At 41.9% G+C, this 243,793-nt stretch overlaps 7 protein-coding genes and 1 long non-coding RNA gene across 24 annotated transcripts; 4 read left to right on the top strand and 4 right to left on the bottom strand.

Moving 5' to 3' along the window:
- Window positions 1–317: 317 nt before the first annotated feature.
- LGI1 (leucine rich glioma inactivated 1) lies at window positions 318–31,180 on the bottom strand. 6 transcript variants are annotated; one of them, XM_083443629.1, is made up of 9 exons: window positions 31,039–31,180; window positions 27,969–28,072; window positions 14,921–14,992; window positions 8,140–8,211; window positions 7,970–8,041; window positions 4,820–4,891; window positions 3,164–3,333; window positions 1,920–2,084; window positions 318–1,818 (listed from the first exon to the last, which is right to left on the bottom strand). In XM_083443629.1, exons 2-9 carry the CDS (start codon window positions 27,974–27,976, stop codon window positions 1,001–1,003), a joined length of 1,449 nt encoding a protein of 482 aa, XP_083299755.1. In that variant the 5' UTR covers window positions 27,977–28,072; window positions 31,039–31,180; the 3' UTR covers window positions 318–1,000. The 6 variants fall into 6 exon arrangements, with proteins under 6 accessions (XP_083299755.1, XP_083299754.1, XP_083299753.1 ...); XM_083443628.1 differs by lacking the exon at window positions 31,039–31,180 and adding an exon at window positions 30,864–31,002; XM_083443627.1 differs by lacking the exon at window positions 31,039–31,180 and adding an exon at window positions 30,847–30,971.
- LOC310678984 (protein FRA10AC1 homolog) lies at window positions 31,114–52,582 on the top strand. The gene is made up of 14 exons (XM_083443642.1): window positions 31,114–31,263; window positions 34,725–34,801; window positions 36,344–36,433; window positions 36,522–36,567; window positions 38,443–38,519; window positions 39,263–39,346; window positions 40,002–40,086; window positions 41,965–42,010; window positions 47,404–47,517; window positions 48,428–48,470; window positions 49,732–49,853; window positions 50,573–50,611; window positions 51,616–51,700; window positions 52,469–52,582. Exons 1-14 carry the CDS (start codon window positions 31,246–31,248, stop codon window positions 52,509–52,511), a joined length of 969 nt encoding a protein of 322 aa, XP_083299768.1. The 5' UTR covers window positions 31,114–31,245; the 3' UTR covers window positions 52,512–52,582.
- A 3,677-nt stretch (window positions 52,583–56,259) lies between these two features.
- On the bottom strand, window positions 56,260–96,179 carry PDE6C (phosphodiesterase 6C). Of its 2 annotated transcripts, none has more exons than XM_083443582.1 (22): window positions 95,538–96,179; window positions 76,526–76,678; window positions 74,953–75,042; window positions 74,588–74,728; window positions 73,983–74,057; window positions 73,831–73,895; window positions 72,635–72,701; window positions 72,182–72,229; window positions 71,528–71,677; window positions 70,941–71,084; window positions 70,755–70,826; window positions 66,367–66,513; window positions 64,938–65,045; window positions 64,719–64,828; window positions 63,765–63,852; window positions 63,426–63,526; window positions 62,758–62,865; window positions 62,610–62,673; window positions 60,586–60,660; window positions 60,401–60,484; window positions 59,637–59,790; window positions 56,260–56,530 (listed from the first exon to the last, which is right to left on the bottom strand). In XM_083443582.1, the coding sequence occupies exons 1-22, from the start codon at window positions 96,015–96,017 to the stop codon at window positions 56,436–56,438; spliced, it is 2,619 nt and encodes an 872-aa protein (XP_083299708.1). In that variant the 5' UTR covers window positions 96,018–96,179; the 3' UTR covers window positions 56,260–56,435. The 2 variants fall into 2 exon arrangements, with proteins under 2 accessions (XP_083299708.1, XP_083299709.1); XM_083443583.1 differs by lacking the exon at window positions 56,260–56,530 and adding an exon at window positions 56,541–57,199.
- LOC310678991 lies at window positions 60,656–62,593 on the top strand. The gene is made up of 2 exons (XR_014512076.1): window positions 60,656–61,378; window positions 61,508–62,593. It is a non-coding gene; the product is annotated as an uncharacterized lncRNA (long non-coding RNA).
- Window positions 96,180–103,753: 7,574 nt separating the features above from the next.
- Window positions 103,754–110,200, top strand: RBP4 (retinol binding protein 4). Its single transcript, XM_083443650.1, has 6 exons — window positions 103,754–103,891; window positions 104,166–104,304; window positions 106,146–106,282; window positions 106,413–106,519; window positions 108,758–108,970; window positions 110,032–110,200. Exons 2-6 carry the CDS (start codon window positions 104,173–104,175, stop codon window positions 110,058–110,060), a joined length of 618 nt encoding a protein of 205 aa, XP_083299776.1. The 5' UTR covers window positions 103,754–103,891; window positions 104,166–104,172; the 3' UTR covers window positions 110,061–110,200.
- A 2,332-nt stretch (window positions 110,201–112,532) lies between these two features.
- On the bottom strand, window positions 112,533–121,170 carry FFAR4 (free fatty acid receptor 4). The gene is made up of 3 exons (XM_083443641.1): window positions 120,492–121,170; window positions 116,601–116,729; window positions 112,533–114,060 (listed from the first exon to the last, which is right to left on the bottom strand). Exons 1-3 carry the CDS (start codon window positions 121,023–121,025, stop codon window positions 113,653–113,655), a joined length of 1,071 nt encoding a protein of 356 aa, XP_083299767.1. The 5' UTR covers window positions 121,026–121,170; the 3' UTR covers window positions 112,533–113,652.
- An 8,192-nt stretch (window positions 121,171–129,362) lies between these two features.
- CEP55 (centrosomal protein 55) lies at window positions 129,363–142,892 on the bottom strand. Of its 7 annotated transcripts, none has more exons than XM_083443633.1 (10): window positions 142,611–142,868; window positions 139,941–140,132; window positions 139,339–139,623; window positions 136,498–136,557; window positions 133,376–133,517; window positions 131,910–132,214; window positions 131,093–131,164; window positions 130,477–130,602; window positions 130,115–130,344; window positions 129,363–129,720 (listed from the first exon to the last, which is right to left on the bottom strand). In XM_083443633.1, exons 2-9 carry the CDS (start codon window positions 140,097–140,099, stop codon window positions 130,135–130,137), a joined length of 1,359 nt encoding a protein of 452 aa, XP_083299759.1. In that variant the 5' UTR covers window positions 140,100–140,132; window positions 142,611–142,868; the 3' UTR covers window positions 129,363–129,720; window positions 130,115–130,134. The 7 variants fall into 7 exon arrangements, with proteins under 7 accessions (XP_083299759.1, XP_083299762.1, XP_083299764.1 ...); XM_083443636.1 differs by having other exon boundaries at window positions 131,910–132,211; XM_083443638.1 differs by having other exon boundaries at window positions 140,040–140,132; window positions 142,611–142,839.
- A 4,587-nt stretch (window positions 142,893–147,479) lies between these two features.
- Window positions 147,480–224,729, top strand: MYOF (myoferlin). 5 transcript variants are annotated; one of them, XM_083443564.1, is made up of 55 exons: window positions 147,502–147,684; window positions 154,508–154,563; window positions 156,205–156,296; window positions 163,985–164,093; window positions 164,515–164,605; window positions 170,890–171,050; window positions 171,702–171,830; window positions 172,316–172,378; window positions 172,468–172,518; window positions 172,723–172,753; window positions 173,300–173,426; window positions 173,557–173,635; window positions 174,875–175,001; window positions 176,549–176,652; window positions 178,150–178,218; window positions 178,313–178,356; window positions 179,522–179,604; window positions 181,233–181,271; window positions 183,762–183,886; window positions 184,805–184,921; window positions 185,474–185,651; window positions 185,992–186,116; window positions 187,463–187,569; window positions 187,842–188,034; window positions 189,197–189,349; window positions 191,689–191,820; window positions 192,370–192,533; window positions 195,704–195,818; window positions 196,562–196,667; window positions 197,283–197,422; window positions 197,597–197,770; window positions 199,158–199,269; window positions 200,037–200,114; window positions 200,896–201,077; window positions 201,176–201,334; window positions 201,452–201,550; window positions 202,507–202,668; window positions 204,089–204,254; window positions 205,627–205,703; window positions 209,154–209,165; window positions 210,889–210,987; window positions 211,468–211,593; window positions 211,777–211,932; window positions 213,520–213,611; window positions 214,684–214,854; window positions 215,828–215,976; window positions 216,378–216,517; window positions 217,379–217,467; window positions 218,170–218,265; window positions 218,865–219,006; window positions 220,381–220,480; window positions 220,622–220,815; window positions 221,462–221,571; window positions 223,140–223,287; window positions 224,042–224,729. In XM_083443564.1, the coding sequence occupies exons 1-55, from the start codon at window positions 147,597–147,599 to the stop codon at window positions 224,084–224,086; spliced, it is 6,276 nt and encodes a 2,091-aa protein (XP_083299690.1). In that variant the 5' UTR covers window positions 147,502–147,596; the 3' UTR covers window positions 224,087–224,729. The 5 variants fall into 5 exon arrangements, with proteins under 5 accessions (XP_083299686.1, XP_083299687.1, XP_083299690.1 ...); XM_083443562.1 differs by having other exon boundaries at window positions 147,625–147,684; window positions 173,300–173,415; XM_083443560.1 differs by lacking the exon at window positions 173,557–173,635 and having other exon boundaries at window positions 147,480–147,684; window positions 173,300–173,415.
- Window positions 224,730–243,793: the final 19,064 nt, after the last annotated feature.

The raw sequence follows: 243,793 nt of genomic DNA, 5'->3' as shown, positions 1-243,793 counted from the left end.
TGCATCTGTGGGAAGAAATGATTGACATATGTTTGAAACAGAAGCGGGAAACCCAGTTTTAAGAAATTATATTAAAATAATGTAATTAGACTTGATTTGCATAATTTTGAAAAATAATAAAAATAATTATAAAAAAAAGAAAACAGCTCTTCAAACTTAAAAATAATAATAATAAACCCACATAGGTCCAGGTCCAGTGTTACATTTGCGGCATCCTCACAGTGGACCTCAATGTCCCTAGGAAACTGCTGAATTGTTGCAAAAGTACATTAAAAAATGACATAATTCTGAAATAAAATACCATTTGGAATATGAAAGAAAATGTAAACGTTTTATTTGGCAGTTTTCAAATAGGTGAAGAATGGAAAATTACATCTTATTGGATCCCCTGCCCCCCCCCCCCAAGATAGATGGAGTTTCACTACATATTTACAGAGCACTGGATCCAGACTACCTGCATACACACAATATATTTTAAGGACCCCCACCCCCGGGCAAAGAATCTTGTGAGCTGTAGTTTGTTAAGGATGCTGGGAATTGTAGCTCTGTGAAAGATAAACTGCAGTTCCCAGGATTCTTGGGCGAGGGGAATGTGCTTTAAATGTGCTCTAAATGTATGGTGTATATGCAGCCTTAGTCATGTTTAGACTAGACCCACTGGAATCAGTGGGACTTGAGTTACTCATCGCTGTACTATGTACCATTGATATCAACGGGTCTACTTTAAGCATGACTACATTTGGATCCAAGCCATTGTGACTGCAAAGAATAATTAATGATTTAATTTGTCTTTTCTTAAAAAAAAAAAAAGCAATTCCCAACAGCACTAGACGTGACATTTACGGATGAAGATACTTGTAGTATTTGATTCTAGCAATCTGATCCGTTAAAGGCATTCCGCAGACTGGAAGTAAAGAGAATCATCATCATGCATTTAGTTCATTAGGTCCTTGTTATCATTGGAGGAAGCCTCACAACAGATTCCAAAAATCTCTGTGTGTCACGCACTTAGGTCCACTATGATATGCTTATAAATCACTGTATTCCCTTTAAAGCTTGAGGCAAAGAGAAAATCTTGCTTGTCGACAAAAACGTGTGTGAAAGATCTTGGAGCTTGTATATTTAATTCCTGAAACTTCACAAATTTGGCCTTTCCTGCCTCCCAGAAATAGACTTGAGTAAATGAATAATCACTTCCAAGAATAGCATATTGATAATTCTTTATCTGAAGAGGCTGGAATACCATTGACCCTCTTGACGGCATCCTTTGTAAATCCAGAAATTTTGAACCTCCCCATTTCATTACTTTGGAATCGCCAATGAATCTTGTTAGACAAACGTAAATGTCATCTTTCACAGTGAAGTGCTTTACGGCATAAACATCCTCCATATCTGGAATGTCAACAGGGTCAACAAATTTGTTTGTTCCTTTGTTCCACTGATAGATGACAGGGTGCTGAGAACTACTGGACAGGATCAAGTGAGGTTTGCCAGCTATTTCAAGGTACTCCACATCAGTATCTCTATACCACTCATGCAAAGACTGGTCAGAATAAAATCCGATTCCATTCCATTTGTAAACAGTGGTGATTCCAGCTTTTGAACTGTCTGCAATTGCAAAATACCATTCTTTTGCCATCGTGAATATTTCAATGTCATTAGGCTTTCTGATTTTGAGAATCTCAATATCCTGAATTTTAGTGAATTTATTTGCATTAACGTCTCTTTTGTATATATGGGAGCCGCCGAAGAGTTGGGCAACTATGATGTACAGGTTTCTCTCGACAATGACAGGCTTGCATACAACCACTGACGTCCCTGGATAAAAAAAGTATAAAAGAGATAAAAGACTGCTTCATCATCAACTGGCATTTAGATCAGGTAGCAACACAATGTCTGTGGAGACAAATCATTCATACCTGTAATGTTGTCAAAATTTCTAAAAGTCCCTTCCACGTGGTCCCATTGAAGGAAGATACACTTTCCAGTAAAAGGCTGGGCAATGACAACAAATTCATCATTCTCAAACGAGAATGTGTCCACCGATAGTGACTGATAAGGCAGCTTCCGAAAAACAACAAATTCTGCAAAAAAGGCACACCAAAAGGAGACATGCTCATTTATTATTCTTATTCTTATTCTTATTCTTATTATTATTATTAATGGTTTCCAGACATAGGTGCCGGCTCTCTGGGGCCCTGGGTGCTCAGGCACCCACAAAATTCTCCATGAAGGGGCTGGGCACCAACAAATTTTCATGCCACGCCACAGCCCCAAGCACCCACAGTCACAGGGCCAAGCTGGCACTTCTGTTCCCAGACAGTGGTTACTTTCTAAAGCCCCTTATTTCTGTTAACCTGGGCAAAGTACATAACGCAGGAAGTTTCAACGCTGTTACTCAGTTCTTTATGGAATGAATGGTTGTTGAGTGGAAGCAAAGCTTCATGGGTGTTTGGTTGTTGTTGTTTTAAAAAAGCTCAAGAACTGAAGAATTACCAGAGCAATCCAAAGTATCACCTGGGAGGAGCTGGGTGGGGGCAGTTAACACACAGTCTGGTGGACAAGGTGTCACGCCGGCAGAAAACCTGCATGCTAGCAGAACCATGTCCACATGCCAGTAGGCAGCTCAGCAGGCATGTGATATGTCCACCAACATATGGCCCAAAATGAGGTGTTCTAAAGGCAGGGGAATGGGTACGGGGAGGGAAGGAATCATTCTAACTACAGTGGTACCTTGGTTCCCGAACAGCGTAGTTGTTGAATAAATCTGCTCCCAAACACCGCAAACCTGGAAGTAGGTGTTCCGGTTTGCAAACATTTTTCAGAAGCCAAAGGTCTGACATGGCTTCCCTGACTTCTGCTTGAGTATAGGAAGCTCCTGCAGCCAATTGGAAGTCGCCCCTTGGTTTTCGAATGGTTTCTAGAGTCGAACGGACTCCTGGAGCGGATTAAGTTTGAGAACTGGGGTACCACTGTACATCCAATTCCCTATTAGGTGCTAAGCATGCCCCAGAATCTAAAGGTGAGGGTGGAAGAGGGTTAGTAGAGCTGGGACACATGTCCCATGGGATGTGCCATACATCCCCATTCCATAGCATATGGAGAGCTTGACTTGTAAAATATGCCATCAATGCAGTAAACGGAAGGCAGTTAGAACACTCACCTGTAATAATGCAATCAAATTCATTGGGAGAGAGGCTGTTGATTTTTCGCTTCTTATATTCTGGAGGACTTTCACAATAAATGTCCTCTACTGTTGCATTTGTTCTGCTCACCCACGCAACCAACCACTTCAATTTGCAGTCACATTTGAATGCATTACCTCTAAGGTCCCTGTCAGGAGAAGAAAGGAGGGGCGGGGGTTGTAGGTGCAGTACAAGTGCTTTTGAAACATTAGTTTTCCATTTCTTACTAATCAATCAATCAATCAACACTTTATTGCGGTCGTAGAGCAGCATAAGGAGGGAGCATTTCTTACTTATTTGCAGATATGGTTGTAAGTGTGTTCAAATATTGCAACCCCCTTTTCATCCAGTTAAGTCTCACTGCTCTCAGTATGGGCTCTTGATGCTTTACTTTCCCATTTTATTCCACTCATAACTATTATTTTATTTAATCCGTAAAATTTATATACAGCTTGATTGCAAAAAAATCTTCAAAGTGGAATAAAAGAATTAGTTAAAAGAGTTAAAACATTCTCTGTTCTTGAAACCTGGGCAGGCTTATCTAAACAAAAATGCTTTTAGCAGGTGCCGGAAATAGTATAGTGAAGGCATCTGCTTGATATCAACAGGCAAGGAGTTTCAAAGTGTAGGTGCCACCACATTATAGATCCTAGTAAACGTAGCTTATACTCTGCAAGCACAGGGATGCTCCTGGCTGCCACTGAAAATGTCCTCCCCTCTCGAAGCCTCATCTCTACTGCAGGTATGCTCTCCACTAAAACACTGGTGATTATGCCCTCCTAATAGTGCAGCAATAAAACTGCCAGCACATTTGCAAAGCTAAGCAAGGTCTGGTATGGTTTCAAATTGGATGGGGTACAGTGTAAGCCAACCTCACAATGCCTAGGGCAGTAATGTCTCATACTGAATGTAACTGACGTGTAGAAAGGACTTTATTAACTGAAAACAGATGTTATATATGTACCTTTGTTAAACATGAAAATCTTTTAATAAAAATAAACTTTTTAAAAAATGGATGGAGGACTGCATGTTGGGATTCTGGCACTGCAGGGGTTTGGACTAGATGACCCTCAGGGTCCCTTCCAACTCTATATGATTTTATTATTCTCTGACAAGGGAGATTTGATGGCACACAATCTATCCCATTTTTCAACTTTCCCTGTATATAATCAGGGTGTTTTCGACTGTGTCTCAAATAGTCAACTTTCGCCTGTGGAATTACACAAACAATGTTAATACCCTTGACAGTGTTCCAATCACTGTCTTCATCTATTGGAAAGGTTTGGTTCAAAACAAAGTAATTTGCTTGCTATGCAGCCAATTGAACAATTAGGCAGCAGCCTCGTCCTTGCTGGTGCTTGCTGCGTTTCTATCTTGTTATACATTTTTGAAGCTTTAAAAAAATTGGTAGGTTGGAGAGATGTTTGGTAACAGGCAAAATATATCTCCTAATGGAACGAGTTGGTGCCTGAATGTAAATTGACAATGCAACTAGCAGCAATGGTTTTAATGCATCTGTCATACCACGCCCACCTAATGAGTGGCCAGACCTGTACTTATTCTGTAATAATTACTAGTGAGCATCGATCTCTTGTCTTTCAAATCATAGTGTTAAAATGAAGAAGCTTTCTTACACATTTGTTAAAGAATCCAAGCCTTTGAATATGTCTTTTGGGAGGGTTTGGAGATTATTGTTTGCAAGACTCCTGCAAAAGAAAATGTTTTATTCTTAGCACAAGATCATCCTTTCATTCATTTCTAATCTGTTTCATCAAATACGTCTATGGCAAACAATTAAGGAGTGCTATGCAAATGCCAATAAGTGTTTTTTCTTTAAAGGATTATTTGTCAGAGCAACTTATTTAACAGTTCTTTGTTAAAATATCATGTCTGCACTTCTGATTGCTCTCCAAAACATTTGTTGAATGTGAAGATTTCCCATGCCTTGTCAATATTTTGACAAACTCTGTGACTTTTTGCTTTCTTTTAATTGTTCTGAAGACTTTCAAAGATGCAAAGTTATTTTATTTATCTTATTTAATATATCCCACCCTTCAATTGAGAAACAACAACAACAGAAACCAAGCCAGGGTGACTTGCACAATATTAAGCAAAAACCATCAACAGCAAATGTCAAGAAAGAGTTTTCATCCCATGCATAAATACAAATTTCTGCCCCCTTTCTGCCCGCCAAGTGATATTCAACAAATCAAAGCTGCTACACGTTTTTAAAAAATCCATTTCTGTTGAAAACAAATTGTCTGAAGCATATTTAGTATTAAATGGCTCTCTGCTGTCAAGAAGCCGATTTATAATTATATTTTTAATAGCTGCTTGAATCATTATACTTCTATGTAAAAGTTCATTTGAATGAAAGTAGTGTGTCAGGAACTAAATTAATCAGCTGCTGTAATTTCACAGAACAGTTTAATAGGCATCATTATCACAAATTTATTTGCTGTGCTGTACAGGAATATAATGGCCCAGTTCAGACCCAATGCTAAACTATGGATTAGTGTTACATGCACAAACTGCATTGAGCCTCAAACTCATGTGCTTCCCCCTCCTCTCACAGGGCATTGAAGAAGAGATCAGAAATCTCTGTTTCTACTTTTAAATTAGCTAGAGTTACTCTTTATGTCTGAAATGAATGAAGATACTTGTTAAACTATGGTTTGTTTAATCTTGGCTTCTTTGAACACAACATAGTTTTAGTCAACGTAATAAAGAACCTCTTTTGGTGGAAGTGAAAGCTTCTGATCTCTTTGTTGTGACCATGCTGGAAAAGAAGGAAAGGAGGGGCCCAAGGATTCCACCCCCTGCTTAGTAGTTCATAGACAGGGGTGGAGAATATGTGGCCTTCCAGATGTTTTTCAACTACCATGTCCATTGTCCCAGCTGATTGGCTATGCTGGCTGGGGCTGATGAGAACTGAGGCCGACAACATCTGGAGGACCACAGGATTACTGATTACATCTATATACATTGTACTTGAACATGATATATCTGATAATATATTTATGGGATGAAGCAGGGATTGAACTGACCACAAGTCCTGTTCCATAATCAAATGTCATCCCACTGGAAATGTGATTCCCCCTTCCTCAATACTGTCTTTTTTGGATCTTTTAAAGATGATTTTTTTCCACTTGGACGTTTGACGTATTTTTTTAGCTTCTTGGACTGTGCCAATTAGTTTCATTGACCAATATGAGCCTAATTTTATGATTTTTACACACACACACACAGTATTATTATTGCTGGTTTTAAATCATACACTACCCTGTGATCACTGAATGTATGTGATGTAGTTATAAATTTAACAACTACAATAAAAATTTCATTTTATGATGGTATATATTGTTTTACTGTCCCATTTTCTGTGGGTTGTTTTTATGTACAACACTTAGAAATGTGAATAACTAAGCGGTATATAAGGTAAAGGTAAAGGTACCCCTGCCTGTACGGGCCAGTCTTGACAGACTCTAGGGTTGTGCGCCCATCTCACTCAAGAGGCCGGGGGCCAGCGCTGTCCGGAGACACTTCCGGGTCACGTGGCCAGCGTGACATTACTGCTCTGGCGAGCCAGAGCCGCACACGGAAACGCTGTTTACCTTCCCGCTAGTAAGCGGTCCCTATTTATCTACTTGCACCCGGGAGTGCTTTCGAACTGCTAGGTTGGCAGGCGCTGGGACCGAACAACGGGAGCGCACCCCGCCGCGGGGATTCGAACCGCCAACCTTTCGATTGGCAAGCCCTAGGCACTGAGGCTTTTCCCCACAGCGCCACCCGCGTCCCAAGCGGTATATAAATGTCTTAAATAAATAATATTGTTTTCATATCAAAATTTTCCATTATTTTATATTATTTATGCATGATTCAAATAAATAAGACTTTGAACTACATATGCCAGGGGTGGGGATGGGGATGGTAGTTCTAGTGCATTTCCATATTCTGAAAGTAACCTTATTTGGAGAAAGCATTTTTCACGTATAATTTACAGTATAGATAAATTTGGTTTCTGCTAATGGTGGTAATTTGACTGTGAAATATTGTTTTGTACTAGCACTTCTCCCTTTAGATTCGATCCAAAAGATATGAACCCCATGCACAACACTGACACCCCACGCTTGTTGATTTGCACAATTTTCATTTTAGGGTGAAGTTTTAGAAGTATTTCTGTGGCTAAGTTGCTGGTGGATGGAGAAGAAGAAAATGTGCTATTTTACTGTGTGTTATTCACTTTTCTCCAAATTGCAAACCATGAAGCATGCCAAGAGATTGATAGCTTCATTCATGTATGCAAAAGACCTTATGCATAAACTTTAATGCCTGGATCACACTGGCTGAGATCCAAAGAGTTACTTTAGGATTACCCAAGGATTTGGGCATACCCAGTGGAACTGTTTAATTTCCCCCACTGCATGGCACACCTCCACAATATCACAAATTGCTTTTGAACCTTCTTTAAATTTAAAATCTTGCCGTGAAGGGCAGTTCAGGGGGCGAAACAAAAGTCAAGCTCAAAGCTTCCTTGTATATGCAAAGCAGTTTCTTGATTCCTTGGATCCAAGCTGCAGATACTAACACTACTCACAGAACAGGGTTTGAATTATTAAATGATACATTAGCCAATTGCCTGTTTAATTGTATAATCAATTGATTAATGGCAAAACAGGTAATCAACCCCCGAAACCTTTAGCTGGTTAACATCTTGAAAAGAAATATGTCATTGATATAGTTCTGTAAAGATGGCAAGGAATAAAACAAACACTTTTACTTACAGGTGAATTAAAGATTTCAGTCCTCGGAAGGAAGTGTTCGAAAGAGACTTGATGTTGTTGTTCTCTATAAACCTGCAATGGGTAATAAAGGCAGCTTGGTCAAAGGAATCTCTCTATCTCAAGCACACAACCACTCTCAAGAAATCTTTCACATTATTTTTTCAACTCACAAATATTCTAGATGAGGAAGGCCCATGAAGGCATCACCGCTAATGACATCAAATGTATTTGCTGTAAATAACCTGTATAAAGAAATATAAAGCAAAAAATAACTAAACAGTGACATGCTGTTGGAACAGATGTTTAAAAGCCACCTTGCTGGTTCTTGGTTAAAGTTAAAGATGAGGAACCACAGATCTCAGGAGGCATATTCCATCACCTGCATAAGAACAACCCAAGGGAAATACTGTAATACAAAAGCAGACAATGCCCAGATCCTAAGCTGGAAAACTGACATGTTCATTAGAACCTTTGGGAAATAGGCTAATAGCAATCTATAAATGTGTGGCTATTTGAAATGATGGAGTTTCCCAATAGTTTCTCATTATTGCTCATTGTGCATTTGATATCATTACCTGTGCATTCAAAAATATACTGTGGCCTTGCTTGGAGTTTTGATTCTGGCACGTGAAGTCTGCATAAGTGGCCCCAATTCCAGAGCTTCATCTGTGCTCTCAGATGCACATGGGAGCTTTTGAATGGACAGGCTTTCCGATTTACTTGCCATATTCCTCAAAGAACAACATCTTCCCCGGGAAAATTATCACCCTGCTTGTCATATGTCCACTTTGGCAAAAGTCCACAGACTTATGGCAGCCCTAAGTAAGCTGCTATCCTATGCTTACTTTCCATAAAGGATGCCCTATTCAATGCCCTTTGCAATGAGGCCTACTTCTGAGTATTGCACTGTAAAATGAATGGAGAAACTCTTTCAGATCCACATATGTTTCTGAACCCACAAAGAATCAAGAGATCAGTGTGTAATTTAACTGTTTCTCAATGGTAAATATGGCTACTATGGTAAATATTTTTCATGTTATCTACAGCAGGGGTCCATGTGGCTGTGTAGGTGAGGCTTAATGAAATATCTCTGTTTATGCAAGCTTCCAGGTAGTTCCCCTCTTGCATGACAGTTCCATGTGGCTGTTCAGGGAGGCCCTCCAACTCTCTTGAAAGGCTTTTTAGGGGGCAGGACAGCATGGGAAAAGTTTCTTATATAAGCTGCCTTCCACTTGGGTAACCGTTAGAAGTGACTCAATGTACAGTTCAGTCTTTAAAACTGCAGCTTAAACATTGTTTTTATGCTTAACATACATTTAGCAATGTGATAAAATGCAAACATTAAATGACAGTATAATGTAATTTATGTAATTTAATGCAATGGAGCTTCAACATGCATAAAAGAATGTTTGAACTTAAAATTGATCTGTATTTACTAATTGTTTTTTTGTTTTTTTTGGAGAACACCTTGTCTGATATGATTGACATGGCATCTTCTACAGGACTTGGAGGAAGTGAAATGTGGCCCCATGTGCCAGTTGGGTGACCGACAGCACCTGAAAGCTTATACTACTTAGGACTGCCATATTTCAAGTAGTAGAATTCCTGACACCCCCAAAGTTGTTGAGCTTTTTTCAGGAAACCCCTAAAAACAAAAAACTACCCTCCACAGCATCTCCAAGAGGAAGATTATTAGATACTGGAACCCCCCCCCCCCAAATGAAAACAGCCAGGCCCTAATGCACCCCTTTCTCCAACATGCCCCCCACCTAACCTTCCTCTAAACTACACCTCCACAAACCTGCCCAGGCTTCCAACAGCCCTCAGAAACATGTAGTGAGGCACTGCCACCTTTCTCCCCCCGCAACCTCAAACATACCACAGCTGGTTTTGTCCCCCTTCCTCACAGTTTGTTGTCCTTGCTATCCAGGCCTATCCAGGTCTCATTTAAACACTTTCCTGCGGTACCGCGCTCCCCCCCCCCCCCCCGTTACCTGCTTGGCCCCCATCTCTGCCTTGACAGTGCTGCAGCTGGAATGGGATGGTGGCCCAGAGCAGCTGCAGGCCACCCCGGCAACACAAGGAGGTGCTGCCACCTTGTACCCCTTGAGCAAGGTGGCCTTGTTAGCAGCTCCCAAGTGCCCAGCTACAGACCCTCTCTCACTGCCTCCGCCACTGCGACGCCCATGGGACGCCCTGGTACAGGGTCCCCTTTTCAACAAATTACGAGCAGCTAGGCTGCTGCGTCACCTTACTCCCTCCCTTCCCCTCCCTCTGTCCCTCCTCTCCAGCCAAGGGAAGTGACCTCTTGTCACTTCCACTGCTACTAGGGTGCAGATTCCCCTGGAATATTTTTAAAAGGGGGGGGGACACAGAAAACTGAAAAAAAAACTCAGGTTGCCATACGTTCTGGAAATTCCGGAGTTCTCTTAACATTCAAAAAATCCCCCCTTTTAGACACCTGATTTCTGTACATGTCCAGAATTTTCCAGACATATGGCAAGTCTAATACTACTCCCCACCCTCCTCAGCAAAAATTATTCCAGGAAGAGGAAGGTGTCGTGGCCATAGGGGCCTCTGTTCCCAAGACTTGCAATGAATGAGTGTTTACTTTCAAGTAACTTCCCTCCCAGATAGGGATGAGAGAGAAATTTGATTCTGTGTGCATTTAAAGCTGAGTCTATAAAAATTCTCACTTTCTGAGGCAATATAAGAACTGAAACATAACCATCCTTCAAAATCCACACTCACTTGAATTTTGCAATGCAGTTCTCCAACCAATGTTTGAAAAAATGCATATATTAGGGCACAGAGCACATAAAAAACGACTATATTAGTGAAAGTAAAATGCAAAAGCATATTAAATTGGAATAAAATGTTTGCAAAAATGTGAACATTAGTTAAAAATGTGTTTATTAAGGGAAATTCATGCCAAAATGCTGAAGAATTTTCATGAGGATTTTTTAATTTAAAAAAATGCAAGCTGTTTCAGCACTGTAGAGAACTGAATTTAAGACTAGAAAAATGAGAAACTGAGCAAACCAAAACAGGCAGGTTCTTCTATCCCTACTTTGAGGTAGGATTTTGCCGTAACTGTAGTAGATTGGAGAAAGGCAAATCAACTACTAGTAGTCAACCGACAGCTACTAGCAACAATTCTTGCTGTCAAACCATGAGTATTTTAGAGACATTTACAGAATATCTGGGGGGCATGTTTTGTTTATTTGTTCTTTTTCCTATTTCTATACCTTTAAAACACATTCTTTCCCTCAAAGAATTCTGGGCACTGTAGTTAGTTAAGGGATGCTGGGAATTGTAACTTTGTTGAGTAAACTACAGTACCCAGAATTCTTTAAAGGAAAGAATATGCACAGCCTATCATTCAGGCACTGCAATCTCACACATGCAATCTGAATTGTGAAGCAGAGGCATGCTCCCTGGCCCCATGCCTTCTGCCTCATTGCTATGGCTAACTTTGTCAGCCACCATGGGTTGGGGTCAGAACTTCTGCAGTAGGGAGCCTTCTCTACTCAGGCAGGTTCATTGCATGGTCTAGAACACTGACCTTCCAGGGTTCTCAATCACACAGTGAGCCCCTACACAAGTCAAAAAGGGACCTCACTGAAGACATTCAGCCCTCTGTGTGTGAGAGGCAAAGAAGCCAGTGACAGGAGGGGCTATGGAGCACAGTCCCCCCCCCCACAACTGGATTTGCATGTGAGGAACACAGGAATAGGGCTCATGATTCAATAGATTAGATAGTAGGGGACATTCTGTATGGGGATTTGTATATCTTCTAGGCTCACAATGGGTCAAAATTATGTAACATGTATGACTAATTTCTATAATTCATTCTGACTGAGGAGTCCCACAGAAATAATCTACAGATGCTGGAGCAGAAAGAGCAAGATGAATAGACCTCTTGAGGGCAGTAGAACCAGAGGGGCAAGGAAATAAGTAAAAACAGAGGGAAATGTCCATTTTCCCATCTGGAATGATTTGTATGCCTATATCCTGAGAGTAATGAATGCCTGACTCAGTGCTTTTTTTCCATTTGGAAAGCCTTGCTGGGACTGAAAGTGCCCAAACCCTTCTATGGGTGCACTGGCTGGGCCTTCCCTTGTTTCCTGTTTGCTTCCAGGTTATTGGTATATTGGGGTGGCATTCAATCACATTCCAGCAAGTTCAGCTTGCGCAGTTAAAACTGTTTTGGACCTCTTGTGTGACAAGCCTGCCTCCCCCACAAAACTGGACTTTGCACAATAAGGAAAGTGATAAGGGAAAGCACCAGAAAGTGTGGGACAACACTAGCTTGATGCAACATCATCTAGCCTCCCAGCAAACCGATCAGGATCAATTATCAATAAACAGGTCCTTGCTCTGCATTGGAGACCACACCGAAAGGCCTCCTACATTTCATGAGCAGCTAATTGAGAAATGCAGAGTGGTGCAAGTGGAAGAGGAATGGGCTCAGTGAAGCTCCACTGTGCTCTAAGAAACTCCCTGAATCCTTGTCACCATTTCTGTCCTGAACATGTTGCAGGAGAAGCTGTGTTCTGCCTACCAGTTTAGCTTGACTGTAGTCAGGGCTCACTGTTTGGATCACGTTCTGGAGCGACCTGTTCTGTGGGGACCCTTCTGTGTTCACCCGTGGGTTGCGTGGGGTGATCTGTGCAGGGTTGGTATGCAGATGGTCTAATCTTACAATGGGAGGTTAGTTCTGACAATCTTTTAGAATCCTTCCAGCTCTATGTGTCCTTTGGGCCCTGTCAGGAGATCACAGAGCAAATGCTACTAAGCATGCAGATTGGCTGTCTATGTATGTTGCATTACGTACTTCCAGCACAGCCCTTGGCAGTGTGCTTCCTATCTTCCTGGCTATATCTTCTACATATTACTCGGGAAATGCATCCCACTTGGCAGACTTCAAGCTACAATCTCTGTAAGGTATCATGACATTTCTCTATACTGTTTACTATAGGATTTGAAAGCCACAATGTTGATGTTACCTGTAAAGGACCTAAACCTATTCTCTTTTGACCAGTGACCTGGCCTTCCAAAATAACTCCAACAGGTAACGGTCTAACTGAACAGAAATAATTTTAGTCAAGAAGACCTGTATGGCATAAGCTCTAGAAGAAGAAAAAATAGTTAAGATGAGAATTTATGTGGAGCTTGGCCTTCTCTGGTACACACCTGGTTCCCTCCCCAGCTGAAATTAGACGTGAAATAAACATTCTAAACTAGGTTGCGGTGTGGTGCCCAGAACAGTTTCTCCGGAATGCAAATATGCTCACTAGCCCAGAAAGGTTGGTGACTCCTAGAATCCTAGAACTGTAGAGTTGGAAGGGACCACGAGGGTCATCTCATCCAATCCCCTGCTATGCAGGAATCTTTTGCCCAACACGGGGCTCGAACCCATGGCCTTGAGATTAAGAGTCTTACAGTTATCTTGCATTGCTCTAGCACCACATTATTACAATGCACATACACCTGGAGCTGAAATCTGCGCTTCTAGGTTTGTAAGTGAGCTTCTGGACTCTTGGTGTTTCAAAAGCATGGAGTAGGTTTGTTTATCCTGAAATGTATATGCTGCTTTTCCACCTGCAAAAGGGCCTTCAGAGCAAGTGCACTGTGAGCCAAGGAAACGTGCCGCCTCGCTGAAAAGCCTGCTGAGATGGGCGACCTCGCATGTTCTTTGCACCACATAGCCGGATGGCAGTGCAGGTGGTGTCTCACAGCTAAATGGCAAACTCATGATGTGCCTTTCCCTTTATGGGCACACAAACGACCAAATACAAAAACCGTAACCGTCTCTTTCCCCCAGCACAGATGATGTGTGAATTTTGCCTCTCTCTCTTTTTTGTAATATGCTCTTACTCCAAAAAAGCTTGTGTGGGATAATGTGTACAGGGGCAACATAAAGGTTTCCATGGTAACTATATTTACTCATTTGTCCTGGATTCAAAACCTTACTCGCTGTGCGCATGCCTTCTTATCAGCTCCCTTGACAGTAGACAAGAACAGGAAGGGTCATAGCGTCAACTATCAGGGCATCAGCATTTGAACTGAATAGATGTAATGTTCCAACAGAAGGTAATGCTTAGTAGCCAAACAAAATGATGCCCTGGGCTGACTCATCTCGTTTATGCTACCATCATGTACACACACACACACACACACAAATTTTTTTTTAAATGAGAGAAGATTTCTCGACAGGTTTCTGAACCAAATCAGTCATATGTAAGGGCCATCCTTTATAGGTGTCTCTATTTCACACAAAGTATACATTCAAAACAGACATATTTCTGAGCTATCCCTACTGCACAAAACATCAACTGACTTCAGTTTTTCTCCAGGTCTCTGTTGTGATGGATAACAGGGGACAAATCCAGTCCCTACCTAAAGAAATATCTGTGGGAAATGCTAAACCTCTACTGAAGCAAACATTACGGGTTTTGCTTGCAGAATTGTCCCATTGAAATTCAGGTCTCGATTCTGAAAGCAGCCAGGCTATTTAGTCAGCAACAACTCTTAGACTTTAACATCCACCAGTACCAAATTTTAAAAGTGTGGGGAATTAATAATTACGACCCATTAGTATAGTCAGGCCTTTGAAGTACAATACATGTGATTTAGGAACGCAATGTGGGAACACAATTATAATCAGGCATCTAAATTTAGCCTAGCCAAATAATATTGCCAAGTAAGCACAATGAAGATAATAATGATAAAGATAACAGCAATTAACAAATATTAAAGAGGAAGATAAAGTTATATATATATATCCAACTAGGCATGACACACCTTTAATTACCCTTACTGGAATCGCTAGGGTGCATTTTGTTACATAACTGATCTGCACTATTTCTTATAGAACAAGTACTAAAGCCCCGTTACTTTAGATACACATGTTTCATAACAAGTAACAATGATATAAATCTTTCTCACAGAAGTTGCAGAGATGGTGAGAAGACAAAACTCCTTTCTGGGATTTTAGTAAAAGCCGATCTCACAAAGGAACTAGAAGGAAAAGAAAACAGACCTTATGTTAACGTGAGCTCCCGGAATAGTTATTTACCACTTCAAAGGACCATTTGTTGTCATCATCACTAGGATTTACATTATTTCCACAAAAAAGGGGAAATGGATGCTACAAGTTTCAGAAAAAGAAATAAATTGGATGTTCTAGCTGAATTCAGAGAGAACAACATTAAGCACATCCCCCCTCAACGCCCGGCTCCCGGGTTTTGAATGCTGTAGGTATTCACGACTGCAGACACCCCTCAGCCTGCACTGAAAACACCACACATGCTGGCTCAATTTTTAAACAGAAATTAAAAGAACCAAATGCTTACAGCCCTTACAGTGAGGTAACGTCAGGTGGAACGCTGCGCGGAATAGCTCTGGCATTTTCACATAAAGCATTATCTTTGGTACAAATACACCAAGCTGGACATGTTGTCTTCCCTGTCTTGCTCCCTTCAGTCAGCAACAGTACAGAGAAAAAGCATAGGAAAGAAGCAGTTCTTCTAAAGGGTTTGCTGGCATTTCCCATTCTTTTGATCCACTCTGGTTCCAGCCAGTTGAAAGAATGATATCCCAAAACATGAACAGGGTTTTTCCCCCCGCACCTTTTTATTCAGCCGTTGAATGTCTTTCTTGTTAAGACACAGCAATATATTTCTCTCTCTCTCTCTTTCTCCAGCTCTTTTCTGTCTCTTTCCCTCTGAATGTTTCCTCTCTCTCTTTCTCTTTTTGTAGCTGGAAAACCTGCAGCTGAGCTGTATGTTTCTTTCTATTCACTCAAGCAGCGTAGTGCTCTCAGAGAGGGAACCTGCGAGGTGCTGTGAAGGCAGGGAGGAGGAAAATCCAACCAGCTGTAGAAGCAGAAGAGGGCTTGCATCACCGCAAAGAAACACTGAGCACAACACAGCTTTAGGTTGCAAAGTGACGCAACTGAGAAAATACACGGCGCTCTCCCTTTCTCTCTCGTCTGAGGGGAGGCCCTCTTCTTGTTACCAAAAATAGCACAACATTATGCTTTGCTGGTGGGTGGGTGCGTGGGCGTGAGGTAGATTGTGTGTGTGTGAGTGTGTGTGGTGGGGAGATCGGTCATCATCTTTGACTGGATCCCTCCACCTGTGTAAAAATGTCCTTTGGGAATTGGGGCTCCCTTCCCTCATTTCTGCTTTGCATATGCCAAGTGACAGCAAAAAGAGGAAATTGAGTGACACGGTCCAAAGCCATCACAGCAAAAGGAACAGTTGTCTTATGGGTTTGCTTTTCTCGCACAAGCTCGGGTCACAGCTAGACAAACAGGCACACATGGAGCCTATTACCAAGAATGCCTACAACTGTCATTTGAGAAAGAAAATGCTCTTTTGCTCTCAGACAAAATCCTTTTTTAAACCTCCCTTGCATCTTTGTCTTGCTAATGTACAGCAGCCAGCCTTTGAAGCAAACCAATTTGCATACTATTTTGAAAACTTGTTTATTTGCTGCGGTAGGCTGTGTCATCCTTAGAAAGAGGCAAAGGAGTGGGGCTTAATCTATGTAAAGTCGCTGCCTCAGCATCTGTTTCTGAAGCCAAGGCTTCGCCCTAGCCTAGGACATCTGAATATATGCCAGTGCCCCTGAGCATGTTGGGTGTGCATTTGCTTAACCACTGAAGAAGGAGCCTTCAGCACTGGGGATTGGAGAGGTTTCTCAAGGATGTTTTATCCAAGGCTTGAGCTCTTGTCTTACTTTTACCAGGAATTAAGCACTGTGACGTTGGCTGCTTAAAACTTACATTTGCTACATCACAGTTTAAGAAAAGGCAATGTCCACCCCCCAATTAGGAGTAAGTTCTTATCTTCGCCATTATCCTATCATTGCTCTTATAAGTAGAAGATATTTAGAGCACTATTGGACTTTAGAACATTCTATGTGCAAGGAGCTGCAGATCAATAATAAATGTACTTAAACTTAACATCCCTTAATTTAAAATTCAAAACCAAAAAAGCAGAACATCAGTCCTTTGGAGATGGTTCTTTCCCTGGGCACTGCATCATTCATTAGAAGGATTTTTGATCTTTTGACACAGGGATCATTTTTACAGATTAGACAAGTGGAGCATAGCTAACCTGCTGGCCAGGTGACAGAATCTGATGAACTGAGTACTGCATAAAATGAAACCGTCACTGGGACTGGTAGAGTCTTCTCTGTCAGAGAAAGGGACAAATGATATGTGTTGGGCAGTTCCATGATTCTTCCTACTGAAAGTGGGTTTTAAAAATAAAAATAAAATTACAAGCAGCCATGAAAGGCTAAAAATCAAGAGTGGAGCATCAGAGAGAGTAAGGTAGGGTGCTTAACCCTTTCCTTTCCCTGTATCCCCCCCCCCCCCCGCAAAGTGAAAAGACCATGATTTTGAGCAGACAATTGCTGCTGCTCCTCTGCTCCTGATTTCAGCCACCTACAGCTGCACTTCTTTAAGAAAAACAGGCTGGGAGAAACAATTACAAAATTGCCCACCATTTGCCATTTGGTCCAGTGGAACAGCTGCTGCTGTAACTAAGCCAAAACACATGCAACTCAAATAATTGTACAGTATTTGCCCCAGCCTATCCTTTTGCTCTGTTGTTTCGCCTGTGCCAATTTTTAGACTGTAAGCTCTTTGGGGCAGGGACCTGTTCCCTTGCATACTCTAAAGCATTGTGCACACTTATGGGTAATAGTGATGATGATGATGATGATGATGATATTGAAAGCACTTAAATAATCCTCTTGTCAGTTCGAACTTCAGGTGCATAATAACGACAAGAGAAAATGAATGGATCAATTTTGCCTTTAGTATAACTCCATTATTTCAGGTGCTGAGGGAAAATAGTGGTTCATAGAATACTATAGCCGGTAAGCAGGCATCAATATAATTATTTTCCTTTATAAGAATAAAATATATGGTTATGATTAGAAGTGTTGTAGGGGCACAGAATTTGAGAGGAATGTACATCACCAACAGAGAATGGTACAGGAATTGCTATTATCAAGCTGAACATCTAGTATCTGTAGGCCTTTATTAAGTGGATCTCATGCTGATGAACCTCATTTCCCCTCTTGAGATTGAGGCTAGGGGTAGTCCTATGTAGAAAAGGGCCAAAACACCTTTCGTAGCGTGTGGACCCAAAGGTGAACTGTTCTGGGAGCTTTGCTAACACCATCTTGGTAGTCAAGACAACCCCACAATTAATTGGTAGTTGTTGTATCAATGAGCTCATATATGCTTATATTCACTTGCTCTGATATAAGCTGATTGGCTTGCTTTGAAGTTATCCTTATCAGTGGGCTTTGGGTGCTGGGCTCTGAGCCCAGAAAGGGGAACTAGCTGGAAGAGTTGGGTATTTGCCACCCATGCCCTCATCTGGGCAGGTGGATTGATGGGAAGCCCTAGGCCATGTTACGTATGCTGCTTAGTGGATGAAGAACATACGCACTTGTGCTTGGGTACAGACAAGCCATCTCCTAGCTGTGGTGTCCATCTTGGGTTCAGTGAGGAGAGCTGTCAGGCTGTAAGTCTACACCTTTTTTAATAAGGCACTAGAACTGATCACTCTGGTGTTTTTGGCTTCCGTCTTTGGGATCCCTGCACCCAACTACTCCCATGAGCCCTCTGCTGGGGCTGTGGTTCAGAAAACATAGACATCCCATGTATGACTACGGGGTTGTTAAGCAGTGGTTGCACAAACTATTGACTTGAGTACAACAACACATGATGGAAGCAAGTCCAAGACTATGGCAGGTAGGTAGTCAAGCTCTTGCCATCTTTTTTGGAAGTTGGGACTTGTATAGAATTGAGGTGGTGAAAGTGAACCTGTCAGCCATTCATGGTCAAGGGCAGGCAAGCTCCTTTAGGAAGACAGTGAGGTAGCAAGCAACTAGAAGTTGAGCAGAGAGAAATGATCAGGACATAAATAATCTCCCACTGTAGAATGTTGCCCAAACAGGGAAAGCGTACAACCATTCTGGAAACTCAGTAACAGGAAGTGGCCCAGGAATGGCCTTCTGCTGTCACTGGATCTGCCAAACTACCTGAAGTCCACTAAACTGACCAGCAGTCATTTCTGATGCAAGGAACAGAGTAATAAGTGCAGTGCTCAAATTATTGGTGAGGGGCTTTAACGAAACACCACCCCCTGACAATGGTGAGCTCCCCTTTACTGCAAACACTGATCCATGGGACTCCCTGCTTGATTACTTTAGTGCCTGACATGTAAATGCATCAGCCGATGTCTGTTTTCAAACTGAAAATGTGTCTCTAATGAAAATAAGAGCCAGGACAATAGATTTGTTGTGGTACTAATGGCCTATTTTTAAAAACTGCAAACTCTGCTCAGCTCCCAATGGCTCTGGATTCCCTTTAAGCCTGTTCTCTGAGTCTTAGGACAATGAGATGTTGCAACTTTTCCTCATTTAACCCCTGTCCCACACGTGTCCAGCTTCTGCACACATCTCCCTATACCCATGCATTATGCAGTAGAACGCAATGCCTTTGTTCATATTTTCCAGCCCAGCACCACAAAGCCCAAAAGATTACTTCTCACAATCTGGTTTAACCACAAGTCTAAACATTACAATGGTTTATTTTTATTACAGGGCAATAAAAAATGAACTTATATTCCCATTCCTGCCAAGCCGGGTATCTGCTTTGTATTGTCATCAATCTGTTTATAAGATTATGTGGATAGTATGGATTTTTTTTTTAATGGCTCACTCAAGCTTTAGCTGTGGAAATCTGGTTTCCCAATTGTCAGTTCAATCACTGTGACCTCTCCAAATCTTTGGAGAAAGACAACCTTTCTGTTGAGGCCCGTGTCAAGATGCCTGGTTGATTTCCTCCTAGATTTCCTCTCCTTTCCTCTTTCTGCTGGAGAAACAGGTATGGATTGGATTGAATGTGCACAGGTCACACTGGCAGCAGTTTACACAGGAATCCCTTGTGAGTGCTACGGATCTACTGCCAGGCTCACTGTCATAGAGGGTCGCCACCTGCTCATTTATCAGCTGGACAGTTCAGGAATTACAGCTTTGTATCCATTTTGATCTAATGTACATATTTCTTGCAAAGAACATTTCACCTAATATAACACAGTGGTGTGTGTGTTATTTTCACCAATATATGCTTTCTTATGCACCCTTTACCTGGTTTATGAGGGGCTTTTTGCACACATCACTTGCCTGGAGAATCGCATTGCAAAATTAGGAGAATTGCAAATTTCAAAGGATGGCTGTTTTGCAGCTCCCACAATGTTTCAGAAATGTGCATTAGGTGCATTTGTCTTTGAATGTGAACTGAATCAAATTTCCCCTGAACATCCCTACCGGTGGTGAGTCAAGTGTGGTAGAGGAGGAAAGCTTCACCTGGATGGAAGGTGATGGACAAGAGGGGCCAGGTGAACATATGGAGCTCCAGGCAACTGTTGCCAGGGAGACTGGAATCTCGAGGACAGGAGAGTAGCAGATAAACAGTAGCGGAGGTACAAAGCTGAAAAGGGAATGTTGCTTTATTCCTTTAGAGTGGATTTATTTGGGGATGGGCAGAATGTGGTCAAAGGCTCGCAGCAGAGCTTGGCCTAGAGACAGGGATGGGTAACCTGATGCCCTTTAGAGCAGCCCTAGAGCAACATGGCCAATAGTGAAGGCGTTGGCTTCTATGACATCTAAAGGCCGCAACACTGGCTAGGCGTGGACTGAGGGGTACAGCTTCACCTACAAAGGACCAGAATGGCTATGAGGAGAAAAGCGAACCAGCAGCTGGGCATGCATCATTACAGGACCGTTGCATCATTGTGGAACCCAGCCAGCGCCAAGCATCACTCCATTAATACAGAAACCCAAAGTTCCAGCATATGGAAGAGTAAAATGCATGCAGGATTCTGAAAATTATCCTGTGTTTATGCTGAATGGAACTTCAGACCATACCTTCGCCGCAAAGGATGGAGGAACAGAAAGGAAAGCAGCACCCAGATCTATCCAGTCCCAGCCCCAGTGGTGCCTGTTTCTCCTCTAGGACTGGTTGCAGAAATATAACATGAGCCGCTGGATCAGACAAAGGGGCTCTTTGACAGGCCAGCATTTGGCTTGAAACACTAGCTGTCAAGATGACTATGGGAAGCCCACAAGCAGGTAGGCATTCAGCTGCCTTTCCATGCTGTTTGTCCTCTCCGGAATCTGGTAGCGAGGGGTCAGACTCACCCAGCTTCCCTTTGCTGTTGATTTCCATGTCTGATGACAAGTCAGGAAAAGAAGGATGCTTCCTGCATGGACCATTCATTGCACACATTTTCAGTAAACCAGTATGATCCCGTTTCTACAGCTTGTGTAAGTACCTGTTCCCTTTAATACTTTTTCATGTGTGTCAGATATAACAGCAACAGCTCAAAAAGGGTGCTTGAACAGAGGTTCCTCATAGCCTGGACTTTTTCTTGCTCCATCATCATTTCAAGCTGATAGCAATCCATGGAGCAGGGCCAGGTTCTGGCAAATTCTAGGGTTGATTAGGGACGATCTCTTCAGCACTTTGGAAAGCAGTGGCTTTTTCTTTTGTGGAACAGCATACCGACAGCCAGGATTTTCACCGAACTGAAATAAGCCCTGCTTATTCTCCAGGCCAATCTGATATTTTCATCCTCCAGTCCATTCTGATATTGTAGGTGGAGTTCAGCCAATGCATTAAATCAAGACCCCTTAAACCCAGGCTAAGAATAATGGTAGTGCACCTGAGCTTCTGGAGTACAATCCCCTTGAAAAAGCCACTCACCACTGTATTTCCTCAATTTGAATTTTACTGTATTCATTTTGCATTCTGCTGCTCTTATTGTAATAGCTAGGTGGCTACTGTAGCCTGGCAACAAGAAGAATGCCGTCATGTACATTCTGCAAAACCTATTAAGACTTAAGCTTCCACCTCTCATCATGAATTTGAGCGTTTGCCATACAGCCTCTTTGATGTACAAATCCTGACGAGGCATACCTTGGTTACTTCTTGCAGCAGGGTGGTCTGAAACAGCCATTAGAAACAAAAGAAGGTGGAGTGATGCCAGGCGACTCCTTGGAGACGTTAGCTCGCTCCTTTCCATATTCCAATTCACCTCTTTGCCCGGAAGAAAGGAAAGATTTCCTCCCGCCCACCCAAAAGCAGTCCTATAAACTAGTAATTTCCGGGCCCAAGGCAAGTTCCCAAATAGATAAGTTTCCAAATGTATAAAATAGTAATTATCCCAGAACAGTTCCACTTGCGAAATGATTGGTAAAATCTGGGCTAAGCCAAAAACGAATGTATTCCTTTATGGGCAGTAAGTACTGCTGCTGAAATTCTAAACTGACACAGCACAGATAGACTGCTCCTGATATGTGGTGCTCTACAGTGAGTCAGCTCAGAAGCTGTGTTGCTGCTACCTAATCAGCAGTAGCTAGACAGAGTCACATGCCTACAATTCATTCCTCCTGGCCAGCAGAACTCAAGGGAGGAATATGCTTTTAGGCAGAAAGCAAAGAGCCTGTTGCCTTCACTATGCTTCCCAGCAAGCTGACATATGGCTTTTCATTTACCACCTTGAGTACATACAATTACTCAAAACTGAAAAGACCCTATATAATATGAGACCCATTTCATGTCCCAGTATAGTTATGTGCCCTCATCACTATTCCTTCTTTATACTACTGTGTAAGAGATGGACTGTTAAATTTGCATTATTTTAAATGGTTTTACTTTATTCGTACTTGTCTGGCATGTCTTAAATTAAAATAATGATGAAGAGTATCTAGAAGACATTAGAAGATTCTGATTGGCCAAACCTGTCACACAGTATTATTGGCTATTCTAGTGCTGTTTGGAATTAGGTGTTACGTGCATCTGAGAGTTAATATAATTGCTTTTGGCAACTGCTCTGCCAGATGAACTATTTACAACACTAATGGAGGAATAAACACATCAAAGCAAGAAACTCAGCCAAACCTCCCTCTTTGTATATAAGAATGTTTCAATTCACTTTGTTAGGGGTATTTTCTAGGGTTTCCAACTTATTTTAAAAGTGCTGTTGCAGATTCATCTGTCTTTTAACCAATTAACTGATTGGCTAACAGTATATACATAAATTTGCATAGTATCAAAAATTTGACGGAAGGGCATTGGGTCATTTTTGAGATAGGAAAAAAGTGTGAGATAACTTAGAATTAGAAATAAAAGCTACCACCAATTAGTAGGAAGAAAGGTGATATTTAATATCTTGCTGTAATGGTTCTAGGGGTTGCTCGTGCATAAGCCAGTGCAAACACCTGGCTGGATTGCCTGAGTGAACCTTTTCTATCCGGACAGCCACTCACCCGTGGCTGTCTCAATCGCTGGCAGAATCGGTCAGTGGGTGTTTCTTAAACTTCTTCCAGCAAAGAAGCTCTATGACGCCTAGTCTCCTCCTACTTGCCCTTGAGACTGACCCAGAAACTCCAGCGGGTGCAGAATGCTGCAGCGAGACTCCTTACGGGGTCTTCGCTGCGAGATCACATTCACCCGGTGCTATACCAGCTGCACTGGCTCCCGGTGGAGTACAGGATCAGGTTTAAGGTGCTGGTTTTAACCTTTAAAGCCCTATACGGCCTAGGACCCTCGTACCTACGGGACCGCCTCTCCTGGTATGCCCCACAGAGAAACTTACGGTCTTCAAATAAAAACATCTTGAAGGTCCCAGGCCACAGAGAAGTTAGGCTGGCCTCAACTAGAGCCAGGGCTTTTTCGGCCGTGGCTCCGATCTGGTGGAACACTCTGTCACAAGAGACCAGGGCCCTGCGGGACTTAACATCTTTCCGCAGGGCCTGCAAGACAGAACTGTTCCACCAGGCCTTTGGCCAGGGCACAGCCTGACTCCCTCCATTGGCAATCTTCGCAGAGCTCTGGCCCAATGGTTGCCAGTGGCTTGAATTAATTAATTTTATAATGAATGATTTTAAAGTGTTGTTTGTGCTGTTTTATTGTTGTTAGCCGCCCTGAGCCCGGCTTCGGCTGGGGAGGGCGGGATATAAATAAAATTTATTATTATTATTATTATTACTCTCTCTGCGCGAAAGCCTTCTGCGCAAGGAGGGCGTAGGCAGCGGAGGACCTCTACTCTCCCCGCTGGTCCCCGGCAAGGAGTCATGGGACCGCCTCGCCGCTTCCCCCATCTGCCCCCCTTCTCCACTGGTGCTATGCTGATTCTCTTCCCCAGAAGATGGGCTGCCTCTCCCAATCCCGGGACGCTCTCCGGAATCCCTCTGGATAGTGCTCTCTCCCTCCGGCACTGATGGCAGTTCCCTGACACTTGCTTTTTCCATGTTCCATCACAGTATAATAACAGAACAAAATAGCCTTGGAAAATAAATTGGCATGTCCTTAAATTGCACTTAAATTGTATCCTCAAAGATTAAAATTGCCCACCATTGATTAATCTGCTGATTAAACTGGTGCTAATGAAGCTAATGCCTATTTTCTCAGATGAAATGAGTGTCATTCAGCAAAAGTGCCTGTGGCTGTAAATGTGACAGTTCAACGTAGGCAACATGGTGCTCTCCAGATATTGTGGACTAGGACTTCCATCATGGCAGCCATCATGGCTGGTGGTATGCAATTAAGGGAGTTGTGGTCCAAAACACCTGGAGGGTGCCATATTGGCTACCTCATGATAGTCTTTAAAGTGCCACAGAGTTGATTTTGCGAAAATCAAGGCACATGCCTATTGTTTCAATCCACCATCCTGAGTGCACAGAGAGCAGAATGGCTGCTAGAGTCCTTCAGTATCATGGCGAGCTCCCAACCTGAAACCTGTATCACAGCCCTTTGGTGGTCTACCTCCACCAACAATGCTCCTCTTTGTCATGGACTGGTTGGATGCCAAGGAGTGGGAGGAGGCACCAGCTGGGGAACCTCCAAGGGAACCCCCAGATGAAGAAGGCTCAGAGCCTGGTGATAGGTGGTGTGATGACAATGAATGCTCAGAAGGTAGAAGAGGGGGCACACTGGGAGGAGGAGGTGTCGGAAGCTGAAGAGGAAACAGGGTTTAGTGAGCAAGAAGAGACTATGGCAGAGAGCAGTCCAGAATCAGAGGCAGGAGAGGAGTGGGGCCAAGAGACAGAGATGAGGAAAGTGGGTGAAGAATCTAGGGAGTCTCCCCCTGCTGCTGTGACAAGCTCCTCTCCCACCTGGTTTCCCAGAACATGAGGAGAAATGAAGAGGGCAGGGCAACGAGAGGCAAGATGCGGAAGCCTTAGGCTGCTGGGGAAGGAACCAGGGATGGAGCCTTAGAGAGTGGTGGGAAAATGGGGACCTTCAGTCCTCACAACTGCTTCACTGGGGCAAGACCTACTGGGAAGGGTTGCTGCAACCACTAGGACTGCACTGTTTTGTTTCTTTGAATACAGAGTTAATGTCACTGACATTGGGTGCTTTAATGTTTTATCGCTGACCTACACCTGGCTCCAGCTCCTGACACCCTCCATCAGCAAGTCCCTATGAGTTGTCCTGGGGATGGCAGAACTCCAAAGTAGGGCCAGGCTGCAGAGTTAGGTTTCCTTTAAATGCCCAGCTGTACTGTTGCCCCAGGGCACTGGGGAAAATTCATAGGATGGCTAGACCGCCTGGCATTCCAGGTCTGAAAACAACAGCTAAAGAGTGGCCAAAGGTAAGCATCAGCAGTGGACTTTGTTGGGGTGCTCACAACTGTCTTGAGAGTGCTATGCGCTGGTGCCAACCCTCACCAGTACAACTTTCTCCCCAGCTTCTGCATGCCAAGGACCCAGGTAAAACCAGCTGCTGGAACATTTGAAGGAAAAGCATGGAGAGCTTCTGCTGAACCTGATCGTTCTACCTGAGCCTCGGGGTGCACATGGAATAACAATGCTGCACCATGCGTCAAGGCTACTGGTGAGGGAAGGGGTGCGTTAAACTGGGCCCTGTGGGAACTGCTTCACAGTGTTCAGCACTGAAGCCTTAGACGTTTCTACTCAGAAGCTGATTGCCATTGCTATGCTGCAAAAACAGTTACACAGCAAAGATTTTTGAGATCAGAAATTCTCCCTGTGAACCTCTGCTGGGATTCTGAGTTTACATTCCTAGTGATGCTCTTGTGAAGTGTTCTGTTGCAAATGCCAAATTCAGACCAACTGAGGCTCTGTTTTGCCTCAGCCACAATAAACAAAATAAACCCTTTTGAAAGGGATTACCCTTCCTACTGGCGCAACCACTAAGATCCACTGCCAGAAGAACATTTCGACTTCTTGCCAGATTAATTGGGGAGGCGAGGGGAACATAGCCTGGAGCTCTCCTGAGGCTTAACATCCATTAGGGTGGTGCAGGTCACATCTAATGTTTAAATTAGACATTTGTACTATGGATGATCCTCACTGGCTCTTTGATGTGGATTGTTCAAATTCCTGGGTACTAGAATTCTATTTATGCTGTGACACATACTTAGTGCCGACTATGGAACAACTAAATCTTCTGTAATTTTTTGTATCTTTCTCACTTGCAGCAAAAACAGGCTGTGGCAAGCTGACTTGACATGATCTTTGGGTGGAAGATATGACATATTGGAGCAGGGAATATATATCCAAACAGTGGCCTTTCCTTTGATATTCCCAAGCAGTGTTTTTTTCCTTAGAGAAAAGGGTGCTGGAATGCAAAAGACCCACCACAGAGCCCAACGAGGATCTCTTTGAGCTGAGCGGGGTAGTTCCCTTGCCAGCCAGAGGCTTTTTGAGGCTGCACTGCAGCTGATCAGCCTAGCAACCTCTCCCCATCCCTCTGCCTTGTGTGAGCCAGAGCATGGGGCATGAAGAGGCTTCTGTGCCTCAGCACAGCAGCTTAAGGAGCCCCCACCCCAGGCCTCTCTGGCTCCAGAGCAGCTGGGGGCTTGCTCAGCTGAGGCACAGCTTTCTCATGTGTCAGCTATTAGCCGGGTGGCTGAAAAGCCTCAGCAAAGCCCCACTGTGCCTCTGGTTCACAAAAAGCTCACAGAGGATGTCCCCTTCAGGCTCTGGGGAGGGTCTCCTCATGAGCTGGAAGCACAGCGAGGCTTTTCTGAGGCTGGTCAATCTCTCTCCAAACTTCCAAGGTCAGCTCAGGGGTGCTGGAATGCCGTTCTGGAGAGTTCCAGCTGAAAAAAAAAGCCCTGGACCCAAGGAAGGATAAAACCCATGAAGACTTATTTTTGGAACAGATCGGTCTAGAAATGGGCAAACATAACACTGTCAATCTGGGGCCACAGACCATCTTTAATACAAAACAAAAGAACAGAAAATTCTTTTGCACGTTCTTAAGTCACAGATTCATGAATGACCTTTTTTTTTTTTTTTAGGAAACAGAAGACATTTCAGCATTTTGTTTACACTGGTTGTTTTCAAATTAACTTCTTGAAAAAGCATAAAATTGTAACATAGTTCCTCTGTAACTGACTAACCTAAGAAATCTAGGACCTATTCAACCATTTGTCCCACCTATTATGAGTGCATTGAGTGTTTGCAGGGCATGTGCATCACCTTACTGATGAAAGTGTAAAAAATGGAGCCACTGAAAACACAATACAAAGCTCAAATACGATTTCCCAATAAAATTCAATAAATTGAAGATGTCAGAACATTCCAGAGGAACAACACAAAAACAATGTCATAAGTAATATAACATTGCGGTTAGTATAATTAAAGTGTCCAATATGATACTGGGCTTTTTGGGTGGTGGCCCCACAACTGTGGAGTATTAACCCATACAGCATTAGGCAGGCTCCATTCCTGGATATTTCCAAACAGAACCTTTAAAAGATCCTTGCTAGTTATCTGAATTTTTTTCTTTCAAAGTGCCATGGGGTCTCTGGTATCTCCTTTAGGACTTTTATTTCACTTAGAAATGAGGTAGATCATCAGCTGCCATTTGAAGTGTTTGGGGTGTGTGATGTGATTTTTAAATCCTGGGGAACCAACAGTTGGAACTTACAGGGCCATGATAACTGGCTGTTGATCACCTGTGCCATCACTATCTTATTTCACCAGAATCCAGCAGCTTTGTTTGCAGATTCTTTGCTCAAGGTCGTACCTGTACTGGAAAAAGTTCAAGAAAGAGACAACTTAGAAACAAAAATCAATAGCAGCATATAGTGTTCTCTATTTTGGTTCTATGGAAATATTTTGCTGAAGTCATTCTAAGACACATTTAGATTAGAATAAGAAGAACAATCCAGACCCATGACTTTTGGACACGGGATTTGGATGTAAGATTCATGGCCATTGAGGTTGTCCTACATGCAGATTTAAGACCAATCGATGGGGATGTTAGCTGTTAAAGCTCACCTTAGTGAAAGATAGAATAAAGGAACAACTGTTGAGACAGAGATGAACATTCACTATCTCCACTCAGCTATTTCCAGAAGGGTAGCTATGTTAAGTCTCTTGCAGCAGAAAACAGGGAGTCTTGTGGCACCTTAAAGACTAACAGGTTTATTAAATGTGTTATATTTTAAGTTGCCACAAGACTCTTTGGGGTTTCCAACTACCTGTTTTATCAGCAGTATGTGGGAAATGCACTGCCTTTAAAGGGAATAGATATGAGACAGCACCCTGGGGCATGCTTGCATTTTCCTGAAAAGTGACTCATCAACCTCTCCTTCATGGAAATCTTGGGACCAGTTTTAATTTATAGATATCTGAGATCACAGAGTATAAACAAGAAAATAAAAAGGAAACCCTAAAAGGTTCTCCATTACCAGTCTGATAGATAGCATACATTATTATTTATCCAGCACTATTGGCTTTTTAAACCTGGTTTTCACAAACACACACACAAAAATCTGCAGCTGAAATTGTCACTGTCTAGAATTTCACTATCTTGGAAGCTACCTCTTGCCTACATATGTCTTGTATAACAAATATAATGAAGAATTATAAATCTTCTCTCCTTTTACGTGCACAAAATGTGATTATGTTGGCCCAGTTGCTAGACTTATATCAAGATTCATTCATACAAAAATAGACTTTTAGTTCCTTGGGAGTGGGATGACAAAAGAGGGGAGGGAGGGACTGGCTTTTATCGCCTGGTATGTATAAATTATTTATTTTGAGTTATTTGAATAATTCACGTGATGCCACTTTTGCAAGCACTAAGTTGAGTTCCTTTAAAGGAAAATCACATCCATTATATAGTGGAATATATATTAGGGGTGTGCATTAGCTGTGCATATACCCAAATAACAAGGCACATCAGGGTGATTCAGGGTAGTCTTTCATGTTACTGAGTTGGGTTACACCAAAGCAAGAGATCTCAAGGTGGATTAGGGAATTCCCAACCTTCCAAGTAGCTTTTCAACAAACACATAGCCTTTTCCTCCTCCCCTTTGCTGAGAAATGAAATCAAGATGTCTGGGAAAACACCCAGAGCTTGAGAGGAGAGAGAAGAAGTGGAATTGTGCCCCCTTCCCTGTCCCCATTTTGACAGAGAGGGGGAGGGATGTGGATTGTCATTCCCCTTTGAGTTTTGGCTGTGACAGCAGGGCATGAGACGGAGGTAAGAGACTGAGGTAGCTTGCTTCTTTCTCACATAGCTGTTTCCATAAAAACCATAGCTCTCTCCTTTTTTCATGGAGGATGCTTCCAAGAAGGGCGGGGGAGGAGTGAGAAAAATCATTCTCCCAGTTGTTGCTTTTTAAGATATAATGAAGGTAACATCACCCAGTCTGAACCTATTTGTCTGAAATTTGACATGTTTTCTATCCAGGGGCACCTCATGTCTACAGTTTCCAAAGGGGAATGCACACCCGAAAATAGTAAAGCTTTTCATTTCAGAACAACCAATGCACCTTTATTTCTGAAATTTGACAGATTTCATCCCTTCAGTATGTTGGACCATGCCTAAAATGCGCATCCAATTCTGGCAGATAACATTTTTTATTTATTTATTTTTTTTTGTAAAAGTTCCCTGTATGAAAACCCATGAATGGGAATGCATGGAATTTGGCAGGCTCCATCCAAGTCAAAGGGGCTCATTTGCCTGCAAATTCCACCCACTTATGTTAAAAAGGAAAAAAAAACCATGACCACCATCTTTAGGTTCCCTGTTATAGTCAAAGGGAGCAAAACAGAGATTTGGATGAACAGAAATGAACCTGAATTGAACTGGAATGACAGAGCAGATCCAAAACAGATCAGGCTGCTTCCAAAAGCTACGGATACAGACACAAGGCAAATATTGTGGTTGCAGCACACCCTTAATATATATAAACATACAGAATTATTTCATTAAGAGACATCTGTGATCCATCCTTGAAAACATTCCATTTACTTGAGAATATACTTCAACAAGACTATGGCTGAATAAAATGTGGGTTCTGTGTGTCTGGCCTTTTTTGTATCACAAGTTTTTGAAACATTTAGAATTGTTTACTCCTGAATGGGAACAAACATCGATAGGGTTTTCTGCAGGATGATGTCTGGTTTTCCAGGGTAAGTGGTGGGGCGGGGAGAGAAAAACCTGTTTGCAACAGGAGTGGGAAACCTGTTTGTTTGTTTAATTGTATTGAATTAAAGTGATTTGGTTTGATTTGCAATAATTTGGAAAACTAATAAAAATAATTTGAAAGAAAAACCTCAGGCCTAGAAATCACGGGACAAACAGAAGTGGTGGGCGACCCCTTAAAACTTGCATCGAATTCGGTGAAATTTCCCCTCACTCCTCAAGGTGTTCAGGGGTTCTTCACTACCTTAACTGCAAATACGAGGGAATCCATACTGAGCAGAAATTCATTATTATTTCTGCTGCCTAATATTAGAAGGGGCATGCTTATGGTGATGAAGTGCCTGCCCTTCGCTATTGACCACAACACCTGGGGGCGCCTCATACCACACATGGCGCCTTCTCGCAGGACCGCAAGGGAGGCGCTGTGCTCGGCGAGAAGGTAGCCGGCCTTCCCCCTCAGCTGGGGCGGGCGGAGATTTGCAGGCCTGTCCTTCTGCTCGGAGAGTGAGCGAAGAAAGCCGCCCGCCGACGACTCCCAAGTCGAGCGAGCAAGCGTTACCTCATGCGGACAAGGATCCGGCCCCGGAGAGTCGCCGCCCAGCACGGCCAAAGCTTTCTCCGCCCGGCCCCCTGGGGCTGCGGACGCGGTTTCCGACGGGGCCTTTCTCTCTGAGGGACTCCTCCGCGGGAGGAGGAGAGGCCTAAGCGCCTCGCTTCTTCCTCCCAGGCAAAGCGAACGGGCTGCAAGCCGGGGCGGCCGCCGGAGATGAAGCTCTCGAGTGCGGTGAGTCGGAGCCCCTCGCCCCGGGGGAGGGAGAAGGAAACGAAGGGCCGGAGCCCGTCGCCTCAGTGACTGGCTGGGAAGGCGCTCGCTGCGGGTCGGGCAGCAAAAATGAAAATAAGAATAATAGTCCCGAAGACTCTCCTGTGGGTTTGGGGAGAGGAGGCAGGAGGGGATCGCATCTCTTAAGGCAGTTCCGACCCCGAAGCTTGCATGCATACGTCCACGCACTCCTCGCATTTAAGGTTTGAATGTCGGGGGCTTACCACTTAAACTTTTTTTGTTTTGCTTTTAAAAAACGCGGTTTATATATAGGGGGTACATTCTGCACTGGCTAGCAATGGATATGGTGTAGGTTGATGGGCACAGGGTCACACTTGGACCGAGGAGGCCTGAAGTTTAATTCCTTGGAAAAGCAACTTATTTCTCATCAGTCTTATCTCACGAAGTTTAATTTGGGAATAAAGTCGTGGGTGCCTCCTAGCCAGCTTCTTAAAAGAAGGGCAAAATGCAAATGAAAAGAAATAATCTGGCTTTATTTTAAAATGTCTCTAATCTTGTTTTCTGTACTGATTCGGCAACATTTGCAGTGTAATATTTTGCTGCTGCTCACAGATGAGGTCACGCACAAGGAAATGGTACAGTGGAGAGGGAGAACCGAATGGACCCTCCAGATGTTGTAAAACGTGGCTCCCTCCATCCCTGGCTTTTGGGCATCCTGGCTTTGGCTGATGGGAGTCCAAGAGCGGCTAGGGTGCCACTGGCTTTCCACCCCTGATGTTTAGGATTGCAACCTCAGCCTTGTGTTTATCAGCCTCACTAATTATCATAAGTGTTATGTAAACATGCTTGCTTTTGGGTTGTTTTTTTAAAAGATTATTTACATACTGCTCTTTATCTAGTGATCCCAGGCCAGTTAAAAAACACACACGTATGATGAAATGTTTGTACTCCATTTTAATCCTAAATAACTATTTTCCTCTCAGTATTCACATCTGCTACTTCAGATTAGAAGAACTGTTTCATCCATATACATATTCTGAAAGGATGGCAAAACATTCTTTTTTCGCTACTTTGAAACACTATGCTAAACACATTGTCACTGAAAAATGTTAAAGGGTGCCTTATCACAGACCTACTCTAGTCTTTTTACAATTTGGACGTGGGTGGCGCTGTGGGTAAAACCTCAGCCTAGGACTTACCGATCGTATGGTCGGCGGTTCGAATCCCCGCAGTGGGGTGAGCTCCCGTCGTTCGGTCCCAGCTCCTGCCCACCTAGCAGTTCGAAAGCACTCTTAAGTGCAAGTAGATAAATAGGTACCGCTTTATAGCGGGAAGGTAAACAGCGTTTCCGTGTGCTGCGCTGGTGCTGGCTCGCCAGAGCAGCTTCGTCACGCTGGCCACGTGACCCGGAAGTGTCTCTGGACAGCGCTGGCCCCCGGCCTCCTAAGTGAGATGGGCGCACAACCCTAGAGTCGGACACGACTGGCCCGTACGGGCAGGGATACCTTTACCTTTATATTGTATATACAGTCATACCTCAGGTTGAATGTGCTTCAGGTTGAGTGCTTTCGGGTTGCACTCCGTGGCAACCTGGAAGTAACGGAGTGCATTACTTCTGGGTTTCGCCGCTCGCGCATGTGCAGACGCTCAAAATGACGTCACGCGCATGTGCGGAAACGGCAAAGCGCGACATGCGCCGTCACGTCTTCCGTTCCATTCAGGATGCAAACGGGGCTCCGGAATGGATCCCATTCACATCCCGAGGTACCACTGTATACTATAGAAAAACATGCAGTTGTTTTTAAGAATAATCTGCACTAAACTGCAAGAACATGCTAATTCCTAGAGCTGCAGATAAAGAATGACAACAGAAATAAGCTGTCACTGCCAGAGGTTTTATTTATTTATTTATTACTGCATTTATAAGCCACCTTTCCTCCAAGGAGTTCAAGGTGGAGTACATGCCTCTCTTGCTTTCAGTTTAACATCATAACAACCCTGTGAGGTAAGTTAGGCTGAATGTCCCAAGGTCACACAGTGGGCTTCATACCAGAGTAGGGATTTGAACTCTGGCCTTTCAGAGTAGAAAGGTATTGCCAGGTATTACTGCAGTTACTCTCATAACAATGAATGCTGTGGGGCTACTTCATAGTAAGTAAGTGTCTGTCCTAGTTACTCTGGTGAAGCCACGTACATAAGATTGCACTCTTGCATGCCATCCTTTTTCATGTGGAATAATTATCACACCTTGATTTTGTGCTATCTCACAAGTACAGATTAGAATCCTTTTTACTCCTAAATGAAAGTTGGGGATCATTATATCCTTTTACTGCTCTTTGATCAGTGTGTGGCATTTTCTAAACCAGACGTGCAATTTAGATATTGGAGAGTGACTTACTGAAAGGGGAAAAGTTCACTTTCTCCTAAATTGAGACCGAATGCTGGTGTGCATTGTGTGTAAGGAATAAGTATTATGCAACCTTTAAAAGAACATTATGGATCCATCCTAGTTAATAAATTCCATATTTTCATGTTGACATGTTATTTTCCTGTAAATTTATAATCATGGACATACGCTTCACCGGAGAGCCACTATTGCTGATTGTATGAAGAGAAAAACTGGAAATAGGACTCTGTGAACCAGCCCTAGATGCCTCAGTGCCTGGCTTATGGTGTTGCCTTGTTCCATCATCTCTGAATCATTTCCTAGATAAGACAGAAGTAGAATCTAGTTCATCGTAGAGTTTACTTGGAGGACTTGGTTGAAAAGGTATTAGGACCTGTCAGTTAGGGCATGAGTAGCCAATGTTGTACCTTCCAGATACTTTTGGATTCTACTCTAAAACTATAGCATAGCCAGTAGTTGGAATTATGGGAGTTGTATTCCAACAGCCTCTGGAAGGCACCATATTAGCTACTCCTGGTTTTTCCATGGTGCTGGCAGGGTGTTGTGCAAAGACCTGAGAAAGTCAAAGATGGGCTGGCCACTGAAAGATGGGCAATAACATGCAGATGATACTAGGATCTTCTGACTCACTGGTGAATATATGTGTGCAGAGAGCCTCTTTACATCTTCTGCTCCTAGGTGAGAGGGAAGTTGGAGCATTCCCACATCACCTCTTATGTGCTCCTGCAGTGAAACTTCATTGGAAGAGACACGCAAGGATGTGTGGCTGCTACTGTTGTGACAGTCCTCTTCAGTAGTCTCTGGAGTCAGAGACAATTGATGAAGTGCTGTTCTTATGGGGTGTGGTTTTCTAAGCAGAGGGGACATGCAGAAATCTGTTTACTTCCTCTCATCTTCTCTCTGTTTATGAAGCCAATAAGTAGTTTGGATTGGCTGTCAAAACATGTTTCTTGTTCCTTTAAACTTAGTGGGAAATGATGACAATTCTCTTTTAATTCAGTGTCTTGTGATCCTTAAATTTACTAGATTCTGTGTCTTATAATTCCCCTTCCAGATCCTTGGCCATGGAGGATATGACTCTGATTTTAGTGATGATGAAACAGCAGAGAAATCGGACCAGCAGAAAAATAGGTAATGCCTTTTACTAGTAGTATTATAAGATCCTTCCTAGGAGTGTAAATGACAGACTCCTTCATCTTCTTTCTCTCAAGCTTGACAGAGAGTGCTGTCTCCAATGAGGAGTGGAGTAGGGGAGAACTGCTGTGCTCATCTAGTGTCTCTGTGCCATCTCATTTCTTGCAGTTCTGTGCTTCATCTCTACAAGAACAGCACTGAGGCCTAGTTGGTCCTTTAGTTTGATTTTCCCTCTGCCACATCTCAGCAGGATTAATCAAGCAACTGAATGAGAGATCAAAGCAGTCAAAGCCAGGTGGCAGCAGGCTTTGAAAGAATAAGACAGACACCTGCTGGAAGGGAATGGAGTGCTCTTGCTGCTTGATTATTATATCCTATTACTCGTTTTTGTGGCAACTAAGGGTGCAATCCTATGCACACTTACCTGGGAGTAAATCCCTAAACATGCCTAAATAATTTATTTATGTGGATTATTTATTAACCTAATGGTTAGTTGCCTTTCCTGTGCTGAAGACAGCATTCAAGAGCAAAAATAACAACACCAAAACCAGCTGGGGCTGTCTGCTTAACTTCAGGAAAGTAGATCAAAGAATATAACTTCCTTGCCACAGCCTTGGCTGAATGTCAGTTCTAGTGCAACATTTTCTACACACTGGGCTGGCCTAACCGTAGATGACACCAGCGCATTGCATAGAGGGCCAGACTTCCTGCCTCAGCTGTATAACTGTCTTGGAGAAAGAACTAGAGATTCCCTGTTTAGAAGACATGCACAAAGGCAGCTAAGCAACTCATTGGGTTGCATTCCAGGGATAGATATTTCATCTCTACCAGCTGCTCAGAGCATCAGAAGAGTTGTAAACATGTAGATGTAAAGAAGTGACAGACATTAAACTTGAAAATAAGAAAGTAGTTTCCTAGTTAACTCTTGTAATGTTGCTCAGATGTCATGAGAGGGATGCAATTTGATTTGCAGAAAAGAAACCTTAGTGAGCTTTCTTTGCATGGTAGTCCTTTAGGAGCGATTCCTATGGAGAACTAATCTCTAAATATCTAGAGATTTGCTGGAGTTTAAACCCATATGAAAGCTGCATGTTCCAATCTGTAAGCCCTTGCTCCTGATCCCAGATGTCTGAGTACTACTTATTGTTATTTAGGAATGTGGACTTTGGGGTTTTTCTCATGGGCCAACACAGCTTCCTTTACCCAGTAAGTTAGAGATCAGTGCCTGGAAAATCCAGGGTCAAGTCTGACTCCTGAGGATGATCCATTGGCCTTCCAATTGCTAATCCAGAAGCAAGAGAGGTGTGTAGAGGAAGCTCATGCTGTAGCAGTGGGAGTTGCTGGCCTTGCTCTATGCAGTGGGGGGTGGGGTGGGGGCGAATGAGTGGTGGTGTAGACCAACCTCCTATCCCTTCTCCAAGTGGTCCAACTAATTATTGACAGGGGGTAAGCTTTTCTTTTAACTCTAAGTTGCTGCTCTTTTTATACTTATTTTCTTCTCATAACCAACTCTGTGTGTTTCCCCTCCTGCATGATAAGGAATGAAGATGCATTACTCAAAAAGCCCTTCCAGAAAGAAAAACAGAGCAAGGTGGCCCACAGACAGGTGGCGACAGATGAATGGGACAGGTACTTTGCCATACTTATGGAATGTTTTCAGAACAGCATTAAGCACATGGCATGTAGACAACTAGAATAACGTTGTTGTTTTTACCAGGGAAGAAGCAAGAAATCAAAGATTTCATTTCCTAGCATTGGATGCTGTATCCTTTGAATTTGCGTTGATGAAAAAACAGCTCGTCTTAATTTTGAGAAGAAGAGGAAACTCCATGAAAGAGACCTTTGTTTGAGAGGTTGCTTCCTTAGGGATATTTCATTTCTCATGACCTAGGAGAGGAATTTGCTGAACAAAGTTAAGTACCAGCCATTAAATTTGCCACATGTATAATATTGGTTATATGTAAGTTTTTCTAGGAAGCACTCTTGTGGCACAGTGTGGATCTCATTTCTACCACCTGCCAATACCACCTGCTAGAACAATTTATTCCTTCTGAACTCCCAACAGAAACACCAACTTGACTTGACACAACCGGCCCACCCACCACTCCTTCAGTATGATCTGGAGCAGAACTGACAATATGATGACCTGAGAGGGAGTCATTGAGTGAAATTGAACTCTTTAGTAATAGATGTGCTGCTTTTCTTCTCCAGGAAGGTGACTGAAGGCTGTCGGAGAGAGCAAAAGAGGAGGCAAATGGATTGCAGCTCCTCATAGTGAGTCTCAGTGCCCTTTTCTTGTTACAAGGAGAATTCAGCAGGTGTAGCTACTGCAGCAGGTTGAACAGTACCAGTTGCAGTCAGTAGGGCAGGTGGGGTAGCATCGCTCACCTGGCTTGTGAGCATCTCTGCCAGTTGCCAGGAGGAGAGCTCAGTGTGGGCACAGTGGTGGAGCCACTCTGACGCCATTATGCCTACGGCCACACTTTGCATTGGGGAACCAGGTGAGCAGTGCCACTACACCACCACCCCAAATGCTATTGGGTATGACATAAAGCCTTCGTCAATTGATTAGGAGAACTAACTTGGACTCTCCTACTTCTGTTCTTGCTGTCTTTAAGACAACAAATGTGTGGATGGAAGAGAGGTATGACTCCAAAGCTGGATTCTAGTCATAATATGCAGGCAGTGAGCACTTCACTCCTGATACCTCTTCAATGAAATGCGGTGTTAATAGTTGAATAGTTTGTGTCTTTTGCTCGGTAAGCATATTCCATTGTTTTGCTTGACCTCAGTTTTGGGGAGTAGCATTCCTTGTCTGTCATGAATCCAGCTGATGGGTGGATTGCTTTCTCTATTTATATGGAGCGGGGTGTCCTTAGTTCAGCTTCATATATATTAGGCCTGTGTCAGCAATAGTGTACAAAGTTCAACTGTCTATGCCTTGTCTTGTAATATTTAGTGCTATATCCTAGGGGCAGAGCTCTCTGTCTATATTTGTATACGTGCTGTGTAAGTTAGAAGCCTGATAAATGATTTATGATAGCATGATAGCATGGCTGAAAGCCTGTTGCTTTATTGACAAAGGAAGCAACACTTCTAGACGTCTTTTATGTAACCAGTTCTGGAACAATTCTAAAATAACTAAATATTCTGCCCCCACCCCTGCAGTTCCTTGCCTGTATTTATTGAGTTGTCCTTGGTTAAAAATAACCAGCACAGAAGAAGCCGGTGTAAAAAAAAAATTATAAGACATTATATCGGGAATTACCATATTATTAGTATTTTCCTTGTTCAGTATTTTCATCAGAAAACTACGTCAGGTGGTCATAGTTCTAATTTTGCCAATTGCACTGTGGTTGGCACTTGTATGAAATGGCCCAAATTGGAACCTTCCGGTGTAGATTTTATTTTGGAGTGGTAAAATTTTGTCACTAGATTTGCCAGTCTTCCCAACTTCTCTCTTGCAGAAATCTTTGTCTTGTTTCTTGAGTGGTCCTTCATTTGCTGAGTGAGCCATTTCCAAATTTGCTAGGTGTAGGCAGAGTTCTTTCAGCAAAGGAACGATAGATTTCCAGTTATCTTATTTCTTTTTTGGGAAGCAGGAAAATGCTGTCAGCAAATTCCTTAATTTTTGTCAGTATGCAAGACATAAGAAAATGGTCAATGACTATATTTTGTACTACGGTGGCAAGAAAGAAGATTTCAAACGTTCAGGGTGAGTACAAAATAATTACAGAAGTCTCTCTGCTTTCAGAAGTTACTAAGTCTGTAATCTTATGCATAAATAATAGAGAGCAAGTTAAAGTGAAATCACTGAGGGCGTACTTTTGAGTAAATAGGAGTGGGCCGTGCGGAAGTAAACTCTGGATAATTCAGGAGTGCTTCACATGTTACAATTTACTTGCATCCATCCCATGTTGTTGTTTGTGTTGGGGAAAAGCAATACAGTGCATTGATATAGTGCAGAGTAGGGGGGGGGGGCGAGAATCTCATCCCACAGCCATGTAAGATGAAGGCAGAACATCTCATTTGGTCTTGAAGAGGCCAGTGAGCCCTGCACAGAAGAGTGGCAGGATGGACAGGTGCCATGTTTTCCCCAACTCAGTTGGGAGGCAGACTTCAGGCATTTTACAGCCAGCCAAAACTACCTCCCCATTGGCTGAGGAGCAGGAGTTGTGGCTGGTTGCTTAAGTCTTTCCTGCCTCCATCTCCTCCTTGCTGAATTGCAAAATGTTCCACCCTTTCAAATGCTGCAGAAGGGCAGGGACAAACATTGCTCATTGTGTATTTTGTATGCATTATGTGCCACTTTGGACACAGATTTTTCTGGAAAAGTGAGCTATAAAATGGAACTGAATGTGTTAGAGATTCTGAAAGGAAATGCAACAAATGAAGAGAGGTGATCTTTTTTAAAAAAAAATCATTTGATAACTGATTGATTTTTTTTTTTTTAAACAGAGAAAATGACAAGACTGACCTTGACATTATAAGAGAAAACCACAGATTCTTGTGGAGAGAGGAAGATGAAGCTGACATGAACTGGTAACTTGGGCTGGGATTGATCTCATTTATTTCTCTCTTGTATAAATAGGTTAATTCATCCATATTCTTTTTATGTAAAATGACTTGATAAACTTAAGGAGTCTAATAGTACACCTTTGTGGCTAATACACTCATGATTCGAGTGAGTGGGAATTATTGTTGTGCATTGCCAATTAAAAGAAATCTAGTGATTTGTTTTTAATGCTACAAAACAAGGCATCTTCAAAGCTGTTTCTCAGCTGTGTGTTAGGCTGCCATTCTATACACCAGATGTGCAGAACTTGTGGCTCTCTAGATGTTGTTGGGCTGTAGCTCCTCTCATTCTTTACCATTGGCTATCCCTTATCATGCTAGCCAGGACTGATGGGAGTTGTCCAACCGGCCCACCAATTCTCTACACCTCTATATTCACTATCCCCATTTAAACACAGGGTGGTTTCTGCATAAATGCATAGGATGTTAAAGTATTTAAAGAAAAGGTCATTGAATTGTGCTTTTTCTTTAATTTTCTGTGACAGCTGTACATTTATAAAACTACCTTGCTAGTATTCCTGCCTTTTTAATATAAGATAAAAAGATAGAAAAGAACTTCTATCTTTTGCCAACATTTGCTTTGTCTAACCAACTAACTCATAATTATGTCTCCGTCTTTCAGGGAGAAGAGGCTTAGCAAGAAGTACTACGATAAATTATTCAAGGAGTACTGCATAGCAGATCTGACTAAATACAAAGAGAACAAGGTACATGCTGGACAAATTTTGTAACTCGGGGGCTGTCTGTATTCATCCAAGTGAATGTAATATCTCTTAAGGCAATATATGCTGTTTCAGAGACTATAGGTAGAAACGTAGCCAGTATCTTAACACCTGTGGCCAATAATAGGTACTGTAGAGAGAATGTCCTGGTTTGCATGTAATCATAAGCCAAAATATAGCCTAGTGTGAACACACAAGAATGCAGGTTCTCATGGAGGTGACTGTGGCTGCTTTATAGTATTAGAACTCATGGACATCCTATGAAGCTGAATGTTGCAAGATTCAGAACAGACAGAAGAAATTATGTATAGTGATACCTCTGGTTAAGAACTCAATTCTTTCTGGAGGTCCGTCCTTAACCTGAAACTGTTCTTAACCTGAGGTACCAATTTAGCTAATGGGGCCTCCTGCTGCCGGAGCACGATTTCTGTTCTCATCCTGAAGCAAAGTTCTTAACCCGAGGTACTATTTCTGGGTTAGCGGAGTCTGTAACCTGAAGTGTCTGTAACCTGAAGCGTCTGTAACCTGAGGTACCACTGTACTTCTTCACACATTGCAGAGACACTATGGAATTCACTCTTACAAGCTGTAGTGATAGCCCCCAATTTGGATGGCTTTAAAACAGGAATAGACAAATTCATGTGGAATATTGCTATCAGTGGCTACTACCCACAATGGTTTTTGCTGTGGGTTACACTTTTTACCTGCTTGCACCTTGCTGAAAATGCAGAGGCTGAACAGGACTTTGGCTCAGACAAAAGTGGACATAAGACTATTATGCATAACAGTGCATTGTCTATTCCTTGTCATTTGATGATAAAAAGGGAGTATAGCTAGGTGGCCAGTATGTTGGATCTAGATCAGCAAATTGGAACTACCAACTTTTCTGTACAGTGTTATTTGCAGTCTTTCTTTCTTTTCAAAGCAGGGTTTTTTGGAGAGGGAATGCCCTTGAATGAAAGTACACATCGTAGTCTTATTCATTACACAGCTTTTTAAATGGGGTATGGTGAGAGGGGATGGCAGGGCGAAGACCCCAGGAATGCATATATCCCGTATTACTTCCCCAGAGTGTTCTTTTCACCTCTCTGTCCCCTACCTGCACAGACAATTCATACCATCTATATTTGTTACTGTTTCGCCAGTTCTGGAGAGGCTTGCAGGTACAGATCTGACCTGGCTAGTCATACAAAGGAGCCTGGGGTTCCTGTAGGAGTTGGAGGCTCTCAGATAGGCCTTGATCCAAGCAGTCCCCTTCACAGGTTTCCCCTGCTCCCAGGTAGTGTCATGCATCTAGCTGGGTATTTCACTGGCACCCCTGAAGCTCATGATCATCTCACTACCTGCTCTGCTCCTGGGACCATGAACAAGTTGTTGACCTCTGTGATAAGACATTATGAAAAAGTTGGAATGCCCTTGTGTTTGGGTCAAGATTCGGGATGGCAGTGTCTTCTGAACAAATAAAAGGTTATCCTGCATCTTGCTGCAAGATTTAAATGGTACAGAGGAAGTACGGAAAGTTGGATTAAAGTAAATGCTTTGAACTTATAAAGTGGAGGAAGAGCAACCTAGAGTGACACCAGCAGCAATTCCAGGCGCGGGTGGATCTTACCAATTCCTATTTTAATCATTCCTATTTCTTGCCTACTAGCAGTGATCAGAGTCTATGAAATCCATTCTTACCATTGTCTTACCAGCTACCATTCCTACCGTTGTAGCTCAATATCATAATAATTCAGTGATAGTGAACTAGAAAAATAAATTTGCAATACCTGAGGCATAAGAGAAATATCTCAGTTGCACTGGATGCACTGAATGTGTACGTGCAAAATACTTACTGCGTGTCTTTTATTCTTCTAACAGTTTGGATTTAGATGGAGACATGAGAAAGAGGTTGTGTCAGGAAAAGGCAAGTTGTGTTTTTTTTTTCTTATTGTGGTTTGAATTCTAACTTCTCTGAGCAGAGTTCTGTTCAGAGAATGGGGCTTCCCGCTGCAGCCCCTGCCCCCAATTGTTGTTTGCCAGCTGATAAACCTTTTGTAACGTTATGAGACTTAGTGTGGAAGGGTGCAGCTAGGAGGGGATTCTCCCTTGGTCTTTATGCTCACATAGGGAGCTTTGAGATCTAAGCCTTTTTGAATCAATGTTTCTGCTTGTTCTCTCTTACTTATTACATTGTCACATAATGACTATTTTTTTCAAGATATATACGATAACATGAAATTAGCTTATATCGTTCTGTCATGGCAGTTAGCATCTCTAGAGTGCTTTAATGATCTGGGTGGAGAATAGCTGAGAAACAAGCTTAATTTCATTTAGTATGTATTGTTTCAAGAAGCATTTGCTAATGCAACCATAGGTAGTAAAGTAGACAGGGCAAGAGGACTGTTGATACCAACATGACTTTATTTGTATGTCTCACTCCTTGACAGTCCATTCCATCTTTTCTCATGCCGGCCTATTGATGCAGGCTCTGGCTGGTAGAGTTTCCCTTTCCTGCTGCAGCTCCCTGTGCCTCCACAACTAAGTTGGGCCATCCTCTGGAGCTGTGTAGGTGGTGGTATTGGGGATGCAGGGGTGAGGAGAGATTGGTAGAAGCCGCAAATGCAATTTTCTCCAGTTGGAGCTTCTGCTGGCTTGGAACCATAGATACTTTGTAATTTATAGAAAGTTTGAAGATATAAATATATCTGATCAAGTTCCAATAAACAATGTATAGGAAGCACAGCTGTGCTATGGATAGCTTCTCGTGACAGTTTCTTGTTCTAGCAATGCAGTAGTCCGCTAATATATTTTCTGCATTTATTTATTGTTTCTCAATTATTATTTCTGAAACCATAGGCTGTCTTCACAAAGACAGCTGCAGTTACCAGCAGCTGTTAGCATAGATCAATAATATAGTTCACCACTAAGGGGCGCAAGCATTCAGCAATTTTGTAAACCTTTCTAGATGCAGTTGTGTAATCTGTTTTGCAGAATTTACTCTTGCAAAACAAGTTTTGTATATTATTTTATTAGCATTCTCAAATCAAACATTATTCTGATTTTGCATACATCTCAGCATGGCAATAGAAGCTGTTTAAAGCTTCTCCCAGCCCAGTATGTAAGAAAAACAACAAACAGTGACATTAGTTTTAAAATGACATTTTCTTCCGAATTCTGGTTTGGCTTCCTGGCTATCATTTAATGAAACAAGTTGTGTTTTCCTTCCATAACCAGGTTGAGGTTCATATCAAATGTTTTCATTGTAGTTATTTTGATGCCAGACAGGAAACTGATTTTGTGGATCCATTTCAGTCAGGGTTTAGGTCTGCTTTCGGCACAGAAAGAGCTTTGGTCACCCTGTATGATGAACTCTGTTGGGAGAAAGACAGTTTTCCTTGACCTCTCAGTGGCTTTCAATACTGTTGACCATGGTATCCTTCTAGCGTGGCTGTCGAAGTTAGGGTGGGTGTCACTCCTTTATGGTGATTCCCATCCTACTTGGATAGTTGTTTCCAGAGGGTGATGCTTGGGAAGTACCAAGACCCATCTTCAGACCCGGGGAGCCTTCAATGTGAGGTTCCTTCAGGGTTCCTTTTTATCCTCCATGCTGTTTAATATTTACATAAAGCTGCTGAGTGGAGCTATCTGGAGGTTTGGAGTATGTTGTGAGCAAAGAGCTGATGACACACAGCTCTCCTCCTCCTTTCTATCTGCAGGTGTGGCAGTGGATGTGCTGGACCACTGCCTTACCTCAGTAATGGACTGGATGAGAGCCAACAAACTGAAGCTCAATCCAGATAAGACTGAGGCATTGTTAGTGGGAGGTTCCTAGATGGATGGGAGGTTGCCTGCTCTTAATGGGGTTACACTCCCTCTGAAGGAATAGGTACACAGCATGGGGCTACTTCTGGATCCTTTGAGGCTCAGGTGGCCTCGGTAGTGCAGAGTGCCTTCTGTCAGCTACAGCTGGTGGTTCAGCTACGCCCCAGATAACTACTGTTGCCTATGCTCTGGTATCCTCTAGGTTAGATTACTGCAGCACGTTATACGTAGGGCTGCCTCTGAAGATGGTTTGGAAACTTTGACTGCTGCAGAATTCAGCACCCAGGGTGCTCACCAGGGCAAGGCAGTTTGAGCATATTACACCTATCCTGGCCCAACTGCGCTGGCTGCCAATTAGTTTCTGGGCCCAATTCAAAGTGATGTTTTTCACCTATAAATCCTTAAACAGCTCAGGACCACAATGCTTCAAAGACCACCTCTCCCCATATGAACTGCCCCAGACCCTGCAATCGTCATCCAAGGCCTTATTCATGTGCCTCCTCCGTGAGAGGTCTGGAGGGCAGCAACACAAGAACGAGCCTTTCCTGTGGTAGCTGCCTGTTTGTGCAATGCTCACCCCAGGGAGGCTCGCCTGGCGCCTTCATTACTTATCCTTAGGCACCAGATGAAAACACTTCTCTGTAACCAGGCCTTTGGCTGATTAAACATTATATGGCCTTTAAATGTGTTTGTGGGAGGGGGATTATTGGTTTGTTTTTGTTTTATTATGTAATTTGTTTTTGCATTTCACATTTTTATGTTGTGAAACACCCTGTGATCTTCAGATGAAAGGTGGCATACAGATTTAATAAATAGTTATACCAACCACAAACAGGAAATATTGCGCCAAACCACTAGGACGTAGATAGAGCGCAATGACTCCAGCAAGTGAGTTAAGAGATACAGTACGGCTGAGGGTGAAGCATCTAGAGATACTTGCCAATCAGCTGTCAGAGAAGATTCCTCCATACCACTAAACAAAGTGATCAGCCTAACCCTTAAGTGACTTAAATTCCCTCTTCCAAGGTTCCCCAACGGCTGTTTTGTGCCACAGCAGCTCAAGCCTTTGAGGGTGCTTAAATATATTTTCATTCCTCCCCTCTGAGATTAAGAGCTCTGTTGTGTCTAAAAATCAGCCTATTAATCAGGCACATCCTTTGTCTCCTTTGTGCATATGTCTTGAAGCATGGGCTACAATCCCAACCCATCACCATCAGCCAGAGTTTTAATGCTGGCATCAGATTGCTGTAAGTGTAAATTAAAACAAAATACACCGTATTGATTAAACAAACAAACAAACAAACCCTGATGCTTCCCGTTTGTGTGTTTTGTATAAATATTCAAATGTTCTTTTAACCAGGGTTGACTGCGTGTCTCTTAATTCATTTGGAGAGGTAAATGAGCAGCAGCATTCTGTGCTCTTTGGTTCCTGCTTTAGCATTACAGTTGGTTTTGCACAGCAGAAGTGAAGTATCTGAGGACACTGTCAATCCATTGGTTAGCAGCTTAGGCAGAACATTCTGAGGTTAATCTTTCAAAAACAGTTCTGGAGGTGAGCCTATTAATACAGATAGTCACCACTCGCTAGGCATGGGGATGTCTCATTTTCCGAGAGGCTGTATGTCGCTGGTACTACACACGGGGTTAGGAACACAACAGAGCCAGTGAAATCAAACGAGATGTTGGGCTTTCATTCGTGGGACATGCTGAAACAAGGCTGCCACATGCTGTGCCCGTTAAGTTCAGCATCCTAAGAAAGACATGCACAGTACAGAGTCCAGCTATGCATCCCTATCAGGGGTTTTAAATGGTTTGTTCTGAATTGCAGCACAGCCTTCACTCCAACACAACACTCCCCTTCATTGGAGGTTTTTAAGCAGAGGTTGTTTTAATGGCCAGCTGTCATGGACGCCTTAGCTGGGATTCCGCTAGGTGACTCTCAGGTGTGCCTTGCAACTCTGCAATTCTATGATTCTGTGGCAACTTGCTTTTGGAAAACCTGGGGAAGTTTCAACAGGTTAAAACGTGGCATAAAGTGGGGTTGGAGAGGTGGGGAGAATTAACAAAAATAATGTAAAACACACAAAGGAGTCACCAGGATCAGGAACATCATTGCCAGTACCCAGGGGAGGTCTGGGATGAGTTGGCACACTGCTGTTACCCCCGTGGTGCCGAGAAGGGCATGTGGGTCTGCAAGGGGCTTCCCCTCAAGGAAAAGCCCTTGCAAATCCTCCCCACCCTCCTGGGTGAGAGGTGAAGCATTCTGTGCAGCTGGGCCAACCACCCTTCTCCACTCCTAGGGGTGGGGGAGACCAGCGGCAAAGCTGGACAGCAGAACGTGGTTCCGCCATGGCCCCACCAAAGCCTCCCTTGCCTGGGGTGCTTCTCTGGTGGCAGTGGGGTGGGCTGGGTGACTGTGGGAACACCCCCTGGGGTAGCTGCTTCACCCCGCCTCATCAGTGGGCTGGCTCTGCCAGCATCCATCCCAGTAATAAGCGGCATGGAGAAGCAAGAGTGGAAGCTCTCCCCGAAGTGGGTTTAGGGCAACACAACTGGTTCAGTTGCACTGGGTGTGGAGCCTCGGGGCCGCTGCAACCATGGTTTAGAATGCAGGATGAAAAACAGGGTGTTGCACAGGGCGCCACTGAAATTTGAGACCCCACAGTCCACTACTGCTCCAGCTACCACCACATCTGAAGCCGCACTGGCTCACACTGGCCCGAGCAGAAGGTGGGAGGGCAGGTTCCTTTTCTTTTTGTTATTCTTCCCCTGGGGTTAGGCCCCCTGGGGATCCATCTCCCCATGCTTTATAATGTTCCAGTTTGGGGTTTGTCACTAGTGGGAACTTGACTTCTTCCTAGGCATAGCAAGGGCTTCTGTCATGGGGCAGCCCCCACCCCTCCACACGGCAGAGTTCTTTTCTAACACCCCTCCAGCCATTGAAATAGGCATGCTGGTTTAGGATTCTGCACTAATGGAATGATTTCAATATATTACTCATATTTCCCAATGTCTTAGATTTTGGACCATAGAACTGTATGGGCATGGCATTCCAGGACCATCAAATAATTATGTAGAACCAAAGAAACAGTGTTATTGCACTTGCTTGCTCTTGCAATATATTATTTTTCTTCCCTTGCCTATGCAAAGTGCTGGAGAGTGTATCTGATTTACACTAACCTAATCTTCATTGTAAATACCGCATGATGTTATAATAATAATAACATTTCCCCAGCTACTCTGGGCGGCTCACAGCATATATCGAAACATATTGAAACCTTAAACATTAAAAACTTCCTGATACAGGGCTGCCTTCAGATGTCTTCTAAAAGTCAGAAAGTTGTTTATTTCCTTGACATCTGAAGGGAGAGTGTTCCACAGGGAGGGTGCCACTACTGAGAAGGCCCTCTTGTTAAATAAACTTAACTTAATTGTTAGCAACTTACCTGGGGAGAGATAAATTTAGTGCTGTTTTTTGTTTTGCCTGCTTTCTAGGTCAGTTTTCCTGTGGAAGTAAGCACTGTGATGAGAAAGAAGGCTTGAAGAGTTGGGAGGTGAATTTTGGTTACGTTGAGCATGGCGAAAAGAAAAACGCACTTGTTAAATTAAGTGAGTTCTAACAGTGAGCTTTGATTTTTATTTTTATTTAACAATACACTGCTTAATTTTAAGAAAACCTCAAAGTGGTTTAGTCGGCTAATTATAAATGGATCTGGCCAACTGAATTATTACTGTTGATGCTCACTCGGGGTAGAAAATTACATTAGGACTTTTATAAACCCCAGTACAGGATTTTTTAAAGGGGAGTGCAGTCTGGATCCATTCCAAACCAGCTGATTTCTGTAGAATGTGGATTGTTTGGCTTTGCTGTAAACCACCTTCTGGCAAAAGAGGAGGTGAGCAGGGAGCAAATGAGCCCAACCCTTTGCTCAGGCTCATCCCTCTAGTGGTTAAATTATGTCTTAGTGTTGTGTTCAAAGGCCACCAAAGATTTCTTTGGTTGAACAACAGGGTAGTCCAACACATATCTACTCAAAAGCAAGTCCCATTGAGTTTGGTTATGCTTACCCCAGCGTAGCACTAAGTGGGGCATGCACACAAGGAACAAGGTCTGCTCTTTCTGTGAGACTTTCCCACTCTCTCCTCCCCCTGTGCAACTCCCCCGGGTGCCCTAAACCTGTCCTGGGGGTCCCAGCAATGCTCCAGAGGCATTTGGGCAGTGCGGATAGGAGGAGAGTGAGGAAATTCCTTTTGTGCGGGCAGACCTCATTCCACACGCACACACAACAACTTAGTTGGAAACCTCCACAAGTGTTTTTTAATAATGCTTTTCCAATTTATTTATTAAAAGGCAGAATTAGTGCTGACGGTTTTGATTAGTGTGCAGCCTGTGTGACATGCTAGACATGGCAATCTTACAAAAACTGAGGATATGGGTATAAGTGATGTTAGATGTAAAATTTATGGGGATAATTTAATTCCTCTACATTTAATTCTCCTTTTTTCCCTCTTTTTTAAGGGCTTTGTCCTGAATGCTCTTACAAATTAAACTTTCACCACAGGTAACGAAAGCACAGTCTTTGTATATATATATGGGTATACTGAGTTGTATGCACAATGCTATGTCGGCGGGGTTATGTTTCGTCTCCTCCCCTTGGTGTATTTGCAACATTGCAGGGGATCGGACTTGATGACCTTTGGGGTCACGCCCAATTTTACAATTCTATGATTCCATGATCTGCTCCAGTGAGTTCCCCAACAGATGTTTGCCACAACCTGAAATTATCTTCCTCTCCCAAGCAACTGTTTCCAGCTTTTCCAAAACTGAAATCTCAGCTGTTGGATTGGGGAGCAGAGCCTTGAAGCACCTCTTTGCTAGTCCAGCTAGGAATATACACATATGGAAATCTGCTTGTGTATGCGTAAAGTCCCCTCATGTCCTATGCCGCCTAGGACCCACGTACCTATGGGACCGCCTCTCCTGGTATGCCCTGCGGAGGACCTTAAGGTCCACAAATGACAACATTTTGGAGGTCCCGAGCCGCAAGATGGTTAGATTGGTCTCAACTAGGGCCAGGGCCTTTTCAGTACTGGCCCCGACTTGGTGGAATGCTCTGTCACAACTAGGGCCCTGCGGGACTTGACATCTTTCCGCAAGGTCTGCAAGACAGAGCTGTTCCGCCTGGCCTTTGGTTTGGACTCAGTCTGACCATTATGTTTCCCTCCCCTTATGGTCTTGATTTATCGTCTACTTTTAAAATGAGACTGCATTTTAAATTGCATTTTAGCCTGTATTTTAAATTGCCCCCCCCCCCCCCGATTATGTTTTTACTGTGATTTTATTGGTGTTATCCGCCCTGAGCCCAGATCTGGCCAGGGAGGGTGGGGCATAAATTATTATTATTATTATTATTATTATTGGATTGGGGAAACATGTATGCATGTTTATTGACACTTCTTCTACTTTCCTGGTTCAAGAACTGATTGATAGCATTACACAGTTCTGGGGTTAAGCTTTGATTCAGGTTACACTCTGCACCTTTATGTTCAACTAAGATGTGGCCCTTTTTTGGAAGCAGCTGAGTTAGCTCAAACCTTTTCTCTTTTATTAGAGCATACAGGAAACATCTATTCTTACACAAAAAACATCCATGCTATGTTCAAATTGATCAGTTTCAAAACATCAAATTTACTGATTTTTTCAGGGTTGGCTGTTCAGGAATTATAAAGAGCCCTTCCCCACCCACTATATATTTCTGTAATATTTTTGTTGCTGGATAAACACATTGATAGAACTTTTAACACCCACTCCCTTTTATAAAGGAGGAAGGAAGTCACACCAACGAAAAAGAGAGCAAGCACAGAACAAAGCTCCAAAGCTTCAAAGAAAACAAGATTATCTTCACCTCACAGACACAAGCCAAAGAAAAGAAAGAGCCATAAAGGTAAAAGAAACCTTTATGCTTAAAGCAAGGTTGTTTTAAAATGTTAACATTCATAGTTGAATGTTTGACTCTACATGTACATTTCGTGGTTTGGAAAACCGCTAGCCGATTCGACTCAGGAGGATTTGTGTGCCTGTGGGATTGCAGATCACATCCGGTTGTGAGAGGAAAGGACAAACATGGGAGGAAGAGGGGAGCTGGGAAAATGCCTGGTCTATTTCCTACAGGTGGGAAGGTTTCCCCAAGTAGGTTTGAAAGCAAATCTCTCTGTCCTGGGGTGCTTCTAACCTGACATTTCAAGCCAAACCTTGGTTTCAGGTGCTAAATTAAGATTATCTGTGTTTCATGTGCAAATTACGGCTGAGGGTAGAAGGAGAATTTGTGCACAGGAGGCCTGGTGGAGGAAGCAGCCTGTTGTCCGATGAACTAGCCTTTAGGTCGTCCTGGGTCACTATGTTTATGTTGGACATTTAGCAACATCTCATGGTAAACTCATTTGCTGAAAACTGACATTTAGGTATTAACCAAAAGCATTTGTTATATATTTGAGACTTACTAGTTAAAAACCATAATTATTATTTTTTTTTGCATTTCTCTCTGGCCTTATCAAATGCCAGAAATTGCTAGGTAGATGTTGAGTTTCTAACATGATATTTGTACATGTATTTTAATAACCAGACGTGTAACTAACATAAAATTCTAAAAATGTCTCTTTTCAGATCAGACATTCTTAGAAGAATCAGACGATTCTGACAAAGGTAACTAAATTGCAGGTGAAATCTTGATTTTTGGCTTAAAGGAGTGGTGGGCCCATTACCGCAGCCACATTCCTGTTGAGCATGTCAGTCAAAGTGGAGGAGAGGCAGGCAGGTCCCTGGGCCAGCCTGGAGCCTGGCCTCCTAAACGCTTGTGACCCAGATAGACACATGTTGCCCGTAAAATGCCGGCAAGAAGCTCATGTTACCAGGAGATTTTCTACCCCAAGTAAGCATTAAGTGCCGTGCTCCAAATTCTTTTCTTTTTTTTAAAAAAAGGACTTAGGTGCTGCCAGATGTACAAAGATGTGGATTGGGGTCTGCATTTTGAATACACATTCAAATGTCCATTCCACTGAACGCAATGCAGAGTTGATAGGTGGCAAGAAAGTACATTCTGATGCTAATGTGGAAGTGCAGAAAATTACAGTTTGTAATCCAGCAGCCGATAGGCTGTTGGGACCCAAACCACATTGGCTATTTAGTTGCATTACATCTTTTGCCTTGTTTAAAAAAGATACTTTGTTTGGGATTAGGAAAAGAGGTGATTTAAACCTGCAACAATATTTGTTCCTCTCATGCCTTCATGCAGTTGGGCTGTAGCCCACAAAATCACATGCCAAAATTACCTGTTTAGGAAGAAAAGCACACCATGATTACAAAGGGATGGATTTTAAAGAGGAAAGGCTTGGTCAGTCTTTTTCACAATGTTGATATTGGAATATAAGCTAGCTAAATATAGTTGCAGCTTATCCATAAGCCTGTTGTTCCTAATTCTTCTCCTTTTTTAATATTTACAAAAAATAGATTGGATCTATTGGATTGTGAAAGACTTGTTATTAAAGAAAATGCTTTGAGATTATTATTATTTTTGTTGTTGTTGTTGTTGTTATATTTACACCCCACCCATCTGGCTGGGTTTCCCCAGCCACTTTGGGCAGCTTACAAACATAGTTTAAAATGTGACATTCCTAAAATCATTTTAAATACTACTCTTTCATTCACAGATTCTGTCAATAATGACGAGCAAGATGGTCCCTCAGATGCTGATTTTTGGAAGGGTCCGCCACAAGAAACTGAAGAGAAAACACGGTCAGTTTTTTGATGAGTAGCTGTTTGTTTTAAAACAATGGTGCTTATTTAAAATAAATATAATTACGTCATTTTTCCTCAAATTTGTAACAATTACAGTTAACCTTTATGGGCAGATGTCCTCCTTCAGTAAACGAAACAGAGAAGAGAACTCCTCTCTGTAAATTGCAGACTTATTTGGAGACTTTGTAAAATAAGATTTGCTCTGCCTCTAAAAGAGGGAAAGTGGCGGGCAAATTGCGTAGTCAAAAATCTATCAGCCAGGGCCAGTCATACAACAGGGTGAAGACAGACAGCACTAGCCTTAGAAGGAAGGTAACAATTGGTGTCTGGGAGGTTCAGGAAGACATTTTAAATGTGGGCGAGGATGCAGTTTGGGCCTCACTGCAGGCAGCACCATCCTTTGGGAACATTCCCCTTCGATTTCAATCTTCCCATAGGTTTCTCAGTTTTGTTTCAGCCATTTCACACATTTGAATGATCTAACAACCCTGGCATTACTGTTTGCGCACGTGTTATCTATTTGCAAGATTGGTACAGCACCTCTGCCATGCCACCATAAGTTGTAAGCATTTTTGTAAGCATATGTTTGCTTAACAATATGCCCCAATAGTGCAATGTTTTTGTCAGCACAGACCCTGCCCGTACACCTAAAAGGTGTACCACACCTTAGACTGAAAAATGTCCTTGTGAGTAAATGAAAATGACTGCATGCATGTCCACCCCCCCCCCCAGTGCTTCTTAATACCATTTGCTATTGTTTTACAGGGAAGAAGAATTTGATGAGTATTTTCAAGACTTATTTCTCTGAAATGTAATGTGGAAATCTGGAACTTCGTGGATCATCAAAATCCGTAAATAAACATCAAGCTTCCAATTTCATACCTGACTTTTCTTTAAATATGGTTTTAATTGCATAAGAATTATCCAGCACAACATTTCTCCACAGGCTCACTTAGATATCTGGCATAAGATTGTGGGTTTTTTGCAGTAGTTTAACCTAAGAGATTATTTCCATGTGATATACTACATTCAAAAACTATGATAAGAGTCAGCATTCTCTGATGAACAGAGCAGCTGATTAATGTTCACTTTTTAAAAACAAACAAACACCAAACGAATATGCAGAGGCAATTTTGGGGCCTTTTATTGCTTTGTAGTTCTGCATTCCTCAGAACCTACCCAGCGTCACTGATACCTTCCTCTTCTTCCTCAGCGCTTCTGTTTTGACTCCAATCATATTAGCAGTCAGTTTGCTATTAAAGTTTGCTGTTAGAGGGAATGCTTAGGTTTGGTGATCAAAGGTGAGACTAGCATGAGCGCTTGTATGGCTAGCTATTTCTGAAGGATAGATACGTAAGACTGGGAACTAAGTTAACTGTCACATTTTGTTTTAATGAACGAGGGAGATGGCTTGCCTTGGGCAAAGGTACATGCGGCTTAAGCATTATCCATGATTTCTGATCCCCTTAGCAGTGAACGAACAGTAATCTTCCTTTAGAATGTAATCCTGAGCATACAGCAAGACGAGAACACACAACCTTTCAGCCTGGTTCTTTCTCCCCTGTTCAGAGTACAACATATCTTAAATCCATTTTACCATATGCTTCTAATAAATAATATGCTCGAAAATAACTATCTTGTTTGGTCCCTGAGCAATGTGAAATAAGGTTTAAAAAGAAATTAGCATATTTTTGCATGACATTTACATTTAATTTGGGGGGGGGCGTGGAACAATTATATTTAAAGTAGTGTGCTTATCATTTTGACAGTAGACAATTAAATATGCCAGGTAATAAAAGACCAGAAGTTTTCAAAAAAATAACGCTAATTAAACATATTCACAATATATTCATGAACATGTTTTTACCCTGGTGTACAGCTTGAGTGAATATTGGAACATCTCTACACACATTTAATGTTATTTAATTATATTTTTCAGCATTCATGCACACAGAAGGAACATAAATCGTTAAGGGTGTCCTTGAATAGCAAAGAAAGGTAGCTGTCTGTGTGTGAAGGCTTCTTTAGGTAAGAAGGTGGATTTAAAGGTTAAATCTTTGCCTTCTTGTAAGTTTGGTTGGGAGCCAAATCCAATAAGCAACAATCAGCTTGCATCTGTGTAACATGTCTCTCAGGGCTTTGGAAGAGTCCACTACGATATCTGCTGCTTCAAACACTATAAAGTGTCCATTGTCGAGGTCCAGTTTTTCTTGTAGGTCTTTCCAGTGCAGTTATAAAAAATGGTCAGTACATATTTAATATGCTGTTTTTTGTTTTAATACAAAGTATATGATCAACAGCAACCTTAGTATCTCTTGCTTGTATCTATATTTAATACAGAAAAATAATATAGTTATATATTTTTATGGCATTGTAAAAGTCTGCATAAAATATTTGGCCCAGTAATCAATAATCGAACAAATGATAAATTTTAATGAAGCACTGTATCATTGGGTTACTCTTGTATTTTGTATAGCTTTGACCCTTTTCAGAAACATTTTTGTAGCATGTTTAGAAGTTTATAGAAGCAGGTGCTGTACAGCTGTATTTGCATTTCTGCCCCTAAGGTATTTGCCACTATTTGGACGTATAAAAACGAAATGGCTGGCTTAGCGAAACATCTGATACTAAAATGATCTGAGGATCATAGTTATAGCACATTTGAAAAAATTGTTGCAGTTGTGTTTTAATTTCAGTAACCTAGTGCACAGCAGATAAAGATTTATCAATGAAAGATATTTCCTTTGCCCATAGTGATCAAGCATACTCTGAAAAGATTAATAGATATGGACTGGATGCTCAATGCTATGTAATGGCCAGAGTTTTCCATATACAGCATCTGTATATGCACATGGAGTTAAAACTGTTAGCTTAACTTGCATGGTGGTTGAAGCTTTTTCGGAAACAAATGCCTGTGAGCTGCATTCAGGCTTTTAGATTTTGGCCAAAGTATTTACAACTGGGTTGAGAAGGGTTTTACATTGTTTACTGAGTGAGAATTAGTGCTTATTCAAGGACTGAGCTTGAGTTTTGGTGGGGGGTTGCTTTCAAGACAGATGTCCATTTATAAACTACCCTTGCTGATTTGAACAAAAGAGGCTTGGCAAATCAGGCAAAGGCCCATCTAGTCTAACAGCCTGGTCTCACAGTAGCCAACCAAATGCCTATAAGAAGCCCACAAGCATGTCCAGCCACTGGTATACAGAGGCATAATGGCTCCAACAGGGGAGGCAGAACATAGACATCTCGGCTAATAGCCATTGATAGCCTTATCCTCCAGCTAAGTGGATGGTCATCGTACATTGTGGGGAAATGAATTCCATATGCACTGAGTGAAAAAGTACTTTCTCTTGTCTATCTTGAATCTCCCAACATTCAGCATCATTGAATGGCCCCAAGTTCTAGTGTCATGACCAATAAAATTGCTGTGTTTGTGTGATTTGTTAGCAGATAGCCTGCCTTCTCACATACTTTTTACCACACGATTCATTTTGTACCACAAAGCTATCATGGGAAGTGCCAAGTTATGTGGGAAGGGTATGGAAACGGGAATACTGGTGTGAAGACGAACGATATACAGCACGGGTTCCACCAACGTGGTCTCAGGTTTCAGACTGTTATCTTTTCAGTGTGGGAAAGAGCCACACTACAGTAGCTCCCACACTGCAGAGGTGATTAGCAGAACACAAGAGTTTGTGTGTACATGAACCTTCCATTCATTTCAGTGGATCCAACAGATCCACATATGCAAAATAATGGGCAAAGATTTACTACCTCCTTTTAAGAATAGGGCAGCTCTTGTGGATGGGATTTCTCCCTATCTGCTCTGGAGTGGACTGAAGGCTGGTTGTGATCTCTGGGAAATTGGCAAGGTTGTCTGATTCTCAGATAACTGATAGCAGTAACTAACAGGTCCCCCCCCCCCCCCCTGCAACACCTAAGTTAAGCTTCTGAAGCAAAGCCTGGGTGGGAGACCAAGAGTGAACAGAGGTGCCTTGTCATTATTTCTGAGCACTCGTCCTCCCTCTTGAACCACTATTTTGCATCTGGCTCTGGTTGGTGAACCTCGGCATGCTAGTAAAAAAAGCAAGGTTGCTCCTGCAGGCCTTAAGACTGCTCACCTCTGCACTACAGCTCCTGCACCCATTGAAACTCTCTGGATCAAGGTGTATATATGCATGTGCAATAGGTCTGTTTATAGGCACAAATCTGATGCTGGAATTACAGCTACTAAGATGACATCTGCTGCAACTTTATTTGTAACAGTACAGGGAAAAGAAGATAAATAATTCCAGATGAAAGGGCTAAACATAATATAAAACCTATTGTTCTCCATTACTAATTATGGGATTACAAGGTGTGCAATGTAGAGATGCTTATATGAAATTGACAGAAAATAGTGTAAAAATCCTGACAGTTTGCAGCTTTAATTCATTTAATAAAAAACATTCTGTATAAATTGAGGATGACAGCAACCCAAGAAATGAACCCATAATCCACTTGTACAAATTAATCTCTGATTATATTTCATCCATTCGTTGTGATTTTTTTTTCAGTTTCCTCCCAATGCTGTCACTGTTGATTCCACTGGAAATGGCAGACAAGTAAGGACTGGACTGTATGCTACTTTATGTTTCAGAGAAATCCCCAGGCTCACTGAAGATCTTCCTAGATTTCTTCCACTGTAGCAGAAATATTGTCCTTGATGTTTTTTTAGTGCCATTGAAGTCAGTTATAAAATTGTACATGTTTTTGATTTGCCCTCTTCTCCTCCACCTCCTCCTCCTCCACCACCGCTGCCGCCGCCTCCTGCTGCTGCTGCTTCAGCTAATAAAAAGCAGAAAGCAAAGGGTTATTGAGGTGATGTGTGTGTGTTTTAATAGTGCTCATTAGATATTTTACAGGTGTTTACTTTGTGGCATGAAAAGCACGTGTGTTTGGCCATTTTAAAGCTCAACACATTATCAGCAATTGTGCCATTTGATGAATAACCATTTAGCAACTTGATGACTAATAACCAAATATTATCCACCTAAGGTATGGCACAAAATATGAAAACTTTTCAAAGGACAAACACACACTGAACCACTCTTCCTGGAAAGTTTCAGCAACTAGGTATACTTAACTGCATTGACAAAACTGTAGCGGATGAAAGGTCTTCGGACAGAAAATTAAATCATAGGTCGATAGAATCCTCCAAACTCTTTGGGAGGAAAAAATGTGGACTTTTTAAATCCTAAATACAGATGACATGGGGGGGGGGACCCAAGAACTTTTATTGAATCTCAAAATCAAACCCTAAAACTACTTTTTCTATTGCTTCCAACGTCTTTCAAATGATTCCACAGGTTTTAATTTTGCATAGTTTTTCTTTTTGTTGTAAAGCAAATTGTTGCTTTCTGGTTCATGTAAATTAACATAGCAACATTAGAATGAAAACTTACATTTGAAAGCTGTGGATCACCATGCTATTAGGTTATTTTCGACCCTTTCCACCTGCATTGAAACACGTCACATGATCAGTGGCCTAGCCTCTAGAATGTTTACCTATAATTAACAGCATGATATTCAAAATATTGATCTTAATTTTTGTAATATCTCATATCATCCTGTTTATTTTCTGTTCTGAACTTTCCACTGTAGTGGTTCAGCAAATAAAATTTCTTTTTATTTTGAAAGGCAAGCATTCAATGCAGCATCACAACCAGGTGGTCCAAAGATATGAGTGTAATCCAAATTATATATTGAACTCTAATGGCAAGCCTACCTAATGTTTCAGGATTGCACTATTGTATCAGTGAAGTATCTGAATGGTCCTTAATTGATTATATACAAAACTGAAGTGTTTCTACTACTCTACAATTTTTAGACCATTGATCTCTTTTTATAAAGACACTGATTTTGTAAGCTTACTGTTTCACTGTAACACTGTAATGACTAATAATAATACTTGAATATTGTAAAGACTATTTTAAATACATCCTGCCAAAAATAATATTTTCATAGCTTTTAGAGGAGCAATCTTTCCATGTTACCTTGCCTTCACCCACTTTTAAAAGATGCTTTTTAAAGGCGGCTTTTCTTTTTGAAATTAAAATTAGCAGATCAGAGGACCAAGGACCCAAAGCACTTTCCCAAACACATCCACATTTTTCACAGGAAGAGAAAAGGCAAAAGCATCTCATCAATTAAAAGAAAAAATGAATTGTGTAGGGTGCCAATTTCTATGTTCTTACAAACCAATTTAGCTATTGGCCCTGATGTAGCCCTAGCTATGTATCCACAAGGTATTACCACATACCTTGTTGCATACGAATATGTACATGCACAATGGAATGCACTTTGGAATATGCATCTTATTCAAGGCAGTCAAGTACAGATGAATAGACTTTTTCACTTGCACCCGATCCTATACTCTTAGTTCCAAATCTAAGTGGTAAACCTGTTTATTTATGCAAATCTCCTTAGCAGGATTGGGCTGGCTGTGTTTTTATGAGTCTTGCTAATCACTTGGAAAATATCGAGTCCAGAAGACAAACATGAATGTGAACTTGTCGCTGCAGCTGAAGTAACAGATACAACAGCATTTTCTATTGTTTTTGGCGAGGATACTATTTGTTTTGGACTCAGGTTTGTGCAAGGAACAGCATGAAAATAAAGTATTGTATCCTCATAGGGAACAAGGCATTTTTAAAAAGTTATGAAAGCATCACAAGATGAAGTCGATTCAGTTGCTCATGCCATTTTCCTTTTCCTTTTGCCAAGACTCACTTCTTAAACTTAGGCTAGAAATAGATGTCTAGTTCAACAGATAACAACACCAGTTGATTTCTCTAGTGTGTAAAGGGAGATTTTGCTAAGGATTTTCAAACTGGCAATTAATGCTACTGTGACTCTTCCACTTTCCCCACTAACTGCTCAATCATGTACATATCTGCTTGGAGAAGTAAGTTCCACTGAGTTCAATGAGGCTTCCTCTGAGGTAAGTGGATATCAGATTGCAGCCTATACAGCAGCTAATGACATGGTAGGGCAGAGGCACTTAGGCAACCTCTGAGCAGGTAAAATAGATTGAAGACAGACACACACACACACACACACACACACACACAGGACAATTCTCTTCCTTCTCCTCCACGCAGGTGCTTTTTTCTCTGCTGAAACGCTTAGGGGAACTCATGGTGGGAGGGAGAGTGTACTACCTTTGCCCCTGCACTGCGGGCTTTCTCTGCTGGCTTCCTCCTGCACACTAGATTTGGCAGGACTGGTCTGGTATACTCTCTCTACAACGGAGTGCTCATCTAGCATTTGCAGTGGCACCGCAGTTTCCAGTGACCTCCATTCTCAGGAAATCAAACCTGAGGTTTGCCTGGCACTCCTGAAATCTCTTACCACTCAGAGACTGGGGCACATGTAACACAGGTGTTTGACTTGCGATTGTGCTTCCTGGAAGGCGAACTCTGAGCAAAAGGTGTACTGAGCTAAGATGGTGAGAGTAAGCACCAGACGACTTGGTGTTCCAGCAGCAAAACCAGAGGTTTCTTCTATTCACAGAAGGGTTAGGGTCCCACTAATGGCTTCTGCTCATGAAAGCTGCAGAGGAGATGACTTTCAACCAAGTCTACCTTCCTTCTGCCACCTTCCATGGTGTTCCAGAGCCCCTAACGCACTCTGGAACACATTTTATGGGGTGGAAGGAGGGGTAGCAAGCAGAAAGGGGAACCGTTGAAAATTGCCTCTCTGCCCTTCTATGAGTCAAAGGTTTCATTTGCAGAGCTCAGCTCATGGAATCTCTTAATCCAGCCCATTCCATCCCTACTTACCACTAAGTGCTGATCAGCAGACTTTAGCCTTGAATGCCAAATCCAGCCAAAGTTACCCAAATTGCACAAGCATGTGCATGCATGTAGGAACACATTTTTATATGCCTAACCTTTCTTGGCAGCTTCTTCCTCCTGCCTTTTCTTTTCTTCCTCAATCTTCTTCATCTTTTCTTCATACACGTCAGCTCGCGACTTCCATTCCACCCGGTTGTTTTGAAGACCATCAAACATAGGCGTAATTTCCTTGTGGAACCTCGAGAATTCCTAAGTAAACAGTGCAGATCCGTAAACTGACCTTTCATGGTGCATCTACAGTGGTAACACAGACATTTCTGACATGTGCAGACTAAAGATGGCCATTAGCTGGCAAGCTGCGGTGACAAACATTTATCTCAGGGCAGAACTAAGTTGGCTAGCAGGAAGGGTTCTGATGCGCAATGCCAGGATAAGGTAGCATTTGTCAAAAATAAGCGGTTGGTGGGCAGAAGGGGTTTAATTCCCCCAGCCTGGCTTAGAAACTTGATTTCCCAGTCAAATGAGGGAAAGTGTTGGGTTTTCCCCTGTAAATGCCCCAAAAGGCAAATTTGTGATTAGAAATCATGCACTTGCTGATGAAAATCTAATTCTGTATACGATAATAATGGTGCTATTTACATTGAAAGGAAACTTTTAAAAGTAGGGAGGATCAGACATCCTGATATGAAAAGCTCTGAGTGATACCAGTAGGAGATGTTTTAGGAGACTCAACAGTTCAAAACATGCACAATTGTAACCATTTAACATACATATTTGACTCTTATAATTTCTTATGTCTAAAAATTTAGGCATACATTGTAAAAACTGAATAATATGACACTCAAATTATTCGTCTTACCTTGTATACAAAAGTACACACAAAATCAATGAAACCAACTTGAAGCTTGGGCAGTTCTTCACCTTTGTTCCTGTCCATCATAGGCTAAAAAAATGAAGCAGATATAGTCAGTTGAAATACTTGGAAGTCTTTGTTTTTAAAACAAAACAATATAATAGATAATATAATTACAACAAAACACTTACAATTGGCTGTTGCTGTAGGACAGTTCGTTCAAGATCACCTTGCTCCCAGAATTCATTTGCAACCATGATGGCAACCTAGGAATGAATAATGGCTTCTATTGAAAGATTCAAGATTAAACAGCAATTGTAACCTAAAACAGTATTCAACCTGTTCCACAGAAAACGTAGCAGAAGAATGTGTTTTTGCCATTATAGTAATAACTCTTTAAAAATGACCAATAAGATATATTTGCCACACATTCTGATCGTTTTGGAATATCACAAACATGTCCTGAATCCAACTCGGAATTGAAATGTATCGCAGCAAAGAAGGTGGGAATGCATTCTACAAGTATTTAATATGTTACTCCAGTATCTATAGCTGGAAATGAATGGTATGCTGTCTACTCGCTGCCCTCTGGAACTCACTAACTGATGGCATTCACTGCTGCAAGAGATGGTTATGGCCAATGGTTTAGATGGCTCTAAAACACGGGTGTCAAACACAAGGTCCGCAGGCCGAATCCAGCCTCCCAGACCTCGTCATGTGGCCCGTGTAGCCGCCCCCGGCCGCCAGCCTTCATCTTTTATTCTCGCTTTTTTTTTTTTTTGACACAAGAAAGCCGCCTCTTCAGCGCATGCGCGGCAGCCTACAAGCCAGAGAACGTCTGCCTTCTAGCGGCACCGGCCGTTCTACACAGGTAACCTCCACTTTACATGCATTCAGGAAACCTCCACTTGTTTTTATATTGAGCGCATGCCATCCTGTGATGTGACAGATCCAACGGCTGCCTGAACCCTTCTCTCCTGTACTGTAAGTACATATGATGTATGTGGGGGGGAGGGGGGTCTGCTTATTAGGGGGGGGGTCTGCTTATTATTCTGCTTAAAAGTCTGAGCGGTAAACTTTGGATATACTGACCACTTCCGTGTCACTTTACAGTGGTATAGGGACCATAAACTACAATCAAATAACCCAAAAATGTCCAAGAAAAGAAAAGTTGATGCAGAGGGAAGGCAATTTCAGGAGAGATGGGAAAGTGAATACATGTTTGTGATTAATGGAGACAAGCCGGTATGTCTTATTTGCTATGAGGCAGTGCAGTGATGAAGGAATACAATTTACGCCGGCACTTTGAGACCAAACATGGAGCCAAATTTGCTAACCTTAGCCACCAGGAAAAGCAACAAAAGGTCCAAGAATTAAAAGGTAGCCTGCATTCTCAATGGAATATTTTTGCAAAAATGACAGCAAAAAATGGTGCAGCAGTGAAAGCCAGCTAAATGATGTCAGCCATCTAGTCAGAAAAGTTAAAAAAAAGTTAATGCCTTGTGTTTGCCATATGTGTAATAAACAGTGTTTGGCAATATTTGTATGTTTAAAAAAAAAATTACTGTCTGTTACCAAAAATCATTTTTCAATAAATTGTACAATAATTGTACATTTGAATATCTACTTGCCATTATTCTGACTATGTTTCTGCTTTCAGAGCTAGTTATTACTTACATTATTACAAAAAAACAGTAATAATTGGATGCAGTGACAATAATTTATGATAATAAAGAGTGGACACATAGTCCTACAGATACAACCGGCCCTTTGAGGGTGACCAAACTGCTGATGCGGCCCCCGATGAATTTGAGTTTGACACCCCTGCTCTAAAATATTATCAAACCTGAATGATTGGCCTTAGCTCTTAGCTCAGAGCCAGAGCCTACATCTGTCTGAACACCAGTTGCTTGGGATGGCAAAGACCATCTGCTTGAGGGCTTTGCAGAGTGCTTGGGCCATACGGACCCTTGGTCTGATCAGCAGGACCCTTGGTCTGATCTGCTCTTCTGAACTTCTTAAAGCTGTTGAATTCCTGTTTTATTATTGTTATGGTAAGCTCGTTTTGGAAAAAGAATAGGGAACAAATCTGGAAATCAATAAACATCTTTGCATGCTTCAGCATCAAACGTATATCTAGATATTACTGAAATAAAAGCCTCATGTATTTTCTCTTAATAAAAATTACGTCAAACTTGATTCTGAAGATGCTCACCTTACTCTGCACCTCCCATGGTTTAGTGATAGCAGACAAGTCACAGCCAGTCATCATCATCGCCCTTTAAATAAAGATAATAGATTTATAGCAGGAGGAAAAACAGTACTAGCCTTAGTGGAGGAAGGATAAAATGAAATTGACCTACATTATTACTTCCTTTTTGGTCGGGTCCATAGATATATATTTAATTGCTTCCTCTTCTTTTTCCATCTTTTCAATTGCATCCACAATCTTTTGAAACATAGTCCTTTTCCTGTGGAAATATGGTGACTTTTACAATGCACGCATGGTCCCTTTTACAGCCTACTTGGGAATTTTACTGTCCTGGAGCCCAACGTGGGCCTCTGAAATGGAATTATGAGGCCCAACAACAAGAAACCCTGATGGATATTAGGCACTAAATTACGTTGGGTTTGTAATTGCAGTAATGACCTAATGGACTAACCCTGTCAGGTAAACCTTTGCTAAGATTAACAATGGAATCACATTATCATCACTTTTCAGGTCCTTTAGTTTAAATATGCACCAATATGTACACAGTGTACAGGGTATCTGACTAGTTTTTTTTTTCCACATGATGAGACACAGACAAAAAATCATTCCATACATAAATGCATTTTTTTTACATTGTTTATGTTTTTGCCTTTTTTGTTAAAGTAATACTTAAAAATACTTAAAAACATTTTTAATCTAGTAGGCTCATGAAAAACTACACAGGAAACAGTTTTTTAAAATTATAAAATGGCCACAGTAGTTGCATTTTAAATTTTCATAAGAAGGAAGCATTATAGTAGAAAAGAATTTAGCACTTACTTGAAATATAAAGCCAAGTCAGTTGCTATGATTGCAACTTCAAATAAATGTAGAACAGTTTCATACTGGCGCTTATTTAGGTTCTGGAAGATGTTTAAACTCTGCAAGATTGAGATTTTTGCAAATCAATACAGCTTACAAAATTATTCCATGTGTATATGCTACTATATTATAATGCATCTACTTAAAGTAAACTGTCTTAGTATTTCCTAGTCATTCAAAATAAAAACAAAAACTAGGGATAGCCGTACTGTTGTGTATAAGTTGTGTATAAGAAGCTAATAAGAGACTTTCTGGGCAAAATAAGTACAAATAAATAACCTGAACACAGACACAGACCTCATCTTGTAGCAAGGTTTTACTGTACTCTAGATGGTGTCTTTCTAAAATGGAAGAGCCATGAAGTCTTGCCAGTGGAGATGCTGACCTGATGAAACACAATTATATAGTTTAAAATATTCCACAGGGTGTATTTCTGAACCATGAACTTACATACTGTAGAGCTTATCCACACTAATTTGCTTTTAATTAATAGGAAACTATTATCATTCATAGAGTACCAACAACATGTCTTCCTGCTGGTCCAGCCTGTTGTTATTGACTTCAACTTTCATATATGAAAGAGATAAGCTGAGCCCAGAGTTCAGCTGTCCCTCCTTGACTGATCTAGCTGATCACCATGAAGTAGCAGGCAACCGACAGTGTAGATCAGGGGTCAACAAACCTTTTGAGCAGGGGGCCAGTCCACTGTCCCTCAGACCTTGTGGAGGGCCAGACTACATTTTGAAAAAAATAATAAAAAATGAACTAATTCCTATGCCCCACAAATAACCCAGAGATGCATTTTAAATAAAAGGACACATTCTACTCATGTAAAAACACTGATTCCCGGACCGTCCATGGGCTGGATTTAGAAGGCGATTGGGCCGTATTTGGCCCCCGGGCCTTAGTTTGCCTACCCATGGTGTAGATATAAAGGAGGAGTGGAAGTATGGGTGGTGGGTTCTTTGGGGTTGTGTTTTGTTTTTGCAATAAGTGGCTATCTGAACAAGAGGACCAATAAATGATGCGTGTCGCTCCCACCACAGCAAATTTATCCACTACTTAAGAATGCGCCTGGTTGGCCACTGCAGAAAAGAGGATTCTAGCCTAGATGCATATATGGTCTGATCCATTAGGCACTAAATTGAACTGGCTGCTTTAGATAATGGCAATTTCTTTTCACCACCATCCAATTATGTTTCCTATTTTTAAGACAGTTGTTCCAGATGTATATGTCAACAGACCACTTACTTCATTTGATACAAGTTGTTGGTCCCTCTGTGATCAATGTCATGGCAAAAAGCTGCAGATACCATAGCAAAGGCTTCTAGGTCCGTATAATATTTCTTTATTCTACCTGTCTATAGAAAGAGAAGGGTTTTTTTAAAATAAAATAAAATAACGCATCTCTGCAGGTGTGTTACAAATGAAAAACAAATTTAGGCATAGATCCAGAGAAACAAAAGATACCATCAAAAGGGTGAACATGGTCTGCCCAACGTTGAATCCATGCCGCCAGTTGTGGTAAGTGATATCGCGATAGCCTTTTCTCACAGTATACATCCACCTTGTAAGCACCTGTGGCAAATGAAACACACTTGATTCTCTGTACTTTTAAGTCTTGTAAACAAAATACAAAGTTGTTTTGCCACAGCTATAAAATTGGTTGTACTATAATAAAGTTGAGATTAATCCTGATTTTGTGTCAGCGTAGCGTTAACAGAATACTAGACTACATACCCTCCAACATTTCTCCAATGAAAATAGGGACGTCCCATGCCATAGTGATAATTTTACAATTTATACCCCACACATGGTTGCCCCAGCCACACTGGGCAGCTTCCAACATATATAACATCATAATAAAACATTAAACTTTTTTTTAAAAAAACTTCCCTATACAGGATTGCCTTCAGATGGCTCAGGGGGTCAGATAATTCCATACCCTCCAACATTTCTCCAATGAAAACAGGGACATCCTAAGGAAAAGTGGGACATTCCAGGATCAAATCAGAAACTGGTACGGCATCTCTAAATCCGGGACATCCCTGGAAAATAGGGGCACTGGGAGGGTCTGGGACTGTGACCTGGGAGACCAGGGGTCAAGTCCCCTCTCAGCTTATCTTGGCCTGCGAGACCATTTTGGGTAATCCACCTCCACCCACCCTACACTTGACATGATATAGGTAAAGGGCCTAAACAACCTCAGCCCAGTATACCTGAAGGAGTGTCTCCACCCCCATCATTCAGCCAGGACACTGAGGTCCTCCTCTGAGGGCCTTCTGATGGTTCCCTCACTGTGAGGAGTAAAGTTACAGGGAACCAGGCAGAGGGCCTTCTTGGTAGTGGCACCCTCCTTGTGGAACGCCCTCCCATCAGATGTCAAGGAAATAAAGAATTACACAACTTCTAGAAGACAGGGCTTTATGGGGAAGTTTTTAATGTTTGGTGTTTTATTGTGCTTTACATTTGCTAATATACAAATCATCCTCATCCTCATCATCAGAAAGAGTAGGGCATAGTCAAAGCCCACTTAAGTAGTTTCCAAAGCACCAGACACCCAGCTGATGCAAAGGAAGGGCAATCCTGTTTGGTGACTGACTGATGCCAGTTATGAGGAGCAGCTGCATAAGATGGAGGGTGCCTGTGGGCCTGCCTATGACACAGAGTCAGGCCTACATTCCATATTGCCTCTTCTGTGTTGTGTTGCCGCCTATTCCTTGGCTTAGTTTGCATGATGAAATGGTGCATCCTGGCACACCACAGCTGAATATATATACAAGAGCAGATCTGCCTCATATTTAGGACTATTAATGGCACGCTAGGTCTGCAAAGGTAATGCTATGTTCTTTGTTTCATATGGCACAGGCTTAGGGAAACAAGGCAAAATATATCTGACCTCTGCTGGTACTTTGAACTTTTCCACAACATTTATCTCAAAGAACATCCGTATCCCACACTTGATCAACTCATGTTCTGTAACGGGGAAGTCACTGAAACGAAATTCATAAAGTTCTACATCCTTTGGTTCAGGCAATTCCTCTTTCTGTTGGGAAAACCAAACAAAACCCCATCAGTTTGACATGTCACAAGGGATTAGGCGGAGATAATTTTTCTGTCTTCAGCTTCCGTGGGAGGGTTGCCATGCCAACACTTTGGAATCAAAACCACCATGAATATACAGATCTCTCACGTTTCAAGCAACAGTTCTAGAAAAATTAGCATTGCATACTAAGTTGCTTAATATCTCCAAATTATTTTTAAGGTGGGGAGGCGTATGTTTATGCATTGGTTAGATCCAGTTAGATTTGTCATCCAGTTAGATGCACTTAGATCACAGGGCATATATTGTTTAGATCAGACTGGCCCAAATTGTGACCCATCAGACTGAACATAGCTCACCCAAAAAAATGCATTGTGGCTGCCTGGTGCTTGACTTTTACCCACCCCAGCCACCCTGCTTTTCTCTTTCTTTTTTGCTGTGACAGGCAAAGGAGCAAATCTTGAAGGTTGAATGGGCTGCTAATGGCCACTGGTGGGCTATGTGCAGCTTGGCGGGTCACAGGTTGGGTAGGCCTGGTTCTGGAGAATATTATTTTTCCCCCATGAAGAGTTGAAGGTGACATGATTATAGACAGATTGTGGCTTCTGGTGTGTATAATGATCCCACTTCCCCCTCTGGCTCAACAGGTTTTGCAGGTTTTCAAAACAGAATTGTTTCAAAAACCTACAAAACCTGTCTGATGATGAAAGGCAACAGTAGGCCAAAATACATGCGCATGAGTGTATGTTGTAGAATTTTTTTAAACTTTCGCACCACTTTGAATGTTCTTTCAAACTATTGTATGTCTCTAGCCTTAGACCAGGTATCCCCGACCTGCGGCCCTCCAGATGTTTTGGCCCACAACTCCCATGATCCCTAGCTAACAGGACCAGTGGTCAGGGATGATAGGAATTGTAATCCAAAACATCTGGAGGGCTGAAGGTTGGGGATGCCTGCCTTAGACTGTCAGGTATTATTTGGAGAGCGGTGCAGGTATTATTTGGAGAGCGGTTACCAGAGCAACAGCTGGAAAATCAGCCTAAGCTGGCAAAAGGGGATTCATGCCACAGTGGAAACTTGCGCCTCTAGTGACAGAGACCATGGAAGGAGCATCCTCATACTGCAAACCTGTTCCTTCAGAGGGACTACAACCCCATCCAGAACAGGGGGCGGGGACACTTGAATAGACAAACACGCTACAGAAAGCCTCTCTGTCTTATATGAATGGAGACTCAGCTTGTTGGCCTTCATACAGTCTGTTACTGTACTCAAGCACCAATGTAGCACTTATACTGATGGCATCTCAGCCCAAATCTCTGGGTGACCTTACTCAGTGGTTTCATGGTAGGTAATAAAAAAGCAAGGAACGAGACTTAGTCCCATGGAACACCACTGTATAAACGTTGTCGAGCTGACTAGTGGTCCCCCAGCGTCATCATCTGAAATTGCCTGTTCAGGTAGGAACAGAACTGTAAAATTATACCTCCAGTTCTAAATCCAGATAGCCTAGCCAGAAGGATATCATGGTCCACTCCATAGCACTGGCGGAAGAAGAGGAGTGCGGGGGGAGCGCACCGCCCCCAGCAGCGCAATCCCGGTGGTGTGCCATCACGGTTGCCCCCCCCCCGCCCGCACTGGGTGCCACGCCTCCAGGATGCATGCCAGCCCCGCTCCCGCTTGCTCTCCACCTCCACCTCCCTGGTGCCGAAGCATGAAGCTCCGCCACTGCTCCGTAGTATGAAAAGTCATTGAGAAGTCCAGGGGAATCCCTCTTCTGGCACTGATCATTGGTTTGGGTGACCAAAATTGTTTCTGTACCAAATGCAGAATCTACTTATATTCTACAGTGGCCAATGGAGCTGCTGTTTAACACTGGGGATATTGAGTGCAAAACTCAATGATGAAAAGTATCTCGACATGCCTCCCTTTTTATTATTATTATCATTCTTTTCAAAGTAAGTAGGTTCCCTCTTCTATTTATTCTGATCCCAGGTCAAGGGCAAGAGCCAGTCACTTCTGGAGCAATGACAGTTTTAAGATGCAACACCTGCTTTATCCCATTAGCAAGCTGGGATTCCAAGCTTTCTAATAGGATAAAGCCGTTGTATTTGGCAGTGCATGGGAGATCAGACCTTACATTTAGGTGCCCTTCTCTATCAGGAATTTGGCTGCATTATTTTCTAGAGCTTTTCAGCCCAATGTTTTCTCACATACAAGCTCAGTGGCGGGAAACATGGGACCCTGATTTTTTGTTTTCAACACACACACCTCACTATCCAGGCAAACAAGAGGTATTACCACAATTCAAGGGCACAAATAACACAAGGAGAACACAGATCAATGCCAGGGAGGAGTGTGATCTGGGGAGAATCCTGAAGGCCAGATAAAAAGGTCTGTAATTCAACTGGCCCCTGAGCCTGAGGATTCCCTCCAACGGCTTAATGAATCTCAGGGCACAACTCTTTGTTATAGAAGACTCCTAGTGAAAATGGCATTCTGTGTCAAGTCTATTCCCTGTTAATTTTTCTTCTCCCTATGCCATGATAGGATGCTGTGCATTTCATCACCTCTACTGTACATATGTGGTTGGCAGTGGTGCAGAAGCACATGATGCCATGAAAATCTGACATATATACATAACAAATACATGATACAAAATGAGAGAATGCTCAACATGTGGATTCCATTTTCAATAACAACCCAGTGTCTCCCTGCAGTACAGTCCTACCAAAGCATATACTATATGAAGTCACAGAGAGGCACACAGCTGTAGTAGCAAGCAGATGAGGACAAGAGAGGGCTCGTTCTGCCATGCTGTGCAGTACATCAGTTGCATAAGCTGTAGACTTCTACCAGGGATGGAGAATTGCAGAGACATAACTAGTTCCCTGGTAGGTAACATCACCAAATAGTAGCAATAGAAGTAATTAAAGCTATTTTTTCCAATCACAAGCCAAAGGGTGGGGATCACCCACATTCTCTCATCCTTTCCAACCCCAGCCTCTGCTAATCCAGACTAAATAGTGATACAAGCAGAGAGCAGGGATACCACAGAATGTTCCCTGCTAAACAAGCCATTCCATGTGACTCTATCAAAGGAGTCTAGTTATACAAAAGAAAAACAGAAGGGAAAAACCACCCCAGAATTTCTTGCTAATTCACTGAGAATTAGCCATGTAAATATCTGACCAAGTGCATTTTAGAACAATCATTCCAAATGCTTTTTTTTTTTTTTTGCCTTGTAGATTCCCTAACTTTATTAGGTATATTGCATAGGGTACTGCTTTAAGGTCATGCACCCTAGCATGTAGATCCATGCAGATATGTTAGTTCCAATGAATTCATCAAACACCCCTGCAAATGCTTTCTTGGGCATGGTTCCTTCCCTCTATGCCAGAGCTCACAAAACTGCAGCAAAAGCCCAGTGTGAGCAAGAGCTATTCTTTGCTTGTTTATTCGTTAGACTTCATATCCCATGCTTCACCCTAAGGTCACAGGCTTGTTGCAACATCAAATCACATAAATATTAACAAATAACAAAAACAAAATTAAATCACTAATACCTCTAGAACCAGTACCCAACGCTCATAATATTTATCATCTCTGAATAACAATATAAATTAACACGTACAACTAATGCATAAAGACTCAGTGAAATAATGGTGTTTTCTGCTGTTGCTGGACCTCAGCGCAGTAGCCTGACGGATCTCAGCAGAAAGCTCATTGGAAAGCTGTAGCCCAGTTCCACTTAATTGGATCTCCCTTGATGATAGTACAGCTAATAGCACTTCCACAGCCGAGCTGGGATCATGGGCAGGATAGTATTGGGAGAGGCGTTCTTTCATATAATCAGGTGTCTGTCCCCCCGCACCAAGTCGTTTAGGGTTTTATATATAAGAATCAACACCTTGAATGGGACTCGGTGACAGTGTTCCACGCTCCCATTGGTTGGTACCCACGCTGCATCATCTTTGAACCATCTTCAGGATGCACATAGAGTGCAATACAGTAGTCAATGTGGGTGTGGGTTACTGTGGCCAGGCTATTCCTGTACATGGTGAAGCAGGTGGAACTGGCAACAGGCATTCCATGCCCCTGCAACTACCTCAGCCTTCAGAGGAAAGACAGAATAGGAGTATCCTCAGACTCTGTACCTGATCCTCTGGGGACAGTCTAACACCATCCCAAACAAACAACGAACACCATGTCCCATATCAAATATAAGTATGCCTTTAGTTACTTACCAAAATTTTGATAAGTTGTTTCTCATCACAGTTCTCATCTATAACATCTAAGTTCAGTTTTTCTTTGTATTTCTAACATGGGGGGAAAAGCAAATAAAACCATTGAGTTCAGTTGATCTCACAAAAATGTCCAAACTTCATTTTTGTACAAAAATGTCCATACTACATTTTTGAACTCACACTCACCAATATGGTCTGAATTTCAGCCGCTGTTGCCTTTGTCTGATACATCAGCATTTCCTGAGCAATGTCTTTTCTGTTTTCAAGCTTATTCATTTTGTCATAGGTGTCGGTATTTAAAACAGACCATCCCAGGAACTGTGTAAGCATCTGAAACGGAGTAAATAAATATAAGCATTTAGGTATTTCCATCTGCTCTGCGCAGCTGGGAAGGCACACACACTGTGATAATGCAAAACACCTGTCGTTTATAGACACGTCTTCCACTAGCACTAGAGCATCACTAATTAGTGAACAAGTTATTTATCCACTACTTTGGATCAAACCCATTGGCATTATTTTTTATAGAAAAGTATTACTTTTTATAGGAAATTTCTGTTGATAAAAGCAACAGTGACATCCAAGTCCTCACACTTACCATGACAATATATTAGATGCTCAGGATAGCTTGTATACATACCAACTACTTTCCCAAGCTACTGAAGTGTAGTGTAAGATGTTAGTATTTTGTTTTTAAATTTCCAATTATGGTAAAACACCCTCCCTCCTGTGTCTGATTGTAGCCTGACAATGTCAAGCAACTTGGAGCGTACTTCAGTAAGCTGTTCATCATGCTCATCAAAGGGTTTGCCATCTTTCCTGTTGTAAAATGTAGCTACACCGACAATTTCTTCCTTCTTGTTGACAATAGGTAAAGATAAGACATTTTTAATAATCCACCCTGTCTCATCGAAAGCTTCTTTCTGCAGAAGAGAAAAAGAAAAGAAATTACATTACCACATACGTATTAAAGCACTATAATGCCTGTGTGAACACAATGGATGGATGGATCAGTCAACTTTCATCCCCTGTCAGTTTTGCATGTCGGGTGCCCTGTTTTTTGCAAATTAAACACACACAGAGAGAGAAAATTGACATTGAGATGTTTTTATTACTTGCTGCTCTGGACTCCTTTGGGCGGAAGATATAAATTTAATCAATCAATAAATGTAAATAGCACGCTTTTTACTGTGCTATTCAATGAATTTTACCTTAAAATACTATTTCTTCTGGGCAATTATAAACACATAAGATACATGTTTTAGATCTGATTGGTTGCTACATTCCAACCCACGTATAATCTAAGACTGGCAAATTAGGTCAATTCACTTTAAAAAGCAGACCAAGAATTGTCTCATCAATCTCTAGTGCTGATGTATTATCTTAGCATTATTTACTTGTTAATGCAATAAACGAAAAGACACTACCTGAAAAGTGAAGTATTCATCTGCTGGTGCATTCATCATATTACAAATCTAGAGAGAGAGGGAGAGAAATACAGTAAAAAGAAGCTGTGTCATTTAAATGTCAGGTGTCAGCTGTTACAGGAGACAGGCCAAGTAGAGTATTTTTGCTTGTATCTTCTTGGGGGCACTTCTAGATGATGCTTCTACAGAGTGGGGGCTCCTGCTCTTATGGCTACAGACTTCTTCACATACACTGATCCTGGGTAAAGTAAACCTCAAGTAAATACCAGATATAATCTAAACTTTGGGTGAAATTTGTGCAAGAAAATCAGGATGAATGCCAAATAAGGAGGTCACCTAGAGGAGCCCTTACACATATATTTAGATTATTGTGAAACATACTGACATAAAGATTTAAACAAAATACACCTATACATATGGAACTGTATAAAAAACAACAACCCTGAAACTTACAAATCCATTTTCAGCAACGTAAGTTGGCAATCCGCTAGCAAGACACCAGTGATCTGGAGGAGGTGATCTTTGAAGAAGAGAATGAGATAAAATTGAGCACTTCCAAACCAGTACCAGATCTACAAACTGAAAGTTGACCAGTGACACCCATTAAGCTCTTCAGACTGTGGTGTTGGTGTGGGTGGGTGGGCTATAGAGGGTTTTTTTTAAAAAATTGTTCTGGGTAATGAATCTGAGCTTTTGGGAGCAAAATTGGCATTAATAAAAATATATGGAAAGTGCCCCCTCACATATTCTTGTTCTCAGGTTTGTCTCAAATAATTACATCCTCTGTGTATTCTGGTCTGTCTATCCCACCCCTCTACCCTTATCACCAAGAGAGAAGCTGCTCTCATGGTCAATGCCAAAGAGAGAGAAAAGGTGCCTTGTTTCATTTAAACAGAAACATCAGAAAGGTATTGCATGGTGCCCACAGCTGCCCTCACCTCAATCCCCCTCCCCAGATCTTAGGGCAAAAGCAGGCACTGAAAGGAAGAAACATCTTGGACTCTGGCTGAACCCCTAGTCTCTTCCCACTTCCCTCCCTTCCTCAAGTGGATGTTGCATAAGGGCTTAGTGAAGTGTAAGCCACCAGAGGAAGCCATTTGCTAAATTCTGGAGCCTGGGGGAGAAGGAAGGAAGAGCAAAAGGTAACAGAGCAGAGCAAAGCAATGTCCATGTTTTTATATGTACTGTAAGCCGCCCATAGTGGCTGGGGAAACCCAGCTAGAAGGGCAGGGTATAAATATAATTATCATCACCATCATCAACATCCTTCCTATTTTCCCAGACCTGGCGCACAAAGAGCAGCAGCAGCAGTAGATACCTCTCCTTTTGCCTCGTTTTTCTCCACTTCCATCCGCCATACAAAGCCTCACTGACAGTCTTCTTTGCTACAGAGACTACGCTGATTTGCAAATGAAGGACGGAACACCATGGTGGGCCATAGGCAGCCACACCATATTGGCAACAGGACAACACAGCATGGCAGGCTATGGCCCACCAGCCTCTTCTAAATAGCAGAACCAAGCTAGGGCGGGATGCTGTTTTGCCACCCAGAGCAATTCCCCCCTCGTGCTCCCCCTCCCACGCAATCTGGGCCTGTTCCAAACACACTCTACTAATTACTATCTAACAAACTGGCAGGAAACACTCACGGAATGACTTTGATTTCTTCTTTTCCATGTAAGATGTAATCAATAATCTTATAAAAGTTGACTTCCTAAATGCAAGGGGAGAAAGAAATGTAAGAATCTGTCAATAGTATCCAGAAGGCTGTGATTTGGAGAGATGAAAGAATTGTACTCACTCGGCCATCGGGCGTTTTCGGTCCTTTGTAAGGCTCTGCTTCTCCCAGTTTAATTGGCCATTCATCATAGAATTCCTGGGAATAGTAATGGATGAATTAGAAAAATGTCCCTGAAAAATGGCACCAAGGATTGCGGGGGGGGGGGGGGAGAGTTCATCTCTGATCTTGTGGCCAGTTAGGCTGCTTCAATCCCACTGAAGTGGATTTGATTTAAGTAGACTCACCATACACAAGATCATGTAGCCTTCCTGTAGCAGCAACAGCAACAATTGGGAAGTGGGGAGAGGGAAACAAAAGGCATTTCGAGGAGGGGCATGCTTGTTCCACATTTATGAAAGAGAAATAATGCTCCCATCCAAAACATATTTTAGTAGTAGTAACTCCTATTGATTTCTGACAGAGTTAACTTTCAAGTAAGCATGCTTAAGACCGCAGCTATATTTTAATGATGATTTGGTTACAATTTGTTTGTGCCTTTCCTTCAATTAAAGACGACTGTGACAAGTGGGGAGCAAGGCAAGCTGCCTCTTCTCTGACACCACCTCATTAGTCTTTTGTAAAAGTTTAGTTAGGTTAATTAGTTAGCTATAATAAATAGTAGTGACCTTCTCTTTGGTCATGTCCAGCAGACCAACAGAATATCTTTCACAGTTTAAGTATATTCGAATGGTGTACAGTGCTTTGTGAAACTGTCGCTCAATATCTGTAAGTTCTTCAAATACTTTGTTGGCAGACCACAAAAGCATCTATTTAAGAGAGAGAGAGAGAAAATGAGGAAACATTTAAAACTCTGACTGATGCAGGCTGAAGCATAAACGACAACACTGGCAAATCATGAGGAAATGTGTCACAATCAGTAAATCCTTTTGCATTTTGTGGCACATTATGAAACCATAAGCAGCAGCAAGAAAAATAAGTAGCGGGACTTTCACTGACTTCACATTTAATTAAGTAAGATGTAATACTTTACCTGACTTTTTCTGGATTCAATATTGTACAAGTATGCCGTGTGATACTGCTTTACAGCAAGTGCAAGGAAATTCATGTATTTGTTAAATAGCTGCAAAGGAAAGAGAGAGAGAGAGAATAACAATTATCATGGGCATGATCCAAACAAAGTTAAGTGCTTCAAGTTCCATTTATTTCAATGACGCACTTAAGCACAAAGATGTCTTACTGCTACTGAAGTCAATGGGCCTTCACAGCGCTTTGGTGGGATTGTGGCTCATAATGGTTGTGTTTTTTTTACTTGCACTGCATTCTTCCTTGGAAAGGCAAACAGCTTATACAAGGCTCCTAACTTTCTCCTATCCAGATCTTTACCCACTAAGGCTGAAATCCTATATCCTCTTATGTGGAAGTAAGCTCCACTGAATTCACTGGGACTTACTTCTGTATCGACATGCATAAGTTCCAACAATGCTATAATTTCCAGTGAGTTAGTTGTAGCAAAAAATGGAGAGGTTCTTGTGGCACTTTAAAAACAATCAAATTTACTGTGGCATAAGCTTTGATGACAAGATTATCCGATGCATCAGGTTTTAATCTGTGTTGACTGATATATATATATATATATATATATATATATATATATATTCATAATTGTAGAGACGAATTACAACCAGTGAGATCAGAGAGAAATTAAACGCAACCAAGTACAAAAAGTTATAATGACATAAAGTCATTATAGTGACTATTCACAGAACAGTATTGTTGGTAATGCAAATACCTGGCACTGGAAAGTTAATTAACACCTGTAGTGGGATAAAAACCCGTTATCCCAGTTCTGGCCACAAGGGATAGAACCGAATTTCTGGATTTATTTTCTTTTTATTTATTTTATTACATTTCTATGCCACCTTTATCTATCAAGGTTCTCCTCCTCCCCATTTCATCCTCACAACGACCCTGTGAGGTATGTTAGGCTAAGAGATGATGACTGGCCCAAGGTCACCCAGTGAGCTTCAAGACTGAGTGGGGATTCAAATGCTGGTCTCTCAGGTCATGTTCCAAGACTCTAACCCAGGCATAGGCAAACTCGGCCCTCCAGAGGTTTTGGGACTACAACTTCCATCATCCCTAGCTTACAGGACCAGTGGTCAGGGATGATGGGAACTGTAGTCTCAAAATATCTGGAGGGCCGAGTTTGCCTATGCCTGCTCTAACCATTACTTCACACTGGCTCACAAACTAATTTAGCTGTTTCCTGCTGTAGAAATTCCTTTGTTAAATAATTGCTACTTTAAAAGCAGCAGAGTGTCCTGGGAGACCGACATGTTTTGCTACTGATTTCTGGATATTGCCCTTTCTCATGTCAGATTAGCATCCATTTAGAAAATACAGTAGAATGCTACATTTGTCAGGTGACCTCAGGCCCATAGCTGTCAATGTTTCCCTTTTTTTAAGGGAAATTCCCTTATTCTAAATAGGATTCCTTGCAAGAAAAGGGAAAAGTTGACAGCTATGCTCAGGCCACTCAGTGAACCCAACTTGTTACTTCTTGTTGCTCTACAGACCATAGCATTCTTCATGTCAGTACTTACATCTTCATCTTCTTTAGAGAATTCAGAGGCATTTTGCTTGTTAAGAACCATGAACACAGCGAGAACCTCTTTCCCAGACACTATTGGAGCTGCAAGCATGTTGACGGTTGTATAGCCGGTTTGTTTATCCACAAAGTCGGAGAAATGATTATTCTGAAACAAATGGTACCAGTTCATTAGCCTTTCAAATATTATCAGCAATTCATTTGTCACTTTTGATTTGCAAAGGACTATACAATCTTTGGGATGCGCGTGGCGCTGTGGGTTAAACCACAGAGCCTAGGACTTGGCAATCAGAAGGTCGGCAGTTCAAATCCCCGCGACAGGGTGAGCTCCCGTTGCTCGGTCCCTGCTCCTGCCAACCTAGCAGTTCGAAAGCACGAAGTGCAAGTAGATAAATAGATACCGCTCCAGCGGGAAGGTAAACGGCGTTTCCGTGTGCTGCTCTGGTTTGCCAGAAGCGGCTTAGTCATGCTGGCCACATGACCCGGAAACTGTCTGCAGACAAACGCCAGCTCCCTCGGCCAATAAAGCGAGATGAGCGCCGCAACCCCAGAGTCGGTCACGACTGGATCTAATGGTCAGGGGTCCTTTTACCTTTACCTTATACAATCTTCATTGTGCTTGGTTTCACATTTATTCTTTCGGAATGGAGAACTCCGCCAGAGTAACTATCATATTGAACAGTGACACCTTTAGAAAAGTTCCAGAACTCAATTGGCTAAAGAGGAAGGTCTTCAATATGTTGTTGGACCACTTTCCCATAATTTCTGATCGTTGGCCATGCTGATAGGAGCTGTAGTCCCAACAACATTTGGAAATTACCACGTTGGCTATTCCTGCCATAAAATCATACTGACAAAGTACCCTCGGCATGGATGCTGAAATCGCCCAGAACAATGAGTATCTGGGAAATAACAGAAACAGCAACAGACATCAATTACACTAAAACTTGTTGAATTAATGGCTCTGGAATAAACAATCCCAGGAAGAGTCAATTAAATGAACCAGACAATCCATACAAACACAGATAGCTTCTCATAATGGAGATATTGCAGAAATGTTCTCTTGCTGCAGACAAATATGCATGTTCTCATGAGAAGCAGAATGATGTGAAATGATCTACATTCCATCTCTATAGGTTTTGCAACACAAATATTATACTCCAATTCTACACAGAATCATAGACTTGTAGAGCACCCTGAGGGTCATCGGGTCCAAACCCTTGCAACGCACAAATCTCAAAGTATCCATGATATGACACATTTTAAATAGGATAGGATGCTGAAAATGATAGTATTTATCAAAAAATTCTGTGCATTAGAACACAAACGAATCCATTTCTTTTTCATACAGAGGGCATGTTCTGAGTATGACTTGGTTGGATATCACTAACTAAAATTAATTTTGATCACAATAAAGTTACTAGAAGGTTTGCCATGTCAGTAACTGCTAGCTGACCTAGAGGAGACTGAGTGTTCATTAAAGTGGGTAAAGAAACTTATTTAAATAAAATTCAAGATACAATCAATAAGCTCTTAACAGCAGAGGAAAAGGTAATGGCTACAATCTTCTAGATGGGGCTCATGAACAGCAATAGCAGGCAGGCATACAGAGAGCATGAGCCAAAACCAGCCATGCATTTTTTCCTGACATCCTTTAAAGCAGAGCTTTCCAAACTTTGTGTTGCAACACGATAGTATGTCGGCTGCAGTCTGTAGGCATGTTGCACGAACTTTCCCCGTGTTCGGTTTGCTAGTAAAACTGAATTACTGTGTTGTGAAATGATGCATGTCTAAAAAGTGTGTCACCAACATGAAAAGTTGGGAAAGCTGTGCTTTAAAGCCTTGCCATGTTGGAACTGTGCCCTGAATTTTCACAATGCCTTCGGTCCATTGACATTATTGCCATACCCTTCCATGTGCTGTTTGTGAAGCAGAAATAGTGGCAGGCTTGAAATACCTCCTTTAAAGCCATCTGGCTTTCCCTGGCTCATAAGATTCATCCCCCTGTTCTGTTATTCATATATATTTAATTGAATGTTTTATTGATAGATTTTCTGTTTTTACAGATCTATTGCTATGTAATTTTGGTTATAGTGTTGTGTTTGTATTTTTTTCTTTTCTTTTAAAAATGATCTTATGGTGTTTTATGTAAATCACCTACTTATATAAAACAGTATAAATGTTAAAATAATAATAGTAATAATACACTTCTCGCTCCACAGGAGAGAGTGAGTGTCAGCAGAGGGTGTTCATTTAGATTTCTGGTACAGTAGAGCATCTTTGTGTCAGCAAGTTCCTTAGTACAAACAATTTGTACTTACATTTCGGAGTGAAAATCTTTTCATCAGTTGTTGATCAGTTTTCTCAACAATTTGGACAGTTTAATGAAATTCTGTGAATGTTGCTTTCTAAAATAGCCAACTAAGAGTTGTTGTTTTTAAATTTCAGTTGCCCCGTTATGGAGATCTAGAGGATCCTGCATTCAAAATAGCAATCGATGTATTGCCCTCTAACAGGCTGTATATTACTTTAATTCCTACCCTGCAATGATTAGCTTGGATAAGATCTCTTCCATGGCATGGTCTGAAGGCACAGGAGGCCACCATCTTACTGAAGCTAAGCAGGTCTGGATCTTGTCCATGTCTGGATGGAAACCACATGAATGCTAACTTGGTTTCCATGATGGAAGAACAGCAGGATATAAATTTAAGAAAGTCTGGCTGCCTTCTCCTTCTAAACTGGTGTCTAGGTGGGGGAGAGAGTAGGGGCAGAGGAGAAATCAAATTCCATAAGTGTTTTAAGCCAAATCTGACAAATTTGCACTCTCCAAAACAATATGCAAACCAAAACATAGCTATCCTTCCAAATTTGCATTCATCCAACTGTTGTGATGGAGTCCCCCAACCAAACGTTTACAGAAATGCATATATTTTGGAAATGTGTGCATAAAAAGGGACATTTATGAAAATAACATACAAAGATGCATTATATTAGGGGTAATTGCCTGCAAAAATGTGCATTCTAGTCCAAACTGCCAATAAAAATGTGTTTATCAAGAGAAATTTGCACTGAAATGCTGGTGAATTTTCACAAGGACTTAAAAAAACATAACCACAAATTGCTGCAAAATGTGGAGAACTGAATTTAAGACAGGGAAAATATGAAACAGAGAGTACTGAAATGAACAGAACCTTCCATCCCAAGGAGAGAAACTTTGCAAAGATGACTTGGTAGGAAGGTGCAGAGAGATTAGCCTATTATCTAGGAGAGATCACCAAATGCCTAGGAACTGTATACAGTTCCTGTATACTGCTCTCCCATGCATTTGGGAGCCATCAGAGTTTCTGTGACTTTGGCACCCATTAAACCAATCATCTCCTACCTCACACAGGTCACATGTAGAAACTACCAGATTTAAGCAGCCCTGGAACTTGCAATAAGTCAAGAATGGCTGCGGGCGTATAAAGGTAAAGGTAAAGGGACCCCTGACCATTAGGTCCAGTCGTGACCGACTCTGGGGTTGTGGCGCTCATCTCATTTTATTGGCCAAGGGAGCTGGCGTACAGCTTCCGGTTCATGTGACCAGCATGACTAAGCTGTTTCTGGCGAACCAGAGCAGCACACGGAAACGCCGTTTACCTTCCCGCCTGAGCGGTACCTATTTATCTACTTGCACTTCGTGCTTTCGAACTGCTAGGTTGGCAGGAGCAGGGACCGAGCAACGGGAGCTCACCCCATCGCAGGGATTCGAACCGCTGACCTTCTGATCGGCAAGCCCTAGGCTCTGTGGTTTAACCCACAGCGCCACCTGCATCCCTTAGTAGGAGTTATGTGTACCTTATTTTCAGTTTGCCATTGTTTGTATAATAAATTGCTTCATCGGCAAACAAAGGAAGTTAATAATTAATTCTGTGATATAACACATAAAATAACCATGACACAGAAGAGTGAATCAGTTCTGTTTGAACTCATGAGGCCAGATTCAACTAACAAGTCCCACTAGGTACAATGAGGCTTTCCCTTCTCTCCGCCCCCCCCCCCCCCCGTTACCCAATAGACCAGGCATAGGCAAAATTGGCCCTCCAGATGTTTTGGGACTACAACTCCCATCATCCCTGACAACTGGTCCTGTTAGCTAGGGATGATGGGAGTTGCAGTCCCAAAACATCTGGAGGGCTGAGTTTGCCTATGCCTGCAATAGACTCTAGGAGAGTCAGGAGAACCCCGGAACAGCTTACAGGGAGAGGAGAGGGACAAGTCGAAATGCTTGTGCTGATGGAACAATTGCCATAAGAAAACACTTTATTCTAGTGATCAAATACATTTTAAGCCAACATGTTTGAATAATAATAATAATGATAATGCTAACAGCCCCATTAAACTAAGTTGGACTTGCATCTGAGTAGACATGTATAGGATTACACTGTATGCTTGATACACTTAATGCTGGTAGCCTCATCTGCAATTCCAAGTATATCTTATGTGAAACCTGACAGTAAGAGCAAAATGGCTTCTTCTGATGGCTTTTGGCAGAAATCTGTAGAGACCTAATTACTGCTTGTGTGACATATGTAACCAGAGGGGATCTGGGAAGTTTTGTACAGCTTCAAAAGTGTAGAAAACCCTTATGAGACTAAAGATCCCTCTAATCTAGCATTCTTCCAGTGAAAAGTTAGCATAAGATATGCATTTGTTTCTGAAGTGGTTGTTTATTTCCTGACACCAAGGACGAGAGGATGAAAAGTAAATAAGGGCACAGCATGTGCTGCTTGGTTCAAACCAGCATGAGTTCTCAAGAGTAAAACGGCAAAACCTCGGGAGATTCCCCAAAACTGTTTCTGTCTTTTAGCTCTAGAAAACCATGCTATTTTCCTGTTCTCTGACCAAACTCAACCTGAACAAACTATTCTTTTCAGCTCCCATTCTGCAATTAAGTGTTACATTACGCATAATTTATATTGTGTTTTGGATAAAGACAAGTCTACTGCTCCATTAAGAAAACATTTTCTTCTTCATCATTAACTTAATCATTAACTAACATCATTAACTAACAGGCTATACAGGAACCTAGAAGGAGAGGGATATCTCTTTGCTTCCTACAATACTATAAACAATATATTTGGAAGAGCACCACCAACACAAACAGTTTGACAAAGCGTCAGCACTAAATGACTTGCTAATGCTCTGCATATTTTACATAGTTTATTTCTTGGCTGAAGCATGAACAGCTAGCAGGCTTCCAGAATTGCTGTTCTTGGGTGGGATTCAATCACCTACAGAAAAAATTAGGATCCACAATTAAAATTGATTTGGTGCTTTTGCACCAAACACACACATCCCCCTTTTTGCTATAAGGAAAGAAATGGGGAAAGTGTGGGGTAAGATTGCTTTGATGCAACGTCATCTAGCCTCTCAGAGTGAACGCTCATTAATTAACCAGTGTCATCTAATATACCTGAAACAAATCAGGATAAATGCTCAACAAGCAGATTGTCTGGAAAAAATCCTAAAGCAAAACATTCCATGGAATCCTGCAGCTGTGCATATTATGGACTAGTCTTTGTCACCATTAATGAAACATGTAAACAATGTCCCTGTCACATGACATGCAATTCCAATGTATTTTCTTTAGCAATTCTGACCAACAACTGTAGCCTTGCCTGCTTTGGTAAAGCCACCATCCTATGCTTGGCAAGATGACTTTGAAGGTGGTATGTACTCTGATTCTATGTGCAACATGATCTAGCTATTCTAGCTGAACCCCCTGCAATGCAGGAATATGCAGCTGTGCTTTACAGGGATCAAACTTGCAACCTTGGCATTATCAGCACCTCACTCTAACCAACTGAGCTATGAGGAAGCAGGTAATCCCCACACAGACTAGCAAAACCAGCATAAGCATCACAAACAGCCTTAGTACAAAGTCAGAAGTAAAAGCTACCACCCCCAAGATAAAAACAGCCATATCCTTTTTGACATACTTTTGGTTTCACTTATGGGCTTGGCATCGCACAACTGTTGCTAGGAAACTTGTGTCAGGAAGCACCCTCATTCCATGTATATATGTCAACATTTGGAGTAAAACGTAAACAGGAAAAAACCACTGTAGAATATTTTTAATAAATTGCAACAACCTGCAACACAACTCCTGAACTGATATTTACCATGGTATAAGCAACAAGCATTTCAGTGAGTGGCATCTGTGAGGATGCAAAACCCATGCCAACCTCACAATGCTCCAGCTATTGGGTTGTCATTGCAAGCCACCCTAAATGATTCTGTTGCTTTTTACACTGAAGCATATTAAAGCAACTTACAAGATACAAAATCACAAGAAATATTAAAATGAAACAGAAGTAAACCAAATACTAAAAAGCAATAAAAAACCCCACCTAAAGCGCTCATCCAAAAATATATTCAAAAGAACATACAATCAAAACAATCCCTTTCGGCAGGCAGGCAATCTAAACAAAAACACAACACACAAGGGGAAAGGAATAGGGAGGGAAGAGGATAGGAGAGTAAAAAAAATAAAAATTCAGGCTTTATATGTAAAAAACCAACACTTTGAAATGAGCAAGTAAATTAACTGGTAGCCAGTGTAGTCATGCCAAGGTTTGTGTTACATGTTCAAGCCATCCTGTCCCGCTAAGCAATCTGATTTCTAACTTCTGTACCAGCTGCTGTTTCTGAACAGTCTTCAAAGGCAGCTCCATGTATAACATACCCTCCAACATTTCTCCAATGAAAATAGGGACGTTCCATTCCATAATGATAATTTTACTATTTAAACCCTTCACACGTTGCCCCAGCCACTTTGGGCAGCTTCCAACATACATAAAAACACAATAAAACATTAAACATTAAAAAACAACTTTCCTATACAAGGAACTGCAGTGATCTAATTTAGAAGTTATGTGATTTGACACTAAGAAGCTGCTGAATAGTGTTGAAGTAAATGCAATACTTGTGATAAAGCAGGGACATGTTTATAATGAAACAATCACATGACCCAAATAGTGACGATGGAGGTCACATGGCTGACAGCTATGTAATCATGACTGATCTAGAGAGTTCCAGTCTCACTTCTGCCATTTACTCACTAGGTGGCCTTACACAAACTACTGTACTCATTTATTGCATTCTGAGGCATTTGTTTTTAGGGCAGAAACTGCTCAAACTACATACTTCCACCACACTTAGAATGTCTCTTTCATCCTGATACTGAATGCAAAGTTCTTTGAATGCTCTAAATTTTTATAGACATATTTCTTGGTGACGTTGATGACGGTAGCAGCCTAGCTCCCTTTAGATCAAACTCCACCAGGGAATTCTGATTGCCTTCACAACTTCTGTGACCACAGCAGACTGAACAAAATTACCTTGCCCTGAGACTTTGCTTTGCATCTCTGCATATTACTGTTCTGTGCTTGTCTGCTTTTAACCAGGAATCAGTGACTGATGCAGAAACATAGGGACAAGTGATTCGTTTTGGCCGAATGCAAGTGGTGTGATTTAGTTTAAACCTAGAGCACATATACATACAGAACCACTCCTCATCTCAGCTATCAGGAATTTGAGGAATACTGTACAAATAAATCAGTTTTTTTATTATTGGTCCAACATCAGAGATTTGGATCATCTCCTTGATCTCACAGCAGGTTTGCAGATCATGGGATCCTACCACTACATTATTTTCATTCATTCACTTGATTTGTATGTCACTTTTCCACAAAAACAAATCATGCTCAAAGCAGCTTACAGTGAAGAAAACAGGAATACATTTCAAACAAACACTGCAAAAACATTTTCATAATAACATAGCAAAACCAGGGGTGGACCTTGGTCTTCCATATTTTCAGGGGCACCCTGTGCAAGGACCCACCATGCCTTCTGTTCTGCTCAATTCACTACTTCATAGTTGCAGTGCTCTGCAGCACCCCTTAGCCTTGGCCCAGTGTGGCAGAACTGGTTGCGCTGCCCTAAATCAGTCACTGGCAAAACAATAGCAAATATAAAAACATAGTCCCTCCCCCCCCCAAAAAAAATCACATTTCAGTACTATAAATGCAAGAAGATTACAAAGCATGCAACATCCAATTGTTGTTGCCTAGTCATTTAGTCGTGTCCGACTTTTCGTGACCCATGGACCAGAGCACGCCAGGCACTCCTGTCTTCCACTGCCTCCCGCAGTTTGGTCAAACTCATGCTGGTAGCTTCGAGAACACTATCCAACCATCTCATCCTCTGTCGTCCCCTTCTCCTTGTGCCCTCCATCTTTCCCAACATCGGGGTCTTTTCCAGGGAGTCTTCTCTTCTCATGAGGTGGCCAAAGTATTGGAGCCTCAGCTTCAGGATCTGTCCTTCCAGTGAGCACTCAGGGCTGATTTCCTTCAGAATGGATCTGTTTGATCTTCTTGCAGTCCATGGGACTCTCAAGAGTCTCCTCCAGCACCATAATTCAAAAGCATCAATTCTTCTGCAATCAGCCTTCTTTATGGTCCAGCTCTCACTTCCATACATCACTACTGGGAAAACCATAGCTTTAACCATACGGAGTGACATCCAGTAGCAAAGCAGCAAGGAAGCTTCACAGTTTCACCTAAGTCCTAGAAACACCCCTCCATTATGTTGATCACAGGCAAGGCCAGCACCAGGTTTGAGCTGGCCTGCAGCATAGTTATGGCTACCAATGGCCTCCCTGGCATAGTGCCACTCTTAAGCACTCCACTGAGGCCTCATGACAGCAGCACGACAGCAGACCTTGGCAGTCATGCTGGCACACTTCCAATGGGAGCCAATCAGTTGCTTGGCACTAGTCGTCGTTGAGTGGCTACCATTTAAAATTTCCCAAAATGCAATGTCCCATAGTGTCTTATGTAGTAAAATCCAGCCAATGGAGGATTAGTGGTAGCATCATCAGAGGAGACCTGACAGGTGGTGCTCACCATGAGGGAAGGAGGCAGGGTGGGATCCAACAGCTGTCATATGCCAAGGGCTGACACCACATCTGCTCTTTGGTTTTCGAGATGACGCAGTTGCTCTAATATTGGAGCAGGCATAAATCCCTCCTCCTTCACTAAGCTTACCAACCCTGACCTTGTTCATTGGAAACTCCCTTCCCAACACGGTTCTCTTAATCTTAGCCTTCTAGGTGCCGAAGATCAGCTTATGTTTCACCCTTCTGCATCAGATAGACCTCCACTGTATTACTGTGATAAATAGGGAAGCAACAACCCTTTCTCTCCCCAGCGGCCAAAAGCTGGAATGGAAGTGCCGATCTCTAAGCCACATCATTGACTTAGGTATCTAAAAGAATTTATAAATCACTTAATATTTTTTTTAAATCTCCAATACATCATTAAAAGAAAAATACAATCTAAAATCAGTTAAACAGCAGTATAAAAAAAGCAAATAAAACATAGGGCTTTACAAGATGTCTGAGACAAATATAAGTCTTTACAAGATGTCTGAGACAATTGATGGTTGCTGCTTCCAAGGTATGACAGGGGCAGCAGCATAAAATCTGTATTTAGGTCATCACCGTGTGATACTCTGAAGGGTATGGTGCCATGAGTAGAATTTCTTATGATAATCTGAATTATCTTACAGGTTTGTTCTGAGGCAGGTGGTCTTTCAGGTACTACTATACTAATTTCACTGGATTTACCATATTTCACTGCGTAATGGTCGCATTTTTTGTGCCGATTTTACCTTTCCGAAAAGGTGTGTGTGACCATTATGCAGAGAATTACCGGATGGAGGAAGGGGCCACAGGCGGGCAGTGGAGGTGGTTGCTCACCTGCTGCTTCCCCTTCTTGGCTGGGGTATCCTGCAGCATGAGCTGCAGCTTACCCCTGCAACTATTATGTGGGGAATGCTCTGGGACATTTTTCGGGGTCTGAAAATGGGGGGAGGGACTATTACGCAGTGGCAACCAGTATATGGTGAAATACGGTATATACATTGTTACACGCCACCCCCAATCTCTGCCAAGCGATGACAAAATTCCAGGGAGTTCCCAGGACTTACAAAGGGCTGTATTTCCTTTTGGACAATTAGGCACAGCAGAGGCTGTGGTGTTTTTATGAAATATGGTTTATATACACATATTTACAACCTGAGTCTAGACTCTAGATGGAGAGAGTTCCCAGCATTCACTTCACAAGAAAGTCCTTTATTGCTCTCCTAAGCGCAACAAGCTTGAACCTACAAGCAGAGGTATCAGCTATGCTGCCTGGGCCTTGTTGTTATAGCTTGTTCTCGTCAGCATGGCGCTCTGCTCACTTTTACCCTCCCAGAACCACTTGCAAAAACAACTGCTAGCCTTTCGCTTACAGCATCACCCACTATTACCCTGGCAACTTCTCTTTCCAAGCCAGTCAGGGAGACTTATGTTTTGCAGCTGGCTTATCATTATCAAACAAACCAGACCATTATCAAGCAATAGATTCTAACAAAATTCAGAATAAACTAATTTTAAAAGGTCTTGATTAAAAGTCTAAAGATGAAAAATACTAATCCACATATTGTTAACTGCATAACAGAGTATGCATTAATACAGAGAAGCATTCCTGGTATATATATATATACAACTTCCTTACTTCATTTCTCCTTGACTGAAGTATAGGTCTGGATTAGCATCTCCAAAAGGAGACAGAGAGAAAAGGCTCTTTAACACTTATTATATTAATTTGTTTAAATATATGCAGATATAATAAATTCTCATGACTTCCTATTGAGGCTGAAATCTGAAAGGAAGACAGGATATATTGGGGCTGATTTAAAAAAAACCAACAACAACTAGGCATTAGGGATGGGGGAGGAATTTGATTCAGTTTGCAGTTAAAGGCGAATCTGTCAATTTTGCACTTTCTGAAACAATATGAGAACCAAAGCACAGGCATCTTTCAAAATTCACACTTATCCAGAATTTGCTGTGCAGTTCTCCAACCAAAGAATATACACATATATTAGGGGAAAGTGTGCATAAAAATGAATATATTAGTGAAAATAAGACTCAAAAATGCATTATATTAGGAGGAATTGCTTGCAAAAATGTGTATATTAGTCAAAACTGAAAAAGGAAAAGTGTTTATGAGGAGAAATTTGCACTAAAATGTTGATGAATTTTCAAGAGGACTGCTGCAGAAATGTGGAGACCTGAATTTAAGATCAGAAAAATGAAAAACAGAGAGAACTGAAATTGACAGATCCTTCCATCCCTACTAGGCATTGAAGGTATCCACATTCATGGACAAATTCATGCTTCTTTTCCTTTCTTCTTTTCTTTATTTCTAACTAGATATTACAAAAACTGTACATATTTTGAGAAAGCATACCACAATCTTCCACTGAGGTCCCATTACTTGAGTAGCTGCTTGCAGATTAATATAATGTCTGTATATTTGCATGCTATCACAGCTAGAAGATACTTGTACAGTGGTACCTTGGGTTACATACGCTTCAGGTTACATGCGCCTCAGGTTACAGACTCTGCTAACCCAGAAATATTATCTCGGGTTAAGAACTTTGCTTCAGAAGGAGAACAGAAATCGTGCTCCAGCAGCAGCGGGAGGCCACACTAGCTAAAGTGGTGCTTCAGGTTAAGAACAGACCTCCGGAACGAATTAAGTACTTAACCTGAGGTACCACTGTATTTAAATGGTACTAAACAACCTGTATTCTTTCAATAGTCCTGGTGTGAAGGTACTACGATAACATTAACTGCAGCCAAGGACTATTCCAGTAGAAATGAAATACAACTAATTGAACAACTCATTTGTCCCATTTGACTAACCATTTGTTAGGTCAGTGGGCATGGTTGCTTTCTTCTTGCCTGATACTATTAAATCCAGGATTAAACACTATTAGCTCCTGTGATCAACAGCGCTCTCTCTCTCCCTTACTAATCCCTGTGGGGGGAAGGGAACAGATGCTGTTTCTAAGCTAACTGATGAAGGTCTAGATCTTCCCCTCTCCTTTAACCCTCTGAACCATTAGTCAGGGCAAGGTGCTTCCTCACGTTTACTGGTAACTGTCCAAGTTTTAGGGAGATAATCTCAGGATAAATGAACACCAAGAAAGGAGTATCTCCAGTTTTTAAAAATGGATATTTCAACCCACTTGGCAAATTCTATTGATATTTTGTTTTCTGTTAGAGTTCCTGCCTTTATCTTGACATGGGTCTATCAAGCTTCCATTCTAGATGTTTGGTATAGAATCTCCACACCTTGTTCACTTGCATTTTCCTGGAGGTCCACACTCCGCTATCAGCTGTTTGTAAACCTATGTTTCCCCAGTGTTTCTTCTATATTTTTTTCTTACCAGAGGAAGTCCAATGTTTTTGAGTAGATTAGCACAGTCTTCACAGATATACATGCCTTTAGTGCTACCCTTCTGTCTTTTTGAAGAGGTCATTAGTCATTAGTTTAAGGTAGAAAGTGGTCTTGACATATCGGGCAAGTAAACCTATTCACCTTAATCTTTGCAGTGGTCACAATTCTACAGCCCTGCTCTTTTTTATTTTAAATCCATCTTTTAATTAGTGCTAAAATGCTTTTCTTCCTATATATATTTGAATATTTTATTTAAATATTCTTTACTAATATTAAAATATTAGCAAAATACTATTTAAATGAAAGTGTATTGTTGCATTGCAATCTCTGAGCAGTGTGAGATTTCCTTCAGAATGAGCTACAACAGAGACTGTGGTGTCTTTATGATATATGGTTTAGTTATACATATACAGTGTTGTTTTTCTAAAAAAATGTTTGGGGGTACTTTCATTTTGACTCAAGAAAATCACCATTTTATAGTTCAAATCAGGGAAAATAAATACAGTACAAAAGTACAAAGATTCACGAAATGTTTAGGGGTATGCATACTCCTCGATCCCCCCAGAAAAAAGCACTGCACATGTATACAACCTGTGTCTACAACAGAGGGTGTCACAGCATTAACACCCCAAGAGGGTCTCACTTCCCCCATAGCTGCAGCCTTGTATTCAAACAGAAATCAATCATGGCTCTCTCTGCCTGCTTCCCAACCCACAGTTTATTTTACAGCTTCTAGTTCACCTCAATCCAAACGTTCAACTCTCTATCTTTCTAACTACCCACCCGTTTGACGAATCACACAGAACCCCTTCCTTTGTTTCCTTAATAGCCAATTACCCAGGCTATCACCTCACCAGGAAACTAGTGTGGCTATTCCAAGAAGTAGAAGGAGGCCCAGGCATTCAGCCCCATAAAACTCACTAAAAAACTTCTCCAGTCACCAGCATTTCAGCAGTGCCCCACGTCGAACATTTCCAATCAACCTTTATGATCCACCAGAAACATTAAACTGTTTGAAGAAGAAGCCTATGAGTAGTAATGGGAGACCACTCTTAAATGAATAACCACTTAGAGCTAATGAAAGAATTGTGTGTGTGTTTTAAGGATCACTCAGAATGTTCCAAGTGGTCACTCAGGTAAATAGGACCTTTGCCTAACCTATCCAGAGTTAGCTATTCAAGCTAACTTGTGTGGATGGAACATAGCAGGGTGAAGATGCAGGGGAAAGTGCAATATCCCCTATAATATAATCACTTGCAGCTTACAAAGTAAGGGCAATGATTTATTAGCCCAAGGAGCCACCCGTCTGGAAGCAGCCCATGCCTCTTAAAAGCTGCATGGTAGGTGCAAACGCAGGATGTGCAGTTTTCGGTCCCAGGAAACGCTGCCTAATAGTCATTAGTTTCAGGTAGAAAGTTGAAAAGGTTAGAAATTCTGTGCTTATTAAACAAAGCCAGAATGGTTTGAGACTCATATCAAAAGTATATTACAGTACTGTATTGGATTTACATGAAGTGAAGGGATAAAACTGGCAACAGCAAATCTTAAAAACAAATTCATTCTCTTGATTGTTTATCCCCAGGAAGTCAAAACAGCACTATCCATGCACAATATAGAGGAACCAGGAGGCTCTGGAGAATCCCAAGGTTTTCAGAAATAGGAAGATAATTATATAACCACCTAAAAGTGGGGGGCAGGGCGGATCCCACAAAGCAGCCCAATGAAGACTAGGTATGCTCAGTGGCCACAGACTATTTTGAAAACAGGAGAGTGGGAATGGAAGGTAATATCCGGGGAAAGGGTATGGCTAACTGATTGGCTATGACCCTGAACAAGAGCTCTCCACACCTGTAAATACCATAAAACACAGCTAAACAATGTTTTACGTATCCGTTTTTCTATTTTATGGGTCTCCTTGCATTTTAATGACACTGTAAGCCGCTCTAAGCACAACAGGATGAATATGTTTCTTTTTAAAAAAACAACAACTAAATGGATGAATAATTATTTAACCCTAAAAGTGTCATTTCAAGTAGATATTTCCTTTTTATACATTTCTTTAAAAACCATCTAAGCAGTGCTACTTTTCTAGAAAAAGAGGTACTGGAACTCACCATGAATACCTCTCTTGTTCTCTTATAATGCCAAGGCACCCGCCTGAGAAGTGACAGAAGTTCTGGCTGAAAAAAAGCCCCGTATCTAAGTAATGCTGTGTCTCACTTGAAATTCCTGTGGCTCAATCCTGACATAGTCAGCTTCTTCCAGTGCCCTGCCTTCTAAGGTAACATGGGTGGCCATTGGGCAGAGGACCTTTTCAATCATGCTGCTGTCCCTTCACATTTACCTCAGGGAGGTTTGCCTGCTTTTGTGTCTTTATCTACCTTTGTATTTTCTCGCTTCCTTTAAAATGTTCTCAGAATGGATTTTATCTTGCTGTAGCTATGTTTCTTATTTGTTCAGCTCTTTAAAGATGCTTGAATCGGGTTCCTTAATATATTAGTTTTAACGTTTGAAATGTTTATTAGTATTCTATAGCTGCCCTGCAGAAATACGGAAGTGAGGCATGTGAAATTATTTAAATAGCTGTGCTTTTCATTTGCTTCAAGGCCGGAAAAATGGCATGGAGGAAGGCAACCGTACTGAAACGAACTGTGGCCTTTAAAATGTTTATGCTATAATAAATTATGTATCTTTGCTGTTTCACATTTCATGTAACAGTCGCAATAGGAATGCATGCACTCTGTGTGTCTTTCTCTGTGTGTATAGCGAGAAATGGCAATGCATTGTTTGTTTCCTTGCTTATTTATTTTTTTCTGAGCAGTGCATATTCCAGAAGGTTCCATTAGGCTATCTTCCATGCACAAACACCCTAAAACTTTTGCCCCAAATATTAACTTAAAATTCCTTAAAGTAATTTCTTAAAACGGGGAAATTACAGAGTGGCAGCCATGCTAGTCTGTTGCTACAAAAGCAACAAAAGAATGCTGTGGTATCTGCCATAGATGATAATCTTCATGCCTCTGACGAGATTATCTTTCCCTCACAAAAGTTTAGGCCTCAATATCTATGTTAGTCTTTATCAGTCTTCCTCAACCCCATGCTCTCATTATGTTTTGGACTACAACTCCCAGCCCACTCCTGGTTGGGGATGATGGGAAATGTAGTCCAAAGCGTGGCATACACCAAATTAGGGAAGGCTAGTCTTAAAGGAGCCACAAGTCTCTTTGTAAAAATAGGGGCTTACTTAAACGACAACCGAATTCAAACTGATTAAATAGTTGTAAGTTCTAAAATGCCTATCTTGAAAAGGACAGAACATTTCAGGAATATTTTCCCACTGCATTTTTTTCTCCTTTTGTACAGGAGAAATCATTCTAGGAAAAAAAAACTCTGACAGAGAAGAAAATGATCGCAAGTGTGGCAACCAATATTTAGAAACATAGGCCTAGGAATGCCTCATAAATGAACTTTTACTCTTATCCTGGTACCAGTTCACACCTCTGGTTTGCTCTTAGTTTTGTTAGATAAATGAGAAGAGGAATAGGTTGTGGGCAACAAATCCAGACCTTTCAGCTGGCCTTCTGACAAGGTCAGTTGCCCTGGCAACCTCTCACCTCTGTGGGAGCTGATGAGTAGCAAACAAAAGTGGCCCCTCAGGGAATTGCTCCTGGCTCAGGGACCACTAGTTGCAAGCTTCTCATTTGAAAGAAGAAAGAAATAAGTTGGGCAAAAGTACTGAAACTGATTGGTTGACATATAGAATTTACTGCAGTGACAATACTGTTCTCTCCAAGGATTTCATCAATGACATTAATTAGGGCTGCCATATTCCCAAATATGGGTTTCCCCCGACATTTTGCCAATTCAGCAAAAATCCGCCCAGACGCCATTTTGCAGCCAGTTATGTCCAGGAAAACCCAGACGTATGTTGCTGCATGTAATCAAGACCATATGCAGTACAATCTTCAACATATCTGCTCAGAAGTATGATTCAGTTCCTTGTGACTTGGCAGCTAGCATAGGAGCCAACTCCTAGGGGCTGTGGGGGGCTTGGCCCCCACAATAAAATATTTGAGGGGGCTGGGCTCCCCCACAGTTGATGGGTATTCCCATTCAAATGGCGTGTGTGCACTGTATCATGTGATCAATTATTCAGGGCACGGCTTACCTTGGCCCCCACAATATTTTATTCAAGTTTGCACCCCTGGCAGCTAGTCAGGAAACTTTTAAAGATAGCCATTTTAGAATTTGCATCCATTTTATCTGTTTGGAATTGGTTCATAATCCCCTACCTGGAACCTCAAAGATTTCCAAAGACTGTAATGCTATAGGGTTTTAATAATGTTTAAAGGATTTCAAGTAGAAGCACTGAGGACTCCTAATATAATTAACCACAGCAATGGATATGTTACTGATTAAAGCCCCATATTTGAAGACCTCCCTTAGGTAACTTCCCAGGGACATCAATGGGATTTCTGAGTGAGGTGTTTGAGAAGAATCTCCCCTCCCCACTCCAGAGCAGGTTCACCATATCGGTTTCCATTTGAGTATTTGGCCCCACGTCCCATCAAGGCTGCCCTTTGACTCTTTCATTTAACCAGTCCCCTGAGTCTCAGGGCTTTTTTCAGCCAGAACTCAGTTCCGGCACCTCTCAGGTGGGCGCCATTGCTATTCTAAGAGAAGGAGGGACATGTTCGTGGTGAGTTCCGGTACCTCTTTTTTTAGAAAAACAGAAGTGAGGAAAAAGCAGCTAGCAAAATTGTAAGGATAAAGTACTAGTGAATGCAAGACTACATGCGGAGTTCCCAGACATGGAAGTCAAATAGAAAACCTCAAGTAATGGATAGTGGGGTTAATATTTGGCTTTACATGTTTGAGAACCACTGTGAATGAATACGGATAATTAATACATGAAAATCTCTATTTTCATGTTTTAATTATATTGTATCATAAATGATACATCATAAAATGATACGGCTACCATTTTATTTTAAAATGTCAGTGACAAGCAAAACTTTATTTTTTGCTCTTTTATGAACTTCCAGTTACTGTAAGAATATTCTAAAGAAAAAGGAAAAACTGAATGTTGCGTTAGCAAATGTAAATGACACAGAAAACACACCTAATCCCTCTCCTGCTTTATAAAGAAACTTGAGCACAATATAGTCAAAGATAAAAATACAAAAAAACTGTTTAGCTCCATTAATTTCAATAGGAGATATCTAACTGGACCATGCCCCTAGGTTGGTTTGTTTCTTAATTATATCCAAATATCATTGGTACCAAAGTGTAGAGCATACCATATTTCAAGCGGCAACAGTCACTCATGCATATTAGAATAACAGTGCTTAGTCTAATGAGATGCACATATTCTCTGGTCCGTCGATCTTTTCTCCTGTAATCTGCTTTATGAATTTAAAAAGATTATCCACCCAGGCCTCTGTTGTTGGCAACAGGCAGTAAATACAATATTGCTTGCCATAGAAAATGGTCCCAGTAATCAGAACCAAAATACCGAGACAGGTGCTATATGGCATGATTTCAAATTTCACACCTCAAATCTGGGTATATTTTGGGCGGTGGAAAGTAGTTTCAAAACAGGTCATAATGAGCCTGTAGCCAAAGCAGTCTGATTCTATAATCGAACACAGGCCTATCTGCTATGTCCAGATATATTATTTAATCCAGGTTACAAGGCATCAAGACAGTTCTCTTGTGCAAGGTCCATTGAAACAAATGGCAGCTGCATAAGGGCACAGCAGTGAATGGTTCCTTGGAGTTGCAATCAGCCTGTTTCCAACTGCATACCCACCAACATTTTTCCAATGAAAATAGGGACATCCTATTCTTCTGTGGGATGGCTTCTGTAATTCCAGGACTGTCCCTGGAAAATTGGGACACTTGAGGGGCATGCCACAGTACTGCTCTCAGTGGCGCCCAATACCTGAAACTGGATGCAGAGCCTCGTGCTAGCCCCGCCTCTGGCAGGTCTGCATCCCATTTATTTCAGTCTCTACTGAAGTCTTTGGGACTGCTCCAGATTAAAGCAGTTGAGTGGAGGTGGCTACTGTAAGCTTACACAACTTGTGACCCACTAAACAAACCAATCCAAAACAGACTTAGGCACACCTAAGTCTAACTCTGCAGAGGATCAGGCAGACAGCCCTGCGTTTCTCTCTTTTAAGGTATTTTAAGGTGGTTATTCCTGAGAGACTGAAAACTCTCTATACTTTTCACACATGTGGCTGAAAGCAGCTCTGAATCTCTCCCTCGCTATCTACGTGAATGCCACTGTTTGGATGTTCAACTCCCAAGTTTGCATTTACAGTACTTTCTTAACACACAGGGTAAATACAGGATTGGGAAATTTGTTAATTGACTGAAAGCTTCCCCCCTCCGCATTTCCAACAATATGTCTAGATATGGGTTTGGCTCTTGAAGGAACGGTCCTGTAATTCCTTCATTCCATTTGCCCCGTAAACTATAAACTGGGATGGCCAATGTGGTATCATCCATATGTTTTGGACCACAACCTCAGCCAGAGTGTCAGGGAAGATAGGAGTTGTAGTCTAACAGTGTCTGGAGGGCACAATGTTGACTAGCCTTTCACTTAAAGGGGAGCGGGGAGAGGTTACCCTACACCAAACCCAGAAAAGCTTTCTCACTTACCTTTTTTACATCTGGTATGTTAAATACCTTCTTGGTATGAGCAACCCACCCAACTATCCCAATGTCCAGAGGAAAAACGACTTCTTTCTCAGGAGGCACCAGATTGCTCTCAAATTTGGAAGTAGGAGTGACATCCATGAGCCTGCTAGCCACTTCTGGAATACCATTGCGGGAACGTTGAATAAACATACTACACCGGTCAGCTGCCAGCAACTGTGCCATCCTTTGCAGGATTTTGTGCACTATCTTTTCCACAGAGCTGGCTTCTTCCTGGATTTCCATCATCAGCTCAAAAAGCACCTGACATTCCTCCAGCTTTGTCATTTCCTTGAAGGAGATTCCATCCTTTACATCCCCAGGGTTGACTTTGAAGACGCTTCCCACTACTTCCGCACGCAGTTTTTTGTCGTAATACTCCTTGGCAAACTGTGGGTTGTTCTCCAGATATTTCTCAACATCATCTTTACTTATCTCACCCATTTTTGCTCGGTAGCTTTTTCGCCGCTTCACACCTCCATCACCATCAAAGCAGCAGCAATCACAGCCAAAAGTCTAACTTTGCTTCTAAGGGGAAAATGGTAGATTGCACATTCTGTATAGAATATAGGCATAGGCTATAGACCTGTAGGCTTGCTCTGTGGCTTTCCAACCTTCTGAAATCCTTAAGATTTGACAGCAGTCCGCTGGCTTAGCGTCTTCTTAGTGAAGGATCCAGGAGACTGCTAATTAAAGAGATGTCAGGACACTAAACCCTTGAGCACTCTTAGCTCATAAATCCAAAGGGAGACATTTTAGAGTGATAAACTAAACCAACTGTTCCTAGATTGTGCAATGGTGTAAAAAAAAAAAAGTGCATGTAAGTGGGTGCCCATATATTCTCGCTTGCATTTTATGCTCTTTATTTCTTTAATGGATTAGAAATTTCCTTTGGTGTACAATGTGGGAAATACTTAAGCCTCTTTCCCTCCCCACAGGTATGCAAATAAGTACTTCACATGCCCACACGTGCACTCCTGTGCACATGCACAGACACTCTTCAGTATAAATGATATGTGTACCTTGGATACACGAAACACACCAGGAAGCCACTCATTGTATGGGAAAGCTTTCTCTTGCTAGGAAACTGGGTAGTTCTGGAAACAATAACTGCAGTAGTACAAATGTATAGAATGGAACAAACGTTAAAGTATTTACACAAAGGTGGGATGATTTAACTCAGTGAACCTGAATGTCCAAGACAGCTAGGTAAAGGCTGCAATCCTAAAATTAATGGCCATGACTAATTTGGACCCATTGATTTCAGTGGCTGTACTCTGAGTGTAACTTAGGAATACAAGCCATTGAACTTAATAAATTTCCCTTCAGACAAGACATGCAAAGGAGTGGGATGTACAGTTTGTTTTAGTATAGGAAGAAGTGAGCCAAAAGAGTTTTGAATCACAATATAGATTTTAATAGATAATTCTGTAAAAGAAATAACAAACTCTAATTCTCTTTTTTTTTTTAACGGCCAACATCTTTTAAGGAAAAAACTTCCCATTGGTTCAAACAATCATGAGATAATTTCCGACCTTAATCCTTGCCTAAGTATTATTAGTAAATATTTATGATGCTTTAAAAAGAGTCTTCTTTTTATTAAAATGCATTGTATTATTAGGCAAGAACTGAATAAAGAAATCATAAAATGAACTCTTAATAAACTGCTTCACATACAATATAGTCGTAATCATAACAATAACTTTTGTGTGCTAACCCTGAAGATAATTTTATCACATAATTATGTATAGTGGGTGGAATTCATTGCTGCACTATGTTGAACATTCAAACTGCACAAGCACATCAACTTGCCAGACAGAACAATCCCCCTTTCCCCTCACCCCATGTGCTGTTCTGGGGCTTCCCCTACCCACCCCCCAGCCAATTTCAGGAGGGGGAGAGAAGATTGGGGAGCCCTGTTGTGCAAGCAGACACCTTGCACAGAGCATCAGTTGAGAGGGTTTGTCAGGTGAATCCCACCCCATGAAAGTAATATAGAAATCTAAATTTATTTCAGTACATTTTTTTTAGTCTGGCAGTTTATGATATATTTTTTAAAAATCCCCCCAAATTATTTTCCACAGAGGAAAGCAATGGTCTTTGTACATTTGATTCTTTCTCACATTAATAAAAGCTTATTAGATAAACTCTATTTACTTATCAAACTTAAGCTGGTAGGAGAGGCAAATTCCTAAGCCCTGGGGGCTTCCTCTGGCATCAAGGGTACACAGTACCAGCACCTTAAAAAAAAAGAAAGGTCTGGTTTTGGCCCAGTTCTGTTAAGGTCATCTTGAATTCCAATTCTGTCTTCTGGAACATTGGCTACCCCTCCCAGTTTGGTGTTATCTGCAAATTTGATGAGCATCCCCCCAATGCCTTAATCCAAGTCATTTATAAAGATGTTGAACATCAACGGGCCCAGGACAGAACCCTGCGGCATCCCACTTGTCATTTTTTTACAAGGTGAAGAGGAGCCATTAGTGAGCACTCTGTATTTGATCGATCAACAAGCTACAAATCTACCTAACAGTTACATTGCTCAAACTTGTTATATGAATAAAAATAAGCATGAGTGGTGATCAAATATTTCAGTAACACATGTTTTTAAGTGTATAATTTAATCTCACTTTGAGTATACAGGTTTTTGTTTTCAGGTCAGCACAAAAGAAGAAGCCAGTTTTAAATGCTTGATTCTGTTTTCCATATAAATGCTTTTGGAGTTTATGATTGTGGTGAACTAAGAGTATTTTTCTTTATTGTGTTGCGATCTCAAAAAAATATTGATATACACATGTCTTCTTATTTTAACATGCATGACATATTGTTGACGCTTGCAGTTACAACAGCAAACACAACTATTTATGGAATGCTTCTTAGCCATACGCCATCTTTGAGCTCCTACAGTACATGGAAACTCCTAAGAAGGATAACTGACAGACATGTGGCTATTCAAAATAGATTCAAGTAGCATGTAAATGCCAAAGGTATTTATAAGGTTCCACTTGTTCAGCCTAGTGTTTACATCTGAGTGTAGTCATGGCAACAGGAGTTCATTCCTCAAGATGTGGCTCATCCTTCGAGATTTTCAAAAGAAATTGAGAGTTTGTGGACTGTACCAAAAAGGGATGAAGCAGTCTATCTTCTTCTTCTTCTTTGTTTGTTTGTTTGTTTGTTTCAGTTTCTCATTTTACCAATATTAAATTTAGTTCACATTTCTGCAGCAATTTTTTTAATCCTTCAAAGAAATTCCATATGAAAAATCTGTGTTTCGCTTTCAGTTGTGTTTTGGCTGTGTTTCAGTTTGGTTTGAAAAATGTGAATTATTATTATTACTGTATTTATTATTTATTAAATTTATATATTATAGGTCTTCTAGGTGAGTTTGTCTTAAATGGGAATTGAATCAAATTTCTCTTCCATCCCTCATTCTAGCCTACCACCAAATCATAAAAGTAGAAACAGAAAAGTCATGGGCTCCAATCCTTCATACAGGTAGGCTGTTTCAATTCCAATTCACTTCTCTTTAATGGGCCATGATCTCTCTCTGTCACACACAGAACATTCTTAACATCCTGCAAGTTATGACAAAGAAATCAGAAATTCATAGCTCTTAACATTCATTTCAAAAGAGATAACCGAAGGAAGGGAGTAAGCATCCTTTCTCTCAGCCGATATATGACTACATGAAAAACATCGTTCTTGGCTCTTGAACAAATGGTTGGGTTAAACCTGAGGTAACCCTGTAACCAAAGGAGGGTGGGTCAGTCAGCTTGTGCCCTCCTTTTTGGCCCAGCTGAGGCTACAGCACATGTACAAAGCCTTTTATATCTGGAGGATTTCCCAGTACATGGCTTAAACTACTGAAGCAGGGAGTCTAGCAATTATTTTATCCCGTCATTCCTCAGAGGAGCTCAGGGCAGCATATATCTACAGCCTCTTTTTTAATCGCATATCACACCTGTGAAGTGGCTTAGGCTGAGAAATAGTGGCTGAGTTCAGGGGTCAACAAACTTTTTCACAGGGGGCCGGTCCACTGTCCCTCAGACCTTGTGGGGGGCTGGACTATATTTGGGGGGGGGGATGAACGAATTCCTATGCCCCACAAATAATCCAGAGATGCATTTTAAATAAAAGGACACATTCTACTCATGTAAAAACACGCTGATTCCCGGACCGTCCATGGGCCAGATTTAGAAGGCGACTGGGCCAGATTCGGCCCGCAGGCCTTAGTTTTCCTACCCATGGTTTACACACACAACAGGAGAAGCATCCATTGAAAAAGACAAAAAACGAAAACAAAACCAATCTTGAAATGCTGGAGAAAAGGTATGTTTCACACAGTGCTTTTCTGCATACACTTCACAGCTATCTCTCGGCCCATCCTAACCTCGTTTCACATCTACACAGCTTAATTAGTGTCAGATTTGTTTGTCTTTGTGTACACTCCAAGGAGCATTATCAGAGCCGGGTGTTTTTACTCTGTGCAAAGGTGTTCACCCCTTGACTACAGCATACCCTCCAACATGTTGAGTTCCCCAAACCAGGATGTGTGTCTTCCCAGCCATGCTCCCACATATGTCACGTGACTCACATGAGATGGCTGCCCCCCCAAAAGGGCGAGATCTCGGCATGGAATCGGGTAAGATCACAGTGCCCAAAATGGCTGCTGTTGAGTTGTGAGTTGACATAGCAGACGACACAGCGATTTCTCCAAAGCAGCTCTTTATTTTGTAAGCTGGAACAGAACTGGCTGAGGAGCTCAGTCAGCCTTCTTATATAGAGCTACAGAACAATTGTAACTGTTGCAACATTCTAAAACTATCCAATCACTGAACGTCACTTTTCGATCCTTCATTTGCATAACTATCTACAGTATCCCCCTGCTGGCCCAGGGTGAGAACTTCAGTACAGTGCAGTGCTTTTGCAGGGGGAAATTGGATGTCCTGGTTTTTCCAGGACACATGGGGGTTATGCTAGAGAAGAATTAGGAATAGCTGAAGGCAGAGGTTTCCAACCTTTTGGGGTCCATGGCTCCCTTGTCCAACTACATTCTTTCTGTGGCACCCCTGTGGGGCTCAGGGACCCAGTTATGTCACCCTTTGCTTGCAGAGCCAGCAGCCCCTCACCCTTTGGGGAGTGTTCCCTCATCCACATCTCTTCTCCCCTCTCCTTAAGAGTCCTTTGGACAGCTGCAGCTGCTGGTCCTGAGCTGCCCCAAAGAAAGGTGCCTCCTCACACTGCCCCACAGGGGCCTGGGAAGCACCCCCTGGCCAGCCCCAGAGGCACCATTCACCTGAGCAGCTTGAAGCCAGGCCTGCTGCAACAAACTGCTGTGCAAGCCTTTGGGAGGCAGAGACATCAGAGGAAGGTAGGGAAGGAAAGAGGAACAGAGGCCAGTGTTGCCCACGGCACCCCTGACTATCATTCAAGGCACCCCAGGGTGCCACAGCACACTAGTCAAAAACCAGTAGTGTCAGGACTCCAATCGGTGCAAAGCTGGTTTGAGAAACAATGCACCAGACAGGAGTATTTTATACAAAGTGCAGGATCCATATGCATTTTGGATAATGTTATGTGAACACGGATTAAAAACCCAGCATTGGAAACACAGTGAGCAGGAGTGTGAACACTAGCCAAGGCGTATCGAACTTGTTTCAACCAATCATCGTTAAAACAGTTCATCCAGGTCCAGTCAAGATGGCACGCTGCCGTTGTTTTAAAAAAACAAGCAATACCTTCTGGACTCTTCTGTGTGACTGCTCTGGAGGAGGAGACTGGGCCAAGGTCACAGTGCGTTTTGTAACCAAATGGAGTTTGAACTCATTCAAACTCCACCATCCACCATTCCACACTTGCTGCACTCCCCTCTTTTTTGTATTTGGATCCCATCACACTATTTGAAACTGAGTCCTTATGAAAACAGGGTAAACAGGCCAAACTGGATGGGACACTTCCATGTCTATTTCCTCACTTTAACCAAGATCTCGGCAGCATATGAGTTAAGGGGAGTATTGGGGACGGAACACCTTCGCCTTTTTTACCTCTTGGCCATTTGCTCTCCAAACAGAGATTCAGCAAACGCCTTCGGTTTTAACCTTTAAACACCCGCTGAACACTTTTCTTTGCCACTTGGCTTATGCAGGCCATTAGGAAAATATTTTCCTGTAATAACAGATGATCTCTGCTTGTAAATTTTTGCAGGGTTCCCACTGTGTATAGATATGGTTGTTGCAAACCATCTTGATATTTTTTTAATTATATGGTGGTATATAAATATTTTTATAATAAAATCAAATCACCCCTGGTTGCTTTTTTTACCTATACAGTGGTACCTCAGGTTAAGTACTTAATTCGTTCCAGAGGTCCATTCTTAACCTGAAACTGTTCTTAACCTGAAGCACCACTTTAGCTAATGGGGCCTCCTGCTGCTGCCGCGCCGCTGGAGCATGATTTCTGTTCTCATCCTGAAGCAAAGTTCTTAACCTGAAGCACTATTTCTGGGTTAGCGGAGTCTGTAACCTGAAGCATATGTAACCCGAGGTACCACTGAATGTGTTAGATATGAGGACTCATCTAGTTTGGGCCTGATTGGTTCTGTCATCCTGTCCTACTCCAGATTGCATAGCTGGAAAATGTTTAACAGGATTCCTCTAATGCTTCTTGAGATGTTGAAACTACAGAACAAATATTGACCTGCGACGCAACACCATGTGCTCAAAGAGGAGGAAAATAAACATTTTATATAACAATAAAAGAAGCTCAACAACAAGGGGGGGGGGACATGAATTCTAAGGATTCTGATACCTAACGGGAGTTGGACTAGGTGACCCTCATGGTCCCGTCCAAATTTACAGTTCTATGTTTCTATGAAATGTGATTCACACAGAAAAGAACCACAACATTGTACCCCATGGCCATAATCACTGGGTATATTTGTACCACACTTTGTTATGTTCTTCATGTGTCTGGAAGTCAAAAGCAAAGGCAACTTGTTAATCTCTATATTAATGGTTCTACACATTAAAGCCTGACAACATTGCTTTCTTCACACATCTAACAAATCAATTCGAAAATAAAACCTTCTTCTTCTGTGGTGCCCTCACCCTGTATGAGATGTCGTCGCCATTTTACCACATCAGGACTCTCCTATCACATTGCCACCTCATTCTTCTTCATGGGAATTCTGACCACAGTACTGGGGTTGAATGTGAAAGACTCCATTGAAAAACATTTTCAGGGTTGTCACACATTAATACTCCACAGTTCATCTCAACCTCATTGAAGGAGGGGAAACATTCATACCATTGCGGACAAAGATTATAGAGCTGTTCACACAAAGGACCTCATCAACATGTTGATGTACCTCCTAGCCATGCCCCCTGAATGTTGAAGCACCTGCTAGCCTGCAAAAATATACAGATATCCCTTTGTAGCAACTTCTCTGCCTGAATAGGAACCTACCTAATCACTTAAGTGGAGGAGCCTTCCTTTGTTCCAGACTCAGAGACAAACTCTACAAAAGATTGTCAATATCACTCTTGGCTAATGGGGAGACCAATGTGGACTAGCAAGCAAGTAGGCTCTAATGGTGAAGCTAATGAATTACAAACCATAAAACCCTGTTGTACTAAACCATTGTTTAAGGTGATGCTCTCCAACATTACATATGAAAATAGGGGCATTCTAAATGCTTTAGAATGAAATGTCCCTGTTTTCATGCGGTATAGCGGCAAGTAATTTTCTTAACAATATCGGTGCTGTGTATTGTATAATGGAAAGAAGAACACATTTCTTTCCCCTCATATAGTCTTCCTTGTTGGCATTTCTTGTCTTGTTGGCATCTCCTCCTCTAGGAGCCTCAAGTTGATCTTGCTGTGTCCCTCCTGGCTCCTTGCCCCCCCCCCTTTTCTTCTTCTAGGTTCTGTTTCTACAAACTAGAGAAGCATTGTCTGGTCTGAAACCCAGGGTGGATCATGCGTTTGCAACATCCCCTGCGCAGCCAGTGACCGGGATCAAAGATCACTGCAGCTCCATCGGCCTCCTGTTGCAGAGTTAAGCAAGAGTGTTGTGAAAACAGCTTGACCAGCAGCGGGAATCGATCAAGCTCTCGTGTGGCTCATCACCTCCCCCTAACAATATTGATCTTTTGCCTGCTGGGTTTACAAAAGAACTGCTCCCCGCTCCTCCTCCCTACCCAGAGCTATAAAACATGCATCCAGCCTTGCCTCTCGTACATTGTAGGTTTGACTCTTTGGATCTGCGCTGCTCCTTTACAGACCGACATATCCTCTTCAGTGGCTTTTCAACCCCACTGTCTGGTGAATATGGCTCTGTTATTACTGAAAAAAGGAAGGCCCCGTCCTTCCCTGCACACAGAGGACTTTTTTAAAAAGGGTGCGGGCTGCTTAGGATCTTGGAGGTGGTATTTATGAAGCTGTCTCCAGCTTCCCCCAAAGCATCTGCCATCCATTCTACTGATGTAGAATAGAATGTCCCTATTTCCTGAGGAATGTTGGGGCTGTGTGTGTGTGTTGGGCGCTTTCCTTTCTTCTCTGTCATGAATTGCATGTTCTGTTTGTTGCTGGTGCGTAGGAGCAAGATGGTTCACCTGAGAGGAGTCCTTGCCTGGTTGGTACTTGTGGCCCTGGCGCTGTTGGACACCAGATGCCAAGCACAGCGCGACTGTCGAGTGAGCAGCTTCAAAGTCCAGGAAAACTTCGACAAGTACCGAGTAGGTCTTTTCAGTCTGTTTTCCTTCTTTTATGCTACTTGACATGTAAGATACTGCCTGTGTTGGCTTGTAAATTATCTGCACTTGAGTTCCAGTCCCTTAAATATAATCAAAACAGAGTTGCTTCACTTAGAATTACCATTTTAATTATTTTGTAATGATTAGCGCAACGCCAACATTTAGTCTGAACTCTCTCTCTCTCTCTCTCTCTCTCTCTCTATGATACAGAGAAAGGAACGCCAGCTCTTCAGCAAGGGAGCAAGTTGCGTATACAGACAACATACATTTAAAGCATATTTCTAACACATTCTATGCCCTGCCCCTGAGAATCCAGGGCAGTTCATAGCACCCTTAACAAACTATAGTTCCTAGGATTCTTTGGGGCATATGCTTTTAATGTATGGGGTGTATACAGCCAAGGACAGGATGAAATGCACCAGAGTAGGATTCTTGTATAAGCAAAGACTTGGGATTATGCTTAGATTCTTTAGTATTGGATTCCTCTCCCCACCCCCCACCCCCAAAAAGAAAAGCAAAGAAAAGAAAAAGAATAATTGAGCAGATCAGTGTAGTGCATTTTCTAAAACAGCAAAGTTCATTCTACAAAGTTAGGTGACTACATTTATTATCTCATATATTAGAGAAAACAGAAATACTATTTTGATTCCTGTTTCCCACATTTCTTGATGGGTTGCCTGACTTGTGTTTATTTTAAAACCACAGCTGCACTATAAAGCTGGATGTTGCTGGTGTTAATTTTTAGTCTGAAATATAACTAAGCCTAAGCACACATAACAACCAGAGATATTGTTTGCCTGTTTACTTTTAGTGAATTTCAAAAAGGGTAATTTTGTGAATCTCTTGCAGAAGTCTCTTTGCTGATTTGACTGTAGCATGTTTTAATTTCTAGCACCCAATAACCTGATTTTAGCTAATTTCAATGGTAGTAGTAATAGTAGTAGTAGTAGTAGCAGCAGCAGTAGTAGTAGTAGTAGTAGTAATGCTTTAAAATACATTATAAAATAGGGGTGGGAATCGCAGGGATGGGGCCCAAATGACCCACAGGAAGAAAGGCTTTTCCTATGGGAAAGTACAGAATTCAGCTCTTGGAGGGCTCTAAATGTGTGGGTCAAGTTACCCTATGGATTTCTACATAGAGATTGCATCATAGTAAATAAAAGAATTGGTTTTGGATATTTGTTTTATGTATGACGGTACAAATCACTTCTACTCCCTTAGAATTTTCCTTAAGTTTTTTTTTATCAAAACTGTTGGCTTTCCTCAGAATTCCTTGAATGTTTCTTCCATCAAGTTGAAGCTGAGAAAAATTTGCTGAGAATTCAGACAATTTTTCTAGCTAGCCTTACTGAAATTCTTCAGGTGTTTCAGCTGAAATGTCTCAAGCTGCTTCCCTTTGCTGCTAATTTTATTTTGGCAAAAATTTTGGGCGGCAACCTGCATCTGGGAGAAGTCTGCAGCTGTGGCTAAAATCGGTCAGAACTACACAAGCCATTTTAGCTTCCTAAGGTGGACAAAATGGTGGCCCACCATTTTATGTACAGAAGCTGTGGGCTGGCAGTTGCGTTTTGCTTCCTTTAAACCTGATGGCAGCCAGCTAGTTTTGTGAGTGCATGAGAGGCTATGTGGTGCACCCAGTTCCAATCTCTATCAGAGGAGAATGTCTAGGGGGCTCGGGAGGAATGGTTAATGGTGCTGCCAGAATATCTGTGGCTTAGGCCAGTCCTGAAGCCCGTTCGAGATGCCTCTCCTTTCCTTATACTGCATCCCCTAAGCTCATCCTCTAGGCACCTCTGACAAGACCTTTTCTGCTCCTACTGCAGTATGCTGGCTTCTGGTATGCCGTGGCCAAGAAAGACCCCGAGGGACTGTTCCTTCAGGACAATATTGTAGCCCAGTTCTTTGTCGATGAGGCTGGGCATATGACTGCTAAAGCCCAGGGCAGAGTTGTGCTCTTCAAGTAAGTCTGTTTCTTTTCCCACTGCTTCCCCATAGGCTCCAAATCCCTTTCCGTGTTTTGTAAGCCCAAGCACACCCCTAAGTTCAGATTCCCAAGGCTTAACTCTATATCCATCGCTCCCTCTTTTCAGTCAGTTGGAGATATGCCCTGTCATGACGGGTATCTTCACGGAGACTGAGGATCCTGCCAAGTTCAGGATGAAATATTTTGGGATGGCAAGCTATCTCCAGAAGGGAAGTGAGTATCAGTTCTTTTTAGCATGCTGTATATTATTTGTGTTGCTTGTTTTCTGCTGATTGGTGTAACAAGTCCAAAGCTGACTAGTAAGGCTACCATTTGCAGAATTGTGTCAATCTACAGTATATATGATGCTGAAGGAGAAAAAGGAACAGGAACACACAATGTTTGATGTTGTGGGACAGTGGATGCATAGAGTGGCTATGTCTCCTACTTTACAGATGACAGTCCTCTGTGTTGAAGGGCTATCAGAGGATGCTGCTCTCTTTGAAGGCATCTCCAATGGGAGGACTACTAAGCCCAAGTCTAGCCTAAAGATAAGGAACTATAAAAAGTGCCAGCAGGAGCCTAGAAGTTGCCCATCAACAGTTAGAAACATGGGGTGAGCAGCCACACAAGTTACCTGGTTTCTTCCCCACTACAGTGAGATATATTGCATTCCTGTTTAAATTCTAGTAATTATGCCTAAAGTTCCATCTGCACAAACAAGTTACCATATGCAAAATTGGCGTCCTTTTTTGTAGTTATGCAAATCCTCTCTTTTTGGGGGCATGCATAACTTGCTACCCTAAGCATGCACCAGTAACAAAAAGTACATATAACTAAACATTATTTGCTGATAGTACATGCAGATGTAGAGCCATCTGAAGACATATTGCAGATTTTTCTGGTCTGTTGAGAAGGAGTGAAATCGACCTGTTCTTGACATCAGTGGCAATTGTGGCCTGGCACAGCCATGGGAGAGCCAATCGGGGGGGGGGGGAGGATTCTTGCCTGCGCAGCCAGCTTACGTCACCATTTGGTCTCAGCCAGTCGCGGGGGGCCGACGGGATTCCCCCCTTCTTTTCTTCAACCTTCAACAAGTATTCTACCTTTGCCCTGCCACGAAATCAAAGCATGCAGCTTCCTGAGGACTCAGAGTCCAAAAGGCCATTGTCCTTATCTATGTCCTTATGTGAAATACCAACTCTCAGCATTCCCTTTATTGAATGTTTTCAAACGTTGGCTCTGCAAGATGACCCTGTGAGGGCTTCTCCAGTTGACCTGTTTATTAAGCATTCGCCATGACTTGCTTGCACAATGGTTATTGACTGGATATAAATTATTCTGATTTGTGAGAGATTTATACAGCAGTGAGCATTCGTCCTGGTTGCTTGTGTGGGGTTTATAGGTCTTCTCATTAAATCATTCCACACTTTTTGATGCATTTTCCTGTCACTTTCCAAACTGCAAAAAAGCCACTTTCAGTTTTTAAAGTGGATTGGTTGTGCTAGGGCAACAGAAGGCTTTGATCCGCTTTAATTACACAAACATAATTTTCCCAGCATGCACTTGAAACCTTTCCACAAAATTCTTATAGTCTGGAGGCACCTTGACAGAAGAATCTGCTAAAACGTAGCTATCTTTTCTGACATTTTGACAGCTTTGAAGATCAAGTAAAATCCATTTGTTTTCAAGCCCAGATTTACCCCCATTCATTTTTCCCTTTTACTTTTCCAATCTGTTTATTATTCTATCCTGTCCTTCCTCCCAAATTTGCTGAACCCAAGGGTCTGATCCAACCCCCTGCAACGCAGGAATTTCAGCAAGATCCTACACAACAGATGGCCATCCAACTTCTGCTTAAGAACCTCCGTGGAAGGAGAGTTCACCACCTCTCGTGGGAGTCTATTCCACTGACAAGCAGCAATAAATACTTTACATAAGTGCTTTATATTTGCATGCGCATTTTACATTTTTACCTTCCTTCTTGATTTTTCCTGAAAAGATTCATCTTCATATTGGAAAATGGTCACACATGTACTATACATTTAAAACACTCTTGTTCTACTTCAACAGTCATGGCTTTCCCTCAAAGAATGGCACCTGTATTTTGTTGAGGAGCTCCCAACAAAGCTTAACACCCTTAACAAACTACAGTTCCCAGGATTCTTGAGAGGAAGCTATGACTCTTAACATAGTACAAGAGTGCTTTAAATGTAGGGAGCAGATGTGACTACATGTATTAGACTTGATTTATATATTTTTATTTAGGCATGCACTTTAGATGTTTAAGTGCTATTTTGAAAACATTTATTTGTGTATTGTTCATATTTATTGTCTAAACGGCAGTCAGACATCTTTTCTGCCACACATGGAATTCTGCATTCCATGTAAAACAAATGCAAAATGTTTGAAGTGCACAGTGGTGGCACAATGGTACTGAGCTTTCTTAATTGTTTTTATGGCTTCTTCCAGATGACGATCACTGGGTAGTGGCCACAGATTATGACACCTATGCTCTACACTACTCTTGCCGTCAGCTGAATGAGGATGGCACTTGCGCCGACAGCTACTCCTTTGTGTTTTCCCGCGACGCCAATGGACTACGCCCAGAAGCACAAAGAATCGTCAGGCAAAAGCAGACAGAGCTCTGCTTAGACAGACAATACAGGGTTATTGTTCATAATGGTAAGAAACATTTCAGTAGAATTTTACCAAAGGGCGGGTGGGCAAAAGTACTGTTGGTAATTCCTGTGCTGCTATGAAACCGTTTGCATGCCCAGGCACATTAAGCCTGAGGTCACCTGGGAGCTGGAGGGCTGTGAGAAGCAGAAATGAAGACATGACAACTTTGGGGGATCAAAATGGACACTACCCTTATTGTCGGCATAGGCACTGGGTACCCATCTTGAACCAACCTGCTGGTTGATTATTCCATCGGGGTCCTCTGATTTGTTTTTGAGGGGGCCAGACTCCTTCAATGTTCAGAGGGCTGCACATGTGATCCCAGGAGGTCATGTTGGGCCCCCACAATTTAATGGAGAAGTTGGTGCCCCTGCCAGGTGATAAGGATCTCTCTCTCTCTCTCTCTCTCTCTCTCACCCACCCACCCACCCACACCCACACCCATGACATGGATTTATTCTAGGCAATCCCTCCAGGATGCTATTTTGGAAATACTATGACCTGTCACATCAATTTCCAGTTTGTACAAAAGCCTGTACACTAGAAAGCAGGCTATTTATTCATTATTACATTTACATTCCAACCTTTCATCAGCAACAGTTCCCATCACCCCTGACCTTTGGCTATGCTTGCTGTGGCTGATGGGAGTTTTAGTTTAGCATCATTTGGTGGACAAAAGGTTCCCTGCACCTGATCCAGAACTTGTATTCTCTGACCAATGAGCCAATCTTGACACATCAGGGGGTCCAATCTTGACACATTGGGGAGCTCATTTTCCCCAATCTATGCCATGGCATGACATGGGCTGACGGGGGGAGGACAAGGTTTAAACTTCCATTGGCCGTAGAATACTGTCGAATTGAGACTTGCTAATTCTGATTTGAGACCAAGGAATAAGGGTCATAGGTAATATACTTTATTGTGGCAAGATTTGAACTGATACACATGCCAGTCTAATTTCACAAATTAGCTCTAGTTGCATATTATTATGTTAACACCTTGCCTCTATTTTGTTATGTCGGCTTAGACATTTTAACAGCTTTTCTTTTTCTTTTCCGTTTTAGGATACTGCTCTGAGGAAAACGCTCAGTAGTTGCACAGTTTGAAAAACTAATTGTTTTGTAGGAAAGTCCTTCAAGCAGATTCTTTTCAATTTTGAGTATATTTATCTGAACTGTACCATTTACCCTGCCAGTATGTGGAATTTAATAAACCTGAGATTAGTGAATTACATTTTATTTGTGTTGCAAACACATGTTCATGAATTTAACATCTGTAATTAGCATGTTGCACCAGCTAAACATTCTTTTATGCAAGTGCTTACAATTATAAATCCATATTGTAGTAACTAATTTCATATCATTTTGATGATGATGATGATTTTTGGTCACCACAGGCTCCCCCCCCCCCCCCCGCCAAGTTGGCAATCCTAGTACAGTGTTTCAATTTTTTAAAAAATACAAAGTATCTATTTTGTTTACTTTCTGAACAGGAATACTTTATTCGTTATTTAAAACTTTTATTCCCAGAAACAATGGCTTGACATTTTGCACCTGATCCACAAATGCTGTTGTGTTGATACATTCCGATCCATCACCATTCCAGAGACAGCATACCTGGGGAGTTCATGTAACACTCCCATGCCAATGGCTGAAGGACAATGTTCTGTGCTGACACAGCACCAAACTAGCACTGACCAAGGTTGCAAGTTGTGACATCCATGATTGCTGCAACTGCCAGTTGGCTTAGAGCCCTTGTGATAGCACCAGGTCAGGAGCTATGAGTCCATTTCTTCCATGACCAGGTTGGTGACCATGGCAACCAAAGGGCCAGGATGCAAAGGCCTCATTAAGTATGGTGGAACTTTCAAATAAACTGTGTTGGGGTCATCACAGCTTATCGCAGTCGTGTTTTCAGTAGGACCACACCAGTTTAAGCAGTCTGAATTTGCCCCAAAGGAAGGTGTAGCTAAGCTGAGAAACACCTCTACTCTGAAAGAGGTTTATGTCACACAAACTGACATCCTCACTACGGATTCCACGCTGAGGTTGGCGCCATCTAAAATTAAATATTTTACTATTTCAGTAATTGCATTGACATCCCTCTTTTCCTCCGAAGAGTTCAAGGTAGCATACAAGATGAATCCCTCCTGAATTTTATCCTCACAACAGCCCTGTGAGGAACGTTAAGCTGAAAGAATGACCACTCAATATCACCCAGTGAGTTTCATAGCTGAGTGGGGGATTTGAACTTTGTCCCCTTTGTTCTAGTCCAACACTCTAGCCCTGAGCTCCCCAACCTGCTGCCCTTCTGATGTTCTGGAATACATATCCCATCAACCCCAGCCTGCACAACCAATGAATGAAACCACAGACTAGCTTTTTTAACCGTAGCTTGATTGAAACTCCATAGGTTTGCCAGAAGCTGTGTAAAATAACTTTTGGCACAGTTTGCCACCTTCAGCCCTCAACTGTCCCTCCTGCCTCATGAGCTCAGAGAATTGTAGAGTTGGAAGGGACTCTGAGGACTCTGAGGAATAGGCACTTGTCCTCTACAGGGATCGAACCTCTGACCTTGGCATTATCACCACCACGCTCCAACCAACTGAGCTAGAGAAGGGTTGGGGAGGATAAACTCACATTACCATGAAAAATATTTCTTTTTATTTTACTGTATTTCTTATTGGACTAATGATCAAGTTGTTTGTTTTTTCAAAGAGCATGCTGTAATGCTCAAAATCCTATCTAAAGCCTCCAAGGAAGCAAACTCGTTTTTTATTCTGGGTGGGGTTTTGTTTTTGGTGACATACATTTTGATTCTGTGCAAAACTACGCAGCAGCAGCCAAGTAGCAGGGCTCAGTGTGGCTTACATCCCAAAGACGTGCATTGCCTCCTGATCCTGGAAACCAGGAACGTAGAAGGAGATTCCATACCTACTGCTAGTTTTAAGGAACTCCTTTCATTCTACTTGCCCAACAAATGTTTGTTTAGTTATTCTCCAACACAATTATGTCATGCTGTGTCTGGATTTTCTTTCATGAAGGGACATGGGTGGCACTGTGGGTTAAACCACAGAGCCTAGGACTTGCCAATCAGAAGGTCGGTGGTTTGAATCCCTGAGATGGGGTGAGCTCCTGTTGCTCGGTCCCAGCTCCTGCCAACCTAGCAGTTCGAAAGCACGTCAAAGTGCAAGTAGATAAATAGGTACCACTCCGGCAGGAAGGTAAACAGCGTTTCCGTGCGCTGCTCTGGTTCGCCAGAAGTGGCTTAGTCATGCTGGCTACATGACCCGGAAGCTATACGCCGGCTCCCTCGGCCAGTAAAGCGAGATGAACGCCACAACCCAGAGTCAGCCACGAATGGACCTAATGGTCAGGAGTCCCTTTACCTTTACCTTTACTTTCTTTCATGAAACGTAGGGTGAAGGGGTTCTGAGGTGATCTCCCATCTTGGCACTGATTTCGCTCTAGGCAAGCTCCAACAAGGTTGCTGCATCATTGTCAAGTACTGGAGTTCCCCTCTCCCTTCTGGTAGCTCACTGATAAGAATTAATGAGCATTTGGTAGATTTATAGTCCTTTAATTACAGCATTATGTTACAAGCACAACAGGCAACCCTCCGCAAGGATATCAGTTGCCTACTCTGATTTCTCCCCACTTCTGCAGCAAGACGCACACCAATGGGAAGTGCCTCACACACACACCCGTTGCATCTCCTTTGTTCTATGACACACTTGGACCTCCGAGTTTGGGGGGAGGGAGGGGTTCCAGCTGCTCCCTCCCTTCTGGTTGCTCAGCTACTATCTCATAGCTGGGTAGCTCCTCTCTCAACCAAGCAGCTTTTGTGTCTGCCTCTCTCTCTGCTTCTGGAAACGCTGGAATTGGGGGGGACGGGGACAGCAAATATTTCTCCTCCTCTTCTGTTAGGAGCTGATCTCCCTGTGATTGCATTCCCCAATCTTCCGATCCAGACCAGCCCCTGACAATCATGTGCTTTCATCTGTTCAGTGGATGGAAGGTGAGCTGCCTGTGCTAAGTCCCACCTGCACTTATGCTTCACTTTCTTGACTGAACAGGTGATGCCCAGAGATGGGCATGTGCTAAGCACCTACATGCACCATCCTGTGCATTTCTCATACCCCAGCAACCGTTTTACACCAGCTAGGCACGAATCCAGTACAAGAAGAAAACCCATAGACACATGTTCAAAACACACAGTATGGTTGAATGGCTGAGTCTCCCTGTTGCTGGCAGCTACTTGTACATTTATAAACCTAGCAGTCACATGCGAACGTTTGGTTGTGTCCCTGCCACTTACACTTTTTAAAACTTGTTATTTGTTAACGCCGATCCTTTGGCTCTCACGCAAGGAAGTGTCGTCGTCCCTGCCCCATGCCAAAGATCCCACAAAATACAATCACTTTCTGGAAGATAGTAAACTGCAGAGTTCAGTTACGCTCTGCAGTCAACATTTTAACTTCTGTTTTAATGCCATCAGCACCTGTATCCCTTGCTATGGGAGAGTTATAAGGTCATTTTCTGCAGCACCAAGATTTCCCAAGACCAGAATATGCTGTGCAAATCTTGATGTTTTAATTCCACCTGCCTCCCTCTTTCCCAGACACTTTCTTTAGCGCACTGTTCTAAATAGCTGGTGAGATTACTGCTGTCAGAAACATCACATGGTTATGTGGAAATAGCAGACACAGTAAAATGTCTGTTGTTATTCTGTCTTAGCGTAGTGTCTGTTGCAAGTGCTTTTCTTCCAAGAGGACCTGGGCAGCAGAAAAAGATTTTCCTCCATTCATGCCTGAAGTGGGAAACATTATATAAAACTGGGTTGACAATTGAATTGGAAAATGTGAAAGCCACTATCCAAAAGAATAAAGAAGGCATCAGGTTCACGTTTGGATTGAATTTCTGCACTAAAATGAGGAGAATGGTGATGATTATCGGACTCCACATAAGAAAGAAAGAGATCATCAATACAAACAAAGTCCGCAACAGTCTGAAGTCTTTCTGGGAAATTCGAATGTGATGACCCTCTGAGTAGGCCATGCCAGCATGAAGACGTCTCCTTGATTCTTTTGCAATCTGCATTAGAACATAAAAAAACACCTTTCAGTAAATATATTTTAATTTTTTAAAAATTGTTAGGCAAACTCTGTGATTAGATATCAATAAATTTAAAAAATAGTTTTTTCTGATTAAGAACAACTCAACAATGGAAAAAATGACACGGAGTGTTGTGGAATCTCCTTGGGAAGTTTGAAAGGGTAGAGTGGATGGCATGAAAATACACATTTTTAAACATGTTTTGGTACCCCCCTTTTTTTTTTTCAGTGAGCCAGATAGCTGTGCTAAATGTACTCACACCTCCACCCAACTTCCTCAGGGAATAGGAACATAAAGGTAATCAAAATGTACTTTTTTTAAATGAGAGGCTGTTTTCATATCTGGGATTTTTTTAAATTATTTTTTTTAAGAGTACAGTATCAGCTCCAGGAAAGGCTCTCGCCGCAACCAGCAGCTTGCAGATGATGTGGACATCACTTTGTCATGCCTGCCTTCCAAATGCTGCTGCATCCAAGGAAAATATGCCGATTGTTTAGAAATGTGCAAGGTACCAAAATAATATGGGACACTCCAGTCAGACTTACAATCAAGGAATATCAAAATTAGCATGTTGCTCTCAGTGAGCACTGAAAGAGGGCAAAATATTACGATGAAGGGGAAATGCTCTCCTGTTCCACCATAACAAAATTAGTAGTTTGTTTCCTCTTGGGAAAGCAGCATTTAATCCTTACACAAATATGATTTGTATAGTGTTTGAATATTATGGAAAAAAATATTTATCTTACTGCTTCTCATTTTGCTTTCCCTAATCCAATTACTGTGTTTTTTTGAAATGCCAGGAAACTAATTTTGCATGCACACTCATCCACTGTTCTTCCACCTGCACACTGCTTTTTCTCAGATGGGGAAACAATATCAGTTTACAGCAGCTTTTCCCCAACCTGGTGCTCTCCAAATGTGTCAGACTACAACTCCTCTCACCTGCAGCTAATGTGGAATGGACCAATAGTCTGACTCATACCACATCGATATACTGTTTGCTATAAAATATACTAAATCTACAGAAAGTTAATGGATTGCAAATGTTATCTAATGCAAAGAACAATGGAGAGGTTCTTCGAAATACAGTTTTATTGTCTATTAACTTCCAAACATATTCCTTGATGGCAAAATGGAATTCTACAAGGAAGACATAATCTTCTGACGAAGGGAGGATTAAGTCATATGTAACTCTCTAGCACCACCTTCCTGGGAAATGTGTAATATTGACAGCATCTTTCAACAGCGCTGTTTGGCCACCCACAAACAGGAGCAGGGAGAGGAAGTTCCCCGGTGAAAATTCCAGAGTGCTACTTATTTAAAACATATCTTACTCAATTTTCATTGCACAGCAATTGCAGTGCAGGCTTCAGCTGAAACAGTATCAATGTCATAATGCAATGAATAAAAACAAGAAGGTTGGTCGGTCGCAGCCAGCCAACGGAAAATGTCAGTAGCAGCATCAGATTCTGCTAAAACCCTGGGGGAATAACCAAGCCCTTTGCTGGCATCTAAAATGTAAAAAAAGCAGGCAGGACATGTATCACAGAGGGGAGGGAATTCTTAAAGTGGGGTACCACTGCCAAGAAGGCTCTCTCAGTGGCGTAGCGTGGGTTGTCAGCACCCAGGGCAAGGCAAGTAATTTGCGCCCCCTAACCCGTGGATTTGCGCCCCTAACCTTAACCCCCAGATGTTGTGCCCGGTGCGGCCGGCACCCCCTGCACCCCCCACGCTACGCCACTGGGCTCTCTCGTGCACTGCCATATAGCAGGCTCAGCTAAAGATGGTAAGGCCTCCTTGACAGATCTTAACAAAATGGGTAAGTCTATACGGGACAATCCATTTTTTCAGGGCAGGTAGCAACTTTGGGGTGATTTTCTGGCAGGAAAATGGCATGGAGGAGAAGAGCTGTCAACACTCCCCACACATACCATGGTGCCAGTCTAGATCAGGGTGCTAAGATTGCTTTCAGTTAAGAGTGAGAAGTTGCTGTCCGAATCACATTGTTTAAATAACAGTGCTACCTCGGGTTAAGAACTTAATTCGTTCTGGAGGTCCGTTCTTAAGCTGAAACTGTTCTTAACCTGAAGCACCACTTTAGCTAATGGGGCCTCCTGCTGCCGCTGTGCCGCCACCGCATGATTTCTGTTCTCATCCTCAAGCAAAGTTCTTAACCCGAGGTAATATTTCTGGGTTAGCGGAGTCTGTAACCTGAAGCATCTGTAACCTGAAGTGTCTGTAACCCGAGGTACCACTGTACTTAATAAAATATGTAGTTTAGCCCTAGATTAATGAAATGTTGAGGATATGAAGTGATAAACAGCTCAGGTTTTGCGACTATTGCAAGTGAACTAGAATAAAACTGTTAAGAACTAGGAAATGTGCTACTTTTTTGGCTACTTGCGGTTTGTTATTACCATCTCTAAAACTAAAATTCCATTTACTATGAGAACTCTGATTCAATTTTAATTGTGGATAACTCTATTAGCATCTTTTTAAAAAATGATGATGAAAAATACCTGTAAAATCTTTGAATAACTAATTACGATGACTAATCCTGGTATTAAGAAGATCACAGTTGCAAAAGACACATCCCAAGCAATCTCTCCTGAAACGCTGGGCCAGTCCAAGGTGCAAATTAACACTTCCTGCAAGAAAAAGAACAAAATCCCTATAAGTTTTTAGTGTTTGCTTTCACCATTATGTTTGAGAAACACACAGAGGCGCACCTAGAGTCCCTTGTGCCCTTGGCAAGGAGCTGTATCAGTGCCTCCCCACGGGGGGGGGGGGGGGGGACACTTTAGTGCAATAGACACATGAGAAATTACTACATTTTACATGACCCCAGCACTTGAAGCATCCAGAGTAAAGGTGGGGCAAGGAATAAGTGCGGGGGAAAATGCATGCCTTTGTGCTGCGGTGCAAGAAGGACGGGAAAGTTCTCCTGTTTTTGCTATTGCTGCAACAACAGTGGCACATCTCCACACACATATACGTCATACACTTCGTAGTTTGATAGGTGGTTTTTGAGCTTCCCCCCTAGGTACGCCTCTGTCAACATGCTCTGGCTTGGTGCCTGTTTTTAGAACAGATAACCACCAACCAAACAGGATCTACGGAAATAGTTAATGATCAAAATATCTTTATGATTTTAACCTGGAACATATTCAGATAAAAGTGTACTCACAAGATTTGGCAAACAAAACAAACAAACAAGCAAGCAAACAAAAAAATCCTCCAAAAACCTACAATTTGAACCGTTATGACAATGTGATGAAATAGTTTAACAAATACTAGAAGCTAATGTCATACCTGACCTCATCTTACTAGCATTAAATGTGATTTCCTTGCAAAGACAGCTGGCAAGGCGGACAAAAAATGGGAACGTAATCTAATTATTTGCTGATGATGACTCTCTCCTGTTATCTCCTGTGGTCTATGCAGTCATCTTACATGTCCACATAAACATCTGCTTTTCAAGCAATGCATAGGTACAACAGAGCTTGTGTGTTCTTGTGTGAAAGATACAATATGTATTGTAGAACACGGGACAAATGAAGAGCTTTGCAAAGGCTAGTCACCAATTCAATTCTAAACTTAACTTTGCGCATGTTGTGCTCCTCCCATAGTCACTGAAAGTTGAAAGGTTAACAGGCAAACTGAGGAGAAACTTTCATTGCTTTTTTGGCAAATAAATCCGATACTTAAATAGCACCAAGTCAGTTGATAAAAAATAGTATTTATTGTGAATTCTTAAGAAATTCCTAAATTTTAATGTTTTTTCTTAATCTGACAATCAAGGCGCATCGTGCCTGTGATTAATTAAAGAAAAGTCAGACATAGGTGCATGCTACCCTTTTTTCTCTGGGTCATACTTATAAAATTTGCTTACGCCACAACATATTTCTTTATTGATAAGAAATACATTGTAAAACAAAAAGAAATAACTCCTAGCAGTACTTGATTTGTAACACAGAACACAACTACTTGAATCTTCTTGAATCTTCCTGCCACTTTGGCCATCCTCTGCTGCCACACCCTTTGAGAACCACTGGCATAATGTATAGTCTGGAACTCAAGGGAGCTGCTTATGCCAGGTCAGAGTGTTAAACAGTGGTAAACGGTGTTTCTGTGCGCTCTGGCACTCATCACAGTGTCCTGTTGCGCCAGAAGCGGTTTAGTCATGCTGGCCACATGACCCAGAAAGCTGTCTGTGGACAAACGCCGGCTCCCTCAGACTGAAAGCAAGATGAGCACTGCAACCCCATAGTCACCTTTGACTGTACTTAATCATCTGGGGTCCTTTACTTTCATCTGTCTACACTGACTAGCATTGACTCTCCAGGGTTTCAAACAGGGATCTTTCACAGTCCTACCTGGAGGTGTCAGGGATTTAATATGGGACCTTTTGCATGAGCTTCACAACTGAGGGCTTACCCACACTTCCACTTGTGTAGAAAACACAGGTTTGTGTGGTTTCCCCTTTTCCCCCTTGCTCCACTCCTTTCCCAGGTAAAACCTGCTCTTTAGCCATGCATCAATTACTAATCCCGAAAGGGACTCTTTAATTTATCCAAATTTAATTACCCATTGATGTGGCATCCCTCGAAGTGTTCAAGTCAGCTTACATGATTCAAAATCACGAAAACCCATTTATTTGCGCCTACGCCAACTCCTTTGATACGCCTACTCACTATGTACTCTCAGTGAAGGACTCAAAGGATTTGATAATAACCAGCCTTGCCTTAGGAGAGCACCACTGAAATCTCAGCAATACCTGTGTTTTTCCTGAAGCCCTGTATGCCAGAGACAGTTACCGGGCCATTTACCATTGGTCTCTAGAATATAGGGTTTTCTCCCACTTTCTGTTTTCATGTCTTAAATGTTTTTTGGGCTTGACAAAGCCAACCAAGCAGTGGACGCATGTTGCCATGTTCTCCTGCACGGCCCTTAAAGTTTATGGAGAAGAGATACCATGGTGGAGAATAACAGCCTCTTGATAAAAGCAAACAACACCAGTCAGCCAGCCCTACAAATCCATCATCTTCAAATGAGTACACTCCTCTTTGTTCGGATTGGCACAGCCCCAAAAGAATACAAGAGGTGTTGCTTGTCTGAAGGGAAAAAATAGCTTCATAGACTACAGAAGATTTTTATGAGATTTCTACTGTGTCTCTTGTCCCTCCACACAATTTACAACAATAGGGGTAGCCAACAGTGTACCCTCCAGATGTTATTGGTCTCCAATTCCCAGCAACATGGTCAATGGCGGTGGATGATGGAAGCTGGAGTCCAACACCATCTGAAGGAACCACCTTGGCTATCCCTGCAAAATCAGTCTCCGACATCTCCCATGTTATATCTCCCTATTCTGATCAATAGAGATGTGAAATATCTAATCTGAAACTATGCAAAAGCACAGGAAGCATGAATTATCTTCAAAACCATTCTAAAGTCGAAGGCTACAATCCTATGCACACTTACCTGAGGCACTTCTTGGATGCATTTTCGAAGTGTGCATAGCTGACTCTATAACCATTTATATGCGGAGGGGCTGCACTGGATTGTTAACAAACCCAAACAGCGGACTATATTGAGGGTTCACAGCTCAAACGATAAGCAAAGGGAGATTTATTGGCTGCCCCTTACAATAGGAGCAGTCTGAAATTATATCTCCTCTCCATCTGTTCTGCAGATTCACCATAGTCCAAGCTTGCAGAACTTTTGGAATATCTACATGGTTTGGCTTTACAGGGACAGTTGACCTATCTGCAATGGTGTTCTGACTTAACTGAATTGTATTTTTAAGCTTTTCAATTGTTATTCACCCCAAACCTTTAGGTGGGGGGTGGAATAGATCATTACTTTGAAACCAATAAATCTCTCTCTTTGTGGAACTAACTTCACATGGACCAATTATCCCTTAACACCTATTTCAACACTTCATTGTGCAATCCAGTTAGATTCCTCACTTGCACTTCCAGTACATAATTGGGGGGTGAATTTGGGAGACCACCAATGAGCATTCCTCGAAGGCAGGACACCTGGGTTGTTAGTCCCCCCCCCCCAATCAACATGTAGCATGGGATTTTGCAGGTGTGCCCTAAGAAATATATAATAGCAGGCTGCTTCTGTAAATGTTTCACGTGACATAAGCCCCACTGAGTTCAATGGTGTTGTCCCCAAGTGCATAAACCTATAGCCAGACTTTCTGAGCCAACTTCTTACTGGTGTGGGTGGGAGGAACTGTGCCTAACGGGAAAGGCTAATAACATACGCAGACTTAATCGAAAGCAAGTTGCACAAAAACCAGTGGCATGCCAGTAAATGTGTGTTGGGATCTGGGCAGTAAAAGGGTTGCCTTTTGTAAAAAAAGAGACCGCCTTGTCTGTTTTATAGGGTCAGCTCACCTGGTGCTTTCCGGGCAGCGGCTGGACTGTGAAGAAAAGGCAGAGGGGCAGGGTGGCCAGCGCCGAGACGACCCAGATGAGCAGCAGGAGTCCGGCCACCAGCCTGCCTCTGTAGGCCCTCGAGGGCCGGAGCCGGACGATGCTGACCACGCGCTCCAGGCTGACGGCGGCCAGCGAGAGGATGGTGACGCTGCCGCTGAGCCCCATCATGTAGAAGAGCAGGTGGCAGACGGCGTGACCCATGGTCCAGCTCTCGGTCCAGCGCACCACGGCGATGATGGGGATGGCGCTGATGAAGAACAGGTCGGCGCAGAAGAGGTTGAGCACCAGGCAGCTGGCCACGCTCAGCCTCCGCTTGCGGCGCGCCAGGAGCCGGATGGCGCACGCGTTGGCCGCCAGGGCCAGCGCGAAGATGCACGCCAGCACGGCCGTCTCCAGGGCGCTGAGCGCCACGCGGCTGGCGCCCCTGAACTCCGAGAAGAAGGGGAAGAAGTTCGTGCGGTTCCCTGCGGGGGTCGTCCCAGCCCCGGGCATCGGGGGGAGGGCGCCCAGGGCATGAGGCAGCCTCGCCGAGCCGAGGAGGAGCCCTATCTCTCTCGCGCGCCCCGACGGGGCGCCACAGGGCAGCTGGCCAAACACGCGGCGACGCTGCTGCCGCCGCCTCCTCCTCCTTCCCTCCGGGCAAGTTGGGATAGGACCGTGCACCTTGCTGACTCCTCTGCAACGAGGAAGTGATAGGAGGAGGCTAGGAGGTAAATAGTGGCGCTGGCCGGCGACAAAAGGAGGGATTTATGAGCAAGGGACTATATATGACAGGAAGGCACCAAGGCCTCCTTGGCTGCGAGCCACGAGTTGCTGCGCAAGCCGCTGCCCCTTCCCCAGTTGGCAATAATGGGCATGCGGGGAATGAGTGGCCATTGGAACCTAATGACAACAAACTGAACCGAGTACATTAGGTGAACCATAAAAGACCGGGGGAAGGAGAGGAAGGTGGAATTGTTGGGGTTGAGAGACCATTGTGGGAATCCTTAGAATGATATGGGGCTAGGAAGATGGGAACTAAGGCATCAGAGCAAAGGGTGTTAAGCATAATCAGTCTGGTGTAAAGTTGAGTGCCAGATCAGTGGAACAATGGTGGCTTGAGGGAGACAAATAGGATCAGCAGAATGAGGTGAAAATACTGGGTGAAAATACTGCTGTGCAGTAGGAGAAATTTACAGCTCATTCCCTAGCCATGTCTACTCAGAAGTAAGCTCCATTAGTTCCATGGAGACTACTTCCAGAAATGTGTGTATAGGATTGCAGCCTTAAAATGCCACTGGGCTCTGTTTTTATGCTACAGAAATTTCACCTGTTGCTTTTCTGGAAGTGGAATATTCAGTTAGAAGTTATTATTGCTAGTATTCATATTAATTTTATTGCCCACCTTTCCGCTTGTCTTCCCTCCCTTCTTCAGCGGGTCCCAGCGCAGATTGCATACAATTTAAAATCCAGAGGTAAAAATGGTGCCGTTACAGGAATAGGGATTCCTATATCACTGGGGGGCTGTCATTCCTCTCAGGATTCCCTATTTGGAGTCATATAACAGTTTTCTAGTCAAAACCCCTATTTAGTCTGCAGATTTCCCATATCTTCCCAGTCATGCTTATATTATCATTCATGCTCACCCTGTTTGCTTACAATGGCCATTGATTTTATCAGGTCTCATGTAGTCTGTAAGGAAGATGCTTATTAATTTGAAATTTTCAGCAAGCTAGATTTTATTTGTCTGCTTAATAAAATGTAGTAGTAGTAGAAGAAATCATAAAATCATAGAATTGTAGATTTGGAAGGGATCCTGATGGTCATCTAGTCCAATCCCCCAATGCAGGCCATCTGACCTCTGCTCAGCAACCTCCAAGGAAGGAAAGTCCACCATGTCTTCTGGGAGTCTATTCCACGGCTGAACAGTTATTACTCCTAACAGAAAGTTCTTCCTGATATTTAGTCAGGATCTCTTTTCTTGTAACTTGGTTTGGGCCTTAGAACATTCTAAGACATTTGAGAACATTTGAGAACATCCCCACCCCACCCCCCAAAAAATGTTAGTGACTTTCTCTATTCAGGCTGAAGTGCAAATACCGGTATATCTTAAGAGCATGAGGAGTGCAAATGGACTCATGTTCCGCTTGTGGCCTTCCTATAGTCATCTAGCTGGCCACTGTGGGAACAAATGCCCAACTAGATGCGCCTTTAGTCTGATTCAACAGGGCCCTTCTTATATTTACATGGCAAATTGTTACTATCACCAATTGCAGTTCACTGTGCCTCTACACAGTTTATTTTACGTTGCTTGTGGTAATGGACTGAATGGAAGTTCATGCTTTGTTGCAGAGTGTTCATGTGATTACTTGGCAGGACACTTCAATCCAGGCTCACACACGAGTGACCTCATGCACACTTTGAAGTTGCGTATCTTGCACTCAGTTGATCCCAAATCTCCCTCCACTAAAATTTCCACACCATCATTTAACTGTCAAGGTGGTGCAATTCAGCAATGCAGTTATCCAGTCCACAGCAGTCAGGCTACATTGATCCCTGCTTCACCCATACCCTGTTCCTTAACTGCATTGAACCTTGCGGTTCTCTTTTATTGATGATCTCACAAGCTCAAGAATACAGTCGGTTCCACCACCCCATATTGACACAGGCTTTGTGGTCAGGCTGCAAACTGTTCTTTGCTGGGTGTGTGATTTGCGTGAAACCCAATCACTACAATAAACCAGCGACAGTTATCAGACTGTTTACCATCATCGGTCTCTACAGCCACAGCAGGCGCTGTAACTCTCCGTCGATTTGACTTCACTCCTGAAAGTGCACCGTTCCATTGGATGCCAGCCCATCTAAGAGAAGCTACAAAAACCCATTTCTGCATTCTCAGCAGTTGCCCTGTTTAGCCATTTGGGACCTGGAAGTGCATTTTTATGGAACCCAACCCTGGGTGATCAAGCTCTCATTCTGTGTATCTGTCTTATAATGAGTTGACATAGCACTGCCACCTTAACAGGTGTATTATGCTGTTCGATGTTTACAAAGTGCTTTTACATCACTGTATTTGTGGTGTTGATTTTTAGTCATAGCAAGAGTTCATTCAAAAGGCAGTTGAGATTAGCAGTTGAGTTTCAAGAAACACAGAGGAAGTAAGGCAATATCCTTACAGCACTAACGTTGGAATGTCTGAAGCTGTCTTGTAGAGTCCATCCATTGGGCCATCTCCCCCAAAATGGCATTCTCCAGCTGTGTTGGCTGGGGCTGATGGGAATTGTAGTCCAAAATATCTGGATGGCATCAGGTTGCAGAAGGTTTATCAGCGGCCGGTTGTAGCTCAGTAGTAGAGCATCTGCTTTGCATGCAGAAGGTCCAATCCTTTGCCTCTCCAGGTAGGGCTGAGAATATGCCTAGTCTAGAGTCCTGGAGAGCTGTTGCCAGCAAGTGATGACAGTTCTGAGCTACATGGACCAATGGTTTGATTCAGCATATAGGAGCTTCCTAGACCAGTAGTGTCTATCTGATTGACAGCAGCTTGCCAAGGTATCTGCTGAGAATCATTAACTGGATTCAGTTTGGGCCCTCATTAATTGAAAGCATGTGCCCTACCACTAAGGCACAAATCCTTCAATAACAGAAAGCTTAGAAGTTTCACAGAACACTTTTGCCAACCTGCTTTACAGACCTTTCAGAATGAACATCACGTTTTATTTTATCTGTTGCTGCTCAATCAAATCAGGGCATCTTGTTAGGGTTGTTTTTTTTTAAACCCTTTTGATCAATGATTAATAATGCGCCCCCATGTGAATATAGTTTCTCTTGTTCCCCATGTTTGAATTATAATATACCATAACAATGCTGAAGCGCTTAGATTGTAAAACTGGTCCGATCCATTCCATTCTACAGCTTGTCTTGAAAACCTGGATTTATGGTAAGCAGTATTTCTTTTTTCTTTATTTCCAGTTTGTGAGGCAAACTGTGTGTGTGGAAATGAGCGCAAGTGTGTGGAAAGTGTGTGGAAATGAGCGCAAGGCTTGCATATGGCAGTGTTATTCACATACTTTTACAGAGAAGTACATCTTGTTGGGCTCAATGAGAATTATTCCCAGGTAAGCATGTATAGATTGCAGCCTCGGTCTTTGGGAAATGTATGTTTGCCTAGAGGCGTAAGTCTGTGTAGGCTTTGAAGACGTTGTGTTCTTGGTGCTTTCATACTCCTTTGCATGTGAGGGGTGACACATAGCATCTTTAAATATTTGTGGTGTTTGGCGTGACATATTAAACTCTAACCATAAAGAAGGCAGAGTCCTTTTCAGCTGGCCTTCAAGGGCTGTGAAAAAGAAATTGTTTATTGCATTCCATGCATGAAGGCATTCAGTCCTTTATTTGCATGCAGCAAATAAGAGCAGGCCAACTCGGTTCTTTTTCACCGTCTTAAGGCAAACAGATGGCAGAGATATACTGAATATGAAGAAGCAGATGGCGAGCAGTTGACATGGTGACGAGTATAGGCTGGCTGAGTTTGAAAATAGTTGTGCAGGAATAGGTAGGTCACTGGCCTAGCAGAGGGGGGCGGAATAATTATTTCCCCTCCTAAAGTTTCTCAGTAGAATCTTTCCCACAGGTTAAAGTGCTGCATTTCTCATTAAAGTTCTAGAGAGGGCCTGGTGTGGAGGATTGCATCATACTATTAACTATCTGAAACAGAGGAACATATCTATGTTATTCGGGGTCTGAAGCAACATTATCTGCATTTCCATTTATAAACAAAGCATGTTTCAAATGAGCAGGGAAGGCTTTATGGAAGATGGATGATGTGCATCAGTGGACTTCTGTCGCGCAGGCAAGATGGACATGGATGTTGCCCACAGTTTGCATCTTAGAGGCCTAAAAATAACATTTGATGATGGCAGGTTAACACACCTGGGCAAAGACTATGAGCAATCCTAGTGCTGTTTGGTTGGTTGAAGGGAAAAGAACAACAAACACGTTCAACCTGACTTAAGCTGAGGTCAGTGATGGGTAGCACCAAACCAGCTGATGGGTGGGAGCCTTTATACATCAAATTCTTCCCACTTCCCTGTTCCATGAGTTGCCTTTAAAATTACACTAAGACTAAGTTCTTCAGGCAAGCTGTATCAATAATTACTAGCTGTGTGACTTTAGCTTTAAGACAAATGTATTTTGTTTTAGGGAATGTTGCCTCTTGCGTGATTCTCCCAGCTCAGTCAATGGGCACTTAGGTCTTTTTTGTTTGCTGTAGTTTTATAGATTTATATGCCACGTTTCAGTGGAAGTATTTCCAGGGCAACGACACAGTCTGCAGATAAAATAAAACATGCAAGAATAAGAAAGCAGGCGGAACCAGCATTAAAATAATCAAAAGCAGATAAAAGGCTGAGAAAAGAAAGAGACCCTCACTGCTGCACTGGAAATTCATCAAAACAGGTGACAGGCAAGCCTGGGGGCAGTGGTGCGGAGCAGTGGTCTTGTGGCATCTGATGCAGTCTCTCAAATTACCAACCAGCTCTTCTCAGATAGCAGAGAAACCTGGAGGGATTCCAAAAATGGCCCAGGTTCATAGGCAGGTTGATATGGCAATAGATGCCCCTTCCGCTTTTCAAGTCTGAAGCAGCATAAGGGCTCTTGAAGGTAAGCACCAGCACTTGGGACTGATCTTGGAAATGGACCAAGAAGCCAGCTCAGCTGTTTAAGCACAACAAAAACGTTCCCAACATCTCCTGTCAGCTGTGGCAGCTGTATTCTGAACTAACTGCCATTTCTGAACAGTCTTGCCACCTTCAAGGGCAGCCCTGTATTCAATGTGTTGCTGTGGTTTAATCTGTAGATTGCCAAACCATAGGCACCTAATGGCCAGGCTCTCCCTATCTATGAATGGCTTCAGCTGGCAAAAGGTGCCCCATATCACTTGAGCTTCCAGGGACAACACTAGATCTGTGTGTCTCTCCTTTGGGGAGGGTTGTACATGTTGGAAACCACCTCCCTGAACAGTCCTGCCTGCCTGCTCAGCAATGGTACCTCCATTTTGTCAGCTTTGAACATCAGTTTATTGACTCTTATCCAGTTCATTATTGATTTGACACTTTTGATGATTCTCAGCTCTGAATTCTCAAGACAGCCTCACTATAAACAGTTTCATGCAGAGGTTGTAAATGCTACAGGGCTGAGCCCCAGCATCACCTTCTAGAATTGACAATCCAGTGGTATATAAAGCCACTGAGAGGTACAAGAGAAACAACATGTTCTCAGTTCCCATCATCCTAACATCTGGTTTGATGACTATCAGAATACAAGGAATTTTGTCAGCTCTTGACAACACACGTTTTGACAAGTATTCCCCTGATATACTAGCTTGAACTTCCTGCTCGATTGCTGTTTTAACTGTTATGTTGTTGGGCGTGTATATTATACATTTGAACTATGGATGTTTTGAGAGTTTTGGTGAAATTGTTTTACTACGGATTTTAATTATGGGTCGCATTATTTCTAATGAGTTTTACACCTGTTATTTTGTGGTTGGTTGTTTCATGTTTTGTGAACCACCTTGGTATTTCTTCTTGAAATGAAAGGCAGTAGATAAATTCATTTAATGCTACTAATAGTTTACTTAAGGCAGCAGACAGCTTCCCTGCTAAAATCAGGTCTGAAGCTAGATTTAAATGGACCCAGGTAATATTGCCCGGAGGAGACTTGAGTGAGCATAAGGCCTGGTGATGAAAAGGTATCCAATGGCAACAGGTATAATATATTCCTGCCCTGCCTCCAAATCCTTGTCATAAAGGTTTACATACATGCTTACTAATGGGACTCCCTGATCAACACAAGCCTACACACTTATTGCTACATTTGTTAGCATTGGAAATGCTACAAAACCGTTTTGGCTACAGCGTGACACCTCTGCAAAGCTAAACTAATGAAATGTTCTATAAAGTGACTTGAGAATTTGGACCTGGGATGGTACCTTGCATCTCTTTATGCTTGCTTAATACTTCAATACAGTAGTAGAACTCCAAGGCTTTAATAAAAAGCTGAATTATTTAGTGTCAGTATAGTTTCTTTGAGTAGAGTGTGTGGGCAATTCAAGGATATTAAGTTATATTAGTATTACTTATCGTTTACTTTTGGGAATCATAAATCTATATTTGAACAGATTGAGTTTATCATGAGAATTTGAAACCAAAACTTAGTTGCATAATCCACTGCATTCTGCGTAACGAAAGCTAGACAGAAGATAACGTGCGCCAACTGGGTCAGTTTGTTCCAGTCATGTAAAAATTAGCTTTTCCTCAAGCTTGGTAGATTTTTACCATGGAAAGCTACCTGGATAAATACTATGCCAATCTTGGGCCTGCCCTCTTTTCAGAACAGTACAAAGCACATTTGTCACTGACAACCCCTAATACCTCAACGTTCCGGAAGGCAACATTGAGGGGAGAAGTGTCAAAGTCAGCTGGTTTACAGAATAAATTTCCTAATCATGTGGCAATAGAAACACACAAAACTGTACCACTGCCTTAGCCAACCCTTCAGCTGTTTTGGACTATTATTTCCATCAGCTCCAGCCAGCATTGACATGCTAGCTGAAGCTAATGGGAATAATCCAAAACCTCGGGAAGGCCTCAGGTTGGCAAAAGCTGTCCTACATCAAGAAAGTGAATTTCTGTTGGGGGAGAATCAATACCACAAACTTTTCTTTCTTTTTTGCAGAACCCAGGTCCACTCAGAAGTCTTGAGTGTACTATCTTTCTCCAGAGAAGAAGCACATTTTGGAACTAACCCAGAAGAACAGTCCTTTAACAATACATGGATGTGTGTGTGTGTGTGTGTGTGTGTGTGTGAGAGAGAGAGAGAGAGAGAGAGAGAGAGATGGAGTGTCTCGCTTTTTGATTGGTCTTGTCTGCCACTTGGGATATGTGGTCCTCCCACAAACATAACCCCCCACCCGAAAACATGGCACTTGATCCTGAAATGTTTGTCCACTCCTGATTTAAGGCAATCATATGTTTCAGGGATATAAGAGGCTAAATGAAATAAGAACATTGTAAAGAAAACCTTATTTTAAAAATAATGTCAAATTTTTTAAAAAGCTAAAACCCGTACAACACAACCAATCTGAAAAACCTTTGCTATTTGAAGGCAGCATTCTGTTTGATGCTTTGTTGTTAAAAGGGTTCTGCAGAGTGGGCTGGGCAGGAGTCGAGTGCAGTGCTAAGTGTGGTGGTCCTGGTGGCTGGAGCTCATGCTTGCTCTACCACAAACCAGTCAAGATCAAAGCACGTCTGAACACGAGCCTGGCCAAATCCGAATTTAAGAAAAGAAACTTCAGAATTGTACTAGCCAGTTTTGTCTGGCGAGATTGCAAGATAGGACGTTTTTCTTGTAGCATGGTCTCTAGTTTGGCATCTGTTCACCTAGTGCCATACAACCAACAATATCTGTTTCCAGATTGGTGTGCAATACCTGCAAGGTGATTCATTGCAAAGAGTTTGCATGCCAAATTGGATAGTGATTTTACAAACACAAGGTACGGGAATTTCCAAAATATAAGGCATTACACCCCAATGGGATTTCTGAGAAAGAGCAGTGACTATTTACAGTCAAGTTAACGTAGGCTGGGGAGGTGGCATAATGAGAAGAGTTAAGGAAAACAGGGATGAGGAACTGAAGGAAAATGAAGGTGATCTTGTGTATTTTAGGGGATAGGAGAGGATGATTTCATGAACTTTGAGAAACACACCACTGCATACATAGATACAATTTGCCTAGCTGTTTGATTTGCCTTAACGTTCACCAGCTATTAAAAAAAGACACAGAGAGCATTGGTGGCATAGCCAATTCTGTTTTATTCATTTAAAAACCATTTCCTCATACAGGTTCCCTGATAAATTATATCCCCAGCTTTTAGCTGTGGGATAGCAGAGTGCAAACAGGAGTGTATTTCAAGCAAACAAAATGGCTGCAACAGTCTTAAGAGGCACCCTGATGCTCTGAATTTGGGGTTCACTCTTTTTTTCTGCACACACACACACAAAATGTTTGATGGAAGGTAGAAGAGGCACTATATAAATTTTCTGCTACACGCAATTGTCGCCACACATTCCCTCAGGTGGGCTACATCTTCACAGAGACTCATATATTAGAAACATTTTCCTTTCTGCCCCAAGATTCTGAAAATGCATTTCTGGAAACAGACAATATATAAAGCAGAGAATATTAATCCAGTAAAACATACTACATATATCTTTAAGATCGAAACAGGAGTGTTTGGCAGTAATTTTGTTGACTATTTGCATGGGAGTATTTGGTCATGGAAAATAAAAACAAACCATTTCTACTGGCTCCGGCTGTGCAAATATGGCACAATCAGTAGTTTAGAATTTACATTACCACTCTAAAACAAAACTGTTTCCTGTTTTCGTAGATAATGTTAAGGACTAACCCTTTGTAAAACAATAATAATGAGAACAGAAGTGCATATCATGGGAACAGGAACTGTGGTCCTTTAGAATCTTGCTGCTTTTTTTTTAACAAGCCATTATTTTCTGTCAAAAATACATGGGAGCGACAAGACATACCTACAAGTTTGTCCTTGTATTTAATCTGCACAGAAGTCAATATGGGCTAACAGCTCCCTATGCTGGCTTGTAGGATATTGTGCTTTGCATTTGGGGCACTCCAGGAAACTTTCATCAAGAAGATTTGAACGTTTGGGTGAAGGACATTTGTTCTGTATTGTCAGCTTGTCTTCAAAGGCAGCCTGGAAGTTGTGTAAGACTTCTGTACATCCTCCACACTCTGGAAGCTTCTGAAAAAAATGAATTGGTGCATCTAAATATTTCCCACTACAAATTAGTAATATTCCTTTATAGGTCCAGCCAATCTTCTTAGCACTACACTGAATTCCACCCAATGACTCTAGAAACACAGTACTACTCACTGAGGGCTCAAGGCGAGTTATTTGGTCCCTTGCCTTGCGCAGCTCCTTAAGGACTTTGCTCAACTGATGCTGCAAGTTCTGACGGTCGAGCTTCTCATTCTCAAAATCGGATGTGCATGCCTGGATCTGGCAAGAAACGTTGGGTGAAAAATCAGAGAGTCTGTTACACATGGCGGATTTCATGCTAGAATTACATGAGCTCCTTAGGAAAACAAAAGGTTGGATCTAAAGCAAATAAATAAATTAAAGCCTATTTTGAAGGGTCTGTGCAATGTATTTTTAATGTTCTGCTACTGCATGTACACACACAGTTGTTAAGTCCTTTAATATTTCTAAAAACTTACTACCATAACTGTAGAATTAAAAGAGTAGAGATTCTACAGAGGAATGCCAATTAAATGATTAATGGATTTTAAATTCCCACTTTCCTATCAGCAGTAAGTACCAAGACAAATCACTATCATGAAAAATGCACAATATATCTCAGTATCAGGAAGAACAGCTTACTTGCTTGTATTGTAATAAAACTGCCTAAAATATTAACATGAATATTATGCCTATGGGTTTTAGTTCTGACTGAAAAGTGTCATTAAAATAATAGTGTGTAACCTGGTACCTGCTGTTCCAAAGCTGTTATCCTCGTGTGTTCTTCCTGCTGTTTTAGCAAAGATCTCTGAAGCATCTCAACCTATACCATGTGTAAAAGACTATATTAACAAGACAATTCTATAAGGTGGTTTCAAATAATCAACCTATGTAAATCCATGGGTTTTTGTTGGTTTTATACAACCTTACTCGTAAGATGGTAGAGCTGCTGCTCCAGGTTCCTTGCTTTTAAAAGTTTTTAAGCATGCTGAACAAGTATTTTTAGGAACAACCCTATTATTGGAATTGTGTTTTATATTGCTTTTATTGTTGCACTTTAAAGTATTGTAACCCACCCTGGGACTTCAGAGGGAAGGGCGGGTAATAAATTAAATTAACAATATTTTGCTTCTACTTGGTTATGCATCTCACCTAAGAAAAAGGGACAGGGTAGAGAACAGTGGTTTCCTCCTTTTCCTGCTGCCTCCCCCCCCCCCCCCGGCCATGTTTCTTTGCTCAAGTGACACCCAAGGAGACCCATGCATGGAAGCACGTATTGCTTGCCAATATAGGACAGATATCTAAGCAAAGATGCTGCCTGTCCACACTTGGTTGATTTCAGTGGTAAGGGCCCTTGAAATGCACATTCCTTTGAAAGCAATGCACTGTGGCTAATCAGCATTGGCACTTGCCACATTTATACGTGCATCTGATATAATTCACAGCCCCTTGAATTATGGAGGGGGAAAGGGGTAGGGATTATGTTGGGCTTGGAGGTCATCTTCCACCCCAACTCCATAAATGTGTACATTGTGAAAGTGAAATCAGCAACTCCCCTATATACCAACCTGAGATGAGAGTGCTTGTGTTCGTTTCCTTTCTTCCTCAAGCTGGTCTCTGGTCACTTCATTTTCTTGAGTAAGCCTCTGCAGCATCTGCCCTTTGAGGTTGTTTTCGTCCTGAAGAGTCTGAATGTCAGCCTGCTTGTGCGACTTTAGTAGACTATTTAAATTCATCACCTCCTGCTTGGCTTCGTCATACTTCCTTTTGAATTCAATGAGGTCAGAATGCAGCTGGGCTACGGAACGCCTTTCTGTCTCTAGATCATTTCGGGCGGCTAGCAACAACTGCTCGTAATATCTTTGCTTATCTTCTGGCAGGAACCCACAACAGAACATGGAAGAGAAAAGAGTGGGGGGTGGGGATGCTTCAAAAAAGATCCTTAGCAAACTCGCACCCGCAGAACATATTTGCAAACAACAATGAACAGCCTTATTCTAGACTCTGCCTTGCCCCTTGCCCCCTAAGCTGTATTTCCTTATTCAAACTTACTCAGAGGAAAACTTAAGACACTAATACATTGTTAAAGAAGAACATATTCTATACCAGGATAGGGGGCAGATCCAATCCACGCCACTATGTGGCAATCTTGCAATTCCTCGGGAGGGGAAAGAAGGGCCCCTTCTACATTCAGCAGACTCTACACAGCCAAGCTGCCGGGGCAAGGCAGCAATGGCACCATGAAGGGCCCCCAACTCTAGCCCTCAATCAACTTGGCAAAAGTTTTAAATAGGACCAAGGCACACGCCTTTTATCAGAGGACAAGGCTAGCCCCATCACTTCCTGATGATTCCATGAAGTCCATCCCTTTGATGACTGAGGACTCACAGAACCACCACAGAGCTAATCGTGGGACAGACTTCCTCACAGCGCTACAGCCAGGTTATAGATCATCAACAGCTAAATCGGCTAAAAACCACCAGATGCTTAATGAGCGTGTGTTATAGTAACAAGAGAAAACTGATGGGTTTCCAGGAAGAAACCAGACACTATGTATTTGATGGATGTGAAATCAGCAAACTGTAAAGCAACATGTGCCAATGACCTGTTATCAAGAAGTTTCTCCACAAGTTTCTGCTCTATGGAGGTAGCTAGTTCTTAAGAGATGCACACACTCCATAATTTTTTCTAATGATCCATGCTTTAAAATCCACACCTACAAAACAACTTCATATGTCTGCTACAAAAACGAATGTCACATCTGGTGACTTGAGTAATGCCAAGACAACTCAGTATTTATTTATCCCAACACCCATGATTCGCACCTAAGCAACGATCAGTATATATTTGTACACCATTTTTTATTTTATTTTTACAGCATGTGTTTAAGTATTCGAAAAGAGTGATAATTTAATTTAGTTTTCTGCTTGTAAGTGTTCATAGCTAAAAACAGAAAACTGATCTGGGATATCTTTCTCCATATAAACTACTTTGTCGTGCAATCTGTTGAGCCTGAAGAAAAGCCAGCTAATACCTTCTGCCCTGGTTTCATTTGGTTGGTGCTGGTTAACAGTTTCTAGCTGCTGTTCCAGTTCAAAGAGCCTTGCCACAAGGCTCTGAACGTAGGCCTCTCGCTGTTGGTCATATATTAGCCACTGCTGGTTTTTCTCCAGAGCCTTGAGAGGGAAGATAATAAGTAAGTTGGTTAAGAGTTGCTTCCAGGAAAGTATTGATAACTTACCTTTCTGTAAGTCATACACATATCAGTACATGAAAAGCATCCTACTTGGCACAGGCACCTCAGCCCAAAGAAGACTGTGTTTTTCAACTTTATGCTTTCTGCCAGTTCTGAAATATTTAACTGTTAAAGATCATGTGAACACAAGTTTCAATAAATAAAATTCAACTTTACTCTGACTGCAAAATGTACCTTGGAATTTCTGTCAGTCACTCACACATGCCTGTTTTTGCTGTTATTTATGCAAGAGGTGTTTAGCTGTTATCAACCTAATAAAACATGCCTAATACCACCAAGGAGCACTCCCCTAAATCTGAGAAACACCCTTTGGGTATTAAGAGGTACTGCCATCACATGTTTTCCTCCAAGTGATTCGCAGTGTCAGAAACTAAATACACATAAATGAACTTACTTTTAATCAAACAACCAGATCAGCTTTTATTTAAGATCAGGAAAACCTAGTAAAGATAGGGCGAGTATAGGCATACCATCTGCTGATGTCATTGGTTATCTCTTGCAAACAATACAGATTGTGAAATACTCCGGGAAACAGAAGCTACTTGAGAGATTTTCCAAAGCACTTTTAAGCAAGTATTATTCTTAAGATTCACTTCTAACGATGACAATGCTACTGAAACCACACTTATTCACATTATGAAGCCTCAAGATATTTGCTTCAACATACGATTCCAAGAGTTAATTATACTGTTTTAATAAGATCAGCAAATTATTATTTTGTAATATAATTGCATATTTTGAATGTTAAAGAAAAATAGGCACCCCAAACAAGCTGTGAAGTTGGCTATGGATAGGCAAAGCAATTACAAAAGCGTGGTAGAAGGTTGCGTTTCCTATTCCAAGACCTATAAAAATTTATGGCTCCGTGCAGCCCAAACAGTCTGTACCTGTGCTACCTGGTAAATCTCCTTTCTACGTTAACTTTGGCCAGGATCCAAAGAACTACTTGGGCCCGCAAAACAGGCTTGTGCTAGCGCAGTGAAATTTGACTTTTTCTTGAACCACCACCTCCCATGTCATACTAAACAGTCTTCAAAATGGTTTTTAAATTTCTGGAGTAGTTTTTACGCATCCCAGTGGCTGCAGGTAGGGGGCATTATATACTTTTTTCCAAGGCTCACAGTACTATTTTCCTGTGTGTGTGTGTGTGTGTGTGTGTGTGTGTGTGTATTTGACATATGGAAAAGTTAGCTACACCAACATAAAGGGCAGCATCCAACAAAGTAGTCTGTTAGCACAAGGACTTCCACCTAAACAATGTGACTTTCCCTACCTCTCTTCTGCGCACTTCCTAGACTGCTCTGGGTGTTCCCCCAATCCTCCAGAGCAAATTTAGTTAGGGTGTGTAGGGAGGGAAAGTTCTGTTGTGCAGCCATAAATCCTTGTGATAACAGAACTACTTCATTGGACACTGCCCAAAATCATAGGCATTCAGTCCTGAGAGGCTCGCCTACAACTCTATACAACAGTTCAAGCTTCGAGATATGCATTTCTATACAATTAACCACTCTAATTGCTAGTTTAGTGAGAGTGTAGTAGCAGAGGCTTATACACAGTCAAAAGGTAAATGTCAGTCTTGAAACATTATTTTGCATTATTTCACACCCATGGAGGGAAATGCAGAGCTTGTTCGCCTGTCACTGTCCCTTTTGCGTTAAAAAAATAATAATTCTAAAAGATGCACATTATTAATCATACTTAGATGCAGGTGTGTAGCAAGGAATGAAGCCATGACACAGGTAGGGCAGTGGCTCCATCTGAGCAAGTGAACAATGGCAGATGCCAAAGAGACCAGAAAAATTTGGTCTGCATGTAAACACCCTGGTGACTAAATACAAGGATTCATCTGTAGATCTCAGGGAAGTTACAATATTAAAAACTCAAATGCATAATAAGAACAAAAATAAACCAACAATTCTCCTTTCCGCAACACATTCATCACATAAAGCTTGATTGGGGAAATTTGCCCTTCTTTGAAGGAATCGTAAAACACCTGAACATAAACTTGGATTCAGAAGCACAACCTATAGATAGGGCATCATCTGTGGTGCAGTGCCGAGACAATCCCACAAGCCAGTCACAGTTACTAGTTTGTGCAACATTTTTGAAGAAATGCTGGGCTGCATAATTCTCATTTATGGTGAAGTAAAGGAGACTCGTGGAAGCAGGTATAGCTCACTGAATCCTTGCCCCCACCCCAAGTGAGGAGATCGAGTAGAGATCTGAACATGGCCCAAACACAGCACTCTAAACATTGCCAATTCACATTTCTGCGGCACAAGAATAATTAGAAGGGTCACTTACAATGCCAGCTAGAACACTGCTAGCGTCTTAAAGGGTACTTGCATTTTAATGCAAAGAAGCCCATAAAGTACCATTTTGTATCTGCTTCACCTGCCTGGGAACTAATTCTTATGTGAAGTTGCGGGTGAATAATGGGCTGGAGCTGTTGCCTTCAAGTTCTGAGTAGTCTGCCAAACATAGCCAGATACTTGTGAATGTAAATCTTGACTAGACAATAGATCTTGGTCTAATCCAGGATGGTGGTTCTACTTCTTGCACTCTTAAGTTTACATATAAACATAGGAAGCTGCATTATTCACAGGGATAACACGGGTCCATCTAGCTCATTATTGTCTACAATGACTAGCAGAGCTTCAAACGTGGGTCTCTCCCAGCCCCACCTGGAGATGCCAGGGATTGAATCTGCAACATTCTGTCTGCAAAGCAGATGTTCTGTCACTGACCTCTACCATACACATCTTTTTGGGAGCAAGCCCCTTTTCGAGTCCCTAGAACTTGCTTCCAAGTAAACATGCAAGGGATTGGCCTGAACTATTAGGTATTTCTCTTCAGTACACACACACACAGTGCCATTTTTTTTAAAAAAAACAACTTACATCTTTCAGTTGGATTTCAACTTCATTTGTTGGTGTTCCAGTGCAGTTTATACCAGTTTCCTGCAAAACACAAACCAGTTCAACAGTTTGATTTTGCTAAGCTGGGTGTACATGTCTCTTATTTTTAGACAGGAATATATACAACCACATCACAGCATGCATTTTGCTAAGACCAACTTGTTCTATGTAATAGGAAAAGCATCATTTTAAAAAGCCAATTGACTTCTTATGCACACTACATCAAATATCTTCTGAAGAATTATTTTCTTCTGTATTGTGGGTCGAAAAGGAACTACCTGCAATAGAAAAGCTTCATTAAATTCACTATGGGATATGCCCCCAAAGTCTCAGATTCCTTTGATTAAGCTCCAATGATATTGCTTTGATTGCTCTGACCAACTACATCCCCAAAGAATATAAAATATTACACATCAACATTACATGAAAACCAATTAAAATGCAACATGATTCAGCCAATACACTTGAAGCAAGCACCATGGCAACAGTACAGGATAGGTTAATATATTCTTCATAGAAAACTAGTTCTACAAATGCTTTTGCAGCATGGCGCACCTTCAGCAACTAGAACAAGGATAGTGCTAGATGCAGTGCTAGATGCACCTTTGAGACAGATTGTTCCAGAGGTGGGGGAAGATGACGACATAAAAACCCCTACACCCATCCCTCTACTTCACCTGGGATGGGGCAACCATGAGGGAAGAGGCATTCTGTCGTATATTTAAGCGCCAATCAGTTTAGGAATGTATGTTGGACTCAGAAGCATACCAACAAGTGCAACTCCTTCAAAGTTGGTGTGGCCTGGGTTCATACTGGGGTGCATTTTGCACTAGTTGCAACTTTTACGTAACAGGGGCTCCTCTAAAATGGATTTCAAAGATTTCGTATTTTAGGTATTGGGAACTATTTTCAGCAGACACTATTAAGTTACACACCGAGTTATTTGCCAATCTGCGCTTTCCAAACCCAAATGGGGATTCAGAGGGCTTTTGCAAAACTAGGGTAATATATATCTATATATAGATATAGATATATATATATATATAAATACACACACACACACTATGGAAGCCTTTTCAGTTTATTAAACTCAGCCCTACAGGAGTAAGTATATTGCCCATTAGCAGAAATTAATTCCCTTCTAGCACAAGGCTAAACTGACTTGAACGTAACCTGCGTTCAAGATACATTTTCAACAGTTGCACATCCTAGCCACATCCCATATAAACATAAGCATGCTTAAGCTATTGAAATCAATGGGCTTAAGTGCATTCAATTCTGTACTGGACTGCGGCCAAGGTGTTTTAAATACTTGGATTCCCGAATGGCATACTAAAAATTAAACAAGGCGCTAACTTGTCGCTGGCCCTAAAAGATCAGGACTAACTTATTTTCCTGTAAATGTTTCATCACCGGTTGAGAACGCATACAGCCAGCCTGTAACTTATACAGTGGTACCTCGGTTTACGAACTCCACAAAACCGGAATTAGTGTTCCAGTTTGCGAACTTTACCTCAGTCTATGAACGGTGGAAGGGCATCGGCGGTGGAAGGCATCATTAGGGAAAGTGTGGTTTAAGAACAGACTTCAGGAACAGATTAAGTTTGTAAATCGAGGTACCACTGTATATGCCTGTTTCACACAATGCAGCTGATGTTCTATTGCCACCTACCTTCTCTTCATGGTATTGCCATAATTGTTTTCCACAATATTCTACGTCGAATCAAAAGCCTTTTGCAAGGAATCAGACTCACCAACATTCCGTTTACCAAGCTGGAGACTACTAAAGTTATCTGCTGATGTTAGCAATGCTAAAAATCTGTCGGTGTTAGCAATGGGATAATTAACGGGCTAGCAAAGCTGTTAAATTGTGGAACTTGCTCCAGCAGGAGACAGCAATGGTTTTTACAAGGAGATTGGACAATCTGGCGGAGGATAAGCCTATCAAAGGCCATTAACCACAATGGCTGTTCTCTACCTTCACTGTCGGAGGCAGTATGTCTCCGAATGCCAGTTGCTGGGAATAGCAGGTAGGCAGAGTGTTTGCGTGTTTCCCACAGGCCACTGCAAGAACAGGATGCAGGACTAGATGAGCCATTAGCCTGATCCAGCAGGCTCTTTTTACGCTTCTTATGTTAAAAGAATTTGGTCTAAGCTGATGGTATGCATCAGTTAGAACAGAGATGTCCATACGGTCGACCACGACTATGGCCCCGTAAGCCACCTAACCCAACCCCCTGCTCAGTGCAGGAATTCCAGAGTTAGAGCATTCCTAATAGATGGCTTAGGGACGCGGGTGGCGCTGTAGGTTAAACCACAGAGCCTAGGACTTGCCGATCAGAAGGTCGGCGGTTGGAATCCCCGCGACGGGGTGAGCGCCCGTTGCTCGGTCCCTGCTCCTGCCAACCTAGCAGTTCAAAAGCACGTCAAAGTGCAAGTAGATAAATAGGTACCGCTCCAGTGGGAAGGTAATCGGCGTTTCCGTGCACTAATGGTCAGGGGTCCCTTTACCTAATAGATGGCTGCCCAGCCTCTATTTGAAGGCCTGATGCAACAACAACTCACCACCACTGTAGGCAGTTGGTTCCATTGTCAAACTGCTCTTACCATCAAGAACATTAAGCTAATGCTGTTTTAATTGTAAATGGTATGGCTTTCATATATTTTATATGTGTATATAGCTTTAATTCTATCAATGCTTAATTATTTTTAAATTGTTTTCTATGCTTTAAGCACTTCTCATTTTTATCTGTAAGCTGTCATTTGTCCTGTCATGGAAAGTGGTGGGGTAATAAATATATAGCAACAGCCATAATAACTTACCTGGGAAATCTGCACATTATTGGCTCTATTTTCAAGGTCTGAACAATTTGTAGTAACTGCAGATAACTGGTTTTTCAACCGATCCACCTCTTCTGAGAGGGAATGAAGTAGCTGTTCTCTCTTTGCCACTTCCTGTGTTTTCTCTTCTAGTTGACTAAGCAGAGAAGTAACATCACCATTTTTACTTTTGATCTTCAGCTTGTCTTTCAGGAGCTGAATTTCTTGATTTTTTTCTCCAAGGATATTATTACATTTTGCATTTTCTGTTTCAAGGGCAAGTATTCTCTACATGAAATGTAAGCAAGCATATTATCACAGTTAACAAGCCAATTTTGAAATAAAATATTCTTAATTGTACAGGGCAAGCAATCATACCGGTACTGTTAGCAACTATGATGGTATAATTGGTGTTTTGTGGCAAAGTAACTGCTATCTCCCAAGTTATGACTTTGAGAAAGAAGACACTTTAAAGGTTCAAAATTAACATTCGGATTTTAAGTAATATGCAATACAAAATCACTTCATTTGTTAAATCTTCAATGATTCCTTTACAGTTAACAGCACAAGACAGGAAGTTTTGCATGCAGAAATGTTTATATCACCTCCAGGAATCTGTTCTTTTCTTCTGGTGTCATTTTTCTTTTGCCCTTAGTGAGGTCTTCCAAAGATTTTTTAAGGGCTGCATTCTCTTTCTTATATACCTGCAACTCAGATTCAGATTTGGAATCACCAGACTTCAATCCCCACTTGCCGATATTCATCGCTTTGATGTCCTTTGATGTCCTTCAGATTTTCTAAAAATAAATAAATAACCAGGTACCATTGAAGGAACAGCCTCTTCTGTCCTTGCATTATGTATGTTTCCTTGCAGTGTCCCAAGTGGCTTGCAATAAAGCCTCGATTCAAGTCTCATTAAATAAGCTGAATAACTCGTCTTTCAGCCTGATCTTAAGCAAGCTTACTCAGAAGTCTAACCAAATTCACTGGGACTTCCTCTATAGAAATTATTTTAAAAATTTGGAGCCGTAGAGCTGTAGTCAGTGTAGCACTATGGAGAACTTTCCTTCAATGCTAGGATTTTGCACTGGGCAAAGGAACATTCTCTCCTTCTCCCCTCCCTAAATCTGTTCTGGAGTTCCCCTAATCCTCTAAAGCAGATTTGGAGACAATGAAGGGTGCACAAGGGAGGAAAGGTTGGGCGGGGGGGGGGGGGGAGAGGAAGTACCACCGTATCCTTTTGCACAAATGTTTAATTGAATACCACATTTGGTCCCAAACATGCATAAAACAAGATTATAGCAGTAAGTTTGACTCACAAACATTTTGAACAGAACAAAAATCCCCATTCAAAGAACATAATATTTCCACTGAAATAGGCAGTGCTCCTTCCAAAGTTAAGAGCAGCAAAATTAAAAATGTGTAGAATTTGTGGGCTGATAGTTAGAATCAACAACATAACTGCAAAAAAACCAAACTGAAATATTTATGATCCCTGTTACAGTTATAATACTTAGTTAGTCTGCAACAAAACATCACAATGGAATATATAAAAAATGCAGCTGTGTCTGCCACATCATGTGATGCTTGGAAAATGTGGCACAAAGGAAATAGGAAGTACTGAAAGTTCATAGGGATTAATACATTTTATTATATACTGTAAAATTATTATTATATGAAACCACTAGTAGACTTCTGAGAGAATGGCTGGCACAATACATTTTGCCACCAGCAAAATCCCCCTATCAAGCTGTATAGTATGCAAGGTAAGTCAAGTTATTCTGATACCTGGGGCACAACATCCCACAAGTACTTCCCCTTCATCCCTGGCAATAACAACACAGTAGTAATTCAATTAAATAACAATTTGCTGCCTTCTGTAACACCTCAAAACATTTGCCTTATTATTATTATGTATTATCATTAGAATGTCTTGCCTACCAGAAGCTCCAGGGTTGCATTACAACGTTACAAAGTACGATAGGTACTAAAATCAGGCATCAGATATTTTATGCAGCTTGCTACTCCCAGCATCCCTCTCCCATCTGAAGCTCAAGCACAATATAGTCTATTTCCCCCTTCCCCCTTCCCTTCACTACTTGCAGGCATACTTCCTTAACGCTTCGCTTTGTTATTTTTAAAAAAACAACAACCGGAAATGTAGTGCAGGTGCAAGAGGCTGCAAATTTCATCAGAGCCATCATGTTAAACCCCCACGGTGTTGCCACTTCTCCAATGAAAACTGGTCCCTGACTATTGTTTGTCCCATAGAGGAAAGATTACAGTCATTTCATCTCCAGGAGAGAAATCACACCCACCCACCCCAGATTTAGCAGATCTCCCACGCAGCACAGTAGAGTCGTTTATTGTATTTGGTAGGAAACTTGGGGTGGCTAGAAAATGCCTAGTGGAGAAGTAAAAAAAGAGATGGATAGGGAGGAGGTTTCGCTATGTGGGCAGGCAAAAGCTGGATAAGGCAGATTGCACAAATCTTGGACCATCACTGAGAATATGAGTGCTGAAGAGGTGTTTGGTCCGTGGATGTATACAGGGCCGGATTTAGGTTTGATGAGGCCCTAAGCTACTGAAGTTAATGGGGCCCTTTATATGTCCAGCTGTCCTTTGTCAACAACAAATTGTTGCTGTTTTTTGGGTTCAATATATGCTATATGGTAATTTATGGACCTAATAGGTATCTAAAGCCATTTGCACATAACAAAATAGAGTATGTATTTTAACAAAGTAATTGTTAAACGGAAAGTATTAATAGTATATTAATAGAAATATAATAATAGTATATTAATAGAAGTATATTAATAGTATATTAATAGTGAACTACAACTGAGAATAAGTATATTAATAGTGACATAATGATTAAGCTCTAACTTAAAATGATTTTTTTATTCATAACAAAACTTGATAATGCAAACACATTGGCATTTGGCAATAAATGAAATTCCTTTAGAAACACATTTTTTTTCCTTTAATTTTTTTGGGGGCCCCCAAGGGAGTGGACCTTAAGCTATAGCTTGTTTAGTTTATACGTAAATCCGGCACTGCATGCATGCATGTACAGTATTTGTTTTGTCCCTGCTGCAACAACAAAAGCATAACGCCCTCTCCCCTGGAGCGCCTTATGGAAAAGCAGAGCAGGTGCAAGGCAGCGAAGCCAACCCAATATTCTGGGGACCCGCTTTTCTCTCCCTGACCCTAAGCCACCCCTTCCTTCGCCCATCCCGAGCCGAGCTCTCTCTCCCCCACTCCGCTCCGTTTACCCGCTTTCTTTCAGCCTCGGATGGTCGCGAAACTGTGGAGAGACCGGCGAGCGAGCGACGGGAGGACAGGGCAGCGTCAAGGCTGCTGCTGCTGCTGCTGCTGCTGCAACAACGGCGGCGGCGGCGCCCCTCCCTTCCTTCCACTCTCCGGGAGGGACGCGGAGGGGAGCCGCTTTACCGCTCCTCTTCGAACCCGGCCCCGCCCGAGCGCTTGCTTCCGGGAGTTTGAATGCCGCGGCTCCGCTCGACGCCATTTCCGTTTCAGTTAGAAAGCGACGGGGCGCGGGAAGGGTCAGAACGAGACGAAACGCCGGTGGAGCTGGAGCTTGCGCGGAGAAGGCGGCGCGAATGGCGGTGATTCAGAAGGGGTGGGGTTGAAGGAAGTAGGCGGAGAAAGAGAAGTGGGGAGGAGGACGTTGGAAGCTTGCAAGTTGTTTTTGCGCGCCTGCCTCCTTTTCGGAATACATTGCCCTGCTGTGGATTTTGCAGTTTCAGCATCCTTCGCCGCTGCAGAAGCGTTTTTAAAATTTCCATCAGCAATTCTGAAATGGGTGGTTTTCAATGTAGGAACTGTAGCAGACTGAGCGGATCGACGCTGATTAGCTCGTCTGTAACTTTGTGCGAAAGAACACAGCAAAGCAAATAATAATAATAATAATCGGTGCTTTTTTCTTTAAAAAAACACAAAAAAATGTTTAGGGGTACTTTCATTCTGACTCAAGAAAAATTTCCATCAGCAATTCTGGTATGGGTGGTTTTAAATGTAGGAACGTCTGAGTGGATCGACGCTGATTAGCTCGTCTGTAACCTCGTGCGAAAGAACACAGCAAATAATAATAATAATCGGTGCTTTTTTCTAAAAAAACCAAACACCACAAAAATGTTTAGGGGTACTTTCGTTCTGACTCAAGAAAATCACCATTTTATAGTTCAAGTTGGGGAAATAAATACAGTAAATGGACAAAAGTACAAAGATTCACAAAATGTTTAGGGGTATGCGTCCCCCCAGAAAAAAAGCACTGATCAATAATAATAATAGACGGAGCTTCTCTCGAGCAATCTTGACCAGAGACCAGGTTTGCCTTATGGTGCAGATTTTGCTCACTTGGTTACACCGGCATGCGCGAGAGTAAGGGCTGCACGAGGTGTGGGAAGGGCTGTGGATCAATGGCAGAGCCTTCGTTTGACATGGAGAAGATTCTGACTCCGAGCATCTCCACTTAGAGCTGGTGGAGAGCCCTGTGTGAAATCCCAGACAGCTGCTGCCGGCCTGTGCAGACATTACTGAGATGAATAGACATGCTTCCTATGTGTTTTGGTACCTAAGATTGGAAAATATGAATAAGCACCACAAGGCACTGACAAGGTGACACATGTCTCCTCCCAAGGAAGTAAGATGGAGTCCAGATTTTTTATGATGGTACAGGATTATAGCCTAAATCCTGTACCGTCATAAAAAGTCTGCACTCCATGTTACTTCCTTGGGAGGAACTCATGACTCTTGATAGATCCTGTCAGCGAGTAACTCTAATCTGCTGAGAACTACATGGGTGAAAGCTTTCCCCAAGTACCCAGCAGGGGGATTCCACAGTTGTTACAATCATGGTGGTCACCTTTGTTCTTATAGGGTCACAATGATGGGGTTGCACATGTCTTATGGCACAGATCCTTTCCCCCAACACTGCAGGAGAAGGCTGTAGAGGTGCATCATGAGGGAGGACTTAAGGCTTTCAGTGCTTCTATTGGGATTCCATCCTGTCCTGGGTCTTTGCCACATGCCTGAGAGTTGATGACAAGCGTCAGCTTGTCAAGGGAGGGAGGGAAATCCAGCTCTTCCAAGACAGGCAGAATCTGGATGCTATCAGTTGCTGTGTTGGGATTTAGATAGATTGGTAAAGAAAAGGTGTTTTATATGCATTTTATATAAATAACACTGTGACACCAGATGGTGCTGTGGAGTCCCATCTTTCTCTATATGTATAAAGGTAAAGGTACCCCTGCCCGTACAGGCCAGTCTTGACAGACTCTAGGGTTGTGCGCCCATCTCACTCAAGAGGCCGGGGGCCAGCGCTGTCCGGAGACACTTCCGGGTCACGTGGCCAGCGTGACATCGCTGCTCTGGCGAGCCAGAGCCGCACACGGAAACGCCGTTTACCTTCCCGCTAGTAAGCAGTCCCTATTTATCTACTTGCACCTGGGAGTGCTTTTGAACTGCTAGGTTGGCAGGCGCTGGGACCGAACAATGGGAGCGCACCCCGCCGCGGGGATTCGAACCACCGACCTTTCGATCGGCAAGCCCTAGGCGCTGAGGCTTTTACCCACAGCACCACCCGCGTCCCCTCTATATGTATAAGTTTAGGTAAAAGTAAAGAACCCCTGACAGTTAAGTCCAGTCGTGAACAACTCTGGGGTTGCGGCGCTCATCTTGCTTTACAGGCCAAGGAAGCCGGCGTTTGTCCACTCTGCAGACAAGTTTTTCCAGGTCATGTGGCCAGCATGACTAAGCCACTTCTGGAGAATCAGAGCAGCACACGGAAACACCGTTTACCTTCCCGCCTATTTATCTACTTGCACTTTTTGGGGTGCTTTCGAACTGCTAGGCTGGCAGGAGCTGGGACCGAGCAATGGGAGCTCACCCCGTCATGGGGATTCAAACCGCCGACCTGATCGGCAAGCCCAAGAGGCTCAGTGGTTTAGACCACAGCGCCACCCGCGTTCCTGTCTATATAAGTTTACAATGTGTTTAACTGAATCGCTTCTTTGACGTGTCTAGATCCAGCCTTGGAGACCATTTTTTTCCAACGAGTACAGTTTTTGATAGTGCTCTGCCCATCTATTAACAGTAGAATCATAGAATTGTAGAGCTGGAAGGAACCCTGAAGGTCGTCTGGTCTAACCCCTTGGGATGCAGGAATCTCAGTTAAATACAACCTCTGCTTAAAAACCTCCAAAGAAAGAGTTCACCACCTTCCGAGGGAGTCTGTTCCACTGTCAAACAGCTTTTACTGTCAGAAAGTTTTTCTTGATGTTTAGCCAGAGTCTCCTTTCTTATAACTGGGATGCATTGGTTCAGGTCCTAGCCTTTGGAGCAGGAGAAAACAAACTTATTGTGTCTTCTATGTATCAGCGTAAAAAAAGGCTATTTGTTGCCTTACAAAAAAACAACAGTTGTTGGGGATTACATAGACATCCTGACACTGGTAAGTTAAGTAAGACCTGTAAGAAAAGTCTTTATCCTGATTATTATTATATAACTATAATTTAATCTCTGTCTCTGTTGTTAGTGTGCGTGGAATTCTGACGACATGGCATTCAAGAACATGGAGGTATAAATTGGCTGTACTTACCTTGCACAGGTCAACGGACTTTAAAATGCCATTTATTCCAGTGGCCTGACCTGCCATGGCTCTTTTGATTCTCAAGTGATGACTAATTAAATACGACTAATTAAAGAGAGAGACCTGCTAGATTGTAATGTTAAAGTGATGTCTAGAATGTGTAAGATGTTATTTGAATGGGAGACAAAAGATGAACAAGTGAAATCTTCAATGATACATTGGGCAATAGATATGGGTCATAACAAAGAAATGCAGGCATGGAAACAATTATGGAAAATGGATATAAAATTTTCAGCATGTTATGGTTTAAGAAAACATTATATGAACATTTATGTAGATGGTACCTAACACCTGGTAGACTGGCAAAAATGTGGTGGTCTTGTATTAAGGTTAAAGCTTACTAGGAAATGATTTATAATGAATTGAAAAAGATGCTAAAGATAACATTTGTTAAAAAAGTCAGAAGCTTTTCTCTTTTGAGATCAGAATTACCTAAACAATAAAGAAATTTATTTATGTATACAACTACCACTGCAAGAATGATATTTGCCCAAAAATGAAGGAGTAAGAAGTCCCAACGAGAGAAGAATGGTTACAGAAGCTAATGGAATATTCAGAAATGGTGAAACTTACCAGAAGAATAAGAAATCAAGATAACAAACTTTGAATAAGGAATGCAAATCGTTTGTTGAATTACAAATTGCAAACAAATTAAGACCTTAGCAAGATTATTGTAAAAACTTGCAGTTTCTAAAACATATAGGAAATGGATGAGAAAAGGAATAGAGTTAATTTGGATACGCAGGAAAAAAGAAAGAGAACACATTTATGGAACCGCAGAAAGAGGGGGGTGGAAGTTGAAGATTTATATATAAGAATTGTTTCCTTTTTTGCTGAAATGTTTATTTGTTATAAATTAAAATAATATTTATTTATTTTAAAAAGAATGTTCTTTTTTGTTTTCTTTCCTAATATACTGATTGGTGAAAATACATGTACTGTACACAACCATCTTACAAATTTATTTCACAGGTTATTTTTGATCCCTCCAGAAGGGGGCAATCTAAGGCTGTTTTGATTGATTGAAGTCCTGGATGAAAAAGAAACAAAAAATTGACGGCTGATGGCATGTGGAAAGAAGTTCGTTTCAAAAGGGAGAACATTGCTATGTTTTATTGCAAAAGTTATATTAACTTCTTTTCACATCAATAGCAAAACGAGGGGTGGGGGAGTTCTGTGCGTTACATTCGTATTTCTTTCCCGACTATATAATTCATATGCAAAAAGATTCCCACCTCTTTATAAACCACCATACTTAGCAAATTCCTTACTTTGCACTGCCCGAATTCACAAGTTGGTACCAATTTTTTCTAATACCACAGGAATGGTGGGTGTCAGCTTACACAAACCCTCCCCCTACTTAGTAACTAACTCTCTCTAATACCACAGGGAGTCAGTTTACACAAATCTCTCTCTCCCCCCCCCCCCTTTAGTAACTAAACTCGTCATAGATCCACCCATCAGCTGCACTTTACTGTAAAGTGCCATTTCCAGTCTCCTCCTGCTGGCACTTCAGACTGGAGGCTGCAGAGAGTCTGAATTGCACAATTCTTCAAAAACTGCTGCAGTTTAAAAAACACTGAAAACCATGCTTCGGGTAATTGTGGAATCCGCTTCCAATATCCCTAGACATAAATTTGGAAAACCAGATCCTATCGTGTCCATTATTTTTAAAGGTAAGGAAAGCTAACTTGTGAAAGATTCTTTTAAGCAAGGGTGTTTTTCAATGTGCCAAGATGCCATGATAAAAAGTGTAACAGTTCTGGTAATTTGCAAATCACATACTTCTGAAGAAAGTAGTAACTTTTGTATAACACAGGTGTTTTTTTAAGAAGTAGGGTGGCATTTTGTGGAGTGGCTCTTTCTAAACTTCTGTTTAGAAAGGCTTGTTGCATCTACGCCCACACATAGATAGAGCCCCCTTTTAGTTTGGATTAATGTGTAAGTGAATTTCACCTTAAGAAATTACTTTTTTGCAACAGCAAATAGTGATTTTGAGTGTTTTGTTCACATCTTTTTATTTTTTATGGAAACACAGATTTCTTTTCCTGTTTGCCATAAAATAGTTTTTAAAACATTTCAAACATTAATCATCTATGTTGTTAGACTCCTTCCCCCTCCCTGGAGGCTTTTTGCTTTTCGGACTTTGTGCTTAGCAAAGTAATAAAAGATGAGGGAGAGAAAAAAGGAAGCTCATTTGTCCATAAGTGTGAAACTGACAGATTTATTCCACTTTTCTTTGGTGTAAACTTTGTGGCAAATTTCAGTTTGTGCTACTTCCTATCCTCATAAATAGATGGTTGTAATGCTGTTATGTTAAGGTGCATATAGAGTCGTTTGCCTGATCACATACATTAAACTAGGGTCGCCATGTTTCAAAAAGTAAAAACCAGGACACCCTGAAAGACGTTGTTGAGCTTTTTTCGATTTACTTGCCTAAGATCCAGGACAAAGCACCACCTTTTGGAAATTCCCCCTGATGTCTGCCTTTGGAATCCCGGTAATGTCCAGGAAACTCCAGACGTATGGCTGCCTTAATATAGTTTAGATATATTATTAGATATATTATTCTTGGATGCCTGTGCTGAACTGAAAAATAGATTGTAAGAGTTTTACTGGATGCAGATAACTGCAGGATACTGAGTTTACAATAGGCTGAGATTATTTAAATAAGGAAATACAGTGCAATAAGGAAGTTGGTTTGTACTGCAATACTTGAAAAACTTATTACTGGAATATTTGAATGGCATTGTGGAAAGGTGTGAACCATGGTTTCCTCTACTCCTAGTTGGGTTGGTTGTTTTTTTTAAAAAAGGTTTCTGTCTACTTCAGGCTTCCTCAAACTCAGCCCTCCAGCTGTTTTTGGCCTACAACTCCCATGATCCCTAGCTAGCAGGACCAGTGGTCAGGGACTATGGGAATTGTAGTCTCAAAATATCTGGAGGGCCAAGGTTGAGGAAGCCTAGTCTACTTGCCATATTTTAGGATATTCAGCACCGTCCTTCTGTTCTGCTTTTGCATAAAACTCAAACGGTGGCTTGTGAAACAGGAATTTATGGGTGAATAAATGCAGTAGTTACAAACCAACAGAGCAAGCCTTCTATTCACATTACCATCGGACTTAAGATATACTACTGCTGTTCAGTTATTTCTAAAAGCTCTTTGAAAGCAATAGAAGGGAACTTATTGGTGTTAGGCCTGGGGCTAGGGCAAAGTTGCGCCATCTATGCGGGTGTGGCTATGGACTGATGTAGTATAGGATGTGGAATGTGCTCCTCCCCTGTTCTTCCCACAACCCACCCACATCTCCCCCCCCCCCGGCTACTCTACCAGCATATCAAGGATGTTCCGCCAGTGTGTCTGTCCTGGTGCATTGCATTTGTTATTCCCCTGGACGATCAAGGCTTCCGCTGAACCCCACAAGTTCTCAACCAGTAGATCTGCAGCATAGGATTACACCCCTAAACTACACTTTTGCAGACCATTCTTGGTTTTTCCGAGACATCACTTTGTGAAAAAGCCAAAGGCTGGTATATGATATTCATGATTTTTTTGTGATTCATTCATGGTTTACACAGTCCATATTTGAGCTTGCTCAATGTGTATTTACCTTTAAAAAAAAAAACTTAGCTGGCTGGACTTTTGCACGAGGCAGTGTATGGGTAGCTTAATCGTAGGATAGGGGTCAAATGATATATTGCATGTTATCTTTATTTACTATTTTCCCCTCAGCAGTACAAAAAGCAGCTTACCTTGGTGGCAGGGCTGGGAGGGGTGTAGGGTGTGTTAGGTGATAAAAACCGCATGGGGTAAGGATTAAAGACACCCTCTCTGTCCCAATCTAATTCTCTCTTCTGTCTGCCTGTTGGCCTGCCTAACAACAGGTGAAAATAAATTCACAGGAACATAAAGAGCTACCCCATACTGAGTCAGACCATTGGTCTATCTGGATTAGTAATGGATGTGGGTGGTGCTGTGGTCTAAAGCGCTGAGCCTCTTGGGTTTGTTGATCAGAAGGTTGGTGGTTCGAATTCCCGTGACGGAGTGAGCTCCCATTGCTCTGTCTCAGCTCCTGCCAACCTAGCAGTTTGAAAGCACGCCAGTGTAAGTAGATAAATAGGTACAGCTGCAGCGGGAAGGTAAATGGTGTTTCCATGCACTCTGGTTTCCATCACGGTATTCCGTTGCACCAGAAGTGGTTTAGTCATGCTGGCCACGTGACCCAGAAAGCTGTCTGTGGACAAACACAGCCTCCCTTGGCCTGAAAGCAGAGATGAGCACCACAACCCCATAGTCGTCATTGACTGGACATAACTGTCCAGGGGTCCTTTACCTTTTTTCATCTTGTAATGACCACACTGACTGGTATCAGCTCTCCAGGGTTTCAGGCGTGGGACCTTCCCAGCGCTACCTGCAGATGCCTGAGATTGAGCCTTAGACCTTCAACATACAATGCAAATATCCTAAAGCTGAATCTGCAGCAAAAGATAGAATTTGACCTTTAAATGGACGCCTCTCCAGTACGTAATATAGGTTTCATTTTTAAATTACCTTCCTAGCAGTAGTGTAGCAGAGCCTCCACTTCTTCCATCAAGGTCATCTCTTGAGGCGCCATGTGCAAATCCTCTACATGCCAAATAAGTTTTTTCTCTCGCATACAAATCTACCAAACAAACTAAGCAGGGAAAGATGTACGTTACATTATCGTGCATGGCTAAGGGTTAAGCCGTCACCTTTTGGTTTATTTTAAAATCCAAAATCCCTTAATTGCGTCCAGCCAAAAGGTCACAAAATAGCGAGCAAGCGTTGGAGCCCACCAGAGCTCCTCATAAGGCTGAATGTTGAAGTTGGTGTGTGAGCGAGTGAGAGAGAGAGACAAAGCAGCTTGATATTGAAGCCGTGATTGTATTAGTCACAACTTCATTTTTGCTCTTTAAACTTAGAAAGAATGTAGCTGGGGGGGGGGGGGCACGGCTATGAGGACTGGTTCCTACGACCCCTGGGGTTCTTTGGAAGATTCACAGAAGTTCCACAATGCAAAACTCAATCATTGCTGACATCCTTCTTTGAGAGACCGCTTGTTCCTCAGTTTTACCAATGCGCAGCCCCGGGGAATGGTCTGTGGGGAATTATGGTAGGACCACAGCCCAGCCAACTTCCTGTGTCAAATGAACATGCCACAGAATGCCCCGATTTCCTCAGTAGATAAATATATGTAGGAGGGCCTGATTTCCTGATTCATTTTAAAGCCTTTGAATCACATCTTCCTCTCTTCTACCTGAGCTTTCCCTTTCATGCTCTAATATAGTTTATATAAAAAACATTTTGAGGCAGTGAATTAGTTGATATATTTAATTGTGTTTTTTTCACCCTGGTTGAATGCAATGAAAGATAGATATGCAGGTTTTATATTATTTGTCTTCCTCTACAATTCTGTAGCTGAAGTTAGGATACTTAAAATACAGTCACCAAAAATGTGTTGGCATGTTTATGGGTTTTTCAGCGTTCTTCAAGCCCACAGCCTTAATGAAGTTGAACCATATGCATAAAGCCACAGAATGAGAGACTTTGAGGCCTTCTGGGCTCATGGTGGAGCAGGCACATTACTGACTTTCCACATGCAAATTTGAATCAGATTGTTGGAGGAGAAGTTTGGATAAAAGGGCAAAGGTGTATCCTTATGGTTCTTCACCAAACGTCGTTTTCTTCTTGAAAATGTTAAGTGAATAGCTTCAATAGAGAGGGAAAACAGCAAAGTAGTCCAAAGATGCAGTAATTCTAGAGCCTCTAAGGGCCTGGGATGTGGGTGGTATTTACAGGATCAGAGCCAAATGTAAGTGTGAGTAGAAGCAAGTCAAGAACAAGCAAAGGAGAGATATTTGGGAACCAGGAGAATATCCCACCAGCAGCAAGCACGGGGATAGGTTGATCAGCAGAATATTTAGAAACAGTATCATCACAATTCCATCTATTTCTGTTTTTTCTATGTCTTTAGAAATTCTTGTTTTTATCTGTAAGCTGCCTTGAATCCCATCAGGGAGGCAGGTGGGGTATAAATAAATATGTAATAATAATTCTGATATTAAGGCATGAGTGTTGGTGCAGCCTACGAGGGGCATTTCATCTGGGTAGGGGAAGGTTGAATCTCCAAAACTGCCCAATAACCACTGAGCAATAGCCTTGGAATGCTGACTGACTGGGGCAAAACCAGAAAAACTGGTAGGGGGAATGGACTAGAGAATCCTGCAGGGGGTCGTGATGGACTGAGTGCAATACTGAAAAGAAACACTTCACATTGGTTAAGGTTCTGTTGAAGGTCCTGCTTGCCCTTCTGACTGCCAGGTGATAATGGCAATAGGAATATAGGAAGCATATAGGAACATATACTGAGTTAGACCAAATATGTCCATGGAGGTTCAGGTCAATTCTGTGTCCAAGGCAGCTGTCTACCAGTTCCATCTGGTACGCAGGCTGAGACCTTACCTGCCTGCAGACTGTCTTGCCAGAGTGGTGCATGCCCTGGTTATCTCCTACTTGGACTACTGAAATGCACTCTACGTGGGACTACATTTGAAGGTGACTCGGAAACTACAACTAATCCAGAATGCGGCAGCTAGACTGGGAGTGGCCACCAAGACCTAAAGGACCTTCACTGGCTTCCAGTATGTTTCCGAGCACATTTCAAAGTGTTGGTGCTGACCTTTAAAGCCCTAAACGGCCTCGGCCCAATATACCTGAAGGAGTGCCTCCACCCCCATTGTTCAGCCTGGACATTGAGGTCCTCCTCTGAGGGTCTTCTGCTGGTTCCCTCAATGCGAGGAGTGAAGTTACAGGAAACCAGGCAGAGGGCTTTCTTGGTAGTGGCACCTTCCCTGTGGAACACTCTCCCCTCAGGTGTCAAGGAAATAAAGAATTATACAACTTTTAGAAGACATCTAAAGGCAGCCTTGAATTGGGATGTTTTTTAATGTTCGATGCTTTTATTATGTTTTTAGATATGTTGTAAGTCACCCAGAGTGGCTGGGGAAACCCAGACAGATGTGCAGGGTATAAATAATAACAATAATAATCCCTATTCAAAGCCACGTGCCCCATTTTTCTTCTGCCAGCAAAGTGTTGTAGCCCTCCCCGCAAGTGTATTTAAAGCAATGGCCATTTATCATTCTGACTGAGGCTGACCAGAGCTGGAATCTACCAATATATGGAGGGCTACAACACCCACAACCCTGAATTAGAAGAATGATAACAAAGAATTCTGTATCGCCATGTCCCTTAGCTGCCCTTGATAATAAGCCCCTGTCCTTGCCAAAGGAAAATTGCATCCTTGGCTACTGCCGCTTTTTCCATTCATTTCTTCTACATGAAACAATTAGTTTGGACCAATGCCTGATATTACTAAAGCACAATGAGCTACAATATCATTCAGTTTAGACTGATAGCATTGTGGTAGATATTTTCCTATTAGTTGCAAATTTACAGTTTTTGTGGTCTGGTCTGAGTCATTGTCCTGCATAGTCTTTCTAAAATGATTCCTGTTACAGGAATCTGAGTCAGTTCCCCACTCCCTGCACAAGGGCTAATTGTCATCGCTTCCCTCATATATCCAGCAGAGAACTATCAGGAGTACATCAGAGCTGACTGACTCAGTGTTAGACAGAGAAGGGAAGGGGGAAGTTGTTGATTTGTGTTCCTCCTCAACACACAGTGCAATCTTGTTCATGCCGACTTGGAAGTAAGCCCCACTATGTTCAATGGGTCTTACTCTCTGAGACTCGTGTTAGCCTTAATTCAACATGATCCATTAAAGGTTCAGAGATTATGAACACTGTAATGAAGGGATGGGGAACCTGTGCCCCTCCAGTTGTTGCTGGACTCAGATTCCCAGCTGCCTCAGCGAGTGTGGCTGGTGCTCAGGGAGGTGGGAGTTCAACAGTTCCTGAAAGTAAAGCAGTTACTGGATCACTCGGTCGCAGTCATTGAAAAACAGCCTTCTGTCAACTCAGACCATTGGTCAATCTATCTCAGTGTTGTCTCTATGCTGATTAACAGAAGCTCAAACCAGGAGTCTTTCCCAGCCTATCTGAGATGTCAGAGGCTGAACCCGAGGCCTTTTGCCTGCAAGGCAGATGCTCTGTTGCTGAGCTATTGTCCTCCTACAACACCCTGCTTCACCATTGTTTGTGGTGAATGAGGTTAAATCAAGGTGTGTCTTAAACAGCGGCTTCACCACAGACACAGCAGAATCTACACTAACAGAAAATATCTGTTTTGAAAGGTGTGGGGGGAGCTGGCAATATAGTTAGGTCAAAACAATTTTATTGGGAGGTAGGTTTATTATGTACACAAGCACAAAACATTCTGTATAGATTAGATACCATGGCCAGCAACCAAATAAATCAAGTCAGCCCTCTTGCATTAAAAAAATATATTATTTTAATATATTGTGATTGCTGTTTTATATATCTTCCAATAAGTAAGCACGTTTTTGTTTATTTCCAGATGAAAAAAAGAAAACAAAGAAAATTGATAGTGAACTCAACCCTGTTTGGAATGAGGTGACTTTTTTTTTTATTGGTTCTGTTGTATGTGATAAGGCATAGCATGTGTGACAAAGTTCAGCCCTATTCTCTGTTGCATGACATTATGGAACAAGAAATACACATGTCACAACCGACTGGTCCTGTGATTCTCTGTACCCAGAAACAAAACTTCCACAGTTCCTTCTAAGGGGAGATGTGCAATATCTGGTACACAGTTTCCCTGTTTCACTTTAGCAGGAGAAGTCCTTGTGCAGGTGGAATAACTTTATTGGATGCAACTCTATGCTGAAGTAACCCCCACTGAATTCAATAGTGCTTTTTGCCACATATGAGAACTTAGACCTGCAGCCTGATTTATTCTATCTATGTCTTGTTTCATGGGATTCCAAGTGAGCTTCCATCATGATCGCAACTGCTTAGCTTCATTAATGTTGGAGCATTTGGTGTTCCCAGATCATCCACTGCATTGTCTGCATCTCTAAAGACCTGCACAAAGACCTCCCAGTAGGTTTCTGAGCACAATTCAAAGTGTTGGTGCTGACCTTTAAAGCCCTAAATGGCCTCGGTCCTGTATACCTGAAGGAGCATCTCCACCCCCATTGTTCGGCCAGGACACTGAGGTCCAGCTCTGAGGGCCTTCTGGTGGTTCCCTCCCTGTGAGAAGCCATGTTACAGGGAACCAGGCAGAGGGCCTTCTCAGTAGTGGCGCCTGCCCTGTGGAATGCCCTCCCAACAGATGTCAAGGAAATAAACAACTGCCTGACTTTTAGAATAATCTGAAGGCAGCCCTGTTTAGGGAAGTTTTTAATGTTTGACGTTTTATTGTGCTGTAAATTTTCTGTTGGGAGCAGCCCAGAATGATATAAATAACATTATTATTATTATTATTATTATTATTATTATTATTATTATTATTAGTATTATCTAAAACCTAGTTTAATATCTTGATTTATGCCTGCTGAACCCCAAACTACACATATTGTAATGCCATAAATGAACCTTAAGACCTTGCTCAACATTAGATGTCAAAATGCCAGCAGAGGATTATTTTAAGTCTTTTCCAGACTTTTTGATTGCTTTTCTTTCTTTTTTAAAAGTAACAACATATTTCAGGGCAGGGCAACACAAGCTGGTGTGTATTCCTCTGCAGCTGGTTCTTGTCACCTTCCTGTCACCTTCCACTTTATAAATGTTAGAAAGATTGCAAAACTCCAGCATATTGGGACAGTTTAGCAAAGGTCAGTTAGACTCAGAACTAATAATAGATAAATCAGTGGGGCTTTCTTAGTCATACTGTACTTTTAGCCCAATCCTGTGGACGTCTACTTGGAAGCAGGTTCCATTGCATTCACTGTGCATCCCTTTTAATGGGTCATAATCATGACTAACCTTTGGTAGATTATCCCATTGGGCACATGGATGTACATTTGTACAGCCCCCGGAAGTAGTTACACATATGATATTGTCTGAACTGGCCTGGAGTTCTACGGGCATTTTCAACCTAGATAACTACATGCAAATATAGTCTGCACTTATCTATTTAATTGTGTTACTGATGAAAAATGTTGATTCCTTAAAACTTTTTTTATTGCCTGTTCTTTGCATGGTTATGTTGTTGATTCAACTTCTAAGGGTTATTCTAATTTTTTTGCGCAGATTCTTGAGTTTGATTTGAAAGGAATCGCTCTGGATATTTCATCAGTCCTGCAGATTATTGTGAAAGATTTCGAAACTATAGGGCAAAACAAGTATGTTGACTTTTTGAAATTTTGAAGGGGAGGGATATATTTCTTTTTCAGTGCAATTTGCTTCGTGCAAAAGGTGTCTTTTAAAAACTAATTGCTCTAATTTTGCAGCACATGTGTATGGTTGGATTTGCTAAATTTAAAGGACTTCAGACATCTTACTGGATCATTTACTGTTAGCTCTTCTGACTTGTACTTCAGCTAACCTTTCAGCCGTATTTCTGAACTATGGGAAGACAAGATCTCTGTAAACATAACGTTTTCTTATTCAGCATCCCGACAATACGTTGGGTGTTGCACCCAATGTAACAGTGATGGAGCCCATACTAGAGGGCTTACAATATAATGTCGCAAGGCAACAGTGATGCTGAAAGGTGGCCTCAAGAAAGTATAGGAAGGATGGGTGCGTTCAGGAGAGAGTTAATCTGTAACTGAGAAGTGCCCAGGAAATGAGGCTTGTTCAGGAAAGATTTTGAAGAAGTGAGTTTTGAAGTTGTGGGTGGAGTAGCTGTTCTAATTATAATGCTTTGCAGAAGGCATGGAGCTTGTCAATGTGTGGCAAGAGAGGTTGGTTAGCCTGTGTAATGCCCATTGAAAAGATCTGGAAGAGGGATGAGAAACTGCTTTCTTCCGTATGTTTTGGGTCAGGACTGCAGCTGTGTCCAAGGGATCCAATCAGAGTAGCCCAGGCCATACATCTTATGGATATACTTCAGTGGGATGTTAAACAGCCTAATTGTAAGGAGGACTACAGCCACAAACAGCTACCTTTGCAAAGTGTGTTTCCCTATATTTTCCCATTGTTGTGGAGATATGCATGGAGATGATGCTGGAGGCGTCACAGATGTGTTTATGCTTGTGATTTTTATCTCTGAATGCCAGCGTAGGTGTGTGAGACAGTTGGATCTAGTCCTTATGGACACACCCTTTCATTTCAGGATGTCAGAAAGGGAAAGCAAAGTTCTTTTAGAACTTTTACATATTGTACAGTTTGCTTTCTGATTCATGGGTAAAAATATTGTACCTAGGAAATGATTAAAAGTTCACCAAGCAATGTTTATTTAAAAAACCCACTTCCTGCAAACAATTCTTTCTTTCACTCACTTTGCAACACATTTTAAGCAAATTGCATATACTTTTGTTGCTAGGGAACCAAATCACAAAATTTCTACTTTCTGAAAGAAAAAGGCAATTCCCAGTTACTTAGAGCTTTTAATATCTGGTAACAGACACACAGATTGAGATAATAATGATATGTTTACAGTGTAATTCCTCACATGTCTATTTAAAAGTAAGAACCACTGAATTCAAAGGGGTTACTCTCAGGTAAGTCTATGAGATTTTAACCTTAGGCTCCAATCATAAACACACTAATTAGGGAGTAGGCCTCATGGACCACAGAAGGATTTATTACTGAGTACACTTGCATAGAATTGTGTTGTTAGCCTGAGAGGTAGAATGAGACGAAATTAATCCTGCATTGAGTTCTGAATATTCTGAATATACAATATTCATGGGACACTGAAAAACCAACCAGGGCAATAAAGCTCTAGAGCTTCTCATTTACCTGGTTAACTAGGGCCAATCCAAGGTGTTCTGCTGTCTGCAGTGAAGGACATGGTGAGATCCCCAACACCATTCAGTCGAATCTTACTTCAACCGGGCTGGCTTCCACTATCCGCAGGATAGCTGCCCAGGTTTGCCTAATGATAGGGCCAATCCCAATTATGTGTACTAAGAAAGTACACCGTAGTTCAAATCTCATGGAATTCTTGGGGTATGTGTTTTCTGGTGAGAGAAACTCAGGCGCAGGCCTCCTGACTACAATAGAATGCTCATGAGATCACAAAAATAGGATAGATCCTTATCTGTACTCTAGAACAGGTTCAGTCAAGCATCCGTCCTTGGATTTCAGGTGATTCTTTCCCCCTTCTAAACCAGATATATCCATTTCTAGACGAAGGGCATGTTTGCAGCTACCCACTTGTTCTGTTTGTGTTTCACATGATGATCCAGTGCTGATCATTACAAATATTGGTTCTCTTATTTATGAGTAGGGAGTTGGCTTCCAGCTTGTCATGCTAAGTAAAAATAATGAGCAAACAAAGAAAACTTCTTGGGAATAAGTAGCTTCTCCCTGCCCACTTAGGCCTCTCACACAACACTTTTCTCTCTCTCTTCTTGTAGTAGTAAACCTCTTTTAAAAAAGAAGAATGTGCTGTGCCCTGTATTAAATTGACTTGCTAGAAGTGCTACACTGAGGTGGAGAACTTCAGGCCCAGACTTCTCTACCTGGCCCTCATAAATCTCCTCAGGCAACTCCTCTCACTAGCCCTGCTTCGTGCCCTGAATTTTTTCACCTCACCCGCTTTTGCCTCAGGGCCCTGCATACTACTAGCGTTTGGCCCTTTTTAGGCCATCCAGAAGAGAATGTGGCCCTCGGGCTCTGAAACAATTCCCCACGCCTGTGCTACATGAATGTTGAGATTGAGGGAACATCTTTTCTCATGGTCTGTCGTAGTTCTTGTTTTACTTGCTCCCTCTGAGCAAGATCGACCAAGATGTTCTCATTCCAGTGGGGCTGGTGCAGAAAAAACTTCCTGGTGAAGTTCAAACTGCATTTGTGCCAAAGCAACACAAGTCGAGGAAATTCCTTGCAGAGAAACCCAGGGTGGAAGGAGTATTCGTGGGGTGTGCTTTTTTTGAAGTCTTTACTGAGTTTGCTCTTTGGAGAATAAGCCTGGTAAATGTTTCCTTGCAGTTGTGTACTGCCAGTGAACTACTCATCGCTGTGGCATGTTTGTCCCAGTATTTAAAGCCAACACAGCCACTTCATATTCCTGCCCTCCGCCCCCTTTTCCTGGAAGCTGAAACATGCTTTGACTTGCAGAAACTTTTATCGTACCTTCAGATCAGAGCAGGCTTAATGTGCAGGTGCTGTAACAGAAGCTTTGCCTCACTGGAAAAGTAATTTTAAAAGCCCTGACTGAAAAATGTTAACATGCATGATATAAAAGTTGCTGAAGGTTCAGGTCACGTGACGATTTGCACAGCTAAGTTTTCCCTTTTAAGGAAGATGGGAGAGAGGATGGAGGCGGGGCACACATCTGCTTTCTGTTATGTTAGCTTCCACTTTGAAGTCTGTCATTTAGCTAAAGCAGCTTCTTATTCTTTCATTTTACATGTAAAAAAGAAATACAAAAGAAGTGTAACACAGGGGAAAAATTTTCTGCTACTGCATAGTATAGAATAGAAGTTCATGCTACAGAAAGCAAGTTGCACCAAAAATATGTGTCACGTGGTTTTATTCCATAAGTGGGAAGAGAAATGAACAGTTGTACATATTTTTCCAGACACTGAATGGTTGGTAGCCTAGCAACAGAAGAGAAAAGTGGTAGGTCAGACTTTTACTCAAGCAAACAGTCATTTCTTCACAGTGAGAAATGTAAATTTACAGCTAACTTCTCCAATTCTGGTCCTCTGCATGTTTAGTCCAAAGTAAGTCCAATATTTAATGGGTTTTATTCCCAGGAAACTGCCCATAAGCTTGTAGTCTTAGATTTGTAAATGAAACTATTCAAAAAAAATTCAGTTCCTCATCCAATCCCTTACTACATACCATATTTTAAAGCACATTGCTTCCCTCAAGCAGCTATGTCAGGTTATGTCTGTCTCTCTGGAAATATGAGTAGCTGCTGTTGAAAGTAGTAGAGATTCTGTGCTGTCTGCAATCCTATGAGAAATTTTGTTAGGATATATCCTGACCCATTTAATGTTGAAGGAGGTAGAGGAAAAAGTTGCCGCTCAACAACCTTAGGCAATAGGAGTTTATGCATCTTGGTTTAGGGATGCCCCCAGTTTAGATTTTATCTGCTTTAAATGAAGGAAATCCTGTGTGAATTGGCGAGGGGGGGGGTCTCATAAAACGAACATTGCAAATGCCACTTACAGGCAGCACTTTGTGCTGAGGTTCACCCCCCACTTCTTCAATTTGCTTTGACATAATTGTTCTATTGTTATCCCTAACAATTGTTCGATAATGCAACTATTTTGGTAGACCAAACCAACCAACCAACCAACCAACAAACTAAACAATAACCCAGTCTGGAGATAAATCAGTCCTGGCCATGCATCTTGTGGGATCATCCACATAACCTCACCTAGTGAATGAAGTCACAGGGCACAAGGAAAACAAACTGATTGGCAGGAAGGAAAATTGGTTAGAAGTTACTTGGCACGAAGGTTGCTTAAGTCCCATTAGTGTCCAACAAAATCAGTGGCAGCAAAGGGACAGATTGCAATGCATGTAATGTAAAATTCAGAATATGATCTGTAGGGACAATAGTACTCAACAAGGGAGGAATTTGTTATTATCTGTGATGCCTAGAGAGAAGGATTATGCATGTTAGATAAGAGCATTAAAGTAATCAATCCTTCAGTCATGAAAGCAATTTCCCTAAAGACAGCTGTTGAGACTTGGGCTGTGTACACACCATACATTTAAAGCACATGACATGCCAAAGGAATGCTGGGAAGTCCAGTTTGTTAAGGGTACGGGAAATTATTGTTCTTAGAAGGGTGAACTACAGTTTCAGAAATTCCAGGAGGCGGGGAGAGTCACATGCTTTAAATGTGTGGTGTGCATGCAGCCTAATGAGCACAGATGCAACTTTGGAATGGGAAATGTTGTTGAAATGAATATTCTAAACACAGCTGCTCTTGGAGCCCTAAAGTGTTTAGAATGAATATTCTAAACACAGCTGCTCTTGGAGCCCTAAAGTGTGCGGTGGAAAAATGGGGATGGCTATAGTTATCTAGGAAGGCTCCTTTGTATGAGCTTTCTTTCTTTCTTTCTTTCTTTCTTTCTTTCTTTCTTTCTTTCTTTCTTTTAAAATACAGCCTTTAAGAAACACAATGTCCTTAGCTCTAAATTAACACTATAAAATAGAATGTGCAAGTGAGCTTCTGTTCTGCAATTAGAGGCAATTTATAGATAAGCCCACACAAATGTATAATGCAAAACGAGTCAGCTGAATCCAGGGAGAACCCAAAACTCTTGCAAACTTTTTTCACAGCCTTGTGTACAGTAGTGTGATAAGAGCTGGCAGGAATGTGCATGTTCAAGGAGCTTCAAACAGACTTGTCCAAAAAGGGAAACTGTGGCTCCTACCCTGAAAAAGAGGAAGTGAGATGCACAACAGGCTTCCGAAGCATACAGAAATAGATGGAAACCCAGAATAGAATTTCTCTCCCCAAGGCAACCATCCCGGTGAAGCCCTCACCCCCACTTAGGACCAGCTGAGATGCCCACTTTACTACACAAAGGAGGAGAAGCTGGAAGGGTAAAACTGGTCGCCATGCAACCTGGAACCTGCCTTTTCCACACACACCTCTCTGATGGTCCTTGTGCTTGCATTGTTGGAGAAATTGGCCAGTCTGAAATCTCTGCTTTGTCACTTCTTCCTTCATGTGCCTCAGCAAGAGGATGATGTGGAGATCGAGAGCTGTGGGCCTGTAATTCTTCTTGTACAAATGCAGTGGTACAAATGCAGCTTGAAGTGATCCCCCCTCCTCCCCCCCCCCGCCCAAATTAAAAGCAGTTACCTATGTCACTTCTGTGTCTGAGAATACAAGCAGGCTTCTGTAAGGAAATGTCTTTAAACAAAGATAATGGAAATGAAGCTGTCTCATCTTGTTGACAGTGTGAGCAGCCACACCCTTGTACCTTATGACAGCCGTGTAAGAACAGATTTACAGTCAGGATGGTTTTGAAATTTTCCAACTTTCGATACCATTTCCTCATAGTGTGAGGGACTGTCTAACCAAATTACACTTAAGAAATGAATTGAATGCCGCCTCCATTTTCAGTGACGTTTAAAATTATGAGGACAACAGTTTCAGCAATATATGAAGTGCTGTCTTAATTTGCAACTGTTCATGCATTAAGGTTACATCTCCATATGAATCCTGGTTTATTATTTATTTGTTTATTGCTATAGCACCATCATTGGGTGTGGAGCTTTGCACAGTACAGTGGTACCTCGGGTTACATATGCTTCAGGTTACAGACTCCGCTAACCCAGAAATAGTACCTCGGGTTAAGAACTTTGCTTCAGGATGAGAACAGAAATTGTGCAGCGGCAGCACAGCGGCAGCAGGAGGCCCCATTAGCTAAAGTGGTGCTTTAGGTTAAGAACAGTTTCAGGTTAAGAACAGACCTCTGGAACGAATTAAGTACTTAACCCGAGGTACCACTGTACAAGAGGACAGGCCCCTGTCTCCAAGGAGCTTACAATATTATAATTCACCACAGGGAGAAAAGAGGGTAAGGGGAAGAGTAGACTAGGAAAGAATAGGTGTTGCCAGATTTACTCGAATATAATGTGCACCTTAATTTTCACAACATAATTCGGCCAAAAAAGTGAGCATTAAATTCGAGTAAATACAGTATTTCAATTACATGTACATAAGTCACGCTTGCTGTAACAAACATTAAGTGGAAATTGTTGGGCAGCATCCAGCTGTGACAGTCCAGTTGTGCAAATGAGACTTAGCCTTCCTCCCCTCTTCCATGCAACCCCCTGTGCTGCTCCAAAATCTGAAGCATTGGGGGACCCTTTAGAACAGATTAGGAGGGTACAGGGGCTACAAGAGGTGGAGGATGAGGAGGAGAGAGGAACTAGGTCTCATCTGCTGCCATGATGTTGGAGCACGGTCACTGTATTTCCCTCCCCCCTAGCTAAAATAATGTAGTATTTGCACATGGGGTAGGTAGGATTTTCATGTGGGGACTTACTCTTGCACAGTGAAAATACCATCAAACAGAAAATATATTATGTCAGCTTTGAGAGCTGATAACTGTTCTGGAGGTTGGGGACCCAGACCAAGATAGGAATGCCATTCCCCTCTCTTTCCAACACCTGGACAGGTGTTATTAAAAGGTGATCAGTGCTGAGGACCTTGGAAGCAAAAGAATAATTCTTTTGTACAGATAAAAGCTGCTAAACTCGGCCCAATATCTCTCAGCACCTTGTCAACATCTCATATGCATTTGAATGCAAAACTAGAAACTTAACAAATTGTGATTATTTGGTTTTTTTAAATAATATTTTTATTAGTTTCCAATTGCAACAATCCAATAAAAGCCTCATTATAACAATGCCAAATAATAATACAGTTAATAATACCAATCATTGAGATGCCAAATTATGCAATTTAAGTTACTCCCCGCGTGCTAGAATTGATGGTTTGATTATTTACTTTATTTCTGCATTCTTATAAATTTATAAATCTTATAAATTCCAATTATGCTCCTGTCAAAATAACAATCCCTTATATCGCAACTGCAGTTTTAACAACTTCCCTTCGTATTGACACATTAAATGATTTATACACCTGCAGGTGAAGCATTCAAACTCTTTCCTTGTTATTCCTGTATGTGGCAATTGTTCTGTCCATCATGTTTCTTCCTGTCCTTGTGATATATTATGTCTATTGTAAATTGTGATTATTTGTTAATGCAATAAATTGCACCATATTCATTTACAACACCTAAACTTTTAGAACTGACTTGAGCCCTCCTGCCAAAAATGCTGGTTAAGAAATGGCAACTGATCAAAGAAAGGTTTTCTGTCCTTTTTGTAAGACTCTAATCATATCCCTGGGCAACGTCCTTCCCTCTTGTCTTCCAGGTTAATTGGCACAGCAACTGTATCCCTCAAAGAACTAGTAGGCACGCAAAGCAGATCGCTTCCATTCAAGCTCGTTTCACTGCTGAATGAAAAGGGACTGGAAACCGGCGTGAGTGACCTCCTTACTTTTCGTAGTTGCATGTTTTACAGTATAATCTATTCCAACAGCATAGGAAACATTTTGGCAACATATATTTCATGGAAGCTGCATTGATCAGTTTAAAAATTGCTATAGAGAGGGAAAGTGTGTGTGGAGGCAGGTGTTACGGTGGGTAAGGAAAGTGCCATTTTGCACAGTTTTTGGGGCATTGGGTGCAATTTTATTTCCTATCCATTATGCACATTTGTTTCTGCAATCAAACAAGAGTTTGGGTTATGTTTCTTTTGAAGCACAATAAAATCTGAAAAGTGTTATTGTGACATGAGATTAGGGGCTGGCAGCCTAATAGGCTTTTGCCGATTCCTCTGCATGAACCTAAGAAGCTCTTTCGATCCTATATGTTTGTGATTTTTCTTTCCCTTTAATTTAGGCAACAATTGATTTGGTGGTGGGCTATGAGCCACCAGCTGGACCTCCGAATCCAAATGACCCAGGGGGAACAGATGCACAAGGCACTGAAGGTATTTCAGCTCCCCCCCCCCCCGAATCCTTCCTCCTTTTCCGTTCCCCACAGGAATGTTGTTTTTTAAGGTCACTAGATTTTTAGAGAGAGTTTCTAGCCAGACTGTTTCCTTTTTTAAAAAATGTATTTTTATTGAGGTTGAAAGGGACTTTACAATAGATCATAAAGCCGGGAAGGGGGGGGGGAATTAAGATAAAAACAACTGGTTGCAAAAGCCATTTCTCACCTTTATATATTATGGATTTAAAAAAAAAAAAAAAAAGAGAAGAGGTAAGGATCCTGTCAGGGAACTGCGATCGGCTCAGGGGTGAGAGGGGAAAAGCCGGATGGATTACAGAGAGCCCCCAAAGATTGTGGGAAGCAGCACCTCCTCAGCAGAGGAGAGTAACCACGCCTCCAGTGGAGAGGAGCTTCAGGGTTCGGAGGAGGCGAGGCGGTGCCAGGACACCTTGCCTGGGCAAAGTGGGGAGGAGAGAGGTTCTCCGTTACCCACGCCCTCCCTGCACAGTAGGCTTCCGCGCCGAGAGAGGAGGCGCAGATTGGGCATCAAGAAACTACTCTGCTGGGGAAGGTTTAAAGACCACCCACTCTCAGATTCTGCCAGCCAACCATGGGAGAGTGGCGCTCTGCACAGAGAAAATTTGTTTTGGCATCAAAAGCAAGACTTCACAGCTGAGCAGGGAGGCATTTGCCTACTTGCTCTCGAGCAACCCCTTGGTACCCTAACAGATCCCATAAGATTAAGAAATAACTCCTACATATTCTAAATACCAACAGAGTTCAATATTCAGCTAAGAACATTAGGTAAATAATCTCCTTCTTGCAAGTACACAGCAAGACAACAAGCCTCTAGAAGGAAAACCAAGCAGCCAGGGGATGAGGTTCTTATGGAGAATTGATATAACTTGGGCTCACAGATTACCTGTGAGATCTTCCTTCTCCTTCCCTGGGGCAGATCCTGGGGCTCACAGATTACCTGTGGGATCTTCCTTCTCCTTCCCTGGGGCAGATCCTTCTGTTTTTAAACTGACCAGGGATTCCCATCTCCTCTGAACTCTGCAGGACATGCCATGGCCATAAACCACAGTTCAGACCCTTTCCAACAACCCTGCTTATTGAGCATTCAGGATGATTTGCTTGCACAAAGCTTACACAGAAGTTAGGGCTCTTCCAGACTTACCTTTGCTCTGTATTTCTAGCCACAGGCCTGGGTGAACTAACCATAATTTGGAGTAACCAGGCTGTGTGCACATTATTGTTTACTCTGGATCCACTGTGCTCCCCCCACGGGCTCTCAAATCGGTGTACACAGGCGTTACCCATGATGCGGAGTCATCCTGCAGTTTCTTGAGAAATACTGCTGTCTGAAGCATTTGCCCTCAAGCCAGAGCTTCAACTTGATGTGCATCAGGTGGAGACATCTGCCCGCCTTCTCTGGTGTGTTCGGCAACATGCAAATGTGGCTTGAAGCACAGCAGGGAGGGAAAGACCTTGTTGCACTTTAAGCCAGTTATGTGTACGTAGCCTAAATATAACTGGAACTCTGGTTAGTGGAAGTATAACTTACCTCCTTGTGGCTGTGCCATAAGATGGGCTGGTAAAGGTGTAGGAGGCCATAAAGTTACCATTACATCCAAATGGGGCTGATAGGAAACAAATAAAACAGCCTATCTATTCTATGATAGTCCTTCAGAGCCAAACTAGACAGGATATGATAGGTGCAGGAACATTTTTTTAAGCTGGGCTCCACCCAGCCACCGGCACATTTTCTTAGCTCAACCCAGCTCAGCTGGCTGAGGAGAAAATTGCTTGTGGGGATGGACTGTGGGAGGTGAGCTACCTGGGACACTTGCAAACAAATTTTTATCCTTTCCAGTCACTTTCTCTGGTATTTTAGAGGAGTTCTGTTTCCCCCCATTTTCTTCCTTCCTTCGAAGTGATGCTTTTTTTCTGGAAGCAAATGCCCCACCCCCATAAAGTTGCCTGTAATCGTACCTCAAGTTAAGTTTCAAAGGTCCATATTGTAAATCCCCAACATCAGGGCTGGCCCACCCATGAGGCAAGGTGACAAATCCAGCTTCCAAGGAACACCTTGCCTGATGTTGTGATGCCAGCTGCGACTGCCACATGCTCTTTGAAACTACCACCTCCTTGACAGCTTCCCCATGCTGCCTCCACAGCGGCCTCTTGGCAAATAGGAGGCACTGCTGGTCTGTTCCCACCCCTAGGAAGGAAATGGCAGAGTCTGCCCTCTGGGGTCTCTTAGGCTCTGCATCCAACCAGCATGATTCAGAGTTGGCCTCTTTCCCCCTATGACGACCTTTGATTCACAGTTCAACCGTTGGGTAAGGTTTATTATATTCCCTCCCTTGCTCTCTATGTAGAACTTTGCTCACTCCCTTGTACCCTGGCAGGAGGGGGCACTCCTTAAGTAGCTCAGTCAGTAGAGCATGAGACTCTTAATCTCAGGTTTGTGGGTTCAAGTCCCACATTGGGCAAAACATTCCTGCATTGCAGGGGCTTGGACTAGATGACTCTCAGGGTCCTTTTTCAACTCTACAGTTCTGTTTCTAACCATTTTGTGGCTTGCCTCAGGTGCCAAAATGCCTTGAGCTGGCCCCATCCCAAATTCTAAGTTAACTCTTCTAATTCAGAGTTATGACACACTCCACTTCACTAAACGTTCAAGGTGTCACCTTGCTTGCCTCTATAAATCAAACTCATGCCTGAAGCTCTCTGTTTCAGTAGTTAATGCCGAAGATAGTCACTTATGATTTAAAGCCTCTCCCAAATGTTAGCTTTTTATGTCTTGAAAACCAATTTGTTAGTTTACAGAAAGCCTCTTGTATTGTCATAGGTTGTATGGCCTTGACTCCCAGGTGAGAAAGGAGGATCTTGCTAGTTAAAAATATATACTTAGAGGCCAGGGTGTAACCTTTCCCCAAGCTACAGAAACTTGTTCTTCCAGTTTTCATCAAGTAGCGTCACCTTTAAACTTTAAATTGTATTGTGGAAAGTGAATCTGCTAGGCTCTTGTGTTTTCCCCAGGAACGGAACATGCTGGAAGGTAGGAACTGGCCTAAACAAGAGAAATGTTTCATTAACTTCTCTTAAATCAGAAAAGCACTCATGCAAAATGTGCTTTGTGACACAGAAGGAGGTATTGCTTTCAGATGTCTGCTTGAAAATAAGAGTTTACTTTTGCAAGGTATTTTTGCAAAACAACATACAACCCCTCATCTATACTTTGAAGTGGTACAGCCTACAGATAGTTTAATCACACAATTGACTATTGTTATTATTATTAGGAAGTTCTGAGGCAGCTGTTTGTATCTTGTATACATAAGCAGATAGGGGTTTTTTTTAATTAGCAATTTGGTTTCTGATCAGTAAAGTATGTGAAGATGAAATCTACTTTGAAAGAGAAAAATAGTATGAATAAACAATATTAGTTCCTGAGAAAGTCTTACTAAATTTATTCAAAACCCTCTATTTAGGGATCATGAGTAAATACGTTATGGGAGACGCCCTTTGTGGGTTAATTATTTGTGGTAAAGTTTTGTAATTCAGAATTTCTGAGGATTTGCCGCATTTTATTACACCATTGTGAATGTCACAGTTTCAGTTCCTGGTTGAAGATGGATGCACAATATCATATTTACCTGGAAGAGAGGATCTATATTTTAGATACTTATTCAGCTTATACACCGCCCTATACCCGGAGGTCTCAGGGCGGTTCACAAACAAGACCACAACATATAAAATCAAACCAAAAACAATAACCCAATAACCCCCACCCCCCAAAAAGAACCACATTCTAAAAGGATGTTGGATGTAAATAAGATTAACCAAAGGCCTGGTTAAAAAGGAACGTTTTTGCCTGGCACCTATAGATGTATAATGAAGGTGCCAGGTGAACTTCCCTGGGGAGAGCATTCCATAGATGGGGAGCCACTGCAAAGAAGGCCCATTCTCGTGTTGCCGCCCTCCAGACCTCTTGAGCAGGAGGCACACGAAGGAGGGCCTTGGAAGTTTATCTCAGGGTACAGGTAGGTTCATATGGGAAGAGGCGGTCCTTGAGGTATTGCGGTCCTGAGGCGTTTAAGGCTTTATAGGTTAAAGCCAGGATCCTGAAGTAAATTCTATTTCTGTGTTGCAGCCCAGCATATTCCAAATAAAATGGTTTCACATGGAGTAGTGCAATATTATGGTAGTGCAAATTATGCAGTTGTCATTCATATCCTATGCAGAGTCAGATTAGACCAGCGGTTTTCAACCAGTGTGCCGTGGCACTCTGGGGTGTCTTGAATGATGGTCAGGGGTGCCATGGGCAATGCTGGCCTCTCTCTTTCATTCCCTTCCTTCCTCTAATGCCCTCTCACATCTCTGCCTCCCAAAGGCTTGCACAGCTGTTTGTTGCAGCAGCCCTGGCTACAAGCTCCCCAGGTGAATGGTGCCTCTGGATCTGGCCAGGGGGTGCTGGTTGCCAGGAGCTGAGGCAGCTCAGAGACCAGGGGTTGCTGCAGCGGCTGCTTGGAAAACTCCCAAGGAGAGGGGAGAGGAGCAGAGGCTGGGGGAACACTCCACAAGGGAGGGTGAAATATGCTCAGAGTCGAGAGTGGATTTCATGCTCTTTACTCAGCTCATAGTGGTGCGGAGGGAATGAAAGTCTCCTCAAAGTATCTGCTTTATATACATTATTTACACAATGAGCTGCACGTGATTGGCTAATTCTGGAATTCTCCTGTAGGCCAATCAGGTTGTAGATTCACTTCTATCTGGAACTGGATTGGGTGGTTCTAGGACCAATCAGACTGCTGTATTCTGAATCCTATTGTTCTAGGACCAATCAGACTGCTGCATTTTGGATCCTATTGTTCTAGGACCAATCAGACTGCTGCAGTTTGGATCCTATTCAACTCAGTACATAACAGAGGGTGTTCGAAAAAGGGTGAGAGGCTGCCAACTTGGCAGGCAAGGAGTGACATAACTGGGCCCCTGAGCCCCACAGGGGTCCCGCAGAAAGAATGTAGTTGCTCAAGGGAACAGTGGACTCAAAAAGGTTGAAAACCTCTGGATTAGAGAGTTATAACATGCCCCTTGTGAGGCTGCCTTTGATGACAATGTGGGAACAAAACTTGGGTCAAATGCAGTTGACAGATTGCTAAATGGAGCATACGAACAGGAACATATCACTCTGATACTTTTTTTCATCTTTCCTGGTCGCCTGTTTGTTTCCATTCTGATTCAAAGTGCTGCTTTTGACCTTTACAGGCCTAAATTGCCAGAGAGTCGGATATTTTATGAACCTCCTATTTGACTCTCTATCTCAGCGGAACATCAAATGCCCTGCTCTTCTAGCCCACCCTGACCAGAGCTATTTAGGTGCATGCGAAAGTGACGTGGAAATTGTAAAAAACAAAGAAAAACTTTTCTAAAGGAGGTATAATATGTGAAGACACGGCTATTCCAACAACGCTTTGGGTCTTATGCCTACTGATAATGGTTTTTAATTAACTTAATAATTTTATTCATATGCCACTTTTACACCCTCCCCCCCCCCAAAAAAAAAACCTTCTCAACCTCAGAGTGGCTTTTACAACAAAGAAAACAGGAAAGCATTTCAAAATCAAAGTGCAAAAGCAATTTCATAATAACATAGCAAAATAACATAATAGCAAATATAATAACATACGAGAAACAACATTTCAATACTATAAATGTAGCAAGTTTACATTAGCAATTCTCAGCAGCAAAAATAAGCAAGGGAGCTGGACAGTTCCACCTTGGTCCTAGAAATAGCCCTCCATGATGTTGCTCAGAGTCTCTCTCCTGCAGGAACTTCTTAAAAGGCTTCCAAAGGCAAGGGGGGGGGCAATAGCTGGAAACAACCCTCCCATTATGTTGCTCCTCATTTTAGTTTGAACTGTTGTGAAATGTGTATTTTATCCTAATGTTTGGTATTATTCCCCCCTCCCCGGTAGCCCGTATAACATTTTATATTATGCAAATTTTTTGTTATGGTTTTGGTTTTCGGATTGATGCTTTTTTATTTAGCTGTGAACTGCCTTGAATATCCTCGTATAGAAAAGTTGGTTATACTAGATAAATGAGGTCACTGCCTAATTGCACCTTCAAGCAGCATACGCTCAATTGTATTTAGGTAAAGTCGTGGTCACGCGGTGTAGTTGCAGGCGTAGGAATGAGCACACCAGTCCTTGTTGTTCTTGCTTATGTTCATCTCGTTTCTCCAGTCACCGCACTGATTTATATCTTTGGCAGATGGTGAAGAAGATGGAGGTGATGAGGAGTCACCTGACGGTGGAGCTGGTCCCGTCCCCCAGGGTGGTCCACGTGGCACCCGTGAAACTCAGCTTGCTCGTCGAATTGCCAAAGGAAAGCAAAACCGGAGGCTGCTTTCTAACAAGCCTCAAGACTTCCAGGTTGTAGAGTTGATAAGTCATATGCATTGCAAGACCTAATATGCCAGATTTCAGGATGACCGCAGGCTGCAGTCCTGTGCACAGGTGCCAAGGAGTAAACCTCACTGAACACAGTGGTGTAATCCATAGGACTGCATGATAAATATCAGTGAAAAGGAAAATTCATGCATAGTAAGCATGTGTAATTTTTCTGATCCGGAATCTCCAGACGTTTCAGAAGTTCTCATTTAAATCTTTCTTTCCCCCAGTGTAATGTCTGTTGGCTCCAGTCTAGAATAGCAAAGGAGCGGTATGAAAAAATCTCAGGATTTAAAAGTGAAGTCTGGAGTATTCCTGCCCCCCTCATCGATATTTGATACGCAGCAGAGTTAAAAGTGAGGATGCAGCACTCCATAAATCTAGTGGTTTTATTTCTTGTTTGGGCCCAGGAATGTTCCATGTAGCCAGTGGAAACTCTAGTTTCTGCACATTAGAATGAGATGTTCTTCTGGATTGTCTGACTTTGGTTGATAGATTCCAGTACTGCTGGTTAGTTTATTTTAACAATAAAAGAAAAGAAACACTTTGTCAGTGTGACATGATGAGAAACCAGCTGATAAAAGGAACACATCAGTGATCTAATATTTTCATTTGTTTTTCTCCCTGCGTTAGATTCGTGTCAGGGTCATTGAAGGACGTCAGTTCTCTGGGAATAACATAAAGCCAGTTGTGAAAGTACACATTTGTGGTCAGACACACAGAACAAGAATCAAAAGAGGCAACAATCCTTATTTTGATGAGGTATTGTAATACACATCTTTGATAATCTCCTAGCTGAAAGGCATAGGTTTTTTACCTGGAAAAAAATAAAAACTTATTTTATCTATTTCTATCTTTAACTCTCACCCCACTCCTTGTGGCTAACTGTTCTCAGTAAAAAAGAGTAAAGCAAAGCTACTTTCTTATCCTTGTACAATCTAAGTCTAGTTGCCATATTTTATGAGAGAGATGGATAAGATGGCTAAATCCTAAACAAACATATTGGGAAGTAAACTGTTGAAATCATTGGGATTTCCTATACTGAGAAGTCCCATTTTGTGCTGTAAAATGATGAAAGAACTTGGACTGAAAGTCATATGAAAAAATGTAACATGCATTTGTGCTGGATTCAAACGGACAGTTTCCTCAATCATGAATAAAATTCCTCATCTGAATCCTTGGTGTCTTTTAACTCCCATGAATATTCAGATTTAATAACCAAGCTATTTCCTCCCATGACTTAACAGATGTTTTACTACAATGTCCACATGACCCCTTCAGAGCTCTTTGATGAAACAATAAGCATTCGGGTAAGTAAAACTAACAATGTTCTTTATAACTGCCTCATTATTGTTGAATAAAAGTAATACATTATTCCATTCCTATCATTCAATTATAGGTATATGACTCTTATTCTTTACGTGCCGACAGTCTAATGGGGGAATTTAAAGTAAGTATTCTTGATGTCTCACCACATGCTTTCTGTTTACCCTCTTACCAAATCTGTAATGAAAATGTTGGGAAAGGGGAATACATTTCTCACAAAAGATGGAAGCTCTGAAGTTTTATTTGTGAAAATTGTTATACTTCCTGCTATGGTACTTTCCTTGTTGCTATTTTTCTGGAGTGTTAATATGCTAAACCTTTGTTGCAGATTGACATTGGCTATGTCTACGATGAACCTGGTGAGTATGTGCCTTTAAGGCTCTATCTTCTGTATTTCCCTCCTAGGAAAAAAAGTGGAATAGCTGGCAGGGGGCAGACCATGATTATGAAGGTGGTTTTCCTAGGGTGTGGGTCATCCATTGCACTTCAGGTGTGCTGACCCCTGCAACAGCAGCAATCTTTGGAGTTGGTCTGGTCTGCCCCACTCCACCTACCAATCATACCCAGCTCATACCAAGTCGTTGTTCCATCCAGCTCAGGAATGTCTATAGTGACTTGTAGCAGCTCTCTGGAGCGGGTTTCAGGCAGGAGCCTCTATCAGCCCCTACTGGAGATGCTGGGGCTTGAACCTGGGACATTCTGCATGCAAAGCAGATGTTCTACCAGTGAGCTATGGCCTCCTCCCCCTTTCCCCTCCAAGCTTGATACTCCTGCTTCTCACTGCCACTAGTTATCATCACAGTTTAAACGTGACTCCTTAAAGAAGGAGTCTTTATGGCTTATTTGAGAGAACTAGAATATTATTTCCCTGAAGGGATGCTATCTTCTCTCTTTTTTATTTTCAGGACACGCGGCCATGAGAAAATGGCTGCTTCTAAATGACCCTGAAGATTCAAATTCAGGTGCCAAAGGGTACTTGAAAGTCAGCATGTTCGTTCTCGGAACAGGAGATGAGCCACCTGTAAGTTTCAGTCATAAACAGATATTTTCCTTCTACTAATATGCTTCACACGGGTTAATCTATGCTTATGTTGGTGCCAGAAATTGCATTTGAAGGTACTTTAATGACCGAACCTGCTTACTGTATGTTTCTTTTCCCCAGTTCTGCTTGCTCCGCTACTTTCCACCCTATCGCCACAGTGCTTCTCTCCCATGGCCTTCTGCATCGCTGCCTTTCAAAGGTACATCTCCCCTTAACTTTTCCCAATTTCTCATCTTTGGGGTACAGCCTCTTCTTGCTCATGGTACTGCTTCCCCCCTCTGCTGTTCCCAGATGCTTTATTCAGTCACAGAAAAGACTGTGAATCTTGGGTTTTTTCTCCAGATGCTCTTGGGAGTGTTATTAAAATGGGGAAATGTACAAATCTGCAAGGATACATGCCACCCCCCCTGCATTTTATCTTCACAATAACTTTGTTAGTTGTATTAGGCTGAAGGATTCTGATTAGCCCAAGGCCAGCCAATGTGGTAAATGTGATATTTCATGATCAATAATATATATCATTTCAAAAATCTTCTGGAATGTTGATATTGTTGCTTTTTATAACAATATTCTCACATTAAATTTGACTTCTAAAATGTCAAAAGATTGTAATTTGGAAAGAATCCAGTGTAGAGTGAGCCCATTTTTTTCCATTTAGGATTATATACATTGCAAACAAAATGCCAATCATGTTTTAGCTAAACTTGCGCTACATAATCTTATGTGCAAGTCTTGACCTGCAAAATTCAAATTGTTGGACATATTAGTCAGCCTAAAGGTTTGTGTCGATAACCCTCACATTCTTTTGCACTGAAGATTAGTGAAACTGACCTTATGGAAGGTTTCCTCAAAACTTCGACCCTCCAATTCTTAGACCCTTGTCTAAGACACTAAAAAGTGCCTTGCAGCCTCTTACGCACTTTGTACCATGTATTTAGCTAATGCTGAATAGAAGACAGAATGACACTGTACGATGTACATCGTTGCTATTATAGGTTCTGCATAGGATTTGTGATTGTGATACAGAGGAAAAACAGCTAGCAGGGGAAAGTAGGGGAACCTCTGCTTAGCTTTGCTGCCCTGCTGATTACGCCTTCCCACTTTGCAGGAGAATAGCATTGGTGACATGTGGTGGCTAAATCATCTGTGTGGAAACATCCTGGGTGTGGTCTTCTAAGATTTATATGCATGCATAATTCCAGCACAAGCTCACAGCCCAGCATTCTATAATCTGTGAAAGGCACAGCTTTCTTGCAAGCTGCGGTTGTTTAGGGGCAAAGAGGTATCACTTCAAAGTGAAGTTGCCAGAGTTATGCCCTGTATGCACACAACTCTGCACTTCACTCTGAAATGTTTGCAGGTAGTGGCTATTTAACAAGGGCTTGCTTGCTGTCTGCTAGGGGAAGAAGAATAATGCATTTGAATGTGTCTCCAACAGGTGGAAAATAGAGAACGGGAGAATGAAAACGATGATGTAGAAAGTAATCTTTTGCTTCCGGCTGGGATAGTACTCCGATGGGTCACTTTCGTTCTTAAGATCTACAGAGCTGAAGATATACCTCAGAGTATAAACTTTTTTGTTTTATTTTCTGAGTTACACATTCTTAAAGTTGGAATTGTGTGCAACTGAATTTTTTTATACCAATATTAGTTTCTTGAGAGCTCAAGAGATGCTTAAGACTCAGTTCTTACCTAGGTGGTAAGCCTGTGTCTGGGCTGTACTGCTTCAGACATCATTTAGGGGTTCATATAACTGTATAACCTTTTTAATTTTTTTTTAAAAAATCCTCTACATATATCATGGGTGTACCCCTATCTGCATAACCTAGCAATTATAAAATATAGACGTGCTTTTACTCTCGCAAGATTGAATGTTTTGCCCTCGGCTGTACTTGAGGGACGATTCCAACAGATTCCACACAAGAAACCCTTCTGTCCCTGTGTAGATGTCAGTACCGAATCTGTGGCGCATGTTCTTATGGCTTGCACTCTTTATAAAGACTTGAGGAATGAGGTTATCACCCCTCTTTCATTGTCCATTTCGGGTCACCCAGCCACTGCCACAGGGTCCTTTCTCTTGGCAGATCAGGATGAGCAGGTGACGGCAAAGGTTGCAAGGTTTTTAGCTGGGGCTATTAGAATAAGATCCACTATTTGACTATAGATTCAAAACCCTAAAATGCATTTTATATAATTGACTTTTTATTTCTACTCTTTGTGTATCATATTGTTGTTTTATTGCTGTGGCTGAGAAAGGTTTATTCTTCTACTACCTGTGTGCAAATAAAGGTTTATTCTTCTTCTACTACCATGGGTGTAGAATTCAAGGCTTGCCAAACTGCCCAATTTGGCCTACAAGGTCATTTGGGCCTAGCTACACTCACCTGCCATACAACATCAAAGGCGGGGTAGGTAAAGTTGTGGCATCAAAGGAAAAATCAAGAGCCTTAGAGTGTCCTCCAGATTGCGTTGCAGCTCTGACTTGTGTTCAGCATTGTTTTAATCTGGTGCCAAATGCAAGCCCCACTAATTTGGAGCTCCCCACTGGAACCCCTTGAGCACTGCTACTTTTGACAGGGCTCAGATCCACCCAGGAATGACCAGTCCCAGCCACCATTTTATTTCATTCCAAATCATTGTGGGACAAAGCATTGTAGGGGAATGGCTAGCTAGTCTCTGCAAAAAAAATGGCAGCCACCAGTGGGGATTTCCATCTTTTTGGTGACAAAATAAAGCTTTTTTTTTTCAAAAAAAAAGGCAGCAAAAAAGTTGCCACCACTCCTAAAAGTAAGCCCCTCTGCTATTGTAGTGAATATTGCCCCTGAATTTGGGGTCATTTTAGCTGCTGCCCATTTCTCTGTTACCTCTAGCTTGGTGTTTCCAGGGCAAGACATCACTCCAGAAGGGGCCAAATCTGAGCCCCATGTCTCTGGCCGCTGATCCCTTGTTTGCTGGATTCAGTTTTCACTATCATGCTATTTAAGTTCCACAATACCACACCCAGCTGCCACATTGCTGCATGTTCATGAAATATGCCTACTTTGTGGCTCCAAGATCTTGGTTGTGAAAAATGATTGCCATTTCCCCCTTCTTCTGTATGTTTTCTGTGCAGTGGATGATGCTTTTGCGCAGACTGTAAAGGAAATATTTGGTGGAGAAGCAGATAAGAAAAACCTTGTGGATCCATTTGTGGAAGTTTGCTTTGCTGGGAAAAAGGTATTCAGTGCTAATAACAGAACTATATAAATAAATATGCTTGAAACCAGTCAGGATCATTAATCATTGTTTGAAGTTGGCTTGTTTCAATAAGCCATAAGAATACTGTGGTACCTCGGGTTACATACACTTCAGGTTACAGACTCCGCTAACCCAGAAATAGTAGCTCGGGTTAAGAACTTCGCTTCAGGATGAGAACAGAAATCGTGGGGCGGTGGCAGTGGGAGGCCCCGTTAGCTAAAGTGGTGCTTCAGATTAAGAACAGTTTCAGGTTAAGAATGGACCTCCAGAACGAATTAAGTTCTTAACCCGAGATACCACTGTAGTCACATCTTGCCTGGGTTCAGAGACACAACACAGTTTCCCATTATGTGCTGAAGCCTTGGACTTACACACTTACCTCTGAGCTCATGTGTTCTCCCTTCCCTCTCTTCCTCTTCCTCCCCTCCTCAGACATTTATAGTGATATATTTTCAGATAACTGCAGGTTTCTTGTTGTATTTGAACCTGGACAAAATGTGCTTGGTCTTGTGGGATATTGGAACAACTCAACTTCAGATCATGTTTAGTGATCCGGACTTGTTTCAAGAAACCATTTAATGCCAACCATAATTTCTGATTCAAACATAATCGCAAACTGTGGTTATTTGAAAATGCAAGCAGAACTTCTCTGAAGTCTTGTGCACAAGACTTGTGCACTCAAGTCTTGTGCACATTATGCTATAGATTAGCCCAAGAGTCACCAAACTTTTGGGACCTGTGAGCACATTTGCAAAATGGATAAACTGTCATGACCACAGATGGACACACACACACACACCAGCACATTCATTTGGTTACAACGAAATGCTTCTTTTAAACCTGATTTCAGTGGGAGGAGACAACCCTGTGGGGCACCAGGGCACATCTGTCTACACCTTCTGCATATGTACTTCTGGGGCAGGAGGTGCAAATTTGAATAAAATATGGGCGGGAGTAAGTTCCGCCCTGCATTATTGATCACAAGACAAAGTGTGTACACACCTTTTGAAAGGCAATGCCCATCAACTCGCGGGGGGGGGCAGCCCCCTCAAATATTTTATTGGGCACCTCAGCCCCTAGGAATTGGCTCCTGTTCTGGGGCCATATAGGTCTAGCATTCAGGCCAATGACTGCCAAAAACTGAACACAGTCATACCTTGGTTTCTGAACAAAATGCGTTCCGGAAGTTCGTTTGACTTATGAAATGTTCGGAAACCAAGCCGTGGAAGCTGCACTGGACATTTGGCTTCCAAAGCAAAGTTTGCAAACTGGAACATCTACTTTGTGGCATTCGAGTTCCAAGTTGTTCGTGAACTAAGTTGCTCAAAAATCAAGGTACGACTGTATACCGACAGTTACTGTGAGGAGCACCCATTATATTTTGTGAGCATTTGTTAATCTTCCTTATGTCTGAATAAAAGCTATTCCTAGACATAGAACTGTTCATAACTTTCATATGGGGATTTTTTTTTCCAGGTTTGCACAAATATAATTGAAAAAAATGCTAACCCAGTGTGGAATCAACTTGTTAATCTTCAGATCAAGGTTGGTTTGCTGCTGTACAAAAAACTATTACAATGTTGTTGTTTTATTTAGAAATAAGACTTTGTTTAATTAGTACAGTCTTCTTTTTTCCTAGTTCCCTTCGATGTGTGAAAAAATAAGACTGGTGGTGTACGATTGGTGAGTTCTCCTTTGTTGTTTATAGAGTTGCATGCGAAGCAACAATGACAATGCTTCAAAACAAAAAGGTTTTAACATACGTTGGTGACTTGTGCCGCACAAGCTATCGCAGAATTAATTAAGTGCTCTTTGCAGAGCGGTGCTCAGATTATTTGTAATGAAGTTGGTTATAGCTTGGTGTTCTTAATAATTGCCGCTGTTATGGAGCATGACAGGCCTGCCTGTTTAAAATTCCCACGAGTTCTCATTCATTAGCTACTCAGCTTGAACCATTATAAAGATTATAGAGATCATTAGAATTGTTTCATGGATAATTATGTCCATTAGGCTTACTGCTGTCAGGGTTGTCAGCTGTCAAGGCAGGGGGTAATACAGGCACATAGTCTTTCTATAAGGTGCTAAAAGATATGTGTACATCCTTTAACAATTGAGTAGTGCGCGTTGTGCCATCTGATGGCTACTGGTGGAACTGAAATCCTGTCACGGACGTATAGGTGAGTGTAGCAACCATAGGATAACCTTGTGTGTTGTCTTCTCCTAACCTTGCTGACCTGGGCTTAGGGATGGGAAGAAATTTGGTTCAGCTTGTATTTTAGTGCAAGTCTGCCTAATTCATACTTCTTGAAACGAAATGTGAATCGAGACACAGCGGTTTCTCCTAATTCTGTGATGCAGTTCTCCAACCAAAAAAAAAGTGTACTAAAATGCATATATTAGGGAGACGTGCATAAAATGTGTGTTTTTTATTAAAATAACATACAAAATGCATCATATCTGGGGAAATTGCTTGCAAAAGTATATAAAAATGTATATATTAGGAGGAATTTGTACTAAAGTGCCAAAAGATTTTGTGAGGAGGTTTTTGGGGGGGGGATATTTTTGCAGAAATGTGGTAAACTGACCCTAACATTGAAAAATGAGAAACTGAGAGAACTTGAAACTGACTGATTTGCCCATGGCTATATATATATATATATATATGTTTCTTTACAAATGCAGTAAATAATAATGGTAGTATTAGTGATAAATATACAATTTTCAATACAGAACATGGTTAAAACAGGACCTACCATATATAGTACTACAATTTTATATGCTTAAGACCACACCCACATCTGAATATTTAAAATTAATACTGACGATTACATCATTTCATTTCATGAAGGGATCGCCTCACCAGAAATGATGTCGTAGGCACCACATACTTGAGCCTCTCCAAAATTGCTGCTTCGGGGGGAGAAGTTGAAGGTAAGCTAGTTTCTCTTCCAATGTTGTTTCTTCAAAGGAGCACCTGTAAGAAGAAGAAAGAAGGACAATGTAAGAAATCGTATTTCTTCACTCAGGTTCAATGTACGGAGCCGTTGGAGAGGAGCGGTGGCATCACATACCAAGCCTCCTGGCATAATAATAATAATAATAATAATAATAATAATAATTTATTACTTATGCCCCAGCCATTCAGGGCAGCTTCCAACATATTAAAAACATGATAAAACATCAAACATTAAAAACTTCTCTGAACAGGGCTACCTTCAGATGTTTTCTAAAAGCCAGGTAGTTGTTTATTTCCTTAACATCTAATGGGAGGGCATTTCACAGGGCGGGCGCCACAACCGAGAAGGCCCTTTGCCTGGTTCCCTGTAACCTCACTTCTTGCAGAGAGGGAACCGACAGAAGACCCTCTGCACTGGACCTCAGTGTCCAGGCAGAACGATGGGGGTGGAGACGCTCCTTCAGGTATACTGAAGGACCACTTGCCGGGAGGGGGGGAGAAACCAGGCACTAGGAAGGTTGGGTGCTGTGCAGACACATCAGCAGAGCAAATCTGATGCTCCTGCTGATATGCCTGCACAGCACTGACCTCCCTGCTCCTTTGTCCCACCTCCTCCTGGTAAGCAGCAACTCAGTTCTTTCTGACATTCCTATTCATACGTCCTGCTACCTGATTGGTACAAAGTGCCATATGAGTCTGCATGTAACGCTTGCCTAGAGTAGTCCAGGGGTAGGCAACCTAGGGCCCGGGGGCCGGATGTGGCCCATTCGCCTTCTCACTCAGGCCTGCGGACGGTCCGGGAATCAGCGTGAGTAGAATGTGTGCTTTTATTTAAAATGCATCTCTGGGTTATTTGTGGGGCATAGGAATTTGTTCATTTCCCCCCCCAAAAAATATAGTCCAGCCCACCACATGGTGTGAGGGACAGTGGACCGGCCCATGGCTGAAAAAGGTTGCTGACCCCTGGAGTAGTCATTTTCTCTCTACAGGGACTATTTCAGGAATAGTGTGGTCATCCCACCATGGATGTTGTTGCCCTGATGAAAGTTGGTTGGCCTCACTGGGGGGGGGCAGTGAAACTTCCCACATTTGGGTAGAACAGTTATTATTCTTTGGAGGTGTCTCTCTTAGACCAATTCATTATATCCTTCATAATGAGTGTGTAGTACACTATTGTTGAAAAATGAAAACTGGTTGCTATAGGTCTATGCATACCACGCGCTATCTTGAGCTTCCTTGCCACTATGGGATGCTATATTTTCTTCTGAAGCTGATTTAGCTTTGAGGACTAGTTCCTTTGAGGACTGCATGAGAGTGGCACCTGTGATCTTAAATGTTTGCACTTGTCTGTCATCCTGTGATGCCCGCATAATAGCCGTAAAATGCTGCTATAATTTCTTATTTTGTGAGGTTGATACTGGCAAAGCTGTCAGCGCAACCCATCCTAAGTACTTATGTGATTTAGAATCAAGACTTAGGATCAGGACATACCTTATTTTTAGATCAAGACTCCAGATTCACTTTGATTTAAATGTTTTATATGTTGTACATTCTTTATACAGTACTACATACCAAATAATGTGTTGTCTTTTGTAATCTATAGAGTTTTCATCTTCGGGAGCTGGGTCTTCATCGTATGAAGGTTCATAATCATATATTGGAGTTCAATGCAAATTCTTGCCCTTTCCGCAAACTAATATTTCCTTTTAAACCCAAATGTGTAACCTATACACTTACATTAATGTTAGCAGCTGCGATGATACTTATGATGATAATTTTTAACAGTTTGGGCATTGGATCATGATTGCATGAGATTTTCTTTGACTTTTGCATGGCTTTACTGTATATTTTTGCATGCAATTGTTTAATTTATTCTATACCCCAACTTGTAGTATTAAAGATATATGCAGGAGCTTTGGACACAGTGCTTGGTGGTTTGGGCCGTTAATGGCTTGCTGTCTTTAATGAGAGCACATAAACAGATTTTTATCTATGAAAACTATCACAGGCAGTATAAATTTGCCTCAAATTCTGTGCCTGATTCCTCAAAGATTAAAAAACTTTTCATAAAAACGGATGCAATATTAAAGATCTGCCTCTGAAAGGTACCCATAAAATCACTTTGTTTTCTCATCCAGTATTTAAAAATATGTAGTGCAGATTTCTTAGCAGCACAGTTTAAAAAGAAAATGATTTCACATTTCTGTGCTGAATTGCACTGAAAATTTAATTATGCAACAGTAATTATACTGTGAAATTTTCTAAGAAACCTTTGCCTGATCAGTGAATACTTTTAAAAAGGAATTACGTGTGTGTATGTGTATATATACCGTATTTTTTGCTCTATAAGACTCACTTTTTCCCTCCTAAAAAGTAAAGGGAAATGTGTGTGCGTCTTATGGAGCGAATGCAGGCTGCGCAGCTATCCCAGAAGCCAGAACAGCAAGAGGGATTGCTGCTTTCATTGCGCAGCGATCCCTCTTGCTGTTCTGGCTTCTGAGATTCAGAATATTTTTTTCTTGTTTTCCTCCTCCAAAAACTAGGTGTGTCTTGTGGTCTGGTGCGTCTTATAGAGTGAAAAATACGGTATATATATATATAGAGAGAGAGAGAGAGAGTGTGTAACTTTATATTTGCCTGACCTCGGCACATTTACTTGGAGAAAAGATTAGATTTTTTTTCACATTACAAAGAATTGTGGGATGAGAGTGATTCACACTTCTAATTCTACACTACTACGGAAATAATGTGAATAAGATGGTTGGGTGAAATACAGGAGGGTGGCCCCTGCACTTTTATTAGTGATGTACAATAAGGATTTTATCATGGCAAACATAGGGGATTATATTGTGGCAAATGACACCTGCTGAACTTCCTGCTTCTGCACAACTAGTGACTACAGGAGCCCCCACCTACTTTGCATCTGCCCACCCTAAATGCAGAAAAAGAAGAGTTCTGAATCTCACTTCTTCATAGATTGCTCTCACTGTGCAGTTTGGAGAGCAGCTGTGGTTGTTTTTCTAGAGGGCTATGAGTTGGTTTGGAAATTTGTTCCCAGCATTTAACAGCAACTGATTCTACTAGTCTTCTGCTGCAACATCTGATACAATTAAATAATTCAATTATTACAACCGTGTACTGATCTACGCTAACCTTTCACCTGTGATTGTAACAGTAGTTTAGATAGAATGTGTGACTAATATCTCCTTTCAGTTTTATTAATGTGCGAAAAGCAGTAATGCATTAACGTTTATGATCAGGAGTTAAAGAAGAGAGAAAAGCACAGTGATAAGAGAACTATGAGTATAGCTGGAGTTTTTTCTGGATGTTTCTTTCTGCAGAGGAATCTACGCTGATAATAACAGCTGTCAAAGCTCTGGTTGTGCCTGTAGTTCTCTCCTATGCTTACATCGCCTTCCTTTGGCTCCTGAAAAAAGATGTTAATACAGGACACATATCTCTCAGTGCTATGGTTCATTTGAATAAATGAAGGTCTCTTAACATGAAGGTAGCACAGCCAGTTTATTCTATGGGGTTCTTTTCCCATAAAGTTTTGACTAAATTCAAATTTATGCATCACCGTTCTGACCCAGAGCTCTCCAGACACTGTCATGTGCAGTGGGCTCCTTTCATTGAAGTGTATGGAGACATCCTTGTGGATCCACACACATAACTGGTCTTGCCATAGATCCTCACTGCTCTTTTGCAGAAAGCCAAATTTTTGCACTGTTCCTGTTTGGGAGGCTAGATTTTCCCTGGGGCAGGCAGTTCCTTATTCCAGCGCACCCCAGAGGAGGGGGTGGGGAAACTGTGGCCTCAAGATGTTGCTGGACTTCAATTCCCAGCATAGCTGGGACTGAGGGTATTTGGAGTCCAACAACATGTAGAGAACCACGGGTTAGCCACCGTGGGTTAGAGATGGCCCAGTCACAAAGAGTTTATGGGTCATGGTTAATCTATTGAGAGATATTCCTGGCACTTGGACTTTCTTTATACCCATAGAATAAAATGTTCTTATTTGACTAACAACTAACATTTAACATTTTAGTTTGCTGCATCCAGAGTTAATGTTCACACCCTCTTAAGGTAGCCCCTAATACAACATGTTTTAATCGTGATGTTTGCTTATCAGTAAATACCGGAGAGACGGAAGTAGGATTCTTACCAACATTTGGGCCTTGTTATCTAAACCTTTACGGAAGTCCAAGAGAATATACTGGATTCCCAGATCCGTACGATGATCTAAATTCTGGAAAGGTTTGTTTATCCTTTGGAATATCTCTTAGTCAAAATATCTGCTTTTTGCTTCCACACAATGGCCGGAGAAAGAATGTTGGCAGGGAGTTCACCATTGAGAATATAGTGTTATGACTCCTTCACCAGTTGTCCTTTTAAACGCTCCATCACATGTATAAAATAATGTGTACCTTTTCAAAGAATTTGAATTAGTGATGTCATTTTCAAGCAACAATAGTACCGACTCTCAAAACACAGTTTGTAGTCTTTAAACATAACATGCAAATTGTATTGGTGCTAAAAATAAAATATTGTTATTTCTCTGGTACCTAAAACCACTGTGGCCCTTTGTAACATGCACATTTTGCAAAGTCTAGTCCATCTATGGGCCCTAGGCATGCAGAAACAGGATTGGGAGATTCTCACACAAATTGCTGCTTGCCTCTCTCCCCAGCAGCTAAGATTGTGCGTGCTTAGGTCTGTAAAGGAAGCTGGAATTACATCAATCAGCTGTTTGGAAGGCATGAAAACAGCCTGGATTCAGTCTTCCCACCCCTTCCTGCCAAACAGTTAATTGGCCCAATTCCAGCTGCCTCGAAAGAAGTGGTTCTGTTTTACTTACTTTAATGACCCTATTGCTTTTAACTGAGCTTATTTGTAACCCACCCAGGGATCTTCAAATGATGTAATCAAACAAATAAACAAATACGCTCATGATCAATATTATAAAATTGTATCCAATAGCCCGTGTTTATTAGTTTCGGTAGAAAAACTGGGATTGTTGACTTACATTATGTCGGGGGGGGGGAGAGCCTATTTTATTGTGAGATGTGATAAAGCATGCAAATTGGAGGGTGGAGATGATACTCACAGTGTAAAAGAATATACTAGCTTTGCAGCTTACGTACTATAGATTGAAGTATTGTGTTTGTGTTTCAGGGAGAGGGGGTATCTTACAGAGGCCGGATCCTGGTTGAACTGACCACACTGCTTGACAGCAAACCCCTTTCTAAAAAGATTGAAATGATACCCAGTGATGATGTACTAGTGGTTGAGGTAAGTGCTGTTTTGTTCCCCATTATGTGAAATATGAAATATTTCAATCTTGCTCCTTTTGGGCAAGGCCCACCACACAATTGGAAGTCCTTGATCTCATAGGGTGGTTAGGCAAATCACACCCCTAGACATATCTTTGGAGTGGGCAGAAAAGAATACTATGCCTCCTTTTGCATTTATTTTCTACATATAGTGGTACCTCGGGTTACAGACGCTTCAGGCTATGTGTTTTCGGGTTGCACACTGCGCCGAACCCGGAAGTGCCGGAATGGGTTACTTCCAGGTTTCGATGCTCACGCATGTGCAGAATCGCAACCCGCGCATGCACAGATGCGGCGCTGTGGGTTGCAAACGTGCCTCCCGCACAGATCACGTTCGCAACCTGAGGTATTGGTAGCCAGCAAATCATTTAAAATGTGTGGTTTCATTTGACATTTAATGTTTCTCCACACTGGTAAATGTGTGTGGGTGCCAACATGTATTTTAGGTGGGGTTTTGCTTCAAAACTTAAACCACTGTTTGTTAAACCACTGTTCTTGTTTGAACCTACAGAAATATCAGCGGAGAAGAAAGTACAGCCTCAGCGCCGTGTTCCATTCTGCCACCATGTTGCAAGATATTGGCGAGGCCATCCAATTTGAAGTCAGCATAGGGAACTATGGCAATAAATTTGATACCACATGCAAACCGCTGGCATCAACAACTCAGTACAGTCGGGCTGTATTTGATGGTGAGTATTACTGCTGCACAAAACTAGTAATAAAGACATATTTGGGTGGGTTGGGGCTGTAACTTTTAAATCTGTACTTACAATTAGGCAGAGTGAGGCAGATTTTGGGTGTCATTGTAGGGCATCAGGTTATTAGTTATATATATATATATATATATATATATATATATATATAATAACCTGAGATATTCATTTGCATTTTCCACCTTAGGCCGAAAAATAGCTTGCCCAGTCTTGGTTGAAATAATGTGAATAAAGATTGTTGAAATCCAACAGCTATACAGTATATATTTTTGTAAGAGGACATATTCCCCCAAATAATGTGCTTATTTCACTCCAGGAAACTTCTATTACTACCTGCCATGGGCAAACACGAAGCCAGTGGTGACACTTACTTCATATTGGGAGGATATAAGTCATAGACTGGACCCTTTGAACCTTCTTCTTGCCATAGTGGAAAAACTGGTAAGTTAATCACAACTGTTTCTCTTTCCCATAATTCATATATACAACATTGTTGTGGCTGTATATAAAATAAGTAAGTAAATTATAAAGCTTCTTTTTGGATTTGTATTCTTGCATACAGCAATATAATCAAAACTGTGGCAAAAACTGGGCTTCTGGTTTCACAGCAGGCAGAATTTCAGTCTTGTCCAGTGAAAAATGCAAGAAACATTTGTGTGTGTGATGTAAGCTGCATAAAATACAGCTGCAAGGCTTTTTAACTGGGCCTGGACATTATGAACATATTATGCTGATGCTTCATACGTTGCACTGGTTCCTGGTCCATTTCCAGGCCCAGTTCAGAGAGCTGGTTCGTGACTTTTAAATCCATTATAGCATGGAATGAGGGCACTCAAAGGATCACTTTTCTCCACATATGTCACTGTATTAACAGGCATATGCTGGGACTGTTGATCTGATAAGTACATCATCACAAGCCATTTTCCAGGTGTCCCCATTATCTGAGGTTCAGTGAGCAGATACCTGGGTAAGGTCCTTCTGGAAAGTGGCTCCCCATTTGTGGAATTCTCTCTCTTGGGAGGCTTGTCTGGCACATGCCATGAGGTCAGGCTTCATGTCAGCTAAATAACTCTTCCCACCCCCAATACCTTTAAGTTTTTAACCTTCCTAAAAGTTTTAAAGAAATTATCAGTGTGGACTTCTCCATAATTTTCCTACAGCAAAGACAATTATAACAACAGCCACAGCAGTATAAATTCTTATAACAGCATGAAAACAGAACAAAACCATGCCAAAGGTATTTGGTATAGATTTAATCTGTATTTTGTGAACCACTCTGGTATTATGAATACGGTACAGTGGTACATCGGGATGCGAACGGGATCCATTCTGGAGCCCCGTTCACATCCTGAAGTGAACGTAACAAGGGACTGCGTGTCTGCGCATGCGCGGGTCACGTTTTGCCGCTTCTGCGCATGTGCTTGATGTCATTTTGAGCGTCTGCGCATGCGCAAGCAGTGAAGTGACGGAGCGTGTAACTTCCGGGTTGCCGCAGAGCGCAACTCGAACGCTCTCAACCCGAAGCACATTCAACCTGAGGTATGACTGTATATGAGTATTTGAAAATGAAAATAAGCAACAAATGAGACTTAAGTTAGTCACAATGGCTAGCTTAAACCCCATTGATTTCAGTGGGTCAGCTCTGAATATGTCTAAATCTGGATCCGACTATGTGTTTGGTGTGCTTTACAAATAGTTTTCTGTAACACCGATGAGAGAATCTTACTGGGGGAAAAGGTTGCAAATGAGTAGCACATATGGACTTACCCAACTCTTTAAATCCATAGCAAACAAACCTGACAGCCTTAAAATCAGGAATACAAGCAAAGGTTTCAGAAAACCAGTTGACTGAAACGTGGCTGAAGCTAATAGATGAGCTTATGGAGGACCTGAGGTAAGTTGCTCTGTATCTTCCCTCTTCACAACTGCCCAGAAATCCAGTAGTGCTGCTTACAGAGATTGGTTCCTTCTGCTTAAGAAGTGCCCCAGTTCCTCAGAGAGGGAGCAAAACTCCTGAGCCAGTGTCTCTTTGGGACCTTGGTGCCTTACACACCAATGTTTGTGATGTTATTTGAAAACTGACGTCAGGTTTCACAGCTGTTCCCACAAACTGTTGGTTGATTGGTATGTTTGTTACTCAGAAAGCCTACTCATTTCTTCTTTCAGCAAGGAATTCCCAAGCCAGCAAGGCAAACACAATGTCACAGTCCTCGATACACAGATCTACAAACTGCGGGAGAAATCAATCAGACAGATTCAGGAGGCAGCTCTGAAAATGAGGAGCGAAGCCACAGATATCAAGGCCACACTGACAGAAATTGAGGATTGGCTGGAAAAATTAATACTACTATCTGAAGAGGTTGTTCTCTCTGCATTGATAATGAGCTAACATTTTTTTCTTCTGAGGGTTGCATGCCAGCGGTGGGCATTGCTAGTACACAAACAGGCAGACAGGTACATAGAGGCCACATGCTTATCACTCATACAGGCAGGAGGCGGACAGGCTCCAGCAGGCAAGCCAAAGCAAACTCACACATTCAGGCAGGCAGGCAGACCAGCAGTGCCCAGTGTTTCTGCCCCCCACTACGGTGCTAGCTTCAATATTGTATTGTGGAGAAAAACCAAAGCAATTTTGCCTCCCACATCAGTGCTCTTGTCCTACCCCAGCACCATAATAGGGAGGAAGCACACAGCTTTTCAAAGGTCTTCTTACCTTGCAAATGTGCCTCTTCACCCTCTGATCAGGAGTTACTGCAAGAAGTAATTCAAGAAAAAAGGAAGGAGTCATAGGAAATGCCAAACCATAGTTAAAACAAACCAAGGATTGTAAGTAAACAACAAGCCATGATGTCTTGTTAGTAAGCAAACCACAGTCAAAGTGCTGGTCAGGGTTTAGACGGCCCAAAAAACTGTGAATTTACAAACCGTAATTTATTAAACCATGGTTTAGCATTACATGAAAACTAGGCCATACTGAGGTCACCTTTAGAGGATCTGCGTGAGACACCTGGTATTTGAGATGTGACTGGTAGTGACAGGAAAGAGACTTTTTGGAGGTGGTAGCTGCTTGTGGAATTGTATTCCCAGGGCAACTTACCAGAAGAATAACAGTGTAGGTACAAGGTATTCTGTGACTCATGGTGTCATGGTCTTGAAATAAAAATATTACATTCTCCATATTCTATTCCCATATAGCATATGGTTGTGCTGAAGACAGAAACACTTGTGTATTAGAATGCTTTTGCCTGTTGTTTTACATGTTTAATACAGCCACCCACGTCAGAGACCTGGGATTGGCTGTAACTCCCTTTTGAGTGCATACTCAATAACAAACTTGGGCAATATATGAAGCATACCAGAATGCCTGCTGGCCTGCCGTATCTTTTTGTTACCGTATAATGTGATATAATTCTTTAGAGCAAATTGTCTGTAGTGCCTTCCCCTTCCCCCTTAAATGTGAGTCTACAAATGCCTTTAATAGGAAACTTTGTCTCATTTCCCCTCTCATTGCAAAACAACAGCCACAGAACAGCATGCCTGACGTGATCGTTTGGATGATCCGGGGGGAGAAGAGGCTTGCCTACGCTCGCATTCCTGCCCACGAGGTTTTATATTCCACAATTCCTGGGGCATCTGGGAAATTTTGTGGGAAGTCCCGGACCGTCTTCTTAAAGGTAACCTAAGCCAAACACTTGTCTGCCCAACGTGGTTAGGTCTCCAGTTCTTGTTCAAATGTGTGGCCTGGAGTTCAGTCCTTTTCAGAGTCAGCCTGGTACAGAATGCCGCTACTGGAAATACAGTAGTCCTGGCAGAGATGCTTGAAAGCATAACACTGAAATAAATTTATGCTTTCCATGTACATGCACACAAACTGGGTACAGATCTATTTCCTCTTAATTTGCAATAACCAAATGGATTGTGATAAATAAAATAAATAAACAGAGGCTTCAGAGTCCAAAGGCACTCATCTATCAAGGAAAGGGCCTGCTTGTGTCTCCTCTGTGTGTTTTCACCAGTGGTGGGCAGGAGGCAGAGGCAGCTGCATTCCGCCGGTGGCAGAAATGCTGTGCTCATTGGGACAGGGTGCCGAAGAATTGATGCTTTTGAATTATGGTGCTCGAGGAGACTCTTGAGAGTCCCATGGACTGCAAGAAGATCAAACCTCTCCATTCTGAAGGAAATCAGCCCTGAGTGCTCACTGGAAGGACAGATCCTGAAGCTGAGGCTCCAATACTTTGGCCACCTCATGAGAAGAGAAGACTCCCTGGAAAAGACCCTGATGTTGGGAAAGATGGAGGGCACAAGGAGAAGGGGACGACAGAGAACAAGATGGTTGGACAGTGTTCTCGAAGCTACCAGCATGAGTTTGACCAAACTGCGGGAGGCAGTGGAAGACAGGAGTGCCTGGCGTGCTCTGGTCCATGGGGTCACGAAGAGTCGGACATGACTAAATGAGTAAACAACAAACAGAGGTCGAAGGACTTCAGGGCTGCCACCGACCTGGAGCTTTCCCAAGCTCTGTTACCCCTGGTTTTGACTCCAGGCAGCGACCATTTTAGGTGCATCCAATTGATGCGCAATCGCCAGTGTGCAGGTCCTTTCGAACCCAGAGGAGGAGAGGCAGGACAGGGGTGGTTTATGCACACTGCACACCCCATCTGCATACAGGGTCAAGAACGGAACCCCTATGCAAAATGGTCTCTGCCTTTATTCAGGAGGACTGGTTTTTTCCACCCTGGCTTTGCTGAGGTGGGTAAACACACAGTGTCTTTGCCTCAGGTGGGACTTGATGATTCAGTCAGTGGTGGCCGTTGAAGTGGTTTGCCAGGTGAAACCTGTGCAGCATGGCAAAATAGAGGAAAGGGGTTTCCTGCCTTTAGCTTCCATCACTGGGAAAGACAGTGGTAGAAGTGCATGTGTATAAGACAGCCACTGCCAGTGCTGTGCAAACAACGGTTGCTGAGTCCTGTTTAGGCAAGTTTTTGATGTTTGATGTTTTATCGTGTTTTTAATATTCTGTTGGGAGCTGCCCAGAGTGGCTGGGGAGGCCCAGCCAGATGGGCAGGGTATAAGTAATAAATTGTTGTTGTTGTTAGTCATCCTGGCATGGGCACAGGCTGCCAATGTCATTAGGGTCAGTGGCCATATGCTTGCATGGTCGTGTGCATCACTCACCACCTCCCCATGCTAAACAATAAGGTTAGAAAAGCTCCTATCCTTCTGGCACCATGTTGTGCCTCATTAACTGGCACTGCCTTCATTCATTCCTATCTCCTCTCATGAAGACTGCCTGCTGTAGCTCTGCGCAGAGTCACAGAATAGGCTTATCTGTTCCAACCTCCTGCCCAGTGCAGGAAATCCAGAGCTGGGGCATCCCCACATATGGCTGCCCACCTTTGTGTGAGTCATTTCTTTGGGGGTTGACCTCTTGTAGTCAGGGCTCCCTCTCAGAAAAGCAACCCACTTGGATACATGAGGTGTGGCTCCTCTGAAAGGGCCTTTTTACACTCCACATTCTAAAAGTCCAGGGTAAGATTAAAGCGTGCCTACAATTTGGAGAGCGGGAAATGCTTCTCTGCTATCTGTAGTGGTGGATACACTCATGCAAACATCACATCACACAACTGCTTTCCAGACCACTTATGGTGAGGAAATACTAACGATTGGTACTGCCAAGTTCTCAGAAATAGGCAGGAGTAAACACATTGTTAGATAAGAGCCAAGAACGGAATAACAGGAAAAGAATTAACAATCTGGCTGTGATTGTCTCCTAAATGTAGGGAAACTGCTCTATTTAAAAGTTGGTTTGGGGACACTGCTGAATTTTCAACACCTTAAGTTTTCCTACCATTATGAAGTAACCTCTGGCACAGGAAAATGTTGGCCAGGCACATACATGCCAATAAGCTGTCACTGGGGCACAGGCTACAAATATTTCTATTGTATATCTTTTGTTAGTCCTTCTGACACATCGGAAAGTAACCGCTTTTGTGTATGTGTGTGTTTTGTTTAGTATCCACAGGACAAAAACAACGGCAACAAAATACCCGCACAGTTGCGAATTAGTTTTTGGCTTGGCTTGAGTGCAGTAGAAAAAAAGTTTAATAGCTTCGCAGAAGGAACGTTTAGCGTCTTTGCTGAAATGGTATGTGCAGTAAAGATTACTGTTTAAGATAAGGTCCCAGGGATTTGAATTTATTTATTTATTTTTATTGCATCTTCCCCAAAGAATTGTAATGGTACAGTCCACCAGGAAGTTCTCCTGCACAAGCACCATTGAAATGAATGGGAGTCATGCAAAAAGCGCACCCATTTCAATTGTGCTGGTGCAGCTCCCACTCATTTCACAGGTGTGTGCAGAGGAGAGCGTCCCAAGGGTTTGTGCCCTCAGATGCCAGATCAGATGTACATGAGCAAAGAGAAGAGACTTTTGTATCACTTTTAACACCTGTGGTTCCTTTGGTGCCGTAATTAGCATTTTCAGACTATTTAAAAGGCACTCTTTCAAAATTTCAAATGTGCCAAAAAAAAATATGTTAGCCTGGTGTAGGCAGTGCTGACCCAGAGGAATCAGTTGTCTAACTGAGCAGAAGGCTTCATATACTGTCAGGGAGATAGATATTTAATTTATAAAACATTTTTCTGCAGTCCGTGCAGTTGCTTTATTTTTTATTTTATTTTACTTTCTCAACAGTATGAAAACCAGGCACTTATGTTTGGGAAGTGGGGAACTTCCGGACTCGTTGGCCGCCACAAGTTTTCCGATGTCACAGGAAAAATAAAACTGAAAAGAGAGTACTTTCTGCCTCCCAAAGGATGGGACTGGAAAGACGACTGGTTCATTGATCCTGAAAGAAGGTCAGTTTTTTGTTTGGATTCCTCTAAAATAAGACAAAGGGAGGGGCTTATGTAATTTCCCACTAAGGAAATTTCAAAACTCTTGCTAAAAGAGAGGGAGGCAATAAAATGCCAAGTTTCAGTACAAAACAGCTCCATTAGGAACTCCCAAGTGAAGATGTTTATAGTTCTCATGAGTAACAGTGGAGTCAGTCCTGTCTTTGGATATGTCCACGCTGGTAATTTCGTTAATATAATCTTACTGACATCTTTTGGGAGGCAAGGCAGTCTGTGCTACATTACAGGATGTTTCACTATTTTATAGTCCATTTAAAAAAGAGGAACAGCATTTTAACAAGCTTTTACACAGTTAGTCTGGACAGATGTTTCATACTTCCTGGTTGTGTCCCACCCTTCCTCTTTAAATAACATGTAAAGCACACTCAAACTATGCTCCATACCAGGCATAGGCAAACTTGGCCCTCCAAATGTGTTGGGACTACAACTCCCATGATGCCTAGCTAACAGGACCAGTGGTCAGGAATGGTGGGAATTGTAGTCTCAACACATCTGGAGGGACAAGTTTGCCTATGCCTCCTCCACACAGAATACATGCTTTTCTGACGCAGTGGTTCCTCATCAGGTTGGAAGTAGCTTTGATATGTGAGGCTTTCTCAATGACCTTGTGGTAATCAAGCTCTAATTAGTGCTTGGAGCAAAATATTTATTAATAATATCCCACCCCCCAAATTTCAAGGAGCTCATCATTCCTCTCTTTTATCCTCACAACTACCCTGCAAATTGGATTAGGAATGGCGATTAGCCTAAGATGACCTGGTGATACTCTGTGGCTGAGCAGGGATTTGAACCTCTGAGGCGTAAAGAATAAATCGTCTGTAATAAACCATTATGAGGATGGTGGCGATTGGAATGCAAGATTACAGCCTTAAGATGCTTTCCCCATCTGAGGTGAAATTTGCTCCAATTCAATTTGTGGCACAATTTGGGAAATCCATGGTGTCCGGAATGTTCATTTGCATTGAAGTGCCTCTCAAATGCTATTTCAAAGGAAAGGGAAGCCTCACGGAAAGACAGGTTGAGGTAATAAGAAGCAGCCTTTCAATGGGCGGAAAATAATCTACAAACTGTATTTTGGCCAACAGATGGCAGTATAGAACAGTTGTAGCCTCTTTTTGATCCCCACTATAAATAGCTGAGTATCTTTTGTATGAGGTGTTTTCCTCTGTTGTAGTAGTATTTTTTATAACATTGCATATATGTGTTTATTTTGTGTGTGTTTTTCAAAGGCATATATTAATAAGAGTGTGCTACATCAGTGATAATGTGCTTTATGAAATAATGTGATCCGCTGTACCATGGAAGAAACAGTTTACAGAACTGGCTGCAGATCATTTATAGCTCATTGTAAATTCAGTGCCACAAATGATTCCTGGCAGCCTGCTTAATTGCCTTCTTCCTCCATTTCTTTATCTAGACGATGCCTAGGAGACAGGAAAGGAATAATAGTTTCCAGATTGCAACTATGCATTTCAGCACTTTGGAATAGCTTCGTGATTTCAAAATATTTAAAAATGTTGCCACTGATTCCTACCTAGTGAGACTATTTACAAACTGCCAACGTGGTTTGGACCAAGTCCAGCCATGCAGAGAAACAGCCTTTCCCCCCAAATAAAGTCTTTACCGGAGTGGTTAGCATTGGCCCTGGTCACATTGGCAACCCCAATTAGCTAACACCCTTAGGTAGACTCCAACACAGTCCACTTTCTCCATGACTGCCACCCTGGTAAACTGTGGACCTGACTATATGTTGTGTTAATTGTTGTGCTTAGCAATTAGCTGTGCTGCAATTAACAATAGAAAATCCTAATACAGATTCCACAGAGACCCTATTCTAATTGCAGCATGAGGGCTTGTTTCCAGTGGGATTACAGCTGAGAAGGTAAGGATTAAACCTCCCCTCCTCACCACATGTTGTGGTCAATAAAAATTAGGATTATTATTATTATTTAAAATACCCAGATGTGGCCTACAACGGTGTTAGATCTGTCAGCCTCTTCTCCTAAAGCTCTCTTCTAACACAGCCCAATGGATCAAGACTGTAAAATGAAAAAAAACTGTTAGGGTTTTCATTGGCTACAAACAAAGGAGAAATTTGATTCAATATGCAATTAAAACTGAATCTGTCAAACCCCCACTTTCTGAAACACACATATGCACACACATCCAACTTCTGCACTACAGTTCTCCAACTAACCAGTGTTTACAAAAATGCAGATATTGAAGGAAAATGTGCATAAAAATAAAGATATTTGTGAAAACGCCATACGCAATGCATTATATAAGGGGAAAGTGCTTGCAAAAGAGCATACGTTAGACAAAATGCATTTTAAAAGGTGTTTCTCAGGAGAAATTCACACTAAAATGTTGAACAAGAAAATTGCAAATTGCTGCCAAATGTAGGGAACAGAATTTAGGACTAGAAAAAATACGAGAAAATGGGAGAACCAAAATTATTATTTATTACTATTCATTAAGTTTGGATACAGCCCTTACACAGATCTCAGGGTGGTTCACAACATGAAAATAAAAAATAAAAACACACAATACACAACAAAAACAAGAACACACAAACCAGTAAGCCCCCCCCCCTTTAATTGGCAGATCCTGCCATTCCTAGCTGCAAATATGCTCTTAACTATGATAAGCCACCATGAATAAGCCACAAGAGCACATGCTGCCTTTTGCTCCCTTCCTGGAAACAATTTTTGCCTCTCCCTGCATTAACCTGTAAGCATGTCATTGGCAGCAATGTTGACTGCAGCCAGAGCTATGTAAAAGTTCTCACTTAATCAGGGTGTCAAACTGGCTTCAAATCCTGGCAGCTGGAAGAAAAATTAAAAGGTTTGATCACATGGCACTTATCCACATGGGACCACGTGGCTTGTTGGAACGTTCTTCTAGCTCTGTGGCAGCTGCTGGTGGATAAGTGGTTCCTAAGTAGCTGTGGGACTCTGGGAAATGGATGTGGCTGATAGGTCAGATCCTGAATTCCCGAACCCCAGTGAGTCACTTTGACAGGTGGGCACAGCATGATTCTGTCAGTGCAATGTGTCCAGTGAACGTCTTTTGGCACCTAACAATAGTTGGAAGGTCTGCTTCTGGTTTCACAGCTTGCTGACGGAAGCAGATGCTGGTCACACTGAGTTTGCTGATGAAGTGTATCAAAATGAAAGCCGCTATCCTGGAGGAGAATGGAAAGCAGCTGAAGACGCTTTTACAGATGTGGTGAGGATCACGCTTTTGATGAGCCAATGTGTTTAATTTCAATAACCTCTCTTTAGGTTACAGCTGCATGTAAGTTAAGCTGCATGTAAGTTAAGGCAGATTGTTAGTTTTCACAGCAAAATATACTTAAAATCCAAATTGCAGTATAAAAACAGAATGCATGCCGCTAAATTTAAAGCAGGCAATGGAGTGAACTGATCATACAAAGTGGAAGTGGAAATACAATTTTATAGCATCTTCCTGCTTCCTACAGAGGACGGCATCATTTCAGTAAAACAGGTACAACCTTTTGATCCACAAACCAAAGCCAGCCTACTAAGCACCGATCAGGGGCTCTATATAGTTTCTGTGTTAGATTCATGCCTGGGATTGGAATAACAGACATTGCCAGCACCACAGACAGACCAAAATTCATGGCTGGTGTGCGGCATTTGGCTTGATGGGCCCCAATTTGTGCAGGCCTAGACTAAAAACAACAAGGCTACTTTTGAGGGTCAACTTTTATTGATCTCATGCTTCCAAAACAACAAAAAGTCTTGTACCATTTACATTTATTCCCACATCAGTTTTTGTGGACTAGATTTAAGCCTTAAAGGTTGTCCAAAAATTTTGTTTTGATTTTTGTGTGTGTGTGAAATCCTATTAAGTTTATATGTGTGTTATGTGTAGTCATTACTACTTTTTAAGTATTGGTATCACTGTCTTGGAGTGTGTAAGTGTGTGTTGCCTTTTCTGTTTCAAAGAATGGAGAAAAAGCACCACCACCAGGTGAAATAACCTGTCCTCCAGGCTGGATGTGGGAGGATGATGCTTGGATATACGATATAAACCGAGCAGTGGATGAAAAAGGTAAGGGTTAGAATGGACAGAATGCCTCTCGTGTCAGATTCTTAATCCGTGGGCTAGCACCAGGCAACTGTTTCTGCATTTCAAATTGTTCTTTGAACTTCTGTTCCTTGAAATGCAGACCTCTACATACTGCATGGCAAAATCTGTTTAAATTGGAGGAGAGTTGGCATGATGGCATGGGGTGAAGTGCCAGCTATTGGGGACAAATCAGAAGTCCTGCAGTGTGACCCATAGGCATTCACAAACAGCTTTTTGGGCATCAATACACATTTGGTTTTGCTTATTCAGTATGTACACCACTGTACCCCAAAGAAATAAGTTACATTAGTTTGGGTGTGATTTTTAGTCTAATCAAAATATTTAGAAAAACAGTATAACTTCTAGGAAACGTACAAGACACAGATGAATTGAAAAATTGGGGTAAATGGTGATTTTTTTCATAGAATTACACCAAGGAACTACATGGTACAATAAGTTATTTGAATAATTAGGGGTAGTGAATTAGTGTGGTTTGGCTTGACAGAGCTACGAATTCGATAAATCAGCTACCATATTGGTCGCTGAGTCAGAATCCTGTTATGGTAACCAGTGTATATTTTATTTGTGTTATTTTAGCTTGGGAATATGGAATTACCATTCCCCCTGACGATAAGCCCAAGTCGTGGGTTGCAGCAGAGAAAATGTATCATACTCATAGAAGAAGAAGGCTGGTTCGAAGACGCAGAAAAGATCCAAACCAAACAGTTTCATCAAGGGTAAAATGGCTAAATATAAATTGCAACCAAACATTGGCATTTACTAGAACGTTGTGCATGTTTATTTAGAAAAATAATGGTGTATCAGAAAATAAGGCATGCATTGATTACAGAGTTTGTCATTAACCCTACATTCTGGCCATTGTGGATTGAGTTTTTGCAATTGTCTTCTAGGCAACCGCACCCTATGAAGATCAAGAAGGATGGGAATTTGCATCACTGATTGGATGGAAATTTCACTGGAAGCAACGCAGTTCCGACACTTTCCGCCGCAGGCGGTGGAGGAGAGAAATGGTTCCTTCTGACACATGTGGTTCATCAGCCATCTTTAAGCTTGAAGGAGCTCTTGTAAGAAAGAGGAACTTAACTTGCTGGCTTGTTCATGCCACTTAACTTCAGCATTAATTATTATCTCAAAGTTAAATGAGAATCATCAAGTGGAATGGGCTGTAGCTCAGTGGTAGAACACCTGCTTTTCAAACAGAAGGGTCTGGGTTCAATCCTTGGCTGGTAGGGCTGAAAAAGACCCCTTTGGAAATCATGGAGAGCCAGTGTCAGTTAGGGCTCACCCAGAATTGCCCTTGCCCTGCCACTTTCCCCTGGGAAAACCCCATCTTTACCACTGAATTCAAGCAAATGTCAATTGTGTTTTCTCTGGATTGATGTTTGCTCCAATTTGTTGCTAAAGAGTGAGTTTTTGGGGGGAAGTGATGGAGTAAGGGCAAAACTGTTCATAAGCAGAAAACTTCTGACTCGTACTTTCTAGGCATGGGACAAGCAGTGAAAGCAATGTATAAGGAGAGGCTGTAAAATGCTGGATTAAAAAGGTAAAGGGACCCCTGACCATTAGGTCTAGTCGTGACCAACTCTGGGGTTGCGGCACTCATCTTGCTTTATTGGCCGAGGGAGCCGGCGTACAGCTTCCGGGTCATGTGGCCAGCATGACTAAGCCACTTCTGGCAAACCAGAGCAGCGCACGGAAATGCCGTTTACCTTCCTGCCGGAGTGGTACCTATTTATCTACTTGCACTTTGACGTGCTTTCGAACTGCTAGGTTGGCAGGAGCCAGGGACAGAGCAACGGGAGCTCACCCCGTCGTGGGGATTCGAACCGCCGACCTTCTGATCGGCAAGTCCTAGGCGCCACTTGCGCCACCCACAGCGCCACCCGTGTCCTGGTAAAATGCTGGATTATGTGAAGGCAATTAAATCAACTAAAGCTTTCATCCAGGAGCTTGTAATAGCAATATAGAAAGTTCAGCATAAAGCAGGGCCTCCAGAATCCTGGTTTTTTTTTTTACTTTTTAAAGTACAAATACTTACGATCATCCCAAGCTGTCTTCTCTCAGTCTTCTTCCTCCCAAACTATATGTGGAGTTAAACATGAGGCTTAACTTTTCATCTCTTCATGCAGTCTTTTGATGAACCTTTGTCTAACAGCATTGACCCAGGAGTGGTGGAAGGGATCAAAGAATAGAAACTGCTTATTTTTACTATCTATGATAATCAATTGCCTGTAGAAGTGAATTTCAGACTCTCCCTTTCTTTGAAGTGTTCTGGGTGTGACTGGTTTAGGGTCCTGACATTACTCTTTTGAACCAACAATAGTGAATAAATATTAGTGTACTTTTTAAAACAGCAACTGCATCTCCTTCCGGGAATATCTGAATCAATAACTGAGCTTTTCGTTCAAGTTTTATAAATGAGAAACAATAATAATATGCATATAATCTTAGGGAGCAGATACAAGCATTGATGAGGGAGAAAAATCTTCTGAGAAGACCAAAGAGGCAGCAGCAACACGCATATTCGGTGCAAGCACTCCTATAATCTCTTGCAACTTTGACAGTAAGTTCATGTGAAATTCCTTATTTGAGACTGTATATTTCTTTAAGGCGCTGCAAGATTTTTTTGTTGTGGCTGCATGACTAGTTTTCTAAAGGCCTTACCCTTTTCGTCATCTGATACAGCTTTCTCTGTGTGATCAAAATATTAATAACTATTTTTGCCTCTCCATGGATCTCTCGTCCTTAACCACAACCTGTAACAAACCTGAACAAACCTTGGCTACAAAATGTGGTGAAGAAGAAGATACCTTAACCATGATTTTGGTTGCACAATAGGCTAAGCCAGTGATTCTCAGACACCTTTTCCCTCTGGACCACTTGAAAATTGCTGAGGGTCTTGGCAAACCACTTCATGATTTTTCTCTGTGTTGTAGCAATTGTAATGTGCTGTCCTAGGTGCTGGATGATTTTTAATTTTACTGCTTCCTTAATTTCTTATATGTTGTATTTCATTGCATTACTATTCAGATTCCAGTGAACAAATGAAAAACAATGCAGTATATAGGAAATTAAAGAAATAATAAAAAACGCAATTAAAAATCAATGTTTTAATGCATTGGATATGTTATCTCTCATCTTCAACCACTTGAATGAAGTTTGGGGACCACTAAAATCAGGCAGGGTGGGGTGGGGGAATAGCCATGGAAAGCACACCAAGAGTCAAGTGATGGGAAGAAGCAGAGATGCTGATGTTTAGAGCTGTAAAGGTGAAGTTGCTATTTCATTTACAGCCTTCTGATTTAGCTTCTTTTTCTTTTTCTTTTTAAGGAGTCTACAGTTACCACCTTCGATGTTATATCTATCAAGCAAGAAATCTAATAGCTTTGGATAAAGACAGCTTTTCAGGTACTTAGGCTGAGGTGGGGATCTATTAAATCCAAAGGACACATTTGTCTGCCAAAGCAAGTCCATTCTTTTTTTTTCTGCAGCAGTTAGATTGAAATGTTCAAGGCTTTGGGAGTTTCTCTTGATTTTTTTTTTCATGTCCACTCCCCAATCTCATTTTTTCTCCCTTAACCCTCTGAAAACCTGTCTCTTCAAAGAATGTATTTAACACCTTTTCTTATTAACGACCAAAAAAAGTTAAATGAAATTAGATCCCTTGTTAAGAGGTCAGTGAGGATAGCCTCCATCTAACATTTTACATTGCTCTGGGCACTGGGTAATGACAATTTGTACAGGAAATGCTAATACCCATAATCAGGTACCTTCTTCAGAGGCCCTGATGGTTTAAAAGTCTTTCTAACAGGAGGCCTAGAGCTCTTTAATCATTCACCTCTGCTTCATAATAAGGCCATAAATAACTACGTTTTAGACTCATGTCAGATCTGTGTGTTCAGTTTGTGGGATGTACTGTTTAAGTTGCAGGTGGAATGACTCTCTTGTTCATGTGTCCATAGGTGTTGTACCTTAGATACAAAGGTATTAAAGAATGGTTACCATGCACAAGAGTAATTTATATTGGATTGTCTAAGTGTATCATATCTACAGCAGGGGTTGGCAGACACCCAGCTTGTCAGATCAACTTTTGTTTGCCAATTATAGAAGAAAGAGAGAATGGGAATGTAAAAGTCAGTCTTTTAAAATGGATCAGTATACCCATATCTGTTCTCCTGTGGTTTGTTAGATCCGTATGCTCATGTTTCATTCCTTCACCGAAGCAAAACAACCGAAACCATCAGGTCAACATTGAACCCAACATGGGATCAAACTGTCATATTTGATGAAATTGAAATCTATGGAGATCCCTACACGGTAGAACAAAACCCTCCTCATGTGGTTGTTGAACTCTTTGACAGTGACCAAGTGGTAGGTATCATATCAGCTTATATTCAGATTTCCTCTTGATTATATAATAACAGCAGATGGTTACAAATTCACCATTTTGGATTCGTCCATTTTTGCAGGGCAAAGATGAGTTCCTTGGAAGAACCTCTTGCTGTCCTATGGTCAAGCTCAACCCAGATATTGACATCAGTCCGAAACTTCTCTGGTATCCAGTTATAAATGGGGGCAAGGCTTGCGGAGATGTGCTTTTAGCAGCTGAGCTTTTGCTGAGTGAAAAGGTAACAGAAAACAAATATATTGATTTCAGACTTAAAGCCACCTTGACGAGATGATTGCTCTGTATGACTTAGGCTTTATATGCATTAAGAAACCTTTTTCTTTGTATCTTTGAGCAGGGTGGAACCAACCTTCCAATTCTTCCTTCAAAAAAAGCATCAAACCTTTATATGGTGCCACAAGGAATCAGACCCGTGGTTCAACGGACTGTTATTGAGGTATTGTTGTTGTTACTTGAAAATAGACAATGATGCACAGGGCCATGCGCTTAATAAGATTCACTATAATTCATAGATACCTGCATGTATAAGGCCAGGTGCTAGCCGTGGCAAAACCTGAGATATTCATAAGGCTGTGTGGAAACAACAGGTGCTGTTTTGGATCAAGAAGCATTAAAGTGTTCAGAATGTTTTTGGGGACTAGGCTTTATTTGTGCAAGCTTCTATCCCAGGTTGATGGCAACAGATAAAGGTCTGTTCATGGTAAACTGTCACCAGATGTGTAGCCAATGGAATGCTTGAGAAATGAGTTGGGAAGTTCCTTGTCCAAATGTAATCAAAGTCATGAACTTAGCCTTCAGTTAGCAAATGTCTCTCAGCCCTGCATATGTGATGTTGGTGTGACAGTACCAGCTTATCTTACAGGGCTGCAATGCAATCCCATGAGTGATGGACACTGAGTGCTTACAAAAAGTGTTGCATAAATGCTGACATTTATACAATGTATTTGAATTAATAAACAATGTAGTCTTACCATTGTGGGTTCTCTACTTCCTTGAACCCAGCCCCAGCACACTGTTCATTATACAAATGGGAGGGGATGAGTTCTGCCCCCCATTTCCTTACATTGGGCAGGTGTGAGTTCTATATGGTGGTCACAAGCAGATGTGACAATATGCCATAAAGTATGGCTTGTTTAAGCACTGTATGCACCAAGCTCTGTGTAAGTGCATGCAGCTGAGAACATTCCCAGTGATATAAATCTGTAACTTGTGGTTTACATGAGTGGCAAAAAATGGAGATTTAATCATTGAACTGTTTTGAGGTGGTCTCATGACTGCTTCTTGGGTTTCTAAGTGTGCTCCCAGGTCTGATAAGGTTGGAGACCCAGGCAACAGAGCATGTTTTCCTTTAGCAACGTTGATGGTGTTTGCTTTGTTTTTTGTTTGAAACAGATCCTTGCCTGGGGACTGCGCAACATGAAAAGCTACCAAATGGCTTCTGTTACTTCCCCTAGTCTCATTATAGAGTGTGGAGGTGAAATGATAGAATCTGTTGTGATTAAAAACCTGAAGAAGACACCAAATTTTCCTGGATCTGTTCTCTGCATGACAGTGGTATGGTGCTGAATTCTTTATTGGAGATCTGTAGCACACTTGTGGTGCTGGTAAAGGGGAAAATTTGAATTAGTATGCTCATATTAGAGCAATAGCAGTGGATATCAGGTGGCCTGAGGCGTTTTGGCACCTGAGGCTAAGCAGCCTGCTGTCATCCCCACGATGGGAGTGCAAATAAAAATAAATTAAATAAATAAATAACAACAACAACAACAATATATTTATACCCCACCCATCTGGCTGGGCCTCCCCAGCCACTCTGGGCGGCTTCCAACAAAATATTAAAATACAGTAATGCATCAAACATTAAAAGCTTCCCTAAACTGGGCTGCCTTCAGATGTCTTTTAAAAATCTGGTAGTTGTTGTTCTCTTTGACATAATTCCATAAGGAGTCTTCCCTGGTGGATGGATAGGGGGGAGAGTCTTTCTGGGTCCCCCCTCCTGCCTGCCAGTGAGCCTTTGAATCCGTTCCTTCAGGATAAGCTAGTGCAAAACCCCACCACACCACCAAGCGGGGAAGATCTCCCCCCACCCCCCCCCGCCAGCAAAGCTGGGTGGTGAAACACATCCCCTCTTACTGACTCAGGCTTTGCTGCCAGTCCCCCTCCGTCCCTAGAGGCCAGGGAAACCAGTGGCAAAGCTGGGTGGCAGAACCATGTGACACCTCTTTGGGAGTGCCGCCTGAGGCTAACGCATCACCCAACCTCATGAAGGGGGGCTGCTCTGATTGAGTAAATGAACCCACCCTGGAAATTACCTTTGAGGTAATTTAAATATTTCTAGAGAGTCCTGTGTGCAGCAAAGCACTGTGTAAAGCCGTTGTTGCACATGGATGGCCATGCTCAGTGGCACTGACGTTAGATGTGGATGTATATTTGCATGCCCATCCAGGGAAGGGCTGTGTAAGAGGGTGGGAAACACACGTAGCACAGATAGCACTTGCATGCCCGTGCATGTGCATTCATGCCTACTGCAAGAATGCTTCACTTTTTGCCCAGTGGATTTCCCATCCGTTCTTGATTACAACTCACAAACTGGCTGTTAGTTGCTCCCAAGCTAGATTCAAGGTTATACTACAGGTGTATAAAGCTCTCTCTTGTGGGTGCCTTCAAGTAAAAAAAAAAAATGGAACTATTCCATTATCCAGTCCTGGAGCCCAACTGAAAGGGAAGCACTCAGGGGTAGAGTTTGAATGGAAATAAGTTTTGGGTGTGAGGAAGCTTAGCATCCCCCTCCAGGCATCCCTTTTGTTCTTAAAGTTGGCCCACCCACATTCCGCTTTGGTACAGACCTACATACATTTAAGAGTTGCCAGAATCAGGGCAGGTTGTACAGCTCATTCGAAAGCAAAGGAATCCTGTGAGGTGTGTATTTGTTTTAAGTTAAGGAACTGTGTTCTGTTTTTTTGTTTTGAACTAGTCGCTGCCCAAAGAGGAATTGTACACGCCATCACTAGTTATTAAAGTGATAGACCACAGGCAATTTGGCCGTAAACCTATCGTGGGACAATGTACCATTGGGACACTGGAGCGTTTTCGCTGTGATCCTTATGCGACGAAAGCCGACATTGCACCACAGATGAAAGGTACAGCTCCCATAATAATGACATTTGTCTTATCGGATGTAGGTCTGTTAACAATCAACACAATTTGCAGGAAACATAGCAAACGTGCAATTTCTTGAAGTAAATGTACGCCGACTTTTCTGTAGCTCCCATTCGTTTATGAATGTTGTAGAGGCAACTTTTTCCATGGATGTTAGACTGACTCAGCACGCCTGGCAGTATCGCTTTTAAAGAACCAGTATTCACTAGGGATAATTGAGGAAAACATTATTCATGAATTTTGATACAAATTGACTGTACCAATATCTTCTGGACCAGTGTAGAGACCTGAATGCAGTTTTCCTTTGGTTTTTATACTTCTTCAGATGCTGTGGTGCAGTTCTCTGCATGTTGGGAGATGCATTTAGAAATGGGTACTTTGAGGGAATACATGTTTTGAGAGAAAATATGTATTTAAACAAGTTATTGTGTGGGGTTTTTTTTTAAAAAAGTAGATTAATGTGGAAACAGGACAGGATATACTTATGAATGAACAGATGCAGAACTGTCACAGTCTTGAAACGAAAACTGATAAGTTCATCCCTGGTATTCACACATAATGACAGAAAGTTGAGAAAGCAGCAAGAATATTAGCGAATGATTTTGTAATGTCACTCTTGGTGGGACCCAGTCCCACCTTTTTAATTGTTCTGCACACTGAGTTATGGAGTTAATAGTTTTCAGCGCCCTGGTGGAAAGCAAACGGGTTGGCTCAAAACTAAGCTAGTTACATTCCCATTGAAATCAACAGGGCTGAAGTTAGTCATTACTGTTTTTTTACATTAATTTCAGTAAGACCTACGTATGACTAACAGTTACCCATCTATCTTTATTGTGGGTGGTATCCAATAAAGTTGTCACAGTAGGGCAGTAGAACTTCTCCCCCTCTCAGAACAGATTTTTTTGGGGCGGGGATTCCATTGTACAAATGGAATGACCTTGTTGGCTACATGGGCATAGCAACTGCCCCTTTAATCAAGGAATAGAAATAAAAATACTTAACTAACTGACCAATTGTGTTACAGATAACTTGGTTCTGCCCCCCACCCCCACCCCCAACATAAAGCCTGACTTACTACCCTGCTTTTTAGGCAAGATTTTCTCCCAAAGTGGTGTACAATAAAATCCACACAAAAGTACAATATATTCAAGAATATTTTTGTGTGTACATGTTTGTTTGAGCTCTAGGCAGCTGACAATTTGGTGCAGGCTCTAGACTTTTCTAGACAAAGAGAGATAGCAGGAGGAATTGGAAAAAATAAAGGCTAGAATCATGACTAAAAAAAAAGTTTACAGGTGTGATTCCCCCCCCCCCCCATGAGTTGCTTATCATCATGGAATGTTTGATTTGCAGTTACTCTTCTGTCAGCTGCACCTCGGCGGGATGTGATCATTGAAGTAGAAGACACGCAACCTTTACTAGCAGCGCAGGTAATCGCCTTAATTTGCAGGTTCAGTTCTTTCCATTTTTGTGGTCAGTTCATTGGCTTTTTAGCCTACAACTTCAGCAGACACAAACCTAACCAGGCAAAGGGTCTGTAAAAGTTGGAGGGAGCTCTGGGAATACAATGTAGAAGTATATGTAGAAGTATACTTTGTTATTTCTCCAATCTTACTATTTTATTTATCTGTGTAAATGGAAATCTCTTACTTGTATATGTTCATGCTGGTTGTGAATTGTTTGCCAGCAGCTTTAGAACATATTTGCTGTTCTAAATTATTCAGTGAATAAATTGATGAATAATGTTTGAACTCTTATCCTGTTCACTGGCAATCCTTGAGGTTCAAAATCCAAACTATTAATTAGATTTGGTTGAATTTAGGGAGCCCAAATAGCATTTTCATGCAGGTGCTGTTAAACAAAACACCTGTCAGTTGCATGGCCTACCTGTTATTTCCTCAATTACATGGCAAGATGAATGGCTCAACTTAGATGCATGTAGTGCACATTTGCATTTAGCAAGTTCAAAGTAATTTTGAACATCAATACGTACTCCTATATTATTTACTGTAAACTGAGTATTGCCAGTTAACTAATATGCAAGATTGTTCATCAAAGGCAAATATGAGTCCAAATGCTAATGCTTAATGCATTTTTTAGCTTGCGTGCTAACACATGATGAACATATTTGAAGTTCATCATTTAATACAAAAGCTTTAAAATTGTGATTTATCTGTTTCTGTGTAATTGCAGGTTGTTTAAAACCGTGTTTGTCTTGCTTTGAGAAGCCCCTTCTCCCTCGTTGACTGCCATTTCATTTAGTCTTTGATGTAGTATAGCTGCCCTTTAATTGTACCATATGAGAGAGCCAATTAGATGAGCAAACATTGTGTTATTGTAAACACACTGAGTGATGATAAAGTAAACCACAGAGGTCCATGTCCTTGCAGATAATAACATATGTTCGTTGTATCAGTAAGTCTTCCTGTTCGACTGTAATAATTAGAGGACACCATTCCCTAACCACTATCAAGAAAGATTGGAGAAAGGAAGGACTGTAGGGTTGTATACTGCCTGTGGCTTGTAATATTTTACTTGATAACTTCACATTTTACCTAGAGGTTGTAGGATTACACTTTTGAATGAAAAGGAAGAAGTGGTATTCTCAGGTTCTGAAGAGATCAACCTAGCAAACTTTTAAAAATAAATAAATAAATAAAATAAATATATCAATAAAATATGGACTTCAATTATTTGAGATATTTTAAAGGTAAGACAAAATAAAGGCTTCTTGGGGAAGCAAACATTAAAAAAGAGTATGCCGTTAACAGACTAGAATAACAGATGTAGAACTTTCCTAAACTACATTCCAATTTCTAGTGTTTAAGCGGTATGTCAACAGCACTCAGCAAAATGGCTTCTCCAACAACAGTGCATGTATGTATGAATAAAACGCATGCGCACTATTCACCTGGGGCCTTAGGTGCTTTGGTTCACAGAACTTTCATTCCTCCTTTGAATCTTTTGCAGGGAGGTTTTGGAGAAAACCAAGTTTCAGGTTTTAAAACAGAATGATTACTTAGAAAATAAATTTCCATTCACATTTGGACATTTGCGGACCAGCATTTCCATTTGGAACTGGAAAGCTTGCATTCACATGAGCAATTCACATAGGGTGCGGATTTGGATGTTGACGATAAGATGGAATCGTATACAAATAAAACATAATAAAAATATTTTGTAAAAGTTAAGTTGGATATTGAAGGAAAATTCTTATCTTCACATGCAGTAGATCAGGGGTCAGCAACCTAAGGCCCATAGGCTGGTAGCAGCCCATGGGGCTCCTCTATCTGACCCATAGCGACCCCTGCTGCCCCTACCGCCCACCTGGCATGGCACAGCGCAGCGCGGGGACCAACTTCCGAGTTGATGGTGCCTGTGTGCATGAGCACAGGCGCTCCTCCGACCTGGATGTGTGCCAGAAATAGCGTGTGCGCACACACACAGGCGCTCCTCCGACGGATGGAGCATGGACTGGCCCATTGTCCGGTAAGCTTGCCGACCCCTGCAGTAGATGATTCTGATCTTTACGTGGATGTTTTCTCCAAAATCTCAAACTTATTGGTTTTGGGGACACAATGAGTGTTCATGGGCTATACTATAATCAGTGGCATTCACAGCTAGAGGTTATAATTGTAGTTTGTTGTGGGAATTTGTTTTACAGGCTTACACAGAATCATCAAGTTTATATTTTCAAAATATCAGGGCAGAAGTGGTGGTGGTAGCTGTGCAGCAAGAAAATAATGGCTCATTTTGCGTGTGTTTTCTCTCTCTTTCATTCGAATGCCAATCGAAATAATAATTTTCACAGTACTTTCTCTCTGTTTCGAGCTCTAAAGGAGGGCTGGGGAATCTGGGACCCTCTAGATGTTGCTGAACCTAAACTCCCATCGTCTCTCATCATTGGCCATGCTGGCTTGGGCTGATGGAAGTTGGAATCCAACAACATTTGGAGATGACAAGTTTTCTACTCCAGAAAAAAACAGTTTCTCTCCCCCCCCCCCCCGCCAATATAGAATAATTCATGGAACTACAACTTTCAATAGCCAAATGGTCAGAGCTTTACCAGGTGCTGAGGGCACAATGTTGTGTGGAAAGTATTTATTGCACAAAGACTGGCTTTCACATCATGGTAAACTAATAAAATAAAACAGAGATTAAGGTTGCAACCCCAAAATAAGTCCTATCAAACTCACTGGAACTTACTTTTCAACAGACATGAATAAGGTGGTTCTGTAAAGTGCTTAGATATTTATTTTATTTATTTATTTATTTATTTATTAACTTTCTCTCTTGTCTACCCTCCCAAAGGAACACTGTGATAAAACAATGCAATTCAAAATTCAAAAATAATTCAAAATAATGTAAGCCTATCTAAAGCATGGATTTGGAATCACATGGCGTATGACCGCAATCTTCATAAAACTGAAAATAAAATGGAATTCTTATATAACACATCCTAGTCACCTTTTAACAGTAACAGATCACCAGTGCAGTTTTAATTACTTGGAAGATTCTGAACAAATGAATGAATCCTGGAACTGTCAGGCTGATAATCAGGTTGAGCCCTTGTGGTAGTTCCATTAGATGCTTTATTTTCCAACTGTATCAAATTGCTGTATTAATTTTCTGGAGTATCAAATTGTTGGATTTACAGGTCTGTTGGTTATGAAATGGACAAACTACCCTAATAAATACTTAGTCAATATGCAGAGACACACACACACACAAATATATTGCCTGCACATTTAATATATTCATTAAACACCCACAATTTATTTTATTCAGTGTATAGAACCGGGGGGAAATATTGGTTGAATTTTAACTATTCTGCTTTGGTTTTTCTTTCCCCATCCCTTTGGATGTGTCCTCCTGAACAGCTCACAGAAAAGGTAATGAAATCTATCCTGATTTTGGTTATGTAAACTATTCCCTTTGTACTTATTAAGAAGTCTCACCATGTTCTAAAATATGTGGTAATACAGCACACAATAACTTTACATTGTTAAAGTTAACCAGCCTCAACCTGGTCAGTGGCGGCTGCATGAGTTTAAGTTTCTTGAAGGAAGAATACGGTCGTACCTTGTTTTTCGAGCAGCCCAGTTCTCGAATGTTTTTGCTCCCAAATGATCGAAACCCGGAAGTGACTGTACCAGTTTTCGAACATTCTTTTGGAAGCCGAACGTCCAACAGGGCTTCTGCAACTTCCGATTGGCTGCAGGAGCTTCTGTTATTATTATGGATTCTGTTTGACTTCCAAGGTACAACTGTTTTTATAAAGGGGTGCAGCTACCGTACATGAAGTTTTGCCCACTCATTTCCTCTGAAAAAACAGCTCTGAAAGGAGGACCTATTGGAAGAAAACTTCCACATTCCTCGTTGTATTTATTTTGATGAGATATCCACAAGAGAACCACTGAAGCTCTGTTGAAATGAAGAGATAAAAGTAATAGCAATTGGCCAGCTGCACCTTTGTCACTTCTGTTTTCTGCTCTGTATTTCAGACTAAATCTTTAGCTTCTTACATATTCTGCCTTTTATTCACAGTGCACTCCCTGTACAAGTTGCATGGAAAGCAGTTTGTGTGTCACCAGCACCCAAATTTAGGGTCAGGGAACTGCAAATGTGCGGAGCTCCCGACACCTTGCCATAGATGTGCCAATGTGAATCTTAACCACTGGAGGCCTCTCTGTGCCCCTCAGGTCACCCAGAGTCAAGTCTGCCAGTTTAGTGTGCCTACTCTGAAGAGCCCTTGCTGGGATTGTGGGGGAAGAGGTCCTATGCCAGGAAAAGGCATCTCATGGAAGAGAGTTTTCTGTCATATCTGATGTGATCTGGTAACATTCCAGAGGCTTTGAGGCTCTGTTAGTTCTAGAGCCATTCTCTGCCTTGCAACTTTTTGCTACAGGCACTGTATGATCTACGAATCTCTCTTGGACACATCATAGACTTTGGGTCTTTTAATCAGAATGTCTGAGAGCCAGTGTGGTGTAGTGGTTAAGAGCAGTAGATTCGTAATCTGGGGAACCGGGTTTGCGTCCCCGCTCCTCCACATGCAGCTGCTGGGTGACCTTGAGCTATAATAATAATAATAATTTATTATTTGTACCCCGCCCATCTGGCTGGGTTTCCCCAGCCACTCTGGGCGGCTTCCAACAAAGCTAGTCACACTTCTCTGAAGTCTCTCAGCCCCACTCACCTCACAGAGTGTTTGTTGTGCGGGAGGAAGGGAAAGGAGAATGTTAGCCGCTTTGAGACTCCTTCGGATAGTGATAAAGTGGGATATCAAATCCAAACTCTTCTTCTGGTGAGGTCCACAGAACACATGTCCAGCTTAAGGTGCCCCTTCCCCTGCTTGCTGTGACTGGTTAAGGCTTGGCCCCTGCTATACATGTGTGCTGCCTAGCTTATACACCTAAGGGCTAGATCCTGAGGTGGGAAGCCTGTGGGGACCCTCCAGGTATTGCTGGACTCATAAATCAGCAGATAGGGCTGATGAAAGTTGTATTTCAGCAACATTCGGAGGGCCACAGGGTCCCCATCCATGATGGCTAGAATCATCCTAGAATTTCAGTTTGTTGCTACTTCCACCTATAATCTCCCATTTTTATATAGGAGGAAGAAATTGTCGACTGGTGGAGCAAGTTTTATGCTTCAATAGGAGATACTGAGAAATGTGGACAATATATTGCAAAGGGATACGATACACTAAAGGTATTTGTTTTGAGTGCATTGTTGTTGCTGTTGTTGTTGATTAAAGATGTCGCCAACTTTAAAAATAAGCAGATTTAGTTCAATGTACTGTTTTTGGTTGAACTTGCCAGCCTCAATTTTTAAAGGCTTGAGGCAGCTTGCTTTTTTATTTTTGTACAAGGGGCTGTGAAATAGGTCCCAGGGGGGAAACTCCAAAGTTACCTTGAGAGAGGCATATTCTCTTGCATGATCACTGCACATTTTGCATGAGTGCTATGGGAAAATGACAAGATCACGCCACTAAATAACAGATTGCTGCTTACAGTATTATTATCCCAGGCAAGTTCTTTCACATGCACCATGAATTATATATACACTCACACAGTCACCTTCTTTAAAACTTAGGGATGTTGTGCAAAGTTGTGCATTTATTGAAGCTTGCCACTTGTTTGTTTCTAATGCTTTTTTTTTTTTGTAACTTTACCTAACTTTTGTTTCAAGGTGTACAAGAGCGAACTGGAGAATGTACCCGATTTTAGGGGTTTAACAGATTTTTGTGATACTTTCAAGCTGCATCGGGGCAGATCTGAAGAAAATGATGACCCTAGTGTTGTGGGAGAATTTAAGGTAAAACACGCACACCTTACATTACATTATTAGGCAGAAAACCAAGCTTAAGTATGGTACTGTTCTGCGTAGTACTGTTCTGCGTAGTACTCCATTCCTAAGACAGAACAGATATGTAATAACCAAGTAAAAAAGGCTTGTTTTGGTTTGGACTTACCTTTTCATTTTTGTTTAACTTCATAGGGCTCTTTTAGGATCTATGCATTACCAGATGACCCTAATGTACCACCTCCTCCTCGGCAGTTCCGTGAACTTCCAGACAGTGGGCCTCAAGAGTGTATCATTCGGATTTATGTAGTCCGGGGCTTAGAACTCCAGCCTAAGGATAACAATGGAATGGTGAGTTAACATTTCCAGATGAGCGTTAAGATTAGACCACTATTGTCTACAAAAGGGACATCCAACTCCCAAGAGACTGCAATCTACTCACAGAATAAAAAACTAGCAGTGATCTACCTCTGAGGTGTTGAGGTGTTGAGCTTTTTTTAGGGAGGAATGTCCCATTTCAGAGAGGAAAATGTCGCTCACCAAGGGAACAATCTGCCTCGCAGCGAAAACTCTGTCTTCTGTTCTAATGATCATGCGCGAATGGAGGAGGGGGAGGGGCCGGATGACCTTATGCCGCCACAAAGGAGCCCATAATCAACACCGGAACCTCGTGATTGACCAGTTAGACATCCCTGGTCTGCAAGTTGTAGTACAGCTTTGGACCAGGATTCTGGTTTAGACCAGGATTCGGGTAATATTATTATTAATAGTAATAATAATTTTGCAAAAATTTAGCAGGAAGAAATAGGCAGATATATACAGTGGTACCTCGGATGTCAAACGGAATCCGTTCCGGAAGTTCATTCCACTTCCAAAAATGTTCAGAATAATAATAACAATAATAACAATAATAATTTATTATTTGTACTCCACCCATCTGGCTGGGTTTCCCCAGCCACTCTGGGTGGCTTCCAAAAAAGATTAAAAATACATAAAAATGTCACACATTAAAAACTTCTCTAAACAGGGCTGCCTTCAGATGTCTTCTAAATGTCAGGTAGTTGTTTATCACTTTGACATCTGATGGGAGGGCATTCCACAAGACGGGCGCCACTACCGAGAAGGCCCTCTGCCTGGTTCCCTGTAGCTTTGCTTCTCACGGTGAGGGAACCACCAGAAGGCCCTCGGCGCTGGACCTCAGTGTCCGGGCAGAACGATGGGGGTGGAGACACTCCTTCAGGTATACTGGGCTGGAAACCAAGGCACAGCTTCTGATTGGCTGCAGAAAGCTTCTGAAGCCAATCAGAAGCCACAGAAGCCATGTCAGACATTCAGGTTCTGAAGAACGTTCGCAAACCAGAACACTCACTTCTGGGTTTGCGGCATTCGGGAGCCAAAACATTCGACTCACAAGGCATTTGGGATCCAAGGTAGGACTGTACAGAGCTATGAATACTTAAATGTTTTATAAAATAATGCCATGACTGAGAATGCCAAACTTGGAATCGAGAATCTGGCTGAAATTTTCAGGTGGACGTGGACTCCCCCAGGTGCTCCTAAGCAAGTCACTTTCCCCATCTATATCTCTTAAAAGGCAGCATCTGTTACCTGCCTCACAGTGGTGTCGAAGCAATAGATGAGATAAGGATTGCAATGACTAACATAGCAATTACTTGCAGGGGCCAGTGCACCAAGGCATAAATGGTGCTCCTTGCTGGGAAGAGCTGGAGTGGTTCTCCAGCCTCTTAGGTGAAAGGGCCAGCTCTATCTGCACAAAAGGCCGCATTCCCAGAGCTGTTCCGTCTGCCAAATTTCCTTGGGAAATTTCCTTGTGTAGGAGCTCCATATATAGACATGGACCTTCGTAGAAAATGTGGCATGTATTAATTATCAATCCTAGAGTGCACATGAATTAACAATACCCTTGTTTCCAAACAGTGTGATCCTTATATTAAAATCACCTTGGGCAAAAAAGTGGTGGAAGACAGAGATCATTATATTCCCAACACTATCAATCCAATTTTTGGCAGGTAACTTTCAAGACTTCCTCCTCCTGTGTGATTAGAATGGCTCTAATCCTCTCATAGATTAAAGAACAATTATGCCTTGTTATAGCCTTAATTTTGTTTCAAGAAATCATTATTTCACCTTACTCTTACTTATGAAAAAAAAGTCAGGGGAATGGGGAAAGAGTGTGACATGCTGTTCTTCTGGTTTTCTGTTATGAGAGGATCCTGAATTGGATTAGAACACAATGAGGGATGGACTACAACACTCACTTCAATTTACAGAAGAAGAAAATTCTCGCATTTAAAAATGCTTATATACTATTCTGGGGACGCGGGTGGCGCTGTGGGTAAAAGCCTCAGCGCCTAGGACTTGCCAATTGAAAGGTCGGCGGTTCGAATCCCCGCGGCGGGGTGCGCTCCCATTGCTCGGTCCCAGCGCCTGCCAACCTAGCAGTTCGAAAGCACTCCCGGGTGCAAGTAGATAAATAGGGACCGCTTATTAGCGGGAAGGTAAACGGCGTTTCCGTGTGCGGCTCTGGCTCACCAGAGCAGCGATGTCACGCTGGCCACGTGACCCGGAAGTGTCTCCGGACAGCGCTGGCCCCCGGCCTCTTGAGTGAGATGGGCGCACAACCCTAAAGTCTGTCAAGACTGGCCCGTACGGGCAGGGGTACCTTTACCTTTACTTTTTATATACTATTCTACTGATAGTACTAATATTCCAGTTAATAACCTGGAATTGTATACAATTTTTTAAAAGGAGTGGGGGATTTTGGAAGAAGGCAGAGAGTTTAATCCTTATGCTAATAATATGCTAATTTCCTCAGAATGTGATGAATTAAGATGTATTTATAATTTAGAAATAAGAATTTTTCTAGTACTCATTTGCTGTTGTTGTTTTTTTAATCAGCCAATTATCTTTATCAGTCCACAGGCCCATAGTGACCCATGCAGGGAGTTTAACTAGTAATTCCAATTTCAGTGGCTTACTGGTTTATGAACAATGCTGATCGTATTTGTTGTGAGTGTTGCTAATGTTTTGAGGGTGGTTAGTTTTCTGAATTTCAAACATGCCAAATATTCCTGTGTTTAGAATGTACGAACTGAGTTGCTTCTTGCCTCAAGATAAGGATCTGAAAATTTCTGTTTATGACTACGATATGCTGACTCGAGATGAAAAAGTTGGTGAAACCATCATTGATTTGGAAAACAGATTTCTCTCCCGCTTTGGATCTCAGTGTGGAATACCACAGCAGTACTGTGTGTAAGTTGCTCACTCCTATAGCTATTAAAAACATGGAAAACCTAAGGCCATGATGAAATGCCTCCCTGCGAAAACGACATTCCTTAGAAGCAGTTATCTTGGCTGGACTGAACGCCTCATATTTACTGAATTTTCACAGACTGTGATAGGATATGCTATGGCTTTCCTGATTAAAGCATTGTCTACACTGAACCTCAGTTCAGAATCCTATATATATGCCAATGTGCCCCTGAAGCTCCTGCACATGTGAGCTTTTCAATGAGGCAGCTTCATAAGTAAAAAGGATTCATATCTAAGACTGCTGCTTTCGTTGCAGGAAATGGGAAGCCCTTGTGAGCAGTGCCAAATAATATTTTACAGCTTCAGTGTGTGTCTAAGAAACCAAGGGGGAAGCGTCCTTCATGTGGGCACTTCATTTTCATTGCAACAAAAAGATAGCCTAGAAGTGTGTGTGTGTTTGGCTTCATTCAGACATAACACTAAACCATGGTTTCAGGAATGAACATAGCCTCTACCCAGACTCATATACATCATTCTTTTCCATCAGCATGGCTAGAAATAAATTAGAAGCTCCAATTCCATTTTAGATTAGCCACAGTTTAGTGTATCCTCTGAACCATAAAATGTGGTTAATCTTAACTATTCTTAGTGAAAACAGCCAGCTTTATCAACTATGATTTGAAGCTGACTGAGCACAGTTTGTCCAGGCTTGAAATAGGTGATTGGCAATGGAGGGAGAATCACTTGGGCTCAGAAGAAGACTAAACTAGTTCTCATAGGCTCCAAAATAGCCTAGCATATTTTAGTTTCGCAAAACACCCTATGGTGGAGTTGCATTCCCATCTTTTAAATTCAACATAATTCCATCCACTCGTTCATCATATTGAGGAATATGGCAAAGCATTACTAAGAAATGATGTGCCTGTATCCAAGATCTAACTATCCTGAATTTTTTTCTTATTTCCTAAAAAAGCTCAGGTATCAATACATGGAGAGACCAACTGAAGCCAACACAACTCTTGCAAAATTTAGCCAGGGTTAAAGGCTATTCTCCCCCAGTCCTTTCTGAAAACGGGAGGAGGATTAGTTATGGAGGAAGAGAATACACTTTGGATGAATTTGGTGAGTTTTCTCCTCGTTATTGGGTTTCGCTGATTTGTGTTTGTGCTGTTCCCACTGTGTTTTCCTTGAGCATTTATATTTATAAGAATATAGAATTGAAACTGCATTGTCAATTGTAGCCAGTAGTTTTGATGTGGAAAACCAGATCAGCATGCGGAACTGGGGCTTTCCAATAGTTCGATATAGGAAAGTGAAAGAGATGCAATGCATGACTGAGTGGAATTTTGCCTTTCCATAGCTAGCAGTGAAAACCCCATGTGCTCATAGCTCTAGCAGGCTGTTCTTGGTCCACAATAAATCTATTGAATGATTGTATATATTTATACAAATGTGGATACTTGCTAATTTCAGTATTTGGCTGTGAATGCCTACTCATTTACATTTTTCTTTCTTTGCTTCAGAAGCCAACAAAAAACTGCATGAACACCTTGGGCCTGGTGAAGAACGGCTTGCCCTTTACATTCTCAGAACTCAGGGCTTGGTGCCTGAGCATGTAGAAACAAGAACTTTGTTCAGTACCTTCCAGCCAAACATCTCACAAGTACTATACATTTATATTTTATTTATTACTGCATTTATATCCCACTTTTCTTTCAAAGAGCTCATCTCTACATCAGTTACAACACCAAGTCCCCTGGTGATTGGCTTGGCATCACATACCTGATGTAGATACAGTGTTTTTTTCTGGGGGGACGCATACCCCTAAATCTAAGTTTGGCCTCCTTGAGGGGCAGTATTTCAATATGAGTAGGAAAATGACAGTACCCCTAAACATTTTTTTAGAAAAAAAGCACTGTGTATCCACTGGGACCTCTAGCTGTATGCAATCCACCCACCCACCCCCCAAAAATACCACACACAACTAGAGCTGGATGAGGATTTTTCATCTTTATCATATTTTGTCATTTGGGGGCAGGGCGAGCTTCTGGTTTCCCCCTGCATGTTAAGCATTGTTTGTTTGTTTGTTTTGTTATTATATGAAGTGGTATGAGAAGCTGTTTCATAGGTCACTGCAGTATTCTGTTCTTGATGTTTTGGTAAAGACCTGTAATTTTTCACAGCACTTCAAGCGCTGTATTGACTGTGGCAAGGGCTTGGGTGTTAAAGTGAAATTTCTGACATCTTCACCTTGAAACAACAGGAAACCCAGCAATGCCATGCCATAAATTACTTTTGAAAGGTCTTGTGTGTTTCAACCATGTGTCGCCATGTGACATGGTAGGCAGGTGTAAGAGTGGAGGTTTAGCAAAATCAAGCCCAAGGCCTAACTGTGCATGTGCAATAAGTTGCATGGTTCTTTGGATTCAGGCCATGATATCAAATTGGAATATTGATAATGTCATATAACAGGGTTTTTTAAAAAATAAAAAAAGACCTGACACGACTTCCTTACTTGATACAGGGGAAGCTTCAGATGTGGGTGGATGTTTTCCCCAAAAGCATGGGTCCACCCGGCCCTCCTTTCAACATCACTCCTCGCAAGGCTAAGAAGTAAGTAAATAAGGATTAAGGTAGGCCGCATGCATTTTTGGAACTTCCATGTTGACTCTTTAATTGCGATGATGATTATGAGCACAGTGGTGGATTTACTTCATATTCTGTTCCAGTCCTTTCCACTACTAGAATACAAATGTGTTCTTTATACTCCACAACAGGGATATGCAACCAAGTGCCCTCCAAATGTTGTGGACTACAAGTTTAACCATTCCTTTTTTTAAAATGTTTTTTATTAGTAATTTCGACATAACATATTATCAAAAAGCATATCATCCTTAACCCCCCCTATTTTTCCCTCCCCCCTCCCCAAAACATAACCCACCCTCCCCTCCCCTCCCCGGACTTCCCTCAGCTCCTCTCTCTGGTTTACCAACATATATTATTTTCTGCATGTTACAAAACTGTACAAATCCTTAATTTATCTATCTAAATATTATCAATAAAATGTTTGTGAATGTTTATTCAAAACCTGCCAAGGAGTCCAGTTCATTTTGTTGTTTCTTTAAATGCTGACACACAAATTACATGACAAGGATAACTGTGACTTTAACGATGAAATGCAAGTTTAACCATTCCTGACCATTGGCCATGCTGGCTGGTGATGATGGGAACTGTAGTCCAAAGCATCAGGAATGAACCATGTCAGCTCCCTCTGATCTGCTGGATATAAACCTAAGAACAAATCCTGTATTACAGGTATGAGCTGCGGGTAATTGTGTGGAACACAAAGGATGTCATCCTGGATGAAAAAAGCATCACAGGGGAAGAGATGAGTGATATCTACGTGAAAGGGTAAGAGACCCACATCCCAGATCTTGTTAATGCTGAACACAACTGTAAGATCAGTTTAAAGGTCTGGTTCTCATTAAGAGTACCATTGCATTGAGCTTTGCCTGCAGAAGTTTCCAGGTTCAATCCCCAGCAGCTCAAGGAGGGAAAAACCTGTGTCTGGAAGCATGAAGAGTCATTGCCTGTCAGAGTATACAGAGCTGGGCTAGATGGACTTGGTACAAGGCAGCTGCCTGTGATGTAATTAATGGAAGAAGGAATTAATGAAAGGCTGGAATGTTGTCCTCAGGCATCAAAATGTCTTGAGCTGGCCCTGTCAAATGACTTCTTTGTTATCTTGGGTGTAGGAAGTTTAATGGGGACATTGGGACCGATTACTGGCAATATATCTAACTGGCAGAACTGGCCACATTACACTGAGATTAGTGGAGCTATTTGGGATGAAATCAGACAGTAGAGTGCCAGGGTCTCTGTTTCAGTTCTGGTGTTTTGCAACGTAAACATTACAGCTCCAAAGCTGCGGTGAAGTTGTTGCTGCATTGTGCAAAGCCATCAGTCCTATTCACTGTGCACAGCTAAATGTCCTTGTTTCTGACTTTCAGATGGATGCCTGGCCATGAAGAAAATAAGCAGAAAACAGATGTGCATTACAGGTCCCTAGACGGGGAAGGGAACTTCAACTGGAGATTTATTTTTCCTTTTGAGTATTTTCCAGCTGAGCAGCTCTGTACAGTTTCAAAAAAGGTGATTCTTCTCTGATTATGTTAATAATAAAAATTAAGCTTGGCCATTCACAGCCAAAAGTCTAGCACCAGGACACTGAGTTGTGTGTAGATTTTTCCTGAATCTTAAAAAACAAAACAAAAAAACCCCCCAGCAAACTGCAGCCTCCACAGCAACATGTTTTGGTAGATCTGTTTGGGATGGAAGGAAAGTTCTTTCCCTTCCTTTGTTTCTTTCTTCTTCTCAGATTTGCTGTTCCCCTGAACAGATGCTTTTCCATCCATAGAGGAAAAGACACAAGGTGGAAAAGTAGCAGAGTGTAAGAACATGATTTTGGGAAGGAAATGAACCCCTTCCCACTTACTGTTCTTCCACTGGAACTTTCAGCAGCCCACATCTGCTTTTCATATATATAAAAAATCAGCCTTAATATTGGAAGAACTATTACAGGTGTCTGTAATGTCATATCTGGAGTGGCCCATAGGTAGGTCAGATTGTGGCCTTTACCAAATTCACACATTCATCACTCCTTGCCACCTGAATATTTTAAAATGCAAATATGAACCTTGCTTTGCATATCCCTGAGATATGGTTTTCTCTCCACTATGTCTGATAATGAGTTCTAAGATACAAAAAATAAACCCCACACCTTTTTGGCTCCAGAACTACAAACCTGCATAATATTAAAGTGTTTCATAGTGTGAATATTTCAGGTAGGATTCTTTTTTTAAAAAAAGCAACTATATTGACAGTTCAGATGCAAGGAAACCAATTACTTGTCTGCTGTGAGTGCAGCATCAAAAGTTTTCACCAGCTTAGGCAAGCAGAGGACCTTCTAATGAATTGCTTTTGAATGTGATCCTTTTTGGCCAGCAGACCACATCTCTATCTCATTCCACCTCTGCTGGCCAACTTTGACAGGTGGGTGGAGCCATTCGCTGTCAGTCATGATGATGTCAGGTGTCTGACTCATCAAAATTGGCCTGCAGATGTGGGGGGAGGGACATATTAAGCAGCAAATGAGCACTGAGCAGGATTTTACTCTTTGCTCATTACCTGATGTTGAGCATGCTGCTGTGGCTGCATAGTGCTCTTCCTTGTAGGAAACGGTGAGTGTGGCCAATGCAGAATTTAACTCTGTTCATCATCTGAGATCACCTGCCCAAACATTAGCTGATTGAAAGGTAGATGTGGTTTGGGGAATTGGGTCCCCCGGTGGGCCAAAAGGTTGCCCAACCCAGCTTTAGGCACACGCTTATTTCCTGTAGTCACAACTCCCTATTTGTGGAAATGCTGCTGACAGAGAGATGGAATTAGGGGCAGTGGGAGGGAGGTTGGGGCACCGCTGCAGGCATGAAAATTACAATTTCTTTCTACTGGTTTTGTTCTCCTTAGGAACACTTTTGGAGCCTTGACAATACAGAATTCAGAATTCCACCCAAGCTGCTTATTCAAATATGGGACAATGATAAGTTTTCCTTGGATGACTATCTTGGTATGCCCTTTGAAGTATAATATGGGTTGGTTGGGTGGGGAGTTTTGCAAAGGGAGAGATTTTTGTCAAGTTTTCGTTTGGAGAGAAACGAAGTGTGTGACCAGATTTCCCACCCACCCACCCTTCTGTCTTTTCCTATAGGTTTTGTTGAAATTGATTTGCACAATGCAATTGTGCCAGCAAAGTCTCCAGAAAAGTGCTCTTTGGACATGATTCCAGAATACAAGCCAACGAACACTCTCAAGACCCCTAAGATTGCTTCACTCTTTGAACAGAAATCCATGAGAGGATGGTGGCCATGCTATGCAGAAAAAGATGGCTCCCGTGTTTTGGCTGTACGTCCCCGTTAATATGCATAAATAATTACATCATTAGTTGCCAGGGTTTCATTTTGCCTCCAAATCTCTTATAACTCCCTTCCCCTCCAGCACTTCTCCACCTTCCTTAAATATCATGAGCAAAATATCATAATATCATAATATCAGCCTTCTTCAGACTGGTGACCTGCAGATGTTGTGTCCATCATCAGAGCTGGGGCTAATGAGAGCTATTGTCAAAAACATATGGAGGGCACCAGGTTGGAAGAGACTGGAATAACTTACCATTAACCTGCCCCAGATGTGCACAAGAAGATCCAGTGATTGCAGCCAGGACCAATTGACATGAACAGCTTATCTCCCATTGATTTTAATGCATTCATAATATTTTCTGATTCAAGAGCTGTGATCTATATCTCCATGCATGCTGCCCCCCCCCCATTTTATATGGCTTGAAAATATATTATAATTAGTGTTTTGTGGCATATAAACCCAAGGATTCTATGCACACAAATTTCCAGTTTTGTTTCTTAAAACTTAATGGGAAGCATTAAGAACCAAGCCCATCCGGTGTAATTTCTCTTCTTCATCTGTAATGCCTGACACTGGAGGTCTGTTTTACTTTCATTGTGAAATCCTTGATGGTATTTTCATTTATTTGAAGGGTAAAGTTGAGATGACTCTGGAAGTCCTTGGTGAAAAAGACATTGATGAACGGCCAGCTGGTAAAGGCAGAGATGAACCTAATATGAACCCCAAATTAGAGCAACCAAAGTAAGATACTTTGCTATATTTGAATTCAATATTCTTTAACCTTGAGTATCCAGATGTTGTTGGACTATGATTCCCAGCATCCCTGATTGGCTATGCTGGCTGTGGATGATGGAAGTTGTGGAGATGGGAAATGAATGAATGCTATGCCAAATCTAGACATCTGTGCCATACATCTGAAGCACGCTTATACCACTTTAAAAGTCATGGCTTCCCCCAAGAATCCTGGGAGCTACAGTTTGTTAATGTTGTTGAAAGTTAGGAGACCTCTCACAGAACTACAATTTCCAGCACTCTTAACAAACTACAACTCATGGAGGAAGCCACGGCTGTTAAAAGTGATATAAGAGTGCTTTAAATGTATTGTGTGGGTGTGACCTTAATCAGGCTTAATGTAAACCCATTGAAATAAATGATTTTATTCTAAGTATGACCAAGTCAGGATCCAACACAGTGTTCTCAAGAAATAACAGACTGTAACATGAATTAAACAAATCTACTATTTTAAAACATTTAGCATCAACAATATACTGGATGCTTTAGAGAACCTATCCATGATAATATAGGCCCTCTCTGCAGCACATAATCAAAATTCTGAACTATCTGGTCTTTAGTTTTATAAATATGAGACATTATATGCTAGGCTTTACTAAGTTTCCAGATAATTTAACTTTTATACCTAAGCAGCAAATATCATGTGCCTGTTTTCATTTAAACCCCACTTGACTGATTTGCCAGTAAGGAGTCATGTAAAAGCCCAAGGCAGACATGTAGGTAATAGAAATATGATTTCATTAATAAAAAATTGTGAATGAAACTTGGCATTCAGATTTCATACTGGGATTCGGCTCCCTAGTTCTTGAATTGTTTGAACCTTCTCAGAGCAGAGTAGGCAATGGAAGTCATGGAGGAACCATTACAACTGTGTGACATCAGAGCACAGCTGGTAGTGACATCAAGAGAAGTAAAGGCCAGGCAAACACTGCAAGAAAATGAAAAGGATGAGGGACAGAAAACTACCGTGTAAGATTTATAAGCAAGGTTGGCCCAACTACAGGGCTGGCAAAATTCCAAAGGCACCATGCAGCTAGGAAAATGCTGGATGGGAGAAACCCAGTTTCCTTTCCCCAACTCAATATTCGGAATAGCATGCTCAGCTCCATAGAAGTGAATAGGTTGAAGACTCTCACATGAAGACTCCTAACCTGCATACAAAAAGATAAAGGCAATAGAAATGTGAATTTACAGCAAATTGGCTCAAACTGGTCTTATTTTAAAACATCTGCCTTTTGTCTTTGTATGAGATGCTCTAAGCATGATCAACTGTAATGGGGTAGCCAATGCGATACCCTCCAGATATTGCCTGACTACAACTCCCATGATCCCTGACTATTGCTGGCAGGGGTTGATGGGAACTGAAGTCCAAGTTGTTCAGCGGCTACCAGGTTGGCAATCTTTGTCTTACACAAAATCGAGAACACAGCCCATTAGCAATAAATATGCTAGTTACTTGGTATCCTTTGTTCCTTGCTAAGGTAACCAACTTTTTTTGTTGTTGTTCCAAAATATAGCCGACCAGATACATCTTTCCTTTGGTTCACCAATCCATGCAAGACAATGAAATTCATTGTGTGGCGCAGATTTAAGTGGGTCTTCATTGGCATCATCCTCCTCCTGATTGTGATCTTGTTTGTAGCAATTCTTCTGTACTCACTGCCGGTAAGCATTTAAAAAATGTGTAATAGTGTTTTTAGCTTGTGACATTGCGTCGTCTGTTATAGGCTTATATTCAGGATACAAGCCTGATGCTCCTGTCCAGGAAGCAGTACATGAATTACTATCATTGGAAAGGGAAGGAAATAAATTGCCTGTCATTTCCCTTAAGGGAATTTTATATCTTCGGAGGGTTTATCTCTGAAGATAACTTGGAACAAGATGTAATGCAGATGTAGCAGCTAGCTGGTTTGTTGACTGAGTTACTCCAGTTCTCAAAGCTCTGCCAATACATTTTCCAGCCAAATCCAAATTTTACAGATGATGCATCTGGGGAGGATGATCCTTAGCATCCCAGCATTAGAATGGTACATTTTGCTGGGAAACAAGGGCAGACATTAATGGTGGCGCCCTAGTTTTGGAATTTCCTCCCCCTTGAAATCTAGTTGGTGCCTAAACTGCTGACCTTTAGATGCCAGGCTGTCCTGTCCAGGTCTTTGACAATAGCTTCACTGCCATTTGAAATGGTTTCAATTGCTATTTTGATTGTATTGTTCTGGTTTTTATAATTGATAATGTGGTTTTATGGGTTTTATTGTTACCTGCCCAGAGATCTGTGGGTGTGGGACAGGATATAAAGAGCCTAAATTAAATTAAAAGTATGTTGAACTGAGTTTTAGCGAAACACTCTTCAACTAAAATAAGTGTGTGTTTAAATTCAGAATGCACTTTGATCACCTTTCCTTCTCTTTTTTTGTAGAACTACCTGTCAATGAAGATTGTGAATCCATTTCCATCTGGTTAAGGAATACCCTTTTCTATAAAATGTTACATTCCAGTAAGGTTTTGAAACCTCCACCTTTGGACCAAACATAACCACCTGATAATCCTATACATATCTACTCAAAACCAAGCCACACTGTATTCAGTGGGACTTACTCCCTGGATAGGATTGCGGCATAAATCAAGCTGCTTGTGTTTTTAACCAGGAAGAGGGTCATTTCTAAGAATTGAACTGTTATGTATGATGTATTGGGTGGTGCCAACTGTAAAATACTATGCTACAGTTCAGCGTTTTGACTACAACAGTTCATTTTCTCATTTTGTTATCATCTTTGTTTTAAAAATTACTTTCCAAAAACATTATTCCAGAAAGCTTTCTCTTTCTCTCTCCTTTTTAAAGGTGCACTCTACTTAAAGTATTTTTTTTATCATGAGCACTTTGAAATCCTGCCTCTTGATTTATGGAAAAAGCAGGCACTACTTACATTTTTAGAAATGAAAAAAACAAAACAGTGCAATAATAATTGTTCACCAGCTGTGTGAACCTCATGTTTTTAAAAGGTCATATTTACAGCAACAAGCTTCGCTGTAAATTCGCTGTGAACCATTCGCTGTGGTTCAACTTTTTGAGCAAAACGATGAAATAAAGCAATATAAACTCATGATCTATCATTGTGATTATTATAGTTACTTATAATTTCAATTATGTGTTCACAACAGCAAAAATCAGATGTCAAGACAGTGGTAGTATCATAATTACAATACTGTGCAGTTGGATACCCATAATCCCACTGAAATCAATGAATGGGGTGAGTGAGGATTAACTATATAGGACATGGGTCGGCAAACTAAGACCCGGGGGCTGGATCCGGCCCAATTGCCTTCTGGATCCGGCCCGTGGGAATCGCCGCATGGATCGGTGTGGGGATTCTGATTGTTCAGGCTGCGCCATTTCCCCCCCCCCCCAAAAAAAACACATCTTGGTGGCGCCTCCTCCCTTTCTCTTCCTGGCTTCTCCCCACCCTGCCTAGAGGAGGAAGGTGGCTGGGCTTTGTTGAGCCACGGTTGGCTAAGCGCCATTTTAAGCAGCCCCTCTCCGGAGCCAGCCCTTTTGCGCTGCTCATCATCCCTCTGCTGCCACCGCCAGCCCTTGCCACTCACAAGGCACAGGTAAGCAGCCACCAGGGCTCATCCAGTGCTGTGGAGAAGGGAGGGGAGATATCCCCTCCCCCCGAAAAAATATAGTCCGGTCCCTCACAAGGTCTGAGGGACAGTGGACCGGCCCCCTGCAGAAAAAGTTTGCTGACCCTGATATAGGATTGACTGCTACAGCAAGCCAGGGGATTGAGGGTACACTATCCAATCACCTTGGCTTGCCATTATATTTGTGCCTGGGAATGTGGTTTGTTGCTCCCTAAGGAACCACAACCGCTAGCCAGTTACCGTATTTTTCTGTGTATAACACACACACACCCCGTGTATAAGATGCTCCTTTTGGGGGGACTCCAAATTAAGAAAATGGAGGGATACACTATCCGTGCATAAGACAACCTCCAAATTTTAACATAACTTTTTAAGATGAAATCCTAGTCTTATGCGCGGAAAAGTACAGTAAGTGTATATAGCATTGCTGCCTTAAACATCCTGCAAGTCCATCCTGCCCTCTCTGTAACTTATATGTGTAAATGAGCCATCACAGACAGAACTTTCATGCCCACCAATATCTAGCACAATCTTTTAAAACAGAGCAAGTCCACACACGCAGCTGAGAGGAATCAAATCTTGTATAACCAAGATGGTGTATATGTGCACATGTGAACCTGCCCCCTCTTTTGACGTTGCCCAATTCATCCTCAGATGTCACTAACGAAATAAAGAAAAGGCTTTAGTTACAATACAATAGGCACCCCTATTGTAGGGCACCCTAAACTGTAGTTTTAACATATGTTTATACTTATATGTGAAGTGTGGTTATGAGCAAACATTTAGGATTCTGCAATTTGGCTTTATTTCCTGTTGGAGCCCAGCTTGCCCTGTCACTACCAATAAGAATATGGCAGCTATAGATGTTACGAGGTGCTCTCTGCCATTGCTATGAGTCATGACAGGGCAGACCTTGCGTCTGTGTAAAAAGATGTGTAGATTTCAGTCAGTTTGCACCTTTTTGTGGGTAAATGATAATCAGCTAAATTTTTCTGAGGTAAGCTGGTGGGTATAATTTCAGGAAATCATTTCCATAATGTGGAGTGTTATGTGCCAGAGTGGAACGGTTGTGCTGTCAAGATATAATAGCCTTTTATTTGGGATTGGAAAGAACCGACTTGAGAGGCATGACCTAAACGTGACAGCTCAGAGCTGGAACTAATCACAATCCACATGGATTGTCACTTCAGTATTGAAATTGTAATACTCTGGCAGCAACCAGCAACTTGTGTCAATGCAAGTTTGATCACTCCTGATTTAAGGCCTTTCAGTTGATGACACAAATTTAACAGGGGATGGAAAACACAGAAGAGTTGCTTTTCATCCAAAGGCTAAAATACTATGAAAGAGAGATTTGGTCAGCGCCATTCTGGGGGAAACAATAATGAAAACGGAACCTGAGCAATCCTTCACACTTGGAGTGTGAAGGTGACAAGGAGATTTTTTTTTTAGCTGGCAATGCATCAGCCGCTCACAGCCCTAACACCATTGAGCAGACCTTTTCAATATGAAACAACTGCTCATCAAAGCCTACAGCAAAAATGCCTAGGACTTGCTCAAACACTTTTAAAAGCACCATGCTTGGTAAGAGTACCCTGCCTTAAGGGAGCTATCCCTACGTAGCTTTTCCTGTTGCCTCAGTCATGAAAATGTGTTGCAGGAGAAAGGCTATTTGGCTAAAACAGCTATAGCGTCATAAACTTATGATAACCAAAAGCTGGAACTTAAGGTGTTAGAATTACCCCATAGTCTGTGTTTTATGGTTAGTGTGATGTCTACAGTTGGCAAGCAGTGGAACGCTGGGCGACTGAAGGAACCTGAGGCCTAGGAATATCAAATGGTAAGTGAAAAAGAGGAAGAAGACAGTCGCTGGCCACTGAGAGGGAACTGAAGAAAAGGAAGAAGGAGAGAAGGCACAGAGAGCCACACCATGCATTTAAAGATTATGGCTTCCCCCAAATAGTTCGTTAAGGGGACTTATAACTGTGGCTCTGTGAGGATTCTTCGGGGGAAGCCATGACGGTTATGATGATAGACATGTGCTTTAAATGTACAGCGCAGATGAAGAAAGGGAGGAGGGGGAGGGGAAGAACAGTAAGCAAAGAAGAAGCTAGTGGAGTGAAAATAAAATTAATTGGCATTTTAATGTATTTAACAGATGTTGCAGGTACTGAAAGAGCATTTCGTAAAATTTTGTGAACCCACTCCTGTAAGCACTTGCCAAGGATAGAATTCTTTTAGGATAGGAGAGAGGAATCTTCTTTCAGTACTAGGGCTGCATTCCCTCTTGGGAATCCACCACATGGTGGAAATGGGATCAGAGGCAAAAAGGGGTGGGGGAGCAATTGGTGTGATTCTTACTTTGTCAGATTCAGAGATTTCTATACCTGCACCCACTTCCATTCAGGCAAGCAAGAGGCACATTTCAGCCATGCAAAAGGCCTTGAGGAGGGTGCAGTGCAGGGCTAAGGAGGGATGCAGCATAGGAAGAGAGGCCGGGGGCCTGGGGAGGGAATGTAGTCTAAGGAAGAGTCCCAAGGAAAAAATAGGCCTGGAGGACTGCAGTCAATATCTGGATTCAAGGTTCTCTGACAGCGCTGGCAAGCATATGACTTCTTAGTTTATAAACAACCTTATTTTTTTAGAAACCATTTTAAAATGCTTCAAAATCACTAATTCCCAGAGAACCATTGTTATAGACCATACCCAACAGTTAGCTAAATCAAGCTAAAACTCTTTACTGTTGGAACCAAAGCAGACCTCCCATGTTTGGGATTGTGTGCACCTTTGCTTGTTTAAGCAAGCAACTGATAGGAATATATCCTTTTTCTCTGTACAACTCCCCCCCCCCCAATTTAACTGATCCCTCCCCGCACCTTGGCAACTGGTATTCCAATGTTTTCTTCTGTGGTGCAAATAGCTTGATGGCCTTAAATTAGGAAAAGTGGTTGGGTAAAAGCTTCTCCCCCAACACTATGGCTTCAATCCATACTGGGACATACCACAACTGCTGTTCATTTCAAAGAAACACGGACTTCCTGCATCACAAGGTATTATGACTAGCGACACCTCTCAGGTACACCACCTGCTTCCTGCTTCTTCAAACTGGAGGTGCCAGCAACTGAACCTTTGACCTAATGTAACAAAACATGCATGACACCTCCTCAATTCTTTTGTTCTGATGTTTTTGTTGTGCTCTGTTCTTCCCTCCGCCACTTCTCTTTCAACTCTACCAGCCTTTGGTGGGAAGAGTTCATTTATGTTGAATAGAAGTCTAGACAAACAACGTGCTGTGATTATTTCCTCTCTCTTTACCAGCTCAATGTATACAGCACAATTTTTAAATATCTAATACCCATCCACCTGCCTCTGCCCTTCCTAAATGCATTACACACAAAGCTCTGCAGGGGGGGTAAAACTTGATCTCCAGATGTTGTTGGACTACAACTTGCATCATCCTTGACCAGACGTGCTGGCTTGGTCTGATGGGAGTTACTGGTGTCCCACAACATCTGGAAGGCCACAAGTTTCACCATCCTGACTCTACTGACATCTGCTTGTATTTCTTCTGCCAGTCACAAGATGTCAGTATACACACCAAAATTCCACTCAAATGACTTTGATATACTGTATGCATAAACAGACTCCAGTGCCCATGCAGAGGGATGTGTAGTTTGTGTAATGTTGTAACTATCTAATGTGACATTCAGAGAAATAGTACAGTTCAAGGTGCAATTTTCCTGCATGCACATTACGATATTGAAACCTGAAAAGTGTTTTGAAATATTCATTGCTTTAAATGTTCCAATATTTGGCACCTTGGGGGGAGGGATCTAATTATAGTCCTACTTAGAGCAGACCCATTGAAATTAATGGGCATGGCTAACTTAAAGGTAAAGGTAAAGGGACCCCTGACCATTAGGTCCAGTCATGGCCGACTCTGGGGTTGCGGTGCTCATCTCGCTTTATTGGCCGAGGGAGCCGGCGTACCACTTCCGGGTCATGTGGCCAACATGACTAAGCTGCTTCTGGCGAACCAGAGCAGCGCACGGAAATGCCGTTTACCTTCCCGCCAGACCTATTTATCTACTTGTACTTGATGTGCTTTCAAACTGCTAGGTTGGCAGGAGCAGGGACCGAGCAACGGGAGCTCACCCCGTTGCTGGGATTCGAAACGCAGACCTTTTGATCAGCAAGTCCTAGGCTCTGTGGTTTAACCCACAGTGCCACCTGTGTCCCATGGCTAACTTAGGCCCATTAAAATCAGTGGGCTGCTCTGAATAGAAATTAATGGTGATAAAATACAATGGTTCTATTCAGAGCAATTGGGCTCATTTTTCTTCAGCTGAAAATAGATGTCCTTCTTAGGATACATTAATAAGAAGCTAACTGAATGCTTTGGTTGTGTCAATCAAAGAATCATTTGAATGTTGAAAAGCAAAAGCAAGATTCTTTGAATGACTGAAGTTAAAAGGACAGCCCTGCCAATACATAAATAACAAGGCAACTGCCATTGTCTCTAGGTCAGGGGCCAGCAACCTAAGGCCATTGGCCACAAGCAGCCCATGGGGGGTTGTTTAACTGGCCCCCGAGCTGCCCCGAACTGAGCCGCCAGCTCGGTGAGTCCCCGTGTGCTGTGCTAAACTGGCAAATCGCTTCCGCGGTGCCAGAAATCGCATCTGCGCAGATGCAGATGCCAGAAATCGCGCGGGGTGGGGGGGTGCTGATGTGCATGTGCGATCTGGCCCATGGACGGATCTCCTCTGGAGTGAAGTGGCCCAGGCGAGGTAAACCTTGCCGACCCCTGCTCTTGGTGGTAGTATTCAGCTGCTCCAAAACTGCAGACTAATTCCTAGAAGGATCACCTGGAAAGAGGTGGCCTATTCTGTGACTCATAGGGCATCTTTTGGAATGTATTTAGTACTCTTTAGGCATTTGGAACCTGAGGGGGTCCAAACTGGCACTTCTGACAGTACTCTCTCTCTATCTGTGTGTGTGTGTGTGTGTGTGTGTGTGTGTGTGTGTGTACCTCAAACAAACAAATACAAAATCAACCACTTCCTTCTGAGTCACCCAGAATCAGAAACCTGGGACACAATCCCAAGGGCTGAAGAATGAGGTTCCCGCAAGAGGGTAGTGCTAGGCCAATGCAGCGTTTTAACTCCTTGCACCCTAATTGCTGACATCCTCTGCAATAATGCAAATTGCTTTTGAAACACTTCTCAGTGTTAAAAACAAAGTTTACCCCACAGTGTGGGGCAGCCACTGTTCAAGTAAACAAGGTCTAAACTTCCTTGGACTCCTGGAAGTAGAAGCAATATTACCGTAGTTGTTGTTGTAGTAAAAGCAGTAGCAAAATTTGTATACCACCCTTCGTCTGAAGATCACAAGGCCTTATCTGATAGCATTTAGCTTTGACAACAAACCTTTTTAGCGACATGCAGATGTGCAGATGTGTGAAATTAGAAATCTGATGGACTGTAATCCATGATAGCTTGTATCTTAATGAATGAATCAATACTTTACAAAGCCACAAGGCTCTTTCTTTGTTTTGCTGCAACCAGCAAACACAGTTACTGCTCTGGAAATGGTTAAAAATAATAACCTTCCACTTGGTAAACAGTCTTCCTGCTAAACCCCATGGTAAATAACTAAATACTTTTCAATGCATTTGAAAGGCAGACAATCTGACTTCCCAACACAGTACCATTCAAATTAAAGTCCATAACAATAGGAATAAAATAGACTTGAAAACATCTCATTTCCAAGTGTAAAAGCCTGAACTGCAGGCAATGTTTTTATGTAAATTTGACCTCACCTCCTAGTCCTCTTCAACATGAAATCCTACCTTTCCCTCTACTGCACAACTTAAAAATGAACCAATTTTTTCCCTTTCTGTTTTGTGACTTTGCTATCTTTATATTGAGGATTTGTTGCATTTTATTGTATCTTTTGTTGTATCAATATGCTACCATTATTTGGAAGCCTTTGTATTGAAAAGTGACATATAACTAAACAACAGCAATCATCGTTTAAAAAAGTTAACATTCTCCTTTCCAGAACTCCTTGGGTCTATAGACTTTCATATTTCTTACCCTGTCTCTGAGTTGTTTCTCATCCACCTCATACAGTTAAAGCACATTACCACCCCACCCCACCCTGCACACAAATAATGCTGTAAACTGTAGTTTGTTGAGGCTGCTGGGAATTTTAGCCCTGTGAGTGGTAAGTTCCATTTCCCATGATTCTTTGGGAGAAACCAAACTTTTAAAGCACTACAAATGTGCTGCAAATGAATGGTGTGGGAAAGAAACATACCTGCTAGCTTTTAAAGCAGAAACCTACTTTTTATTGACAGTTGTGTCTGGGCTTAGCAGCTACTGTTAGACCCTAGCTAGAGTAATAAGGAAAGTTTCAACTGTCTGCAGCACAGAGCTGTTGGACCCAGAAGGCTGGTTCGGGCATTTGCCTGAATACATGAATGCTCAAATGGTGCATGGTCTGTGGTGAGATTCCATTCACATTTTATTGAAAATGAGCAGAACACTTCATGCAATCAGGTATGGGCAGGAGCTGGGGGGGGGGATGACCCACGGAGGATCTCTGCCCCAGCCACTCAACACAGGAATTGTCCCCCGGTGTGGCTCTCTCTCATCACATACACAGGCCAACAAGTCAGTGACCAACACACAAACACACACAACATATAAATCAATATGGCTAACTTAACCTAGCAGTGCTCCCCCCCCCCACACACACACGCAATCAAAACACGCTGCAACTAACCTTGCTTTGGGTCCTCTGATATCTTGCTCCACCAACAAAAATAAGACACCTAGCCACATGACACTGACAAAAAGCTCAACTCATATACCCCACTCAGAATAAAAGTTTACTGTCTCCCTTCCCTCCCCTCCTTCCCTTTTTCTCGCTCTTTCTCTATTTTTTCCTCCCTCTCTCCCCACATCTCTTTCCCCCTCAACCCCATATTGCCTACAACAAAAAACATCTCAAACTAGCTGCAGTTGACCTGTATGAAGCATTCTACCATTTGAAAACAAGAGACATTGAATGTACTTGTGGAAAATCTTTCAATAAAAACATATTCACACACACACAGGGACTGTCAGGGACTGAGGCTATGAGTTAATAGGTGGGGCTTTCATGCACACTCCCTGCCCACACATCTGCAAATACAAAGCTTGTATGCTGAGTCAAACACCTGGCCACAAATGTCCATTAAGAAAGGAGTTGGCTCTAATGGTTAAGCACAAATACATTGTAAACCCTAGGGGGAGGAAAAAAGAATATGTGTGGCCATATTTGCATAGTCATCTAGACTTAGATTCATGTGCCTTAGGCTCATCCATTAAGTCTATTGGTATTTTTCCATGGTAAGTGCCCAAACATTGAATTGCATTCTACAAGCTTTTGCTCAGAGTAGACCCCTAAGTAGGCCTAAGTTAGTCAAGGCCATTGATTTTAATGAACCTATTTGGAGTGAAATTTACTTGAATACAACTCATTGTTTCAGCAAAGTGGTTGGGGCTCCATATTGCAATTATAACGTAAGTACCAACCATGGAGATTTAGCACTGCTGTAGAATCAAATCACATGACCTGGCTGAATTGTACACTTGACTCTCACCCATCACCGCTGCAGATATAGAGTAGCATTTGCCACACCGCAAAGAGCATCAGAGCTAAAGTGCACTAAACCCTGCTGGATTGGGGCCATACCGCCTTGCAACTTTCTTTTAAAACTGTGCATGCTGCTAAGTGAGACAGATATTGAATAACACAGAATGAAGCAAGGAGTATCAGCAAGTTCACAGGCAGCAGAGAGATTTTAAGTCCTAGCGATGACTTGCTGCCTTGCGGCAGATTTTAACACCTATCTGCACCTCCCAAGGATTACAAAATATTTCAGGACCTACTGATTTATGATTCGAATGGTCCTGGAAAAGCACCAATATGCAATAATCTGGGACTAGCAACACCATGTTTCCTGGGTGTAACACTTTATTTACAGCTTTGAGGCCATGTTGTTTTTTTAACATACTTTCGTTGCCAAAATGTGTCTGTACTGCAAAGATATGCCAAAAGTTGCAAAGCACAGCCCAGCCAATTCCAACCTGCTATAATTACCATGAGTCACAGATCAAGCAGAACTATTTGTTTTTTACTTTCTGAGGGAGGACATTCCCACCTTTCTGACCCACTTAAGGTCATATGTCTGCACTATAGTAAATTGGGGGGGGGGGTTGTAGTCATCACTGTTGCCACCAGAGCTTGAGGAGAAGCTAGACAAAGGGGTGAAGAATTTACAGAACCAACAATATAAAGTGTGTTTGACAGCGTTTAGTGCAAGGAAGAGGGAAACAATGCAAGATATTTCTGTGCATATTTTGGAACTTTGTTAAAAGATTTGCATGGTTGCTTGTTACAAAGGAATTATTATTACCTTCACAGTTTTAAATCTGAACCAAGTTACACCAACATACATTCACGGTCCTCTTGTTGACTCCAGCTGACTTGCTTGGGAAACAGAATCACGTGACACAAGCAAAAAGAAAGAGGGGTTATCACAGCTGCTGCATTAGTGGTAGGCAATGTAGTTTTATGGAACAAAATGAGAGAAAATTCAAATGCAAGCAAAGTTGAAGAGCTGCATAAGTGATCAGCTGCAACAGCAAATGTAGAAAAATCACCCAATGTTTAAGAAAGCCTCTCCCCCCCCCCCCCCAAATCCTGTGTGTGGAATATTTCCCTCTATGTGTCACAGAATAATTATTGTATATAACAAGGATGGGGATTCTACAACAATCCAAAATTTTGGACTCCAGGAAGCAGACGTTTTTGGTTTAACTTGTTTTAATGCAGTTATCGGCCACATGAAATCCCCGAGCTGCATTCTCTAATTAAAATTACCCATGCATTGGTAAACAGCATGTTTCAGAATCAGCATTTTCACACATCAATTTAGTTAGACCTTATTCACCATCCATGCTTTTAGACAGAATACTTGACAGTTTGGATTACCTGTAGACATGTGTGTGTGCCAATTCGATTGAGAAAGATTAAGACCAAACCTGACAATGCATAAATATTTTCAAATTGTAGCTTGTCTTGTTGGCAGAACTTTGCCTATGTCTTTCTTTCTTATAACATGATAAGATTTTTTGCCTCCTGGGCAAAAAGCAAAGTCAAGAGGAAAGAAATTGGCAGTTTACATTATAGGTCTTAATAATATGATTCAATTTTCAAGTCAGACTTTTCTGAAACTCATATACACAAGATGGAATGGGAAGGATTTCTGGGATCTGTCGCCAGGAAATTATGATGCACAGATGTGGAAGACATAGTAGCATCAGGTAAAAAAGGGGGGGTAAAGGTAAAGGACCCCTGGATGGTTAATTCCAGTCAAAGGCGACTATGGGGTTGCAGCGCTCATCTTGCTTTCAGGCCGAGGGACCTGGCGTTTGTCCACAAACAGCTTTCCGGGTTGTGTGGCCAGCGTGACTAAACCGCTTCTGGCACAACGGGACACAGGGACAGAAACCAGAGCACACGGAAGCGCTGTTTACCTTCCCACCGTAGCGGTACCTATTTATCTACTTGCACTGGCATGCTTTCAAACTGCTAGGTTGGCAGGAGCTGGGACAGAGAAACGGGAGCTCAACCAGTCACGGGGATTTGAACCACCGACCTTCTGATCGCCAAGCCCAAGAGGCTCAGTGGTTTAGACCACAGTGCCACCCGCTCCCCCCTAGCATCAGGACATGCAGTTAATCCAAAACAGTGGAATGTCTCCCTTTAGCCCACTTCAAATATTTGACATTTGTATTAACAACATGTGAGCCGGACCCTGCAATGAAGAGCATGTGAGCTTAACATCCCAGTTGCCATGCTGGTCACCGTCCATGAATTGGTCACCCTTCAGAAATGTGACATTTCCTGTACTGAGGGAGGCTCCCCCTTGTGCACTAGGACTTTTGCTTTTTGTGCGTTTTTTCAATGCAACAAAATAAATAAATAACTTCATTGCATTATTTTAGTGGAGAGGACTTTGGTTAGAGGCATAAAAGCCTTATTGTTGTTGTTGTTTTTTAAAAAAAGTCAGTTTCTTGTCTTTGTAGGAAAGGTGAACAGATTTAAAATTTATCCAGTATTGTTTTTCTCTCTGTTGCATTGAATCCAACACTCTTGGCCCTCAAGCTGTGCATTGGATCACCCTGGTCTGGTTCTAATCTATTACCACTTGGTTTTCTGGGCCACTGCATCTATGCAGTCCTTCTACATCAGGCATGTCCGAAGTCCATTTTTGGTGTACAATCCGGTTATTTCCTGAGGTAAAATCCTAAAAAAACCTCAACAACTTCACTTCAAACCTAAAAAAAGCTCAACTTTGGTTGGCCCTTTGGCCAGCCCTCACGGCCCTTCACTTCACCAAATCTGGCCCTCTTTGAAAAAAGTTTGGACACCACCGTTCTACATGGAGAGGTAATTCTGTTCTTCTGTGTTTTCACATATATTCCTCAGTGTCTTCTGGACATACTGTACTTGCATAGACCATTTTCTGCTATTCCTTATTGAACACACAGAGCCCCTTTGGTACATCTCTTGTTCAGCTGCATCTCCGTATCTGTGCACATGTTTTCAGCAGGGTTCAGTAGAGCTAATCTCCTCCCCCCAAATGCTTGTATTAGCTGGAGAAAGCAGCAAATCTGTTACCTTTACAATAACAGGTCACACGGATATACTTACCCAGGCGCAGATCCACACTTCTGAACTTAAGCTACCGATGCTAGGGCTTGATATATCTCTGGAAACCCCCCACGCTTGTGCAAACAATACACCTGGGGATTTCCATGTACTCGAAAAAGCTCAGCGTTCAGTTTCAGCAAATTTTGTGGATAAAAAAAATAAACTGCCATCACCCTACAAAATGACATCTTTGTTTGCAGTCTGATTGGGAATAGGAATTGTGTCATAATAGTCAGCTTGCTCATTCTTCCAACACAGTACAGTGGTACCTCAGGTTAAGTACTTAATTCATTCCGGAGGTCCGTTCTTAACCTGAAACTGTTCTTAACCTGAAGCACCACTTTAGCTAATGGGGCTTCCCGCTGCTGCCACGCCGCCGGAGCACGATTTCTGTTCTCATCCTGAAGCAAAGTTCTTAACCTGAAGCACTATTTCTGGGTTAGCGGAGTCTGTAACCTGAAGCATATGTAACCTGAAGTGTATGTAGCCTGAAGCGTATGTAACCCGAGGTACCACGGTAGCAGGAAATAAGAGGTGTGGGTCTTGCAATCCATCGCCCATTTCCAAAGAGACAGTTCTCTAAAAGGATAGAGAAAGAAATCTGGAATTTGGAGTGCTTTCTTGTACCTGGACAGGTTGTTTTTCTCCCTCTAGCCCAATATTCTCTACTATAACAGTACAGTACTGGCTCTGCAGGATTGAATCTTTCCTATTTCCTCTGTGCATTTGAGGAATCTGGAGTCTTCCAGACATTGTTGGACAGTCAGTGCTCAGGGATGTTGGGAGTTGTACTTCAACAGCATCTGATAGGCCACAGGTTTCCCATTCCCGATATACTGATTGGCTCTTTTACCTGGAGGTGCCAGATGCTCTAAGTCTTTCATGACAGACTCTCTGTTGTTTTTTTCTGCAACAGGTTAACACAGCTACCTCTCTGGAAACCATATAAAGAAGAACCCTTTTGAAAAATGCAGAAGTCTTAAGGAAGGCACACTCTTTTTTTGGGGGGGGGGGGAGGCTAATCTCACCAACAGAGGCATAATCTTTCAGGGAAGCACCTACAATTCCCTTCTCTTTAGTTGCACCAGCGCTTTTCAGGTTACCTGGGTTTGAAGTCAGAGCACAGTAAACAAACCACTAAACACACCATTATTAACGCAATTACCAGATGAAATTGAAATATCCTTGACTTGATGACATGCTGTTGTAATTCTCCTTTTGAAGTCGGTAGGAAGCAATTCATTCCTTAATGGCGGTGGGTGGGGTGGGGGCTGCACTGCAACCAGGGAAGAAACACGAGGAAGATAAATAGAAAGCACTCTAAAGCAGTTTTCTTTGATCATTTGTGCAGGTGTCCTACCAAGCTAAATGGTCTGCAAATCACACCTTTATACCTCATTTTGCAAATATATATATATGGGGAAGTCAACTGATTCACACTTTAGTTCTCAGATCCGGCAGAAACCAAGTCTGCAGACAAGTAATATTGCACAGATCACCCACAAATTTGTGTAGAATCTCAATTCACAAACAACCTGCTGGAATACTGCTGTAGAGAGAGATGCAAACATCAAACTCTAATCCACCAAGTACTAAATCCAAGACCCACTTTCTCACTATCTGCATCTAGCATACAGGAGCTGACTTTCCGGCTGTAGCCAGTTGGCTGAACTAAAACTGCACACCTTGGGAACTCTGCAAAAGTGTTTTAAATTGAGCTTTTTTAATTCAGAAGATATGTCTGCATAGAAAACCTCTGTATTTCCCTTTCCTCCTTTGTACTACCACCACCCCACTTTCAGGTGGATCATAAGCTCTCAGTAAACTTCCATTATAGGTTGCCAAATTATAATATAAGTCCTTTCATCATGTCTGTCACGTTTCTCCTGCACCTTCTACTCTGGGGCCAGCAATAGCTCCACTGCTTCTTCTGCTTCCTGTAAACTAGAGGCATCTTCTGCAGATGGGCTATTTAAAGTGATGGGGAGATCAAAGAAGAGTTTCAATGGCTAAAGGATGGCACTTCATTGTGGACAATTATTAGCCTCTTCCGAGTCCCTGCTGCTATAATCGGTTGCCTCAGCCTAGCTTTCATTACTTCTTCTCTCTACATCTCTTCCAGTTCCTGAACTCTGAAAAAAGAGAGAGAGAAACTAAAATCTATGCAAAAGAAAAAGAAGAATAACTGAAATCAAGGTGGAACCTGCAAATTAAACAGATGCTAATTTGCAGACTGTTCTACAGTCTCAGAAACAGGATTTTTTGTTAAGAGAACTGACTTCCATTAACACTGAATAGCAGGCTGCTGCAGACAGGTGGCAGTTGTTGTTGCTTTTCAGAGAGTTGAAAACAGTTTGGGAGGAGGATTGCTGCTCAGAGTGTGTGCAGCCACCCCACTTTGACCTCCGCTCAACAGATTTGGCCTGTGTCCTTCTGAAAATTTGAAAGGCCTGCTTGATCAGATGTGACAATGTGTCTGCATTGTGGAAAACAATCCCTCCCTCAAACCACGGTCCCCTTTTAATGAACAGATAAGTAAATAACTAGTGTTCTGTTCCAAAGAGGCCCAAATATTCATTGCTTTATTCAGAACATGGCAGGAAAAATAATTACAGGTTGCTTATAAGAACATTAGCATCCTCTGATCAATTCTATTGGTGACTCAATGGCTTTATAACATGTGGGAGGTCAGCATCAAATTGTCAGAGCTTCCACCTGCAACCGACCCCTGTGCCACCACCACCCCATGGCATTTTGAAGGGTCCCTGACTCTCTGGAGTAGTTTTAGGGGCCTTGCAAGGGACTATGGAGGGAAGGGGCAAACAAAGTACAGGATAAATAGATCTCCTCTCATATTTCTCTGAAAGCAAGGTATATTTCAAACCGTGTATAGAGTGTTCAGGGAGTGGTTGTACTTCTGATGGGGGATACGTTGTGCTCCTTCTGGGGTAGTATGTCCACCTTTGGTCCCCAACCTGCATCCAGCTTTCACCTGTGGGTCCTGGAAGCTGTCAGCATGTGACAGTGGCCACAGCTTGGGAATTGCTTCAACTGGCTGACTAAACCAGGTGAGGGTGGCTGATAGGTCAACCCCTTGGAGAGTTGGGCTCCGATGGATTGAGTGAATGAGACCAGGGGGTTTTTTAGCCAGAACTTGCCAGGACTCAGTTCTGGCACCTCTCAGGTGGGTGCCATTGCCATTCTATGAGAACAAGGGAAGTGTTCTTGGTGAGTTCCAGCACCTTTTTTCTAGAAAAATAGCACTGGATGAGACCAATAGTGGGTCCAACAGTCAAGAAAGTGATTGCTGCACATGCTGTAGAGGAAAGTGAGGGGCAGATGGGGCTCATCAACCTAGGAAGGTAGCCCATCTAGAGAAGGAAAACTCTGGTACTAAACCTCCTATGCATTGTAGCTAAACTAATTTGTGAAAAAGGTTTCAAGAGTAAACCCCAAGGAAAAATCTGTACCCATTGCCTTGCAGGACATCTTTGGGAGAAGAAAAGGCTAAGAAGTCGAGTCCCTTCTGGCAACTCCTACAGCCAAAGTCACACAAAAATGTATCGCCAAGGGCAACTGTTCCACAATTAGGAGTATAAACAAAGAAACAAACAAATTACAGAAGTAATCTTTTTCTTTACTCATGTGTTTGGTAGAAGCAACATCAACTTGTGAGTCAACACCTAGACACTGTTTCAGTACAATCAATGTTTCCCCCCACAAAGGGGCTTAATCATTGAACTGTACAATGAAGTCTAAGCAGTATATAATCAATAGTTTAGAAAAATGGGCAAATGTGTCCCTGTATGCCTATATCCCAAGGGAAGAACAGAAAGAGGCTCTATTTGTTAGCCTTCCTTGTTAGAGAAGAAAAACTGTACCCGAACAGCATCTGGGTGTTGACTCACAAGGTGATACCTAAACAGTATAGAAATCTTTTTATGTATGTGACTACAGCGGCAAGAACGCTACTTGCCCAAAAATGGAAAGAAGAAGAAGTCCCGATGAAAGAAGAATGGATACAAAAACTTATGGAATATGCAGAAATTGTGAAATTTACTGGAAAAATAAGAAATCAAGATAACAAACTTTTTATAAAAGAATGGAAATGGTTTATTGAATATTTACAAACAAACTGTAAACAGATAAGGACGTTGGCAGGATTATTGTAATAACTTGCAGTTTCATAAGAGCATATATTGTAATAACCTGCAGTTTCATAAGAGCATATAAAGTAGATAGATAAAAAAATAAGTCAAGTTAATTTAGAATATGCAGGAAATGTCCAAAATAAATTTAAGGGACTGCAGAAAGAGGAGAAAGGAAGTCGAGTTTTGCAATATTAGAATGATTGTAAAACTACTGAAATGTATATAAATGAAAATCATAAATAAATTTTAAAAAACTATATGCCATTAAAAATTGTACTTTTTGCAAAAGAATCATATGGTTCAGGGTTGAAGTATGGGTGGGGAAACCTGTAGCCCCCCTGTTGTTTTCGTACGAAACTTCCCATCATTCCTAACCATTTTCTATGTTAAAAATGTGTTTATGGAAGACAATCCTACTCGACTACAAATGATCGCCAACGAAGAAAGAAGGAGGAGGAGGAGGTGGATAACTGTCAAGCTATTTATTATTTCCACTTTACTTTAGCATTAAGTAAGGTCAAGATCATATTAAATTGTTTTAAACTGTTTTTAATATTGTGTTTTAATTGTTGTAACCCACCCTGGGACCTTCGGTTGTAGTAGTAGAAATAATAATTATAATTATAATAAATAGGGGGAAGTTGATCTTATAGAAACTCCTTTGCTCACCCATCATAATGGAAGTAGGCTGCACATTGTATGAGAACATGATCCTCTCTCTCTCTCTCTCTCTCTCTCTCTCTCTCTCTCTCTCTCTCTGCAAAGAAAATGTAAATATTGCAAACATTGCAGTTATCAGTGAGCTGCTTTCACAGCAGTTCCAAGATGGTTAACTGTAAAGCTGCTCCACGCCCCCTTGTTTTGACACATTTGTTTTGACAAAGTTGGAGTTCCAGCTCTTGTTTCTTTGCTCGGTTTAGCTCCTGCTCACATTTCCCCACCACACAGTCTCTTTTCTCATACAGCAAATGCATGACCAAAACAGAAGTGACAGCAGTGCAGAAGCAACAGCAGAAAATCCCGTTCAAATGCATTGATTCCTGCCAGTTCCCAGATCTTGAAGTCAGGGGTGAGATTTGTCTTTGCCAGGGCAACAGTTCGGTTCACTTTGTGGTTCGCTCCAAGTTAGAATTTATATGCTTGCAAATCCCTTAAATGGGATGTTGGATTTTAAAAACCTTGTATTTAATTGTTGTTTTTTCAAAATAGCTCTTCTTTTTCAAACGTGTACAGTGAAATCCTATGCATGTCTGAGGACAACTAAGGCCCCATTTAATTCAACAGGACTTCCAACCAGGTAAGTATATTTTAGGGTTGTCTTATTTCAAAAGGTGAAAATCTGGACACAGAAGTTGTTGAGCTTTCTTTTTCCTTTTGCCAAAGTTGTTGAGCTTTTTAGAGTTTTTGAGCTATTTTTAAGGAAATTCGGAAACATCTAGACTTCCGACATGGGTTGTCATGCATCTAGATTTTCCCGGACATTTCAGCAATTTCTGCCCGGATACTGCTTCCGACTGCCATATTACTCCTTTGTCCAGGTAATTCCGGGTGTGTGGCAACTCTAGTTAGCATTGCAAGCTCAGTAATACATATATATAGTAACAAGTAGGACCTACAGCAAAGCATTGCAATGTGGAGGACTTCTGTCCAGAATTCCAGCTGTGCCTGTTTTTAGGGCACACCATTCCATTCTCCCACCTGACTTTTTATGATTTTCCTCCAGCTGTCCATCAGCATTCCATGATCACTGAACACAGTCATCCTTTGACTGTTTTTTTAAGACTGTTCCCCCCGCCTTATTGTCCCCATTAAAGGAGGGGGGTGGACACCACTGTTGAAACCTTCCCTATTGTGAATTGGATGGTTTCACTTTAGCTATATAAAGATCTACACTCAACTGTGAATTTTAGAAATAGAAGAAAAGATTATATTAAATATACATTTTTTTACACCCCCAGGCTTATGGCTCAATAGAAGGACACTTGCTTTGCATGCAGAAGGTCCCAATGATCAGAAGTAACATGGCTGGGGCATTGGCAAAGTCATGATGTTATGACAGCCACCTGTCCTGTCCCAGAACCAAGCTACCTACGATGTGATTGGTCAGTTCACTGAAGCCATGCCTATTGCTCAGTCAGATTGCTAGTTGCATTACTAGAATGCTCCACAACATCATCCAAGTGACCTCAGAGGGCATTTCAATTTCAAATATTCTGATTATTTGTATTTTTAGTTAAGTATTTTTTATTTCTTTACTTGATTTAGGGGAAGACTGCTGTTCCCCCTCTGCGCCCCTGGCTACACCCAGTGGCTGGGGGGGTGGGGAGAACCCTGCCCAAAACTTTGGAGAACCACCAATCACAGTACACAGTACGAGCTTGACAGACCAATGGTTCAATTTAATGTAAGGCAGTCTCATATATTATCGCTGCCACCATCACCACCACCACCATTTCCCTTTTACACAGTGATATCAAGGCAGTGTAAAAAAAACCCCAGCAAAAACAACAACCACCATAAACCAAAACCCCCAGTTAAAATTTAAAAATACAAATTTAAAACAAAACAAATACAAAATCAACGCTCATGGCAAAGACCCATTCCTCCAGCTGGGCAAGCCAGTCCCTGACTCCCCCCCACAAAACTCAAAGTGACATACTTGGGGCTATCTATTGGCATGTTCCTTGTGAGACAGGATAGGCTAAAAGGTTCAAGGTCAAGGATTTAAACTTAGCTCTACCAGATTCCAAGTCTTCCACTTCACCACACCAGGATCTTCACCTAATTAACTGCTTTCATAGAAACTGATTTATGGCTCCCTGATCTTCAGACATACCATGTTGTGTTGGGTGTGTGTGTTTTGTTTTTTTACAAGCATGTCCGACTTAAAAATGAAGACGTATGTTGGTCGCTTCATAGGATGTATATATTTCCTCCATGTCCAATGTGCATGCATCCCTCAGTTCTTTTGTGAATTCATGGGAGACCTTATACGGCGCTTGGAGTCTACATAGCAAAGATGTTAATGTTAAAAACAGAGACTGTATAGTACAGGCAAGAAGCTGCTATCGCCACTTCGCCAATGATGGGCATTTCAGAATGCCTGCAAGCCTATCACTTGTGCTGTGAATTGCTAACTAATAAGAAAGCAATAGGTTTACCTGGAATGAATGTGAAGCTCTGTAATCTAGCCCACACGATGACTTGTCTCAGATCTCATGATGACGGACACTGCCAAGAACACGCCAATGAGGTCTGCTGGCTCACCCTCCAGTGAACTATGCACTGCCAAAAGCAAACACATCGATTAAATAGCTACAATGGGTTTTGGCAAAAAGAGTGACCCAGAATGCACAGGGATAACAAATATTCAAAGCTGTTACATTCACCTTTTAAACCCGCTTGACTTAACTGTGTATGGTAACAAGTTTGAGCTGGAAACCAACAGCATATGACAGTGAGTGGGGGGGGGGATTTCTACTCCTCCTCTATTTCTAAAGGTGGCATTTTAGAATAACACACTTGTACTTGTTCTTTATCTGCAACATACAAAGCATGAAGAAGAGACTCGTCAAGCTACTGTATTTAGCAGTATTTAATTTATTGTT

Source organism: Podarcis tiliguerta (genome assembly GCF_965153285.1).
Source record: "Podarcis tiliguerta genome assembly, chromosome: 5".
Lineage (NCBI taxonomy): Eukaryota > Metazoa > Chordata > Lepidosauria > Squamata > Lacertidae > Podarcis > Podarcis tiliguerta.
This window is presented reverse-complemented; position numbering and strand designations above follow the sequence as displayed.

Excerpts from the sequence above, each read along its gene's own strand:
- LGI1 (XM_083443626.1), bottom strand. The coding sequence starts at position 15,527 with ATGGGAAATGCCAGCAAACCCTTTAGAAGAACTGCTTCTTTCCTATGC. Across the intron at positions 8,212-14,920 it reads TCACCATCTCTGCAACTTCT|GTTATTTACAGCAAATACAT; the intron begins GTGAGAAAGATT and ends TTCTTTATACAG. Across the intron at positions 4,892-7,969 it reads CTGAAATCTTTAATTCACCT|GAGTCTTGCAAACAATAATC; the intron begins GTAAGTAAAAGT and ends TTTCTTTTGCAG.
- LOC310678984 (XM_083443642.1), top strand. Across the intron at positions 50,612-51,615 it reads ATCAGACGATTCTGACAAAG|ATTCTGTCAATAATGACGAG; the intron begins GTAACTAAATTG and ends TTTCATTCACAG. Across the intron at positions 51,701-52,468 it reads GAAACTGAAGAGAAAACACG|GGAAGAAGAATTTGATGAGT; the intron begins GTCAGTTTTTTG and ends ATTGTTTTACAG.
- PDE6C (XM_083443582.1), bottom strand. The coding sequence starts at position 96,017 with ATGGGTGAGATAAGTAAAGATGATGTTGAGAAATATCTGGAGAACAAC. Across the intron at positions 75,043-76,525 it reads TCTCTAAAGAAGATGAAGAT|CTATTTAACAAATACATGAA; the intron begins GTAAGTACTGAC and ends TTTCCTTTGCAG. Across the intron at positions 73,896-73,982 it reads CGAAAACGCCCGATGGCCGA|GAAGTCAACTTTTATAAGAT; the intron begins GTGAGTACAATT and ends CCTTGCATTTAG.
- RBP4 (XM_083443650.1), top strand. The coding sequence starts at position 104,173 with ATGGTTCACCTGAGAGGAGTCCTTGCCTGGTTGGTACTTGTGGCCCTG. Across the intron at positions 104,305-106,145 it reads AAAACTTCGACAAGTACCGA|TATGCTGGCTTCTGGTATGC; the intron begins GTAGGTCTTTTC and ends CTCCTACTGCAG. Across the intron at positions 106,283-106,412 it reads GGCAGAGTTGTGCTCTTCAA|TCAGTTGGAGATATGCCCTG; the intron begins GTAAGTCTGTTT and ends CCCTCTTTTCAG.
- FFAR4 (XM_083443641.1), bottom strand. The coding sequence starts at position 121,025 with ATGCCCGGGGCTGGGACGACCCCCGCAGGGAACCGCACGAACTTCTTC. Across the intron at positions 116,730-120,491 it reads CGCTGCCCGGAAAGCACCAG|GAAGTGTTAATTTGCACCTT; the intron begins GTGAGCTGACCC and ends TTTTTCTTGCAG. Across the intron at positions 114,061-116,600 it reads GTTATTCAAAGATTTTACAG|ATTGCAAAAGAATCAAGGAG; the intron begins GTATTTTTCATC and ends GTTCTAATGCAG.
- CEP55 (XM_083443632.1), bottom strand. The coding sequence starts at position 140,099 with ATGAATATCGGCAAGTGGGGATTGAAGTCTGGTGATTCCAAATCTGAA. Across the intron at positions 139,624-139,940 it reads AAAAGAACAGATTCCTGGAG|AGAATACTTGCCCTTGAAAC; the intron begins GTGATATAAACA and ends CATTTCATGTAG. Across the intron at positions 131,165-131,909 it reads CACAAGCACTCTCATCTCAG|GTTGAGATGCTTCAGAGATC; the intron begins GTTGGTATATAG and ends CACATGGTATAG.
- MYOF (XM_083443564.1), top strand. The coding sequence starts at position 147,597 with ATGCTTCGGGTAATTGTGGAATCCGCTTCCAATATCCCTAGACATAAA. Across the intron at positions 154,564-156,204 it reads TCAACCCTGTTTGGAATGAG|ATTCTTGAGTTTGATTTGAA; the intron begins GTGACTTTTTTT and ends TTTTTTGCGCAG. Across the intron at positions 201,335-201,451 it reads AGCTTTTGCTGAGTGAAAAG|GGTGGAACCAACCTTCCAAT; the intron begins GTAACAGAAAAC and ends ATCTTTGAGCAG.